The sequence below is a fragment of the Myripristis murdjan genome, chromosome 21 (genome assembly GCF_902150065.1).
Source record: "Myripristis murdjan chromosome 21, fMyrMur1.1, whole genome shotgun sequence".
In the NCBI taxonomy this organism is placed as follows: Eukaryota; Metazoa; Chordata; class Actinopteri; order Holocentriformes; family Holocentridae; genus Myripristis; species Myripristis murdjan.
Genome location: NC_044000.1, coordinates 19,629,403 through 19,897,308, shown reverse-complemented (window position 1 = coordinate 19,897,308; position 267,906 = coordinate 19,629,403). Strand labels below are relative to the sequence as shown.

At 41.9% G+C, this 267,906-nt stretch overlaps 23 protein-coding genes, 1 long non-coding RNA gene and 1 other non-coding gene across 41 annotated transcripts; 15 read left to right on the top strand and 10 right to left on the bottom strand.

Annotated features, from left to right (window-relative positions):
• Nucleotides 1-22,173: 22,173 nt before the first annotated feature.
• Nucleotides 22,174-31,268, bottom strand: jam2b (junctional adhesion molecule 2b). Its single transcript, XM_030081122.1, has 10 exons — nucleotides 31,203-31,268; nucleotides 28,036-28,101; nucleotides 26,383-26,493; nucleotides 26,017-26,166; nucleotides 24,974-25,155; nucleotides 24,648-24,756; nucleotides 23,803-23,910; nucleotides 23,606-23,624; nucleotides 23,457-23,505; nucleotides 22,174-23,297 (listed from the first exon to the last, which is right to left on the bottom strand). The coding sequence occupies exons 1-10, from the start codon at nucleotides 31,252-31,254 to the stop codon at nucleotides 23,259-23,261; spliced, it is 885 nt and encodes a 294-aa protein (XP_029936982.1). The 5' UTR covers nucleotides 31,255-31,268; the 3' UTR covers nucleotides 22,174-23,258.
• Nucleotides 31,269-37,385: 6,117 nt separating this feature from the next.
• LOC115380073 (macrophage mannose receptor 1) lies at nucleotides 37,386-39,099 on the top strand. The gene is made up of 5 exons (XM_030081123.1): nucleotides 37,386-37,842; nucleotides 37,967-38,055; nucleotides 38,163-38,303; nucleotides 38,482-38,593; nucleotides 38,732-39,099. The coding sequence occupies exons 1-5, from the start codon at nucleotides 37,425-37,427 to the stop codon at nucleotides 38,797-38,799; spliced, it is 828 nt and encodes a 275-aa protein (XP_029936983.1). The 5' UTR covers nucleotides 37,386-37,424; the 3' UTR covers nucleotides 38,800-39,099.
• Nucleotides 39,100-43,536: 4,437 nt separating this feature from the next.
• On the top strand, nucleotides 43,537-46,977 carry mettl21cb (methyltransferase 21C, AARS1 lysine b). The gene is made up of 4 exons (XM_030081124.1): nucleotides 43,537-43,793; nucleotides 44,014-44,177; nucleotides 44,256-44,373; nucleotides 46,083-46,977. Exons 1-4 carry the CDS (start codon nucleotides 43,661-43,663, stop codon nucleotides 46,478-46,480), a joined length of 813 nt encoding a protein of 270 aa, XP_029936984.1. The 5' UTR covers nucleotides 43,537-43,660; the 3' UTR covers nucleotides 46,481-46,977.
• On the bottom strand, nucleotides 46,835-52,952 carry LOC115380069 (rhodopsin kinase-like). Its single transcript, XM_030081120.1, has 7 exons — nucleotides 52,005-52,952; nucleotides 50,889-51,016; nucleotides 49,850-50,007; nucleotides 49,673-49,756; nucleotides 49,440-49,564; nucleotides 49,121-49,322; nucleotides 46,835-48,902 (listed from the first exon to the last, which is right to left on the bottom strand). The coding sequence occupies exons 1-7, from the start codon at nucleotides 52,695-52,697 to the stop codon at nucleotides 48,610-48,612; spliced, it is 1,683 nt and encodes a 560-aa protein (XP_029936980.1). The 5' UTR covers nucleotides 52,698-52,952; the 3' UTR covers nucleotides 46,835-48,609.
• A 2,346-nt stretch (nucleotides 52,953-55,298) lies between these two features.
• Nucleotides 55,299-67,581, bottom strand: tfdp1a (transcription factor Dp-1, a). The gene is made up of 12 exons (XM_030081121.1): nucleotides 67,464-67,581; nucleotides 65,143-65,228; nucleotides 64,785-64,851; nucleotides 62,210-62,331; nucleotides 61,448-61,569; nucleotides 61,075-61,240; nucleotides 59,985-60,131; nucleotides 59,770-59,838; nucleotides 59,448-59,599; nucleotides 58,074-58,240; nucleotides 56,689-56,767; nucleotides 55,299-56,520 (listed from the first exon to the last, which is right to left on the bottom strand). Exons 2-12 carry the CDS (start codon nucleotides 65,152-65,154, stop codon nucleotides 56,382-56,384), a joined length of 1,242 nt encoding a protein of 413 aa, XP_029936981.1. The 5' UTR covers nucleotides 65,155-65,228; nucleotides 67,464-67,581; the 3' UTR covers nucleotides 55,299-56,381.
• A 1,960-nt stretch (nucleotides 67,582-69,541) lies between these two features.
• Nucleotides 69,542-74,240, top strand: dcun1d2a (DCN1, defective in cullin neddylation 1, domain containing 2a). 3 transcript variants are annotated; one of them, XM_030081433.1, is made up of 7 exons: nucleotides 69,542-69,663; nucleotides 71,104-71,320; nucleotides 71,993-72,161; nucleotides 72,516-72,646; nucleotides 72,765-72,847; nucleotides 73,171-73,267; nucleotides 73,456-74,240. In XM_030081433.1, the coding sequence occupies exons 1-7, from the start codon at nucleotides 69,661-69,663 to the stop codon at nucleotides 73,533-73,535; spliced, it is 780 nt and encodes a 259-aa protein (XP_029937293.1). In that variant the 5' UTR covers nucleotides 69,542-69,660; the 3' UTR covers nucleotides 73,536-74,240. The 3 variants fall into 3 exon arrangements, with proteins under 3 accessions (XP_029937293.1, XP_029937294.1, XP_029937292.1); XM_030081434.1 differs by lacking the exon at nucleotides 69,542-69,663 and adding an exon at nucleotides 69,693-69,710; XM_030081432.1 differs by lacking the exon at nucleotides 69,542-69,663 and having other exon boundaries at nucleotides 70,755-71,320.
• Nucleotides 74,241-75,801: 1,561 nt separating this feature from the next.
• On the top strand, nucleotides 75,802-82,177 carry LOC115379725 (growth hormone-regulated TBC protein 1-A-like). Of its 2 annotated transcripts, XR_003930268.1 has the most exons (9): nucleotides 75,802-75,988; nucleotides 76,758-76,903; nucleotides 76,988-77,146; nucleotides 77,290-77,414; nucleotides 80,194-80,290; nucleotides 80,397-80,569; nucleotides 81,296-81,481; nucleotides 81,595-81,791; nucleotides 81,971-82,177. XR_003930268.1 is itself a non-coding variant. In XM_030080566.1 (8 exons), the coding sequence occupies exons 1-8, from the start codon at nucleotides 75,927-75,929 to the stop codon at nucleotides 81,694-81,696; spliced, it is 1,050 nt and encodes a 349-aa protein (XP_029936426.1). In that variant the 5' UTR covers nucleotides 75,802-75,926; the 3' UTR covers nucleotides 81,697-82,176. The 2 variants fall into 2 exon arrangements, 1 of the variants encoding a protein (XP_029936426.1); XM_030080566.1 differs by having other exon boundaries at nucleotides 81,595-82,176.
• Nucleotides 82,178-83,063: 886 nt separating this feature from the next.
• Nucleotides 83,064-89,865, bottom strand: lamp1b (lysosomal associated membrane protein 1b). The gene is made up of 6 exons (XM_030080567.1): nucleotides 89,510-89,865; nucleotides 86,869-87,047; nucleotides 85,730-85,858; nucleotides 85,405-85,471; nucleotides 84,905-85,072; nucleotides 83,064-84,779 (listed from the first exon to the last, which is right to left on the bottom strand). Exons 1-6 carry the CDS (start codon nucleotides 89,568-89,570, stop codon nucleotides 84,640-84,642), a joined length of 744 nt encoding a protein of 247 aa, XP_029936427.1. The 5' UTR covers nucleotides 89,571-89,865; the 3' UTR covers nucleotides 83,064-84,639.
• Nucleotides 85,400-96,256, top strand: cd247l (CD247 antigen like). Of its 3 annotated transcripts, none has more exons than XM_030080569.1 (8): nucleotides 85,400-85,745; nucleotides 92,368-92,462; nucleotides 94,886-94,980; nucleotides 95,137-95,163; nucleotides 95,329-95,361; nucleotides 95,521-95,577; nucleotides 95,675-95,713; nucleotides 95,938-96,256. In XM_030080569.1, exons 1-8 carry the CDS (start codon nucleotides 85,621-85,623, stop codon nucleotides 96,016-96,018), a joined length of 552 nt encoding a protein of 183 aa, XP_029936429.1. In that variant the 5' UTR covers nucleotides 85,400-85,620; the 3' UTR covers nucleotides 96,019-96,256. The 3 variants fall into 3 exon arrangements, with proteins under 3 accessions (XP_029936429.1, XP_029936430.1, XP_029936428.1); XM_030080570.1 differs by having other exon boundaries at nucleotides 92,368-92,417; nucleotides 95,326-95,361; nucleotides 95,938-96,250; XM_030080568.1 differs by having other exon boundaries at nucleotides 95,326-95,361; nucleotides 95,938-96,250.
• Nucleotides 96,257-101,691: 5,435 nt separating this feature from the next.
• pou2f1b (POU class 2 homeobox 1b) lies at nucleotides 101,692-122,984 on the bottom strand. Of its 9 annotated transcripts, none has more exons than XM_030080556.1 (14): nucleotides 122,939-122,984; nucleotides 116,518-116,583; nucleotides 114,940-115,031; nucleotides 112,556-112,735; nucleotides 110,316-110,460; nucleotides 109,630-109,721; nucleotides 109,112-109,285; nucleotides 107,319-107,460; nucleotides 106,985-107,139; nucleotides 106,124-106,312; nucleotides 105,699-105,813; nucleotides 104,442-104,778; nucleotides 104,254-104,342; nucleotides 101,692-103,444 (listed from the first exon to the last, which is right to left on the bottom strand). In XM_030080556.1, exons 1-14 carry the CDS (start codon nucleotides 122,982-122,984, stop codon nucleotides 103,164-103,166), a joined length of 2,103 nt encoding a protein of 700 aa, XP_029936416.1. In that variant the 3' UTR covers nucleotides 101,692-103,163. The 9 variants fall into 9 exon arrangements, with proteins under 9 accessions (XP_029936416.1, XP_029936417.1, XP_029936418.1 ...); XM_030080557.1 differs by having other exon boundaries at nucleotides 106,124-106,309; XM_030080558.1 differs by having other exon boundaries at nucleotides 106,985-107,130.
• Nucleotides 122,985-126,010: 3,026 nt separating this feature from the next.
• On the top strand, nucleotides 126,011-132,168 carry LOC115380227 (cell surface A33 antigen-like). The gene is made up of 7 exons (XM_030081318.1): nucleotides 126,011-126,061; nucleotides 127,661-127,891; nucleotides 129,613-129,826; nucleotides 129,955-130,119; nucleotides 130,259-130,375; nucleotides 131,033-131,156; nucleotides 131,427-132,168. Exons 1-7 carry the CDS (start codon nucleotides 126,011-126,013, stop codon nucleotides 132,166-132,168), a joined length of 1,644 nt encoding a protein of 547 aa, XP_029937178.1.
• Nucleotides 132,169-134,546: 2,378 nt separating this feature from the next.
• On the top strand, nucleotides 134,547-146,769 carry LOC115379620 (immunoglobulin-like domain-containing receptor 2). 2 transcript variants are annotated; one of them, XM_030080385.1, is made up of 10 exons: nucleotides 134,547-134,676; nucleotides 137,516-137,845; nucleotides 138,842-138,961; nucleotides 141,429-141,485; nucleotides 142,470-142,616; nucleotides 142,750-142,914; nucleotides 143,294-143,407; nucleotides 143,873-144,074; nucleotides 144,741-145,407; nucleotides 145,951-146,769. In XM_030080385.1, the coding sequence occupies exons 1-10, from the start codon at nucleotides 134,637-134,639 to the stop codon at nucleotides 145,984-145,986; spliced, it is 1,878 nt and encodes a 625-aa protein (XP_029936245.1). In that variant the 5' UTR covers nucleotides 134,547-134,636; the 3' UTR covers nucleotides 145,987-146,769. The 2 variants fall into 2 exon arrangements, with proteins under 2 accessions (XP_029936245.1, XP_029936246.1); XM_030080386.1 differs by lacking the exon at nucleotides 143,294-143,407.
• A 438-nt stretch (nucleotides 146,770-147,207) lies between these two features.
• Nucleotides 147,208-155,942, top strand: LOC115379621 (immunoglobulin-like domain-containing receptor 1). Of its 2 annotated transcripts, none has more exons than XM_030080388.1 (9): nucleotides 147,208-147,352; nucleotides 147,704-148,068; nucleotides 148,613-148,783; nucleotides 150,829-150,978; nucleotides 152,161-152,280; nucleotides 152,409-152,555; nucleotides 153,557-153,682; nucleotides 153,862-154,781; nucleotides 155,113-155,942. In XM_030080388.1, the coding sequence occupies exons 2-9, from the start codon at nucleotides 148,020-148,022 to the stop codon at nucleotides 155,122-155,124; spliced, it is 1,695 nt and encodes a 564-aa protein (XP_029936248.1). In that variant the 5' UTR covers nucleotides 147,208-147,352; nucleotides 147,704-148,019; the 3' UTR covers nucleotides 155,125-155,942. The 2 variants fall into 2 exon arrangements, with proteins under 2 accessions (XP_029936248.1, XP_029936247.1); XM_030080387.1 differs by having other exon boundaries at nucleotides 155,108-155,942.
• A 967-nt stretch (nucleotides 155,943-156,909) lies between these two features.
• Nucleotides 156,910-170,361, top strand: me3 (malic enzyme 3, NADP(+)-dependent, mitochondrial). The gene is made up of 15 exons (XM_030081107.1): nucleotides 156,910-157,066; nucleotides 157,584-157,810; nucleotides 161,969-162,102; nucleotides 163,331-163,480; nucleotides 163,782-163,857; nucleotides 164,308-164,469; nucleotides 164,738-164,841; nucleotides 164,922-165,031; nucleotides 166,124-166,221; nucleotides 166,413-166,526; nucleotides 166,703-166,808; nucleotides 167,569-167,711; nucleotides 167,922-168,095; nucleotides 169,354-169,452; nucleotides 169,563-170,361. Exons 2-15 carry the CDS (start codon nucleotides 157,589-157,591, stop codon nucleotides 169,722-169,724), a joined length of 1,854 nt encoding a protein of 617 aa, XP_029936967.1. The 5' UTR covers nucleotides 156,910-157,066; nucleotides 157,584-157,588; the 3' UTR covers nucleotides 169,725-170,361.
• Nucleotides 170,362-174,108: 3,747 nt separating this feature from the next.
• On the bottom strand, nucleotides 174,109-179,131 carry nxpe3 (neurexophilin and PC-esterase domain family, member 3). Its single transcript, XM_030081531.1, has 6 exons — nucleotides 178,954-179,131; nucleotides 178,038-178,226; nucleotides 176,884-177,665; nucleotides 176,704-176,774; nucleotides 176,373-176,594; nucleotides 174,109-176,271 (listed from the first exon to the last, which is right to left on the bottom strand). The coding sequence occupies exons 2-6, from the start codon at nucleotides 178,185-178,187 to the stop codon at nucleotides 175,715-175,717; spliced, it is 1,782 nt and encodes a 593-aa protein (XP_029937391.1). The 5' UTR covers nucleotides 178,188-178,226; nucleotides 178,954-179,131; the 3' UTR covers nucleotides 174,109-175,714.
• A 1,464-nt stretch (nucleotides 179,132-180,595) lies between these two features.
• Nucleotides 180,596-185,622, bottom strand: cep97 (centrosomal protein 97). The gene is given in 13 exon segments (XM_030081317.1): nucleotides 180,596-181,567; nucleotides 181,967-182,042; nucleotides 182,242-182,911; nucleotides 183,012-183,190; nucleotides 183,419-183,583; nucleotides 183,684-183,711; nucleotides 183,714-183,849; nucleotides 183,982-184,095; nucleotides 184,216-184,317; nucleotides 184,493-184,651; nucleotides 184,759-184,900; nucleotides 184,994-185,009; nucleotides 185,586-185,622. Coding segments are annotated over 13 exon segments (2,358 nt in total). The 3' UTR covers nucleotides 180,596-181,033.
• Nucleotides 185,623-186,438: 816 nt separating this feature from the next.
• rpl24 (ribosomal protein L24) lies at nucleotides 186,439-191,286 on the top strand. The gene is made up of 6 exons (XM_030081625.1): nucleotides 186,439-186,588; nucleotides 186,715-186,788; nucleotides 187,158-187,270; nucleotides 188,738-188,874; nucleotides 190,019-190,082; nucleotides 191,121-191,286. Exons 1-6 carry the CDS (start codon nucleotides 186,584-186,586, stop codon nucleotides 191,256-191,258), a joined length of 531 nt encoding a protein of 176 aa, XP_029937485.1. The 5' UTR covers nucleotides 186,439-186,583; the 3' UTR covers nucleotides 191,259-191,286.
• LOC115380519 (small nucleolar RNA SNORA23) lies at nucleotides 188,179-188,359 on the top strand. Its single transcript, XR_003930346.1, has one exon. It is a non-coding gene; the product is annotated as a small nucleolar RNA SNORA23 (small nucleolar RNA).
• Nucleotides 191,287-192,922: 1,636 nt separating the features above from the next.
• mpc2b (mitochondrial pyruvate carrier 2b) lies at nucleotides 192,923-199,271 on the bottom strand. The gene is made up of 5 exons (XM_030080090.1): nucleotides 198,871-199,271; nucleotides 196,961-197,001; nucleotides 196,697-196,781; nucleotides 194,764-194,875; nucleotides 192,923-194,039 (listed from the first exon to the last, which is right to left on the bottom strand). The coding sequence occupies exons 1-5, from the start codon at nucleotides 198,962-198,964 to the stop codon at nucleotides 193,991-193,993; spliced, it is 381 nt and encodes a 126-aa protein (XP_029935950.1). The 5' UTR covers nucleotides 198,965-199,271; the 3' UTR covers nucleotides 192,923-193,990.
• Nucleotides 199,272-200,962: 1,691 nt separating this feature from the next.
• dcaf6 (ddb1 and cul4 associated factor 6) lies at nucleotides 200,963-224,745 on the top strand. Of its 2 annotated transcripts, XM_030080086.1 has the most exons (19): nucleotides 200,963-201,404; nucleotides 204,578-204,639; nucleotides 208,857-208,949; nucleotides 209,286-209,471; nucleotides 209,631-209,744; nucleotides 210,862-210,997; nucleotides 211,632-211,843; nucleotides 213,899-213,992; nucleotides 214,426-214,545; nucleotides 215,537-215,878; nucleotides 218,429-218,488; nucleotides 220,166-220,388; nucleotides 220,837-220,943; nucleotides 221,086-221,422; nucleotides 222,623-222,761; nucleotides 222,875-223,031; nucleotides 223,123-223,211; nucleotides 223,701-223,806; nucleotides 224,029-224,745. In XM_030080086.1, exons 1-19 carry the CDS (start codon nucleotides 201,317-201,319, stop codon nucleotides 224,085-224,087), a joined length of 2,724 nt encoding a protein of 907 aa, XP_029935946.1. In that variant the 5' UTR covers nucleotides 200,963-201,316; the 3' UTR covers nucleotides 224,088-224,745. The 2 variants fall into 2 exon arrangements, with proteins under 2 accessions (XP_029935946.1, XP_029935947.1); XM_030080087.1 differs by lacking the exon at nucleotides 218,429-218,488 and having other exon boundaries at nucleotides 201,317-201,404.
• Nucleotides 224,746-225,443: 698 nt separating this feature from the next.
• Nucleotides 225,444-232,227, bottom strand: gpr161b (G protein-coupled receptor 161b). The gene is made up of 6 exons (XM_030080088.1): nucleotides 231,703-232,227; nucleotides 230,466-230,853; nucleotides 228,344-229,065; nucleotides 228,039-228,146; nucleotides 226,889-227,014; nucleotides 225,444-226,697 (listed from the first exon to the last, which is right to left on the bottom strand). The coding sequence occupies exons 2-6, from the start codon at nucleotides 230,807-230,809 to the stop codon at nucleotides 226,420-226,422; spliced, it is 1,578 nt and encodes a 525-aa protein (XP_029935948.1). The 5' UTR covers nucleotides 230,810-230,853; nucleotides 231,703-232,227; the 3' UTR covers nucleotides 225,444-226,419.
• A 570-nt stretch (nucleotides 232,228-232,797) lies between these two features.
• Nucleotides 232,798-236,945, bottom strand: otc (ornithine transcarbamylase). Its single transcript, XM_030080089.1, has 10 exons — nucleotides 236,739-236,945; nucleotides 236,481-236,619; nucleotides 236,313-236,394; nucleotides 235,734-235,821; nucleotides 235,229-235,382; nucleotides 234,995-235,117; nucleotides 234,683-234,736; nucleotides 234,369-234,518; nucleotides 233,343-233,480; nucleotides 232,798-233,191 (listed from the first exon to the last, which is right to left on the bottom strand). Exons 1-10 carry the CDS (start codon nucleotides 236,819-236,821, stop codon nucleotides 233,132-233,134), a joined length of 1,071 nt encoding a protein of 356 aa, XP_029935949.1. The 5' UTR covers nucleotides 236,822-236,945; the 3' UTR covers nucleotides 232,798-233,131.
• A 694-nt stretch (nucleotides 236,946-237,639) lies between these two features.
• rpgra (retinitis pigmentosa GTPase regulator a) lies at nucleotides 237,640-248,536 on the top strand. The gene is made up of 13 exons (XM_030081316.1): nucleotides 237,640-237,705; nucleotides 238,036-238,161; nucleotides 238,279-238,371; nucleotides 238,469-238,531; nucleotides 238,623-238,781; nucleotides 238,879-239,028; nucleotides 239,180-239,338; nucleotides 239,488-239,643; nucleotides 240,110-240,234; nucleotides 240,342-240,576; nucleotides 241,195-241,392; nucleotides 241,563-241,651; nucleotides 243,774-248,536. The coding sequence occupies exons 1-13, from the start codon at nucleotides 237,675-237,677 to the stop codon at nucleotides 247,416-247,418; spliced, it is 5,229 nt and encodes a 1,742-aa protein (XP_029937176.1). The 5' UTR covers nucleotides 237,640-237,674; the 3' UTR covers nucleotides 247,419-248,536.
• On the top strand, nucleotides 241,182-241,652 carry LOC115379835 (uncharacterized). The gene is made up of 2 exons (XR_003930281.1): nucleotides 241,182-241,392; nucleotides 241,563-241,652. It is a non-coding gene; the product is annotated as an uncharacterized LOC115379835 (long non-coding RNA).
• Nucleotides 248,537-250,728: 2,192 nt separating the features above from the next.
• Nucleotides 250,729-266,603, top strand: srpx (sushi-repeat containing protein X-linked). The gene is made up of 10 exons (XM_030080872.1): nucleotides 250,729-250,810; nucleotides 258,158-258,214; nucleotides 260,336-260,524; nucleotides 261,534-261,710; nucleotides 262,700-262,826; nucleotides 263,006-263,127; nucleotides 263,708-263,887; nucleotides 264,434-264,567; nucleotides 265,651-265,772; nucleotides 265,861-266,603. Exons 1-10 carry the CDS (start codon nucleotides 250,750-250,752, stop codon nucleotides 266,042-266,044), a joined length of 1,353 nt encoding a protein of 450 aa, XP_029936732.1. The 5' UTR covers nucleotides 250,729-250,749; the 3' UTR covers nucleotides 266,045-266,603.
• Nucleotides 266,604-267,906: the final 1,303 nt, after the last annotated feature.

The following is a 267,906-nucleotide window of genomic DNA, read 5'->3' as shown; positions in this document are numbered from 1 at the left end:
TCCTGCTGTAAAGTCACATGATGAAGTAGAAGGTGAGGTGTGAAGTGTAAGGTGTGTGTGTGTGTGTGTGAGAGAGAGAGAGAGAGAGAGAGAGAGAGAGAGAGAGAGAGAGAGAGAGAGAGAGTGCCTTTCTCATTTGATGCAAGGTGGCCTATCACCTTCTGATTACACACTATATGTGAACAAGCAAAAAAAAAAGTGTGCATATTTTTGTGTCTGTGTTGTCATTATTAGAGAGTGAGCAAAAAGGGGGTACAGAGAGTGAGAGATACAGTGTTGGACCTATTTGTTTAAGCTTAGCAATATAAAAAATGTTAAGCCTCTTCTCCTTCTATAGCATTTCTCATTGTGCTGCACAGAATCCGTCAGAGGAATGCGGATTTTGCGTTTGTGTGCTGTTCTCTTAATTGCCTCATCAGTAAATGTCAAACGTTCAAATGGCTCTGCCTTCCAGATTTATTTATTCATTTGCGCTCCATCAGATGCAGCCGCTGTTGCTGCATGGTGCAATTACGGCTGCACAGACAAATATGCCAATGAATAATAAATCACGACACAAAGAGGGCTAACGGGCTGTCTGTGGACCATAAGAACAACTGGAAAGTAAACTCACACAGAGTTTACCGTGACAAAATCAACACTAACCTCTGCAGCGCCGAGGGGAGCTCAGAAGACTGCACAGAGAACAGTGGAGTTTGCAGTGATGGAAAACTTGCAAAGAATTTCCCATCAACGACTACACAGACACGCACATATATACACACATATGGATCAGGGGAATACCACAGACACACAGAGAGCATTCACAGCAGTGCTCTTCACACAATGACAGAGCTCTTGAAGGCAGATGACTCACACTTAACTCACTGGTGGACTCAGTGAAGTCATTCCCTCCCATATGATTGAGAGACGGAGACTGTGAGTGGGTTTCTGGCCTACAGCGATGTGTAAGGACTTCTATACTGAAACATAGCCTCCAGCCCTCCCCACGGCCCACCTGCAGGTCAGCAGCCGTTTGCTGCACACCTGACACAGCTGCTTATCGTCTTGTGCGGGTGGATGTCAGTCACCAGCCCTTCATACCGCTGCCTTTGTATGAGGCTTTGGATGCAAGTGTGACGAGAAGGAATCTCACAATGAGTGTGTGAGAGTGTGTGAGAATGTCAGGCACATGTGTGTATGCAAGAGCAAGAGAGTGTATGTGTGCCTGGTGTGTGTGTGTGTGTGTGTGTGTGTGTGTGTGTGTGTGCATTTGTCTTAGGCTCTCTAAAGAGACGAGCAGTTTGCTTCGAGGTTTTCTTTTGCTTCTCCGTGGTAGGAGCCAGTTTGATTCCACACTACTGCTTTCACCGTCAAAGATATAATTTTCCCTATTTTTCCTGCAGTGCACCCGGAGCTGAGTCTCCTCTCTGGAGCATGAACGCCTTCACTCCCATTCCTGCAGGTTGTGATATTGTAGCTAACTGACTGGTGAAAATAGAGGGTCAAACTAACATTGACATGCCCTCGGCTGTTTTCGTCAGTGCACATTTGTTTTATGTTCTTAAGGAGCAAAAAAGCATTAAATTATATGTTTTGGATCGCTTCTATTCTTCTCTGCTAGCTTCATTTCTATCCTTAATTTAAATTTTTTAAATAGAGCCCCCCCCCCCCACATCCACGTCTGGGGGTAGAAAATTGTTTTTGCACTGCGCTGTCTGAGGTGAAATTTTCCACTGGTTCACACTTCCTGCCACACCTCAATCAAGTGATGACAAGGCAGATATCAGATATCAATTTGCAATCTCAAAAATCTTGCATGTAGAAATGAGTGATTCATTTTCACAGTCAAACATCCTGATCTGCTTTCACTCCCCTTTTTTTTTTTTTTTTTTTGTATCTTTCAGCATTGTGCACTTGGCTGAAAACAGCGTGCTTATGTGCTCTGTAACATCAAGATATTATGTTTTTCTATCTACCCCATGACCTATCCATCACCAGCAACACCTGCATCACTGCTGCCTCCATAATCATCATTATCACGGAACTCATGTGCTTGTGATGAATCGGGGAGCATACAAAGTACTCCAGCACAGTTAAAACGTTATCTGGACATCTGGCTGCCTCTCTGATCTATCTCAGTTTGTTGTTTCTCACAACTAATCATGGCCATTAGAAACCCACAAGAGCGTGACGGTTCCCATGGTGACACAGCGAGCTGCTCAGGCGTATTGGGCCTTAAATTTCCTGGTCATTTCATCCCATCTGTTTCCCCTGTTTATAAAACCTCGACTGATTGGAAATTATACGAGTCAACACATCATAAAGCTCCTGTTGACATAATGGCCTCATTCAACTTAACAGAATGCTGGTTGGGGTGTCTGATGTAGGACGGGGAGATGGAGGGATGATACATGAGTAAATGCTGAAAGCGATTTATCAAGTTTACATCTGGACACAAGAATGAGGAGTAAACAACTTTTGATGTATTGCAAGCGAAAAGATTGGAAATGGCTAACTTCTGCAAGTTTTGAAGTGGTAACAAATGAATGTTTACTGTGATCAAAGACAAGTGTATCTGTGCTGTAGCACTGAGCCCACTTGGGCCTGATTACATTATTCTTGTGGTGTTATTACATAAAAAGTAGCGGCAAATCTATTGGTGATGGCTCTGAAATGTTTGAGGAAAATAATGAGCAAACTCCCACCCCATCTCCCTGAAAGACATGGCTCAAAAGTTACAATTATAAGCTTGCACTTGGTTTCAAATTGGCTATGATGGGTGTCCAGAAGTGTGTAAAGCATTTACAAGGCTTTAGAACAGGACCCCCCACTCCAACACCCTCCAAAAAGGGGCAATTTGCCGCCTTTGTCAGAGGCAGTCGAAAATTAGCCCCTTCAGCTCCGACGTCGCCTTGAATTGACTCCTTCATTTTTTTCCCTGACAATGATGGCACATCCATATTCTGTATCTGCTGGCTGCAGTGCCTCCCTGAAGCTGCATCACGGTTAGATCGAGCGAAACATTCAAACTCAATATAAATCAAATCACGTTCAGTCACCTCACTGTATACACAGGTGTAAAGGTGTGTGAAACTCTTGGTGCTTGCTCATCAACAGTTTGTTCATATAGACATAACCCAATACAACTCTAATCTAAAAAAAAACAAAAAAAAAAAACCAAATGAACAGTAATAACAATAGAAATTTAATGAATTAAACCAAATCGAATACAATCCCAATGTAAAACAAACACAGACATTCTGCTCGAGTAGACTTACCACCGTGGACTCAGACTGATATTCAGTGCAGCAGAAAAGATGCAGACAGCTATGAGATGCAGACAAGTAGACATCACATACTGTGCAGTGTAGAGAAATGAGTCCAGTGGGCTGAGATGTCAGAAAGTATTATACAAATGTCCAACTGGCAAAAATGTATCCAGATACCAGCAGGTTCAAACAGTCGCCTGCAAACCATACTCATATGCTCTGGTCCTGTCCAAATTTAACAGATTTCTGCCATCAAATATTCAACACACCATATGAACCCTAACCCTGAACCTCTGACGGCCTCATTTGGATTCCCACCACCCGTGATTGATATTGATATTGATATTGATATTGATATTGATAAAACGGCGTGTTCTGGCCTTTATGACTCTATTAGCTGGATGCCTTGTTTTATGTAAGTGGATGCACGCCCCTCCCCATCACACAATATTTGGCTCAAGCAGATCCTAAATCACTGGACAGTTTCGCACTTGTCCCACAGCCCGTGGAAGGGATTTGGGAATTTGGGCTGTAGGGGTTAATAGGTATGTGAGGGTTGAGTAGGATGCCACCGGAAGTGAGGGTTGGTTAGTGTTTTTGTAATTGTTTATTTGTCTTTCCTGTCAATTCAGAGTAACTTTGGGATTTCATCTTGATGTCAAATAATGTTTTGCCAGTCAGATTTACTCTACTACACCCATATATACCCAGGTAATACGGATACAGTAGGGTTATAACCAGGGGTGGAATGTAACTAACTGCATTTACTCAAGTACTGTACTTGAGGTGCTTGTACTTTACTTGAGTATTTCCATTTTATGCTACTTTGTACTTGGAAATATTGCACTTTTTTAACTCCATTGCGTTTAGTTAAAATCTTAGCTACTAGTTGTTTTGCAGACTTAGATTATTCCTATGTATTATAAATCAATCAATAAAATTAGCTCCACCTTCACCAGCTGCAACACTGAAGTGATGAACACATTAATGTGTCAATATTTATAGTACAATAATGTGATATACATTATGCTGAAATGAGCCATTCTGCATAATGATTCTAATACTTTTGTACTTTTATTTTAGTGAGATTTTTAAAGCAGGACTTTCACTTGTAACAAAGTATTTTTACACTGTGGTATTGCCAGCTACTTTTCTAAGTAAAATATCTGAATACTTCCTCCATCACTGGTTATAACACTGTATACCCTCATATATACCCATATATGAGGGTATATAGAGGCCCATATATGGGTACAGTTGTGTGGATATGTATGAGTGTAATGGGGCTATTATATTCATATAGTAGGGTGGGTATATACCCATGTATATTGCATGGGTATATGTATATATTGTTATAGTAGGGTTATATGGGTATATATGGAAATAGTAATCTAATACTGTGTAGCCTGGGCTGCAGCTCAGTTTCAAAGAAGTGACTGCCACTTCCCACCTGAATGGATGCCATAAATGACAGATAGCTTTTCATTGTTTTCTAGTAACATGATCACGTCTATGCAAAAATGGCTGAACTCACCAGGGCCTTGATCTTCCCCAGTTGCACCACATTTCACTGAAATACGGCATCAAACTATGTCTGATGTAAAATATAATGACAGACTTCCGTCTCACTTTGAAAGCCCTCCTGTCTTCTTTCCGTCTCCACCCACTTGCTCTTCATTTCCTTTTCTTGCCCCGCTTTCTCACTCTGCATCCTTGTCACTATGTCGGTGTTTTTACAGCATTGCTGTGGACCCCTGGTGGTTTCTCCAACGTTTTTTCACACTCCACCTGTCACTTTCTGGGAGATAGCAGCCCTACTCCCACAATCCCACCATACTGCAATGACAGCCTTTATCACTTCTCCTTTTGTTATTTTTACTTATCACTTCTTACTTATTTACTTACCTCTGTGATCTCTATCTCTGTCTCTCTTTCTCTTCATTCCCCTGCTCTATCCTGACACCTTTTCTGTGACTTATTTTCTCTCTTTTCTCTTTATTTAAGTACACAGTTTCTCCTGCACAAACTTCACACACTTCCAAACAGCAATTAGTCTTGTTTTTTTATGTCTCACAGTGTGTGGTACCAATCGTCCTGCTACAGATAAGATTTCAATTCCATTACACATTTTTGCAATGCCTCAGAAACTCTATGTACTGTCATCGCATGACAGATATACCAAGTCTCTCTGAATCCCTTTGATATACTGTCTTTAACACCAACCTTGTTTGATCTTTCTCTCTCTCTACCGCGTTCTCTCTCTTTCTCCCGCTCTCTATCTCATTCTTATTTTCTCTGGCTCGTCTAGTAATCTGCTTGTTATCTGACTGATGTAAGCTGTATGTAAAACCTTTAATGATTACATATTGTTGATAAGATAAGCCTTGTTGAGCTCACTAAAACTCTTGTGTAAATCTCTCTAAACGGTTACAATGTCGTCTCCAGGGAATCGGTTGAAGAGGTTGTGTACATAGCTTAGGCCTAAGCTTTAATTTCTACAAAAAACAGCCGCTCACGAGTTGCTTTACACTTGTCACTGAAGCACACATCAGCCTCTGTGCTAGCTGTGTGTCTTTGGTGTTGCTCCGTGACCAGACATATGTCATATTCCCTCTTCCTCCCTCTCATTTTGTCCAATTGTAAAAGACAAGGATGAGGGCGGTCGCTTTAAAAGCAACACATCCCCTGGCAGGCAGGGCTCTGGCTGGTCCTGCGTTAGCAGCATCACTGTACCCGCCTGCCGCGAGCAGGGAACTAGGTTGTTTCCATGGTGACCGAATATTTGATGGACAGGTCTGTGTATGATCACTGGCCCTCTGTGAGAACTGCCTCCCTTGCCTGTTATAAGAGTGGGATGCCATGCTGTGCCAAGCAATTAGCATCTCCGCTTCACACACATACATATATACACAAATATATACATATATGCATACATATACATACACTGTGTACATACATGCATACACACTCACATGTGTGCAGGTACATTGTGATGCTCTACCTTGTGCATCCGCTGACACTTTTGGACACCATGTGTTGCTATAGGACATGATATTTATGCTGGGTGCGGACAGCGTGTGCCGTTCATGTGCATCCTCTTGATCTGTAGACATGAAACAGCTGTGCACACATCAGCGAAGCCTTCACACTCCACAGATAACACTTCTACTCTTAAGGCGCTTACAGACAAGTTTATTACACTCACATTTGTAAACGCACATACAAAGACAAAGAAATGTGTTGCTGTCACATACGAAATTTGTTTTGCATTTCAAGTTTCATCATCTGTGACAGGACAGAATCAAAAGCAAACAGCAGGCTTTCAGTTTCATATAAGACAAACTGCTATGGGTCTGTGGCCCGGCATGATGCAAATGCATAAAGTTGTTGTTTGTGTACAGTGCGATGTTTTCTCTGAGCAAGACCTTCTGTGTCTGTGACAGTCAATAGATCACAAGGCAAACTATGCCTCTTTAACAGGTGGTGACACATCAGCAACACAAACGAAATCTAAGAATGCTCATTTTTGCAATCTAAACACTTGATTGTGAAAATGGAATATTTATAGGGGAAAAAGGGGGAAGTGAAAGTTTTGCAAATGTTTTCTGCCTCACCGAGGGAGTGCCGGGAGGGCAACTGTTTCGACAACATTTCCATTGTCTTTTTTTAGCTGTGATACATTAACGAGCACTGTGATGGGTTTCTGTCATCGCACGCGGTTCAACACATTTTTGCTTTTTGCTTAAATGGAATAATGTCACTTGAATTGAGTGCATTGTAGGGACACTTTAAGTGAGGAGTCATTTGAGTGCAGCTCATTTCAGGCTTCTTTTTTTTTTTTATTAAATTTAACATTTTTAGCATTAAATTTAACATTACTTTTTACCATTGGTTTCCTTTAACAATATATTTTAGACTTTTCCCTGTATCTACATTTGTCCACTGTGATTTGCATAAGTAAGGCATAAAATACAAACACTCACCAGTCAGTCAACCTCAAGGCTGCATTTCACTGGACTGAGTGCATCTTTCACACCATCATAACACTTATAATTATTTGTAGCGCTTTATGGCTTTTCTTAATTGCTTTACGATTTCTTTTTCATATCAAATTTAATCCAGTTAAAACAAATCATGGTCAAACCAAGGAGAGATGCATGGCAATGAAATTAAACTTTAAAGCGCCGTTTGAAACAGACTTAACAATTTTCATCTTTTTCTCTTTTTCTTTCTCTGTTCAATGACGAGTCCTTCGTTTGTATTCATGGTGTGCCTATACTTCCACTCAAGGGGCGCCAACAATGTATGAAAAAGTGAATCTCTGAGAAGGCTTAATCCTAGCTATACACTATTTTCAATATAATATCCATGCATCTTGTCATTCGACACATTTCCCTAAGTAAACACTTACTGTCAACAACACAAACACTAAAGCAGAAATTACATCTTCCAGTTCTGACCGGCACAATAATCATAGTGTCCTGTGAGAGGCTGCGTCTCTGTCGTTACGCTGACCCTCTTAGTCTAAACACCAGACCCCTGACATTCTCCTGACCAACCCTTCCTTTGTTACAGCCTCCCCTTTGCATCCAAACTAGTCCAACCAACCGTGAGATGGTTGTATAAATGTTATCTCAAGGACTGGTAGCCTTTTAGAAGCACCATGCCAAGCAAACACTCTGGCAGAAAGCCCTGAATGGTTCAGGGATAACCCGTGTGTGTCTCCCCCCTCGTCCCCCACCCCCCCCCTCCACCACCTCGTCACACTCGGATGAGTGCGCAGAAAGACCTTCTCATTCCAAGGTCCTAATGGCCGCCTCCAGGCAGCCCTCAGCAGGAAGACACCGAGATACTTGATAGATAAAAGCAGGCAGGAGCAGTGGCTGTGATTTTGGGGATGTATCTCCATATGTCAGCGCTCTGCATCATGTGTCACCTGCAGACCCAAAGTCAATCCACAGAAAGAAAATGAGAAATACGGGGGTCAGCACAGACTCCGGCGAGGTTCGAAAACTTGTTGGGATTGCTGACATGATCTTGGTCAGGAGCGCCTGGAGGCTTTACAGTCCTTCAGAAAAAGTGAGTTAAGTCACTGGACTGTTCTTGGAGCATTTGGAGCATAAGTGATTCTTATTTCCATTCCTCAGCTTGCTTCCACAGTCACAAGGCGGAGATAAGAAAAAAAAAATCAATGTTTGCCAATAAATCCTATTTAGTGTAGGTATAAAACTGTTTTTTTTTTTTAATGGAACACTTCATTCAAGGGGAAAGTAAACACGGTTTGGTAAAATACTTAAAGATCTTAAAGCGCAATAGTTGGCCTGGGAAGCCAGTGTGGTCAAATCACAATGAAATTTCATTATGGACATTTTATTACCTTGTATGGAATATAAACTACAGTCAGGGTTGGGTAAGTTGTTTAAAAAATGTATTGCAGATCCAGGTTACCTCAAACTGTGAAAGAAATGTATTTTTTACATGCAAATAATAAAAATAAAATCCTGTGTTCCAGATTTTAAAGAGTCATGAAACACATCTATTATACACTCTCTGCATACAGTGGAAAACATGAATCAGTTACCCCTCATATCCTCCAAGAGAGACAATTATCGGGTGAAAACTATAAATTCGCGTGGCTTTAAAAGCATCTCGTGAGGCTCTGATCTATAGGCACAAGTTCAAGATGTTCTTGTGCTTGAGATGACAGGCCAAGGAAGAATTACAGACGCTGTTGCTCTGTTAAGTAACATTTCGGTGGTTTAATAACGTTAGTAATTTGTCATTGCTCGAAAGATACTGGTTTCTGTGTTCTTTTACGGGTCTGTCGCTTAGTGAGCAATCCTGACTCTGTGGTTGGAAAAAAATTCGAAAGTGGATGAAACATGCTGTGCAGAGTAATCATTTCCCCCAAGACCTACAAAGTTCTAATTTTCTGTGATGACGAACGCGGTCCAAGCCAGGGAAGTATTGCACTCGGGTATAAATAGAAGATATGGATGTTTAGTTTAAATATGAATTCACTCGTCTCCTTCTCTTGGGCGCCATTGTTAAATATGTTACCTCCATCTAAATGTGTCCTTGTCTGTTTCTGTCCCCACTCTCTAATTCTCCATGCTAAATCAGTCCTCCTGTCTCTTAGTACTGGGGAGCCTTACTCATTACCATTTCAAACCTCTTGTTTGGCTGCCATGTTCCCTCATTATATCTGACGGGGAGCCTGGGCAGTCGGGAGGAAGGAAACAGCCATCTAGAACCCAAAGAGCTCAAGTGAAATTACACAGTGTTGTCTGAAACCACGCACTTATACAGCAGCAACGTCGGGTTTTGGCGGCCAGGAATGGTGACACATATTGTGTACTGACGTTTATGTGAGTGTGTTACTGCGTTTTTGGCATATGGTTTATACACGGCATAGTGTATGCAGATTGTAATGGCACATATTTATTTTCCCGGCGTGCAATGAGATGGGCATGTTGTATACGGTGTTAATCTCGATTGACTTTGTGAGTGAACAAGCCGTCACACAGTGAAAGAATTACAACTATGCCCTACTTGCAATAGTCAGCTAGCAACAGTCATATAACCGGGAATGAATTATGTATTAGTTACAATGCTGCATTCTCCTTGACTACCAATCATTTTGCACACGTCTGCACGCTGTACCTGTATCCTCTTGGGGTTTTCATACTTCAGCATAACAAGATGATCTCATGGTGTGAAATTATTCAGAGGGCCGAGGCAATTTCACTCAGCTCTCAACTTCATCCTAATAGCATTTCACAATATTTGTTTTGTCATGCAAATCCGCATAGCCCGAGTCTCCCCGTTGGATTAGACAGGTTCTTTGTCACCTTGGCTAACAGCACGCTGCTACATTATTCTGAGTAGGCTACCTGTATCATAATTAGGCTTAGCCTGTATGAGATGCTGTTCATCCCACTGCATAAGTGTATTGTGGAGGAAAGCATTTTATCTCGTGTGCCAAACACAAGCACACACTGACCTCGGGGCTGTGATAAAGCCGTGCTGGGGAAATTACTGGGTGCGTATCGTTTTTCAAAGTTGAATTTTTATCTAACTATAACTATATGAGAGTCAAAGATTGTGATCATGTGGCATAAAAAGTAAGTTCTCGTCTTGTGTGGATGTGGGAGTCCTGATCTCTTTATGCATTGCTAACCGAGGCATATGGTGTCTGTGACCTGCAGGTGTTGAGAAGCAGGCATGCTGAGAGGCACAGAGCCCAACAGGGCTGGGGTCCCAGCGCCAAGCAAATCACACACTGGCTCTAGATAATTGTGATGCAGGTAGCTGTGGCCTTTTTGGTTGATGCTGTTGTTTATTCAATACGTGGAATAGCTATTAACCATTAATAAGGTAAGTGTGAGGTGAGGTGATAACAGATGGTCTTCATGCAGACCGTACAGTTCGAGGGGAAGAAATGGAGAAATGAAGTGAAAAATCTCGTCTAACTCGCTCAGTAATCCTTTAAAGAGGGCTTTGCTGCTCCTCAGTGCCAAAAACTTTGATAGATCCTTTTGAAAATGACCTGAAAAAAGGATGAAACACAATGATTGTGAGGGAGAGAGGGAGTTTTCTGCTTATTTCACATTCCTTTTCAACATGAGAAATTTAAAACAGTCTCACGGATATCAAAACCATAAAAATTACAAAATAATTCCTCAGAATATTTTATAAGACGGGGCTATATCCTGAGGAGCAAGCAGAACTGTAATCACTATTTAATCATCAGCTCACTAAGCGAAGAAACTTGATGAAAACGTATGGAAAAGCTTGGATGAGAAATGAAAAGAAATCGGTCACAGCAGCAGGTATCGATGGCAGTCTTCTGAATCTCTGTTTTCCATGTTGGCAATCGATCTGGCATTTAAATATTCACCTGTCTAAAACGTGCTGTAACTATCCCTGCTCCTGATACGGCCAGTGGAGGATAGAGTACTACAGACTGCTACTCAAGTAGAGGCACTGTTACTTTGCTGATATTTTATTAAGTAGTAGAAGTACTGCTGTAAAAATCTACTGAAGTAAAGGTAAAAAGTAGGATGGTAAAAGTAATAGCATAGAAAATACTCAAAAAAAAAGTACAGGTACACATAAAAGCCACTCAATTACAGTAACGTGAATGAATATAAATAGTTATTTCCACCTCTGATTATAGGCATAGAAACTTTCTTTTCAGATGCAAGGACAAAAACACAGAGACGACCACAGTGCGCCTGCTCTCTGACTGACTGTTTGCAATGCGGTGAAAATGTGTTTACTCTGTGTTGCAGCATGCTGTCGGCGTAGTTCACCGTGATGTAGGGGTTCATGGAAATGTTCAATCATCTGACACACACTGACATCAATCAGAATATAGATGCCACCCTCCATAAATACTCCATGAGGTTTCCTTGAGCTGATAGATCTGGACACGCAGCTACATTATATGCTTATTTTCCCCGACCTTGATAACAACAGCAGCTATCCGTAAGGGATTAAGCGACTGTACTGAGAGGAGTCAGTCACTTGAAAGAGCAGCTGGATGGAATGAATGTCCCCTCGAGGCCCGGCTGCTGCTTCTGATACTCCTCAAGAGGTACCACAGGGAGTAAGCTGAATAAGCATCCCAGCATAGTGAAAAACATGACCTCACGGGGCAACTCATCTGCAGCAGTGACCCCACCCAGTGCACCACTGCCCGAGGGAGTGTGTATGTGTATGTGTGCGTGGCAGATTAACCCCTAAATATTGTGTCATTCTCCCTCTCCTGCGACCCGTTTTTCTCTTATCGTGCGTTCGCGTTCACTTTATCCCTTTCACTTTGTGAGATTTCATTCATTTCAATCCATTTAATATTTATTGGAAAGGGACAGGTACGGTGTACAGTGGAGAACTGCACAACGATTATCCAATCCAATGCATCACGGCGTTTATGGCTGCTCCTAATTCCCAGCGCCCAGCCCGAGGAGGTGCCTTTGTAATCACAGGACTGAGAGGTCCACTCTGAATGTTTAATCATCAAAGTGAACTTCCCTATCACACTCGCTTAGTCAGAAAAAGGAAGACTGTTTTTCATTACCAAGATATGAAGCTTCCTGTTGAGACCGTTAGGATGGTGGTCAGCAAAATCTATGCATGTCTTCAGGGAAATTCACAGTGTGCAAGTGTGTGGATGTGTGTGTGTGTGTACTGCAGAACAATCTTCAAGCCCACAAATGTACCCAATAGGCATTATGACTGAAAAAATATTATAATGTCTAGTATTGACTGTGAATAACCGTTGGAAGTTCTTTTGCATATAAGTTTGACCGCATTTAAAATGAACCTTGAACAGTTGAGAATGTTGTGTCTCATAATTTGTCAATACTTTCGATCTCACTGGGATGTGTCCTGAATGTTTTCTGCCTCACTCGCTGCAAGAGCTTGCATGCGTACGTTTCTGTGTGGCATTTCTGCCAATCCAAACATTGCTTTCCTCTGCTGGCTGCTTCCTGTTTGAGGCATCTGCAAATGCACTTCCTGTGTGACTTCCTGGCTGTCTGGATATCCAATGACAAGGGTTATAAATCTGCCTTGACTTTAAGTGCTGAAGCGGGTTGGGATGGGGGCGTGAGGGGGGCACTGACAGTTATCCGCTAGGGCTTAGAGAGCAGATGGGGAGAGAGAAAGTGGGAAAGGGCACGGGGTGATAAAGTTGGGATGTAAGGGTAAGTGTAACAATCAAGTTTCACACAAAGATCTGAGCAGTGTGACGGAGTGATGGGTCAGAGAAGTGGGGGTGGAGCAGAGACAAAAGGAGAGGTGGAAGAGGGGAGAAAGAGGGGGTTAGGGTCCCCAAACAAAGAGATAACAAAAGGGTGAAAGTTAGGTGGGGGGTGCACTCAGGGTCGAAACACAGACTTATCCTGTGATGAAGCACAAGCAGCGGGCCTGTTTTTCAAATTGTGTGCTGCAAGGGAGAGGAGAGTCAGCACAGGGAAGAGATTATTATTATCCTCATATATTGCATTGCAATGCAATGCATGGAAACCATGTGTGCGTATAGTCTAAGTTTATGTCTATCCTTCAATCTATTAAAACATCTCCAAACAGCAAGAAATCAGCACATACAGCAAGAGTTTAAATGCATTCACAGGTGCCAAAAATACATGGGGAAAGAAAAAAAATTGTATTTGAAGATGCAACCATTGTTAACAAACACAGAGGAAGACGGCACAGTACAAACAGGAATGAGAGAGGTGAGCAGTGACAGTGATTGAAGGATGCAGGCAGAAGGATATGATGGATGGAGAGAGGGAAAAAAGGAGAAAGTTTGATAACGTATGTCTATCCCCAATGAAAGGATGATGAATGATCTCCATTTACAGTGGGAGACTGACTTCCTTTTGAACAGCTTCCCTGTGGGCCTGTGACTCCGTCGCCATCTCTCTTGTCTTCCCAGGCTCTTTCTTTTTCTGTACCAATCGCTCTCTTTTCTCTGTCAGTCCCTGTTCCTTGTCTTTGTTTTATTCATTTACTTTTCCAGCAGGAAATAAAACAGCAACCAGGCACAGAAATATGTTAAAGGGACGCACTCCACACAAATTGACTGAGGTCAGAAAGCACGCTGAGACTGACGTTTCCCCCCATCTTCATCGACTTGTGCGGTGATCTCGCTTTGATCTAACCTGCAGAAACAAGCTCTGTGAACCGAGAGACACATCACCACACATCATAATCTGCACAATCTGTCTTTTCTTCTTCTCACAAACACACTGTGTTGCAGTATTTCCATCACCAATACACTCACAAAGATTTTCTTTTTTTTAATTTTGATTCTTTTTGAATGACATATGCAAGGGTCTGCAGTTTATCAGCGGTTTGCAGATTGCCAATTACCAGAGTCAGGCACTGTAATGGAGCAGCTGATTTCATCACACACACACAAGATGTAGTGCAGATATTCATTTAGCACCGTCTTCATTACTTTTCCTCTCTAGATGAATAGCAGGTACAATGAGAGCAGGAAAAATAACCCCTCTGGGCAAACATTAATTTTTTACACCTCCATTCTCTCTTGTAACATGGCTTGTAGACATAACACACAGTTCTTATACTGTCCTTGATGCGATGGATTTCTGCCTGCGCGGCGGTGCGATGATAAGTCTGGGAGAGCAATCAGCAGGAGAGACGGCTGAGGGAGGACGAGACACGGCGGAGGACTGGGGCGGGTCTGCACGCTGTATGTTCACATTCAGAGGCCCTACTTCGAAAAGATGCATTTCCAAGTTACATTTAATCACTTCCATATGTTGAGGCTTATACTGCAGAGCCTCTTGACTGGATTGATGCTGTATGGTAATAAAGGCAGTTAACAGTGGGCTTATGAGACTAATTAGTGGATAAAACAGTCAGCTACTCAATCTCAGCGCCAGATGTCTTCCCCGTGTCATCGTCTCGTACTCTGCGTCGATTTCTAGGATCCACATGCCTTTATATCAAATACAGGCGGGCAGGTCTTTGGTCCAAAGTCTGCAACAAACCACAACCCTGAATCCAAACTGGTGGTCCCATCGGTGGGTTTGTCATGCTGTGCGGCAGAACTTTGTTCAAACCCACAAAACTTCATTTTCAATTCTAGTGGAGATCCCAGAGTTTCCAAAGATACTAAATGTCCTGCTGATTTTCAAGGGAAATGTGTAAAAAAAAAAAAAAAAAAAAAAAGATATTTGCGTATTTTCTATGTGATGTGATGTTGCAGCCATAAAACAGTGGCATCTTGGGTTTGAGTATTTCACTCAGTACATCAGTGATGTAGCCCCAATGAAATGTTGCAACCAGCAGAGTGTAGCACTGCTGTACAGTATGAGGAAAAAAACATTTTATCCAACTTTGAAGTTACTTATGGAGAAATTTTGCGGGATGTAGGGTTTAAGGAGTAAAAAAAAATAAATAAATAAACATGTACATTTTAAGATATCTATTTGCATATCAGGCTGATCATATAAATCCACATGCCCTCTCTCTGCAGTCACTTTTTTAATAACTTTGATTACTAATATTGACTAATATTTACAGGAAAAACCACCATCTTGATACATTGGCAAGACAGAAAATTCAAAATTCCAGTGTGAATTAAATACATTTCTTTCCAACAGTAGATACTTTTTGTTGAAGGACAGTATTTTTTTTTTATTTGTAACAAGATATACTTTGATTTATTTTGTCGCCAAGGTCGCTCTGACTGATGGGGAGAGAGAGCAGGAGGAAGATGAGCCTGCACCAAAAGACAAGAGGTCGTAATCAGAGAGAGAGAAGCTATAATCAAACATCGACCGCCGGCAGAAAATAGACAAAGTGTGACAAAAGAACGAAAAAACATTGCAATCATGGCAAGGCAATGAAGAATTGGCTAAAAATAGATCTGAAGAAGAGGCTTTAAGCACAGAGAGAGGGAGAAAAGGAGAGGGGGAAGCTGCAAGGACAAGGAGTTAAGAAAAGGAGACAGCGGGTGAGGCAGGTGGAAAGAGGAGAGAGAGAAGAGAAGAAAGAAAGGCAGAAAGGTTACCGATAGGGAAAAATTGGAGAAAGCCAGAGTTCATGAGGAGGAACCTTTTAGTAGAGCTGCAGAAATGAGAACAAAATTGAGGAAATTCTCTCCCTTACCTAAATCCCTTCAGGATGGAAAGTTCTTCCTGTGGACTCAAGGTTTAATAAGCGGGGAGGCAGTTAACCCCCAGCCTGTCTTCAGCCAGCACGACGCTCTGAGGAGGGCAGAGGAAAGCGACGGGGGAGACGAGTTGGGAATGAACCTGAGCCGCAGCTGGAAGCCATAGACTTTTGATACATCAGTCGTAAAATAAAGAAAGCCAAAGCATTATTCACCCAAACAAGTAATTTCGTCTTATATTCAGCATTAAAATCTTGTTGCTGTTTTTTTTTTCTTAAAACAAGAGATAAAATTCACCAGTTGGGATTAGATAATCCTACTTGTTTCAGTATTTTTTTCCCTGGCGACAAGTATGAATATATTGAAACAAGGCAGAATAAAGAAGATAAGCCCACTAGTATGCAGAAATTTTCACTTGACTTAATACAGTTCTGGAAATAAGCTGAATATCATTGTGAGCAAGTGGGATTATGTCAGCACACTAACAGAGTTTTTCTTGTTCTAAGAAAAACAAGATTTTAAAGTGATTGATCAGGTCCTTTATCCATATAGTGGAATCTGAAATAGATCGTCCAAGTCTGACCCGTTCCTGTCGTCTCCACGTCAGTCGTCCCAGGAAATGTTTCACAGTCAAGTTGTCCTTCATTAAATTTTCCCAGTAATCCACACTGTCGAGTAATTAGCTATTATGGCACTTACAATCCAAATAAAGTGGGACTTTTCTACTTTAGTGCATGGTTTTATTTTGGAAATATGCTGTGCTGGGTTGCACACTGCTCTGCTCTCTCTTCACCTCCTAATCCCTGAGGCCAGGATTGTTGGGGCGCTCCTATCAAACCATTCTAAATAATCCCAGGGGATTAACGGTGACAATTATTCTAATCCACTAGATACCCAACTCGACTTGATGCTCACTTCATCCACTTCATAAATCAAATGCAACATGTGACAAAATGAGTCATATCGGGCAAAATATGCAAAGTACCTTCATGAGAATGAAGTGATCTTATCTCTGGAAATCCCTGGAAGGGCATGTGTTTGAATCACAACATTGTTTTTTTTTTTGGAAATATAGCTAAGAGAGTTCTGCCTATTTGTGTGACTAATGAATTGTTACCGCTGCCTTTTATGCCTTTGATAAATATTCTTCTTGCTGGCGCCGGCATGGCGCTGCAGTGCAGTGTGTTGCAGCGCCGACATATTGATGAGCTGTGGGTCTGAGGTTGCTCAAATCACACAGCAATCAGGCCTCATCATGGCTTCTGTAGCAAGATGATCAATCCGGGCTAACGCTCAGGTAAAGCTCCTCTACCCTCTTTGTGGGATTTAACAGGTCATGGACTTGTGTACCGAACTAATGGATGCTCAGAATGGCTGCCAGTCAGTGTTTCACAGATTGATGGGATGAATTTTCGATGTTTTCTAAGCTCCGCTCCGGGGACTGTGAAGCTACTTTATAGGACTATTCCACCATTCCACTACAGAGACATTGGCCACTTTCACTGACACACTTCCTGCCAATGAAATCAGGTGGGAGTGGGGGTTTGCAAGCATTTAAATGTGTCTAAGGGACAGGATAGTGGAGGTTATTATCCTAAGGATCATGACAGGAATTCAATAACCAGCTTTTGTCCTGTGAAATTTCACTCTTCCCACAAGGATCCCACTCTCTCTCTCTCTCTCTCTCTCTCTCTCTCTCTCTCTCTCTCTCTTTCTCTCTCTCTCTCTCTCTCTCTCTCTCTCTCTCTCTTTCTCTCTCTCTCTCTCTCTCTCTCTCTCTCTCTCTCTGCCTGTCTTTGCACTCCCTCCTCTCTCTCTCTCTCTCTCTCTCTCTCTCTCTCTCCCTCCTCTCCTCTGGGGGGATGAGTTAAAAGCATATTACTGGGAGTACTTGAGCGCTGAGGGTTCCTCTTGAATGCTAAACAGTCTTATCAAATAGCTCTGCAGCACAGGATCTGATGGGCAGTGAGAGGCCATGCAGGCATCTGCCAAATCTACATGCTCAAAGTTAAAGGTATAGATGCTCCATCACAGCAGCAACACACACAGGATTTCCTTCCATTTCTGTGTTTGGGTATCAACAGTTTTATTATGAAAGGGATGACATCTGCTAATTATATTCAAAGGCACATCACAGACAACTGAGAAGCTACTTTTGCTCATAATTTTTTTTTTTTTTTTATCTTTGATTTCAACTTAATACAAACAGTGGGTGATTGCTATGGTGTTTTTTTTTTCATAATGGATTTTTTTTTCTGTGTTTCCCTGTGCTGTTTCATAAATTTGCAAAGGATTATTAAACAAAAAATATTCATTATGGAAATAAAGGATTGAAAACACAAGTGAGATCTATTTAATTGCATATTTTCATCAACACAATGTAGAGCCTACCTATATTCATTCTGCTGGAATAAATTGGCAAATTAGTTTATTGGCTCCGGTTCAAGGCTTTTCCCAGTCCAGGTCAGTTTGGGTGCATGTCAGTTTTGCTCTAATGATTACAAACAATCTTAACGAAACAATTTACAGCTTTAAATCTAACACTCTTGCTTATGTGTCACATGTTGTTAGTCAATGTCAGCAGCTTAGTCAGTCGGTTTGATGGGGGGGAACCAAAAAATAAAATAAAATAACATCTCATCTGATTACTGCATTCTGGCATTTTCAGAATTACTATGACTGGCCAGAGGGGACCACATTATTTACATGTCTACAGTAAAACTCTGAGTAACCAATCTTATTAATCACCCAATTTGCACCCACCATTATGAATTTTCCATCATGTCAAAGCTTCTTGAATAACCGTTTCCAATAACAGTTTTCCAGTTTTAGGCTGTTTTGTTTGTGAGCTCAAAGGGCGACTGCATCATCTGTACAATCAACCAATGTAGGGCATCACAAACACCAAAGATAAAAGGCTATAGCAGACAATGCAAATAATCCTACAACATGAATTTGCATGGTTACATAACAGACTTGAAAGTTTTACCTTCCTCCCATTTGTATAACTTGATTCTCACTGGCCCTCAGGGTGACTGCATCATTTGTGGAGTACTGCAAGTGTATTTTTGCCTTGTCTATGTTGGCATTAATTACCGTTAGTCCAGTAACTGCAATTATTTCTCCTCTGTTTATTATGCAGCACAGAATGTGTCAACCGAAACAGTAGCCAGCCGTGCTCCGCTGCAGATGAAAGGACCGTAGGAAGCGCAAAATTACCGATGAAACTGGCAACAAACCTTCAGATCTACACAGTAACCTCCCACTCCATTGATGAACTGATGGATTCCTGCGTTGCTCCCTGTCATGGCAGCTTCCCTGGGAAATCAGTGATGTTCCACTGCAGGTCATTTTTGGTGCGAAATCAGTAATTTTTCATTCAAACTTCTAAAACTTAGAAGAGTGGGACTCTCTTGAGTGCATGCGTTAACCAATTCATTAATTTTGCCATGTATTTTGAATGCGTCTTCTGTCAGCAAGCCTGCTTAGTATTCAGTGCTCAGACATTGCGGGTAGTCTCAAAATTACAGTCCGCCACTCTCTTGGTGCAGACATACACATAGATATGACATGCTGCACACCACTCTACTTACACACCCTGATCCTGTGTGCACTCAAATATGTTGCATAGTGCTGTTGTGGTAATTTAGCGTCTTGTTTACTGCCTGTGCTGGAGGACAGGATGCTGAGTTTAGCTGCAGAACCATCCTCATGAATCCTCCTCCAATTATGGTGCAACTGTAAACAAAGTTCTTGCCTGTGAATGTATGCATACAACCGAGACTGAGGACAGATAAGAATACAGAAAGTACATGAAGTGAGCTGCTACTTTCCTCCCTCTTCAACTAACACACGCACATGCACGCACACACACACACATACACACACACAAATGCAGTACATGCCCACACAGCAGGACTCTTAGCATTGTGAGAGAACCTGAGTATAAAGATTTAATAGGACTGTAGGCGATGTCGTCTGGCAGGGTTTAAATGTTTAAATGTTACTATTTCTCACAGGCAGACAGGGAAGAGAGAGTTTCCTGCGCAAATCCCTGTGTCAGTGGTCTTCTTCCTGTGCCCTTTGCCTTAATGGTTTCCTTGAGGCATAAATACATCAGTGTGACTTAGGTTTTGAGCAGCTCAGAAGCTATTCAAGTGGAGGACTAGAGGGACCGAAGGGCAACTGTAAATGTGCTAGAAACTTGGAGGCGGAGAGAAACATGGCAACAACTGAAACAGAGACAAAAATGATAAATAAGCGCTGGCCGAATAATTATTTTGGGCAGGGAAGAGCTGTGAAAAATGAGAATGGCAACTTATCTCTGAGGTTCTGCCATGCGCCGGGCCACCTGTTCACTGATAACACTGAAGACGATACCAAAGACTTCTGAGGATTCAGCGTGCATTGTGGGTAAGACATTGCTGAGAGCAGGCTGTTTAGTGTGAGCAGAGGAAGGACGTGTCTTAGAGGAGACCTGGTTTGAGGCTTAATTTAACATCGAAGAAACAGTGGTACTGACATAGATCCTGCCTGACAGCCGCCGCCGCCGCCCACACACACTCACGCAACCACTCTCTCTCTCACTTATTTTCACACTCAAACTCACTCTCCTCTCTGCCTCTCTCTGACAGGCACACACACACACACACACTCAGACACATTTACAGGATGTGATATAACAGTCCCTTGAGCAATAATCCAGAGCGAGCATCCATACAGAAGCTCAATTCAGATGTTCAGAGAATGAGGCACTAACAGACAAATGGTGAGTACCGAGGAAATTGGGCAACACCTTCATCAAGCAGCAGATTTACAAGCCATCGAAACGTCTCACAGTGGAGAGTGTGAGTGTCACCGGGTCAGCCGTGTACCCAAATGAACATCTGCACATGTACATTTGTGTACATGATGTACATCTGCGATGGGAGGTGCCCACACAATAACACTGCAAAGTGGGCACCTCCCATCACAGACGTTTTCAGAAAGCTGCACACACCACACTGCATAAAAATCTCCATTATGGCAAGTTATTAAGTTTCATATTTAGTTTTCAAAAATGTTATTTTTCTTGAAATAAGTGGGGGAAAAAAACAGCAGTGGGATAAAATAATCCCCCTTGTTTCCAGTGGAGTTTCATTTGTTTCAGGACTTTGGGAACAAATGTAAATATGTTGACAAAAGGCAGAATAAGGCAGATCAGCCCACCAGGACCAAGAAAATCTTGGAGACAGGCTGATAAGCAGTGGAAACACGTGGGATTATTTCATCCCACTGGCATGTTTTTTTTGTTTGTTTTTTTTTTTTTTGTTTTGTTTTGTTTTGTTTTTTTTTTGTTTTTTGCTTGTATTAACAACAAGATAATTTTAAAGATGAACATCAGAGTAAGAGATTTTTTGCAGTGTGGTTATTTATGTCGTCCAGGAAACTGCAAACACAGATCATCAAACACAGATTAAGTTTGTTCCACTGTGCTGTGCGGACACTTCGTCTTGTCCTTGGTCCACAGAGTTACACAATCACTCACAGATTGGTCTTAAAAACAGCAGGTTCAGTGACGGCGGTCGAACGGGTCAGCTGACTCTGCTGGCTTGAAACCGCCTGCTCAGCAGATCAGAATCTGAGCAGTAAGACAAACAGTAAAGTTAACACAATTACACCAAAGAACAGTATGTGAACACTCACTCCACCCCAACACAAATTGGAATTTGGGTGGAGTGAATAGTCATGTTTTGGAGTGAATTTCATGCTTTCACTTCAGTTGTTGTGAAAGTTTATGAAACCATAGGATGAACTCAAAAATACTCCATTGTTCCGCCAGAAAACAAGGTCATTTTTTCTTAGTTACTGAAAAGTTGCCAGATTGAGGATAGAGTTTTCCTCGCAGCAACGTAATGATATAACTATACTGCCTTAGTCATAAAGCAGATTTTCACATTTTGTACCCGAGCTAATATCCTTCACGACGTTATGAGGAACGGGCTGGGAAGAAGCTGCTAACAAGACCAATAGCACACCATCTCTCTGGTCGAGCCTTCACAATATCTGTATTGTAGTATTTCCAAGCCCCACAGCCAAGGAGACCGTGCCAGGTGCAAAGACATGCAAATTGTGCATTAACATTAATATGAACATGAGGCAAATCCTAAATCCTAAATCCTGTACATGTAAATACACACATACACACACACACAGAGACACACAGACACAAACGCACACACAGTAGCTGCTCCTTCCAGAACCGCATGGTAAAGACGCTCAGACAAACAGTGCATGTCAAGACCTTTGATTTATGGGCACCAGAATGAGAGGAACAGCCAGAACAAAAGGAAAAGAACAATAGTGCCACTGTTCATAGACAAATAATGGATAGAGGCTGGCATCATTTAGCTGTGGTGTTGTGCCCAGACGGTATCGTGAGATAGAGCCAGTGATACGGTGCCATCTAGTGGCCTGTTTATGTAAGAAAACAAAAAACACAAAGTAGATCACAGCCAATTTCACTGACTGGTCAAGCGATAGATAGAGTGATCGATAAACATAATAATCAGCCATTCACAAAGCCTCTGAAGTAACATTCAGTGTGTAGAGACACCTGTTCACTCATCACTCAGTTCACATCATTTGCACACACACGTTTCTACAAGCAAAGATTAAACAGATAACAATGACTACATGATAGCAATACTGAAACAGAATAATGAATAGATGAAAACAACAATAAAAAATATAAGATAACATAATAATTCACGCATCTCCTTCTAAGTATGAATAAAAGGACACAAGGAACATAAAGGCGTTTGACCTAATCTATGCAGGGTTAGGCTCTAATCGATGTAGACCTGTGATGGGGATTGGACAGAAGGTGGTGCAACAGACGTCCACCCTGATTTTTGCTCCTGTAGGCTGGGATGAGCTGAAAAATTCAACATACAAGACTGGAAGAATGACTGAATACACTCGACTAAGCTAAAAAAAAAAAAAAAAAAAAAAAGGGAATAATGTTTATTTTATAGCACCTGGAGGATGAGTGGTCCATAAAACATTCCGAGCAATAAATCAGAAGTCGAGCTCTGAATGTAAATGTGAAGTACAGGTGGAGAGAGGAGGCCTCTTTGTGAAGCAAAACGCGTTTTGTTTCAGTGTTTCGGAAACTGGCCTGTAGAGTCTCGTGTTGGGAAGTTTTTGCAATTTTTTCTTTCTCTAGAATCTGAATTTCAGTCCTTCTTCGTGTTCGTCCAAGACATGAAGGGAATTCGTCCAAACACAAAGTTGACTAAGCGGCGTTCCAGTGCTTTTAAAGTGGACATTTCGCTGCGTGGATGCTTCTTGGGCTTGTGGGGAGTGGTCTGCACTCATATCATGAAGGACTGAGTTTGTTTGTAGTTCTTTAGCTGTGGAGAGTAGAAAGACACACAATGAATCGTTTCCTTTAATTAGCCTGAGACCGTGCTTATCAGCTGCTTATCAAACAACACAATTAGCAGCAACCCGAATTCACAGCAGCAGCCAAAACAAGCATCGACACGATGGCGATCACTTTGAACACTCACATTACGAGTGGGAGGAGGAGGAGGTGGAGAAGGGCTGTAGGCCTTGGTGCTGAAAGACAAAAACTTCCGGTTTAGTTTAACCTCACGACCATCCGGTAACACGCAGAAGCAAGAGTGAGCGTTATAATACTGGAAAGTGAAACTCTCACCTTTTTGCTTTCTTTTCATCTGTTCAGAGAAACAACAAAATGCAAAGTGGTTATTGAAAACAAAAGAGGCGATATTTTTCTATGATTGCTATCCTACCTGCCAGTGATGCTGTAAATCTGCACACACACTCACACACACACCCACATACACACACACACACACAAACACACGCAGATGGCGGCAGCAGCAGACTTACTCTTGCAGCAGCCTCGACGTCGGCAGAGACACAGTCCAAGGCAGCACATGAAGATGAGCAGGAACAGACCGACACCACCTGCTATCAGAGTCTTCAGACTCAGCTGATCTGTGAGGGAGACGGGCAGCTTGTTTACTGAGTACACTCTCTTACACCAATGCTTTGCCTTTGTTAAAGGTCCAAAATGTAAGTTTTGGACTTCATAAAACATCCACAGGAACTGTAATTTTGCCCCATTTGCCCCCTGTCGGATCATATGCCAACCAGCAATTACATTTCTTCATCAGGCTGTTTGCCAGCATAGATATCCGGTGCTGCAAGCTAAGTTCATTTTAAGCAATACCCGAAATGTCTAGTGTGCACCCATCTCAAAAACTGTGTTCAAGTTCAAGTTTACTTAGAGCCCTTAATAACTGTGACGGTGTCAAAGGGCTTTACAGGCCCACAGTTTATAGAAAACAAAACAATACCCCCTGATGTGAACCTTCATATCGGGCAAGAAAAAACTCCCCCAAAACCCCCCCGAGGCCAATTTGGAGAAAGAAGGAAGGATAACATCAAAGCGAGGTGATTTTTAATTGACTTATATACATTCTCTAAAGCCTTTCCTTAATGTTAGCCATGACCAACTTATGCTTAACCCTAACCTTAACACCTAATCTTAACCAATAAGACAAAATGACCTAAGAAAATTTATATTAAAAAAAAAAAAAAAAAAACCTTGCTTTTGCTCAAGTAAAAAAAAACTGCAGCCAAGAGGACAATAGATGCCAGGTGGGCAATCATTAGCACTAAATAAAAGCTGTGGATAATCTAAAACAGTGGATGATACTCAAAATACTTACATTCAATGACTTTCAATTGTTGGGCCACACAGCTCTTGGGCGCCCCCACACTGTTAGAGGACTCACAGCGGTACATCCCTGAGTCTGCCTTGGACACACTCTTTAACTTCTGCTCCAAAGAGACAGAGACACACATTAGAGGGGAGGCGAAGAGAACAACAATAGTGTGTATATGTGTGTGGGTGTGTGTAGGTGTGTCTGTATGTGCCTGTATGCATGCAAGCGTTCATGTCTTTGTGTGTGTCCTCATGCTTGTGGTGCTTGGAGTGCTTGTCTTGTGTTTGTCCTGTGTGTGTGTGTGTGCACACCCATGCACCTGCACTCACCAGCGTGCCCTTGTGTGTGTCCATGCTGTAGGAAGTGTCTGTCGAGGAAATCAGGGCCTTGTTGTCTTTGTACCAGCGGTAGGTGGCAGGAGGCACGCTGAGCTTGTCCTTACAGAGAAGCTCCAAGTCCGAGCCTGCGAACGCAGAGCTGGGCACCTCACAGGACGGGACATGAGGAGGCACTGGGACGGGAGAGAGGACAACGATTCAAGTGATGCAAACAGCACAAAAAATCTACAGCTTTCAACAATGTGCTTTAAATTGTTGGACCTATTTTGTCATTTAGTGGTGTATTTTCTTATTCCCCTCTTTTGCACTAAGTAGCAAAACATTAACATTTACAGTTATCTAAAATATCAACCATGAAAGGCAGAAAGGAAATAAAAGGGTAAAAGCTTCTCTGTAAAGACACCATTTTGCACAGATGGTCAACAATCATACAGAGAGAGACCCATCACAGAAGAAGAGAAGATGCCAGTTCCTCCACCAGCAGCAGCTTCAACAGACCAGAATGCAAAGTAGCCACAAGACATGTCTATAGATTTAAATATCCACAGCTGAACAAATTCACCCTTTTCATTCTTTGGGAGTTTCTAGAAAGAATTCTGGGAAATGGAGGAATTTAATAACCAAAGCAGGAGTAGACGCGGATGCTGGTTGAGGGAAAGTGGGTAAAATTAATTGAATTACAGCTCAAAATAAATCTTGAAATGCCTCGAGCATATTGATGATGTGCAGCAGCGTAACAGCGATAGAAAGTGGAATGATCCTTTAATTGACCAGGGAAAGTAGACTGAGCAGTTTTTGCTCTTTTCCAGCAACACTCTGATTCATATTCACACATTTCCACACATCAGTGATTTGCTCAAGGGCAAGGGCCTCGAAAGTGGCTGCTGAGAAGGGAGAGAATGGATTCAAACAAGCGATTTTCTCCAACCTTGAAGTTTCCTATTTATTTGTCTCGCACAAAAACACACACATAAATGTATATTTGCACACACACACAAAAACCTGCATACACACTCACACCTTTACTGTCTTACCAAGTACATTGAGCGATACACTTGTCTCTCCCAGGTTGACGTGATCCTCGCTGGCCGTGACCTCGCAGCGATACTCCCCAGAGTCTTTCTGGGTGACCGAGTGTATCGTCAGCGTCGCCCCCTCTATCTTGGCCCGTCCTGCATACGATCCTAGAGTGGAGGGAACAAGGTTCATAGGGAGGTGATGAAGAGGGTAGGGGGCTTAATTAAGTGGTAGAAGGCTGGAAATGAGAGGAAAAAAGAAAACAATCAAAGAGGGTGTGGAGGAAAAAGTGATGGAAAGACAGGAGGCAAAATATCAGCAAAGAGGAGTTGAAGTAAGAAGAGAAAGCAGAGGGATGCACGCAGGAAGGCTCAGTCGCTCACCGCTAAATTTGCGATCAAAGTAAACAAATGTCACCCCCTTTCCTTTCTTCTTCCACTCGATACGCGGGTTCTGATCCTTCTCTGTCTTGAACTCACAGGCCAGAACAGCATCTGTGAAAAAAGGAAGGTGGTGGTGAGAGAAAAGCTAACGCAATGTGCAGCAGATGGAGGCCTTTTGTTTGGATGGTCCAATACTCCATTACTGGAAATATTCTTATAATGCAATAGTGAAATATATTGAAGGTATTGTGATATGTGGAAAGCCAGTACTCAATATTTTTCAATATATAACAATGTATGCATGCATGGGTAAAATGTAATTATATTACCATAAAGGCAAACACTACAGTAAACTTTATCATTTTACTGAAACTTATCTGAAGCTCATTTGTTTCCCTCCTTTTTCATGAACTCATTAAATTCATCTCACTTTTATTCATGTGAATCAACATGAGTAACTTTATTTTTCAGTATGACAAGCGGCAATAATTTATGTATTTTTCAATATATTATAATATCTTGCCACAATATATTGCCCTATACATATTCTCAGCTTTATTTATTCATTTATTCATTGATTGAATGCAAAAGACACCAGTACTTTTTTCTGTAAATTATTAAGTGACGTTAGTGCAGCCTTGAGAAATACTAACTTGATAGTTCATACTGGAAATCATATTTTCTTGTGTAAGGTATGTAAACTTAAATCTGACCATTACCTGATGTGAATTTTAACATTAACCCCAACTCTGTAGATGAGAGGTTTTCAAAGTTGGGTGCAGAGACCCCCAGTCAGCAAAATGAGGAAAAGTTTAATTTTACAGGTTTAATATGACCACGATTTTTCTGCATTCAAATTTGACATCTGAACAATTTAACCCTTTGACACCAGTACAAATGACCTGTGCCATCAAAGTTAAGGAAAAAAGCTGATTGCCAAATTAGCTATAAAATAAAATAAAATAAAATAAAATAAAATACTAGGAAAAAATATAAGAAAAAATTACAAGATAATCACCAGAAAATTAGAGACTGAATAAATAAATAAATAAATAAACTAAAAATAAATCAATGTTAATTATTAAAATGATACTTTTGAACATGAGATCAGTGACGCTGGACTGAAGTTAGATTTCTTTCCTCAGATTTCATCCCACACTGCCTTTCACACGCATTTAATACTCAAACCACATTATCTCTTGATGTAGGGGTCCCTATAGGGTAAAAAATAATTCTACTAGGGGTCCGTGGCTTATTGAACAGTAATTTGGGTGTCAAGATCATGTAAAATTTTGAAAACCCCTGCTGTAGATTAACTCTAGCCCAGACATATCTGATATGTCTACATCAGAGAAAATCTATCAGCTGCCTTTCATAGAGTTGTGAGCTTCACTGGAAACTCGGTCGACTTTCTAAAGACACTTTACTGTCACTTGTTAGACGATACACTGAGACCCGTCAGATCCAGAACCTGCTTCCCCTGCAAAAACTGTTGCAATCAGTTTGGTATTTTGTCACGACTAATGTGTACGCACAGAAACTCAATCAGCACTCAGCTTGGTGCTGCAGCAATCTGCTCGTTTGGCTTTAGAGGAATGATATTGACCCATAAATAAAGTGTCATCCAGCCCTGACGCTGATCCCCGCTCTCACCTGTGTGCTCGTGGACCTCCACTTTGGGCTTACTGCTGCTCACAGTCACCGACAGGCAGGCAGGACCTGCAGCGAGAGGATCAGCTGTTATCATGTGTTGGATCAAACTGTCAGCTCACCACATATCACAGCCGGAGATTTTTTTTTTTTTTTCATTTGGTCTTCACTACAATCGTAACAACCTTTCTCGTCACATTCATGAAGACAAACAGAATAACCTTTGACCATCTGATTAATCGAGTATTGATCAGTATCTTTAATGATCTAAGCTTTAATTAGTTGTTCCTGACAACTAATTGTAGCCCTTATGTTGTCCTTTCTTGTAATTTTGGTGTATTCTTGTGTTATGCTGCAGTCTTAGCCAGGTTTCTCTCTCTCTACAAAAAACGTTTCATTTATAACATGTTCAATGTATTTTACACAAGAAATTATATTCTATGAATTTATAGAATTGGGGTACACCATGTCTTGTGGATTCCCTTACAGTGAGCAAGACCAGACGTGCAGATAAGGACATAAAGGAGGATAAAAAGACAAGGAGACTCCCACATCGAAATCCTCACATTTTCACCCACATCACCCACATAAATAAAGTCACAAATACTTTAAATTCCTCCTGCAGAATTTGTGCACATGCATCAGCTTTCGTATTTTGTGTGGATACAGACAGAAAGAGGTGCTGGGGAACCCACAGAGTGTGTGTGCAGCCTGGTGGTGCCAGGAGCGCTGCAGTGCAGGAATGCAGGTGATGGATGGCTCTGTGAGAGCTGCTCTGTCCTGACCTGATAACCCCCTCTGTCCCTTCAGCAGACACACTCTCACACTAATACTCTGCACTAACATGTACAGATATACACACAAATGAAATATACTGTGCAAAAATGCATGAGACACCAAATGTTAATGAGCTTTCATAGAAAATGAAGAACACTCGTGTAAAATCTGGTTCTTGTTTAGTATGAAAAGAGTGCTTAGAGAGAGGAAACTTCAAGGGAAAGCGTGTGTGTGTGTGTGTGTGTGTGTGTGTGTGTGTGTGTGTGTGTGTGTTGGGGGGTGAGGGGGGACATATGCACATGCATGGAAAGCATGGTTTTGCGCAGACAAAGCCCCTCTATATCACAGTAACCTTACCCTGTTCAGCTGGCCCAACAGAGGGTATCAACACAATCACACTTGTACATATCTCTGTTCAATTCCCCACCCCAGGAGACACACACACACACACACACACACACACACACACACACACGCACACACACAGTTTGCTTTGCTATACTTGTGAGGACTGACTACATCCATTCCCTCACCTCTAACTTTAAAGAACCATACTTGTGTTTTTGCACAAGTATAAAGCACTTTTTTTTACTTTTTTTGAATGGATTTTCAGTCATTTAACCATTGGTGATAATTTAACATTGAACTGACTATATCACCTCTAATGCTGAATTCACACACTGGTGGGAAGCTCGAACATCCGTGACCATACATGTACTAACTGGCTGGGAAATCAAACCCAGAAGAGAAATATTAAATGAACATGGGCATTGTGAAAACAATGATGTGGATTTGTCTTGCTTGATATTTACTGTATCTAATCCACCATGTAGAGAAGATTTTCTTTCTAATTTATTGTTAGCAAAAGAGCATCCTTTTTTCTTGTATTAATACCACAAACACAGTCTTGTTGCAGGTCAAGACTGAGATTCTGAGGTCCAAGTTCAAGTGAACGTGGCCGAGCAAACAGCAGAACAGTCTGGATGTAAACTCCAGTTTTGTGGGCTTTTATCGTAAATGTTAATTTAAACTTTTTAGGAAGCACAATTTGCAAAGATTTTTTGGATGGACAATTTCAGGATGCATTTGACTGCTCTGTGAATTTTCCTTCCTCAAAAAGGACACTCATCATTTCCTTTTCATTTTCTTCGCTGAAGCGAGCAGTGATGTTCTGTGATGTACAATCATAAATGATAGGCAAACAAAAGTACTGAAAATACCCCTTTAACTTTAACTCTTACTCTAATTTAAATGCAAAACTAATTCTGATCTAAAACTTTAACCCACTGAAAGCAGCCTCACACTGAAGGATTCAAAGGATAATTGGTCCTGATGCACACGCACACACACACACACATACTTGTATGCAATTATCGGCTGCATAAAACATGTTGTTTGGAACATAGCCTCTGCCTGTTAAGATTCCCTCAGAAACTTCAATGCAGCTTCCAGATAGTGAGTGTTTGGTTTCATCTGTGCCCAGTTAACATCGGGGTCAGGCGGGGGCTATCTGCACACCGAGGCGGGATCTCCTCCAGAGGCCGTGTGACCTGCCTCATCACACTCTGGATCTGGGCTTGAAGCAGCATCAGAGAGCGGCCAGTGTAAACACGAAGCCCAGACACTCCCAGTCGCTCACATCACACATCAAAGTACTCCCACACACCTCCCCTACACACAACACACACTCACACAAACACACGATGAGTCAAAAAAATATTAATCCAGTCAGACTGCCTCAAATCCAATACATAACGAATCATCAAGTCTATCTTTTTTTTTTTTTTTTTTTTTTTTTTTTACAGAATATCATTTAAATCTATCCTCAAGCTTTTCTGACTTTCACAGCCAAGTCAATGATGTTTTTTTTAAGTAGTTTATAGTTAGTTATTTGGATAGTTTCCACTATTGGCATCTTTTTATTATCTACTACATCAAAACTCATTGTCTTTGCTCTGTAATTTTAATTGTTTTTAATCCCTTGCATCCCCAGTTGTAACTATTAAATTAAAGTCTCATCCATCCTTTTTTTATGGAAGCTCCTTATCAAATTTCTTTCCATTTTCTGAAACTTTTGAGACTAAATTGGCCCAATGACCTCAGGTTTTTTGAAATGGAATGAAATATAGGCAACACTGAACAATCAGTAAAGGAGGCTGTAAAAATGAACTCATGTGTAGGAAAATCACAGCAATATTACAACAATAATGCAAAAGGAGACCACAAGTGCCAGAAGAAAACTCCTTGCTGAGCAGGCTAACACAAACCACATTTAGACACCATACTTTACAGAATATAATATTTCTACAACATCAACCTTTAGGGGATATTATATCCTGGTCTATAATGATTGTCCAGATAATAATCGAGTTTGTAAAATGGGAATATCTCACTCTGCATCACGGCGACGAGGAGAGGAAGAGCCAAAATCTTGACGGTGTTCATGTTGTGTGGACCCTCAGAGCGGCGCGGTGTGTGTGGACAGCTCCCCGGGTGTATATGTGTGTGTGCGTGTGTGTGATGACTCTGACCGCCGGGCTGCAACTGGTTTCAACACACACACACACACACACACACACACACACACACACACACACACACACACACACACACACACACACTGCTCAACTCCCGGCAAGTTTCATCAACTGCAGGCGCGCTCTCGCACCATGTAGCCTGGGGGGTTGGGGCGCGCGGGAGGGGGTAGAGGGGGTGCGCGCACCCGTGGGAGTGGTGATAATGTTCACAGAGGAGTTCAAGAGGCTGTCTGATGTTTGTTTAGCACTTTCTTATCAGACAGAGCAAAACACCAGGGAGAACATAGGCTACAGTATGTGGTCGTTTTATTTTGACGTGAAACAGTGCCTTTATTTGATCTAAATTGCACTTTAAATAAATCCAATAGTCTGTTATACAGTGCCATTGTGCGAGCTGGAATACCTCTAATGATGACACAAAAAATAAATAATCAACAGTTTCATTCCTCCCTGCAAATAATCAAAAATTGCAAATTAAACTTTCACACTTTAAAATACAGAACGTTTCAAAATAAAAGCATTCTACTCAAAAAACACGTGCAGCTGACAGCAAACTGCAGGCCTCCTTGTTAATGTTTAATGCGGGAGGTTTTGAAACTTTTTTTTAATGTTTCAGACAAAATTCAACTTCAACAAGTTGAAGTTGAATTTTGGATTTCTGTCCCAGACAGAAAAAGGCACTTTGCTTTGCGTTAATATTAGGTAAGTATTAAATCGATTAGATTCACTTGAACTCTCACAAAAAGATAAAATGTGATCAGAGTAAAACATAATGTTGAAATAATCACTCATACATTTTTTGTATCATAACTAGTGAATTAAATGACAGTGACATTAAAGTAGGCTATTCCTGGTGCCTTTGGAGGCCCAGTTTGAAAACTCCACAGCTTGAGCACTGTGAATTTTATCCAGGGGAGGCTGAAAAGGTTTCATACCCCTAAGGGCAGGTAGAATTGAATCAAGTGGGATCTATCAACCAAAGTTAAAACGTGAAAATCACTGAAACTGCATGCAGTCGTGAGGTTTCCGTGTGACAGCGTGCAGGGAGACGGTGTTTGATGTAAGAGGAGGCGGTTTTGGAGGAAGACTCAGGAGGGGACAGCTGGCTGAGCTACTGTGTCCTTGTTCTTTACTGTTATGGCTATTATGTTTCTCACCACCATCACACACACATACACACACACACATACACACACACAGCAGCAGCAGCAGCAGCACACTGTCACTCACTTGTGTGCACACATGCTTACATTTGTGGCCATATGCGCATGCACACACTGGCCCCCATACAGACACACACATGCTTATGCACACGTGGAGATGTGAGTGGGGGGTACAGAGAGAGAAAGAGAGAGAGGGAGAGGGAGAGAGAGAGAGAAACACAGACGCACAAAATCTCTGCTGCAGCACCTGTTCACAAGTAACAATCCCAGCTGCTGTACCATGAACATGACCCATACCACACACACACACACACACACACACAGTACTCAATACCCAATTTATTAGGTACACATCTCCTTTTACACAAACAGCCTCCTCCTCCAGACAATGAGGCTCGTATAAATATAGTGTATGTAAGTGTGTGTGTGTGTGTGTGTGTGTGTGTGTGTGTGTGTGTGTGTGTAAGTATAATGCAGATTCAGCTCCTGTTGAACTGAACATTAGAACAAACTGAACACTGGAACAACATTAGAAATCAATTTAACAGCATTAGAAGTCACGTGATGTTTCATGCCAGACACTCGTGTTGCAGCATCTCAGAAACGGCCATCTTCCAAGGATTTCTGCTCTGTTTGTTGCTCTGGTGCAAAGTTATTATAGTTATGACATTTTATTGATTTATTTTTTTTTGTATTGTGGAGTCTTTGTCAGTGTCAGTCTTCAAACATGTCTTGCTGTGCTGGCTGAAGGATATTAGCCACCTGCTGGAGTAAAACTGGCACAGCAATGGAGGATAGATCCACCCAAAACACCGCGCTCATGAAAGAAATGGACCAACACAAAAACTAAAGACATTTTCTCTGTAATTTTAGTGTATTTTACTTTTGTAAACACACAATACAGTTTCAGTTATCTGTCAGTTAGTTGAGTTTTATTTGAGTTATTGTAATAACATTGTTTTTTACTTTGCTATTTCATTATAGTTTTCATTAGCAATAATAGCCTAAGTTGAAACAATACAGTAATGGGCATTATGTAATCAAGATACAAAAAAATTTAATTTTCCTGTATTTTGAATAATATTCCGATACACTTACAAAAAAAAACCCTGAAGAAAAAAAAAGACATTCAGATTAATGATATGACTTGTCAAAACAGATATTATTTTACAGGATTATATTTTTAAAAATAATATAAAATAAATGTATTTTTATATTATCATTTATTATACTACTACTATGACAAATGCACAGTGCAGCATGGCAGTAACACCCACCAGGGGCCAGCACCATGTCTCCAAGTGAAAAATGTGCCCTCCCTGCGTGGAAATATTTTCACAACTTTGTGTTTAAATCAGAAAATGAGGATCGCATCAGAGTCCAGTCAAGTGGAAGCTCTCCTTTCTGAGTTTGTGTTGTTTTGATGTTTCATACAAAATGCATTTGAGTAAAAATATTATCGATATCTTTTCTTTTTGTCTTTTTTGTATTTGGCATTGAAGTAATCCTAAAGCAACTCAAAGTAATCCGATTCCATTACTGTAATATTGTGATGCGTAGAGTAAGTTACCGAATATATTTTTCAACAGGTAATCTGTAATTGTATTGGAAAACATTTCTAAAGTAACCCTCCCAACCCTGACTGAGAGTAGTAGTACTAGTGATACTAACAGAAGGAGCTGAAGTACCTGAAGTAGTACTAAATGCAGTAGAAGGGGTTGGGTTATGCTTGTAGAAAGAAAGAAAGAAAGAAAGAAAGAAAGAAAGAAAGAAAGAAAGAAAGAAATGCAAAATAATAAAGGAAGTCTTCTCATGATCTCACCAGACACATGAGGCAGGTTAACTTTTAGCTAATATAAATTTATTACCATAGGTGCTGAATAGGGACAGTTATCTTCAGCCCTAATGGGGTCAGATAAAGGTGTTTGTACACTGGTCACATGGCAGGTTGTTTCAAGAAATATCCATTTCCTTGATGCTGTATGCTGATTTTCTAGATTTACTTCCTTACTGCTGATTCGCTCTACTGACGTCAAGCCACCTTCGCCAAACATCACATGGTGAGAGTTTGCCACGTGGTGTGATCTTTAAACTAATTGTGACCCTTAATTGATTTGATAAAACTTCTGTTAATATGTATGCTCAGTGGCCACTCGGTTAGATCCACCTGTGCAGTCTAATACAATCCAATACAACTGTTGTGCCATAAAGTTTATTTTTATGATGCCTATAACACTTTTTGTCACAGTAATAGAGTAGTAATGCTCATTCAATTCTGTGTTTGGCATCGAGCTCATAGTTAGTGTTGCTGTTGTACTGAACTGCATTTTATTGAGAACCGTTTCCACTATTTTGTCCCCCCCTCATGTATATAAATAGGGAGGACAAAAAAATTAGAAACACCTCTCAGTATAATGTAGTCTGGTACAAGACTTCTGCAAACTACAGCCTCAATAATAAACACAGAATTAAATTTACACATTCTTCACATTGTCAACAAAAAGTGAACAGTATAAACTTTATTTAACGGTAGAACTGATGGCGGAGCTGTTGCATTGAACTGCATTAGACTGTACAGGTGGAGCTGATAAAGTGCATATGTTTATCCCTATTTCCATACTGAGAATCTACATGAATTAATTTTATGTATAGTATCTGTGTTGAAAGTCACCCAGCAGTCCTCAATCACACATAATTATAGAATATTTTTTAATGCAGTTGCTTCCTCCTTCAGAGGAACCTTGGACTTGTGGACTTAGTGACTGGGCACATTCCAGCAGGAAACAAAAGAGAAAAAATGAGGCTTTTGATAATGTCCGGCTAACGGGAAGGGCCACAGACGTACTTTATTACTCACTGACAACGGGTGAAATTAAAAAGGGAACGGCTCTTGCTGTTCATAAAAAGCAGGAGAGCCATAAGGAAACACAGAGAATCAAAAACAGTCACAAAGACAAGAGGGATCACAGAAGCACAGGTAGGAAGAAAATACTCAAAAACCCAGCTTACATGCATGCACTGTATGTATACTCCTCATGAATTTCAACACAGAATCTTAATATTTATTAGTCATTATTAATTTACGTAATGAATTATTCATCAAGTGCCAATCGTGGCGTTTTTAATTCAGTTCTAATAATTCTCTCAACTTTCTGCCTAGATCAAAAATGAAGGTATTATCTCTGCTCTCACTGAGCCTGGCCGGTAAGTTTTTCCAGTTGTGGTCTCTATTTCTGTTTTTACTTTGACTCGCTAATTAGATCAGCTAAGTTTCATGTGTACCCAGCTGTCTTTTCCTTTAGGCACTACACCATCATTTTACTCTTTGCAAGGCAAACGTAATGACAAATAAAAACAAAAGTCAAGTCAGATCCAGTGTGATCCTTTAGAGCAAAGTGGTTTGTTGTAGCGTGTTTGTTTCCTTCTGGAATGTGCCCAGTCATTAAGTCCACAAGCCCAAGGATCCTCTGAAGGAGGAAGCAACTGCATTAAAAAATATCCTATAATTATGTGATTGAGGACTTCTGGGCGACTTTCAACACAGATACTATACATAAAATTAATACATGTAGATTCTCAGGGATAAACATACACACTTCATCAGCTCCACCTGTACAGTCTAATGCAGCTATGGTCAACAGCTCTGCCATCAGTTCTACCTTTTAATAAAGTTTATAATGGTCAGTTTTTGTTGACAATTTGGAGAATGTGTAAATTTAATTCTGTGTTTATTATAGAGGCTGTAGTTTGCAGAGGTCTTGTATTGGACTACATTATATTGCGAGGTGTTTCTCATTTTTTGTCCTCACTATGTATATACATGAGGGGGGACAAAATAGTGGAAACGGTTTTCAATAAAATGCAGTCCAGTACAACAGCAGCACTAACTATGAGCTCGATGCCAAACACAGAATTGAATGAGCACCTCTGTTACTGTGCAAAAAAGAAAACGTGAGCATTTTAAGCATCATAAAAGTAAACTTTATGGCACAACAGTTGTATTGGATTGTAGTGTATATGTGTGTTGTTTCAATTCAGTGTTCAATTTGTTTGAAGATTCAAGGGAGAAATTCTGTATAGTTGCAACTATTGTTACGTGAATTAGCCAAAGTCAATTTTCTTTTTTACTTCCTTTTTTTAAACATCTTGGAACATAAAGGTACACACATAAGGGATTCATCTGTCAAGAATAATGTTAATTAACTAACTTAGTTTGTATATTTGCCAACAAAAACCCTTTATGTGGAAATATTCTCTACTCCATCCCTACTTAAATTGTTTATATTCAGGTTTTTCTGCAAGTCATGCTTCTCTACCTGCATGTCAATAGCCAGTTAGTCATTAATCAATTGATATCCATTCATCCAGTGGTGTTTTTTCATTTTTTACCTCTCTGTATCATGCAGTGGCTCTAGGGATGCCACCATTGGAGCGTGATGTTGCACAAAATGACCAGAGCCCTGTGCAGGGAGATGTGATTCCAGTGCAGGGCCATGTGGTGGTGGAAGAGCCTGCGCCACAGGCTAAACTAGACTCTACGGGGCAGGAGAAAACGTCTGACGTCCCAGGGGGTGCAGAGAAAAGTGATGTGGTGGAGGTCAAAGTAGAGCCAGAGGTCAAAGCAGAGCCAGAGGTTAAGGCAGAGCCGGAGGTTAAGGCAGAGCCAGAGGTTAAGGCAAAGCCGGAGGTTAAGGCAGAGCCAGAGGTTAAGGCAGAGCCGGAGGTTAAGGCAGAGCCAGGGGTTAAGGCAGAGCCGGAGGTTAAGGCAGAGCCGAAGGTTAAGGCAGAGCCGGAGGTTAAGGCAGAGCCGGAGGTTAAGGCAGAGCCAGAGGTTAAGGCAGAGCCAGAAGTTCAAGTACAGCCTGAAGTTAAAAAAGAATCAGAGGTTAAAGTGGAGCAAGAAGTTCACAGTCAGATGGACCACGAGGTGCAGACGGAGCCCGGCCTGGAGGTTGAGGAAAAGCATCTTGCCATGGAAAAACCAGATGAGCCAGAAGAGCCAGTCATGGACCTGGAGCCACTGTCTCAGGACGTCCCAAGTGAAGAGGACACAAGTGATGATGAGATGTCTAAACTGGAGCAAGGTTTGAGGGCAGAGTTTCTGGGTCAGGATGCTGTTAATGATCTGGAGCCACTGTCACAAGAAGATGGGGAAGACTACCTCACTGCCCAAGAAGAGCCAGTCATGGAACTAGAGCCTGAGATGATGGATGATCCATTTGTTAGTGAACCAGTCGTTCCAGAGGAGCCGGTGGAAGTAATGATGAGGGACGAGAACCAAGAGGACCAAGAGGTCAACTTCCTGGTTCCCCCATCAGGACCACATGGCCAAGGTAAAGCCCGAATGAAACGTTACATGTGTATATTCACACTCTCTATGTGTGTGCTGGGCTCATGGGTGTCAATAATTTTGTCCACTGATTAGAAACATTTAAATATTGTAATGTCATCTTCCAGCCACAAAGCGGCAGTCTTGCCTTGGCATAGAGTATAAGGGGAAGTGTTACCGGTTTTTCCGTGGACCAAGCAGGGCCGCAGAAGCCGAGGTAAGTTCAACATAATCTGCACTCCTGAATTGTCACCTGTATCACTGTAAAACTTCAGAGATTTAAATAAGGAAATGCTTATTAATGTTTATTCTGTTGCCTCACAGTTTTTCTGCCAGGACAACTTCCCTAATGGCCACTTGGCCGCCATCACAAGTGAGAACATCCACAGGCAGGTGATGCAGATGATGTCTCGGGAAATTGGAGGATATACACGAACATGGGTTGGGGGACTTCGCTACCTGGACGTGAGTTGTCATAGATTATAAAATACACTTCATTATACAAAGCACAACACTGAGTTACGGTTCTTATTTGTCAGTTTTTATTTTTTATATCAGTACAATATTTGCACCAAGAGAATGACCCACAGACAGTAAAAACTGAGCAGAATGAATGACTCCCGCATCTCCTCTCATCTGTCAGACCGGCCGCTTTATCTGGTTGGATGGATCTCGCTGGACCTATGCTGATTGGCTGTCAGGGGAGCCCAATGACACTGCAGGTGTGGAGGACTGCGTGGAGCTCCTGGCATACGGTATGAGACACACAGCACACGTTTTGCTTTTGAAGTCTCTTCTGAATACACACGCAGACACTGATTGATGAGGGCTTTCTTATATGATATTCAATACTGTGTCTCTGGATGATCTTCAATTGTTTCTTTGCCTTTCAGGAAATGGGAAGTTCAACGACATGCCGTGCTGGGACCTCCGAGCATTTGTCTGTTCCTATCCTTTGTAGAGAATATATGAATCCCAAACTGCTTCTTTGTCTGATTTTATGTTATTTTTGTTGCCTTGAAGTTAGCAGTGAGATTTTGGAAGACAAAAGTAAATACATGAAGATTTCAAAACTGATCCTTCAAATGGATTGAATGCAATGCAGTCAAAATATTAAAGGAAAATCAGCAGTCCTGAGCATATTGCACTATAACCCCTTTCGTGCTTTAAAATGTGCTTTACAATAAAGCAGAGGAGCAGTGTTTCGCAAGTTTTGATAACGTACTGTATTCTGTAAATAAAGAAAACTATTGTTTGATATTTTGTTGTTTGGCTTGAGATTTCCAGCCTGGTGATACTGTTTGACCCTTAGTGAGAGCTACACTTTCCAGACCACAGGGGCCCTGATGGGCTTTAGATAAGAAATGTTTACCAGACAACAGCAATACCACCATCAGTCTGCGGTCCATATCCGGCCCCTAACCCCTCCAGGACCCATATATGGTATCCTGTCCTCATCCAGCCCATGCAGTCCTGGCATGCTGGCTTATTTTGCAGGATCAGGGAAGAGTCCCTCTGTCCCAGAGAGGGATCTGTCCCGGTGCCAACAATCTCTCATGGCAGCAAGCATTGCTCACACCCAGATTTTATGTTTCACATTCACTGTCTGGCACACGGTTTGTCTGGCTGTGTGTGTTTGAGGGTGTTTGTGTTCCTCTGTCAATGTGGCATTCAGAACCAGTGAATTCCCGTCCTCACCTACTCTTCAAAATTAGTGGAGCTTATCACCCATTAAGTGATGTATTCACACAGTCTCGATGCACATGCTGCTACTGTAAAGCCTGCGGGGACTCACATGTTGCTCTGTGTATGACTCATTTTCCACTGACCTGCATAGCCTTTCAGTGACCTCTGTAGATAGAGGTGAGGATTAGCAACTCCCAGGTGATGATTGGCAGCTCTTTATCCTTCTATTTTAATTGCTAACTGTTCCACACATGCATGCAACCCCCCACCCCTGAGGAGCCCTACCCATCACTGCAGGCACACACAGCACACACACAGACACACACAAGCATGTACACACACAGCTACTCGTTCTCTAATGTGAATGCAGTCTAATAAGACTGAGTGGACAGTGAGAATAGTTGCTACCCAGGTAATAACTAATGTGGATCCAAATGAACAAATAAACCATTAAATACAGTTGTATGTAAGTCATAACACTATATTCTTCACATAGTGCAGACACACACTCACGCTATAGCAGTGACGGTCTTTAACTGCGGCAAAAGTGAGCCGGAGAGTCATTGTTCCCGTACCTGGAAATATGACTGGTGCTGGATTTAAGAGATCACAGTTGAAAGTGCTTCCCCAATCTATTGCTGGACTGAATCCTGAACAGCTTCACTGTGCACCCTGTGGCTACACTACAAAATAAATATTTTTAGACTGAGCACATAATCAGATCTGATTAGTCATAGTCACTAAGAGGATATCAGTGGGCAACATTAAATCTGACAGTGTGCTAAACAATTCGCACAAGACCGTTATAAAATGAGACTGATATTGTCAAAATGAGTCAATGCATCCTCGATCACAGAGGGACTGAGGATTGAAACAGAAGGAGTTGGATTCCTAGAAGCCGTGACGCTCTGTAGTGAGGGAAATCCCCAAATACCTTTACTGAGGTGGCACAGTTATTAGAAGGGCTTTTCTGATGAGAATGACTCAGTGCTGCTGCTTGCTGCCTGTCAGTTCAGGGTATTTTCTAGCTTCATGAGGCACAGCCAGTTGTTTACTTGCTTCTGTCTGTGTGCATGTGTGTGTGTTCACTCACTGAGGCTCTGGATCCACACACACCTGTTCCCGACTGCGCCCTACAGCCAGGCTTACAAACAAATAGTGGAGTGAATGCCACTCTATCTGTACACTCCAGTAAACTTTTTGTTACAGGCTTGACTCTGCCTGTAAACGATAGTTACACGACACCCCTGCATAGCGTGGAAACACATCGGTGTTAATCTGTGATTTTCAGCATGTTGGTGTACATTACACTGTCCAAGAGTAGGCAAATAACAGCAAATCACAACAACACACAAACATCAGGTAACTGATAGGGGATATGGCCAGCTTTTGCCCCCAGAGCAGTTTCAGTCAACCTCAAAATTCTCTCATCAGAGTGATGAACTGTGTGTAGTGAAATATTGGATTATTTTCCCTTAAAGCTTGTATGATGTTTAGATCAGGTGACTGAGGAGGCTGTAGAAGGTGTTTGACTTTATTCTAGTATTGATAAAACAGCTATCCAATTTATTTATTGGTGTTTATGGGAGTAATATTACCTTGGAATATGAGAACATCCTGTGTTTGCAGCAAAAGGGCAGAAGGGTCATTTTCCAATGTTTTTTTTTTTTTTTTTTTTTTTTTTTTTACTGCAAATGGCAAATAAACTGACTCTGACTCTGACTCTGACCTGGCCCTGCCAAATGCACTCATATTCCTTTGTGCGGCCAAGCAAAAAGATCAATACAGTCTGTGCTAAAAAATATACAAAGTTCTTGATTCAGTTTTGTGTCATTTTTAAGGTTACAGTTTTGTAACAGGCTGTTAAATGTCTGAGTATCTCTGTCAGTAATCTTCACCTTGTGATTGCTCTTTGACGATGTCTGGTATATGTGTAATGAGTTTAGAAACTATTTCGCTTGCCACTTTAAAATGGTTTTGCAGTTTTGTGTCTCTTGCTCCTGCATTTCAGGCACTGGCCAAATAGAGAAATGCGAGTTTATGAGCAACTCAACGCAAGGTACGCAGGATGAGACATAGCACACATCAGGGGACAGAAAGGAGCAGGACAAATGTTGCCGAGTGAAACATGAGAGCAAACTTGAGGCACCGTAGAAAAGGTGGAAGTGTCAAGTCCAAGACAAGCCTGTGATGACTGCTGATTGTGTGGTTTCCATTTCAGAAATGGGCAGTAATCACTTGGGTGACGAGGGTCTGCTTTGATCCCTCCTGGCTTGTTTTGGTAGATGAGAGTGACAAACTTCATCGTTCTGCAAAGATATGCTAAGATATTGGCGTAACATATAGTATAGATACATTTTGTTCTCAAATTTGTTTACCCGCTCTGACTGAAGAGCAGATGTCGGGTTAGACGAGGTTGAGAGGAGGGGAATTTGGATGCTGATCTCAGAGGCTGTAAAATAGACTTTAGGGAAACAAAATGCTGCTGGATATGGATTTTATGGCCACAATAATCCAGCGGACCTACTGCCTAGAATAATAGGCTCCAAAAAAAAATGTGTTCATAAAAGATGCACCGCTTGAACAACATTTTATTGCTTGTTTAAGGGAGGAGCCATGTCTGAAGCAATTGTTTGGGAGGTGTTAACGTGTCTGTATGTATGTATCACTCTTTCTTTGCCATTATGAATCCGATTCTCTGCCCTGGTTTGTCATTTGTGGCTGCCAGTGACCCCAGCTCTCCCTGCCTCACAGGGGTGTGTCAGAAATGATGCTGCTTCTATAAACACAAGACGCCAACAGAGAGGAGCAGACACGAGAGAGAGAGAGAGAGAGAGAGAGAGAGAGAGAGAGAGAGAGAGAGAGAGAGAGAGAGAGAGAGAGAAAGGATAGGAGACCACTTCATACAGGTATGTATCACAGAGGAGCGACATGTGGTGACGCCTTATGGGTGCATTGATGTGAAAAGGAGGAGAGGTAAAGGAGAAGAGGAAGCAGATGGGAAATAACAACATTTTTCAGATCACAGCTATTTTTTTTGCAAATTCCCAGTCATTTTTGAGAGACATCAAACTGTGACCTGCATGCATGCACAGAGACAGAATGTGACATGGATGGGAGGTTTGTGTAACTTTGTGTTTTCCCTGTATGGAGGTTGTTGGCCGGTGGTTTTCAGCAGCTGTGTCTCTGGGCTCCGACCCAGGGTCCAGCGGGTCGGAGTCCAGAGACTGACGGACTAAATCTGGCCCATACCGAATTAAAGCCATCACAAACACACACAAATCATTTGAACCCTTTAACAAGCTCACCAACAAACAAACACCTAGTGCATATGAAATATTAGCCAATGAATGGGCTAAACAAATACAAATATTGGCTTTGTAATGATGCAAATATTGGAACATTCCAAAGATATGTATTTCATCCACATGGTTGAAATGCCAGATTAAAGGAACAGCGGAAATTCACAGTGATTTTGTTTTCATATGAACAATAGTAAGTCCTTAACAACTGGCTATTTGGGTTTGCTATTGTTTGCAATGGTTAAAATGTAATGAGGACACAGACCTGAAGATTTTTACAGGAAGTATTTGTATAGCAGTAGTTTTAAAACTGCAGAAAGATTTGGACACACTAAACCATGAGAATATACAGGTGATGTTAAACTGAAAATAAAGGTTAATAAGTGTTTATACATGTCTGGGCTTTTGCTAAAAAAAAAAAAAAAAAAAAAAAAAAGTAGTTACTGGTCCACCCTGGTAATAGAGCTTTAAAGTTGATAATGTGAATATTTAGTATAATTTACAATGTCTTAAAGAGAATTTAAAACAGTAATTTTTGCTGTTGTTGTTGGTTGGGTTACTTATCATATATTTTGCCAAACTATGGTATGTATTACCTTTTATTTGGAATGGCCACATGGTATGATCTTTGTCAGTCTGTGTGAATGAAATGAAACCACTCCAATACTGAAAACATAATTAGTTTAGAAAACAGCAAGCAATGGAAAAAAAATATCACACAAAATGCCATATTTATCTCCATCATGTAGCTGTGCTACAGATGCACTGCAACAGGCTAACAGAGCTGATGAAAATTTAAATGAAATGTGTTGATTTCCTCAGAAACTGGTGCCCATGGAGAGATCGTCAACAGTCCCACAGCCCATCCAGATGGTGCAACCCGGAGAGGAGAAGATGGCAGGTGAGGCTGGGAGAGGGAAGACTCTGGATGGGAAACTACACGTGGAAAAGGCAACCACAAATGAGGGTAACTTGAATTTCTATGTAGTAACCTATTTATTTATTTATTACTCATGACATTGTACTTTTTTTCTGCTTTGGGTATTTATATGGGTTAAACTGTAGGTATGTAGGTCATTGTGGTACCTCAGTTTTGTTTAGTTTTTTTAGTTTTTTATGATGATGTGTGCTGCAGGGCTGTACAACCGTAATACAGCATGTGGTTCTTGGTGTAACCCTCTCAACAGTGGTGACTAACCAGAAGCTGATGGCAGGAGAGGCACTGGGCAGGAGGAACTTGTGGGAACCCAGTGTGTATTATGCACTGGGACAGGAGTCCTTCTTCTTCGCTGGTCATGACATCAGCATCCGGGAGTCTCTGGACAACTATGGCGCTCTCGTCTGGCCTGGGGTGAGCCCTCCTATAGTTTATAGATATAATAAATGAACGTGGGTGTGATCGCTGTGATAACAGCAGTTTGTTTTGTAGGCAGTGGCTTTGTGCCAGTTCTTGGAAAATAACCAGCAGCAGATGAACCTGATGGACAAAGCAGTACTCGAGATTGGAGCTGGGACCGGCCTGCTGTCTATTGTGGCCACTCTGCTTGGTGAGGATATTAAAGGACAATGCCAGCTTTTTGGGAGTTTGACCCTTGGTCACCTCACTCAATAGGATTGGCACCAAGGCAGCTCCTGTCCACTGCGCATGCTAACACTTCAGCATACAGCTGGTTGTGTAATCATTATAAGGGATTAGCATTATCTAAAGTATGAAGGTAGACCTTTTAGTAATCCAAATGTAGCCCTGATTTTCTCTGCATGACCTGCAGAGTCAGAGCTTTCATTATTATACATACACTCTGTATCAACAAAACATGTTACACAAAAAGTTTTGGAAGGAGAAATCTTCTGCCATACAAAGTGGTTATTAAGATTGCATTTGACCAAAACCAGCACTTTTACTCAACTTTACATGCATGTTGTCAAAATGAGCCAGCCATGAAGCCTTAGAACTGACCCAAATTCCATTTTTTTACTTTGAGGCCAACAATAGCCACCTATGACCACTTAACATACTGTGGCCTATGATAAGGATAATAACTATACACCACACTCACACAGAAGACAATATTTTAATGCCAATTCTCTCATCACATACTGGACAAGGTGACCAGTGGGTAGACCTCCCAAGAAACAGTCCCAAAAAGGGTTTGGGACCCCCTCCTCCCTGGGGGCGCCCAGGGTTGGTTGGCACATTTTCTGAAGCTTTGAAGGTCACAGAAACAAAAATATAACATCAAAATATTTGATGTTAAATGTATTTTAAAACTGTGTTAGATAGAGATATTGGAGCTGTGTCACTTCTAGTTAATAGACACAGGAATCTGCTACATTTTCATAAAAGATGTGCAAGTGTGTGATGAGTGATGACAGCTGGCAAACATAACTTCATGACAAAGTTGGGTCACATGTGAACGGGGTTGGTAGGAAATACCAATAGTTGTGGTTACTGTTCCTTTAAGAAAACTGTCTTTACTGCCCACATTCACACTCTGAAAAATTTGGTATTTTTATTCTGCTGTTCTGAAAAAAATGAAATGAAAGTTTAATCACATTTCATAATCTTAAATTATATTAGATAATAAATCCTAATCAAATGTCATATTTGCTAGTTTGATCACAATCGCTACCAGCATTCATAAAACTGCACACTGCACACACACACACACACACACACACACAAAAAAAACTGTGTGTGTGCCTGTGTTTTAACAATAGCTTTGTAGTTCATGAACTTGTAAGTGTTAAGGTATATTTAGTTGAGGTGTTTTGAGACATTTAAAACTATTTTGAAAGAAAAACAATGTTAATATTGTTGGTTATATGTTTATCATGTTGAATGGTCAACAGGAAAAGTGATAAGACCTCACTGCAGATGAACTGCTTAATAATGTTTGGGCAGATATTCTATTAGATGGTCGTGTTCATTGTTTGTTTGTTTGTTTGTATTAAATGTTCAAATAGTTTTTTTATGGTTTGCTTCATTTTTTGCAATCACAGAGTTTGAACATTGTGCCAACCATTCCTGTGCTGCGGCTCGTTGGCACACACACACACATCACCTCATTTTAGAAAACATTTGTGTACACTGAATATGTATTTATTTAAAGCTGAGACCTTAAACTTTCATTTTTGCAGCTATTTAGATCATTATAACACAAATTATGTCAGAGCAATATGGCAGAGAGTGACAGGTGTGCCAGCCAGCCCTGGTCTCCCTTACTTCAGTGGCTTTCTGTCCTGTATGATTTTCCAGGTGCTTGGGTGACGGCCACCGACCTGCCCGACATTCTGTCTAATCTGACCTTTAACCTTTTGCGGAACACCAAGGGCCGCTGCCGCTACAAACCTCAGGTGGTGAGCCTCACGTGGGGCCAGCACCTGGAACGAGACTTCCCCTGCACCTCCTGTCACTACGACTACGTGCTGGCGGCAGACGTGGTCTATCACCACGACTACCTGGAGGACCTGCTGGCCACTATGCGTCACTTCTGCCGGCCAGGAAGCAGGACGACGCTGCTGTGGGCCAACAAGGTGCGGTTCCAGTCTGACCTGAGGTTCACCGAGACCTTCAAGAGCAGCTTTAAGAGCACGCTCGTGTGTGAGCTGCCGCAGGAGGAGGTGAGGATATACAAGGCCACAGCAAGAGAGTGACCAAGAGAAAAAAGCAGAGGTGTGAGCAGTGATGGAAAAACAAAAGACTGAAAGGGTGAATCGATGTTTGTTTGGCAGATGCTAGAGAGAAGTGTCCTGAAAAGTAAAAGCGCAAAAAAAAAAAAAAAAAAAAAAAAAATTACAATATAAATAAGTTTCAAGAAAGAAGAATCAACAGTCCAGGTTTGATTTGTGCTTAATTGACATTCCTGAGCAGCGCTATAACCTTTGTGTAGTAGAAAAAAGAAAAGAAGTTCTAGACTCAAATTACCATTTCAAAAAGCTATTTTATTTGCCATTTTGTTTTTCATACATTTAATTTTTGTGACCTTATTCAGCTTTTTTATTTTTTTGAAATAAATTGCTTTGCTTTAAAACTGTGGAAAACATTTCTCCTACTCTCACGTTTGTCTTGTATCAGCTAACCTACATTTAGCTTTATCAAAGCTACTCTCAAAGAGTAGATTACAAACCGTAAAATAAACACTTAAGAAAATATTTTCTTGAATGAAAAATGAAGAATGAAACTGTGCAGTTTTGGATCTCTTAGCTTTTGGTAACTGTATCCAGGAGTTATTGGTTTATGGTACATATATTGACAACAGTGTATGATTTAGCTACATATATACATGACTAATGATTAAACTCACTTTAAAGAAAAGTAGTTTCCATTAAATTGCATACACTACAAAACAGCAGACATGAGGTGTGGGGAATAAATACATTAAATTACATGTTGGTCACTCAGCACCAAATTACCACATAACTAAAAACCTGATTAAAATACACATGTTGAATTTTGAGTCTAAAAGCATAACCATAAGTAGACATTCCTACACACAAACACACACACACACACACACACACACACACACACACACACACACAAAGAGAGAGATCAAGCAAGATGGACAGTGAAAAAGTGAGAGAAATTGAGAGAGAGAAAGCCAGAAGGATATTCTTTGCATTCTGCTGTAGTAAACCTTGGGGACCATGTATAAAAGCTGTTTTTATAAATTGAGATCTGACATGCAGAATTGTGTACATCAATTCATTAAGTAAAAGGAGCTACTACTAATTATTTATGCAGGGTTGAATTATGCCAATATCCACTAATATTAGATATTTAAAATGAGACATCACATTCTGTATCACCCAAAGACCAAGTTACACCATCACAAAGCCCTTCAATGCCAAGAGCAGTGAGGTTTCCCTCTGCCAGCTGCACTGCCTCAGGGCAGCCCTCAGTTAGTCTGGCCTGACCAAACAAAAAAGAAAATGATCAGTTGCACTGGAGAGAAGACTGATCCTAAACTGAGAAAGTCATTAACAAAACAGAGTCTCACTGCGCACAGCCTGGCCGACGCAGGCCGACCTGGCTGTGCTCACTCTGCAGAGGTGGAGAGAGAGCTGCACTTATTTCTCCACTGCATGTTACAAAATTATTAGAGAAGTTAACTTCCGCACAATTTCATAACATACGTAACCTTGAAAATCTTTCCACTAACATGCAACTCCAATTATTATTTGGAGAGGAAACTGAGTGCTAGATATGTAATATCCTGTCACCAGCAGAGACGACAACAACTAATGATCCTCTAAGAACAGAGGACACAGCAATGATTCCATACATTTACATTACCACTAATGTCCGGTCCTATTGATGGCCTAATAATTGTTAAACTACATATATTACAAATAGTTGTTATTATTACACCTTATTGATTCTCTTATTTTACTTTGGCAGCAAATATTGTTGTGTTTCATGCCAATAAAGATCATGTGTGAAGACAAGAGAGAGAGCGCGCAATGATCAATGAATTCACATGTAAAGAATTTTCATTTTTCATCACTTGAACCTAATCTCTTAAGTCCTTTCCATGTTGGAGATCTACCTCCATGGCATTTGTCGTCTTGTTCTTGTCATTTCCTGTGGCCACTGCTGAAAGAAAGCATGTCTTCGGTTCCAAGTTGCTGAAATTCTATTATTAAAAAGTTCAAAGGAGATTTCTGTCTGTCCTGAGGGTTGTAATCGTCCATCCTGTGTCCTCTAAAGACCTGAGAGTCTGTCCGTAAACTGTAGAGGGCTATGCTTTGTATATTTCAGAGGGCTCTCAGTGACAATGACTCTATGACACGCAGCAGGTTGACGACTTGGCTGGCTGCTCTAGTATGGATTCCCTCCGAAGGTCATTAGGGAGGCTGCCATCAGGACCCCACACGTTGAGCTCCGCGTAGACGCCCGTCTCGATCATCTCTTCCTGCCAGGGGATGGTGATGTTGCCAGAGGAGAACTCATCAAAGAAGGTCTTGTCGGGATCCTCCAAGTTCACCCCCTTCACCGAGGAGAACGCCCCGACGTCATCCAGACTTTTAGCATACACCCTTTTCGGGTCAGGAACAAAGGGAGGAGGTAAAATACCTGGAGAGGAGAGACATACGTTAGAAACCAAACAATCAGCCAAACCAACCATCAAACTCAAGAGGATTAATATCATCACCATGGCCTGATGCCGTAATTCGACGTATTTACTGAGGTGACGCATAAAATGTGATAAAGGGATCAGGGCTAGGTTATTTACTCAGGGATACGAAACTGAAGTGGTAAGCGTGTAAATTTGAGTTTTAGAGATGTCATACCTGCGTTCAGTTTCCTCCAGTTGATGCCACTGAAGAAAGGGTGCGCTCTGATCTCATCGCAGGTCCCATTCTTGAAGCCCATCCTCTGAGCGGCATCTTTGGCTAGAAGGCCGCCGCAGAGGGTCTTTGCATGTTCGCTGAAGTTCTCTGGATAATCCACTTCCCGATTCATGATCCGTTCCTTCATCTCCTCACGTTCAACCTGGAGAGAAGAGAAATAACCTCTGAGCTCAAGTCTCAAGACTCTGTGGCTCAATTCTGCTTAGTTATCCATCCTGTGCACAGGATGAAACTCATGGTTGAAAGAAAGGCAGGTAACCTTCTCCCCCCGCTCCCTGAAGGGGTTCTTAGCAGCCATGAACTCATACAGTGTCACCCCCAAGGTAAAGTAGTCCACGCAGGTGTCATACTTCTCCCCTTTCAGCATCTCTGGTGGCATGTATCCTGCAAGGCGCAAAGTGATACACTCATGTACTCCAACAAGTGCCAAATTGCACCTATAAATATGGTATTACTTAACAAGTGAATTTGGTAGATGCAGGTGAGACACACCTGGTGTTCCAGCATAGCCTTTGGTCTGTGTTTTGCCTTCCTTTAACTCTACGGCAAGACCCAGGTCCGAGATACGCACATTCCCTGATTAAAGACACAAAAACGCATCTTCATCAACCATTATTTAAAGATGCAAAGATACATATGTCACTGTATTTATCTAAAAAAAATTGGTACCGTCATTATCTAAGAGCACGTTTTCCGGTTTGAGATCTCTGTAGATGATTCTTTTCTGGTGGAGGTGCTCCAAGCCCTGGATGATCTGAGCGCTGTAGAAACAGGCTCTCGCTTCATCGAACCCGGGGTTGTTCTCATCCACCAGGTAGATGTGGTATCTGAGGTGCGGGAGAGAGAGATCAGCTGTTATGTCTCTAATGGATATAAATGTGCAACACCATATATATGTATATACTTCTCATCAATGTGAGCACAAGACTGGTTTACGCAGTTTCAAGCATAAGATCATTTTTTCAGGCTGGAGCAAAAACACAATAAGTCGTGTGCGTGCCCAGTGTTGAGTTCCAGCAAACTACATTGTATGTTTACATCCATGCAAACAACTAAAATCAGGCTTTTGAGGACCTCAAAGTCATTTTTGATTGCTTAAATCATGTTTTTTTTTTTTTTTTCTAAAAGCATTCAATTTATTGTGCGCCTCATCAAAATTAATTTCTGTCCACATAGAGTACACATATCCTCAACAAATGTGATTCTGCACGAACAAATATTTCTCAGGGATGCTGAATATGACTGTTGACATGTGTAGTCATGCCCATGTGACTGCTTACAGAGACATACAGCATGGTTTAGCTCTTGAGAACACCCAGATTAGCATTTAATGTATATCCCATTCGATTTTAATCACACTATATTCAGGAAATTTCCTGATGGGCTCAATTTCAGCACATTTGGGTGATTGTCACATTTAGCTCCAGCTTGTGTCACCACTCACTATGGGGGAAATGTAACATGCTAAAAAAAATATAAGACTTTGAGATGACTGCACACATTCTGCTGTCAATGTGAGGAGATCATTTGTACCAGCGGACAAACTATAGGTACTGTGTGCCAAACACTGAAAGGCTGAGGACAGAACTGCCGGAAAGTACTAGAAGGAAGGTGAAGGAATAGGCATAATGTCTGTGGGAGCCTCAGGGAGCTTATCTGTGTCTATTTGTGCTTGGAGATGTGAGTATGTTTCGGGGTGTTCGGTTACTTGAGATCTCCTCCATTCATGATGGTCATCACCAGACACAGTTCCTCCTTGGTCTGGAAGGCGTACGCCAACGATACAATGAAGCGACTGTGAACCCTGGCGAGAATCCTCTTCTCCACCATTGCACCCTACAGGCACAAATATTAGGACCCGGTTTTGAACACAATGCATTTGAAAACACACATGGCCATCTTTTAAACATCATTTTAGCGTTAGTTGAAAGAGTCATACACACTTGCTCCTCAGGGTTAATGGAAAAACGTGTTTAGTAAGGTGGTTATTTTTCCTCTCCTTTTTGAAAAATGATTATAAGGTGAGAATACATTTCAAATAATGACCCTAGGCAAGTCAAGGGCAAGATATAACCATCCCAAGCAGTTCCATTCAGAACAGCTTTTCACTAAAGCTCCCAGTAATCACTCTATCCCTGTCTCAGTGTTTAATACCATGGGCTAAGGCCAGAAAAGACAAAGGCAGGGACAAAGATGATTAGCACCATCACAGCCTGCCTCAGTGTAAGACACACACTTTGCAACATGAAGCCCAGTGAAGCCCAAGAAAATTATCAAGAAATTGTATGCACGTCACATGAAAAAAACATTTTCAGCCACGGAAATGCAACAGTGCCCAATAAAATGGTCAAGCTGAAGCGAGTTATAACTTTCTTTAGTTGAATTTCAAATTTCAACCAGCCAAACAATTTCAGAGATTTAAGAATAAATTGACAGTGTGGTCTATTCTGATCCAAATGAATCCTATTTGAGTAATTTTGAGTAAATTGTTAAATCAAAATGTTAAAATGTTAAATCAAATTAACAAAAATGAAAATATAAGACGCTAAAAGCCAATAGCAACTTATTATATTTCTGAATAATCAGTGCCCAGTGCCAGTGGTACACCATTCATGATTTATTTTGTGTCAGAACATTTAGGTGGAAATTATATAAATAAGAGAAGCCCTAATGTCAGTGATTGCTCCTGCCTTAATGTCTTTGTTGAAATTAAAACTACAAGTAGACATTGCAGGTGTGTATAGAATTATCCACCTCAAGGACCAAGACCGTATAAACTCGAGGGCATGTATGACTCACCAACAGAGGCAAAAGTTACTCTCACCTCATAGCCTTTCCTCTTCTTCAGCCTCTTCTTGTTGAGTTTCTTACAGGCATATAGCTTTCCTGTGGCTTTCATTTGACAGGCAGACACCTCACCGAACCCACCTTTCCCCAACACACGGAAATCTAAGAACCAGTCTGCGTCCATGGGCTGCTGCTCAAGCCACTTCCACTGCAGGAACCTCTTCAGGAACATGCTCTCCATGAAGAAAGTGTAGGGGGCCACCCGGAGGTATTCCAAAACTGAGGCCAGTGCATCGGCAAACAGTCCATCGTCAGCAGCTTCCTGGCCTTCCTTCACCTTATTCATGATATCCTCAGACAGGAAGGGGCAGTAGTGCTTGGCAGCAGGGTCCATGTAGCGCTGGACAATCTTTGAGGCTTTCTTTGCCCTCTCAGAGTCCTCCGCCAGGTCATAGCTCTCAATGTCCTTCCACAGCTTGCAAGCACCATGATACTCCTGGTTGGCATCCAAGAATTCCCTGAAGAGGCGCTTACCAATAGGCTCTTCCACAAGTGTGTCAAAGGCCAAATCTAGGGTATCCCTCAAGTTCTCACACACAGTGATATGGGGCAGCTTGAGGCGAGAGAAAAACTTCTTGTCCCGCGTTGCTGCAGAGGAGCCATCGATGCTCCCACGAGCGTTAATGTAAGCAGAATTGGCTACTACTGTGGTCAGGCCTCCAATATCCATGTTGAGGGCAAGTCACTGTTGGGTAACTCAGAGAGAAAACATTGCAGAGAGAAAGCAGAGGAAGAGGGTAAAAAGTAGTGACTAATGTGCTGGGGCAAGGAGGTAAAAGGAGAAAAGCAAGGATGAAAGAACAAAAGATGTAGCAGAGATTACACAGGAGTGACAGAGCACACAGAGGGAGCATGAGAGAGAAATGGGAGGCTTGAAGCTCGTGTGTGGACTAGATCCCAGCACACTGATGAGCACTTTACCCCCCCCCTCATTCAAACAGGCATATACAGTACACACACGCATGCACACACGCTCACAAACACACACAAACCTGAGTCAACACCTTTCAGTAATCCATTAACACCCCAATGCCCCAGACAAAGTGCAGCAGCTCAAGACGAGGCAGAACACAGGCAGCATATGCAGCTGGAGTGTAACTGGTCAATTGAGTGGCAACTCAAATGTAAAATCACAATTAGCAGTTCAGCACTAATCAGTATGAAGTGACAAGTCAGCTGCAGTCTTATGAGGATAGCTCAGATTTTATACCAAGCATAACTGACTGATAATGAACTTTCATGATCTTGGCCTTTCAGACCACACTACATGGAGAAAAATATTGGGCCACACCTCTTAATCACCGAGTTCAGGTGTTTCACTCAGTCCCATTGCCACAGGTGTATAAAATCAAGCACCAAGCCATGCAATCTGCCTTTACAAACATTTGTGAAAGAATGGCTCTTTCTTAAGAGCTCACTGAATTCCAGCATGGTACTGTAATAGTAATGTAATAGGATGCCACCATTGCAACAAGTCAGTTCATGAAATTTCTTCCCTCCTTGATTTTCCACCATCAACTGTAAGTGATATAGGAACCACAGCAACTCAGCCACCAAGTGGCAGACCACATAAAGTTACAGAGCAGGGTCATCAAACCTCCTCTGGCATTAACATCAGAACAAAAACTGTGCGCCAGGAGCTTCATGGCATGGGTTTCCATGACCGAGCAGCTGCATGCAAGCCTTACATCACCAAGCGCAACGCCAAGTGTCAGATGGAGCGGTGTAAAGCACACTGCCACTGGACTCTGGAGTGGTGGAAACATGTTCTGTGGAGTGATTGATCACATTTCTCTATCTGGCAGTCTGATGGACGAGTCCGGATTTGGTGAATGCCAGGAGACCGTTACCTGCCTGACTGCACTGTGCCAACTGTAAAGTTTGGTGGAGGGGGGATAATGCTATGGGCTTGATTTTCTGGGGTCAGCCTCAGGCCCTTAGTTCCAGTCAAGGGAAATCTTAATGCTTCAGCTTTCCAAGACATTTTGGACAATTCTCTGCTTTCAACTTTGAGGGAACAGTTTGAGGAAGACCCTTTTCTGTTCCAGCATGACTGTGCCACAGTGCACAAAGCAAGCTCCATAAAGGTATGGCTGAGTGAGTTTGGTGTGGAGTAACTTGACTGGCCCGCACAGAGCCCTGACCTCAACCCCATCCAACACCTTTGGGATGAACTAGAATGGAAATTGCGAGCCAGGCCCTCTTGTCCAACATCATTGTCTGACCTCACAAATGCTCTTCTGGATGAATGAGCAAAAATCCCCACAGACACACTCCAAAATCTTGTAGAGAGCCTTCCCAGAGCAGTGGAAGCTGTTATAGCTTCAAAGGGGGGACCAACTCCATATTATCCCATTCTAAATCCACGCCAATGGATTTAGAATGGGATTTTGTAAAAGCTCCTATAGGTCTAATGTGTATGTGGCCCAATCCTGTTGTCCATATAGTGTATCTAAAATAAACTTGACATTTATTTTTGAGATGAAGAAGGTACAAGTCATTTGGGTTGAAAATCATTATTTTTGAAAAATAATATTCAGTAGTTTCTTGGTATGTACTGCTGAGAGTCTACATGAGGATTTTCAGCTTCAGTGACTACCTGAGCAACAAGAGCTACACAATCCCTTATCAGAGCTGATCATGCACCTGAGCTGTCACTTGACATTGCTGACTTTTCCCACTCAACCTTATTTTCAGATTTTCAGATCTTTTGAATGCTTTCCGATTTCTATCGTATCTATAAAACTGACAATTCTTGTCTTTTTCTTAAATAACCTTTTTGGTTATGTTTAAACAGACAGAAGCAGTGGTTCCCATCTCCAGTCCTCATAATACAGCTTTTTTTTTTTTTTTTTTTTTTTTACACAATTGGCGATATTGCTGCTCCATGGATTATCATGTCTGAATCACTCCTTAAAGTGGAATGACAAGAGCTGGGGGCCACTGGGCTAAAAGGAGTTCTGTCTTTAAAAAAAAACCCAACTGTTGTCTCAAAGGGTTCAGTTCTCTCAGGGCTTTCAGTGTATTTAAAACATAACATCTCTTTTAATAACCTTGTTTACAAGGCTGACTGCTTCACATGGTGGGAAAAAAAAATCAAAATTTAACCTCTGGGTATGAGACATATGATTGGTGCCTGGCAGCTTGTTAAACTAGAATTATTTCCAAAAATCAAGTTGGTCAGGAATCAAGATGAATCAAAATGAAAACAGCTGACCCTCATATTATAGGATTTTGCAACAAACCCACAAAATGTATGAATACAAACTTATTAAAACAATCTATATTTAATTTGCAAACTTATATTAGATTACAGAAAAAGGTATTTGGAAGAGTCAGTACATGTGTTGCTCAGTTTTAGAAAGGAGATCTTTCAAGGGAGTACATAAAGACCTATACAACCACATATTTCATACATCAATAATTTTCAGGTCTACCTTTACCACTGGCTTCTAAAGGATACTATAAGCTACAATCATCATAGGATCCATATACGTAATTAACAAACAAAGCTTATTTTCCTATAGGGAGCCTGGGTTATGGAGGTCTTTACCTTGCTGGTGCCATTCATATGTAAACACTACCAAGGTGTGACAGGGCGGTGATGGAGAATTCCTCAACAACTCCAGAATACAAAACAAAACAAAAAAAAGCAAATATGATCAGGAAAGCAGCTGCCTACAGAACAGAATGAAGCCAGCCCAACACAGTGGGGGATAAGAAATTGTTCCAAATTACTGTCCAAACTAAACCGGAAAAAAAAAAAAAAAAAAAAAAAAAAAAAAAAAAGCATAAGCATCAACGTGTGATGGAGCCCCATCCTGGGATGCCATGGCAACTGTGATAGGCCATTCTGGATCGGTGGAGTTGACTGACAGAGCATGTCACAGCAGACACTTTGGCCATCTTGGAACACTGTATCATAAGGTCTGCCAAATGCAATCGTAACATAATAGGGATAACTATTTCACACACAGTACACTATACATTCTCCAACAGCAGTGGGTTGTACAGAGGGTTTCTGCTTTATTGTTCAGTGGGATGGCTTATTGAGAAGTGGATTAGACATACAAAGACTTCACAGCATGGTGCCCAGGCCATAAACTACAGTTCCCCCAGAGCTGTGGTGCAGGTGCACATCTGATTCAGGAGCAGAAAAGCGAGGGTGCAACAGGCACCTTTGTTACTCTCAATATTCATCTACACCCCTGAGAAAGCCAGACTGAGAGAAATACAAGTAGGGGAAAGAGGACAAAGGTTTCAAGGAGCACACAGGAAAGGGGACTAAAACCCCATTGGTGACGGTGGTTTGAAGGACTGTGCTTGTTGGAGAGGCGAGGCGCTGAGAGGCAGGTTAGTCTTCGTCGTCATTTTCATCGTAGTCGTCCTCCTCATCGTCATCCCCCATGTAAGACACTGGAGTCTCCACACGAGACCCGCTGTAGTGAGAGTCGTTAGAACTGGAAGCCATGGTACCATCAGCACCACTATCACTACAAGAGGGGAAAAAAAACAAAAACAGGTGAATGCCTCCATTTAGTTAGAATGATAAACGGGGGTGGAGAATGTGACATTTTAGGCAAAGGGTGAACATAATACAAGATTAAGTCTAATGTCCTGTTTCCTGTCACACAGGTTGCGTTACACTTGAGGTCTCTCACCTGCTCGCAGGGTAACGGGCTCCATTAGCAGAGGACCCTCCAGTGATGTAGACATTACTGATGGGACCCTTTGCCATCTCTGTGAATAAAGAGAGAAACAAGCATTCACATAAAAAAAAAAAAAATACAAGAGTGTGATGCCTTAAAGCTGTTTTGTTGGTGTCCAAAATGGAAGAAGTATTTTCTGCTGTGCACTTGGGACAACCAAGCTGTGCTGTGATACAGTGGCAGTGCTATGTCTGAAAATAGTTCTGGCATTTTGGAAATAAGGGCATTTGAAAACTGCAATGAAAGTAAACTTCACAAGATGTGTTGTTGTGCATTCCTCAAAACAATTTTTCAGCGTCGTGTTGCAGCTCAAACTCATGTTGTTTTCAGATCTGTATTTATTTCTTCCATTTTGGATCATTACACTCCCTGTGAAGCTCCTGTTCTTGTGACAAGGAAGGAGTTAATGGACCAAAATCAGTAGATGTATTACACTCGCAAGGAGCAGCACAAACCACTAGATGGGTAAGGATCCAAACTGTTACTTTCAACTGTACCTGACCAGATTCAATAAATAATTTCCAACAACAAACATTTGACAAAGGAGGAACAGCTAAATGAGTGGACTGAGCAAAACAATGAACAAAAATTTAAAAAGTGAAGCCCCCTGAGCATCTGAAATGAATAAAATCAGTTGTCAACACAACTCTTTTAATCTAATTCAGCCAAGATAAAATAAATTTCATTTCCGAATTCCTTATACTATGAGTGGCACAATCAAGCCAGTTCAGAGGACAACAACTAATACCCCTTTTCCACCAAAGCGGTTCCAGGGCTGGTTTGGAGCCAGTGCCTGACTTAGCACCGGTTCTTTGGTTTTCCACCGCCCAAGCACCGGCCAAACTGGTTCCAAATCGGTTCCAGGCAAGCACCAACTTCAAGCAGGGGCTAAACAGGGGCCAGAGAAAGAACCGATGACGCGACCCCCCCCCACGTCACTGGTGGGCGGGGTTACAGACCCAAATGGGAACAGTGAACGCTATAAACATAGAGCTAAACGTAGTCACCATTCGTTCCGACCACGAATACAACGGTTGGCCAGCAATAATTGCATTTTTCGCCTCTGGACCGCAATGTAGGCTTGTAAAGACACGAGCAGTATTTGCACCGCTACGATGGGTTTGTTGTGATTCCGAGCGAGCGTCTCGCACACCCACGTGATCACGTTTTACCCTGACGTAATGACGCAGCTCTGACTTGGCTCTGTTTGGCTCTTGGCCGGTGGAAAAGCAAACCGGTTCTTTGTTGGAACCAGTTAAGCACCGGCTCTAGCACCAGCTCCAAACTAGCACCAGGTGCTTTTCGGTGGAAAAGGGGCATAATACAGTATATCCAACCTGTGACGTAGGGCTCCAGGGCTTTGGGCACCAGGCTGCGTGCCACCTTCAGATCCTCTGGAGAACATTTTCCCACCTCCAAACCACACGCCATGCCCATACGTTTCAGCACCTCGATGTCATCGTGGATCTCAAACATGCTGTCGAAGTTGAACAAATACTCAAACCTGCAGATGGTAGGGAGGAAGGATGAGAGTCAAAGAAAAAGTGTCAATAAATGGGATTATTAACAATTTAACAGAAGATAGTAGGTTTGTCCCAATCCAAGTTTTTGCCCTCAAAAAAATTCTGCTCATACAGAACAACAATTTCACATTTTGTATAATTATTTCTTTCTTAGTACTTTGTAAAGTGCCAACTGTCTAAATCAGGGTTCCCCAACCCAGTTCTCAAGGACCCCCTGTCCTGCAGGTTTTTGGTTCAGCTCTGCTCTTTTACACCTGATCCATTTAAGGCAGGGGTGTCAAACTCGTGCCATGGAGGGCCACAAGGCTACAGGTTTTCATTCCAACCGAAAACTCCACCAGGTGATTTCACTGATCACCCCACCTCCAAGCAGAGAGAAGGGACTAATCAGTGAAATCACCTGGTGGAGTTTTCGGTTGGAATGAAAACCTGCAGCCTCTCGGCCCTCCATGGCACCAGTTTGCCACCCCTGATTTAAGGGCTTCATGCTGATTGGTTGAAGCAGATCTACCTGAACAGGGTGTGCAGGAAGGCGTGTAGGCCTTAATTGGGTCAGGTGTGCAAGAGCAGAGCTGAAACCAAAACCTGCACGACAGGGGGTCCTTGAGGACTGGGTTGGGGAACGCTGGTCTGAAGGATCATTTCAAAAGGACAAACTGTGCTGCGATTCCAAATGCTCAATAAAACCAGTGTAGTGCAATTACCTGTTTTAGCTTTTCACTGTTAGGAAGTAATTTATCTAAAATTTTCTAAAACATGTATTCATGGTTGCTGCACAGGCAAAAGCACAGTTACTAGTAGTAAAAACTCACTCTTTCAAATGGTGATTTTTTTCAAGTGTCTGATTAAATTAGGATCGAAATTAGCTCAGCTGCTGCTAGCCCTCAAAACACTTGCCCCGCAAACATTACAGTTAGCTGTGTGACTACTGTAAGACTCTATTTTTAAGAGTTTACAGGTGTGGGTGACATAAAATTTGGGAATCGGATCTGGTTCTAATGCTGAATTTGAGATTGGTGGGTTCAAAGCAACCCAAAAAGTTTAGACCGATTCATCATGGCGTAAGTCCATACGAAACCAACACATACATTCATAAATCCATGACACAAACAAATAAACTAGCCTTACGGACAGTTTCAGACTGAGTACAAGTTTTGATGCAATTGTGCTGGAAACACAAGCACGTACTTGTCATTGGAGATGCTACAGTCAATGACCGTCTTCTTGCTGGTGTTGACAATGATGAAGGGGAGGTGGATGACAGAGTTGGGTGGAGGGGGTCTGTTTGTCTGCTGCTCTGTCTGTCTGTTCCGCTGCACCAAGTTCTTAAAGGCTATTTGCTGCAAGACAGTGATGAAGGTACAGAACCATTATAATTAATACATACTGAGCAAAACTGGTTACATTTTAAGAAGCTTTTTTTTAGCAGACTGCAAACTACAGCAGACTGTAATGAAATCATGTGGTTTATACAAAAAAATGTCAGAAGTCAAAATTCACTTATTCCCACCTGCAATATCAGCTCTTGAAGTTGTGACTGTTTCTGCTTAATTCTTTCCAGCCGCCTTTGTCTCTCCACCTTTGACGATAAAGAGTAAACGAAAAGAGGAATAATGTGTGATCAAGAGGGATGAAACACAAAAAATGCAGGTGGTAGACAAACAAAGAGGGCAAGCTAATGTGAAAAAGGTTTTCACTGATAAACTGTGTGGGTGTTATGTGTACCTCTAGGTTTTGGCACTCCTGTGCAGAGTTGGTAGGCAGGCCAATCCATTTGATTTCTTTCTTCTCTTTAGAGATAATGTTCATGGCCATGAGCACGTTGAGTGCATCGTATACACGCCGCCGAATGTTCTTCTGGTCATACACATGCTAAAACGGGAAGACATACCATTAAGCAGGTGTGATTTGAACATTTAGACAACACAAACTTCTACATTGTGAGAAGTTGATGGTGCCACATAATGTACAAAGCAATGAAACCCACTGACTAAAATAAAATGACTAAATCAAGTTTTAATTATTTATAACAAAAAAGGAGGAGGTGGGCTTATGTGCCACCCAATATTCTACACTCCTGACAAGAGGCACTTGCACTAATATCTAGCCATAATCACTCTGATATATTAAAAACAAGCACATGTGCTAATGAGGTCATCAATAATGCAATTACTGGCAAATATGTGTCAACATAGCCATCTTCACTAAAGGAGTATCAATATAAACTTGATAACTAAAATATTTTTTGCCCATTAATATGGAAATCTATGTGGACTGCTGCTCCTGATCTAACCAGATCATCCACTCTGTAGGGTGTACCTGTGGTCTAAGCAAGAAATTTATGCCATGTATTTGGGTCTTGAGTTACTGTTCAATGTAATGTGTCTACACCACCATAATAACATAATATCCAACACATGGATATTATGTTATTAATATTTTGTCTGCCTCGCTTACCTTTATTTCAGTTAGTACATAAAATGAGGACTACATGTCATGCTTCTCTTCATTCTGCCAATGACCCTTTATACGTAAAATTTGTTCTAGTAGATTGTGGCCTAAACTACTTAATCATAACAGTTCAATTGGCTTATGTTACCTACCATTAGCTAGCAGACACAACTACCAAATCTACCAAAAATATAATCCATGGTGTTTGAAATAAAGATCAGCCTGGTTACATCTGCTTCAGTTTTCTGTATACAGTTTCCATGTCATGAGTATAAAGTCAGTTATTTATACTTGTGGTATTTAAGCTTGCATCATATTGAGAGGTAGTCATGTCAAGGATCTACTGCTGAGCTGCAGTACTCACTGAGTCATTGGGTGACATGTGGTTGTCTGTGGAGCTGAATTCTGCAACCAGTTCATCTGCCACTTCATTGTAGGTGGTGACTCCTTTCTTCTGCACTTTCTCGCACACCTTCATTGAGAAATGCCTCAAGCCCTTCCCATTCTTTTCCCCTTTTTTACCACGCTTCCTGAAAACAGAAGAGATCCATCACACCAAATGGCTTTCACATCAACAACAATGACTCTTAGGGCACCAAAGTCAGTCCATCTATGTTGTTGATTTGAAACGATATGGAACTTGACACCCTCTCCGACGTAGGAATGTTACTAAAATCCTTATTTAATGTTCACACTGACTTTCATAAAGACTTACACTGACTTTCATAAAGACTCACCCTGATGACCATGGAGAGGCATCTGGTGGTTGGCTCTGAGTAAGGAACTGCGAGCTGGGTGTATGTGGGCTGTTTACCAGTATGGTATTGGAAACAGTGGGTCTCTGAGGTGTTCCAATAACCTAGACAGGACAGAACAGGACAAGGGGGCAAACACAACCATTTTAGATATTATTCACCACTGACTATTACTAGGGGTCTCTTAGCACAATAAAACTGACATTGCACTTGTATTTCTGTGCAGGATAAGCGTATTGAGGTCCTGGTATGCAATATAAACACTTAGCGGTGTTTTTCCAGGAAGAGCACACTGAGAAGATTAGCGCTACAATCTTTGTTAAGCTATGAGGTGAAATTTAAATGTTAATGTAAGTGACCGAGAAGGCAGGTGCTCTATTCCTTCACCGAGGTGATATCTAAGCTGATTTCCGTTATGTATATATTCCTTGTATATAATGGGATGATGGAAGTAATCCTGCTGACTGTAGAGTTGATAAGCTTAGGATCAACTGCCCCCACCCACCCGGTCACCTCACAATGATAATTGAGGGGCTTACACAACCGTAAGGCACACAGAGGAGAAACTCAGCAAGCAAATGTAGACTTCTTTCCAATCATGTGGCTGAGAATGACTGAATTCAGACAGCAAAACCTCTTAAATCTGGTGACAAGTTTTCACAGATGAGACAAAATGAGTTTTTGACAGCACAGAAGTTCTGAAATTTGAAGAGTGGTTTGGTACTTATGTGGAATATCACTCACCATGTGTGGCACGTGTTGCATGTGTGGAGCAATGTTCACGTTGGACGGCCCAAGGGTTTTGGGCAGTAGCTGTTTAGCCAAAGGAAGCGCGGTGGGCTGAACAGTAACCAAAGACAGGACACCTAATAAAAGGCATAAGAGAAGACCATTTAATAAGCTGCTCACTGGAGCTCCATTGCCCCCTGTTGTCCAGTTGCAATCATACAGGGCTACACCTGAAGAATAGACATAAGAAAATAATTTGCTCCTGACTGGCACTAAATTAAACCTAAATCCAGCATTTCCCTGAATCCCCTCTTTGTTTCTCTTTCGGGCCATGAGAGTTATTTAAAATGACATAACCTAAAAAGAAGGCATTCTGGTAATGAGTTAATAAAATCACCAAATCAGGTAATTCAGTGACTTTACATTTTGCAATGAAATTGGGCAATCACTTACGATGGTGTGAATATTGTGATTTCATAGTTACAGTATCCTACAGTGTGTACTGCTAGCATATCAGTGAGGGTGGCTTAATATTTTCAATGTAATCTCTTTAGGTAGCTTAGTATGCCGACTAGGTAGTGGCACCTTTCTAGCCAGCACACATATGTTTTACCCTGTCAAAAAAATTCAGTGATGTGTGGAGCACGTCTACCCATGGCTGCATTACGAAATGGTATTACGTATCCTGACACAAAGATCCAGATGAATAAAATAACTAAACTGAGTGAGTCTGTAAACAGGTACAGAATATTGCCAAGTGCAGAACAGATACTGCCTAACATTTAATCAGTTTTATTATATACCGGGTAGGGCTGTGCAATATGGTGATATATATCATACGAATGTAGAAAAATGTCTATCGCGCCATGTTTTGCCCAATTGTTTATTTTTTTGTGTCACAAATCAACTTGTTGCAGTAATTTCCTACAGCGGTTTATTTTCTGTAATGTGGACAATGCACACGAGCATAGACTACATAAACTAACTAAATTGCATAATACATACATAATAACACAGCTTAAGTTGAATGCTGTGGAGGTGTTGCCACAGCTTTGCCATAATGGTCTATAGCAGTGTGAGCGTTTGTACTGAGTGTCACACTGCACCGATCACTAAAACACTGACAGCAGTGTCAGGATTTTATTAACTCTAGGTTAATGAAGCTCAGATAAAAAAGCAGGAGTCATGGCTGCATCCACTGAGAAAAAAAACGTTCACACCAAAGGAATATTTTGATTTATTTCTCATTGTGAATTTAGTGATACCTTGCAGCCTCTAGATTTTGGGCATGAGCTGGCAGCATCAGTGCAGATATGCAACCCTCCTCATTTCCCGCCAGTTGACAAACCATGAAAACTGACATCATGTTGTCTTCATTCAGTGGCAATCGAACAGCACAAGACACTGAGGTACCACAATGGAGTCTAGTGGACCTCAGCGGTCTTGCATTGTTATACATGCAGTTTCAGAGCAGAGCAGGAAGCAGCCTCTGCAGCAGCTACACACACCTGCAGCCTAACTATAGCTGTGTTTTGCCACAGAGGTAAGTGGCTTTGGTAACTGAAGAAATGTCACTCCATATGGCGAATTCACAGAACTATTTTTGCCTGGGAAAAAAAAATTGTGCCAGCATCGGGAAGCAAGTAAAGAACACCTTCATTGTTTATTTTTAGTTTAACAAAAGGAGAAAAATAATCAGATATGATTAAGTACCCTCTATTTGTCATGTATATAATTGAAAATGTAATAATAGCAATAATTAATTGTAATAATTTCCATGTGGTGCTTTTATATTTATTCATGTAACTTAAATAAAATGTGCTATATCATGATACATATCATTATTGGTATATAAAATGACCTATATCGAGATATGAGATTTATGTCATATCGCACAGCCCTAATGCTAACGCACCGCTGATATAGGAATGAAAAAAAGCTTGCATTATATAATAAACAACCTGTAAATTATAGCCTAAACAAAACTGATGAAGGTGTATTAAAAGGTTTGCAGTATTATTCAACAGTGTGGATGTTCAACATCATAATTTCATTTTATTCTGCAAAAGGCAGTACTCTAAAACCAGCACAGGGTTGCGCCTTTTTTACATTTGAAAAACTTTTACTGTAAAAACATGTGAGGGATCCAGCTTTAAAGTGCTAGGTCAGATTTTTTACACATTTAGTGGTACTTGTTGGTCTGTGTGAGTATAATACAGCCACAACCTTGGTCGATTAAGTCCCTACCCTCCCTCCCTCCCTCCCTCCCTCATTTCCTCAGCACCAGCTAAACTGGGAGTGTACTCCTTCAAAATGAATGAAGTAGAAACACACCAAAAACAAGATTTTGAGCAGCAATAAAAAGTTGAAAATTGGTTTGATGGATGCACAATAACCCACTTTTGTTTTGATTTCACCTTCAGCACTTTTTTCAGCCACCTGGATTCAAATGGCACTCACATAGACCAACAAATTACCTCTATATGAGTAAAATCCTAAACTATCACTTTAAAGGATATGAAGTACTAAAGGGAAATGTAGAAGCTTTATGCACAATAACTAGACAGATAAATGTTTAGCAGTAACCTACCTTTACTGGGGCTCAAATTCTGATCAATGAAAACCTTCAGCTCACCATTTGTTTCAATCAGACCAGCCTGTAAAGATCAAAAACAAAATTTCTGCTCTTCCATAGTCTCACCATTTAGTTCCTGAACTTAAAATCCACTAATTAACTTCAACCTAAAACTATGAGGTACAGAAGAAGACAAGCTGGTGTTATAGGCATGTCTCCTATTATCTTAAATTAAAGTTATAGGAACTAAATGCAGATATGAGGTGCCTCTGGGATGGCACAGAAACAAAACAATGTTTGTTTTTTTTGTTTGTTTGATTGATTTCTGGTTAAATGGTCACCACATGCTGTCCAAATGTCTGCAGATACTTACATCTTTAGCCATGATCCCAGAGGACCGGGGAAGTAAAGCTTCAGGCTGAAAAGAAAAGCTCCGTCTATTTATCACTAATCAGACCCCTGAAACAAACAAAAAAAAAAATGAGGGCACATCATTAAAACAGTGACAGCATTCTTCACAGTTGTACCCCAGCTTCACATGCAAAATATCTCTCTAATTTAAAACGAATTGTTTAGAGGAACTGTTCATAATCTAAGACAAGGGGTATTCTTCTATTAAAAGCAAATGCGTTTTAAATTATTTTAAATAAGAAACCGGGTTAAACAATGAACAACTTATTTGTGGAGCAAGGCCCATCTGGTCTGCACCCAGCCAACACATTGCACAAAGCTACAGCACCACCGTTAGCTTGACTAGCGGATTATTACACTGACAAGACACCAAATTGACGAAAGATGATGTGCTTTGAAAACCGATCTCAGTTGTATTACACTTTAAACTAACTTCCAAAGGCTCCGTGCGGGTCCAAAACCAAGTTAAACCCTGCTAAGATGTTCCCAACTTTTCCTATGCTAACTGTGCACAAGGCCTACTTCAGGTATTGACCACGTCCGGAGGAGCATCGTCGAACTTCTGCTACAGGTCAACGCAAACATGCTAACTTTAGCACACCAGCACGAAATATATGCACATGTTTGTATTTAAAATGATAGTCGAAAAAATGCTACATCTAAAGACGTGAAGGCTGCGGGAGGTAGCAACAGCATCCGTATCGTAAGCCGATGGCAATGAGCAAGCTTTTGTTGAATCCAGCTAGCTAGTGCTAACAGTTAGGGTTAAGGTTGCTGACGTTAGCTAGCTAGGTAGCTTATACACGTTTTGAAATGACTCGCATCAAAAAATTTAAGCAACTATCGACCCCCTTATCACGGATTCAGGTCCAACTTTAAGTTTTGGCCCGGCATTTAGAGAATACGGATGCACTTGCACGAAAAAGTAAAGTTATAATATTGTGATTGTGTGCACTTACGAGTGCACTCTTGCTTCTTCGACGGCTGTTTTTGTTGGCATTTGAGAATGGAGGAAGAGGAGGTCTAAATCCCTACCGCCAAACAGGAAACAAAACTAGGCTATGTCGAACTACTTTCTCATCAATTCACTAATTCTACAGAAATGCTAGACTGCTGTGCAAATGTTAGGTGATAAACTATTAGGCCACTTTCTGAGACAATGTTAAGTTTATGCCTGTTTGGTTTTATCCACCAAGTCAGGACTGATTCTGCCTGTTTGCTGTGTCAAATGTAAATATAAAAGCGGGTCGTTTTCAAAACTGTAAACACACACCACTGAAATAAGGAATGCATTATATAAAATTACCGACCAATTAGTACTTATCGTGCTTTTATTTTGATTGTTTAAAAATTGGCACTTCAAATTATTCACAACAATTGAACTAAAGGCACTGGCTTTTGTCATATGCATATACATTTTTTAAAACTTTTATTCTGTCTCACTGCAAAACCATGGACCTCTGGTTTATTTAATTAATTGTGGTTAATTAGTGTCAAACAGTGGCACTAATTACAACCAGTAATTAGTGCCACTGTGAGGCTGTCAGCTGGCTTCATTGAAAGAAAACATTAAAACAGTACATAACGTCATACTTTTTTAATTGCTCTGCTACGTTACCAGGGCGATTGCTATGATATATCTGCCAAGCAAAATTACAAAAAAGAAAAAAATGTTGAATTAGCTAATGTTGGCAAAGTTTAAATAATAGGTTAGTTGGTTAACAACTCTGTTAGTAAAGTTAAGTGACGGGAACATTTTGCAAAAGTACTGAAAATAAACCAAATATTAAGTTATGGCCGGCTGCGTTAACGTTATCGTAGTTTAATTAACATTAACAGACATTACCCTAAAAGCCTACTACCGACGCAGTTAGCATCAGATGGTTAAAAACAAAAGCTACCAATAGCTACGCTAATGAATAGTATACAGACAACGAGTAGCTCATCGATTAGCTATAATTTGATATTTACAAATGAGCTAACGTGCTATTATGGCTAAAACGCACTAGCCATCCGATGTAACGACATGGAGTTAGCCGAGAGGGGCTAGCTAGCTAACGTTAGCTGGCTGGCTAATCCACAGCTGTCATTGACAACACTGCCGGTGCTTAGCGGTTAACACTGGCGTCGTTAGCTTTGTCGGCTAACCGTACATTTTCATTTAATTTTTTTTTCAATTAATGTTGCGTAAAATGTCCGCTTAAAATATGAGGTGTCTAACTTGAAGAGTGTCTTTATTACGGTGCACATAGGCCGCTACAGGTCGGTGTGTGTGCAGCTTACCGGAGCGCCTCACCAGTTAGCAGTTTTTTTTGTTAGCCTTGCTCTCTCTCCGCTCTCCGCTAGCCTCGCCGTACTGCTGCAACTCACAATCTGATCTTGGCGGTGTCCGGCGTTAGCCACACCTGATTGGACAGCGTCGACGTGACGTACCCAACTCGCTGAGAGGAGGCCACGCCCACAACGCTGTCTGGTTGGCTGGAGCATTTCGTGCTTCTGGGCCAAGGCCTGCCATTGGCTAGTGATGTTTAGGAGCCTTCCTGAACAAATTATAAATATAATGTGTGTGCAAAACAAAACAGTGATAATCATGTACATGCATACATACATTAAGAGTTTAGGTTACATTACTAATTTGTAGTTATCTGATTGCATAGATATAGCGATCAACCTCGGACTTGTTTTGAACCTATGAGCCACTGTGAGCACATCTGGTGCCTATAGCCATACTCTGTTTTAATAAAAAATAAAACTAAGATGTCTTGGATCTAAGTGTTAAAACAATGGTCAAGTGAAATATAATAAATATGAAAACTAGATTTTTTGAAAATATAAAGTGAACTAAAACTACCTTGCCTTCTTGAAAAGGGAAGTAAAATAAAAATACAAATACACATGGAATGCTTTTATTTTTTATTTTTGGATGGAGAGTTTTTTTTTTTGGTTATTTTGGCTGAATGATATCTACACCAACAAATGGTCATGGACCTACTTGTCAGGCTCATGAACACCTCTTGCTCTTATAGGGGAAGTGCTGTTGCTGATGACCCTGCCATCAGTTTCCACAGTTTATGGTGTTATACACAGGCGTGAACACCAGACACTTGTTTCAGATTATACTTTGAATTAAATGGTCAGAATTGCAGTTTGCTTTGGAGTTTGCAATTGCATTTTATTTGTGCCCCTTAGTACCTTTGACTAGGGTGTCAAAGGTACTAAAACTGAAACTGAATATAAATAAGAACTTAACGTTTGGAATAAATAACTAAAACCAGAGAAACATATAAAATTAAGGCTAATGAAAAATCCCCAGCTAGTCTGAGCTCAATTGGGTACCAGTAGCTACGAGAAAAATTTACCATGAGTGTGCATCTGAATGAATGTTTTGTTTGTTTGTTTGTTTGTTTGTTTGTTTGTTTTGTTTTTTGTATTTAGGCTATAAATGTCACAGACATCAATAGTAATATAGGACAAGCCTTTTAGTGATGTGGCATAATGTTTCATATATTCATATTGCTTTGAACGATGGGAGTCCTTCCTCCACAAACATTCAAAGATCAGTTTCAGGCTGCGCCGTGTCAGTGATCGACTCAGCCTGATATTCAGGTCTTACACTAAACACACACACACACACACACCCCTCCAAAAAAAGGAAGGCTGACAGCCACAGATACTGTATCAGCAGCAGTGCTGTTTTGCAGGGGTGGCTTCATTTTGGCATGAGATAAAACTCAGCTGAGTCTCCTCGTCATCCCTCTGCTCCCTTCTCTCCCATCACACATTATTTTTTTTCTGTAAAGTGTAAAGTAAGAAACACCGATGAAGAGTTGCAATGTCTTCATCGTGATGAGTCGATTTCACAGACTGGGGAAAACAGAAATATGATGAAAGACTGATGTCTGATTTCAGAGGAAGACAGCGAGGAAGAACACGTCCCTCCATTCATCAGGTACTCTGTGCACATCTCTCTACTCACACACACACACACACACACACACACACACACACACACACACCATCACTCTCTGTCTCTCTCTATCACACAAAAAAATCTCTTGTTCTTACTCATACACATACACTTGCTGTCTGTCTCTCTCTCTCTCTCTCCCTCTCTCTCTCTCTCTCTCTGTCTGTCTCACACTCTCTCTCTCTCTCACACACACACACACACACACACACACACACTGAAGTTAGTTGCATCAATACGTGCATTTTGGGACATCCATATTTTCTTTTACATGCACGCATGTTCTCCGAAAAAGAAACACTAAAGCTACACCACAAATGCATGGTATTTCCAACAAGTTAACCACAGAAGAAAAAAAAAAAAGGTCCCATAATAAAGCTCCAGCACACTGTGATGACACGGCCCGCGCGGCTGCCAGGAGCGAGCGAGCCAGCTACCTGACAACTTCCGCGCAGGCGCACAGCGGCCGAGCGACAGTCAGGCTATCAAACTGGTCAAACAGCGGTTGTGAAAATGGTAGGTAACCAAAATAAACACAAACCTAAGCATTGGTTGCGGCGCTGGTAAGGCTTAACTACACGACCGTAGCAGTAGTTACAAAGGTAGAAACTACGACGCGGTTTCGCACGCCTGTATTGATATTTTCCAACAAAATATTCAGCTACCATTAAAGGGAAGGTCAGTTGCTGATATTTTGAGACCAGCTAGCTAGCTACATGTCCCTTTTTGGTAGCTTGGTAACTTTGACTGTGAGCAGGTCAGCCGCTGGACAAGAGAGACAGCCTCACGTAATGCTGTTAGAGGGAAATTTAGGGGAATACACAACAGCACTGACAGTCTTTTCCCATGTTGTTGTACCTAACGCTGCTGTCATTCAACACATTTTAGCTAACAGAGCTAACGTTAGCCCAGTCACTACCTGGCGTTGTGTAGATAACGTTGATGCTAAGTTATCCATCTGGGCGCATGACGACCCGTGCTGTAATAAAGCCATCTTACGTCATCCAGTTAGAAAGCGACTGGTGCATGGCGAAGAGAAATCACTAAAGGTGGAGTTGTGTAAGTTAGCACTGGTGCATGTGGATGGCCGGTTAGGGGGGCACTGTGTTTTCCTTCTGCATTCACATTCACAGTGGTGCACCAACCACAGCAAGAAAATGACCACCACTGCAAGAGAAAATGTAAAATTAAAGCCAAAACATTGTAATTTGGCTGCACTAGTATCCAAAATTTAAGAGAGTGTAGTGCAGATGGTTGAGAAGTCGTGCTCACATTGTGATTAAAAACATCTTGAACAGGAGAAACTTGAATCATAACTTGGACCCAAACAGTAACAGATATGAGACAAAACTAGAATTATTGCTCAAAGCACCACAGCTGCATAAAAAAATATTCACAGGGAAACCCTGTGAGCTCATCACTGCTCTTGTGTTTCAGGAATTTTTGTAGCTTAGTGTGAGGAGACTGGGTGGTGAGCATTGATTTTTTTTTTTTTTTTTTTTCCTTTACACTGGCAGGGTGCATGTGTCAGACTGCAGACTTGTTGCACCTCAAGGTCTGGTTAATGGCATCACCCTGCTCATGTTACATCCATGACTTGACTTATTTGAGCCCCCCACCCCACCCCTGAGGTGCAGCACGTGCTCTGAGATCTGCAGCGTTCACCCTCAGCACAGGCAGCTTTGCTTTTGGACGGGACATAGTTACCAGTTTATTACTTAAATTCGATGATGTTTGCTTGTCAGCGTGACGGACTAACCTGTTGAAACATGTGTTTGAGTGTCCCACCGTCTCCCAGTCTTTCCTGTGCTCATTACCGTTGCCTGGATGCCTGTGGATGTGTGTGTCTCGCTATGTGTTGTTGTCTGCATCTCAATCTGTGTGTGTGTGCTGCTGTCCGTGCTCCCCGGCTTGTGTGCGCCGGTGCCTGATAGCCCCTGTCCTGTATTTGTGCAGCACAAGCTGAAGTCTTCGCAGAGGGACAAGGTTCGGCAGTTTATGTCCTTTACACAGGCGGGGGAGAAGACAGCTGTGTACTGCCTCACACAGAATGACTGGAAACTAGAAGTGGCCACTGACAACTACTTCCAGAACCCAGATCTCTACTGCAAGGAATCCATGAAAACTTCGGTAGACCGGAAAAAGTTGGAGCAGCTGTACAATCGATACAAAGGCAAGTGTGACAGTTAAACTTTTAGCTCTCCTATTACCTTCAAGTGTACTAACATTTTTTTATAAATTGGTAAATCTGTAATTTAAACCTCCAGGAAATGATTATAATAATGTTACCCAAGTTTATGTGTCTGGTACTTTATGTGTCTTGAGTACCTAAATAGCCGCTTAAAGAAAACATAATCCCACCTCTCCTTACACATCAGAGTTCTTGTGAGAATCATGTTTTTTCCTCCTAAATGTCATATGAACTATCAGTGTTTCTCACACTCCTACAGGTGTTTTTATGTTCCTAGAGGTGTGGTTATGTTAGCTGAGGGCTCTAAAGCAGAGGGAAGTTTTTTTTTTTTTTTTTTTTCAAGATTATAAATGTCATGTTATAGTTCCTTAGTGTCATCCAAAACAGCTAAAACACATTTGTTTAAAATGTTGATGTTTTTTATGTTTCATACAGTTAAAAAAAAAAGCCAGGAGTCAAATTGGCCACAAAGAAACACAGATGTGTACAAAATGCATCCAGTTCATTTTATGTTCACCCACTTGTCCCGATTAAATTAGAAATCATTACATATGAAGCGCAAAAAAAAAACAGTGTTAATCATCTCCATCTGTTTTATGCTATGTTATGATGGCAGCTGCATGTGATATGAATGCAGTGTTTTTGTATATATAGATCCCCAGGATGAGAATAAGATCGGCATCGATGGAATCCAGCAGTTTTGTGATGACCTTTCGCTGGACCCGGCCAGTATCACTGTCTTGGTTGTTGCCTGGAAGTTTCGCGCCGCCACTCAGTGCGAGTTCAGCAAGAAGGAGTTTCTGGATGGAATGACAGAGCTGGGGTGAGTGATACCATCAGTACCTTGTGAAATGTTTGGCAGTGGGACATAAACACTCCACTTGAAGTATCTAAGCATAGTGTTTGTTTCTTAGTGTGGCCACATGGAGGGGAGGGTTTCTATATATAGGCTCACTCAGCCACAGCTTGAGTATTTTATGTCTTTGTGGAATGTCTTGGTGGAAGAGCTATGCAGTGTTTGACTTTTGAGTTTCATGTGTCAGATTTAAATGCAGACAGTTTGTGTGTCGCGAGCACTTTTCAGTATTTGGGAACCATATTTACAGCTGATCGGGGTGTTTATTTGTAGTCACGTGGAAGTTTGTTTTTCATGATGCCGTTGATTGTTTCTCTCCAGATGTGACAGCCCAGAGAAACTGAAGGCTCTTTTGCCAAGATTAGAACAGGAGCTCAAAGATAGCAGCAAGTTCAAGGACTTCTACCAGTTCACCTTTAACTTTGCTAAAAATCCTGGACAGAAGGGTCTAGGTAAGCAGTGTGACTCTCAAGTGCACCAATCATTTTTTCATTCAAAACAGCTGGCGGAGTGCTACTGGCCGAGTGCATTGCAAACAGCTTATCGTACGTTTTTTGTCTGCGTGTCCAGATTTAGAGATGGCGGTGGCCTACTGGAACCTGGTTCTGACGGGTCGATTTAAGTTCCTGGATCTCTGGAATAGATTCCTATTGGTAAATCAAAGAAGTGAACTCTGTTTAGACCAGTGGTGGGCGGCCCCAACCCATAGACGGCCAACAGCAGTAGTTTTTGTGCTTAGTTAGTCAACAGCATAACTTCAACCAGAACTAACTGTTGTCATTAGCAGGTGTGGTGTTGGATTATAATGAACATCTGCATGCTCCTGGGCCTCCAGGGCACCCGGCAACCCATCACTGATTTAAACTGCAGTGTAAACGAGAAAACAATGGCAATATCTGGGAAATACAAGTCAAAATTTTGAAATCAAGATGCTTAAAATCATATGTACCTGTATACCTGTACTTGTCCATTACAGGAACACCATAAACGATCAATTCCTAAAGACACATGGAACCTTTTGTTGGATTTTGGTAATATGATTGCAGACGATATGTCAAACTACGATGAGGAAGGTGAGTTTGATATTACAGAATGATTTAGAATACCTTTGCGTTTAATATTGCTCCATCTGATCTTAAGAGAATGAACTCATGATCTCTCTCTATCTCTATCTCTCTCTTGCTCTCTGTCTCTCTCTCTCTCTCTCTCTTTCTTTCTTGTTCTGTCTCTCATGTGCATGTTTTGTTTTGTTTTTTCACAGGTGCATGGCCAGTGCTCATAGATGATTTTGTGGAATTTGCTCGACCAATTGTGACAGGATCAAAACGTAAAACTCTCTAAATCAAAGCCTAACTCTGGAGAGCCAGAACTTTGTTTCCTTTACAGTGACTTCATAGTTTTTTTTTTAAAGACTTGTACAGAAAAGTGAAAATTGCAGACTTCAGAGGAAACAACAACAACAACAGAAGCACTTGAAACTATCAGGAAACCACCTATCAGGGAGCTGAGTAAAAGACTGAGGCGTCACATGGACTTTGCCAGATTTGCCTCCATCAGTCCTGTTGGAAACTCAGTATCCTGGACACCCTTCTCATGTGCTGCAGGAGGAGCACTACCTGTCAGTCACAGCCACAGCCTTTCAAGTGGGGATGGACAGAGCACAGAGAGGAGGGTGCTGGCTTTCTGTGCTCGAAAGGGAAAGGAGAGGAGAAATCTGTGTGTTTCACAGTCGATTCTTCTAGTCAGCCTTGTTTTGGTATATGGAGCTCCAGAGGACTGTGGAAAGATCCCGTGTCTTACTCTGACTATGGGACAGAGTGCTTACTACACCAGCACCAACAGAACTGTTGCAGTTGTTACTGTACATACTGTATCTACTGAGACAGTTTACAAAGAGAACTATATGAAGAATAATATAAATATGTTATGTTTATAAATGCAAAAGATGATTCTTTTCTGTACAGTAAGTGTTAAAATCTCCTACAGGATGCCTCAGTATCATTTGAATGATATGCTGTAAGTGTAGATGTCAGGTGGATATATGAAGTCATGGAAATGTTGAGCTAATCATGAAAAGCATGTTAACATTTTGTTCACTTCTGTCCGGTATAATGAATAAATTTGTCAGTTAATGAAAGGCTGTGCTTTAATTTAGGCAACTGTTCTTGGTTTGTGGGGCTCTATCCTCATCATTTGCTGACCTGTCAGGGTAATCTCAGTGTTTGACTCATGTTTATGTAGAGCAAAACCATCATTTTAACATTTTGGTGGCAAGATGTTGATGCTTGATATTTTCACACCAGAATTTGGAGGCATGGCCTTGAATCCTTAATGTAATGTCCTCAGTCATATTAACAGTACCTTGACATGGTTCAGAAAGATCCAAATGCACTGCTGTTCGGGAAATTTTTCATTTTTAATCTGTTATACACCTGAGTAAGCTGGTAGATCCCTCTGTACAATCATTGTTGCCATACAAACCAGGCAGAACTTTAAAATAGAGAAACAACAGACGTTTAGGATTTGTGTGGCACATGTCTTTATGTTACTGCAGTGTGAAACTCCCGGTACAGAAGCCAGGACACTTGAGGACAACAGGATGACAAAATATGCCTTAGGATAAAATACCCATCTGCTAAATATTTGTTTATCTTAAATCTCTTCAGCCCATCTGTTCACTATTATTGTAGGTTGTGTAAATGAGAATATTGTTGATACATCATGTAAGTAGCCAAAGTATATTCATTTTAAAGAGACTTGAATAAAGCATGACCTCTTCCATAACCATAATTGTACTTGATTGGTTTTTTTTTTTTTTTGTTTGTCTGTTTGTTTGTTTGTTTTGATAAAAATAAATAAATAAATAAATGTGCACCTGTGAAGTTACACCTCACATGCATACAGCTGGATAGACTGAATCATGAGTAAAAGCTAATTGTTTTGAATGATATGTATTTAGTGTCAATGTCATTTTCTCAACTGTCCAGTCTAACTCATAGTAAATCAGAATTAATGTCTACTGCCTGTTGCACCTTCCCTTTGTGAAATGTTTTCTTTCTATATCAAAGATTCTCTCTTTTTCAGAAATATTTTTGTAAATAAAATAAAAAATACAGTAGAACATGATAGAAAATGACAGCAAAATCCAGGAGAGTGTGCTATAGGCTCATTTGAGTTGATTTATGATATGAAGCTATTCTGACTAGACTGACCAGCTTTGAGAAATTCAAAGCTGATTATCATTTTCAAATATACTGTGCTATGGATAAATTGATATGATGACTGCCACTACTATTTACTTATTTACACTACTAGTACTTATTGCTACCACTACAACTACTAGGCTACTAAAACCAGTGTTAATACAAATTATTGCCACCACTACTACTACTACCATTTGTACTGTTACTACTATTAGGTCACTATGAGCCTATTTCAACAATTACTAGGCTATTAGTACTGCTACTATTACAGTTCAATGCATTTAATAACACATTGAGGAAAACAGGCAGGTGCGGACAAACACTCCTCCAAATGTTTTGCATGCAAACTTGGTGCTCACCTGTGTGGACGTACCTGCAAGGGCGTGTACTGAGAACAGCCCCGCCCCCCGGATGAGGAGCCGTCCGCTACGTGTTCTGTTTTATTTATCATGACAGTGAGGAGTACAGATGAAATAAGGTGGAAGGTGCTCGCTGCTTCTTAGCCTCGGTCTTGTTGCGTTTAACCTGCATGTCGCACGCAATGGAGGGGGAAATGAACGGAAATGTCTGTGAAGCTGTTGCCAGTGACAGGTAAGCCTCATGCTGGGACAATATGTTGTGTGTGAACGCCATCTGTGTCTTGTAGCCATATCAATATGTCAACAAAACTTACCTTCACAGAGCCAAATATGTTAATTCTTTCATTCATATTTTTTTCTTTCTTTCTTTCTGTATGTTTGATTTTTTTTTTTATAGAGAGAAAATTACTTAAGACCACTATATTCTAAGATGGTTGTTAGAAGGTTCTTATTGCTATTTGGCTGCCCATTATTCACTGATATAATGTGTGTGTTTTTTTGGTGGGGGCCTATGTGCTTGTTAGTTTGTTTGCAGGAGTAAGGACATGTGAATTTACACACCTAGTTACACACTGAGCTGATGGAATTACATTGGAGACCCACCTCATCAACCACAACAACACCCCTAGTTTTATTTTATTTTATTTTATTTGTGCATTTCACATTTTTTATTTTGCAGTGTAAACATTTCAAGCAGTTATAACAAGCAGTCAGGTGTGACAATGGAAAGCAATTTTCTTAGGATATGTTTCTTGCTCCTAGTCCTATTTAAAAGTAATGTAATACTTAGTGATTGAGCTTTGAAAACTGATCTCCCAGCTACAGAAACCCTACCCGGTGGAGGTCATTGTAGTGGCTGTCATCAGGGAATAGGAGAGACACATGGGTGGGTGGGGGAAGAGTTACCTTGATGTGTCTGTCCTGTGTTCACACTAGTCATTAGCTCTGTTTACCATAATTCAGTTCAAATGGTGCTGGGCTGACTTGACTTGCTGCTGCAGGACTGACCCCTATGGATTTGAGAGGCCCCAGGACTTTGACTCCTACAAGGAGATGATGAATGAGTATGTAGTTGTCCTCAACAGAAGGTCCATGAGATGGTCCAAACTCCTGCAAGGGAAGGCTAATGTGGAGAGGAACGTCACAGGTAGAAGAAACACATGCTCAAACACACTGCTTTTCGGTTTTCTGTGATTATGCAGTGTATTAAATATAAAATCTGTTTTGGAAGTGAAGCGGTATGTGCGTAAAGGCGTGCCGCATGAGCATCGTGCCAGAATCTGGATGGAAATCAGTGGTGCCCAGGAACAACTGGAGAGACACCCAGGGTACTATCAGTCTCTGCTAGCTGTGGAGCGTGACACCAGGCTGGAGGAGACCATTAACGCAGGTCGGTCCTTTGTGCATTCGCTGCTCTAACAATACTGCCTCCCCACACTCCCCTAATCAACAAGAGAATAACTTTGCTTGGGCAATGCACATACAAATCATAAGCGTGATTAGACAGAGCATTTCTTTTGTGTTCACTGGCAGACATGCACAGGACCTTTCCTGACAACATATTTTTCAAGAACAATGCAGAGTCATGCCTGCAGGGGTCCCTGTACAACGTGCTGCTGGCCTATGGGCACCATAATAAAGAAGTGGGATACTGTCAGGTGAGGAACACACTGTCTCAGAAAGGGTGTACTCCCCTTGCATTTTGCATACCTCCTGTTTACCTAGAGAACAGGATGGGCTGGTTGTTTATTCTAATAAGGGTTTTCTTTAAATAAAGCATTCGTAGTATCTTTCTGCAGTACATTTTACAAAGTCTGTACAAGCTGCGTTCTTGTGGAGTATTTAGTTTATGTCCAGTTGATACTTTAAATGTGTTGTCATGCAGTTTAACATCAACTAAAAGGCAAAATGCTCCCTGTAAAAGCAAAAGTAAAACATTAGGGCTTCTTATTGTAAGAGTATGTCATAGCTGATTTTCCCTGATTACTTGAGTATGCCATTACAGTTACTTTCACAACACATGAATGGAAAAAAAAGATTGTATACATACAGTACAGGCCAAAAGCTTGGACACACCTTCTCATTTAATGCTTTTTCTTTATTTTCATGACTATTTACATTGTAGATTCTAACTGAAGGAATCAAAACTATGAATGAACACGTGGAGTTATGTACTTAACAAAAAAAGTATATTCTAGTTTCTTCAAAATAGCCACCCTTTGCTCTGATTACTGCTTTGCACACTCTTGGCATTCTCTCGATGAGCTTCAAGAGGTAGTCACCTGAAATGGTTTTCACTTCACAGGTGTGCCTTATCAGGGTTAATTAGTGGAATTTCTTGCTTTATCAATGGGGTTGGGACCATCAGTTGTGTTGTGCAGAAGTCAGGTTACTACACAGCTGACAGCCCTATTGGACAACTGTTAAAATTCATATTATGGCAAGAACCAATCAGCTAACTAAAAAAAAACGAGTGGCCATCATTACTTTAAGAAATGAAGGTCAGTCAGTCCGGAAAATTGCAAAAACTTTAAATGTGTCCCCAAGTGGAGTCGCAAAAACCATCAAGTGCTACAACGAAACTGGCACACATGAGGACCGACCCAGGAAAGGAAGACCAAGAGTCACCTCTGCTTCTGAGGACAATTTCATCTGAGTCACCAGCCTCAGAAATCGCAAGTTAACAGCAGCTCAGATCAGAGACCAGATAAATGCCACACAGAGTTCTAGCAGCAGACCCATCTCTAGAACAACTGTTAAGAGGAGACTGCGCGAATCAGGCCTTCATGGTCAAATAGCTGCTAGGAAACCACTGCTAAGGAGAGGCAACAAGCAGAAGAGATTTGTTTGGGCCAACAAACACAAGGAATGGACATTAGAACAGTGGAAATCTGTGCTTTGGTCTGATGAGTCCAAATTTGAGATCTTTGGTTCCAACCGCCGTGTCTTTGTGAGATGCAGAAAAGGTGAACGGATGGATTCCACATGCCTGGTTCCCACTGTGAAGCATGGAGGAGGAGCTGTGATGGTGTGGGGGTGTTTTGCTGGTGACACTGTTGGGGATTTATTCAAAATTGATGGCACACTGAACCAGCATGACTACCACAGCATCCTGCAGCAACATGCCATCCCATCCGGTTTGCGTTTAGTTGGACGATCATTTATTTTTCAACAGGACAATGACCCCAAACACACCTCCAGGCTGTGTAAGGGCTATTTGACCAAGAAGGAGAGTGATGGAGTGCTGCGGCAGATGACCTGGCCTCCACAGTCACCGGACCTGAACCCAATCGAGATGGTTTGGGGTGAGCTGGACCGCAGAGTGAAGGCAAAGGGGCCAACAAGTGCTAAACACCTCTGGGAACTCCTTCAAGACTGTTGGAAAACCATTTCAGGTGGCTACCTCTTGAAGCTCATCGAGAGAATGCCAAGAGTGTGCAAAGCAGTAATCAGAGCAAAGGGTGGCTATATTGAAGAAACTAGAATATAAAACATGTTTTCAGTTATTTCACCTTTTTTTGTTAAGTACATAATTCCACATGTGTTCATTCATAGTTTTGATTCCTTCAGTTAGCATCTACAATGTAAATAGTCATGAAAATAAAGAAAACACATTGAATGAGAAGGTGTGTCCAAACTTTTGGCCTGTACTGTATATATATATATATATATATATATATATATATATATATATATATATATATATATATATATATATATAGCCATAATATGAATTTTAACAGTTGTCCAATAGGGCTGTCGGCTGTGTAGTAACCTGACTTCTGCACAACACAACTGATGGTCCCAACCCCATTGATAAAGCAAGAAATTCCACTAATTAACCCTGATAAGGCACACCTGTGAAGTGAAAACCATTTCAGGTGACTACCTCTTGAAGCTCATCGAGAGAATGCCAAGAGTGTGCAAAGCAGTAATCAGAGCAAAGGGTGGCTATTTTGAAGAAACTAGAATATAAAACATGTTTTCAGTTATTTCACCTTTTTTTGTTAAGTACATAACTCCACATGTGTTCATTCATAGTTTTGATTCCTTCAGTGAGAATCTACAATGTAAATAGTCATGAAAATAAAGAAAACGCATTGAATGAGGTGTGTCCAAACTTTTGGCCTGTACTGTGTGTGTGTGTATATATATATATATATATATATATATATATATATATATATATATATATATATATATATATATATATATATATATACACATATATACATACATATATAGCATCTTTCATTTAGCTCCTTTTTCTTGAAATAATGTCTCTGGTGTTGGTATGTCCGGGATTAATTTCATCGTGTGCTTGCAATTGTATTTGTCTTTTTGTCTGGAAAAGCAACAGCCATTGCCAGACAGTTGGCTCAGAAACTGCACAAACAGCATGTACAGTCAGATCACCTCTGTCTCTATTTATTGCAGGGCATGAATTTCATTGCAGGTTACCTTATAATAATTACCAAAGATGAAGAGAAATCCTTCTGGCTCATGGATGCATTATTAGGCAAAATACTCCCAGGTGAATTTTATATGTCGTGATTATTCATTTGTTATGTTTCACAATTTCACTGTTGTACACGCATAGATACACAGAGGTGAATTTCTCTGATTGTGGGATGTTGTAGACTACTACAGCCCGGCCATGCTGGGGCTGAAGGTGGACCAGGAGGTTCTTGGGGAGCTGGTGAAGGCCAAAGCCCCTGCGGTTGGCCAGCTCATGGCTCAGTACCCCGGCATATGGACCCTGGTGGTCTCCCGCTGGTTCATCTGCCTCTACATTGACATCCTCCCCATAGAGGTGAGGCAAAGTGAGGGCTTGATAAATTCACAGTGTTTGACTGACACATCTAAACAATTCCTTTGCAAAAGTTAATTAAAGCAACAGGTCGCCCAAATATAGGGAAATATATTTTTCCACTTACCCCTATTGCAGTCTATCTATCCAAATAGCCTCTATGTGATTTGGTGAGGTTTCCAATCTGCATAATCCCAAAGTAATCAAAGATTTTTATGGGTAACTATAGAATTTCCTGTTAAAGAATGCCAGAAAACTGTATCCATCCACTTCTAATTCATACCTGCTGGGGGGGTAGACACAGTTTGTTGATGTTTTTCGACAGGAAATAGTTCCCAATAAAGCTCAGCATATAGTACATGGGCTGTGGATTTTGTTATGTTAGATAGATAGATAGATAGATAGATAGATAGATAGATAGATAGATAGATAGATAGATAGATAGATTTACTTCATCGATCCCAAACTGGGAAATTCCTTTTTTTTTTTTTTTTAGTGTTATGTTATGTTAGTATCAGCCTCATTGTTTTTGGAAGGGGCTTGTTGCTGTTGGGGTTTTCAGATGGCTTGAGCTCCAAAAAAAGAGATTGGGAACCTCACCAAATCACACAGAAACTACCTGGGTGGATAGAGTGCATCAGAATTAAGTGAGAAAATAGCTTTTTATTCTTTTGGGTGAACGGTCCCTTTAATTTTTTAAAAAAGCTGTCTTGTCCGCTGTATTTCCAGACAGTCCTGCGGATCTGGGACTGTCTCTTGTACGAGGGTTCGAAGGTGCTCTTCCGTGTTGCTCTGACTCTGATCCGGCACCACCAGCCTGAGATCCTCAGAGCCCGCTCACTGCCTGACGTCTGCGAGTGCTTCAAACAGATCACCCGTGGAGCTTTCACCATGGACTGCCACACCTTCATGCAGGTGCGATACAACAGGACCAGAAACAAATCAGGAAACACTTGAGCTCATACTTGTGTAACGGAATTATGCTTAACCTCAATCCATTCGGTGACTCTCTCTTTTACCTTTTATAGAAAATTTTTGCAGAACCTGGAAGTCTGTCCATGGCAACTATCAGTAAGCTGAGAGAGACATGCCGGCAAAGAGTCATGGAGGAGGAATCTAGACGACCATGAGGTTTTGGGTTCGATATTTTTTCCACTCCCGTGCTGTGATGGACTTATCACTAACAGCTTCCCGTCATTATGAGAAAGTGACACTGCATAATCAGGTACAGGGAGCTTTCATACAACCAAATGACCATTCTGGTACCTTTGTGGACACTTTCATGATTGATAAGCTATTAATACTGTGAACCTGCACAGTAAACTGCGCATATCTGAATATGGGAAAGTGCTGAAGCTTGTTAATTTACTCAAAAGTTACCTTTCGGTGTCCTCTATCTTTTAGGGTCCGCAATGTCTATGGTGCTATGGATTAGTGCTCCTGTTTCAAGTTTCATAAGACCTTAAGCCTCACTGTCTCTCATGTTTGTAGTATTTGCAAATTTGGTGTAGTTGTTTTCGGGATAAGAGGATTTATTTTGTTAAAACAGAGAATGATGGATGGATACTGAAAATAAATGTTGTTCTCCAAGATGTCTATCATAGATCTGATAGATGTCTCCTTGTCTAGAAACAACAATACTCTCAGTGAATTGTTTGCCTTCATGAACTTAAGTGAAATTTTCTGGAATTGGCTTTCTACTATATTAACATGCAATCAAGTAAGAGTAGTCTGAACTCAGAACTAGTCTGACAAGGCCAACATACTTAAATTTCAATGTTTATCTTGCGCATTCAGTTTATACAAGGGCTCCAAACCACAGCAGATGACCCTGCTGAAATTTCCTGTGTTCCCAGGGTTTAAAAAACAAGTTTGTTCACATCATTAATAATGTTTCATTCCTAGGAGGCAGTTCATTTCTCCGCTGGTCAGTGACAACTACACACAGGCTAGTATGGCTGTGTGATGATGAGCGAGAATCAGGTGCTGCTGGCAATTTACTTTAGGCTGAAAATACTTCTGTTTTGTATTAAGTATTGTTGCAATCTCACATATAAAGATGAATGCATCAAAAATAATCCAACACTAGGACTAAACGATAGTGTAAAAAAAAATCATATTGCAATTCGAGTTACAGATATTGCAGTATGATTCACCATTTTAGCAGGAACTATACTTGCTGCATTTTCTTACATTTAAGAAATACAACTTGTAGGCTAGGGCGTCTCTGTAGTACCACAACATTTTATTTACATTTGTGACATATTTGACCTTCATCAAAAAACTGCAGCTCCTCATTTGGACACTGCACTTGGCCACACCGCAGATTAGATAATATTATGATCAATTTTTCAGCTCCATGTAACCCCATACCTTATACCTTATTATATGTTATGCTCAAATAACTCTAGGGAATTCACATAAGCAAGGCTAAATTGTGGAACAGGTCTGACTGCTGCCGACTTGTTTTAAGACAAAACAAAGTGAAGCACGGCTTTTGGTTCTTTCATTTTTATTGACCTCTCCTTTAGAAAACAGTTCAAACATTCCAGTAAAACCATATTAAATCGCTACATTGATATTAACACTTTAGATGAGTGAGAAAAACAATGTATTTTTACTTTCCCCTTTCATTTCAAACAACGCATATTCATGGCAATAATGACAGGACAAATACACTAAGTGACTTGCAGGGAAAATATCCCACACATGGCAGCACGCACTGTGTCAGTGGTGGAGTGAGTGAGTACCTCTGTAGTATTGGCATTACCTTTATCCCATCCATGTCACAGCTGGGAAGGCACTGATGAATTTTGGCCAGGGAATTTTGGCCGTTTTAAGAGTTTAAATGGGACTGTCTCCTAGGACTTCAGTGCAACTGCTTTTCCCTTCAGTAATAAAAATACTAACTGAATGCCTTACTTGGTAAAAATCAACAAAGCAAACCAGTGGACTGGAACAAATCAACAATGTTCATTGTGTTTCTACTGATTGCAGTGATGACCTGAGTGTTTTCATCCACCTCAGCCAACAGTAATGTCATCTTGAAGTTTGTAACAGCAACTCATATTTGTAAGTGTTTTGTAACAGCAGGATCCGAAAGAGTGGCCACCCTTATTCTTAAGTGAAGTGCATAACAGCCAGAGAAAAGTTCAGCTCAAAGGGTCGGCAAGGATGCCTCATCTCTATCACATTTACCTTGTAAACATGACAGATGCATCCAGTCTATCCATACAAAACATGTTTTCTAAGGGGAAAGCACAGCATGTCATCACTAATTCCACTGGGAAAGAGAAAAAAAAGTCTAAATGTATCTTAACTATTATGGGGACTGCTCACATTTCCTTGTTAGTAGCAGAAAGTTACTGCTTGTGACTGTGCTATGCTTCTTCATCTCCCTACTGTCTGTGTACTGAGGTTATATGTAGAGTTGCAATATGAAATGTAACACGGTTTGACATCTTTGCTGTCTTAAGTGGATTAAGTAGAGCAGCCAGTTAAGCGTATTCCCTTTACAATAATGTAACAGCCCCTTTATGACAAGACCACTAAAATGGCCACCGAAAAATAACAGATAAGCAAACAATAAAAACAGCTACAGTAGCAATTCTTGTACAGGCAATCCCTCAAAATTCCTTTCTCAGAAATCAATAAATAATACATATGATTTGAGGCCCTAAAGCTACAACGCTGCAAAGCAAATCAAAGCTGTGGAATATCTGACCTTATGATTTCATCAAATCTCTTATCCTGCTTCACATGGTACCGGTCAAAATCGTTTCCTTATTCTCGTACGACCTCTCAACAAAGTCCCATTTTATACAAAAGAGTGGCTCAGTCTGGAAAGAACATGTCAACTTCCAACTAAACCCACGCGGTGGCAATGACTTTTGGTAGTGTTAATGATGCGAGCAAAGGAAGGGGCAGCAGAAAGGATTGTAGGACATACAGAAAGGGAGTGAGTTGATGGATGAGGGATTGGGAGGAATGGGGGGTTGTCAGTCTTGTAAAATAGTGGTTAATTGCGAGGGTGGGGTTGAGCTCTGGCCTCTGGGGGCAAGTGATGAACCACCTCAGATGGTCTGGTAGCCAGCATGGCTCCTCTTCCTGCCAATCAGGTAGGCCACGAGGACGATGAGGACAAGGCCAGCCAAAGCTGCTCCGACTATGATGGGGATCAACATGTCATCTTCATCCAGCTGGCATTCCTCAGCTGGGAGAGGAGGGAAGACATAAACAAGGAAAAACACATTGAAGTGGGATGGTAGAAGACAAATAAGTCCATAATTTCATCACATTGTACCATAAAAGAAATAAAAACAGACAAAAGTGGTTTACCTGCTCCAAACTGATCTCCCGTGATGCCAAAGGGCTGCACCTGCAGCTGGAAGGTGTTGATGGAGAGCTCCTTGGCCACATCCAGAGTTTGCTCCTCACGGCACATGTACGAGCGCCCCAAGGTGCCCCGCAGGTAGTCCAGACTGCTGTTCTGGGCATTGAAGGGCACTAGGCCAGAGGAAGAAACACAGAGTGAAAAGATGAGAGAGCTATTAAGTATTGGATAACGTGGAACAAAGCGGTGTGTTTAAGAGACGCAGGATGCAGAATGAGAAAGTGAAGACAAAGAAAAGGGATAATTGGATTTACAGGATTTAAAGAAAGTTAAGCAGACAGGGCAACAAAGATGATCACATAAGAGGCTTCACACTGCAAAATCTGAACACTTGACTCATAACGATCATAGGATAGGTTGGATACAGCACCATGCATCATGCATATGATTCATCTGATTAAAAAGGTGGCTGGCATGACAGGTTGAGGATTGGACGTGCACTCACCGCTCATATCTGGCCAGAGTGCAGACAGGGTCACTCCACTCAAGTGGTACTTACTGGACGTAACATTCTGGACAGAAACAATCAGTAACATCATCACAATTCAGTCAAACTGCACTGAAGCAAGCAAGGTCTGTTTTCTTCAAGTTCTTCAGCTGCCATCTAGTGGCTGATTCAGGAAGTACAAGATGGAAAAAAACAAGGGTACAAAAATGGCAAATGGAGTGGGTGGAGGATAAGTACTGCTGCACAGAAGCCATAATTTCTCAACATTTTAATGGCAAGGGTGAGGAACTGAAACACAGAGAAGAGACAAGAAATTACTTACCAGGGAGAAGGAAAAGGTAAGGTTGGTTTTCTCTCCATCTGTTGTTAGCACCAGAGAGGCGGTGTCTGTGTCACATGACCCAGAGCTCTTTGTCAGGTTGGGCTGAAGGTTCACAACATCCAGCACAGTCTGTAAATACACAACAGAATATTAAACATGTATTTGTTAATGTCTATACTGTTAGCTCCACAAGTGTAGACAATGGACTGAGATGCACTGTTGTTTCTCATAATGTATAACTGAAATAAAACAAAAGCATTTTTTTTTTTTGTAAAGGCCTTCCATTTTGGTAAAGGTAGGCCAAATTATGTTGCACTGAAGCTGCACAAGGCACATGGTTGGCTATGTGAATATGAGAAAATAGGGGCTGTTGTTAGGTCATCAAGCTGTTGTGGTGCAGACACAGTGCTTTAACAGACATGGACAAGATTAGCAGTTGTTTTTCCTGAGCCTCAGATGACCCAACATGTCTGATGTGCTAAACAATTGCCCTGCTCCAGTTGTGTGTGTAGCACCTGCTGAGCAATAACTCATTTTACCAATATGCATGCAAGACGGCTTGGGGCTCAATTTTCTCTCAAGTGCTAGGCTGTCATATTTTTTCCAGGTTTGTTTAAGAAAAAAAAAAAGCAAAAGACTAAGCAATGTCGAATAAAATACATGCCAAAATGCTATGCGATATGAATCACAGAAAAACAAACATTAAAAAGGCATCCAAGTGGCACAAAACACTCACCATCCTTTAGTGCTTCACTATGATTTCAAGTGCAACATGCTGAAACTCATGAGGCATCTTCAAATTCTTCTCATGCTGCAGCCTAAGGTACATTTAGTATACTGTTGTGTTATGTATGCGATGAAAAGAATTTGGACGTAGCAGATGCTTAAGCCGGCCTCATCAGCCATCTGTGTATTCATCCAGGCTAATGAGACATGTCATGATTATGATCAGCCTCTAATGGATGATAAGTTACAATCATGTGTGGGTAGGTTGTAAAGGTTTGTTAAGTTTCCGATGAAGGAACATCTACAATGTTCCATCAGGGTCTATACAACTGAAAAGTAGATCTGAAAACGTAACGAGCCCACGTGATGACGGATCCCCATCCCACGCCATGTGCATGTGTGTATGTAAGCACCTTGCCCTGGGAGGAAGAGTTGAAGGAGACGTTGAGCTGCAGGCCCATGCGAGCCATCAAACAGACTGTTCCATTGCTGTTGGTGACAGTGTAGTTTCCTCTCTCCGGTCTGCCCAGGTCTTTGTGCGGTGCAGCAGTGGTTTGGAGGGAAGTGGCCAAACTCTGATGCAGGGCAGCAGCTGCTTTGACATTCGAAGAGGTACTGAGTTAATAAGATCTGCGTTCCCATCTTTGTACTAAATTCAGTTCTCACCTAACTTAATCTTGTAAGAAGCCCAAAGAGTAACACTAACACATTAAAAAGATTATTCTTCAGTTCCTAACACTTCCTTTAGTCGAAACCTTTAAATTGCAGAAGTCTGACTTTCGCTCAGTCAAATTCTTGCCATGTCTGAGGATTTAGAACATAAAGCACCGGTTTGACTTGTGAAACAGTCACATGAAAATTCCTCCTCTGACAGATAACTAAAAGGAATTCAAAACCATCAGAGTGATGAGGGAGATATAATGTGACCACAACAGTCACAAATCTATGTAGGAGTGAAACCTTATATTATTTTTCTGTGGTGTCACAAATAAACACTCCTAAACAAGTGTTGAGAGCTTTTGGTGTTGAGGACAGTGCATTACACACAAGTAAACATCAATATATCTGAAAGTGACAAGTTTTTTTTAACTGACTACTGGTTTATGGGATATAATATGTTAAGTGAAAACTCTCAAATATATATGTAAACAGAAAACATTGTTAATATTTGTTTTCATGGATAAGGTTTGTTGTCACAGTTACTTGTTGATAGTGATGATGTTCTTTGTTATTATTTTCTCTTTTAATGATAAAATAAGTAGGAATAAAACATTTTCCCTCTAAAATGGAGACTATCTTTTCTACTTTTCTGACAGCTAATGTCCCTTGTGAACATTTAGTTTATGCTTTCTCGCTAAATTTTGCAAACTCAAATTGTCATCTGTGCTCCACAAGCAAGAAAAATAAGACTCTGGGTATTTTGTACCCTCCAGAAAAAAAGCATATGAATGCACAACACTCAAATATGAAATACACAAAACTTCAATTTGCATAAAAAATTGAAAAAATTATGCAAGAAATTACAACTACACACACTGTGTAATGTTTTTCAATGACAATAATCATTTTCTTTAAAGTTACAATATACATTTTAACACCCCATAATATGGCATCATGCTTTTTTGATTTAGAAGTATTAACCAATGGGATATCAGTTAGGGCGTGAAACTTTTATACTTTTATTTAATGAGGTTGACGGCAGGGGTGTCAATGTTCAACAATGTGTGATGGTTTCATTGTTTGTAATTTTCATTTATGCCTGTGGGTAAACCATGAGGTCATCATGAAGGGCCACTGTTTTTCAGGAAGTTGGAAGTTCATTTCATGATGACTATAGATATGTGACTTCTGGGCTACATAGGAAATACAGATCAAATATTTCACTGCTCACATTTCATTGCTTTTTAACAAGATATGTCAAAACACTAGAAACCTGTGCTTTAACAGCGCATGAACAAGCAGGTATAAGTGGTTTACAAAAGGTTACTGGCAGGCACTAAACGCCACACTCAGCAGCATCCAGGGAGGCATGGAGAAGAGGCACCTCCTGAAGGTGCACCCATGTGGGCCCCACCTGGGCTGGAGGAGGTGGAGAGCATGAACTACATCACAAACACACAAAGTGACAAATCCACTTGAGGCAGGGTCACTCTACTGCATCAGACTGCCAGTCTAGGATGACTGGCAGTCTGATGCACACAGTGAGGCACAGCACCGGCCAAGCTATTAGGCTGCCCCAAACCCATGCTTAGCCTTTGCCCTTAGTTCTTTGTGACCTCAAGAGGAAACCAAATCAGATGGGAGAAAAAAAAAAAAAAGATGAAGGTCCCATGTGCTTCCATGATGTCCCTAAGGTCAAAAAACAGACCTTTACACCCTGGGCATTGTAACGCAGGATGGACATGTCCCGTTAAGGAATACCATAGTTAAATAAAGGTTTTTAGCTATGGCCAAAACGTCACAAGTTGTCCTCCATTGTTGTTTGAGTTCATTCTTACGTAATATTCTCCTCTACGTCCACGGTAACGTTAGTTTTGGTTTCGCAGATTGCCGAGAATGACGCCAGGCTAAAAACAGCAAGAGGGGAAAAAAAAAATGCGAAGTAAGCGTTAGGCTGTTGGCTAAGCTAGCGAGGGCACGACTTTGGGCAAGTTTAATGTGTTATTACATGATTTAGCAGGCCGTCTTGTAAGCAAGGCGACCTTAAATGAAAAAAATAGAGATGAAAAGTGCAGACAAAACAACAACCATAAGCCTGGCAGAATGTGGTTATTAGCTAGCGTTTTACGTGACGGGGCTAACGTTAGCTAGCATCAACGGAAATCAGTCCACCGGGAAAACACCTCACGAAAACCTTTGCAACTGAAATAGGGACGTGCTATATTCAACACTTCGAAGGCTTTAGACTCAATTACCCAAAGCTTTGAGTTTATATCGTACAATTTAGGACATTTTCAGGAGCTATTTGCTAACGTCAGCTTGTCTATGACCTCCGATTTGGCTTCGACGGATAGCTGGTTTGCTAACGATGCACTGTTTTAAACTGACACTTACCTAAAAGAAGCAATAATCCGAGTGAGAGAGAGAGTGGGTGGCTGTGGCCGGGCTGGGTCATGTTTCTCTCTGTCCTCTGTCCTCTTGTCTTGTCACGGCGAAATCACGGCAACACACACACACGATGCAGCTGGGGAGCGCTTTGCTAGGCTAATGTGACAACAAGACAACAACAAGAAAGGAAAAGAGTCGAGCGCCTACAGAGAGCGGCTCTTCGGCACAAACACCGCCAAGCTTTCAGGTGACAAGCGCAAACTCTCCGGATGCGGGTTAATTTATCGCTAAAAGCTGTAAGACATGCTACGAGGTGAGATCTGCCCGTCGTCACCCCGACACTGCAAAGACTGAGTCCACGGTCATGTGATTTAGGGTTTAAGAAACACCCAGAAAAGTCACATGATTCAGTACAGTAACTAGTTCCTTTCTTACCTTACCAGCTTGGCAGCTCTTTGTCTCCTCTGTATTTCATCATGGATGTAAAATGGGCCCTAAAACCCCTGACTGACATGATGGTTTGATCCCCTGGTGGTGTTAAACCCGCCTTTATAATTTCTCACACTTCCTCTTTTATTATTATTTGTAGCCCTCCTATCATCTTAAGTGTTAATCCTCTATAAATACATGATAAACATCTTTTTTTATCTTTTTTTTTTTTTTTTTTTTTGCTTCATCTTTTTAATTTAATGGTATATTTTCAATATCCTGTACACATTTTGTATGCATCAGTGTTTCTTCAGGCTTTTTTTTTTTTTTTTTTTTTTTAGCTGTATAAAACATGTAAGAAATGTTGACTTTTATACCATATTGCTTCCCTCTGCTTTTGGGCCCTAGTCAAACCTAACCACACCGGTAGTAGTGAGAGAAACTATTAGTTAATCTGACATTTGGGAGAGGAAAATATGATTCCCACAGAAACTATGATGTATACTTTGATGTATATATGATTTATTTAAAGGGCTATTTAGATGGTCAACAAGAAACACAAAGTGCCTGACTCATAGACATGGGTAACAATCTTATTAGTAATCTTATTAGTTTATTTGAAGGAAATAGGAGGGTTAATGTGCAATTTCATTTCCATTCTCCCAGTTTTTAGTGTACTTCTACTGCATATCCTTTTCATGATGCCTGTATTTTATGGCTCTGCAGAACTGATAATACAATCAATTTAATTCAAAATTATCCCTTCTTTGATAGTTGAAGCAGAAGGGGCATAAGTGTGGATTGTGCCTTCTAATTAAGGGTCCCTAAGGTCAGATGGCTTCAGTCAGATGACACTGAGCATTTCACGAGCCGGCGTAAAAATGCTTTCTCCTCCCTGTGTAACTTACACCCGACTTCAGCTCACCTCACTTATTGACCCCTCTGCTCGCTGCTTTGATAGCCCTCTCAGACTCACATATCTGTGTGATTAGATTACTCTGGACAAATGAAGCCTGGGCCGCGGCAGGCAGTGGTGCAAAGCGATAGCGATTGGCTCCAGTGCACAAGCTGCTGATGCGCACACGTGAAAATCATGTACAAATTCGCAGGTATATCCATAACAAAGCAGATAGCTGCAAAATGTCAATACTGAGGAGTTGTGGTCCCAGACACGAGTGCTCTGATCTTTATATCACAGCCTACAGCCTCAGCATTGAATAAAGGATATATGTAGAGCCTATAGATCTGTATGGTTAGTGTAAGTGATTAATAGTGTTCTGCATAGTTTTACTGGCTGCTCTAATCATTTGGAGGCCCATCTGTTGCACATGGAGGCCCACCCTGGTTTCCTTTGGGTGGCTGATGGGCCATTTGGAGCTCTGGGCCCCACTGCGACTGCACAGGCTGCACGGTACTGACATCACTGACAAGAGATAACCTGAGGAACCTTTACACCAAAGCCATGAGGTGATGTCTGTCTGTACACACACACACACTTTAGTTCGACTGTCACTGAAAACAAATGTCAAATCAGTCTTACTGTTCTCCTGATAAACTATTCACATAAGCACAGCACCTTTGACCTTTTGCCCTCATCATGTAACCTGTGGCATTGATATTTTAACGTCTATACCTGCTCATGTTTAGAAAAGTTGTTCAGGCTGCATTGTGAAAGCTTGGTGGCTCCTGTTTACTTCATTTCCCATAAGTCTGGATGATGACATGTGACAGATTTCTCCAGTCGGCTGTACCTTTGAGGATCCAGGATTGTAATAGGACAAAAATTCACCCACATTCAGATTAGTTATATTTTTTTTGTGAAATAGATTCAGCCCACCTTTTAAGATAATATGTCTGTAAATTCATATTATCCCATATAGTAAATACAATCAGCCTCAGGTAAGCTGCATGACATATTCTAAAAATAGTACTACTCTGAAAATTAAGTTTTCTAAAAACAGTGCATATTCAGTCAGACCCGACTGCCAACTTTGGTGGCTCGTCATCGTACCATCACTTTGCTATGCAGGTCCAATTATAGACAAAAGCAAAAATGTGGCTTGATTGTAAGGTTATGCCGCTCTGTCTGCGAGCTTGTATGATCAGCAGTGACACATGAGGCAAAGGACCTTAACGGTGATGCTGAAATGAGGCAAGAAGGTCAAATGGAAACAGGTTTCAGAGAAAGAGAAGAAAATGACACTGTCAGCCTTACAGAGACGCGCTGCAGGTTTTGACAGTTGTAAGATGCTTTGAAGGACAGGAAAACAGGAACTGAGGCAGTCAGTCCACTGACAGGTAGTATATCGGTGTCGGTTCAGATTCAGCCACTTCCTGTGAGCGGAGTGAAGGGAAACAGCAAAGTTCAAGTGAAGCAACATCAAGAGGAGGCCAGAAACAACCCGGGAGCGTGAGACAAACCTTTCTTTCCTCAGAAGGAGACGGACACGAAGAGGGGACACTATGAGCCCAGTGAAGACAGCAGGTGTGGTTGTGCTCCTGGTGTCCTTTTGTCTCGTCTCTTCTACAGGTTAAGTATCACTCATCCCAAACAGCTATTTTGCAATTGGTATTGTTGAGTTTGGCAAAGGGAATGATGTTTTTATTTATGAAAAAAAGCAAAAATAATAATATGTAGAAATCACCTGATCAGTTGATTGGTATTTATATGGACAGCTAATGTTAATAACATAATTGTACCTTAGTTAAAAGCCTGTACTGAATATATTTATTGAACACGCCATGCAACGCCCCAGTTATTGCGTTCATTTTTATGTTCCATGCCAGGGGTTCCTCTACAGAAGCTTACTCCTGGTTATATAAGATGAGCAATTCAGGGATTTGCTGTTCTGTTGTGAATCCCCACTTTGCCTTTTAGTTGATTTTTTTTTTTTTATCTGCACAGTGCTTTGATAAATCTAAAAGTAGTATAGAAAATATGGTCGCCTTGCTTATTTCCGTATTACCAAAGACAAAGAGAGAGTCAAAGGCGAGATGAGAGGAGGTAGTTTTGCTGCCCGGCATTTTCCTCCGGAAAAAGTGGCCGAGTTTATCAGAGGCTTTATCAGAGTTTATCAGAGAGAAAAATCTAAGACAAACTTGAGGAGTGAGATTTTTGATTTAAAAAAAAAAAAAAAAAATCAAAGAAAAAAGGAGGCTATTTTGGATCATAGAATTTAAATGACAGAACATTTCAGGCAGGCTGTATTTCATCTGAACCACACGGTATTATATAATGTTTAAAGCACTAAAATTTTATGAAGGATTTATACTTGAGTGAATTGTATTTCTCTTTACCTTTTAGTGTATTTATGTGAGCTGCAGTGTCGTCTGCTGTATTCACTTGTTGGTTGGTGTTGTAACGTTAAATCTATATAAATCTATATGCAAGCTGAATTTCAAAAGACAGCATCCTGCTGAAACAGAATTCCATGTATTTTTTATTTCCAGCCTCACATTCATGTAAATTTACATAAATACATTTGCTGAAAAAAAAAAAAAAAAAAATCACCCCGCTGCTTGATTATTTTTTCTGTCATTTGATATGTTGCAGTCTCAAAAAAAAAAAAAGCTTTTAAGTGGTTGTTTCATATTGGGTCAATACAAACTATTCTATGAAAAATGAAAATGAAATTCTTGAATTTCCAGTGTTCATGTAAAATCATCAACTCAAGAATATCTATTCATCTTCAGGGTCAAGGTTTGTTTCATTTGGGACAAAATAATTGAAAGAAACTGTGGCACATCTGATGTTACCTGGATTTGATATTTCATATTATAGGCAGAGGCTTAGAAAAATGAATACTCTGAAGTAATTTTAAAACAATTTATGACGTAGAACAATAATGAAAAACATTAATGATTTATGTAAAAACACTGCTGGTGCGTTTCCACTGTTTTGTTTTCCACAGTAGTTTGCATTGTAAAATTAGTCAATCAAAAGTTAAATTACATTGATGGGTTGGGAAAAATGAGGAGGATTTTTTATTTAAATTATCAATTAAATGAAACAGAAATTGTTATTTTAAGACCATCCGTAATCTGTAACTCTGTGTAATGGACATTAACCCTGCCAGGTCAGATATACTCCAGTACAGAGTTATCTGTTGTAAGACTACAAGCCTGTTTAAGTTATTTTATTTTTCTTTATACCAGGTATGGAGTCCAACTGCATTAGTAAGAATGAGGTGGAACCAGAAAACAAACAAAGGATAAACATTAACAGCCAAGAGGTCATTCTTCCCTGGGATTCTGGCCATCACAAAATTAATAATTACATAATTATGATAGTTAAAATTTTACTTAAAGGCTTAAAGGCTTTTATATAAGGTTGCAAACACGTGGGCTTAATGAAAAGTATTTTACATGAAAAAGAATAAAAAACTAGAGAATCTAAATCTAAAAACAACTAGATATCAGCACAGGTAGAACACGTCTTTGGCCAATCACATCGTCCGGTTGAAGCTACCTTGTTCCATCATGCCATTTACGTGTGTGTTGCTTATTTTAATATGCATGTGACACCACAATAAACACTTTTGTAACTGTGGCACACATATACAACCTGTGTTCATACACCGGTTACAGCCTCATGAAGCAATTTGAAATCTATATGTGATCAGGAAGTTAAATAGCATATGTGAATCAGCACCACTGGCCAAGCTCTGACAACATGGCCTCCTTTCCAACCACAGCAAGATAAACGGAGCCTCATCTAAACCACAGAGCACCCTAAGTCACTGACAGGAAGACACTTGTGCAGATAGTAGGTTTTTTAAATTTCCTACACCTCAGGGGTCTTGCATAATCCTCCGATATCTCTGTGTAACATCACACTTTTTCATTTCATGTGTAGTAGTATGATTTAAATATAGGTGTGTAGGCCCTGCATGCAGAGGAATCGTGTCTCATGGCTCCCTGTCGTTAAACACTTCTTTTCTGTGTGTCCTGCAGAGGCTTTTTTGACTGAGCCGGTCATCTGCTACATCCTGGACGGGTTCCTTGTCATCTACTGTCTCGTTATCACTGGATTCCTTTTCAAAGAGAAGGTGAGTCACCGTGCAATTACAGGCTGCTCGAGTGTTTACAAGACTGCGGTGATAAGCAAAGGTGTATTGCATAGCGGTGTACAGGAAGTTCCATGTGAGGTGTGATAAAGTAAATGCAGCTCCTTTCTTGTCTGTTTTTCATCTCTTCCGGTGAAGTTCTCCAATCTGGGAGATTCAGTGCACGTAAGTCTCCTTGTCATAGCCCAGGCTGTGTTTGAAATTTACTGACACTTGCATGAGCTTTTCAAATGATCGCTGATCATATGAAGAAATTCAAACCAATATAAATTCAGAGGCCATGACTTATTTCAATTTTTTTTGTATTTTCTTTTTTTTTTTCCACAGCAGGATGAACAGGAAACTAACGGTGGCATATATCAGGTAAAGAGGGCTTATAAGACACAGTTGCATCAGCTGGTAGCTATCTACCACAGTCAAACCTCACTTTACACAAACTGTGTCACGTCAAAAGTCCCTGAACATGAAGCTGAACTTACTACTGAGCTGTATTTCTTTTGCTCTTAATATTTACCTCTCCAGGAGCTTCAGAGACCTCCAGGCACTGACGTTTACCAAGTGCTCGAAACAAAAGGAAAGGTAAGTAACTTTCAGTTAAAAAATAAAACAAAACAAAACATCACCAGCCTGATTTTGCAACTATATTACCAAGTGTCATGTTGTATTGTGTCTCCAGAAAAAGACTGGCAGGAAAAAGAAAGCCCAGGTCAATGAGGTAAGAAGTTATTCTCACTTTTCTCCATTAATGTTTTTTTGAAAAGGTAAGGTCAGGTACTCATTATCTAATATGGTTTCTGCCCATTCATTTCTTCTTTTTTAGATAATAAGGGTTAGACTGGGTAGATTGAACTCCCACAAAGAAATAAATAGATGACAACGATCTTAGCACTTTCTAGATATCGCTTTGCCATTTTTGGACTGTTTTTCCTCCACCTGCAGTCTGAGAGAAACGGCAGGGAGATGGACGCCTATGAAAGTTTGACGCCCGATGCCTCAGCCCCGTGTCCGTCTCCCCAGTGATGCCCTCCATGGTCAGCCCCTGTTGTGTGTTTTCACATCCATCTCTGATTTTGCTGCCGTCCTGTAACAAACTAGCTGTAAATATAGCACTTTCTGCCACTTATACACTATTAACATGCAGCTGTTGCCAAATTACTCTTTGTCGTGTGCTCTGGATTCCAATAAAAGGCAGACTACATGTCAAAACACTTGGAAAATGGTTTAATGATGTTTACAACAAAAGAGAACTGTACAGTTTACAGTAAAAGATTATCTTTATATGTGTATAAAAACAAAACAAACAAAAATACAGCAGACAAATGCATCAAAATCTACTATGTATCCTGATTCACATACTTAAAATTTCTACACAATCTTTCAGTTCTATGCCGCCATGACTGGAGGCGTTTTTTTTTTTTCTTTTTTTTTTTTTTTTTTTCCTTTTTTCTTTTTTTTGTAGTCAGATCAGAGGAGTGTCCCTCAATGTCAGGTGAGCAGTGTTCTAGTCCATAGTGGAACCCTGGACTCTTACGTCACAATGACCGCGAGAGTTCTAGAGTTCTAGAGAGTTCAGAATAAACTGCAGAATCAGAAAACAGGGAAACGAGGACACATTCCTTTAGTTTAGCCCAAGCCTCCAAGTGAGAGGAATAAATGTTTTACAGAATGCATTTTCTTGAGATACACAAACAGAAGTAATATGTACATGGTTAGCGTTTGTTGTATTTTTTTGTTGAGTTTTTTTTTTTTTTGTCCCCTATTCTTATTATTTTCTTGTTTTAAACCATGGTCACTTGGGCTGTGAACTGATATCACACACATAACACACCCAAAACATACAAAAATACTATATCTTTAACCTACCAAGAGTAAGACAGTTCTGCAATTAGTTCCATGCTGTGACAGAAAAAAGAGATACAACAAACAAACGAGAAGTTAAAACAGAATTTTTTTTTTCACTTAGTTTTCTCAGAAATATACCAAAATATACATCTAAGCTTTGGAATTACTGAGGCTAGGACTAAAGCCAGTGCTGGGTTTGTCTCTTAATACACATGCTGCGGGGTGAAAGAGAGAGAGAGAGAGAAAGACAGAGACACAGGACAGAGTTATCTTTGGTATCTGCATTTGTCAAAAGTTAAATATTTGGATTTTTGCTTTGGGATAGCGCTTGTGAGATTCTACAACCTCACTTGGAATAAAGCATTAAACAAAGTGTCACTGAAGCCCGTCGGCCAGAAGCTCTGAGCCGGAGGGACACAGTCCATGCAGAGTGAAGGACCATGATGCATAGTGTCACAGCTGATCAGAGTCTGTAGAAAGAGACAATGTCAAAAGAGAGAGAGCGGGGGGACGGGGTGGAGGAGGAGGAGGAGGAGGAAGGGGGGTGGGGAAGAGGGAGTAAACACAGCAGTGAGACAGTGAATTGTAGAAACCACAGAATGTGTATTCCTGGAGACAACGCGGTATGTCCTGGGACTACAGTGTACAGATGAGGAGAGACGGACGCACTGTGAGAGGCAGGGACAGAGCATTTTCACGACAGTCCTTGAGAAAGAGGGGGAGGAGGAGGAGGAGGAGGAGAAAAAAAAAGTATATCCTAGCAACAGCGCTGAAGACAGACAGACACACATTAAGTCCTGAGCATTTACAATGTGCACAGGATTAACCCTCAGTGTGTATTAACAAACAATCACCCAGCTACCACCAGATTGGTTCATTTTCGTGTCCGTCGGAGAAGCCCACTCAGCCCTGCCAAACTCTACCGATCCCCACCCACAGGCACTGATACCGTTGCATTGACAGTTCAAGTGTTTCCACAGAGTATACAGACACATGCAAGCAAACACCTCTGCCGTACAGGTGTGTATCAAGGATTCACGGTGCTCAGGTGAAAGAGTGTGTGTGTGGCCGTTTCTCATTTGTAAATCGGACGCTGAGCAGTGAGGCAGGGATGGGTGAGAGATGGTGTAGTCCATATACAATCACTAGAAGTCTTTGGTTAATGTTGTTACCACAGGAAAAGAGAGAGAGCGAGTGAGAGCTGTGACAGCACACCACCGTGTGAAAAGACACTTACATACCTGTACCGAGTCAAATGAGACAGGATTGTCAAATCAAAAAAAAAAAAAAAAAAAAAAAAAAAAAACAGAGGACCCATCTGTCTATGCTGAAATACACAAGAATCAATCAGTTTCTTCACATAAACGCAACCATGAGCTTTTCAGAAGGGGCAGCCTTTAAACGCAAATGAATAGCAAATACAAAAAAAGTAATAATAATAAATTAGATATCTTATAACAGTTACAACAAAACATTGCTAAAGACAGTGTATGCTAATAAAGCACTGAACGGTGGTAACACATTAACAACGGGAGGGAAAAAGGCAGACATTCATGAGTACTGGTATGTATCCTGTCTCCCCCTTGTGGTGGCGTTTCCCACAACCCCTCACTAAAACACAGGTAAGTAGGCTTCTCCAATCAGATTTTTTTTGTGTTTTGCTGTTTTTTGTGATATTTTTCCATATATATTTTTTTTTATTTCTAAAGTAGATTAAAGCAAGTTTCACTCAGTCTTGAGTTAGAAATGAGGTATACAACAGCTCCTTTGCCTTACTGGTGCTCCACGCTCCCTTTACCAACGTTTTACCAGCAAACCAATGTGGTGGGTCGATGTACTAAACAGATGCATGACTGATCCACAAGGGCATTTTAGAAACTAGGGACCCCCCCTCCACCCCGACTGAACCGAGAGCATTAAAGCAAAGCCAGTGCCAAGAGCTCCTCAATCAACGGCTTGTAAAGATCAAATGTTTTGGTGGATTCTCTGAGGAAAAACAGAGATGAATAAAAAACGAAGCAATTACAATAGGGCTTCGCGCTGTTCCAGCGCTCGGGCCCTAACAACTTTAAACTACCACAAACAGTGGGTATCCGTTGCATAAAAAAGCTTCCCTGGCAATGGATTGCTTAGAGATTTCGGTTAATCGGTAGGAGAACACGCCACCTGGCCATAAAAGCAAAAAACAAACCAACAAAAACATCATCAGTATTCTCATTTCTCACTTCTTTTAAGACACTCTGCTCAAACAGCCTCTGGAAGATGGGAAAACGTGCACCATAATGGTTTGCAGACTGCCCTCCCTCTTCTCTCGTTTTTGTTTTTAGACAATCCAACACACACAGCCACGCGCGCACACACACCTGCTGGAGTTATTAGTAAAGCTTTTCTCACAGGTATCCTCCACCTGTCTGAGTCACACCTAAAAACATAGGTAGCAACAAAATCATGTCGGGACAGCACACACCAAAATGCCCAAAGTACACTGTACTGGTTCAGTGAAAACAATCACCAGGTGAGCTCAACACTAAGCCAAAGAGGAGCCCCCCCTCCCCACGCTTTCTCTCACACACGCGCACATCAACAACAATGCTACAATGCTCATGTCTCCTATGTAACAATAAGGCATAAATGATAATGTTAATCTTCTTTGTCAAACTAAGAAAGCCAGTGATCTTGCCCTCTCACACTATACAAAACAATTAAAGGCATAAAGTAATATAAAAAAAAAATCAAATGATTGTTAAAGACAGCACAGCAAATCAAGTACACAATGACTCAAACAAATAAAAACTATTAAAGATTAAGATCAGATGCCTCAGAGTCTCCATTTTCCTATCAACCACAGGACCTGTCCGTCAGGAGTGGCTGAACAAGCCCCTCCCACTGAAAAGACCACACCTATACACAACAGACACAGGTGTCAGGGCCTCACACACCACCGAGGCCTGGCCTAGGATTTTTTTTTGTTTGTTTTTTTGTTGTTTTTTTGTTTTTTGTTTTTTTGGTCTTGACAGTTCTCAAAAATTGCTATTTTGCAATAATAAAAGGAAGTATTTGGGGAGTTGGGTCTTGAGTATAAGCATGATAAACACTACATTCAGTCTTGATAACATACTGGTTCAAATATAAAATATGAATATCTTACATGTGTTGTATATATATATATTTATATGTATAGAATTAAGAAAAGATCGTTTCTCTAATTCATTAGTCTTTCCTCAGATAAATATTTCAGTAACATCCCATGGTGCCAATGGCTACTGGTTCACCTTGCTAGCGCACTTTCAACTCTTAAGTAACTACAAACAGCACTAAAACAGGACAGCGTCCTGAGGCCTTTCACGGCCTAACAGACAGGGAAACCAGCAAAATGAGCAGCGAGACACCCGCCTAGCTGCAAAGAGAAAGGCTATTACTTTGGCAAGAAGGATCTCAAAATAATATTTAAACCTGGAAATACCCCATAAATAGTAGTACTAGAAAATAGCAGTAGTAGGTTGTCCTTTTATCATGTATGGTTCATCATTATAAATTTTGAAATGGCAAGCCAGACAGTACTTGTACATTCTACACTGTTCTATACACAGAAATTTCTAATAGTGAACCTTGTGTTTAAGTGCTGCTGAGGTATATTTAGTCAACGGTAGTTAAAAAACAGAAACAAGCACATAAAAGGATAACATGGACAAATTTCACTGCTTACAGTCTCAGTGATTTAATAACCACTGTGGTTATTAATTTAGTTACTTTGGAAGTAGTAGAACAATAATAATTCTATTCTAGTAGAACAATGCTACTTTTGTGTGGGGCTGTTTAGCACGGGGCAGTTGAATGGGTGCCACATGGTCTACATCACTTAGCCTGACACGTTAGGTAAGGTAATTTGGCAGGTCCAAAACTAGATCACAGCCAGGATTGGGTAACAGCATTATCCTTTTGCAATATGCTGGTTCTAATGGGTGGCACTCAACTTAAATGACAGAAGGAGGAGGAGGAGGGTGGTACGTTATCTGGTGACCAGATCTACGCATTTAAAAAGTCGAACCCTCCAGAGGAGAGGGTCTAACCACAAAACCTGAAATTCACAGGATGTAGTCATAAAGCTATAGGAAAGCATGCAGGCCTCTCAACAGCTCAACTCTACCAGGAGCTTACAGCAGCAGGTTGTTAAAGCTAAGTTTCTGTGATCCTTATCCAGCAGCACCAAATCAGGAATGAATAAGGTATTGACAGAGGTGGGAGTAGAAGAAAATAATTTGTCAGCAGTGCGGAGAGTGGTGATTATGTGAACTGCAACTTGTGTGCTTGCACAGGCACAGCAATTAGTGAGAAAAACCACTTTGGTTCAAGCTTTTGTTTTATGGCTGAATATTAGTAGAAAACCAAAACAAAAAACGACATCTCTCCCATATGCTTTATATTAGTTAAAACTGCTACCAAAATGGCCAAAACAATTTGAAAGGATCAAAACAAACCATCAAATGGCTTGGAAAAAGAAACCTTGCAAGACAAATACACTAAAGCCTTGAGGGCAAGGCCTCGGCGATAGAACCAATTTAAACACAGCTAAACTGTATTAACTATAGGAAAGGAAACTACCATCTCATGCCCCGACCTGCCAATCCTTTTCTTTTTGGTCACTTGTGCTGCCAATTAAAAGCTGAGCTAGGAGACACTTTATCAAATAAAAAAAAAAAATCTTCTTTGGAAAATGATCATCAAAATATTGCATTTCTATATTTTTGTCGACTATGAAGAGAGATTTTGTACTCATAAATATATTGACTAGGCTAAGCTACACTGACTATACACAGCAATTGTTTTAACAAATATTTTTGGTATATCTTGAAGTAAGCCAGTCAAATGACTGCAGACAGATAGAAAAAAAATAATATAATAAAATAAAAACAAGACAGAATTTCATTCCTCCCAAAACAGGCAGACTGCAGCTCATCAATCCAGTTTTTTGTTTTTGTTTTTTTTTTGGTACAGATACTGTGCACAAGTAGATACGACGGTACTTAAAAAAAAAAAAAAAAAGACAATAACCCCCATCTAGCCAATGTTATCATACAGCTGGTATGACAACTGTGAGCCCCCCAAAAGAGAGACCAGTGAGCCGCAGAGCCACGCAGATCGTACGGTTACTGAACTCTCAGCATCTGCCTGAGCTGTAGAGAAAACCTATTCAGACACATGCAGACTCCGGACCCCTGAATCCGAACATGCTGTACATCTCTCCAATTAATATCATCATCCAAAAAAAAAAAAAAACAAAAGAAAAAAATCCTACCTTCAATTGAACATTGGAGTGCACGTCTGCAGCTCCTTTTAAAGCTCTCAACGTAATGATTTCAGTCATTTCCTATCAGTGTCTATGGTCCACGCCTAGACTTCCATTTTACAAAAGCTCGGTGGCCACTTTGCCACTGCTGCAAAATGTATAACTCAGTGTTTCCAGACAGAGACCCAGAGAGACACATCTGGTCCCTCTGGCCCTTAAAGCAATGATAACCTTTATATCGGCCACTTATTACTTGTTTTTAAAGCCTTATAACCACGATTAAAAATCGATATAGGAGTTAAATCTTAACTTAATATTAGACTTACAAAGTTCTGAAAATGTCAAAAAAAAATAATATACAGACAGTAAAGAAAAGAAAAAAGAAAAAAAAAAAGTCTCTAAAATATAACTTTGATATGATTTATGTCAAGGCCTGTCCAACAGAACCCAAAAGAGATAATTATAGATAGGGGTGACACAAAAATCCCCATTAGTGATGATGAATATTGTGAAATTAGTAGTAAATCAGTTTGGTTTAAATGTTATAAAAGTAAAATCCTAAACTTTTTTTTGGTTAGAAGTTTTTCAGAGGAAATTCTGACCTGGAAATTGGAGGATATATACACAAAATGTGAGGCGGGAAAAAAAAAAAAAACAGTTTGATGGTACCATGGTTATTTCTTCCTGGACACTTGTCAAGGTTCATGAGGAGTAGCAGGCCAACAACAGAGTCCGTCAGGCTACTGTTTGTGACACTGGAGCGAACATCCAAGAACCCCCAAAAAAAAAAAAAATAAGTAGAGAGGAAAATGTAGGAAAGAAAGTCAACCCCACTCTCATTAGAGCAGGATTTCTTTTTGGTGGCAGCAAAAACGATTAAATAATGATAGAAAAAAGGGGAAAAAGGTAGGGTGCAGGGGTGGTGAGTGAAGCACAGAGCCTATTATCAAACAACCCTCCTATTCCCTATATGGTGTGTAACAGTAGTGCACGACATAAGAAACAGGGCGTCGTTTGGAAAGCAGCCTGATCCGCTTCACTGAGCCTTGGAGGCAGTGGTAATGGTCGAGGCTGGCACAGGCACGGCAGCCGTGGTGGCTTGATGGTGGGCGTCAGCGGTGACCTGCAGCGCCCCCGCCCCCGCCGCGCTGGCCGACACCAGACTGACGGGGTTGCTGGTGAGCAGCGACAAGTTCTGGGGGTTCAGGAAGAGGGGTGCGGTCACCAGGTTTGGCGTGTTACCAGCCGAGGTGTTCGCAAACAGCAGGTTACCACCGTCCAAGGAAGTGATGGGGAGTGTGCCGCTCGACGCCAAAGCTGGTGAGAGAAGAAAAAGATATCACTCTCATTAACTTGTTAGGAAAGTCAGTCATGGCCTCTTCTAAATGTATTAGATAGAGGATATTACTATTATTACTTTCATGTCAATTTTCCTATTTTCCTATCTCCTCTGTTATGTGTTTATTGGGTAAAAAACCCTCAATAATCTGTTCTTGAACTGTTATGTGCATTTTTAATTGGGCTGCCTTTCTGTTTAAAAACTGGTACCTAACAAGTGAAAGGGGGGAAACTATTGTGTTTTTTCAACAATCAGGCAGATGCAGGGCTACCCTGATTTGTTAAACACGAGGAGAGCAGGTTGTTAACTTTAAGACTTTGACAGCGGTCAAACTATCATATGACACACCATATATATCTTAATAACTTGATTTTAATTTCTGATTAATTTATATCAATCAATCAATCAAACTTTATTTATATAGCGTCAAATCACAACAGACGTTATCTCATGACGCTTTACAGGTAAAGACCACGCTCTACAAATTATAGTAGAAAACGCCCTCCCTTAATAGGTCATGTATTGTATTGTACTGTCATGTTTTTGTTTTGATTAGTGAAAAATAAGACAATCTAAAAAGAAAAGAAAAAGGAAGAAGATAAAATGTAAAACTGCTGAAATATTTCTAGAAAGTGAGGGGCAACTAAATGGCTGACAGTGAGACTCAGCTCAGCTGCAGTGAAACTTATTTCCTATGGATCTGGACTTGTGTATTATTTAGAACCGGAAATGTGTGTCAAATGTTAAATCTAAGTAATGAAGTAGATGTAGCAGCCGTTCTCTGCACCTTGTATAGTGGCCAGGGTGCTGTTGCTCATGAGGGCAGGACTCAGCGCGCTGCCTAGGCCACCAGGAGTCAAACTCAGTAGGGCCCCCCTGGACACACAGAGACAGTCAGACATCAGATCATCACAGATTGCACCTGCACACTTGAGTAAAATCCACCAAAAACACTAGTTAATAGCCGGTACTAACCCTGGAGTGAACTGTGAAGAGGCCATCAGTCCTGGGTTGAGCCCAGCAGCAGCAGCCATCGCAGCAAAGCTGGCGCTGGTGGGTAGCTGGGCAGCACCTTGCAGCGCCGCAGACAGCCCCGGCGCCGCTACCATCACCTGACCCGTCCCTAGAGTGGTGGCTAGAGATGTTGCGGCCTGGGTGACAATGGTTTGCGCCTGGGTGCCGGCTTTGCTTGACTCAGCAGCCGTGGACTGTATGGTTGTCGGCGGCGGGCTTAAAGACGGAGAGCTTGCTGCAGTAGCCATCGGTGCGGTGGAGATGACGGATGCCGTGTTTGTTGCTCCAACAGTTGTGCCTTTGGATTGGTGGGGGAACATTTTTTTTAAAATAAAGCTGTAACATGATGGAAATGTACTCAGGCTACATCTACACTAACACGTATTTGTTTTAAAACAGCATTTGAGAACTAAAACATTTTTTTTCCCACACAGACATAGCATGTGTGTACAAACACATGGTTAACACTGTATCAGACATAATCTCTGTCCATACTAACACCCCTGACAACACCTGTCACATGACCATTCCCATACACTGGGCATGTACATGCTGATGTAAACAGGAAGCAGATTGTCAGGAACAGGGGATGCAGTGCGAGTGCTAAGCTAAAGGGTCGGCTAATGAAGAAATGCAGGAGATATGAGCCATCTATTCCCTCAGTGGTGATGTGGAATGTGAGCTTGCTGGTCAACAAGACCAACGAGTGATTTCTGACCAACAGCTCTTGTCAGAAATCAGAGCACCAACTGGGACTGCAGTCTACTATGTCTCACGGAGACGTGGCTAACCGGTGACACCTTCATGAGAGCCAACCGGGATGCTAAACTATGCAGCAAAAGCAAAGGTAGGGGGCTTACACTGTTTCTAAACATCACATGGTGTAACCCAGGGCTTGTGACAGTGAAGGAGATGAGAGCATTATCCATCGCTGGAGGAAGCCATGGCAATGGGAAAGGAGCACCCACACAAGAAGGATGAAATCACAAAATGTGTAGGCTTAGCTATAATGTTTTGGCTCGTCATGCTTTTTCAAAGCTTGTCAAAGCTTTGTCTGCGTCATCGTATTAAAACGCCTCCATGTTGCAACCCTGGAGTTTTCAAAGCAATACGGGGTCAGCACTGTGTCCAAAAGTCTTCGTTTTAGGGGTTAGATTAGTGTGTACTGAGCCTCAGTCAGGCAAACAAATATTTACATTGACAGGCACATACACACACCTGTGAAGGACAAGTTGGAGACACTGGTGCTGGTGAGCGGCATCACTGGGTTTACAGTCAGAGTGGTGGGTGTGTTGATGGTTGGACTGCTCACAAGGCTTGCCGTGCTGGCCACCTGGACAGCGAAATAAGAGGGAGGGTTCAATGGTATGTAGGCAAGAATACAAGTGTGTTTACATCTTTATAGGCATTTGGCTTCAGTGACCTCACACAGCTGGAGAACTGCCTCTGCAGCTTCAAAAATACAAATATAATAAACATTCATTATCTGGTCTTATTTCTTAGCCCACAGCACAAAGAATGAACAATGTAATTTCCAACTATACATCAAATTGTCCATATATCAGGCTACAAATATCTGAATCAGAGCTATTTTTTAAACTGCAATTTTATGTGTGTGTGTGTGTGTGTGTGTCCATTCTTACCAGAGGGCTACTGGGAGTGAAGATGGTTTTGATGGGGGTGCTGCCTCCTCCAGTGTTGCCACTGCTAGGCGGGTTAATCCTCTTTTCTTTCTGCCGTCGATTGCAGAACCAGACCCGAATCACCTCCTTCTCCATGTTGAGCTGGTCGGCGATCATGGTAATCTCTTCAGAGGTAGGTTTTTGGTTCTGCTTGAAGAGGGCAAAGAAGCCAGAGATTCCCTTTCAGCATCGGTTAGGCAACTTCACTGCCTGACTCCACATCCTGCGCAACCAATGCGCATCACTGTGGAGTGCAGTGGAGGATTTCAAAGCCAGACATGCTCCATTTTTAAAAAAAATAAAATCAGATTAGCCATCACAATCAAATTCAGATTTTTTTTTTTTCAAATACACAGAATGTCGTTTTTTTTTTTCTCCAAAAGACATCTTTTCTGGGTAAGCTGACTGGCTCATGCTCACTGAATCAATGAATAAGTCAATTCAGGGTATGTAGAAGACTTTTCTAATAGGGTTAGGACTGGCAGATGACAGATTATGCAAGCAGCCCAAATTTACTCATTCACAAAATCAAATCGGCCTATCACAGGAAGCTTACGCTCAATCTCATTGGAGCAAAAATCTACATCAGAGCAATCACTTAAATTGAAAAACAATCCGATGTCATTATGCTCTAAATCTGAATATTGTGCTGAGATGTGACACATTGTGGCTTTTACAAAAAGATATGGCAAGTAAGACCACTCAATGAACCAAGATTCAAACCCCCTCTCCTCCTCAATAATCCTAAATCGTTGTTCCACATGGAAACAGGACAATCTTACTCGGTTCAATCCTGTTTCTTGTAGAATGAGAGTTGCTCACCTCCAGAAAGCTCTTTTCTAAGGCCACTCGGATGTTGGTCTCAATACTGGTTCTCTTCTTACGTCGGCGGTTGAGCCCCTCTATGCCCATGCCGGGTGAGCCTAGGGCACTGGGGCTGGACAGGGCCTGGTCAGACGTCAGGTTCTCTGCACAAACAGCACCGACATAAGGGAAGGGGAGAGAGGTAAAGACAAAGCCCAAGAACCCAAGAAAAGCAATGATATGACAAAAACAAACATGCAAACACAAGAATACATGTCCGGAGAGATGAAGGAGTTCTCCGCTCGTGCTGGTCCCTCTGACCACACTGAGCTGGGCGGGCTCAGGGACAAACCTGCATCGTTGAGCCACTTCTCCAGCAATGGCTTGAGTTTGCACATGTTCTTAAAGCTCAGATTCAAGGCCTCAAAGCGAGAGATCGTAGTCTGGCTGAAGTCGTTCCCATACAGCTTCCCCATGGCCAGGCCAACGTCCCCCTGGTGAGAGGGCAGGAAGAGACAGAGAGCATGACGGAGAGGTAGAAAAGAACCAAACCTGCTGCCATGACATTTTTATCTAGCTCTGGGTAATTTTTTAATTTAGCGCATTTCACAATACACACACACACACACACACACACACACACACACACACACACACACACACACACACACACACACACACACACACACACACACACAGACAACCATGACTGATAGCATGAATGACAATCATCTACACTTCTGGGCACAGTGGTTAACAATGCATATTTCTACATACACTATGTTGCCAAAAGTATTCGCTCGGCTGCCTTCACACACATATGAACATGAGTGACATCCCATTCTTAAACCATAGGATTTAATATGATGTGGGCCCATCCTTTGCAGCTATAACAGCTTCAACTCTTCTAGGAAGGCTTTCCACAAGGTTTAGGAGAGTGTTTATGGGAATTTTTGACCATTCTTCCAGAAGTGCATTTGTGAGGTCAAACACTGATGTTGGACAAGAAGGCCTGGCTCTCAGTCTCCGCTCTAATTCATCCCAAAGGTGTTCTCTCGGGTTGAGGTCAGGACTCTGTGCAGGCCAGTCAAGTTCTTCCACACCAAACTCGCTCATCCATGTCTTCATGGACCTTGCTTTGTGCACTGGTGCACAGTCGTGTTGGAACAGGAAGGGCCATCTCCAAACTGTTCCCACAAAGTTGGGAGCATGAAATTGTCCAAAATGTCTTCGTATGCTGAAGCATTAAGAGTTCCGTTCACTGGAACTAATGGGCCGAGCCCAACGTCCGAAAAACAAGCCCACACCATAATCCCCCCTCCACCAAACTTTACACTTGGCACAATGCAGTCAGACAAGTACCGTTCTCTTGGCAACCACCAAACCCAGACTCGTCCATCAGATTGCCAGACGGAGAAGCGTGACTCGTCACTGCAGAGAACACGTGTCCACTGCTCTAGAGTCCAGTGGCGGCGTGCTTTACACCGCTGCATTCGATGCTTTGCATTGCACTTGGTGATGTAAGCCTTGGATGCAGCTGCTCGGCCATGGAAACCCATTCCATGAAGCTCTCTACGCACTGCTCTTGAGCTAATCTGAAGATCACATGAAGTTTGGAGGTCTGTAGCTATTGACTCTGCAGAAAGTTGGCGTCCTCTGCGCACTATGCGTCTCAGCATCCGCTGACCCCGCTCTGTGATTTTATGTGGCCTACCACTCCGTGGCTGAGTTGCTGTTGTTCCCAATCGCTTCTACTTTGTTATAGTAGCACTAACAGTTGATTGTGGAATATTTAGTAGCGAGGAAGTTTCACAACTGGACTTACTGCACAGGTGGCATCCTATTACATTACTATTACAGCACCATGCTGGAATTCACTGAGCTCCTGAGAGCGACCCATTCTTTCACAAATGTTTGTAGAAGTAGTCTGCATGCCTAGGTGCTTGATTTTATACACCTGTGGTCATGGAAGTGATTGGAACACCTGAATTCAATGATTTGGATAGATGAGCGAATACTTTTGGCAATATAGTGTAGCTTCATTGATAATCTGATGATGTGAAAATCTGTCAGTTCACCTTTTGCCAAAAGAAAATTACAATTTAGAAATCTGAGGAAAACTGAGGTTTATGCTATCTTTCACACCTGTGTAAAGCCCAGTTTGATACGTCTCTGTTTGAAGGTCTTGGCAAACTGCTCCAGCTCCTCCAGGTCACTGGGCTCCTCCAAAGTAGGCGTATCCAACCGTTTGGGTGGGGTCTGACTGTGGGACAGGGATTGGATGGGTGTGGCTGCTATTGTGCGGGTTGGAGTTGCAGGCTGCAGAGAACGGCAAGATTTAAAAGAACATTATTACTCTTTGCAACAGTGGGAGCAAAGTGCTTTAAGACGGTGTAAAAAGAAAGTGAAAAGGGAGGTATGTTTTCAAAAGGAGTGATTAAAAAAATAAGATTTAAAAAGTAGTCATAAAATGCACACAGCAAGCCTGCAAAAGTGCGTTTTGCAAAATGATTTAAAAGATATTGATGTGAAAAGCATAAAAGATTTATGGAAGCTTATGCAAACACCCTACCTTACATAAGAACTACTGTAAGCGCTGCCTGCATGAATGAAACCCTTTTTTTTTACTGTTTCAAAGAAGTGATGCGCGTATCATTACCAACCTGAGTTGCAAGGGTGATGTTTGGTTGAGACGGCAGGAGGTTGGCTTGGCTTTGAGGTAGTTGAGTTAGAAGACTCGGGGCTTGCAAAAGGCCTACAGAGAGAAAAACAGCCAGGGGACGGAAGATGAGGTAAAGACAAAACTTGCCTGACAGTTCAATACTACAGCCCGACCAACATATCACAGGTATCAGTATCAGTGTATATGCCCAATGTGTGCTGATATGAAAACTTTTTTTTTCTTTTTTTTTTACAGAACATAATACAGAAAAAGGTGCTTTGGGTAATTTAGAAATGAATAATTTATCCCTTTACTTAATTCAAGTTTAATACATGTATATAGTTCTATTTGGGTGTTTTTTTTAAAGTTATATTTATTTATAACTATTTAAATGCCAGTGACATTTATCTGCTATCAGTGCACTGCTGTCATTTTGGACAATAAAGTTTATTGTTTAACTGTAAAATTTTGACTCCATTACATATCTTTGTCATGTGTTTGATGACCACAAGTGAGGGATCATTGCAAAAAATGTGTGTTTATGTATACGTTGGGCAATATATCAATATTGGTATTTTTTTTACTCCTCAATATCGGTCTCAACAATTCAGTATTGATCAGGCTTTGGAAAACACATGGAAAACACAATTTATTTTTGATGTGCATGCAAAACAAACAACTGCAAACCCTGTAAGAGCATACTCTGTTGGCCCTGCGGCGTCTGTGAGATGATGAACTGAGCGGGCTGCAGTGGCGTGGCGATGGGGTGGCCGGGCTGCACCAGAACAAACTGGGGCAGACTCAGATTCTGCTGCTGTAGCTGCTGCAACTGCTGCAAGAGGAAAATAACAACGGACAAATTATCACAAGCAACACACAAATTTGTCTATATTCTAGCGACCGCATGGCACCACTACAACACTTTGACAACGTAACCAGGCGATCAAACTTTGTTTATGGAGGCATTACAAACAAATATTGTGTTACTCAATTATACACATGTAATAAAAAGTATACAATGAATTCTAATATTGTCAGTCTGATGTCATTACTGTAATGAACAGATATCAATCATATCATCTGTAAATTTTAATAAATGAGCATCAACTGGAACAAGTGGTGAATTTGTATTTTTCATGAGCAGCAGCGATAAAATTTGCAGTAACACCGATACACAAGTCGGGACAGACTCAATGCTGCTGTCCTACTTACTGTACTTATCCATGTGGTGGAGTTGTTTAATTAATAGACACAGCGCCAGTGAAGGTAGTCTGCTGTTAGACTTCAGAAGCCTTCACTGGTATACTTTTACCTAATGTTAGACCAGCATAGATCTATTGTTGCTGAATTACGTAGTGATGTTTAAGCTTTATATTTGTTACTCTAAACACTACAAATGTAACAACATCGACTACTCTAAAACCAAACAATAGTCATTTATCACATTTTATTTTCAATTTGTGAATAGCTGCATCCACCAGCCAGATAGATAATAACTGGGGTACATAGGATATTTTAGAAAATAAAACAAACTGTATCTTGATTTACTACAGATGCCTCATCATACATATGTTTGATTTTTACTTTTTTACTGTTCAATGATTCATTATCATCAATAAGTTTTGTTTTTAATTGGTAGTTTAAAAATCTTTTTATCTACATTTTCATCTATATTAGGTACATTAATAAGCCGAAGAGGGACATATTAGGAAATTATTACAATAATTTAAAAGTGCAGTTGTGGCTCCTCACGAGGTTTGCTCATATTTTATAGTCAACTGGGACATGTAGACGATGTCACCAAAAGGCAATTTGATGACCAACTGTTGATGTTAATTTAAAGCACGAATGTGATTATTTACATCACTAAATCACAGTCAAATTCATTTTGACGGCACATTATGACAGCTATGGAAACATCAGACCTTGACGTTGTAAACTAGTTAACTCCATGTGTTGCTTTCGGTGGGTTCATTACCAACAGGAGGCTGATGAGAATGGTTTTCCACAGTCGCCAGCTCATATTTACTGAACATCTGACAAAAGCTGCATCAAGGTCTGCTTACCAACAAGCTCATGCAAGTTAAAGTAATACATCTAATACTGCAATATGTGCAGCCTTCAGGCAATGGATAAATGGACATTGGATATAGGAATGTGAACGTTAGGCTGAAATGAAATGTTTTAATTGCTTTTCGCGTTCAACTGTTGGGGATTAGCCATTAACCTCTGTGTGTGTGTGTGTGTGTGTGTGTGTGTGTGTGTGTGTGTGTGTGTGTGTGTGTGTGCGCATTGGACGGCAGCACACTCAGTGATGTGGAGGTATGAAAGGTGTATAATAAAGAAACAATGTGATGAACTTTTCAACAGATTCAATTGTCATGATAGCAAAAACTAGGAAAGCAAAAGTCCAGATTAAAAATAAATGGAATTATTGTTTAACGATTTTTCCTAAAGTCTGAAAGTGGAGATAATAAAATTATCACCACAGGATGGAGCCCAAATGTCTGCATATTAGTCATGAAACTCCCAAAAAGGTCTGATGAGTAACACTAACAATACATCATGTGTTAGCTGGGTATCTGTGCATTTATTTTGTGTCTGAAACATTTAAAAATATTTTCAATCCCAGGTCAAATGAAATATGAGGCCAGTGTCACCATTACAGTGAACTTGAAAACAACTGTGCACCAGTGATAAATCAGTCCGCATGACTGGGATGATTTGTCGCCGGGACAACAGGCCACCAAGAGGCTATAAAATTATTAAGCCCTTTTCAAGTGAAATGAAACCTCAAAATTTAATATTCATCTGAATTTCAAAGCCTTTGGACCTCAGGCTGTGAATTTAGATAATATCTAGTTTACAAATTTGTTTCTATTTTTCTTCCAAGACCTGCAGGCACTGTATGTGTGAGTGTGTCTTACAGGGGTGATCTGGATGGGCTGTGACAGGGGCAGCTGGGTAATGGGGGTGGCTGCAGAGGCTGAGATGTTGGCCCCAGTGGTGCTGTTCTGCTGGCTGGCCGAGTGCTGTACGGCCGCAGCCAGGAGCTGAGCCTGGGCCTGCTGGATCAACAGCTGCTGCTGCGCTGGGGTCAGGGTCAACTGGAGACGAGAGAGAAGGAGAAAAAGAGAGAGACAGGGAAGACAGTAGGCATCAGAGGTGGCAGGGAAGAGAGGAGTGAGAAAAAGGGTTGAAATTGTACCTAGGATTCAGTATTGTTTTTAAGCATCGTCACACAGATTGCATGAGTTAGTGTTGCCACGATACCAGAATTTTGTCTTTGATATCAACACAAGTCAAGTCTAAAATTTCGATACTGCTTTTGTAAACAGAAAACCAAAAAAAAAAAAAGACATCACAGGACATGTTTGCCACATTTGACTTGGACAGCTTTGGTGCAACTTCTCCAGAGAGGTTCTGATATGTTGGTTGGGCGTCCATCTTTGTCGTCTCTGTAAGCTTAATAGTTTCATTGTTCCCTCCTGGCACCCGTTTTGTCAACAAGTTTAGGTGGACTTGGATTCAGTTCAAGATGTGGTGGCCTGTTTGATGCTGCTGCCATCAGCTCCAACTGCTGCAGTCCACTGTCAAGAGCCAGACTGCAGCTCTGTCCGTTCCAATTTCTCTTCTTCTCTTCCTCTAAATTATTTCAATCCACACATGTAGACCCTTGGAGACTACGCTTATTTGGAATGGAATTTCAGCTTGCATAACCCATTTGGTCAAAGTATTGGATGTTTATGAAATTTCATATTGAATTACATCTTTTGCAAAAGTGTCGCAGCAGAATTGAAATTTCAGTTATCGTGGCAACACTAAAAAGAGTCTAGACAGGCGAATGGAGGGAAGACTCAAGCGACTGAGCCAGGCACAAGAGCAAATGAGCATGTTGATGCCATGTACAAACAGAAGTCCACATGCATGATAAACATTCACTGCCATGTAGCACAAGAGCAACTCAGGCATTCAACCTCGTCGTCTCGACGTCGATATGAGCGCAGCCGGTGATGAGAAGAACACAGATATGAAATCTGGGAGATGTGTCATGTGGTTGGCCTGATTGCGAGCGTGCAGCGACACACCACAGCTATGTCCAAACATACCCCTCCATTTCTGATATGGAGGAATGTGGACATAGCCTGAGAACCACTGGGATACACAGGCAGAGGAGGAAAGAGCCTTAGCCACAGAATCAGGGCATCACCCAGATTTTCAACTATTGTTGATAGTGTCAAGATGTCATCCCAGATGCGTGGCTAGGGCCCAGTCTGAACTCAAAGCAAGGAGGCAACATGCCACTTACTCCAGCAATCTGTCCCCCAGCCAACATTAGCTGGGTTTGAGGCAATACACTCTGTTGGACGGAAGTCGGAAGAGCACTCGAGTCCTCTGACTTAGACTAGTGGGAGTGAAGCAAAGAGTAGGGGGACTTAGAGAAAACCTTCCAGAGGAATATAAACTGTTCAGGTAGTGTGAACTAGGCCCAATCAAGTTAGACACTAAAATTAATATCGTAGTCTTAAAAATGAGAGCAAGACAGACATCCCAACATAAGGTTTTTATTAAAAACAAAGTGATGGAGCATTTGATTCAGACAAATAAAAAAACACCAGTCTAAATACAAACAGGCATGTGCCTGGAAATGCAAAGAAACACTAAATCTCTGTGACTCCTGATCACGATTCTCAGAATGAGGTTTCGTCGTTGAGCAGGGAGAGGATTTGAATTAAAAAGCAACTGAGAAAGTGGGTGTTTAAAATGTACTGCAGCCTTCAGAGACAAGGAAAGTGGAGGGAAGGGAGGGGAGAGTTGAGATGCTAATTAAAATAACTGTTATTCAGTGCATGTAAATTCTGCATAGATTTGCATATTCTCTGCCATCTGTTTCCGAGCAACCGCAGAGCAGCTAATTAGCATACAGGGTTGATTAATCTGCCTTGTTGCCAGGCGACACCAAGAGAGCCTGGCTCATTTAAATGAGCTCTCCCTGCTTATAGTTGCGCATGTGCGCATCAGCATGCCTTTATTCAAACTTAATACCTGATCCTTATTGTAACAAAATGAAACTACAGCAAAGAATTAAACTGTGCAGACATAAGGCACAGTGACAACACCCAAAATATTATCGCAGAAAGGCTGAGCGCTGTTGGGCCACAATTGTGGCTGCTGTTAGCCCACTGTTCCTCCCACAAAGACAGAAAAACAGAAACACAGGTTTCACTTAGGTTTTCACTAGGTTTTGTGTGAGTGTGTGTGTGTGTGTGTGTGTGTGTGTGTGTGTGTGTGTGTGTCTAGTAAGTGTTACCTGTTGGAGGAGGGCTTGTGCATGTGCGTTAGTGATTGCACTTGTGGTTGGCACCGTCTGCCTCTGAAAGTCCAATCCATTGGTTTGGACTCCTAAGGACAGAAAAACAGTTAGTTCAGGAAGGAAAGATGCCACCAGAGAAGATGAAAGACACATCCTACATTTAGGGCGGGTGTGTGTATGTGTGGTGGGCTGTCCCTGGTTACTAGTGTGGCTTGGGTTGTAACATCATTACTGTGGTTTGTTTGACACAGAAATGAGGAAGTCAACACTAGGGGCCCTCACTGACCCTACAGAATAAATATGTTGAAGAAAAGACAAATGCTGCAATAGTTCATATCATACTCACTGCCAAAAGAGACACTGAGCAAACCTCATCTGCTATTTTACTAGTGTGATGATAAGATTTGCCTATATTTGTGAAGTGTTCAATATTCATATGAAAAATTTGATTCAATAGTTTCCTCTGAGCTCAGAAGCGTGTATGCCGCCCTCGCACAGGAAACATAGTGTCTCCTCTCCTAACCAAGCCAGGTTCCCAATGCTCTGGACATCCTGGTGGTGACCCTTGGACGTCCTGCTCTTGGCTGGTCACTGGCACCCCCTGTGCGCCCCAGTGTTTCATTCAGCTGGTGAACAGTGCGTCTCTACTTGTCCAGCTGTTAACTCTAGCCTCAAGGAGGCCTTAAGCTCTCTGACATTTGTCTCTTGACTGTCTTGGCATAATGAACTGACCAAGCCACATTTCATGGCCTTTTATGGGGAACACATTAGACATTGTTTTGGCTAACACAAAGGACTCATTACAATAAGGATTCAACACAGATTTGAAAATTTGCTAATCCCACATGACTGCAGCCTTGGCGAGATATACGAATTAGTCTCAGCACTGAAATCGCAGTGAACATGATGACTGATCACTCATGAAGTAAACAAAGTCTAAGATAATGACGTTATGCTAAATTCACCCCAGTTATATGGCTCTTGGATATGTGTTGCAGTTCTTTTGGCAGTGAGTGAAAACATATTTTAAAAAATTAACAGCATATGTAATGGTGATCACAATTCATAAGTCAGATGCATGAATCTGTTCAAATGTAGGCTGGTGAATCATAACGCTATTAAATATTAACAACACAGACTATATGAATATTCACAACATTCATCATTAAAATTTACATTATACTTCATTACCCAGGACAAATGATCAACACGGTAAAAGTACGCATTAAATCGACAGTATTCACTCTTAGTTCAATAACTGACATCACAGAATCACTGAAGCTCAGAGATGGAGCAAATTAGTGTGATATTGAATCGTGAGAGAAATGGCTTACAGGGTAAACTTCAATTAACAAAAAGGATTGCACACAAGGATGTTGGAATGCTGCCAACAGTTTAATTTTTATAATGAGTCAGTAGCAAAGGTGGACACCAGTAAGCATCTTTGGCTCTGCAAAAATGCTGATTTTGACTCTGAATTTGAAACCTGTTGAATCAGTCAGTAAAACTTTGCATATCCTTATTTCTACAGCGGCAAAAGAAAAACAATCAGAGGAAAAGCTGGAGGTCACTCACCGTTGTTTGTGTCACCACTCTCCATTGCACATTTAGTAGTTTCTGACTGATTACTCATTTTAGAATCTGGAGGAGGCAGAGACACACAGAGAAACCCTCACACTCACTGACAGTGACAGAGAAAACAGCTCTTTGATCAATTATTTGAAAAGCGCTTTCACTTTAATCACAACAGTATCCCCCACATTATGCCTGCATGATACTAAACATTTCAGTGACATTCACCCCTCAGCGCAAGATGCTGCATTCCGATACAAAGCAGTGCCCGACAAAATTCACCACCCATTCTCACTAATTGCTTTTACAGCCAAATTAAGGGAGGCCCAAGACGAACGCTTTGGAACAAAATGCCAAAAAGAGTTAATTTGACATACCAACTGATGCTATATGAATACAAATAACTCTTATTTGTAAGTGACAGTTTCATACAGTGTCCCACAACAGTCTGTCCTAATTAACAAGGGGAACAAAACCCAGATAAAGCTCAATCAAAACCCATAACTCACCCACTCCTGCTCCACCTGTGTTCTCCAGCATGGTTGCAAAAGCTATCAAGGAAAATTGCCTCTGCCAGGCAAACCCTCAGACAGGGTGTCCGGCACTCCGTCCCTCCTCCCACTCCTCCCTCTGTTCACTCTCCACTGGTCAGTGAGCAGAGTCCAATACAACTAGAGCTATACACAGACACAGTGGCACTGTCCACCACACGGTTCACTGAACAACACTGGGATACGCACACTGGGAAAGCCAACAGGGTTTAGGCAAACAGCTCTCCTTCCCTCACTCTCGCTCCTCTCTTTTCTTATACCTCTGTCCCTCTCTTTTACTGTGCCTACTTTGCACTCGCTCTCTCTTTTCTCCCCCCTCTTGCTCTCTCTCTCCAGTGTGCCAAGATTGTCGCTACTTCTGAAAAAGTTCTCTCTCTCCCTCTCTTGCTGGAATGAAACAAACGACAAGTGCAGCTGGCAGCCTCCTCCAACTCTGCTCCCCCCTCCAACACTATAATGAAGCATAATCAGTATTCAGCTGATTAAAGCCGTATGCAAATCTGCCCCTGCCTCGTTAGCGATGCAAGGCTTTGAAGTCCTGCGAGCGACGCATTTCACACCGGGCTCTGAAAGCTTTCTGCATAATTTAAACCCCTATAAATATTTATCAGCTCATTAGCATATTAATTGGATGGCTTTTGGAGGACGATAAAAAACAGGGGAATAAGGACGACACAGAGGGAAAAAAAGTGCTCAAACCAGCACTCGACACAGCGGAGGCAGGGGAGGCAGCAGCACAAGACCAATTATTGTATGAGTGCATGGCGAAAAAGTAATTAGCTACGAGCAGGTAAAGGGTTGAAGATATCCCAGAATGCAGTGTGAGGCCTGTCGGCGGTAGTCTGAGCGTGTTAGCGAGGAGGAATGGCGCTAATAGAATGTCTAAGACTGCTCGTCCGCAGCACCTCCAGGAGTCATAGAAACCAGGCCGAACAACTAAGGTGGGGGAGTGGGGTGTCTGGGGTATGAATGGGAGGGGGACTCGCTCAATCGGAAATAAATAACTCCACATTAATCCACCACAAGCCTGTCATTACTGCTAGACCCCCCGTGGCTAAAGCATTCCACAGTGAGCAGCTACAGAGAGTGGGCGGCGGGTTATTGCTGTCTATGTTTATGAAGTGTGCGGAGATTAGCATATTTAGATTAGCTTTAAATTCCATTAGTATTTCATTTCGGGGGCCCTTTTAATTCATTTTAAACATGCTCTGAGAGTTGATGGGCCAGGGAAACAACTCTAACTCTGCTGTGGTGAAGCGCAGGTGTCAAGCAAATGTAGATCAGAATGACGAGACTGGAATGCATGGCCATTAGAGTCTGCAGAGGTAGGGGCTTACCCACTCTCAAAAAAAAAAAAAAGGAAAGAAAGAAAAGCTGGACTTGGCTATAACTCTAATCGGCTCCTTCACCTACCCCATGCCTGACTAAAGGCATTTATAGACTAGTTGACCAAAACAAACAGGGCCAAGAGGGCACAGCGGGGTTGACACAGGGCAGGCAGAAAACCAAACAGAAAACCAAACAGAGCCTTATCAGATCACAAGACACAGGCAGTAAAGGAACAAGTCCTGTAAGTCCTACAACCTATCTTGTTTCATGATAATCAATCATGGACCTACAAAATTAACAACCAATGTATTTATTCGTTATCATTCTCCTCTGCAAACACCCTGTTCCTCTAACCAGCACTGTATGCGTCTCATCTGTGAAACTTATTGAACTGCAGCCTGGTGCCGACCAAAAAAAAAAAAAAAAAGTGCTGCTGTCAAATTAGACAGTATATGTACAGATACCACATTAAAGAGAAATCTGGGTGAGTTCATCCCCAATGATGTATGGTTGAACAATCACAAAACAACCCATCTTCCTTTAATCTCTTCAAATTGCAGCATGCAAGGTCTGTTTTTCAACCAAATGAGGAAACAAAGGAGATGACAATGCAAAAGCAGTATCAGCAGTGCACTTCAACACATGTACAGTTACTTGGATGAATAGTTTGCAAAACCCTACTGTGGAACAATGCATTATACAAATATCCTGCGTGGAGAATTTTAAATAGGTAGCTCATTAGCACCGTAATATGGAAAGGCTGGCTGAATACTGCAGAGCTGCCAATGTGAGCACTGAGCAGAGACATTCAACATGAGAGACGGAGCAAAAATTAATTAGCACATCCACATTCCGCTCAACTGCCCATATCCTCTGTCTTAAACATGGGGTACAGGTTACTCCCTCTGCTTTGGTCATCTACAGTAGACTTTTCCAAATCTGGATGAGTCTGACTCAATCTGAGCATTAAGCAGATTCTGAAATTGTCAGGATGTACGGCCACAACAGATAATCTTTCAGCGTTTAAGAGTTAACCAACCAATCTAAAGCCATTTGATCCAACTGCACATTCATCAGGGATTTCCAAATAATTTCAAACAGATATAATATTTTGACTAGTCAAGGTATCAAATCTCAACAGGCTCAGGCAGGAAAAAAACGGTCATCAGTGCAATCTATGACAGAGACAGGAAATAATGAGAACTGAGTACACAAAGACAACCAAAATAAAGCGTTTAGGGTAGTTTGATGAATGAATAATAAGGGGAGTAACGACAGAGTAAGCTACCGCAGCATTCAGGATTTCTTGAGTGGTCAATGCTCAGTGGGAAATTTAAACTAATTTCATACAGGGGGAATGTGAGCAGCTAAGTTGTTGTTTTGCTTCATCCACCCATGTATATTTGTCAAACGAGGGGAAATATCCAAACCCTTCTCAAATCACCCCTTGCAGAGTCCTGCTCCATGACTCACTGCTTCAGTCTGCTGGTGCAGATAGCCAAAATTCACAAATAACAAGCTCACCACCAAGCAAGCTGGCACTGGCATCAATTGTTGGCTAACTGTGTTTTTTTGTATTGTTTTGTTTTTATTTCATGTGATTCCTCCACCTTTGCCTCGTTATAAAGTTAAGAAGGTACATTTTTGCAATGTCAAAAGTTTCTGATAAGACCTGTCACTTAGTACAAAAAGGCATCTGTTCCCCTCTGTTGTTCCACTATGTATACAGGTTTAAAACCCTGTATGAAAATGTTTAAAATATCCACTGATGCTGCTTACAAAAGATGGTTTATGTAGTAGACTGAAGCCTCAGAGACAAAGTGGCAATTACAGACTAATTTTGTACCTTCACCTCGACCAACAGATTATTCACAAAATGGTTTTAACAAAGTATACATCTGCCATTTGTTGTGGGATTCAGACTGTGATATATTTAGCCTGACTGGATAATCTAGGAGAAACTCTTGTTTGATGCGTCTGTGTTTACGACAGATATCTGAGTTGGATGTCTGCTTTACTTCAGTGCACTCATAATAAAGCTTTCTTGCTCGGCACTGTCTTTGTCCTGAATAGCTCTGACTTCACCACAGTCCAACAGAGGCAAGCAGTTATCCTTTTTTGTGCATCACACAGCCCTATTAGTTATGATTCTCTTCCTCCACTCCGAAACAGCTTGCCTGACTGGAGCCTTCATGTAGGCCTACTCAATACTTTGAGATGCCATGTCCTGAATCTATTACTGGAAAATGATGCATTATTCATGACAACTGTGTTTACATCAATGAATATTCATGGTGGAACTCCAAGGATGGAATGAGGGTGGAACTGTAAAACTGATTAAATGAGAAAAGTAGCCTAAGTGTGAAGATGACAGAATTATTTCTCATCTGTTATTTAAGTAGCCTATGTCAGCAGATCAATCATGTTTTGAGTGGGAGGCCACTTTCACACAGTGGACATGATTTCACACAATGTCAATACTGGATAACCAAAAACTGTGTTGGGCTACTCATTCTCCTCCATGTTAATAAGATCAGCAACGACACAAACAATTCTCACTTTAATACAGACTTTAGACAAAGTTCCTTGAGTACTAAACATGAAAACAAGACTAAACAAATGCATGAAATCTGATTTCATGAAAAAATGCAGTGTTGATGAACCTGTAACCACATAAGAGATGTATAAAATGAGTACATTTATTGTTTCATAGAGTTAAGTTTTAAAAACTGAATGTATTTAGCAAGACAACTGTAGTAGAGAAGAAACTGCTGCAAAGACAGGTATGTCTTCAAATGCGTTTAATTATCAAACCTCATAATTCACTGTATAATGCCATGATTGAAATTAACACACCAAGAGACAATAGATAGTTTTAGAACTAACAGGGTCTGCAGCACCAATAGATTCCCACTTGCTGTAAGGATATGTTCTCCACATTTTCCCCCACAGATCACACTTGCTTTTTATTTTTCACAGTCTCAATGCTGTTACACCAAGAGCGGCAGCAAACAGAAACTCTAGCTTACAATGCAGTTACAGTTAAGTCCTTTCAACAACTGCAAAGCCGCCGCATGGACTGGAAAAAAAAAGCGTCTTCAAGTTGTGTCTTGCCCGATCATGAAACCAACAGAGTGAATTTGAATGCCCTGCCTGTTATTGTGGCCTTCCGGAAGTGGGCCTCACTACCCCTCCCTTGGCCAGGGGGGAGAATGCACAGGTACAACCGTGTGATTGTCCCACTGTATTCAACACAGCTTTGTTCAAAAAGCCTCCAACAACGACCACTATTCAAGTTACTGACACAGCGGTCACAGTCAAGCATTTTAGTGGGAATGACCTAAAATTAAGTATTCAAATGAGACGAGCTGAGTAAACAAAAGCCTCTAAAAAGCAGCACGAAACCAAAAGCCAGATTCAAACTTCACCAAAGATGGACCAAGTCACGGATGAGTCTGCCTTTCAAAAACATCAAAGTGTAATTCACACGCAACAAAAAACTGAGGATTCGATAACAAACGCGAAAAGAAATACAGAATGTGACGTAACAATGGTTTAAATATCTGGCCGCTAACTTAACAAATTAATAAAAACTCGGGCTTTTAGATCATGCTAACATGAAAAGCTAGCCATTTAACGCTAGCCAGAGCTGGAGTAAGTTAGTTTCTCCAGTGGGAAAAAAAAACGTTTCAATATCGGGGGAAAAAATGGAGCCGAAATGAATCGAAGGTTGTGAAGTCTTCAACGAAGTTTTCCGTTCACATGTATCGATTGTGCAGCGTGAGCCGGATGCCCATCTAACATCCAGTTGATAAAATATGCTGAACTCCGCATTCTGGTTGAGGGAGGCCCGCATGAATAACACAACAGGCTGCACGGCTGCATCGAGCACAAAAGGCTGGAGGAAAAATGCACAGCTATAAAAATCACGTCGGGCTAAAGCGCACTGGCGATTGTGTGCAGCTGGCTAGTGTCAATATAAAGCCTGTTTTCGGTTTATTCAACGGGGAATGCGATGTGCAAAGAAACAAGCGCAGTCACAGCCGCCCCGCTCACCCAAAAAAAAAAAATGAATATGCAAAGCTCTTTCAAAAGGTTCATGCCACTGGGTGCATCAACACACAAAGCCGACCTGCCCAGCGTTAGCAGCCGAGCTAATGTTAGCCTGCTAGCAACTGCATTTCAATCAAACTGCGTTAGTTAAAATGTCTAAATATGTCACACATGAAACAGAGTCACGTCGGCGATTACTAATAAAATATGCTAAACTGTATTTGTCGACAGAGGTATGAATATGTAGCGGCGTAACAGCCGTCTAATCACACAAAGGGAGGCATGTTTTCCCTGTAATTTGCCGTCGCACTGCAATAGCCCGTTTCCTCCTCTCTGTCAAATTACACCTGGCTATAAATAAACTAACCCAGCGCTGACTGGCACACCATTTTGTCAGTTAATCCTCGTTTCATCTTTATTCCGTGTATTTTGGATAGTGAGTAAGACAGTTTGAATATGAGTATGAATATGTAAAATTCTGTAATGATTACCTGGTCCTGAACTCTCATCTTGACTCGCTGCTCCTCCGTCCGCCATTTTGAATATTTAACCCGAAATCCCAGCCCAGAGCTTGCTACTCGCGCGCGCGTGCACACGCACGCACACACACACACACACACACACACACACACACACACACACACACACACACACACACACACACACACACACACACACACACACACACACACACACACACACAGCGCCTCGGTTTGATCTAACTAGTGAGTTTGAAATGGGGGTATTTAATGAATGTTATGTGTTCTTGCTTATTTACATACTTAAATAATCATCTAGCCTTTCTTCTACTTTGAATCTGGACCACAAATGAGATGCGGGCTTGTCTGTGGGTCCCACAGGTCCATATATTTCTCTTATCACCGGGATATCCCATTATAATAATATAAATTACTTCCCGAGAACAATACAGTATATTCTTTAATTTGATGAAGCTGCTGGACTACACCTCTCAGGCAGGGTTGCCAAAATCTATAGGTTTTTAACAATAACAGAATAAATTCATTAACAGATTATATTCTAATTGTTGAGCTGTAATGGATCATTATTATTATTATCATCATCATCATCATCATCCATGATGTCTTCCCAAACTTTGCTTTGCCTTTTCAACCAGAGAACAAAGGATGAAATGGTTGGGGGACTTCAGCGTAAAGTGTGCATGACCCAGTAAGTACTCCACAGCTCTGCATTATTGGCTTGTTTTTGTTTTGTTTTGTTTTGCTGATGTTTAGCCCAAACAAATTGTAGTACTTTCTGCATGGGTGGTTCAGTGTCCCACCCATTAGTTTGGGCTTTAGGCTAAAAAACTGCAATCAGTTGCTTAGAAATATACACTGCAGTAAGCATGTTGTTATCTCCACATTGCTAGACTAATTAAATAAAGTACACCAAATATCAAATTATTCACACTCTGGAATCCTTGAAATATTTTGGGAGGACAAATTTAACGCATGGACCCCATTTTGGCAAGTATTTTTCACAAGATTCATGGCCAAAGTGTCTTCAAAATATTAGAGCTGAGAAGCAAACAGCACAATGCCATAATATTGCATTTGTGTGAAAGTTAGAGGAAATATACACACTAACACTTCAACCTGCTCAAAAACATCCAGAAACCATATTGCAACTTTAAATTGCTGGTTCCAAAAAAACAAAAAAAGAACTAAAAGTGTTTAGTTCCTGCAAGGGATGCAAAATATTAAGAAATCAACATTTTTTATTGCAAGTAACCTAACCACTGAGAAAACTGGGTGAATTGCTAGATAGTAATTTTTTTTTTATTGTTCACCAACTTATGAAAAAAGTAAACAGCGTTATTATTTTGTGTCTCTAAATATCACCTGACTGGCCATGGCCTATGGATCAGCTGTAATAGGAGCTACAAATAGAAGTAATAAGTAGCTTTGTGAGGCCACAATGACTGGAAAAAAGCTGTTACTTGTTTTCAAGGTAATTGCCAGAGACACTGGCGACCTTGCATTGCCCAGAGGAAGAAAATTTCACTTCTCTAATATGTGGGGACATAAATGGGAAGACATTTCCCCATATCCCAGCCACTTCCTGCATCCTCCATGTTGATCTATAGTGAGCGTGTACCAAGATAAGCCATTAAAATAAATTACCTCCCCAGCCCCAGTTCATTCACCCTGAGGTCAGTTTAATTAATAGGACTAGAATATACACATTTAAAGTGTACGTGTGTGTGTGTGTGTGTGTGTGTGTGATCTGTTCTGTGTGTATGCATATATGTCAGCATCTCTATTATCAGTGTAATTTATTTATCTTTTTGTATATGACAATATTTGGCCCTAAAGTGTAGCCTACCATTTATTTGACAGATTTCCCATATACATTATATACACACCTAAAAGGAATTCCTGACAACAAGTTGAATCTTTTTTTCTATGCAATAATATGGATAACTTATAGGTTAATTATTGCGAGTGTTTGCTCTTTGGTTGATTATAATAATGTTGATTTCAGGGTCTGTAAATGGTTAGTAACAATAATTATCAAAAAAGTGAATTAATGTGTCCATTGGGGCTTGCTGTAGGTGGTTAGAGAAAGGAAGTTCAAATTTACCTCCACACAACATTTATCTCAAGTTTTTACCTGGTTTGAGATGCAGTTGCTGATAATGAATATATGGAGAGTATAAAATATTGTCAATATAAGGGTGTTGAGATGAGAAAAACACTTTTTAACTGATCTCTTTTGACCATGTAAGCCTTCTCCTGCAACAAAAGATTACATAAGTTGGTGGGCACTAACATTAGGAACTGAAACTTAACCCTATTGTTATGTTCAAATTTACCAACATATTTTATTTTGGGGTCAATTTGACCCCAGCAGTTTAAACCTCCGCAAAATTATTATAATTAAAATTGTTGCCAAAGTTTATGTTTCTTTGTTGATTACCTAAGAAGCCATTTAAATAAAACATAGCCCCCACACCCCACCCCTACTTATACATCCAGTATTCCTATTACTTGACTTTGGAAAAATATGCAAATCACCATAAAATCTCACTGACTGACCTAAAATTGGAAAGAAATATACATTTTTTGTGTTTTAATGGCTTTACATTATTTCTAAATACAGATTTTTGTTACTTATAACCAATGCGTACAAAGTGTGTACAGGACATTGAAAACATATCATCATGTGAATTTTATGTTTACCTGGTAGTACCCATTACATTAGGAGAAGTCATTAAATATGAAGCAAAAAAAAAAAAAAAAAATGTTAATCATTTATTTAGAGACGTTAGAAACGTTAAACATAATAGGAGGGTTAGTATATGGATTACAAAGAGTTACTGCCAACATCAAACATGGATAACCAGTAGTTTAAGCCTATAACAGAGAGAAAACTCAGAGACAGCTGCCCTGTAGGCCTGTGTGGTAATCTACCGTTGCTGAGAGTTGAATGTGTAGCCTCGCGTTACTCAAGTCACTGAATGAGCACAGTGTGTTTTTTATCAGGACTGCATGGTGTGTTTTTATACACTGTGAGTCCCCTTATAAGGTTCCACCAGCGAGATGGCAATCAAGAACATTATTAGTCTTTTAGCACCAAACCATCTGCTGGAGGTCAGGTTTCAATTCATGGCCTCCTGCCTCCCAGTCCGTCACAACAGCTCCAGAGGAGGGTTCGCAGCAGGTTCAGGTCACTGGATGGTCCAGGCTCATTATCTGAATCAGTCACATTTATGATCTTTTTACATGGGACAAGTCTGCGATGACAAACTAACAGAACTGATCTCCTACTGTAGTGACTATGTACAGCTTCATTGTTAGTCCAACACTGCAGCCTGCAGGTGGCACTGAGCATAGCAACAGCCTGGGATCAACCAAACTGCATCATACAGTTTAGTGGATATGTCAAAATCAGTCAAACAAAACAGTCGATCTAACTTTGTCACTAATTATGATGGGAAATAAGCAGTGCAAAGGCCTTTAACGTTGGGCTAATTTTGCTTCAAAACTTAATATTGTTTCAAGACTAAAGTGCAGTCACAGCAATGAATATGAATCTGAAAGTCTGAGGAAAATGAAGACACATCAGCATTGGTAATATCAAGGAGTCTATGAATGTATGTATGTATGTATCTATCTATCTATCTGCCCCTTTCTATGTATATGTTATTTCAATTGAATCGTATTTTGTGGCGTCTTTTGGCCCCACCTGATTGTGAAGGAAAATTACACAAAGCTAATATATAACATCATTTATTGTTTTCTGCTCATATAATTCATAACGTGCTCCTCATCTTTTCTGTTGAATATGTGTGTCTCCTTGTAAATTTCCACTGTGACTTTGTACATACATTTGCACCCAAATACCTAACCACAGACCTGGTGTCAGACACTGTGTGTCTGACACCAGGTCTGTGGTTACTCATGGCCTTTCAGACACCCCTTTCTCTTTCTTGAAACTAGCCATGAAAACCATTCACTTTCCAATATAAATATTTCTTGTTTTATGCTGCCCCTTTGTCAGTCAGTTTGAATACTGATCCAAATTCGAATGTGACTCTGTATTGCTTTCAAAGTCCTTTTATTAAATACATTTACAAAGACAGATTTTGTCTAACTCTGCTTTCTTCTCACTAAAGTTAATTTCCTCCACAGTGATCACACTCAGCCTTAACAGGAAGGCCAATTCAAAGGGATACAGGGTCAGCGATTGGCTCTCTGCTGACATGTGACCCACTGCTGTTAACCTTTACCTGGAAGAGCCAACTTCACCATAACCTGTGAGTCCGCCTTGAAGGTTAGGCACACGGTTGATCTTGGACTGGAGGCATCAGTTTTATATTTTATATAGTCTTTGTTTACTGGTTGGACCTTTCAATCTTCTGTCAGGAATGATGGACGAAAGGCGGCTTGGTTTGGGACACCTACTTTTGATACTCATAGGTAGGCTTATACTTTCATTCGTTTTCATTTCTTTGAACTGCGACCACACCTGTAAGTCATGATCACTTCTGTTAATCATTAATCCTGAAGTGCCTGCCGCTCACACGGAAGCAGCAATGCCTTCGGCCTAAAGTGGGCCTGTTAGAGAAACCATTTACCAGGCTGGTTGCATCACTTTGGATATCATATGTGGTAGTGCATTTACAGCAAAGTTTGAGTTGGTCAGATATAACTGTCATTTTTGTTCAAGTGAAGGTCATACATTTTCAGAAACAACACATAATATGCCAGACAATCATTATTTTTCTGTGCACTTTTCTTTTCATTACAGCGCTGCCCTGCTGCAGCAGCTTGCAAGTTTCTGTCCAAAGGAGAGAATATGAAGTTGCAAGCGGAGATGATGTTACCTTGACATGTTCGTTCGTCCCTGCCAATCCAGACATCACTATGATGGTCCTGACATGGGAAGCTGTGCAAGAGAACAACAATGAGGATCCATTGGTTAGAGGTTTAGTTCTCAATCTGACCACAACATATTTGTTTTGTGTTATACGACTATATTTAGTATGTTAGGGAAAAGCCTCACAGACTGTTCTGTTAGTGGTGGAAACACAAACTTCAATGTGGAAACTGTTAAGACACATGACAAAATCAAAAGTTTTGATTGCACATATTTATCATGCCCTAATTGGCTGACAAAGTTGATTTTGTTAAAAAAAAAAAAAAAAAAAAAAAAAAAAAAAAAAAAGTTTAACATTCAATTGACATGTTAAATATCAGATTTACAGATTGTTTTGAATCCAATGGCACCAACCATTTGATTTAATTCATTGTAATTTTTCAGGAACAGCCATTTCTGTGTCAGACTATATTTAGCTGTTAGTCACACAGGGTCACTTAATTTATAATTTTTCCCAAAAATACAAATGGAAATACAGGGTCCTATGATCACATGTTCAAAAAAATGCATACAATTAATGACCAGGAAGACTCGAGTAAGAAAACTATAAAAAAAAAAAAAGACTTTCCAGTGCACCTTAAGGGAAAAATGATGGGAAATGATTCAACCATTTTTAGAATTCTTACCTGAGTCTACCTGGTTGTTAAGTGCATACATTGTTTTGGACATATGATCAATGAATCTGTGTTGTGTGAAAAATGATAAAATGAGTAAACCCATGTGGGGCTGTGACCAATTAGAAAAAATGCAGATGGGTTGTGCCTAATCCAGCCAGTACTTTCAGTGCTGTAAAGGAAATTGTGAAATTCAACTGTCAACATAAATCGGTTGGTAAGGTATGAAAGCCCAGTGCATTCACTTACAAGATGTTAATTATATTGTTTCATCTTATTGTGCTAAGGAATGGTATTGCATTGACTAACTGAAAAAAAAAATCTGCTTTATTTTTCTGCTTCAATAAGATAATTATCTCAGAATTCTGTTGTTATTGTTGTTTTTTTTCTTTTTTTCAGGTCAATGCCATACTCTTCTGTAGCACAATGAGATGAAACATAATAATTAACATCCTATAAGCAGACGCAAGTTTAATAAAACACAAACTTTTTGTGTGCCTACCAGTCTATTACCCATATAAACACTGAGCAGGAATGTTATTAAAAATTCATAGCAATGTGGTGACATAGTCACACCCTGAAATGTCAGGGTGCAGACACTATATAATGGAATAGACCAAGAGACAGAGGACAACCTGTGCTTTACCCAAAATATATATAATGCATAACTTTGTTGTTACTTTCTAAATTAGATGTATTAATCCCATGATGGGATTAATACAGCAATGAATGATTTTGTTCCTTTGGATAAAGCATAACGGAAAACTGCCAATCCACTGCAGTAAATATCATGTGGTACCAAGAAGACAGAGATTAGATGCTTTGCTTTTATTCAGTAAAAAACAGCCATATAGCATATGATAAACATTGACATTGACATTGACATTGACATTGACATTGACATAAATATGATAAATGACTCATGTCATTCATGCAAGAGAGAACTTTGAATTATGAGGCAAACTGAAAAAAGAGTGTGTGGAATAATCAGCACTGCATGTATTTACTCCACAGCACATTTAATGCTACAGCTACACACATAACATAATAGTGAAAAGTAGCATGGCATTGATGACATTGATTTGTATTTTTATGATGTTGTTAAATATTGAAGAGGCTGGTAAAATGTGTTATGTATATTCCTGTAGAAAACTGTGGCCTCCTATTTCTTAAACCAAACACCTGACATAGCCCCTGACTATGAGGGCAGAGCAACCCTGACTGTTGATGTGGCCAGACGAGAGAGCAGCCTCACCTTGACCAAGGTGACGGAGCTGGACAGCCGAAATTATCAGTGCAGCGTTCTGATCCACAATGATGATGAGGGAACAACAAGTGCCACCACTTACCTTTTGGTCCTGGGTGAGAATTAACGCCTGCCATAATTTCTGTGCATTTAACTTCTCCAACAGATTGGCTCTAGGAGTCATTTTATGTAATTTTATGATTGCAAATGCCTATGCAGCTCATGTGCATTTGTTTTATTCCAGAGCGTCCCTCCCCGCCCATATGCAGGATTCAAGGCAATGCAGAATACTGGAACAACATAAGTTTAACCTGTGTGTCCGAGAAGGGCTCCCCAAAACCTAGCTATGCCTGGCAAAGCTACAGTGTCCAAAACGTGCCCCGGCAATTTCCACCCAGGACAACTGAGAGTATGTTTTCTAATATTCATCCGTTCATAAAAGTTTGTTCTATCTCTGCTGTGACAAGTTCAGGCCATCACTTGAGTCAGCGTGTAAATGAACTTTGTGATAAAATGGTCATATTAACAATATTTTAATTGTGTTGTAGAGGATGGCGTCCTGTCCCTCTTCAACATCTCAATGGAAACATCCGGATTCTACATCTGCGAGTCGACAAATCGAGTCGGCTCTGCCAGCTGCAACTTGACGCTCACTGTGATGCCTTGTGAGTGTTTAACTCGATGTACTGTGTTTTTTTAAAAGGGCAGCAGAATAGTTGGATACATTTGTATGAGATGGTGAATAGCACGTAATGCACATAACCCAAAGTAGCATTATCTACACTACAGCCAAATCAATCTAAAAAAAAAAAAATACAAAACAAACAAACAAAAAATATTTTGCATTGAATATCTACATGCCTAAATAATTGTGTACTGTATTGTATTATATTCTTGCTGTAACAGTAATTTGTTAAAGATGCATCCCATTGCATTTTTTTACAACTTTGCATTAATTTCAGACAGGATGTACTCTGTCATATGTTTTAATGTTGTATGCTTTATATTTACATTGTTTTTCTCTGTCATAAGCTTCTTTTATTTTGCACGTACCCCTAATATTGTACTTTTTTCATACATTTTGATGTCACATTTCCACTTTCAATCTACTGATCTTAATTTATCACATCTCATCTTATCTTACTTTACCTTACCTTATCTCATTTCATTTCTTTGCATCTCACCTCATCTTCTCGTCTCTTATCTAATCTTATCTGCTCTTGTTACCTTACCTTACTTACCTAACTTTGCCCTGCTTGGTGCATGTTTGAATATCAACATACAAGCCATGATCATCAGTGCTGTCTTTCTTTTCTCTGTAGACTCCATGAACATCGGTGCAACCGCAGGAATCATTGCAGGAGTCTTAGCAGGCATTGTGTGTCTGGGGATTGTCATCTACTGCTGCTGCAGGAAGAAGGATCAAAAAGACAAGTATGCTGAAGGGTATGTATGTGCGTTATGTTTCTTCCACTGCCTCCTCTCCTCTTGCGCATTTGAGCAGTGTGTACATTTATCCACCCTCCTCTTTTTCTTTGTTTTTGTGTTCCTTTCTCATGTTTGGTGCTTCTGTATTTCTTTATTTAGCAAGTTTACAATGTAGGAAGATGTTCTGTATATTGAAAATACATGTTAAAAAAAAACATAATCTCTTGCAAACTAGTCATGTGTGGGTTGTTTTTTTTGTTTTTTTTTTTATCTTTGTCTATTGTTTAGTGCCCCAGCAGAAATGGAGTTCCATGACCAAACCAGTCCTGAAACTGGAAAGCAGTACTTTGATGACAAGTCAAGCAGCCAGACGAGGCCACGCGTTGAGCAAAACCAGTTTGAGGAGACAAGTATTCGCCATCAAGACAGTTACACTGAAACCAGCGCTGTACCTAAATTTGACGATGACCAGCACAGTTATGTTAGCGGGAAAGAGAGCTCTAAGGCTGACAACCGCCATTACCAGGATGACCACCATGATCGTCACAGTGGCAGTCGGGATCGCCTTGACGACCAAAGTGATCACCATGGCAGCAGTCGTGGTCGATACGATGGGAGTCGTGATCACCCTGACGACCGCAGAGATCGTTATGGTGGCAGTCGTGATCGCCTTGACGACCAAAGAGATCGTTATGGTGGCAGTCGCGATCGCCTTGACGACCAAAAGGATCGCCATGGTGGAAGTCGCGATCGCCTTGACGACCAAAGGGATCGTTACGGTGGCAGTCGCGATCGCCTTGATGACCAAAGGGATCGCTACAGCGGCAGTCGTGATCGATACGGTGGCAGTCGTGATCGCCTTGACGACCAAAGGGATCGCTACGGTGGCAGTCGTGATCGCCTTGACGACCAAAGGGATCGCTACGGTGGCAGTCGTGATCGCCTTGACGACCGAAGGGATCGTTACGGTGGCAGTCGCGATCGCCTTGACCACAGCGATGCTCGCTTTGATGAGAGCCAATACGACTAACCTTTTTGGGTGTTTGAATCGGATAATAATAGCCAGGATATCATTATTGTTTCGATGCATGCAAGTTTAAATGATCCCAAGTCACTAGTTGCATCACCAACTTGCCAACATTTCACCAGGATTTTATTGTTTCCTGGGAACACAATTAGGCCACATCCAAATCAAATCAACTTGGTACATTTCTAGTCCCTGATTTCAACTCACTAGTCACACACTGTGCTAAAATTTGGATCATTAGGCCTGACCTGAGTGAAACAACACAACTGTCATGTTAGCCGTAGCACTGTAACAAAGCACTAATGCACTATCATTCACAAACAAGTCCAGTATTTTCTCACAAACCTTACTATGTCATAATATTACCCCTTACATTAACGATAGTAATGATATACCAACAAGACCTAATTTTTGGTCCTTGATCACCATTCAGAGCTCAACTTTACAGCAGATTTGCTGCAAAGTTGAAATAAATTTGGATACCTAAGTCTACCTTTCTGAATATGACAGAGGGTTTTTAGCATTGACCAGCAGCTCTGTAGGTAGGTCTGTTGGCTGGCTGCCTGTTCAGTCCACAAAAATTTTTGGTTTGACAGTTTTGGCAGCGACAGTTTTCGTCCTTAGAGGCTGAAATTTAGTATGGTACTGGGGGTGGCCTATCGCAAAAAGGCAAATAACCTCCAGTTGGATTCAGCAGACTTGTGCATGGTTTTGTGAACAGGTTGGCCATGAGCTAAAGGACGGCTGATTAGCTGTTTATGACAATTGGCAAAAAGGGGGTGTGGCCGTGGGAGTGGCCTATTTCAAAAAGGTGCATCACTTCTAAATGGATTCACATGATCAAACTTTGTAGACAGACTTGCCCTGCGTTCCAAATCGCATACTTATACTTTTTACTTTTAGTATGTACTGCAGCTGCCCTTACAAAGTATGTAGTTTAGTATGAAATATGCATGCTAATTCTTTTTTCCCCTACTAAATAGTATGGTAGTATGAGTATTGGAACGCAGGGACACACTCACACTCAGACAGACAGACTTACACATGCACACACAGACACTGTCATTGGTGAAGGTTTGACCCGCCCCTACACTTTAGCCCCACCCCTTTTCATGACTCATGAACCATTTGATGTAGACTCATGAAACTCAGCAGAGAGTTCCTGTTTCAGTAGTGTGATGTAGCCCCGCCCCCTATACTTTAGCCACATCCTCTGAGATTACTCATTAACTGTTTGCTTTTACTTGTGGGAGTCATCAAAGGACTAAGCAGGGTGTATTTTTTGTAAGTGTCAGTTAGCCACGCCATCTTGTTCTGTTGGTCCATGGGTTTAATGCCCTTTCACAGATGCCAGCTGCCTCATTTAAATGTATATCCCATGTCACCTGCAGCACCATGTACCAATACACAAAACCTGGCCATGAGAGACACACATCACACAGGGCATCTCCACAGTTGACTCCGAGCATTAAACTAGTGCTAGCATTAAACAAGTTTCTTATGGTAACCTAAATTTTCATAATGTTTCATCATTCAATCTGCAGCCAATACTTAAAGTATGCTTGCTATAATTGCTGCTGGCTTGTTTAATTTTGAATTTATGTATTTTCCAGTGATTAAGCGTTACCTGAGCAATCAAAGAATAGCCATATTTTACATATGTGAGTTTGTATGAGAAAGAGGGTGAGAGAAAACATCAACATGGAGATGATTTTCTCTGAATTTACATTTTCATCGAGTAGTACACCCGACACAAATGAACACTCTCATGATGTTGGTATTCAGGACGTCCTGGAGAGTTGAAATTGTACAGTAAACCCTCTCATATATAGCACACTCCTTTATTGCACTGTTGTTTTTTTATGTTTCTATGTGTGTGAATGTGTGTGTGTGTGGGTGGGTTGGGTGGGGTGAAGTGTATTGAATTATTTTTTGTGTGAAGAAGTAATGTTCCTAATGAACTGACCTTTAACCTGAAGTGATTTTTTTTTAAGTTTTTGTACGCCTGCTGAAATGATCTTTGTTAAATCAAATAAAAAGCTCAATAAGACACCTGAAAAAAGTCTCACCAGTATCTTTTCTGAGTCTTAAAATTCCTTAAAATTCGTGAATGCCCTGATTTTCTTAATAAACTCACCCCTCACCCCCCCTCCCTATACCGACTCTTCCACCTTTCCAGTAGGTAGATCCGTGGCAGAAAATTTTAGCTGACAAAACGCACCAAGTGTTATATTATCCATACTTTTACTAATATTGTGCTCAGGCACCTGCTTAACCCGGAGCGCCAGAATAAAGGAAATGTATTGAAATATTCCCAAATAGTTTTTTATTGACCCTCACCCATGGGCGAAGTGGTACAGTCCCGTTAGTCACAGGCTGATTTCTCCTGTCCCGTTGTAGCAGCAGTCGGCGGACAACGAGAATGACCATCATGTGAATTAATTACGCATAACGGTGAAACGGACTGGAAAATGAACTTTTACCGGCTGGCTATAATACTCGGGGCATCGGGTAAGTTTTACTTTCCCATATTGTAAATAGCCATTTTTTCCTTTTGCAGCCGGCGTGCAACAGGTTGATCCTAAATGCGCCTCTCTGTTTACTGCGTCTCCAGTCCCTCTGTAGAAGACTGAGCTGGTTCTGTTTTTATGGCAGTACACCTGCAGTACATTTTGACAGACTTTCCTCATCTTATATTCTAACTTAGGCCTCTGAACACCTGCGTTTGGGGGTTATTATAGCCTAAACAAGACAGATAGCAGCCCTTTATACCAATGGTGTGCCCTATTTTTACTGAATGTGAATAATTTGCCTATTAGAGAGGAATGGGGCAACCCTGACGCAAAATCACTCTAATAATCCTACTGGGATTTATAGTGTGGTATTAAATAGCCTAGCAGATTCATCTATAGTGATATGACTGTAACCTACTTTAAGATGTTCTTACTTTGCTTTTATTATGATCACCATAATATTCCTTATTCCTTTAGGGGCCCATTGTGATAACTGCCTAGTCTTGTATTCAAAAAAAAATATATATATATAAGAGGATTGCAGTTACTGTATGCAGACTTTTGTTGAATCACAGTGATATGGCTTATCAGTGTTGTTAGGCAAATGATTCAATGTGAAGGAATGCATGACAAGCGGGGAGTTGAGGGCAGGAAATGTGACAGCTTTGGGGAGGAAAGGTCTGACCGTGCTCAGGAAACATGGAGCGTCCTGTGGCAGAGCTTTGACTTCAAATACATGCAGTGCAGCGCCCGCACTGGTTAAACTGTAATGTAATCTTGAAATAAGGCCTTTGCTCTGTATGCAGGCAAAGTGGTGTCTCTCTAACCCCCTCAGTGGCCCGCAATGAGTCACACCTGATAACAGGCTTGAAGTAAACAGCATTAAATGGACGAGTAGCAGATGACAAGTGAGACAAGCTTGGTGACGGTCCCCATGTTGTTCCACCTTATCTCACCTCGAACTGATGAGATTCATCATGTAACGGTTTGGTTTAAATCTCTTGCAGTCAATTGGTCTGTTCACACCCAGCTGGACTAAACCAGATATTCCCATTGGCTGGGAGTCTCTGACCTCCTCCCCCTCTCAGTTCCCCTAATAGGACAGGGGGGGATTTTAAGCAGAGCCATAACAATGGGCTGAGGCTTGAAAAAAAAAAGAAACAAAGGGAAGACCAGAGCTGCTCCGTGGGAGGAATTTGGGAGCCCAGAACGCCTCCCCCTGCCATGACATACATTTGTGCTCTTGCCCAGTAAAATTCTTTGGCTTATCCATCACTATCTCCACCCTTCATCACCCAGTTTTCCTTTTCCTCGTGCAACCTTTCAGAAAAAAGAACTACTATCTAAAAAAATCTGAACACAATTCTGTGAGAAGAAGTTACTCCCATCAGGAAAAGTTGAGCTAAGTGAGACCTGCACCTGATTCAGCTCAGAATGACATGTCATTATAATGATTAGGAAAGGCCTGACTAGGTAAAGTCTGAGCTCATGAATCACTCTGTCTCTTAACCTCTTCAACTCGGCTGGTCCCATCTGTGGTTTCTTCATTACCAAACGGTGCTGCTTTGTTCAAACCCACAAGACTTTATTTGAAATTCTAGTAGAGGTCTCTTGGTGAAAGATACTACACAATGATGCACAAGACACCTAGTTATTTTCTGTCTCAAGTAATGGTGGGTGTGATTCAAAAGCGCTGCAACCAGTATGTGACATTGTCAAGCACTATGTAAAAAAAAAAAAGTCTTTTCAAACTTTGAAGCAACTTAATGGAAAATTTAAGGCAAAATCAGAGTTCACTGCACTAAATTGACCAGCATATTCCTTTGAAAATCTCTGTGATGCTGAGTGGTAGCTTGGGAAAAAAGCAGATTAGCTTTAATATTGAAGGGGGGCCTAAAGGAACTAGGAAAATAGGCCATTTTAGATAAACATGATTTACTTGAAGCGTAATGCTTGTCAGATCGGCCCTAAGGAGAGGGCTGGTGGGCTTGCCTTTGTTTTGATTTCCTGTCTTCTGGGGAATGTTTAGACTGAGTTCCTGCCCCACCCAGACCCAACTTGGCCAGCTACGCAGCAGAATGCACCCATAAGCCTCTGACTGCTCCCCTTCGTGATGACAATCCCTCCTACCTCCGCACAGCCTCCCCAGCCCCCTACACACACTGGAATTTAACCTTCCTGACCTCGGTGCTGCGCAAGAGAGGACCCCCCCCCACACACACCCCCCCACACACCCCGACCCCCTATCTATGTTCCTGTCTTTACTCCTGTTTTGATATTACACTAGGTGTAATCTCCTGCTTATGAATTAGCCGTGAGCCCCCATGCAGGGAACAAGCTGTAAACTGTTTTTTAAAAAATATCTATTGTCTGTCCAATGAAGACATGCTTGTGCCTGGCAAGTATCTGAGTATTATTAGTCATGAAAGACTGGGAAGCTGGCTAGAATTTTTTTGAGATGTTATGTTTTGTCAATGATGTAAGTGAAACTATTTCTCAATGTTGGTACTGTGACCTCTTTTAACTGTACACTTTATTATCTCTGAATAACATTTGCTTATCCCTCTGAATATTCAAAACCATGTGTCCAAAAGTTGCAAGTACCTGTATAAATGTATTGTGCTTTTTCCCACCTCATTTGCAAGAGCAGCATGCAGAGTTTTCTCTTCACTGAGTTTGATAAGTTTCTTTATGCACTTGCACCAGGTCCAGTGCATGTGTGAATACTTACTGTGAAATTATGGAACATGCTTTTGCCTATAAACAGTCAACCTCAGCCGTTTTACATACCCTCTCAATAATATTCCCACATTCTTTGTGTATTTTGTGTCTGTCAGCATATGTGTGTGATGGCGTGGAAGTCACGGTGCGGGAGAAGCAGCGTTATGCAATGCTCTTCCAGTCGGTGGTCCTCCACTGCCAGTACCACACCTCGTCCATCCAGACCCCAGTGGTGCAGTGGTGGTACAAGTCCTACTGCCGCGACCGCACCCGGGAGTCCTTCACCTTCTCAGAGAGTCTGGGAATCTCGTCGCCCAGCCCGGGCACGGGGTCCCACGTGGACTGCCCCGACAGCAGCCGCACAGTCCGCATTGTGGCCTCTGCACAGGGACAATCCCTGACACTGTCTGAACACTACAAGGGCAGAGACATCGCCATCATAAACAGTAAAGTGGTGATTCATGTTTTTTCATTAGAGGAGTTTGGATTGCATTTTGTGAAATAATGTGACCAAAGACAAAACTGGTTACTGCTGCACTTTGTGATTCATGCCCCAAGCAGGAATCAGAGCTGATTGTGCAGTGGCTTTCCTGTTTCTCCAAATAGTCCTCTTTTGTCACTGTCTCACAATGGAGTGGGCACTACACACACATTATCACAGCCTCCTGCTCTCTTACTCACTCCTATTCATGTGTTGACTCCTTTTACGTCACATTGCTTATCAAGACAAAACATCCATCTTCTGTCTGAGCTTCTCAGTAGACACACCACCTTAAATAAATTAACATAAATAAATTTATTTATAGTCTATCACCGAGTTCAATGGGTATTCAGTGTAATAATACAGTTTACATAGTTTGTTGTTATTTTTCTTATTACATACATGGCAACATTATGTACGTAGTCACCTCTTGACTATGCTAAAGCTATGCACTAGACAATGTGTGCACTAGAGTGAAATGTTTTCCCACTGATCATTGTTGTTATCTCTAAAACACCTGGCACTTTGCACAAAGTGATGAATTTCTGCCATTGTACTGTAGCACCAAGCTGGTATAATAATAGAAAATCATTAATTCAGGAGACTGTCAGAAATCATGTTTTTGTATTCTGTGTGTTTGTTTGAAAAGCATTTAAATGTTATAATATTATCAAAATAAACATCAAATCTTGTTATCAAGCCTTGTTTCCACTGCACATGATGAAAATAACATTTCAAGTCAGCATTACAGCAGAAATAGATTTTTAAATAACCGGGCATTTGGTAGAATATTTTTGTAGTATATATTCTCTGTCTGTCCATTTGTTGTGCTGTAATTAAACCAATCTGCTATTGATCAAGTTTGAAGTCCACTAGTTATCCACTGACATGCTTTATGAATATGGTCAAATGACCTCTTTCCTCTTACAGTACTTAAACTGTGTTTCCTGTCTTTGTGCAGAAGCAGACTTGCGGATTCGGGAGCTGCAGTGGGGCGACAGTGGAGTTTACTACTGTAAAGTTGTCATCGCTGATGACCTGGAGGGGAGAAATGAGGCCCAGGTGGAACTACTTGTGCTCGGTATGCCCCACTCTTCCTCTCAAAGCAATAAAACAAAGGCTTCAAGCCAAGCGTTGACTATCCTGGAATATCTGTTTTGCTGCTATTTTGCTATGTAATGAGATAAAGAGTGCAGTTTGCTTGTTTGTTTGCATATGGTCGATGAAGTTTCTTTTCATACGTTGTTTGTAACGGTGTTAGGAATGCCCCTTTTGTAGTGTGCGTTCCAAAGTGTCCGTACAAGAGCTTCCATGGAGACGGCCAAATGGTGTTTGCCTCTTTACATGGTCCTGATCCTCTGTGAGAGACTCTATTGTTTAACTGAGCTACTCTCCTATAGCATTGGCATGGCCTTGGTTTGACTCTACCCTTGGTACAACTTAAGTCAGCCTGATACAATGACAGACTCTTGGAACATATGTTCAGTCACAGAAGAGCGTGTGTTTGTGTTTTATTTGCTCATATTGTTTGTTGTTAATGATTACACCAGGTTGCCCAAACTGCGGTCGAACAGATACTGTTTTCACATGAACATTCAGTGTTTCACCATTTACTGTCAATGGAGCTTCAGGTGGCATATCCATTCACTGAGAGACATTCTGTGGCCTTTTGTTGTCAGAAGTGCAAACCACTCCTTAAGCTGTTACTATGGTAACCTGCTTTTTCTGGGGAGACTAGAGCTCGGTAAGAGTTGCCGGTGTAGACATGTAAAGACAGACACAGAAATTGGCTGACCGAGATTTGACTTTGACCCTACACATGCCATGATAGGCAGGTTACCCCCAATATTTTTCTTCCTGTGCAAGTTTGGCTTAGCTCCTGTGTAATGTTGCAGTAAAGACTGCTCGGGTATAAAGCCCAACTCTGCTGTGTGCACTAATCTGATTATAATCAGCTCACAGGGGAGAAGGGGGTGGGGGGTTAAAACTTATAACAAGACTGGCTGAATTTTTAGCACTAGATTTCTTAGCATGGCAGCACTTCAGCTTCCAAGTTGGAATTAGAAAGTTTCTAAAACAACATGAATTACCAGATTGGCTTTTCTTAAAGTTGCAAGATGTCTCATTCTTTGAAGTTCTGAGTTTAAGCAGCAAACTGTGACTCACTTTCTCTCATGCTCTGGTTTTATCTTTTCTTTGCTGTATCTGTTTGTTCTCCCTGCTCTCTTGCAAGATCTCCTCCTGTACTGTACAATTCACTCTCCTTGCCCTTTAATGTTCTCCCTCCATCTTTCACCTCCTCCCTCCCTCTCAGGGGTGCATAGCTCCTCGTCTCTCTCAGGTTACTTAGTGTTACTGAGCTTCATGGTATGTAGATGAGTGTGCCAGGCCAGCCTAGCAAGATGAGGTTTTTTTTTTATCAGAAGGGAATGGTATGCTGTTTTTCTCCACAGTAAGGAGCTGCCTACTCAGCACACACTGGAGCCAGACTGCCAGTGTGTGTTTTGTCTGCTGCTGCAGCCAGACAGACCAGACAGTGAGCGGGCTTCACTTTAATAATGGTTCCTGGACACCTTACACAAGCATATAGTCAATGCAGGAGGATGGACACCTGTAGTTGCCTGGATTAAGATTCTTTGCAACACTGTCAAAACACCTGTTGCAGTGCAAGTGAATGCTGTTCCCCTTTGTCCTTTTATTTTTCTGATTACTAACATCCTTAATTTTTTTCCTCTCTCTGTCTCTCTCTTTCTTTCTCTCTCTCTCTCTCTCTCTCTCTCTCTCTCTCTCTCCCTGTCTCTGTCTCTCTCCCTTTCTGCCTGTTCATTTCTCATAATAAACACAAAAGAGGCATTGTTTCCATGACGATAGGACTTGCACGACCTTTTTTGATGAGCTCCAATGGCAAATTGGTGTCCCAGAATCCTGCAGTGCTCTATGTGCCCCAGTTTCCCAAGCTCACTATTTGTGCTCCCACATTCCCAGATACACCCTCACGCCTCTTCTCATAGCACATTTTGATATGCATGAGTGTGTGTGTGTGTGTGTGTGTATGTGTGTGAGCATGCATTGTGTGCATATCTGCATGTGCATGCATTAATAGTTGCACATGTTTTAATGCCATTAGAGAGGTGCATGCTCCCTGTGCATCACATCACAGAAATATAGCGCCGCTGCCCCCCGGCTAAAATTAGATTCAAAGTGAAATGAGTTTGACCTTTGAACTGTGAACCCTGACTTTTAAGATTTATGTTGACGTTCATAGGTTGGTATTTTTGAGGACCCGTCTAGGAAACTCTTAACGGCATCATAATTTAGTCGCATGAACTCTGGACACCTAAATGTATGCAGCATGTGTCACAGCTAAATTTGTCCCCTGACTTGATTATCACATGTTGATGGTGTGAGTTAGTCGCCTTGGTCCTCCAGTCCAATGCATGACTATTAATCAGTCACTCTGACCACAAATTTGCTAATTTGCTTTACTTCTTAATCTTGCTTTCTGCTTCCTCTGCCAGCCCTCACCTCTGCTCTCCCTCTCTCTGCAGGCAGGACAGGTGAGCAGGACGATATCCTACCTGAGTTTGATGTGGAGATTATGCCAGGTACGCCCCCTCACCTGCACCTCTGTTTCCCCCGCTGGCATCTTCTGGCTTATCTAATACTGGCCAATTTACTCTTTCTGACCAATCAAATGCTCTTTAACTAACAAATGCACAAAAAAAAAAAAACATTCAGGCTCTTTGTGTTCTCAATGCACAATTGATTTATGAAGTTCAGGCATAAATATATATGTGTGTGTGTGTGTGTGTGTGTATGTTCAAGTGACCAACATTATCCTGTCCAGATTTATTTTAGGAATTAAGTTGCTTATATTTGAATTCATGTGACACTCTTGGGATTGATTTTTCTCTAATGTGTGTCCCTCTGTTTTAATGGACAATTTTAAAACATGAGGCATATTGTCAATTAAGTCTTGACTTATCTCCACTGTGGTCCTTGATATTAAAATGTATACATTTTCACACAGCCTATGGTTATTAATGGTACATTAGGCAAAAAATAATCCATGCTACTTGCTCACATGTCACAAACTTTACCTCCAGCGATCCTTTTAAACTTGTTTTCTGTGTGATGAGACCCTCAGGGGTTGTGCGTTGGCTGGGGGAGTGGAGTGGATTGTCATTTTGGTCACACCCTGAGGAAGTGTGTCGTTAGGGGTCCACATGCTTTAGAGACATGATGCTGGATAGAGTGAGAGAATTCCCCAGAGTTGTCCTCAAGTGAATTATTTTTAGTGCTCTGTGGCCTTAAAACACTTCATGGGAGGGAGAAAGAAACATTAGCATGGTTCAAAATATTGTATGATAGGTCCTTCATGTCTGTGGAGGTCTTCATGCAGAAAGTGTTTCTGTTTACACTGATTTGTAATGTCTATAAAATATCAAATGTCGATACTGCATCTTGTAATTTGCTTGTATTGGCTGGTTCTACAGCAAAAGTCAATCTTATCTCGCTCATCTGTTGCTGGGAGTAGGGTAGTTATTCATCTGTTTATGCGTGTGTGTCTGTGTGTGTTTATATTCCAGAGTGGGTGTTTGTGGGATCTGTAGTCCTGGGCAGTATCTTGTTCCTGTTATTTGTTGGGATCTGCTGGTGCCAGTGCTGCCCGCACTCCTGCTGCTGCTACGTCCGGTGCTGCTGCTGCCCCGACACCTGCTGCTGCCCACGGCACCGTGAGTAACACTTGCAGCGGTGTAATTTCTTTTTTTCAAAATGGGTCAAGTGTCTGGACATTAAACACTGAAAACACATGCTTCCTGTGTTTGTGTTAAAGGAAGTTTACAGTGTTACTGTTCCTCTGTACAGTGTATGAAGCAGGGAAGATGGCGAAGAGTGCCCAGCCCACCCAGGTTCCCATGTACCCCTACTATATCCCCGGGGTCCCGACTACCATGGTCCCTCTTGCCCCTTCATCCCACGTAGACCCAAAGATCACCTCTCTCCCCTCGGTGGAGACAAACCTGGCAGGAGGTGAGTCGTCCAAACAGTTCATAAGGTCCGGACATACCACAGGCTACTGCGGGAAAACAGACATTTGTATTTCCTTTCAGAAACATTGAATTGACTAACCCTCATTTCATTCTCTGTCTCATTCCTTACTCCCTATTTTTTGCCTCACCTGAATGGAAGGCACAGGGGAAATGTCTGCCAGCAACATGCATGTTTATGTTGGGAAATTTAGTCTGGTGTCTTTGTGTTGGAGTCAGATTTTGTTTTTTGTTTTGGATGAATGTGCATGCCTGAAAGCGGCTGTTATTAAATGTCTCGGTTTGTGGCCGTGCATGTTTTTGTCTCTGCATGTCTCTGTGTATATGTGTGTGTGTGTGTGTGTGTGTGTCCACATCCACAGTGCGCAGTGGTTATCGACTCCAGGCCAATCAAGGCCAGGACTCAATGAAAGTTCTGTACTACGTAGAGAAGGAGCTGGCTCAGTTACCCTCTGCCAAGATGGCTGCACTCCAACGTAAGCCTGTAACGAGTAGGAGCGCGTCTGTAATCTGTGTGGCTGTGTGTGTGTGTTTGTATGTGTTTGTAAATTGTGTCTAGACTAAGTGTCTTCCTTTTGTCTCAGGTTTGTGTCATTCTCCATCTCATCCACACATTCTCCGTCATCTTAAAATACTAACTTTAATTACAGATGAAAGAAATTAGTTTCTCTCTGTGAAGTTTGTATGCTCTTTACCTCAATATTATTTGGCAGGAATAGTATATCAAATATTAAAACAATTCATCTGATTGTCTAGTATGCCCTTTTCAAGAATTAGTATCTTATTTTCAAAACAATTTTATACACACAGTGCTGCACAGTGTTGGAAGATTCCAGTATGAGGTTCATAATCCATTACAGAACAAGGTGAAATGCATTATTACAATGAGCACTCCTAGGAAAACAGTGGCAGCCTCGATAGTGATTTATCTGTCCCAACAGCCGGGAGCCTGTCAGAGCTGAGCTCTCTTCACGATGGAGGAAATGCAGACTTTAGGCACACCTATCAGACAGTCCAGATGAAGGCCCTCCCGCCCATTGAAGACCTTGATGACCAGTCAGTGCTGCGGGTGGCTCCGCCCACCCAGAGTCGCAGGCACAGACGGGACAGAAGCAGCCACTCAGATGATGAGCTCGACCGCAGGTACAGTTTGGATTGATGGTTGCATTTGTTTTTGTCATCGGCGGTCACGTCCTCCACTGGAACTGTGAGCCTCACTGGCACACCTCTTTTGTTTTCTCTCCTGTGTCTCCCCCTATCGACTATTCTTCCACTCTGCACGTGAACATGGCCAAAAGCATGCATGACTTCTGAACACCACATCCCTAAACCCACAGAAAAGGGCCGTTCTTTGTGATGTGGGCTAGCCACTTCAGTTCTCTGAGGGGAAAACTCAATACTACAATGGCATTCTAGAGAACTGTGTGTTTCCAACTTGGAAGCAAGAGCTTGGGAAGGGCCCTTTTCTCTTTGAACATGACAGTGCACAAACCCTGTACACAAAATGATGTCCATAAAGAAATAGTTCAATGAGTCTGGAGTGGAAGAACTCGACTGGCCTGCACAGAACCCAGACCTGACCTTCACCCCACTGAACACTTTTGGGATGAATTGAAATGCGGACTGTGAGCCAGGCTCCATCACTCAACACATCAGTCAACTCCACATTAATACCGATTAAATGATTAAATTAAATGTTGAACAAACATGTACAGGGGTGGTGTTCAGGTGTCCCCATACTTTTTGGCCATGTAGTGTATTTTAAATGCTGTTTACATGTGCTGAGTAGTGTGCTCTTCCCTGCCACAGGTGGAACCCCCGCTCTGAGCACCTGCAGAGAAAAACATTAAGCAGCAGGGGGCGCACTGGCTCCCTGGACGAGCTGGAGGAATTTGCCCGGTCCTACGGCTCCCGCCCTCGCAGGGCTGAGCCTCGTGACCGGGCCTATGACCAAAATCATGTGAACTACAGCCCTCCGAGGCGTTTCTATGGAGATGGGGACGAAGGCTGGCGTCGCCGCAGCCCCTCTCCTTTGCCACCTAAGAGAAGGGACACATGGGACAGCGACCGCCCTGCTCGCCCGTCCCGCTGCCAACCTCAGGGAGGGAGAGAATATGATCACACCTTCCTCAATAATATACTGGAGAGCAAGGCAAGGGGGCGGGGAGGGGACAGAGGTGCCGCGAGGGTGGATGATGACAGTGACACTCCCTCCAAGGGCAGCTCTAGAGGCAAGGGCAGCGACTGTTACTATAGCCGGTCGCCGAGCAACCGTCCTGAGGAGGATGATCCCTTGCCTCCATACACAGAAGTGGAGCGATACCGCACAGAACGTTTCCGCACGGAACCCCCTGATACAGAACGATACAGGACCGCTGACCCTCCCATGAGGCCTTTCTGTTACGCCCGCCCACCCCTGGGGTCGTCTCACACCTTGCACGGGGGCAGAGACGAGCGGGACAGGAACCGAAACGTGGTGAGTTACTTGTAGCAGGAAAAAAAGACTCCCTTCCTATTCTTCTTCTCTCTTATAAACCTATATTACAAAGTCCTGTAAATAATCAATTACATTTGGAATTATAATCTTACACTTGTACATAATCTGAATGTCTCTTTTTTGTCAGTGAACGTACATATAAAGTTGACGCTCTTACACAGAATCAGTAATTTAGCTTTTACATATGATTTTAACTAGATGGCTGTAACATGTTTATACTTAACAAGCTTGCAGTGAGTGATAGAAACTGCAAATTACATTATGTTGACTCTTATTGCCAACCATGCAATCATCACAGTGTAACAAATGCTTACTTTCTGTCTAACTGTATATCAAAAAAAAAATCATTTGTGATTTGCACTTTGGAATTAGTATCACAGCCACTAACAGAGCTTGAGTTGCATGATTTCTGTGAATTGTAACCAAACTTTGACGCCTCAGGGACCAGGCTCAACTAACCCAGCATGAGCAGCATGGTTGCCAGGTCTCTAATGTGTGGCTCTCGGTGTATTTCCTTAACAGAGCACTGCGCTGAGCAGGGACTCTCTCATTGTGTGACACAGCACAGAGTTTCCGAAGCTCGGCCGCACCTCACTGCCAGTGTTGAGAATCTCACCCCTCTTTATTTAAACCGTCCTGTTGCTATGCAGGAAGGACTAACTCCTCTACCAGCAGCCATGTGACGTGTGGCTCGTCTCACTGAAAGTAACAACATCGCAAAAGAAAAAAAAAATACTAGGGGATGGAAAATCATGAAAAATGAGAATGGATAAGGCAATATTGTGCAGTGATTTCTTTTAATATACGACAGTTTATGGTTGTGTGTGCTCGTGTACATGCATTATGCACATGTGGCCTACAGAGTGTATGTATATGGTGTTTGTGTATGTGTGGTTGAAGCTTTCGCCTTATACATGTAAAGTGACTGGACTTGTACCTGTGCCAATATAGTTTTCTTTTTAATTTTTCAAGTCATTTTTGCCAATTTCAGAATGAGTGCAGTCTGAGTCTGTACTCCATGTTGTGTATCACTGAGCAGGAAGCCACAATCCACTTGTATTTGTCCCTGCACACTTCAGACTTCTTTCTCAATGCGCTGCAACTCAGGTTTGTGTTTGTTTGTGAAAGATATTGTACTGTATATGTTGATGTATGTACTGTACCTTGAATTTGTACTGCAGATTTTAATTGCACTGTTTATGTACATCAAGTCCACACATTACATAAAGTGGCCTCAAGGCTACATAGTGGGCTTTGACACTGTGCCATTGCTTACATTTGAATTTCAATTTGTTTTGACATGAATGATTTTGATATAAAATACCTATTGTCTGTCATAGAGTCTGGTCTATGTGTGGTTATTTTGTCTGATAATGTGTGCGATAATGTGTGTGTACCCTGGACAAAGAGTGTGTTTCTTATCATCGCTTATCAAAAATACACAGCTAAATACACAAGGCAGTATTGCTCACAACCCTCATCTACAATACAGTACACACTCTGCACATTTGCAGCTTTAAAATGTATTCATTTAGGGTGGAAATAGGCCAAACAATTTATTTTATCTTTGACTCTTTACCTCTTGCAGGACAACTGTAATTTCCTATTGTTTAGTTAAATAAAAATGGGACAAAATGCATAGAGAAATAAAACAAATACATTTCCATGACAGAAAAAGACGGGAGACAGAGGGTGAATGTCCTTCCCTTTAAGGGACAGCACAATGCCAGGAAGGAAATGAGAAACTGGAACATCTACAGGTTGAGGATGATGCCAGAGACAGATGGGATGGGAGGGCATTTCACTCATGCAGCTTTTCCCCTCCACAAGCGCTCTTCAAACAGCTGAGAGCGGCACTTGAGTTCAGCTCCGGCGGGCATGTTTTGTGTAAACTGTGAAGCTCACTGGGGCCTATATGTGCTCGGTAAGAGGCGTAAACAAACACACACAAAGAAGTCCCAGCACTCTCTGACTCATCCTGAATGTGGACTTTCAACTGAGCCTGTTTTTCACATAGAATAAACGAAGGTGCAAGCTAAGTTGCCATTGTGGCCATTAGTTTTTCATCACATTAAATGTATTTATCTCATCTGCCAGAATGTGATAGTACTACTCAGAGGTGAAACTAGAAACAGGCAGCCTATTAATTAATCCTTTTTACAGCATTTTACCTGTACCACACTTGTGGAAAAAAATTTTTGGGGATCCAAGATGATTTTCTGACCCATCTTTTCATTGTTTTTGCTTTTCTTTGCTCCGGTGCATTCACATACAGTCACCACACTAGGTGCTCTTCCTGCTCTTCCTCCATTGCGCTGCACCTGTGCCGAGGCGGGGTCAGTGATGTCACCTGAGGCTGGGGGAAGGGATCCTCTGCGTGTGGGAGAGCTGCTTGGCACAGGTGGAAGTCCTCGTCCTCCCTTCACTACAAGGAATTTCCAGAGAATCAAAATGCTCCCTTAAACGACGCTTGAGATTATGAGTGGCGTTTACGACACGTTTTTACCTAAATATTCAGTTCTTCCCCTGGAGTTTGACTCGCCTTAAAGGATAAAGAGCCCAGTTTCCGCCATAGGATAAAGAACAACGAGATGGGAAATATGATATTGGTGGCGCTTCTGCTCGTTTTCCTGCCAACAGGTAAGCTTGGGAAATCTTCACAGCAGCCACAGACAGTATTTCTGAATTGATTTTCCCGTGTAATATCGTAGAATATAGGCCTGAAAATACTTTGGAAACTGTCGAAAGTGAAGTATGTGTGCAAGTTAATCATCGACAGATGTAAACAGGACAAGGCCGACCTCTGGTCACGTGACTAAACATTTATTATTTACTGAAAATGACTCGCATTTACGTTTTTTTGGCAAGAGAAGGGTCTTGGCATTAAAGCCTCAAACTTAACCATTTGCTCAATTAAGTGCATTTGCTGTCACCAGCTTGTCCTACTAAAGACACATTCCTCATTCCTCATCATGACTGACAGCTATAATTACATGTTACTGATGTAACGTTAGTGTGTGAGCAGCTGAAGACTTCTGGAGTAAACATCTAACACTGTATATTCTTATAAAATATAGAAGAGTAAAGCCTCGCCACTAACTTATTTTTTTCCTCTCCAATGTTGAGAAAAGCTTATGTTTGGTTGCTTTTTACATATTTTTTTTCTCCTCCCATCCTGTTGTAGAGGTGTCATCCATCCAGGTGATTGTTCCTGAGACAGAGAGGAGCACGGCTCTCTTTGCCTCTGTGATCCTCCGCTGTGACTACTCCACCTCAGCCAACCCCCAAGAGGTCCTGGTCACCTGGAGATACAAATCCTTCTGTAAAGACCCCGTGTTGGAGTACTACTCCACAGGTGAGGACACGAGTGGAAGGATGAAAAGGTGTAGGCTGTTGTGCTGGGGACATTCAAATAGGCCATAGAGTTTTTTTGTTTTTTTGTTTTTTAAATTTAGAATAGGACAGAGGTTGGAAGCTGGAGTGCTGTTAAAAAAATAACCTGACTTTCAATGACATTGCTTTAATTTGTCAGTCTTGCTTTGATCACTTGCATCTCAGATTATGATCATTTGTCAATGGAGGGATGTTGAGAGGTTGTCATTGTATATCACATTTAAATAACCAAAAAATGAGATTTGGAAAAATGTGTGCACCAGCTGATCCCAGGCCTAGGACTGTGTGTGCAGTGTGTGTGTAAAGTGTCTGGTGCATTCACTTCACACTGTCCGACGAGGGCTTTCCAACTAGATTTTCCTGTAGTACATTACAGTATGGATGCAAAACATTATACCACAGCTTTCCCTAGTAACACTGCAGGTAAAGTGACGAGTGACTAGCTTGTAATATTGGAAAATTACAGCTGCACCGGCCAATCAAATCACCCTATTTAGGTCTTTGTCAGATGTAGGAATTTTGTGGAATCTGACTGAGGTTCATTACAGTTTAATTGGTTGTACACTAGTTTTTGCCACTGAGATGGCATAGTGTAACATGGAGAGAGTATCATTAGGTTTTTAATCTATATTAAGAGTAGGCGGTTTATGGTGGGATGATTGGTGGTGATATGGCAGGATATTTTTTAACAGAAGCCCATGGTGAAATGTACATTTTTATTTGTTAGACCAAGGAAAACTGTTAATTTACAGGAATTCTTTTATTTGATTTATTTTAAAGTGTCATAATGTGTCTAAAAAGTAGCGTTCCTTTTATACAGACAAAATATCAAATGTTCTTTGTTATCCAGGCCAAGGCAGTTTGCAGCATCCAAGATTCTTCTTAAGCTTTAATGCTTCTTGACATTATTCTGCTCAACTTGTGATGCTGGTCTCTGTGATACGGAGTTGTGGTCCCACATGATAGAATAATCAAATAAACACCCCGACTCCAACATGCCATCAGGTTTCATCAGGGAAGAGGAAGTTACAATATTAAAATTTTTGATTTCATTATCAAATATTAAAAATTCTCCAAATGTTCCTTGACCTTTTTCGGAGCAGCTGTTTTGACGTGAATAGCAGGCAGACGTGTGTGTTATTAATGACATTAATTAAGGTTGAATTCCGTGTTTAGGTCTCACAGAGCCAGGAAACTGGTTTTGGGAATGCGGGTTCACTGGAAAGGCTCTGGTTCACTTAATGTCATTAGTAACACCTGTGTTTACCTGCTATCAAAGCCTTATAAAAGAAACGGGGCTGTCTTATTACCTTTGCTCCCTTGTTTCCATTGTTCTGCATAAACTTCTAATTGTCATATCCTTTTGTTTCAGAAAATCATTGTGTTTACCCTGACTTATAATCTCTACATGAAAGGAAATAGTTTGTGAAATGAAGCCCCGCCCTGCAGTAAGGATTATTATTCTGTCATTGTCAGACTTGATTTCCTACTCTTCCATTAAGGCAGGTAACCACTGTAAGGCGGGTGACGTTTCCATGTATAAATAGTAGTTCAAGTTGATTTCCTTTTTTTTTTTCGCTCTTTTTTACTTAACTTCCAATGTACAAGCTGTGCTTCTACAACAAGTTGTGTATCACACCTCCAGAATGAATTGTGATATTAGACAAGCATCATTTACTTTGTAATGTCACAGTCTGTGAGGACAAGAGTTTGATGTTATCATAAAGCATTCAGACAAACCTTTGCATATTAAAGATCATTGTAACTCCTTTTTTAGTGTCCAGTGTGAGTGAACACTGTTTTAATATCTTATTCTCTAATGGTGCTCCAGTGCCTATACAGTAGATTTTAGTTTGATTATCCAACTGGTAGGTCAGAAAATTTAGAAACTGTGCTGAAGTCATTTGCCTGAAGGATTTTGTGGTGCAGCTGCTGACGTTATGGGACTTTGAGCATTATGAGGACATACAAAATGCAACATCCTTTATTATCCTTCTGTTTCTCCAGCCTATCAGGCTGCTCTGCAGCTGGGACAGGACCCGGCCAATGACTGCCCAGACCGCCAGCGCACGGTTCGCACAGTGATCCAGAAGAGGGGCACTAATGAGGCCATGCTGGGTGCAGAGTATCGAGAGCGCAAAATTACCATTCAAAACAGTGAGTTGTATCCTCTCATAATAACCCATGTCACTATCTCATTCAAAACTGGCTGTGATTAACATTCAAATTTAGATACTGAGAACTTATTTTATGTTGCAGAAACATTTTTATTATTAATTTTCAGTTTTAGAAACACATAAAAACAGCCCATCCTGTTCCCAGTGCCTTTGCATAGACCCAGGAAAAGAAAAAAAAAAAAAAAGAGCACAGCCTCTGAGAGAAAACTTTATTTTTTCTAATTTAAGGAAAAACATCATGTCTTGTAACCAAGATGCTGCTGATGGGGTCATGATGGCTTCCAGGAAAGCAGGATCCTCCTTCGTGCAAGAAGGGAGGAGAATCCAATTATATCTAATTGCTCAGTGTGATCATTTGGAAAAGCTCCAGGAACTCCAAAAAAAAAATGGCAGTCAGGAGGGGTGGTTGCAGCTCGGTTTCTAACATGTCAGATAGGAGTTTAAAACAGAATAAACAAAACAGTGATCCAGAAGAGTGGAACTAATGAGGCCATGCTGCTGCAGAGTATCGAAAGTGCAAAATTACCTTTCAAAACATGTCACTGTATCATTCAAAACTGGCTTTGATTAAAATTTTGGTCACCTGTACCCTGTGTTTATGGGAGATTGACATTCAAGTTGAGTTGAGTTGATTCAGTTTTAGACATTGAGGAATGATTTCATGTTTAATGTTGTTCAGTTTAAGGCTTCAGTATACATTACATCACAGCTTGTAAGTCTTGTGTGTCCCACCACAGTGATGCATGACATGATAGACATTGTTGTCATGGTGATGCGTGTCCATGTGTCTGTGTGGACACGTTCTTGTGATCACTTGAAATACATGTCATACGTAAACCTCATATACAGTATATGCATACACTGCTGAGTAAAGACCGCATTAGCAGAACTGGTTGTGTTTAATATATTGTGGTGATTATGGCAAGACATTATGCAGTCAATGCAGTCCCTTCACAAATGTCTTAATAAAAGACAGCAGCACATATACAGTACAGTACAGCTGTTGTCAGGTGAAAACCTTCAAACCTCCAATCTCAGGAATAAAATGAATAAAAAAAACAGCCCTGCTTGTAGTTTGACCACTGTACATTTATAGTCTATTTGGTTTTGGAAAGTTTTATACTGTTTTAATTGATACTAATGTGTTTGTATGTTCTGACAGAGGCTGACCTGGTTATCACTGAGGTAATGTGGTGGGATAATGGTGTGTATTTCTGCTCCATTGATGCTCCTGGTGACACAACAGGAGACTCGGATCGTGAAGTCAAACTCATTGTTTACCGTAAGTGACGACACTAGGTGGAGCCATTGTAGCCCGAGAACATTTTTTGAGGAAACTGTGTCTGTCAGTAAAATATGCAATCTGTGAAACCCCTCAGTGGTGACCTCTGACCTTTAATGCCGTTCCAGATTGGCTGACAGTTTTGTTCATCATCATCGGTGCCCTGCTGCTGATCATGCTGTTCTGCATATGCTGCTGCCAGTGCTGCCCACAGAAGTGCTGCTGCTACGTCCGCTGCCCCTGCTGTCCACAGACATGCTGCTGCCCTGAGAAAGGTACGCTCACATCAGCCGGCTGGCAGACACTTAACCTTCTTTATACCAAAGCAAACCCAATCTGTTCTGTACTGAGCAGCAGCTGATCAATAAAAGAAAGTTAAAGTTATGTTCTTGAAAAAACGTAACCTTTGGCAAACTCAGTCCTCTTGAGATTTAAGACAGAGCAACTCTCTCCACTCAGTCTTTGACTCTCATGTGGACATCTGAAGAAAAATGTTGTTCTTTTGATGGGCACTATTGGAAATCTATGCTTCCCTGACAAAAACATTTTGCCCACAATTAAACTGTGACCAAAAATCATAGATTGTGTTTGAAACTTGTACAATTAAAATGAATTTTGAAATCATTTTTATCTAACTGACTACTGCCTGCAAAACCAAGGAAAACATGTACCTGCTGGTCACTTTTCTCTATTTTTTCTCATAAAATAAAACATTTTGGTTATTTTAAGTCCTTATTTGAACTGTGGTAACTTGTTTGGGAATTCCCTTTATTTTGATAGACAAACATTTGATAGACAAAATGATCAATTGATTAATCAAAGTGAAATCAAAATGAAATTAATTTTTCTTTGGTAGTCCTACACTGGGCAGAATTTTTTTTTTTTTTTTTTTTACTTTTACTTAATGAGGAAAGGCTCATTGAGATTAAAAATCTCTTTCCTAAGAACATACTGGCCAACAGAAGCAGCAGCACAGATAACAGGTTTGCAGACATACATTAATATGTAATAAGTTACATTAATAAAATAGGAAATAAAGTTCAGAATCATAAAACATCAAAAATATTCATCAACCATCATCACAAGTCATCAACATCATGGATCATAGAGAGACATTATGAATCAACATGTGCCTGCCTCCAAATCATTAAAGATTACTTTAAATGTATCTAGAGACACCAGCTCCAGAAGATTCAGGTCAACAGTTTGTGATTGTATGCAGTTTTGACTGTGATGATGCCAGCAGCCACTCACCCCCTCTGTGCTCTGCTCGCAGCCGTGATGCAGCACAGGATGTTGAAAGAGGCTCAGAAGGCCATGGCTCCGTGGATGCACGGCCAGCCCATTTACGCCCCCATCAGCTCCAACGCCTCATTGCAGGGCCAGCCTTTGTTGTACTCAGGTGAGTCACAACAGCACACTAAAACATGTTTTGAATGCTTTGCACCTGTTTTTTTTTGTTTGTTTGTTTGTTTGTTTGTTTGTTTGTTTGTTTTTTGCCTACAGTGACCTAAAATTAGGTAAGATTGTTTTATTCCTACAGGTAAGGTAACAACACATTTCCTTCCAATGTCTTTCCAGGCTCATTTTCAGACCACCCTGTCAAGCAGAACTTTGCCATGGCTCCTATGGGACCATCACCCATGCTCCTCCAGCATCAACCCCCTCCTCCTCCACCCCAAGGTTTCCATGGAAACGGCAGCGTGCATGGCAGCATCCAAAGTACCAACCAGGTGCTGGACTACCTGGAGAACCAGGTGAGGGGGATGGACGTCGGGGCTCCGCTAATGGCTCCCCATCCTGTCCAACATCTGCCCCCATTACAGCCTCAGTCTCAGCCGGTTCCCTTCACCCCGGGACCCCCCAGCATGTTGTCAGCCCTTGATGAGATGGGGGTGAGAGGGGTGGAGAGAAGGGTGATAACCCTGCCTCCCATCATCCAGCGTGTACCCAGCTTATCTTCACGCAGGGAGCCAGGAGGTGGAGAAGGAGCCAGGGGCGGCCCCAGATTATCCAGCCAGTCCAGTGGCAGTTCAAATCGCACTGGTGCTGGAGGAAGAGGAGGAGGAGGAGGAGGAGGAGGAGGAGGAGGAGGTCGGCACCGGGACAGCCGTGGATACAGAGACCCGTCTCCTCCCCGCCGTGGGATCCTGCGCGGTTACAGTGATGACTCGGACTGGGAGAGTAGGCGGGGAAGTGGGGCACGTGGGAGGGCGAGGGATGACAGAGGAGGCTCAGCTGGCAGGAGAGGAGGTGGGTCAAGGCCGCGGTCCCGTAGTCGTGACGACCTGATGGAGGAACTGCGGCGCTCTGCCCCAAGGAGGGACAGGAGCTACTCGCCTCCCCCACGTCGACAAGGCTCGTGGAGCTCGGATGACGAGGACAGCAGGAAAGGGAAGGCGAGTAAAGGGAGGGACTGGCCCGAGAAGCCGCCCAGCTACTCCTCCATTGACATCCAGCCTGGACACAGTAACAGCAGGAGAAACTACGACCGCTTTTCTGTAAGAGACACACACAACTACTGAGCTGATACACACACACTTTCACATGCTCACACACACTTGACATACACACAACTCTGTAGCTTTGGGCTGCTGAAAATACCTGTCTTGCTTGCTCTTTCTTTCATTTCTTTCTTTCTTTCTTTCTTCATCTTCATTTTACTTGTATCTATCAGTGTTTTCCTTTTGTTCTTTGTCTTCTTGGACTGTTGGTCTTTACTCCATTTTAACATTTATTTGTCGTTCTTTCCTTCTTCCTGCATTTTGCCTTTTTTCTGTCTCTGCTTTTTACTTAACCTCACTTCTCTGTCACTTTTCTCTCTTAGGATAGAAGCTCCCGTAGCGGCACCAGCGTAGTGATCTGAAGCATTTCTCTCTTTTTATCCCCTCGGTGAATGTTTCCTGAAAGGTGAAAATGAAGACAGACAGTAGGTACCTTGATTTGCTCAGTCAGGGTCTTGACGATAACAGAAATCTGTGAGTGCTGAAAATTGAAGGTATGTACATAGCTTTGTATAGCATGCTTGCTTGCTGTTTTTATAGAAAATTTTAAAAAGGCCATAAAATGATGCTGATAATTGCAGACAACATGCATTTTACTAAGCCTGTTTTGTTTTTTGTTTTTTTTTTGTATTAGAATAGTTAATGAATGTGCTTTTGATGGTTTCCTTTGTTGTTTCAAATAGTGTAATTTTTGTGTGATTTGGGACTGGTGGATACATGTGTCTTGTATTTTTAACAAGCAGATTGTTTGCATATTTTCAAATACTGTATGTAGTTTTTAAGTGGCGTCAGCAGGAAAAAACATCACTGACTGGGTTTTTTGTGTTTATTGGTGCAGATATGTATTTCTGTAGTGATTTATATACTTTGTGACATTTGCCTGTTTTTTAGCTACCTATTTAAATTGTTTTTATCTTGATTTTCAGTAATATTATTGAGCAGTAATAACAACCAAAAGCAATACTTCTTGGACACTGTGATAAGGAGCTGGACAAAGTAAGAGGACGTCAGTGATGAAAGCTCATACCTCTAAGACAAACCACAGCTAGTTAACTCCAAACTTTTCATTTCCGTTGAAGTTTTCGTATTGTACCCAGAACAGAAGCAGAGATGTGTTGCGATGAAATGTGCATATTTCCAATAAACCTTTTTAGATACAGCTCATTTGAATGTGGTTGTTGTTATCTGTTTACACAATATGCACAAAGTGTCTGGAGCTGTGAAGTCAGGAGCTCCTCACAAAGCAGGGTTAATGTTATGTGATGTCTTCTGAAGTTTTGTCTGATTAGCAATCAAGACTGAACCACACTCCAGCACGACTGAGTAATATTTGCAAACCAAATTGTGTGTGTTCTACAGACTCAAACCAGCATCATCAGGATATGTTTATGTATATTCTCGGCTCCAGTTCTGCAGCCGTACACATCACTCTCATAGATTACCGTGTAAATCTGATAGAGCTCCACCACAGGGGTCTAGTTCAACCACACCATCTTCAAGGAGCTGAGAGCAGACTCCACAATATATGCACGTCTTTCTGGGGACAGAATCATATTTGGCCAGAAGAGGGAGCCACACGTCACTGAATATTAAATGACTCCCTAAACGTCTTTTGCATGAGTCGGTTGTTTTTACATGATCACAGCTTGTTGATTCATCTCATTTATAACGGTTTTCTTACTCAATTTGAGCACTGTTTCATTAATCAGACTTAAACTCAACTTGGATACATGTAAGAGTAATTTATAATGTCTTTCTGGCGCCCATAACTAGCTCATTGCTAATTACAGCTCAACTTGCATGAAAAGGCTTGTCGATAATGCAAACGCATCCGATGAGAATCATGATTTCACATTTTCAGTGTAGAAATTCACAAACGGGAAAAGCCGGCGCTGCAGCATCTGCTAAAGTGAGAGATGGAGTAGCATTTCTTACCTACCTCTGATTGGCTAACTCCAACGGAGGTAACGAGCGCTAGCCAATCAGAGGCAGAGGAAGGCGGGTCTTGACGGAATGAGGGTGGGGGTTTTAAAAAAAAATAATAATAAGGCGCGCGGGAGGCTGGATACTCCTGTTTCCCTCCATGTGATTGGACGGTCCGGAGAAAGAGGCAGTCTTTAAGAGCGGCACACTGACTGGGAAGTGAAACTGTCAATGTCAAAGGATCCTGGATCAGCTGGATGAGCCTGATCCGTCTAACATCCACCGATAACAACACAGCTGAGGAGAGGGCCGAGCACACCGGAGCTAGCGACACAACGGCAGCCTCGCTTTGTTTTCAGGTAAGGCCAGCTGCTGAAATCTGGCCTCCAGCTAGCTAGCAGCTGCGCACATTCATCGCTCCGTGCAGAAAAAGACTACTTATCAAAGAGCTACAGCTAGCTAACAGCGGTTAGCTCTGCTGCAGCACACACAGACACACACACACACAGACACACACACACACACACACACACACACACACCGAGATTTACAAATGCACCTGCACACCAGCCTGGAATTTACACTCTCTTCAACCATTTTCTAGCGTGTGCATGCATTTATTCATATCTCAAATATATTATTATGATCCCAGCACTCCCTGTTCATCATAAATGACTCAGCTTTGGCGTGGCTAACCTTAATTTGAGCAAGTTGTTTACTTCAGTCCAGACTTGCTGAAGCTGTGGTATGTGAGGCGTTTGTAGGTCGCCCGTGTGTGTGAGTGAGTGTGTGTTTTTTTTTTTAAACCTGGAAGGTGACTAGCAGCACCACCAGCATATGACCGACTCGTGTGTTGTGCCCCCTTGTTCCCTGCAGGCAGCATGAACTCCCTTCCTGGAAAAACGGTGCTGTCTCTATGCAGACGCACGTCGGCCGGGGCCCTGAGGGTCTTTGCGGGCTCCCCGGCTGTCCCCGTCGGGCTCCAGCCGGCAGACAGGGCCTCTTTTCAGGCCGTCCGGGTCTGCTCCGGAACCAGCCGCAAAGGCAGCGTCAGCACGAAGAAACGAGGCTACGACATCACCAGAAACCCCCACCTGAACAAGGTTGGCTCACTCAGATCGCAGATGGAGGGTTTCACCCCCAAACAGAAATGATTTTGTCCTCAAATGAATTATCATTTCAGCAGATGTCTTAAGATGACTCTCTACTAACTTTAGCACTAACCCAGATGTCCTCATCTGTCATGTAAGCAGTCTTTATGGAGGATTGGTGGTTTTTTTTTTTTTTTTGTTTTGTTTTGTTTTGTTTTTTTTTAAATTGGTATCATATTGGAGAGAACTTCTGCATATTGCTTTTTTATACAATTCATTTTCAGCGTTTGGTTTGTTTTCCTGTGCTTCTTGAGATGTTTATGATCCTGTGGTACTTGGCTGTCACAGTGATGGTGGTTCATATAGTCTGCCATCATTAACCCTATCCACACACACACCATATGTGCAATGTGGTGCCTCAGGTCTATTTGCAATACACCGCAAGTACACACAGTCAAATATCTGGTATTCTCCATATTAGCATCCTGTTACCACATAAAAAGCACTTGAGTGGCTTAATGTTCTGTCATAATCACCGTGATATATTGAACCAGTTGCAATTATGGGTGATAATTAAGGGTATGATTCATTTGTTAGGGAGTAGTCTGAACATAAAACATAATTGGTGTTAATATGAAATTCTGTAGTGGTGAAAGAAAAAAGTTTTTCTTCATTAATTTACAAAGTTATACAGCAAGGTTCAGATTATCCACACTATGGAGGGAGCTATGAAGTTTGTGTTATGTGTTCTTGTGTTACAACAACATGTATACACATACACAGACGTATGCCAGTATGACAACTTAATGTCCCACATACATGGTGGCTGGACATTTAGTACACAGAGGAAACCATATACATATGTTGTGAGCCCACAAGTAGCACGGGAATGCCAAAACTGCTGTTGTAGTGAGATAGTGGAGTGCTGAAGGCCTTTTCCTCTGTCTTATTTGTCAGATCTACGTGTTTGCCTGCTTTCCATCTGCCTGAACAAATAACACATATTCAGAAGGTGAATGGACTGCCCACTCCTTCTTAAAATAGTCTTGTGGTTAATTGCCCCTTTAGCACACACAAACTACAAACCACTACAAAACCACTGCCCAATACAGTAACGTACCACAGCTTCTGCAGTGCAAGGATGTGATACAAGAAGTCTTTTCCGAAGTCTTAAATTGAGAGAATAAATGGTGAGAATACACAGCTGCATAGCTGCACTGTTGGCTCGAGTAGTGGTCTAAAACAAACATTCAGCAAGTGACTCACCAGAGGCTTTTCTGCAGTCAGAGCTGTACAAATCAAGTAAATAGGTTTCCCTGACTTTCCTTCATTATATAAGAAAAGTTTATGGAAACTCTGTTTTTCTGCAGTCTCAGCTCCATATGGGGACAATAGAACAGATACTGATCAAGTTGTAAGTGACAGTTTCATTCAGGCCAATATGAGGTTGTTTGCAGTTCCTTCCCTCAGCGATGCTTGGTCAGCAGCTGGGAACCCAGAGCCAGGGTTTTCACAGGGCAGTCAAAGTGAAGCCAATGGTCAGGAAATGAGTTGCTTAGATGAAAAAAAGGGCTGTTTTAGCAGCACTGGGAGGAACTTAAAAACCCCTTAAAGTGAGTTTCATTACAGTTTTGATTGTTGCAGCCCAGAGTGTGCATGCTGAAATAGTGTTTCACAGCCACAGCACACGTTAGAGCAGTGCTTGCTTTGGTGTTTTTTATGAAATAGGCAGAAAGACCAGTGTCCCAACAGTTTTAAAACTTATTATACATTTTTAAAGTTATTATCCAGGCAATGTGGAGTGACCACACTTGCTCTTTCCCAGCAGACCCTGCTTCACATTTACACATACTGGCTCTGTTTACACTTTGTATTAACGTCCTCTACCCGGTCCACTTGGGAACGGATTGCCAGAGACGGATGTTAAAACCAAGTATTAACAAGGTCACTTTGACATGTTCACACCTGGAGCTGCACGGCCACAGCCAGCAGGAGTGTTTATTATTCACTTTGACCCGCAATTTCCCAGCCGGTCCAGGGATTCAAACAGACGACCTTCCGTGCACAGGCCTACAACTAACAACTGTAGCTTATTACCACATTTCCGCTCATCAGAGTTAATCCAGTATACTCAGTGGCTGATTGGCCCTTTATATTTTACTGTCTCATTATGTGTAGCCTTATTACATTCCGTATGAAATTTTGTAATACATGATTAAGTTTGGCTTGGATTGTTGTGCAGTGTTTCCCCCAGGTTGACTGCTTTAGCTAACCCAATGAATTTCAATATTACAGAACATTTGGACCTGAACGATTAAACAGTTAAAGGAATCATATTTTACAAGTTGGACAGAAATTTTGGCCTGAATTTCAGACATTTGGAGTCGACGGCCATCTTTGGTTTTAGACGGATTCCATTAATAAGTTACTCTTGTTGCAAAGGTTTTATTGGGCTTAAAGAAACATAACAAGTTGTCATCAGCTGGAGTAACGTTATCTGTTCTTCACCTGTCTTTCCTCGGCTCCGTGTGAGTGGCTAAGCCCTGCCCTCGGTGAAACACATAGAGCAAGGGGGTGGGAGAAAGTGGCGCGGCCATAAATGATGAAAAACCACAGTAGAGACTCTCACACTGAGCTGAAATGAAATGAGTGCACATAAATTAGGTGAATAACATAAACAAAGCCTTTTGTTTCTTGAGGGGGTGCGCAGGGGGTCTCAGTGGGATAGGAAACATTGTTGTGTCTCATTGTGTGTCATCAAAAAGGTTGATTTAATCTGATGTGTTCTCACCACTCTCTCGCCCACGTTTTGCTTCATCTTGTCCGTCTGTATCCTGCTAAGAGACAGCGTGCAGGCTCAGTTAATTACAGGTGCTGGCCAGGCGTCCCTCTTTAATGTGTTTACTTTAGTGCCTGTTTAACTGCTCGCTCTGACAGGTTTAGTTTAACTCTGTTAATCTGTGACTCTCTCTCTTTCTCCACTCTCTCCTCTCTCTCTCTCTCTTATCTTATAGGAAAGGCAAGGCAATTTTATCTATGCAGCACATTATCATAGAAATGAAGTTCAAAGTGCTACATAACCAGAATAAAGCACAGGGATTAGAATACATTCAGATAAAAGCAGAATAAGACATTTAAAATGCATTAAAATCAACTGAAAGTCCTCACTGCAGCGACCGAAAAAAAGAAAACAGTGCTATACCAATTTTTGAATATTGTTTTAATCTGATTGGGCGTTTCAGCTGCCGTTGTATCAGCCTCTCTCCTTTTAATGACCTCCAGCAAAACTTGGCCGTTGAGGTTATACGGTATAACTGCATGCTGCTATATGTGGCTGTGTGGTGCCTGTCTGCCAGGTATTTAGGCATCAGACTAAATGAGCAAGAGGCTTGTGGAACAACAGCTATGTACAAAACTGACACTGTGATTTAAGAGCTCGGTTACTTTTGGTCACTACAAGTCAAAGGCGCTATCGTATTTCACAAACAAAACCGGACTCCATTGATGCAGCCACACACGTAATTTGCAGTGACTGTGGTTCATTGAGGCACTACATTAGACCCCCAGTAGACCCCCACTGACCCTGTCGGACTAAGTTTATTCCCTATGTAGGTCATGTATTTGCTGGTGTGCATGAATGAAGAGAAAATAGAGAGAGAGAAGATGCAGAGTGGAGGAAAGGAAAGGAAAGGGAAGGGAAGGGAAGTGGAGTGGACAGGGGAGGGAATCCAGGCCCCCGTACTATTGGACAGAATAAATAGATTAAAGCTCACACTCTCCTTCAGTCACCCTTTGGGAAGGCTTCCAGCACCCAGATTGGAGTGCAGCAGCCCTAACCATAACTAGAAGGCCGAGTTGTACCAAGCAAATTAACTGCCATGGCTTCACATTGTTTGCTGCAAAATATATCCACTGCCTTCAGTGTGGTCTCACGGTATTTTCTCGTTCCATTGGCTCGATACAAAAAAATAAAAGTCAAGATGAAAGACTGAGAGGCCCAGAGTGTTTGGATGGGCGCGTGAGTCAGAACTAACCTCATGACTAACAGATGAGTCACTGCGGTCGGCATTGTGGAATTCTCATTCATCAGGTTTTTGCACTGTCGCCTGCTCGAGCTAATACTTTCCAGGGAGTGTGTTGTTACATAATCGTCCGTCCTCCTCCTTGCAGGGAATGGCGTTCACTTTGGAGGAGCGCCTAGAGCTGGGCATCCACGGCCTGCTGCCCCCCTGCTTTCTGTCCCAGGACGTCCAGGTGCTGCGTGTCATGAAGAGCTATGAAACGCGCACCAACCCCTTGGACAAGTGAGCACACACTTACATTTTTCCCAATAAAGCCTTAATTACAAACCGTGGGGCGGTGCATGGACATCATGCTGTACCTGCAGACCTTATGTGAGTTCATCAGGATGAATAGACTCAACCGTGTGAAATTGATTAGAGTTGTCCCAGGACTTGTTTTGTTAAATCCTCTTTCGTGTGTCAAAACCTGATGTCAGCAGGCAGTTGGGTGTTTTGTTTCCTTTTTTTCTGCTTTTTATAAAGCATTGCTGTCATGTCCAGAGTTTATGCAGTCGTTTTTGTATGTTTAAAGGTAAAATCCAGAGTAAAGTTCTTTAACACTGTCAAAAGTGACTGAGCATTTGCCATCAGGGCCCACAATCTCAGGAACAAGCAGCAGAGCAGATTAGGATGGATCAGTCTATCTCTTCATTTAAGTCTCTTCTTGAAACACACTTTTATTGACTCACCTTCCTGCGATCCGTGTATCTTACCTTCCCGCGCCATTTGTTTTACTGTTTTAATGTTTTATTGATGGTGCTATCATCCTTATTGTCTTTATGATTAGCACTTTCATGATTGCTGTTGCTGTGCTGTCTCTGTAACTGTATTCAAACACTGAATGAGCACAGGAAAGTTCTCCAGTGGCTGTTCAAAGTTCAGATGCTGGGAAATGGGGGAAATCACCGACTGAAATAGAAGTAGACAAGGCAGGTTCTGGATAAAAGGGGTACACCAAAAAAGTAAATGCAACACTTCATCATAAAATACATCCTTTGGGGCTTTTTCCCCCTTTTTCATTACAGACAAAAACTCCCATAAAAGGGAAACAAAGACTTGTTGTGTGTCACCAGAACTGAACTCCACTGAATGGATATCACATCCTGAGTGGTTTCACTTTTAGAAGCAAGAATATTTTACTTAGGAAAATCTATAAGTATATTGTCCTATTGTAATAAGCTTGATTTGAATGTGAAAATAACAAAATCAAACCAAAATAATATAGATATTCCTTTTGCAAATGTTTTAAAATGAAAAGTACTTTCTCCTCCTTTATCAGAATAAAACACAATAACAGAAGTACAGCAGTGGCAGAACAAACAACTGGAAAAACATATATATTTTTTTTGAGTTTGCTCGGATAATCAGAGACGTTGTAAATAGTGCTAATAGTAGCTGTGAAGATAGACTGCAGCTATTAAAAAACAATAATATCCCTCAAAATGTTTTTTTTATTATTTTTATGATACAGGTACATCCTGCTGATGACTCTGCAGGACAGGAACGAGAAGTTGTTCTACCGTCTGCTGACGTCTGACGTGGAGGAGTTCATGCCCATCGTGTACACTCCCACTGTCGGCCTGGCCTGCCAGCAGTACGGCCTGGCCTTCAGGAGACCGCGGTGAGACAAACACATCCCTCATATACACGTACAATTTAATTTACACCCCGCTTTTTGTTTAATTACTACGCTGTTCTCCCAGTGACTCTGTTTGTAGCATTCACATCACTCACAGGTTCACAATTTACTTTGTGAAATATGACATTGGATTAAAAAAAATATTTACATAAGTGCCCAGCAATATCCAGGCTGCAGTCTGGTATAATAACATAAAGTCGTTTAGAGATCACTTTAATGAAAACCCCTTTATAGCACCGGGAATATCCATGATGCTGTAACTTAGCAATGCAATTGTTCACAGAGGACTGTTTATCACCATCCATGATAAGGGCCACATCGCCACCATGCTGAACTCCTGGCCTGAAGAAAACATAAAGGTACCCCCTTCAACACACACACACACACACACACACACACACACACACACACACAGACAGTACAATATCCAAATAGCAGCAGCTGTAACATTGTGATAAAGGTTAAATGTGAAAGTATATCCTTAAAAATGAATAATGTGTAGGTACAGAGACGCCCTGGTCTTCAAATCAAATTCCCCAGATGTTAAAAAAAAAACAACAAAAAAACACAAAAAAGCAAAAACATCATTCGCTTTTTCTCATTTTTTTTCATGTTATGAAATGAAAAATATGATGCAAAAATGATCACTCCTCTAAAATCGCAAATAACACAATTACCAATGCCAAACTAATCACCATATGATTTTTATTTTTTTTTTACCATATCATGCAGCCCTGCACAGAACCATTTCTGTCTGAGAACCTGATTATTTCCATTATCACTCATTATTTGTGTTTGTCTCGCTCCAGGCCATCGTGGTGACCGACGGGGAGCGTATCCTGGGTCTGGGCGACCTGGGCAGCTACGGTATGGGCATCCCTGTGGGGAAGCTGGCCCTGTACACGGCCTGTGGCGGGGTGCCGCCCCAGCAGTGCCTCCCTGTGCTGCTGGACGTGGGCACTGACAACCAGGTAGGTCAGAGACATGGAAAGCTCGTAATTGGGCTTACAGTGCTGCCAAGCTGCTCCTTATCTGTTGTCACTCTGCAGATTCAGTATCAGAGTAGTGTCGTATTGCAGAAGGGTAACAGATATGTGACAGCCGTGATGTATGGATTGACAAAACTGACAGGGATCATCAAATTAAAAACACCATGACAAAGAATAGCAGAACAGCAAAGAGTCATCCGAGGAGCAGCACCAAGGTTGTTTTTTTTTTTGTTTTTTTTTTTGTGGCCAGGCACTGCGGGACGACCCCCTGTACATCGGACTGAAGCACAAGAGAGTCAGAGGAAAGGAGTACGACGACCTCATCGATGAGTTCATGCAGGCGGTGACTGACAAGTGAGTGGAAACATGACCCGAGCGATCAAGACGATGTGTGTGATTTGTGCTTGCTGAACGGTCGCTCTGGCTCTTCACAGGTACGGGATGAACTGCCTGATTCAGTTTGAGGACTTTGCCAACAGCAACGCTTTCCGCATTCTCAACAAGTACAGGAACCGTTACTGCACCTTCAACGACGACATCCAAGGTAACACCGGCGGCCTCCTCTGTCCTGAAGTCTGCAGCTACGGGAGTCCGGGCTCGCAGGCCTCGCCTCTTTTGTTGTAACTGTAACTTATCCTGCTATCAGATGGGGTTTCACATTGCTCAGTAGTTTTTGGTTTTTTTTTTGGCTAGAACAAAGTCAGGTTTGAATGCTGCTGGCACACACACACGCACACAGGCACACAAAAGCCCAATTGATTGTGCACCTAACAGATGTACAACTTCACCTACAAGGATGAAAGGCCAAGATATTAATAAAAATAACGTGTTTTGGCACATGGCCAAGACAGGTACGCTGAAGGCAGTTTATATGCAAGATTAAGAATAAAACAGCCAGTCACGTTAAAAATCTACCAAAGTAAGCATCATTTTCCATTCCCTATTATTGTTTCTCCCTTTATGTACAAGTGTGGCTGCACTCCTTATCTGCCTGACAGATGTAGTGAAATAATATAATGACATTTAAACACGAATAAAGCTGCACATCCTGTGGGATTGATCTGCTTTTAAGGCGTAATACATTCAGTTTTTGTTGTTAGGATGTTAAGTGGTGCAGGGTTCCTGCGGGTCGTGGAAATTCTGGAAAGTCATGGAATATCACCTTGTGTTCACTTTCAATTATTCAATATTGTGCAAAATAAAACAGAACAATAAACTGAAATAGAAGACTTATGAATCTGAAATGTGTTAAAAAATTTAAGTCAGAAAAAAAAATCATGTTACATTTACATAGATTATGACAATTTAATATTTGAAAACTCAGGGAATTTCACCTTTGACATAGAAAATGAACCCTTACAGTATTATGGTGTTGATATTGAAATTTTAAGATTAATATTTTTTGTAATTCTATAACCTGCCTTACCTTACTGCAATTATAGAGAAATGTTAAGACATAGAAAAACACAGTTACCATGTTTAAAAGTCTAAATTCATCATGTTAACAGTATGTATTTTCATAATGCGCCTCACTGAGATTTGCCCCTTGTCTGCCCTGTGTAATTCCTCTTTGATTTCCATTTTCCTCAGTGGATGAATCAGCACATTTACTACTGCTGCTTTTTTCTCGTCTCAGGCACTGCATCAGTCGCTGTCGCCGGCATCTTAGCTGCTTTGAAGATCACCAAGAACAAACTGCTGGACCACACGTTTGTGTTCCAGGGGGCAGGAGAGGTGAGAGCACAAATTTTTGCTCACTTGGAGTTTTGTTCTGTCACGCAATGAAAATAACTTTGCTCACTGCCACTAATGCCAGTCAGATAAGCCTGTGTGTCCAAGCGGGATGTCAGACTGAAAGCTCATGAAATGAGACTCAAGTAGGAGATTATAATGCAGGAATTTTAATTGTCCTTTTGCTCTGCCAGGCCGCTCTGGGTATCGCCCACCTGCTGATGATGGCCATGGCCAAAGAGGGCATAACGAGAGAAGAAGCTGCTAAGAGGATCTGGATGGTCGACTCTAAAGGTCTCATTGTGAAGGTAATGTCTCTCTGTGGCTTTTCATCTCTTTCTCTGTCAGCCTCTTTATCCTTTATTCTCTCTGTCGCTCTGACTGTCACTCGCTCTTCTCACATGTCCCCCTGAGCTCAGTTTATGTAGGCCACCCAACTGTGTCAGATAAAGATTTGGAAAAAACGGCATTTTACCCGACACAGGGACGAGGCCATCTGAACCACGAGAAGGAGGAGTTTGCTCATGACCACCCGCACCTGAAGACCCTGGAGGAGGTGGTGCACACCCTCAAACCCTCCGCCATCATAGGTGAGTTTAACTCCCAGCTCTGTCTGTTCTCATCCTGCAAAGTCACTGCAGGCGCATAAAACACATAAGCATCAAGGCGCTTTCCTCAACCACTTGTGACACTGAAAATCTTGAAACATCTCTTGAAGAACGGTGTTGTTTACGGGGGTGTTTATCAGGCCTCTTGATAACGTTCATTGTTCTTTCTTTCATCCATTTATGGTAACCTGCAAGCAGTTGTGGAACAGCAGAGAAACTTGAAGAAGGTGAAATTTCACCCCTCAACTTTTCCGTAATGATGAGTGTACTAATTAATATAAACACCCAGAATCAACTAATTCACTTTGTTTGCGTCATCTGTTGCATTTCTAATTGATTAAGATCCTAGTTGGAAACATCTATAGTGTCTAAAAATATATGCAATCATGAAGTGCATGTACGGTGATCATGCAGATGTTATCTGCTTTTTGATCAAAACTGTCTCACTGTGAGTAAACATTACTCTTGGGGCAGAAAGTAACACTGATCCAGGGGTAGCCAGGTTACAAAACAACTGTGGTATTGTAATTTTAACCAGTGTGGCTGGTCACAGTGCAGTGATTCAGCTTGGTTTATAATTGACCCATATTCATCTGAATGATTCATGACTTTGCAGTTCCTCCGGAGTACATTTGGAAACACTTGTCAAATGACCAGAGGATGTACTGCTCACTTTGTTTTCAAGTCTGTGTTAATGGAAAGCTCAGTCTGCTCTGATGGACTCTCTGTGTCCTATTTGAAGGAGTGGCTGCTGTAGCAGGAGCTTTCACTGAGAAGATTATCAAAGACATGGCGTCCTTCAATGACAGGCCAATCATCTTTGCCCTCAGTAACCCCACCAGCAAGGCAGAGTGCACGGCCGAGCAGTGCTACACGCTCACAGAGGTAACGCCCAGCCTCGCTGCACCGTGGCACAGGGCAGATAACACAGCTCTAATTATGTTACACACCTATTATAATGTCATGCCATGCTGCCATCCAGCACAGGTTGTTCCTCAACGTTTAAGACCTCAGTTTAACTCTTTGTGTCTCTGACTTTATTTTTGTTTCTTTGTTTGTTTGCTTATCTTGTATCTCTCCCCTCTCTCTCATCAGGGCCGGGGCATCTTTGCCAGTGGAAGCCCCTTCAACAAGGTGACCCTGGCTGATGGGCGCACCTTCTACCCAGGGCAGGGCAACAACGCCTACGTGTTTCCTGGGGTGGCTTTGGGTGTCATCGCGTGTGGGGTTCGCCACATATCTGACGACATCTTCCTTACCACTGCAGAGGTGATTCTTCATTTAGCATATTTTAGTTTTAATGGAAAACTCAGAAAACAATCATGACATTTACAGTATGAATATAGGGTGTCTGCAGGTCCTTTTAAAACGTCTTAAATTCAATTTACTAAATATTAGGCCTCATTAAAATGTTGTCTAATTTCATTTATACATCTTTTAATTCCTTTTTGTCAAAAATGGTTGATCTCTTCTGCATGAAATTCAACATTCCTAATGTCACAAAAACCTGCCACTGACCTTAAGGCTTTCTTTATATTGACGTGCCACACTTAGCCTATTGGGAAAATGACTATTTGAGATTACCCCAGTTTATGCTTACCTACTTGCCTACAATTCTCATCTGAATAAGAAAAAGATGATTTTTCCAAAAATGACTTAAATTTTGATAAAAATTTATCTTAAAAGCAATATCTTATCCATCTTAAAAAGCATTAATATCTTCAAAAGCATTAAATTTGACTCTGTGATACTTGTAGACGCTGAAATGTAGTGATGCAGTGCAGGCATGCATATGCAGAGGGTAATTTCAAAATAACTCACTTTAAGGAAAAAAATGACACCTAATGCTACAAAATAATTGACAAATCATGTCAGCTTATTTGCACAGCTCCAGCTACACTTTCAAACAGCCTCACAACACCTGTCTTACAAAACAATTAATGGAAACGTCACCCCGACTTCAGGCTCTCAGCTGAAGACAAAGAAAAACTCCCATGAAAACCTGATTAAAACAATAAAATGGAAATAAAATGGAAGTGTTGATTGTGGTCCCACAGAGAGAGAGCTCCCATACCAGGACGATTAGGCAGACAATAGAATGGGCAAACACAGATTAAATAATGACAAATAAAATGGGACGTTAAGAAAATATGCAGAATAAACGCAGTAAGAATGCTTGGGTGAAATGTCTGGATCTTGTGTGAGGCATCGACAGCAGCTCGGTCAGTTATTTAGGTTTTTATAGGGCGGCATCTTAAAAAGGATTTGGAAACCTTAAAGCTCTTAATTTTAGGTGCTTCAGTTTTGAGCGTATTGATTGGGGAATTTCAAGGATGCATTTTTTTCCCCTCTGTGTGTAGTGTTATGGGAAATACATGTTGAAACACACTTGCACGCTGCACTATTTAAAGTCGGGCTTCAGCTTAGTCTAATCTCAGTGCTCTCTCTCTCTCTCTCTCTCTCTCTCTCTCTCTCTCTCTCTCTCTCTCTCTCTCTCTCTCTCTCTCTCTCTCTCTCTCTCTCTCAGGCAATAGCTGACATGGTAACAGAGGAGCACTTGGCTGAGGGGAGACTGTATCCTCCTCTCAATACCATAAGAGAGGTGTCCTTTAAGATTGCAGTGAAGGTGGGTGATTTTGCTGCGTAGTGTGCGCCCTCTCCTCGCCTGTGAAATGGTTCTCACTTCTTCCCATTGCCTCCTTTACATCTTGACCACTTTATTTCCTTCCCTGCCAGATCGTCAACTATGCGTACAAGCACAACATAGCTTCAGTGTACCCCGAGCCCAAGGACAAGGAGGCGTTTGTGCTGTCCCACGTCTACAGTCCTGACTACGACTCCTTCACCTTGGACACGTACAAATGGCCCCAGGAAGCCATGCACGTCCAGGACGTCTGATCGCCCCAGCACTGCCATCGCCGTCTCTCTGTCTCTCCTGCGGCACCAAATACAACCTCTGCATTGCCCCCATTCACCAATTACTCATGCCTTTATGTAGATATTTTTTTTTAAATAAATGCCAACATGTCACTGCTGCCCTCACATCCACCGAGACCCCGTGCACCCGATGGTCGTTGTAGTAACTAAAATGCACAACGATCAGCCAACCAAATAGCATATGTTAAGGATACTGAGTGCCTCTAGTGGCATTTCGCATTACTCAGTGTTGTCATGTTAATGTTGTTTCATGTGTTTTCTCTGTCAGTGCTGCACATTTTATCAGTGCACTGTCCCTGACTAAAAAAAAAATATATATATTTATTGCATTTGCACAACAACATATCAGATGCTTTTTAAATATGTCCTTATCCCCGTGTAACTCAACTAAAATACACTCCTCTCACTGGGTTTTCTAGCTCAGTTGTTGTGCTGTACGCTATTAGAAATGACTTTGAGTATCTCGTTTTGGGGGTTGAAAAGGATAAAAAATACATAAATAAATAGATAATAATTAAATTTAAAAAAAAAAAAAAAAAACCTCGGTAATCCACAGTAGTGACTACAGAGCTCTGGAAGGAAAGACTCATCTTAAAGCTAGAAAAATGCATATCTAATTTTGATACAACGCACAAGCTCTCATTCATAGTGCCTCTCTCCGTGTGACCTCAGGATGTCACTGTTCCATAATCTGGATTAAGGCCTTGCTAAAACCTTGTTTAATGGGTGGCCAAGTAAATGCACCTGTCAAAACCCTCATAGGTAGGCTACAACATGCACACGCACTGAAAAAACACTCCTCGTTCGTTCGGTTCGTATCGTTTGTAGAGTTTGTCTCTGGTTCCCTGTTTTGATGCTGCAAGAATCGGTAGCTCTGTCTGAGAAGAAAACGGTCGTGATCTGACCTGCCCTATCTGGGTGCTGAATGTTCATGTACAGAGGAGGCTTCGCCGGCAACTGAGTGTCACCATCATGATTGTTGTTTGACCCCATTCGTTTTTTTTATACCGTGGGTTGTTTTTCTTTTTAGATTAGTTTTGTACAAAGCTCTGCCTGTTAAAGTGTTTTTTTGCCAAAGTTATTGACATAGATAAATGGATCTTACCTTTTTTGTTTGTTTGTTTGTTTTTCTCCTGGAGAACATGATGCTGTGCAAGCGCTGATGCACTGTGGATGAGTATTGTTTGGGGTTTTTGATGAAATGCTATGTTTTAGAAGGGAACATGAAACTTTTGAAATAAATATTGTTAACAAAAAGCATGCAATTTACTCTTTTTTTCTATTTATGTGTATATGCACTCAGTGGTCACTTTATTAGGTACATCTGCATAGTCTAATACAGTCCAGTACAATTGTCCTGCCATAAAGTTTACTTTTCTGATGCCTATAACAAAAAAACAAAACAAAACAAAACAAAACAAAAAACAAAACATGAACGTTATAAACTTTATTAAACGGTAAAATTCCACTGAACTGCATTAGATTGTACAGGTTGACCTAATAAAGTTGCTATTGAATGTGTATTATATATGTGATGATTTCTTTAATATATTCATATTTTGCACCTTGATGGTGTGGATGAGTTCCTATATTAGCAGCGGTGTGTGTTGGATATTAGTGTCCTACTGTGAAACCATTTGGGAACAGGCAGCCTGCAACCAAAGGGGGAAATATCACAAAGCAGGGAAGGTTCACTGCTGCTGCTGACTCTGCTATGAAATAATGTGTGATGCATGGCCTTGACCGGAGGCTCCAGGGGGTCGGCAGGTAATTTAGGGGGTTGCAAGATGTTTTAAGACATCAGCAAAAGTAAAAAATACCAAAATACTGAGTAGTGTTAAAATGCAATGCTGGCTCTTATAATTAATCAAATGGTCATTCTGTAAGTGGAGACTTCACCCTGCACATGCAGCCTGTGGGTTGCCAGTTGGCAGTGGCTTGTTACAAGGGGACATGTTAAAAAACAAAATAATGATGATAATAATAATAATAATAATAATAATAATAATAATAATAAAATGATCCTCTCTCTCCCCATGTGCAGAGGGAGTCACTCTATCAGTAAAAATCAGTTCTTCAGATATTCCAGCAAAGACCAGACGCCTGCATCTGGCCTTTCTGACATCCCCCTCTCACTTGTTTTATTGCATTTCCTCTGGTTTCCTTTCTCTTTGCTCTCGGACTCTTTGCCCACATGCTGTTTTAAGGCTCAAAATCCCTCAAAATGAACGAGCTCTCCCTTCCTGACAGCTAAGGAACTCAATTGACAAAACCCAGAGGAGTGAAATCGAATCAAAATCTTTTTAATTCCTTCAGCACACAGCTGGCGTTTCCTGCCTCCTGCCTGGTGGAAATCCTTCAAGTGTCTTAAACTCTTATCCTTCGTTTGTCAGCTTCTCTTTAGTGTTTCAGGATCATAACGTCACTATTTTATTTCATCTAAACACATTTCGTTAACTCTGTCTCTAAATAGAGTATTTCTTTATATGATATAGTTATATATAATAATTTAATAGGTGTATTTGATAAAATCACAGTATGCAGTTGACCAAGAATTATTACTGTATAAGGGATATAACATTCTTAACTGATGATGCAATAATAACAGGTCGTAATGACATCATAATAATATGGACTAATGTAATGTAACTGTAATTATTACATCGCCTGTTAAAGATAGGTTAGCCCCTTCATGAAGTAACAATCACTGGTTAATATATTATCCAATAACTTATTCCATTAAGTTCTTTTGTGACATGTTCAGTGTATTTTGAGGAAAACTTAATTTAATGTTAGAGTTTTTCCATTATTCAGCAGTATTGTCAGTTCCAACAGGAAACTTAATATAATATAAGACAATTCCTCTAGTAGAAAGTTGTTAAAGAAGTTCCTTCAACTAAATATAAACACTGTGCAGTGTGTGACTGATCAGCTGATGTGCTGGGAATTCAAAGGATTGTTCTTCAAACCCTCAGGCTTCCTTTGACCCAGTCATGGAAAAGTTGAAGCACTTGGGCATTTACTATGATTTTAGAAAAGACTTTAATTCCGGGAGAGAACACATTACCAGTTTTAGTGTGTGAGTCCTCTCAAGAAATCAGTGAAATCCAGTCAGATACTACTAATTACTAAAGCCATCCACCAAATATGTAGCAGGCCGACACAGAAACAGAACCTAATTTGAACTGAAAATCTCGATGCAGGTCCTTTCACTGTATTTTCCTCTTGTTTTTGAGGATTCGCACTGGTGTTCAACACAATGATACAACTGTGTAAAGTGTGTAGCCATGAGAATCAGGACAAAGTAACTGCTCATACACGTCCACACCTTTTTTGTGTGTGTCCCGAACATTTCAAGACATGCCGATGATGATGACATGCATAGGACCTGTAGCCCTCCTTCAATCAGAGTAAACATGCAAACAAAAGAAATACAAACACCTTGCGGTTGCATAATACTTCCTTTACTATTTAGCAATAAATGCAGACACTGTTTGAAAAGGCAGTTTCTGAAATCCCCTGCATTTGAAGCTCAATGCTGATAAAAATGTTCATATTGATTGACATTATAAAAAAAAAATATTGTAAGACTACAACAGTGGGGTGTGTGCAGCTTTGCAGCATGCTCTTACATGTGATAAATAATGCTTTCTGAATTATTTGGGTGAGATGACATCACATCACTGGATTTGATTTTTTAATCTTTTTATTGGTTCTTGGAACTTTGATGTGGCAGTAGCTTGGGCCTGTAACTGGTGCTCAGGCATTTGCATGTGCACACACACACTTAACAATGGCACATACTGGAGAGCATACTAGCAACTGCACTTGACCTCTTATCGTAACCGGCGAGTTCCTCGTGTGTAGTACAATAAGCCTGGCTGTGATCAAAACAGACAAAAAGGAAGCACATATATATATATATATATATATATATATATATATATATAGTATTTCCAATGTCTTCAACAGTCGTCAAGACAATTTCATCAAAATCATCATCATATGGAAAACGTGCCACTGAAAAGACCATTAACAACAAACCGAATCTCCAAAAAAACAACAAAAACACAGGGGAGGATCAACCCTAACCCTAACCCTAACCCTAACCCTTTAAATAAAATAATAATAATAAAATAATAACAATAAAAAGGTCATTTTAGCAATAAATGCACAGATTATGCCTTGGAAAGCATTTGGCTTATGCACGCACACACATACACATATACATACACATACACATACACGTGGCTTCATTTGATAAGACTGTATGCTGCTCATCTTTATTTGCTTAATGTTTGCTTGATCAACATAAGCAATTGTAAACTTAAGGTGCTTTTTTTTGGGTAATACAAAAACTGTTGTCTGTAAAACCAAACATATAGCACTTGTCATTGCAAGCAGTGAAACCTATAAGGATGCAAATCTATAAGATTTAGCAAATAGGCGAACGGAGTCTACTGAAAGTTTACTGAAAGGAGTCTACTGAAAGCTTCTGGTGGTTCTGGGTGTGAGACAGAGCCATCTGCCAGGTAAACAAGGCAGCGGTAGACCGGCTTCTCTCCCAGCTAAATGATGGACGATGGTCTGGTGATGTGAAACTCAACTGGATCTTTAAATGGAGTCTGAGGACACAGGAGCGCCGAACACATTCCTTAAGAATTTAGGCAACTGCTGCTAAAATAGTTTTCACTGGTCTAAAAGATGCAGGTGCACATTTTTCAGAAACATGTTACATTTTTGGATGTTTTTGTTCGGACAGACAGACAACGAGAAATGCATACATTTGTAAGTTAGTTTGATGTTTACAGCCTTTTGTCTGCTATTAAGACTTATAGTGACGTGCATAATTTGCTTTTAAATACTGTATACACTTTTGTTAAATGCCATTTTACGTTATGCTGCTAACAAGCAAAACCCTAAATACATACGCAGGTGCAGATGAATTTTAACCACAATGTAGTTTATGCTGTTTTCAAAACATAAACAAGGCAAGGCCTAAATTTTCACTTTACGCAAGTTGACAAGTTGCATACAACATCAAGTAGAGCCTTAGCTGTGGTCAACATGTTGTAACATGGCTTAGTGCAAAACAATACTGTACCATAGACTTAATATACACTGCCAACACTGCATAGGGTAAGAAAAGCCCTTTGAAAGGGCAGACAGAGCGCGTACCTCTGGCAAAATAAATAAATACAATAACCAAAAATATAAATAAAGCCCAAAGCTGCAATCCTGAGGAATACCAACTCCAAATGGGAGCAAGCTTAATCTTTCAGGAGGAAGTAAAACAAATCTCACTGCACACACACACACACACACACACACACACACACACACACACACAGTTGTGTTTCCATCACTTCAGAGGACATTACACTGACTTGCGTTCAATTCCCAGAGACTTACCCTAACCTTAACCCTAACACCTACTTGCCTAATCCTAACCCCAACGCCTAACCTTAACCTAACCCTAAAGTTAGCTGACCTTTAAACCAAGTCTTCACCCTAAAATTAATGATTTTCACTAAGACAACTTGCTTTTGCCCCCACAACATGACTGTGTAAACAGATTTATGTCCCCACAACATTAGTAATACCTGGTAGACACACACACACACACACACACACACACACTTTGGTAAGGAAAACAGATGCATGATAACCATCACTGTGCAAATAGTTTTGGCATTTACAGGGTTGGAATATAATACTGCAAGCCTTGTGAAAATCCAAATGACATGTTGCAGGCAGGTAAACAGTGTTCAAAGCTTAACTTTTTGCGAAGTCACTTTTGTATAGACAAGCGTGAAAATGTATGTGGCATGGGTGAACAACAAAAACAAAAAAACAAAAAATGTTTTTTTTTTTTTGGAATAAGAAAATGAGCAAAAACAAGGTGCTCTCTTCTACAGCCTCCCTGAACTATCGCTAACCTCAGATTTCTGTTAGCTCTTCTTCTTTTCTGGGCAAACATAGGACAAGAGGATGTCTATCATGTTCTTGACGATGGCTGGAGGCGGATGAAGGGCGTGAGGGAGGTGGTGCGCCAGCGTCATTTCCCAGGCATCCACCAGCAGGACGTCCAGCCCCTTGAACATGGCCCTGAGCACGCCGTCCAGCTGCTGCGAGTACCAGTCACTGTTGTACAGGCTCACCTCCTGGTCCAGGGCCTGGAAGTTGGCCGAGCGGATCACAACGAGGGTTCCTGGCGCTCGGTCGAGGAGCCGGACCAGCGCCCGACGAATGTGACGCAGCCGACGGATGTACACCTCCACGGGGAAGGTGCTGAAATGGGCCCAGATGCTGAGGGCCACAACGGTGTCTGGGCCCCCGGGCAGGCCGTCCAGCTCATTTGATATGTACCGTAACTCGTTGGAGGTGACCGTGGAGAAGCGGATGGGCGGACCATGGCAGCGGTACTTCAGGAGAATGTTATGGACACTGTCCACTGCCATGAAGGGCCCCACGTTTTTGGGACTATGTAGGTTGAACTCTTTTAATTCTGTAAAGGTGGAATAAACATGTGGGACCTCAACTGGGAATGCAAAGCCGTATGTGGAGAACAAAAAACCAAACAAGACAAAGACAGAAGGCAATGCTCACCTGGTACAAAAGCATTAAGGTACTCAAACCACTGTCTGATGGTGGAGTCTCCGTACATATTGATCACTTTGCCTCTCAGACACTGAGTGATAGCAGACGACTCATTGAACTGGCGCATTATAACACCTCCTAATGGCCTCCATGACCCTTCATAGTAATACCCAGAGGGCGTCAGCTTACTAGGCTCTGGCTTTGCACTGCTGCTTTCTGTCTCTGGCAGATCTGAAACAGAGCAAGGAGCATCAAAGACTGAAATGAATTTACGGAGCAAAGCATGTAGAGACTGTAATATTACACACAAAATACATGAACTGCTCTGCTTGTGATTTACCTTTCTTCCTCGGCAGCACATTTATTCTGTCTGGTCCCGAAGCGTGTATAGGAACTTTGATGTTTACGCCACTGACATTAAAAAATAATAATATTAGAAAATAAATAAAATTCCTAAATGTTGAAATGAAATGGTAACATATTTTCTGTTGCATTTTCCTCCCACTATGATGTTACAAACCTCTGGAAGAGCAGCGCTTCTTTGTTGGTGATAAGGTGCTTCTGGTAGCCTCCTTTTGCGTGGTTGATCCTCGTGTCGCAGCTCAGCATCTTGGGCTTGTAGCAGTACCAGGGCTCCCCTGTGTGCAGGTCCGTGTAGTTGCACAGCGGCTGCTGGCTGGGAGGTAGACACATGTTACACACAGTGGTCTCCGACAGGAAGCCTGAGCGGAACAGGCTCTTGAAAAAGACCCGATCGGGCCGTTCCTCCCTCAGCCTTCGCAGCACAGAAACAGCCTCACTGGAGTGCACCAGTGTGATCTCCACCCGTGCAGATCCCACCCAGAGGAGCGGGAACAGGGCAGAGTAAAATCCATTGCGGTGGTCCAGCACCTGACCCGCTACTCCCGCTCCAAACTCTGGGGAGTGCAGCCGAGCTACCAGAAAATCCCCCCCGTAGCGCTTGGGACGGCCCTGGAAGTCGTGCATTTGGATGAGGGCCTCCAATTGGTCGCCAACATGCCACTCTCTCCCTTCTTTGCCGGGCAGGATTGCAAACAGGCTGTGCACAGGGTCACTGGTCTGGCGCAGGGGTGTTGGTGCAGAGTGGGGCGGAGGCTCGGGCCAGGCAATAGAGTCCAAGAGGTAACGCTCCTCCAGTGCATCTTCAGGAGAGGGTTCCTGGCCCAGACGGCCACAGAAGGTGTGGTTGTGGTAAAGGGGTGGTGTTCCCTCCTGGGTGAAGGCTGAATTTATCCGGCTCTGGAGGTTGTAGAGGGTTGACACGGTGTGGCAGTTCAAATTCTGAAGAGGAGGAGAGGAGAGCAGCAGTGGTGGAGAAACTATTGCCAGTGTTAAAGAAAGATCTTTGCGATCCTACACTATGAGATAATAAACCATCCAATGTTTACAGGCTCAACCTCCAATTTTCCCTTAAATTTCCCCTTTAGTTAGGGCTGGGGGCTATGGACAAAATCAAATTATCATGATTAAAAGATTAAAAATAAATAAATAAATAAAATAAAAACAAATAAAAAGGATAAAACAAAAATTAAAAGGTAGGTCAACAAGCATCTTAAACTTAAGCAGTGATACTCACACCCATTCGCTTGCCAAACTAAAAAATCCTGCAAATCCACTGAAGTTTAGCTCATCATCCCTCACTTCTCTCCTCACCTCTAGAGTGTGGATGTTGCGTAGAAGGAAGATGAGGCCAGACAGGGCTAGGAGCAGGAAGATGGGGGCATATTTGGACAGATTTCGGCACATGGTGACCCCCTTCTGTCTCCCATGATCGGGAATTACTTCACACTCTGCTGTCACCATGGTGATGAGGGCATCATGTTGTTGTCAGCATCCTTGACACTGACGGTGACACAAATAAATGCCATCAACAAATAGGACGGACCAGCAGAGAACTAACATTTGCTTAGATTGAAACAAGGCTGGGCATAGGCACATGTGGGTAAAATCATAAAGCAATCATTATTAGGTAATACAGAGATTCCCAAACTGATTTTATGTTTGACATATGTTTAATAAAAATGTTTTGTCCCCGGGTCCCCCCCTCTGAGAAGACTTTTGCTGCTCTTGCCTCATAATCTGGTTATGATCTGAGGCATGGTGATGTAATGCTGGTATCATTTGATAAAAACATGAAATGACATGCCAGGGAAGAGGCTCCTCAATGCCGTGAGGACATCAAAACATGTCTGTCACTGCTACTAAGCCACCTAATCCAGTCCCCGACGGTCATCTATGTCACTATCATCTGCCTGTGCCATCCACCAACACGATCTCAAGTTAGTTAACACCATGCCTTGCCTTGATTGCACACCAGCTATTCACGTTTCACTAAAAATCGTGCAACTCGACACAAGAAAAAGACAGCGGATTCCCAATCAAATAAGAGCTGCAATGACGCAAGAGTCCAGCAACAAAGGAGCAGAGGGGGGATACACTGCCTGTATTCATGAAATGGAGCGGGGAGTTCAACATTCTCCCTATGGAAATAGCAAAACAATTTACCCTTTATCAGCGTTGCATTGATGGGGGGGACAGTATTTTAGTTTAATCATGCTGGCCTCCTTACCTGGCTTGGCAGATGATCATTGTGTTCTCGGCGCGGACAGACTGTCCGAGGCTGTCGAGAGCCGGACTGAGGCGACTCTGCAAGCTGACGGCCACAGACAACAGATGCGTCTGTGCAGCTGCAGCAACGCAATAGTAAGGAGGGCAGGCTCCCGTTATCCACAGCCCCCATTGTGTTAAAAAAAAAAAAAAACGCTTGGTAAAAAATGTGCAGCGCCCTCTGGTGGCCAGTAACCACCCTTCGATGGCGTTATCTCCACTGGCAGAAGTCATGGGCCCTCGCATCTCATTTAAAGTGGCATAGGACCTCATAGAAAACAACCCGTCCTTTGACGACTACTAAATACTAATTAGGTCTGAATACTGCTTAATTTCTTCCTAATGTACACTACTCACAAAAAGTTAGGGATATTCGGCTTTCGGGTGAAATTTCAGGATGAACCTAAAATGCATTATAACCTTTACAGGTGAACTTAATGCGACCTTCCGTAAACTTTTGAATGCACATGTCCAACTGTTCAATGTTTCAGTACTTTTTGCACAAGTTGCTGTTCTCTAACAAGAAGTTTAACAGCAAAATTCACATCAGGTGTTTGATCCATGAATCAACCAATAAATTTCCTGGTTCAATTAGAATTGGCATTTAAACAGTCCTCCTCATCCTGCTGTTCACATCTTGACATCATGAGTCCAAGACGACACGTCAGCACAGAACTGCCCTACACTTGAACTGAATGGTACAGTGACAAGCCCATGCTACCTGAATAACATCATTAATTCAGTCATTGTGCCCCTGCATGAACAATACAGACCTAATTTCATCTTCATGGACGACAATGCTCCAGCTCATCGAGGTCGTATCATTAGGGAACGGCTGCTGGAGACTGGGGTACCTCAAATGGAGTGACCTGCACTTTCTCAGACCTGCATCCCATAGAAAACCTATGGGATCAGCTGAGTCGCCGTGTAGAGGCTCGGAGCTCTGTACCCCAGAACCTCAATGTCCTGAGGGCCGCCCTTCAAGAAGAGTGGGATGCCATGCCTCAGCAGACAATAAGTCGACTTGTGAACAGCATGAGACGTCGTTGTCAAGCTGTAATTGATGCTCAAGGGCACATGACAAGTTATTGACACTGACATTTTTTGTTGTGGTATATCCACCAGTTGTTGGCTTTTGTTTCAAGAAATTGTTTGAGATGAGGAAATCACCAGTGTATGCTTCTACTTAAATGCCCTACTTTCATGATATAATATCACTGTAGCGTGAACTTTTTACATTTTCCATAAATTTCACTCAAAAGCCAAATATCCCTAACTTTTTGTGAGTAGTGTATGTGCACCAGCCAATTCAGCTGCCCCCCTGGTCTTTGATGTAATGATTGGTCATGTTACAGCTCCTAAACCCAGTCAGCTGTCACGGACTTATCAGATGTGCTAGAAATACTTTGCAGTTTAATTTCTTCACTTGTATGTATGTTGTGGTACATCATTTCATCATTCATGACATCAGGTGAGAACTAGTTATTTATTTTGTTTTGATATTTCATGGTAACAAAAAACAGCTCAGCCATTGATAGGACACCTATGCCTGCAGTTGTTTATGTAACGTATATTGAGCTTATCACAAGTCAGTTCAACCACAATTCATGACACTATTAATGAGATTTATTGCAGTTTCAAACAAATAAATGGATATCAACAGAATAAATATGTTATTATACCTTGCCTGGTGTTCTTCATCAGTAGAGGTAGAGAGCAACCTATCTATTGTTACTAATGCCCTCTTAAGCAAGATCACAATTGTTTTCTTTACACACAAAGGGAAAATTTCCATTAAATAACAGGTCTGGGTAGTGAAGTATAAACAAACTAGAGTTACATTCACAGGAAGCTACGTTTTGCCTCAACAGCTGCCTGTAGTTTGAAAAACAAAGGCAATTATGTATATTTTGACTTTAGGTCTGGGTCAGCAGTTTTAAAACATGCTCAAAGTTTCCAGAGGTAGCGACACATCTCGATCCTACAGTCAGTGCTTAATGTGTAGACGTAGTCCTGTACAGGTGCTTATTGAACGTACACACTCAGACAAGGTTGGGAGAGGCTTCCGGTTTGCACGGAGCCTCTGATTTATTGTCTGCTGTCTTGTCGTCCTGTGGGGGCGAGTTAGGCTGTGCTGCTTTGCTCGGGGAGAGGGGTGAGGACGGCTGTGGTGTTTCTGTTCTATCGCTGGCCGCTCCCTCCTCCGCCTCCTCCTCCCTCTGCTGCACAGAGGACAGGTATTGTTCCAGCAGGCTGCAGTCTGGACTGTCCACCCCACCAGCAGCACTGCCACTGTAAACCGTAGTCACCGATGTCAGCGCTCGCACCGTCTCCAGAGAGTCCGCCGTCCCGCTGCTCATGAAGCTGTCCTGCTGCGCTGCCTGCTGTTCGCTGGTGGACTGGAAGCCCGAGTCTGGGAAGGACACATCTGTGCAACCTGGGTCTGTGGTGCTGGGGCCAACAGGTAAGGCGGGCCCACATAGTGCAGGAGCTGAGATCTGAGCTGAGGTCACAGCCTGGGAAACGCTGGCCAGCTGCTGCTCAACAGACTGCTGCCACTGCTGCATTGACTGGAGCTGTAGGGAGGACAGACTGTGTGTAAAATACTGAGGGAGCTGGCTTATATACTTGCTTTGCTTCCTGATGAGTCACATAGCAAAGCATCCCCTAAAAATAGATAAATGTTGGCATCAAAACTGTATCTTGCAATTTCTTAATTTATCAATGTCAAACAAATTAACCAAGCTGTTTGTTGACATACTATGTAGGAGTTAAAGCTATAATCACCTATCTGTAGTCATACTAACATGTAATAACATGTTTTTACTGCCTGGAAAACATACATCCATTTGTTTAGCAACAATTTTGGGAACATCCCCAAGAAGACAGATCTTTTATGAAATGAAATGACTGAGTCTTGGTGAATGTGTGTGTGTGAAGGTGTCTGGATTTGGTAAATAATTTTAATAACTAACCTGTTTCCACATAAACTTAACTGCCTCCTCCTGAACCAGCCTCTGTAACCGTTCTTCCTCATACTGCTTCTGCACCCTGTTGACAAAACATATTTTTATGATTAATTATGATTATGATTATTAACAGTCATTGTTAAAATTATCCTATGTGCATAAATATGTATGACCCTTCTTGTTACATAACTCATGCATGCAACAATAAACAGCAAACAGATATACTTCATCACTGTTTCATCAACAATGTGAGGAGAGAATAGTGATAGTCTGTCAGTTACCTCTCCAACTCTCCAGAGAGGAAAAGGATGTGCTCTTGCATCCTTCGTAGGCGAATTTCACCCCGCACCTCTCTGGCCATCGGGTGGCAATGGCGAGTGTGTTGTCCCCTCCACCACGACTGGATTTTGACTGCTGCTCTGTCTGCTTCGTCCAGGTTTGATTTATTAGGACATATCACCACTTCTTCCTGCTTGGGGCCCTCTTTCATCTCCTCTTTGCCACAGTCCGCGGATGCTTCCAGATCACTTTGCGGTGGGCTACCACTGACTGCCAGCGGACCAGCTGTCGTAGCTGAGGCACTGTTGTGCTGACCTGCTACAGACGTGACTTCCTCTTCCGCAATCACCTGCTCTCGCTCTTTCACTGAAGGTGAATGATTGTCTGTCTGGAGCTTTTTGAGTTGGGCTGGGCGCTCAGGGGCCAGAGAGTCAGGCTCAAATGTCTCTGTCTCATCCTCGCTATCGGAGCGGGTCTGCTGGGGCTCCAGGTCAGGAGTGAAGGGAAGGAAAGTGGACTCCGAGGAAAGCAGACTGCCGTTGAGTTTGTCCTCATCTGTCTGCACATCCTCTAAATGGATGGGTTCCTCTGTAACCCTCGGGCTGCGAATCATAGGCACTGACGGGTGGGATGAGTCAGAGCCAATCCAGGTATTGTACTGCACAGCTGGCTCTAAGTAAGAAAAGGGAAATTACCATCAGATGTAGGATAAAAAAGAACAGGTAAATATATAAAGGGATAATTTGGGAAACAGCAGCAGCAGATCTTTTACCTGTCTCTCTGACTAGTGGTACAGCAGCTGGCGCAGCAGCAGGGGCTTTCATCACCTCACCAGCTCCCCCTTGTGGAACTGTATGTTGAGGGCTCTGTTTGTCTACATCCAGTTGAGTTGGGCGAGGAGGGCTGTGACAGCCTCCCTGGCTCTGCTGTAACAACTGGCTTTGGTGAAACCTGAGAGCCAAATTGGTCAAGGCAATGGGGAAAGAAAAATTACACAAATATTTACATGTATGGGAGAGAACAGTGAGTATAGCAGGGTGATCACCAAGAGTGTCCTTCAAGGTAATGTCCTTAGTATCGTAAATATCATATTGCCTAGCAGCACTATATTGTGTGTTAAGTATCTTTTCAGTTCTAAAGTCTTGAGGTCTGTATGATTGTCAAGGCTTGGGCTCATACCTCTGCTTACTCAGGATCTTCTCAAGCTTGGCGTCCTCAGCAGTCTCCAGGGCTGGAGAAGATGTCAGAGGGCAAACAGTAGCAAGGTACTGAACCAGCTGCACATGTTGACCAGGGCGATACGAACGACCTTTGCCCTGACTGTAAAGCCACTCTGCTTTGAGACTGTAATCATGACAATCAAGACATAAGAGACTGGCATTTAAATATCACTGCATGTACCTTAGCAATCTTTTATCATGCCACAGAAAAGAAATGTACATACCCCTCTTTTTGTGAAACTACATAGCCTCTAGGACCTTGAGGCTCAGGCACCAACTCATGATATAAGGCCGATAGTCAAAACCAGGCAGTGAGGGAGTTGCCATAACACAGGGGTTGCTCATAATGGAGAGCTGCTCCAGCTCATGGAGCATTGCCAGATATGACACCTATGAAACAGTTTGAAATAAATTAGAGAATGTGCAGGTAAAACAAACACCTCCAGAAATTAGCCAGCTGCAATAAGCCGGTACTTAATTGATTTAGGCACTGGTGTTGTGTTAAATAGAAAATGTCATTACTTCATTGAGATCCCTTATCTCATTTTCTGCCAGGGAGAGAATGGATAAATGAGCAGGTAAGTGGGCAGGAGCAGTTCGAAGTGTTGTGATGCTGTTGCCATGGAGCAATAGTGTCTGCAAGAAATGACAGTAAATCAATCAAAGAGAGAAAATTACACTATAACCTCAAGCTTGACAAGTGCATTTATTTGTTTATTCAGGTACACTTTTTGACCGGAGAGGCTTCAATGCTCCCTTCAACGCTACCAGCTTAGTCATATCACCAATGCTAGATATGTTATTGTCAGACAAGTCCAGGTGTTGCAGGGAAATGCAGTTGTTAAGCTGCTCAATGACCTGAGTGAAAAAGTGAACAATCAGTGAAACTTGTATCATATTATCATACAGACTGAAACTAATGACCTCATCCATGCTATAACATTCCTATGCTGTATATCATAACTCTACAAATAATGGTACGACAGAGGAATGAGAGAAGCACAGTGCTTTTATGGATCCCCTCTCTCCTCACCTTTATATTGTTACCAGACAGGTTGAGCCATTCGAGGTGCGGTAGGTCTCTAAGCCCCTCGATGTAGCCAATGCTATTATTGGGAAGATTCAAGACCCTCAGCTCTGTTAGTCGAGACACACCCATCATTCGCACCAGACGGTTGCTGGCCACAGAAAGCTAAAGACATACAGGTAGGCACAATAAGACAAGGTATGTTGGGAAACTGTATGCACTAGTGGGCAACAACACATTTTAACACATAGTGGAGGTGAAGCTTGACTCACTTGCTGGAGGCTTGGGCTCCTCTCCAGATGGTCCAGCTTCATGATGTGGTTGCGATCCAGGATGAGGGTGGTGTGGTCCTCCGAGCAGGTGGAAACTGGGATCCAACTTTGTATTCCCTGCGCTGAAAGGTCCACAACGGTCCTTAAAGGTCAAAGAAGAAGGGGGAGGATAAAGAAGCAAAATGAGTGGACAGGAAATCCCAATCAGTGTTGTCCATCACTATGACTACAGCACGAGGCAGTCACAGTAGCTGAGCACACAGAGGCACACCTAAGAAAAGAAGTAAGCACTAATGTAGCTAAAGACACACCTTATCCATCACGTCTAAAGATCTGTTAAACAGAAGACAGAAAACACAGGCAATGGAACATTAACTAATCTGATTATGAATTATGGCTGCACAGATCACAGATATTGGTCATCTATTAAGTTATGTCTAGTAGATGTGAACTGAGGCATCAGGAGTCAAAATACACTGAGATTTGGATGTGTAATAGGTAAGGCACGAGTTAAAAGACAGAGTTGGCTAAATTACTAGCCACAATATTTTGTTGGGTTCACAGAGAGTACGATTTATATTACTGACAGCTAGCTAGCGCTTTAGCAAGACACATGAGAGACAGCCTGTGCTTGGCTCCTCTGAGGACAGACACGGGATGTTTTGATGTCGCTGTGAATGGCACCACAAAGCTAATCCGCGGTTAGCTACTAACGTTAACATTAGCTAACGACAAACGCTTCGGGGGTGATAAAGGTTTATAAACGTCGCTAATCGAAGCGGTGGATGTCGCCACCGATTGATCAAAGCGATCGGTTTGACACTCACCAGCGTTTGTATCAAATTTCACATCTGATACTCCCATCTTGGACAAGCCCTGGTGGTTCGCTGCCTCACAACTGTGGAAGCTGCAGGGTGGAAGACGAGCGCTTATCTCCTGTCGAAGACCGAGAAGTTCAAACGGCTCCGCCAGGGCGCTGCTGGGAAGTGTAGTCCAGCTGCACCGCTTCTCCGTTGGTGACTGACGTGTTCGGGCTTAAAAAGACTACAAAGTTTGTACACTGACGCAGACGCCTCGCTACAGCGCGCTAACGTTACTAGGTAACGTTGGCGGACTGACGCTAACCAGCATCTAACAACATAAAATAATCTAAACTTTATTGATCTTTACTGCGATTATTAAATATTTGGCGAAAATATATTCAAATACACAATATTCGACACATGTATTCAACATGATGTTGTACAAAGAAACAGGAGTATGACATAAAAATAAAAGTAGAAATTCTAATTACAAATATCTCCGTTAATGTACAGTCTCAGAATAGAGAATAAGAATACAACACATCAGACTAAGTTTTTTTTCTTACTTTTTTTTTTAGTGTTCATAAGCTTGACAGTCTTTATATATTCTTTAAATCACTTAATATGCTTAATACGCTAATGCTTTACAGATTCAGGTTCATCATTGCAGAAATTACATTTTTTCCAGTGTCTGAAAATGTGGAGAGATGTAGATTTGGTTGATATATTTTGTGTAAAATTTTGATGTGTAGTTCTATTAGAACAGACTTCCCGCTTGTAGTAATGGCAACCGCAACATTATGACGTCAGCGAATTAACGAGTCGTCAAAATTATATATTTAATTTAGCGATTTCTTATTGTATGTGTATTTTATCCTTAATCAGTTAAATCAAATAAAAAAATAAATAAATAAATAAAAAACGAACAGTCGCTGTGATTGTACAAAAACGATACGAGTCACACAACTCGGTTTCCGGATCCGGTATCTTCCTTTCCGGTTTGGTGCCCTCTCGTAGCCATCATGAAGTGAGTTTACGGAATACAATCTATTGCCATCACATCATTGAAATAAAGTCCATGTCCATGTTATCACTGTTATGTGTGCAGTGAAATCCTATTCTTTCACTGATGACTTGCATTTACTGTTTCCAGGGTCGAGTTGTGCAGTTTCAGCGGGTATAAAATATACCCCGGCCATGGCCGCCGATACGCCAGGATAGACGGAAGGTAAAACCTGTGGCCCCAGTCTGATACCAAGCTGTCTGTTAGCTCAGTGTAGCGTTTCGTATAAGGCTCTCTAAAGGGTTTCTTGCCCTTGGAGCCTCTTTGGGATGTGTATAAAGTAAACAAACCATAGTCCGTGTAGTTAGGCCCTAGCCGGCTCCCATTGAACCCTATGTAACTGCTAAGCTAGCTACATTTGCTAACGTTAGCTGGGCGAAGCTGCCGCTGACAGTTTATTATGACAGAGGCAGAGTTTTGGCAGGAGTCGCCCTTTAGTTGGTGACAGGCCGGTCAGACACACCGCAGTATTGTTGCCATGTGTGTCATTTACTGGACAGCAGTGAGTTGAGTGTCTTCATCATGTCTTCATCAGGTGTTCCAGTTCCTGAACGCCAAGTGTGAGTCTGCCTTCCTGGCCAAGAGAAACCCCAGACAGATCAACTGGACTGTCCTGTACAGGCGCAAGCACAAGAAGGGCCAGTCTGTAAGTAGGCTGTGTATTTTAGGGCTGGGACGATATGCTTATCTCCCTATTTGATACTTTGGTGCTGATTCAATATGCATTATGGTTCTTAAGTATTTGCGATTCTGCAGTTATTGTGATTCCATATTACATCTTATTACGATTTCTGTTTTGTAATTACCTTCTAGTTTGTGGGTATTAAGTTTCATGGCATTAAATTCCAAAAATTGGTCTCATTTCAATGAATTGGTTTCTTGGGGGCAAACATCATTACATTTGAGTAAAACTGAACTCATTGATTCCACAAGAGTCTCAGCTTTCCAGTCAAACCCAATTTATGCAACCGCAAGACTGTCTAGGCTCCAGTATACACAAATATGTCATTTTAGAATAGGCCAAAATAACGCATTTGTACTGCATGCAAAAACCTCCATGGTTTTGAACCAAACTGCATGGGATTAGCATGAGGTGGGCATGTCTGCACAGTGGAGTTCCATTGGTGCACATAGAACCCATTTTCATTCAGAAATCTGGAGGTCAGAGGTCATGGATCCCTTTAAAAAAAAAAAAAGTCATGTTTTTCCCTTGTCAAAATTTAGTCTAACCTTGGAGCAATATTTTGCCCTCTTGCCAGCAGCTTAGCATGGCATGATATGGCGTGACATGGGACCAACAGATTCTTCAGGCCATATAGTTTCATATACCAATATTTTTACTTAAAATCAGTTCAATAATGAAAAAATAGATTTAAAAACTGTAAAAGAATTGTGATACTTAGGTGAATAATTTCCCCCCACATCTAATGTATTTGCAAGGGGTCATACATGACCCCTTGCATCCACTTTCAGCTGAATGCTGTGGACATGACTTCCTCATGTTACACATTCATTTCATTTTTGTCTCGGCACCGCCAGAATAGGTTTGGCTGCGGTGGATGGTGTGCACAGTGTTGGTCCTGTGTTATGTGTGTTGCAAGGCTGTGTTTTACAGTCTCTGCAGCAGTGCTCACTCCACACCCGCAGCCACAGAACAACAGGAGATCACTAGTACTGGCCAATGACGTCTTTCTGGCTTTTCACAATTTGCCAGCCTCCAAACTCTCCTACAAGCTAGCTGCGACTCATTCAAGAGTAATTGTGTCCTCTAGTTTTCTGCTGTTCGGAGTTCAGTGCCACTGATGCATTAGTAATATTGAGACATTTGTATGTGTGTGTTTTTTTTTTTTTTTTTTATGATATTGAAGATTATTTCATTTACACAGAGGGGCACTCTGACATTCCATATCTTGGTACATGTTTCTTTAGTTGAAGTTACTTGTCTGTAGCGGATCTACAGTTGCAGAAACTAAAGATCCACCAGTAATGTAGGACAGAAAATATCTCCATTGCTTTCTTCACCGCCATGTGCTTCTTCATCCATCAACGGTGAATAATTAATTTGTCATTGTGTCAGATAATAATTTGGTTCCCTTCATAATTGTTTTGATAGGAAGAGGTGACCAAGAAGCGTACACGCCGCGCAGTGAAGTTCCAGAGGGCCATCACTGGCGCCTCCCTGGCTGAGATCATGGCCAAGAGGAACCAGAAGCCTGAGGTCCGCAAGGCCCAGAGGGAGCAGGCCATCAGGTAAGAGTCTGGCAGCCAGATCCTGCCTGATGTTGATCTCTTGATATTTTTTCCCCTTGCCTGGAAGGAAAAACATCCACCATTGCTCTTCATTTTTGGGCTTAAGGATGTCATGCTGATGAACTGTCAGCAATGGGTCTCTTTTTAAGATGTGGCTTTACATCTCGGTTTTATTGGGCTCTAGCTGAAGTGATTTTAATGGGGGATTTGATTTTTGCTTGTAGAAGCAGCCTCTCTCACTTAAAAGGCATTGGAAGAAAGCCTAATTCATGCTGCAGTGTAATTCTCCAACAGCTTCCATGAGTCCAGTGTGAAAATAATTTTTTCTCTTATTTTACCAGTGCAAGCAGGGCTGTAATTTGAAGTGATAGTTTGTATTCTTAACCATATAGTCCTAATTTGCTGCTTCATGCAAGTGTAATATGTCCACAACGATCATCAGATCTCTCCCTGACGTGAAAATGAGTTTCACTGGGAGTTTGCTGCTCCAAAATGAATGATGTACATATAGACCAGAAAACAGCACGATTTGAAGTTTCTCTTTCATCACTCTTAACATTCCCCTTCCAAAATGTGCAAGCGCCACTGCCGCCCCACAAGGGGTATTACAGTTGATAAGAGTCTAAACTATCACTTAAAATTTTCTGTCTACATGCCAATATACGTCAGCGTAGTGTGTTCCAGCACAAGAGCAAATGAAGATGTAATTGCCTGCTTAAATTAGATTTTGCACAAGCTATTTTTTCCACACAATTACTGACCAACAAATTAAAAGCTCCCTTTCATTTTTTCCTCTACATTTGCCATCAGTGTTTACTGTAAGGATTTTGCTTTGTCTCCGCATGTTACATGCATTTCACTGTTAAATGTAAATGTTGTATGGGTGGTGAACACTTGACCCTTGATTGTCTCTTTAAACGAGAGAATCAGTTACATGGGCCTCTGGTAATGATCATAAATCTAGTTTGCTTGACATGTGATTACTTTGTTTACTTGTAGACCAGTTTAGTGGTATGTGCATTGATTAGGCGTGTAGGGCTTTTTTAGATCCATTATGTGAAGTATCGCCTGCAAACCTTGACTGTAACCATCAGTCTGCTGCTCTGACATTTAAATTTGGCTCATGCTTTACTTTGTTTCCCAGGGCTGCCAAAGAGGCCAAGAAGGCAAAACAGGCAACCAAGAAGCCCTCTGCTCCCAGTGCAAAGGTAAGATCTCTTTTTTTATGCTGTGTCTCAGTTAGAGCCTCTTTAAATACCTGCAAAAATCCCCAAAGTCAAAGAACAAGTTTCGCCCAAGAGGTCAGTACTTGGATCTTTAGACTGCTTTGGAAAAAGGTGTGGGAGAAGTGAGAGGAACAACATCCCTCCCACTTTCACCATTGTATTCCATTTAGGCAAGGCACAGGTATATGTTGTATTGTATTGTATATGTGGGTGGGAGTTTAAAGACCCTCTCCACTCAAAAACGTTTTTTTTTTTTATTTTAATACTCGTGGAAGCTTGACTTTCGGTGAACAGATTGGTATTGGTGCCAAATCTGCCACTGCCAGCACCGGTTTTAATAGTCCTCCACTGGAGAGCAGAAGCTTGTCCTAACTTCCCTGAAATCTGTTCTTGTGCTTTTGCTCATACATGCTCAGTTTGTGACGTCACAAATAGGTCTTTAAGACGTCTTCTTAGTTCTGGTCAGGCCAAACGTCGTCGTCTTGTTGTCTGTTCAGTGGCTGCTAGTCTAACAGTGGCCAAATCTGGATACACACTTTTGGATGTTTTTTGTTTTTTGCACAAATTTGGTAGTTGACAGCTGAACCTACTATGAAATAGAAACAATTAGTATAAACTCTTCAGTTGCATTGCAGGCTTGATTGCACAGTGTGCAGTTATCACAGCTGTTGGTCACATTGTACAGTCAGGACGGAAAGAAAACGAGCTGTGCTTTTTAATTTTCTGACCTGTCCATGTTGGGTCAGTGATGTTAGATGTTTTTTTTTTGTTTTTATTGTTTGTTTTGTTTTGGTTTTTTTTACCTGCATGTTAATCCAGGCTATTTAGTAATCTGCTTTGTGGCAACTTGTTGGCTGCATACTTAAATTTCATTGTTAGGTAGCCTCTCAGCCTGCCCTATTTCCTTTGATATCAGTATTCACTGGATTATTAACAAATAATCTTCTAATTTTGCTGTAGGAATCTGTGTGATATCGGTGATGGTTTTCTGTTCTTACATTGTCTTCCTGTTTTTTGCAGGCCCCTGCCAAGACTGCACCAAAACCCAAGATCGCAAAGCCCATGAAAGTCAGCGCACCCCGTGTTGGCGTGAAAACGCTAAAGCCGTTCTGGTTTTTGGTTGTCAATAAAATTTTCTGGTTATCATGCTTTGTGTGATGGTGATTTACAATACAGAATCAAGTATTTTGACAGGGATGCAACATTAGTCAGTAACCATCACTCAAATCATCCAAATAACAAAGGTTACTGTCTATCGGTGTAGGTGCGTTTCTCTCCTTGCACGAGTTTACATCTCCTCTTACTGGGTTACTTATGCTGACCTGTATTTCCCATTCACTTTGTTAAATAACTTAAAGTGGATTTCACAATTATAAATCAGTCCAATTGAAGATGCATTTCATAGTGAAACTTGGGCTCATTGCTTGGCATTACAATATGACTGATGGTCCTAAATGGACCTCATAGTGACAGGGTGATTGTACAACTCTAAAAGCCTAGAGGTTAGGATGACAGGTGCAACAACATCTAAGTTTAATTTTGTAATATTTTTTTTTAAAGGAAACTCACTACATTTGCGCAAGTAACAGTTTTCTCCTACACGTCATCAGACATCATCTAACTGGAGTCTTACCTTTTAGGGTTGCCCAAAGCCAGATGACCTATTTGTGCCACTGCTGGTTTTAGTTACAGAAAATAACCGATTGCCCGTTTATAATAAGCACTTAATGCGCTTTTATAAAGGTAAAAATCCTGGAGGACAACAGCCTAGTCGGGGCTTCAATGCAAGAATGTCAAAAATGAAAAGTGTTAATGATGTAATAAGAAGTCACGGTGATGTGTGCTGTGTGACTGGCCGGCACTAGCGGACTGCTGCACTTGGCTTTGAGCAGCTTAAGAGGTAAGGAGTCAGTTATCACCTAATGATTACTTATTGATAAACCTAGGTCTGATGGCTTGTGTAAAACAGAGATGTTACTTGCTCATTTACAGCCTGAGGAAAGTCATTTGAAGCATACTCTAAAATAAGAAACGAGATTGTTGCACCCATCAATCTATCTTCTGAATTGACCAATGAACAATTGGATGTTGACAGAAGTATTTTGAAATTATTGATATATCTAACATACATGAGTTTTAGACTAAATTATCAGGTAATTTGCAGAGGTTTGTATGGCAGTCAAACTTCTCATTAGTTGTCCTTAAGACAATCATTTGAATGTCAGTGAAGTTAATGAGGCTGATACGCAATTTACTGCAGTTAAGCTCATGTGTGTGCTAGAAATCCATTGTTATCCAAACTGGAGAATGAAAGCTGAAGGTATGACCTTGTCATCTGAACCTTGACCTGTAAATCAGATGACTCCATGCAAAGCTCAGCTGATGTTGTGGAACTGGCTTTTGTTGTATCTGGCAATGTGCCCCATGTCAGGGGATAATGCAATACAAGATTACAACAGATGAGAGAGATCAAGGCTCCTCTTGCCCCAGAGTGTCAGGGCTGGGTGACTAGAGGCCACATTTAATGTGATATTAAAAATACCAAGTGGCTTCTGTATGATACAGCCACAGGTACAATTACTGTAGTTATTCTGAACCATTTGATATGTTTTCGGTGTATTTTTTTGTCCCAGGCCAGAATGACCAAATCTGAGGGCCCTCACCAGCCCAGTGCTGTCCCACCCCGGCATTTTATCTCTGCGACAGCCAGGCGCCTTTATGGCCTACCTTCATTACCAACTTTGGTATCATAAAAGCATATTCAATCCACTCCAAAGTGTCACTTCCTAATGACTGACACTGAAAATTACCTGAGTCCAAGCTTTAAATCAACCATAGGTGTTAAACAGTTTATTAGCATTACATAGCCATTACATAGCCACAGAGCCATAGAGAGAAACCTTATAAGTGCCGTTCATACAGGGGTTCAGAATATAATACACAATGGGATTAACACCGATTATTGCTTGTATAGTAAGGGGATGTATCTAGTGGGAACATGTATGAATATTATACACACACACACACACACACAATTATAAAACAGCTTTCTAGTAACGAGGAATCCATCAGCAGTGTTGTGATATCAGTGTCAGCCTTCAACCACCATGGTTTCCTGGTGGGCCCTTCCAGTACCTTGACAGAGTTGATCCTAAACATAAATGCACATTTAAATATGAGACACTGGTGTAAATATTCCCGATGATAAGAATCAGCAAGAAAACAAACAGCAGCTTTCTATAACTCTTGACTATCAGAGAAAATTTTATTTCCTCACTCTAATTTACAGTTAAAGCCATTAAAATGGATGGTAATCGAGAATGATTTAATAATTATCAAGGTACAGCTTCCATGATTGCTACCAAACCATAAATAAGTAATGAAAACACAAATGTAATAATGTGACCACCTTTCTTAAATCATTGTGAAACATTCTTTAAACCCATTCAACACTATCCAAGATGTAACTCTGGGAAATTACTGCAGTGAGGTTACTGATTACTACAACCTGAAACGGATGGAGAAACGCAAAACTTCCCAAGACGAGTATGATATTGTATAAAGTATGGACTTCATTAATTTAAGAATGTACAATCATACAATTTGTAGAACAAGTAGTACTTAAAAGAACAATTTGTGCGTTGATGACCACCATTCTTGACATGGTGTTGACTACGGTTAAAAATGTTCTCTTTACACCCTGAGGAAACTGAAACCTTGCCAATTCCACCAGGGAAAAACACAGGCTTTCTGTGGTAAATAATGGTTATGCATGGATGTCTTGGCGACTGTGTGAGATGCAGAGCTGATGTGAGAAGGGGCAGGTTTGTGGCCACTGTGCCGCCTCCCTTTCAATTCACTCAAGTGGAAGATTGGCGACATGAACACACTCAGGACTCGGCAGCCTCCTTGGCCTTCGCCTTTTGCTCCTGCTGGTATCTGCGAGGAAGAGAAGAGGGAGGAAAATTTGACATTGTGTTAAACAGTACCAGATGTTCGTCATTGCATTTATTTGAATAAAGCTCTTTTAATGATGAATGACAAAGATTTACATACATTGAAACCTCAAGGAATTTTTACATCAAATTCTCTTCTATGCGATGCACTTTTATTTATAAAAAGACTAGATCATTTTATTTTTTACCTATAAATTTTGTATGAACACTGTATTACATGTCTTTTTTTTTTTTTTTTTTTACTATCAAATATCAAGTCAAATTTGATGTTTTATCTGTTCTCTTCACTGGAATACTGCAATATTTTCCTCTAGACAAGCTCATACTTCCCATCTCTATTTCTGAGTCTGTCTTTGACCTTTCCTCTTTCTCACACTTAGACAGATTTACTTCCCTGACCAAGTTTAGTTGATTACTAACCAAAAAAGAAAGGAAAATAGGCGCACAAGAACTTAATGTTATACATTTACCACTCCTTGAGGTTAGAAGCTGCCGCGCACCTAGTTAAAGAATAACTTGTCACCATGATTTCTTATCAGAATAAGGAATACATATTTAACAAAACTGCTGCGCTTATCCTCGACGAGATGACTAAAATAATTTCTACAGAGATGATACAGGCAGGCACTCCACTGCCAGAATCTGTTGTTGACAGGTTGATTATCGCTCTGGGTTCAGCAGACAGACACACACACACACACACACACCTCCAAATCCTGTAGAGCTGGGACGCTCCAGCACTCCCAACAAAGAAGTTGACAGCAAAGAGGTTCCAGTTCTTTGGGATGATTACCAAAGAATATCTGGACCAAATCAGCCCTGGTGGGGAACAAAAACAGGAAAAGTGAAGGTTAAGCACAGCAAAGTCAAATAAACTGGTGTTCATAAGAGCGCAGTAAATGTTCTGGCAGAAGAGCAGCAGATAAGATTTGTTTGCACAAACATATGAACATACGCACCAGTCAACCTTTGTCACAGATCATCAGACTCTCACACAAACCTTCAACGTCAACAATACCGGAAATGTATGTCATGAATTCAAGACAGAGCTCAACAGAGTCATTTGCCCCGACACACTTTGAAAAGCTGGAAGTATATCGCTCATGCTCCGATGTCCATTTAACTTCATCCAAGAGCCAATGAGCAATCAATCGTGTGTTTTGAGCTATACTCATTGCTAAAGTGAGTTTTAGATGCTAAACAACATTAACCCTGCGCTTAATTTGAACATTTTTCAAATTAATTTCTGCATCCAGAAAAATGCAGAAAAATGTTGTCGCACCACTCTCTACAGTAGAGATGTGAATGTTCACCGCCCTCACGACTACATTCGATTATGATTCACCTGTCAACGATTTGACTGCACGATGCATCTCACGATGCTTCCTCAATTTTCTACATTACTGCACATAGCTACTTTTTCCAAAATAAGTGCTTTCAAAAATCAGATTACAAATGTCTGTAATATAAAAGCTGCATCTTTTCAGTAGTGGTATGTGTGTGACCCACTGTTGTGCTCTGTCACTGCATTTGAAGAGCTGACAAATTTCCAAAGCTTTACGCTACGGGGACAAAAAATTTTTAACTACGTTGCACTTCTGGGTGCACGTAAATCTGTGATGTCAAGGCAGGTGTTTCACCTTTGGTAGCCTCAAATGCTCTGGAAATTTTACCATCACCATTCTACCAAGTAGAAAAGAGTGTCTCATTATCACAAGCACCCTGATATGCACTTACATCTTTCAACACTGAGTGCTTACACATTCTTTAAAAAGGTCTTTCAAATGATCAAAGATCCTGACAGTAAATTACAATGTTGTGGACTTGGAATAACTGAGTGCCATCTATATGTGTCTCTCTCTTCCATGTAACACTAGTCACCTTCCTCCAGCTGCTACAGTATGTGTTCCTAGCAAGATCACAGTTTAAAGACAATCACCAACAATTTCACATTTTCAATTCATCAAAGTGCTTAGGGAGTCACCGTGAATGCCTGAGTCCACTTTTGAGTTGTTATCATGCATTCCTTATGGGAAAGTGAATTTCCCACCTTCCCTTGTTTGAATTTCTTTCAACAAACAACACCTCTTGGGGGCCTGCGACAAAGGGTCACTAAACTTTGATGTTTCTTCCTTTGAACATCTCTGGTTTGAGAAAGATTTTATAATGGAGATTGTGTTCTTGGCTTGAAGTTTATCATGATAAACTGGCAGATAAAATGAAACGTCAACGCTTCATTATTTTCAACAAATCCGACAGTGCAAGGAACACAATTTTTGAGAATGTTAGAAAAAATATTTTCCTTAGATTTCCTCTTTCATTTTCTTTTCAGATGAAGGAGTGAAAAATGTTCAAATTAGCTACAACGCGGTGTGTGCAACGAGAATACATATTCCTTTCACAAACACACTCCTTTCTTCTTGTTCAAATCAAATTGTCACGGGTTATTAGGCACAACAGGAAAGCCAGTGGGCACGCTAAGGTCAACTGATCTCTAGTTTAAATTTAATAAATCCACATTTCAACTGAGACGTGACACCCTCAGAGGCTCAAATGGTGACGACTCCATTTGCAATGTAGATTTAATGAGGATTAAAATGCTCCCTACTGATCCACAAGACAAAACGAGCTCCACCTTACCTGTGGCCGTCAGTACGCCTGACTGGGAGGTGCTGAGTTTCTCTGCTGGTCGAGTCATATCAGCCAGGCCGGCGATGACCAGACCCTGCGTGGTGACGACACCAGATTACCATCATCACATTCTGTTGATAAACTTACATGCTTACGTCAACAAATTAATTTGACTTGATAAGACTAACCACACATCAGTGGCAGGGTCAGTCTTGTGTGTTTAGGATATGTAAATATTACTAGTGCAAGATAGGCAGTGTGGAATGCTCTTACCCATTTAAACATCGGGGCCCAGAAGAAAACCGTTTTTGGACCTAAAATAAAAACAGGAAAAAAGGGTAAACTATATTACATTAGGTCATTACATTACATTCTAAAAATACATGTTATATAATATAGTTTCATTCCCCCAGGTTTTCTCCTGCAGCAGTCTGATCCTCCTGACAGGCCTTCCTAGTGGGTGAAGAGATCAGACAGCGTACGAGACAGACAAGCGGAATACTTGAATATCTGATGTAATTTGTGACGTGCTCGGACACATCGGTGTGTCTAAAGACATCAGAATCAAACAAAGTTTAAAAAAGAAAAAAGAAAAAAGAAAAAAAGTTGGCTGTCATATTTATAGATTTTACTGGGTTTGCATTCCTTTGTTTTCACTAGTGTTTCCCTGAGGTTTCTGCTTTTGCTTCAGCTCTGCGACCTAAATTCACTCCACAGCTCATTACAGGATCACTTCCTGCAGATGCTGCAGTTCAACAAGAGCGCTTATTTGGATATTTAGAATCACCACTTACGCACAGTTGTGGTTTAATTGTAGTAATGTTTTTGAATGGGCTAAGCAATGCCGCCTGGTGTTGGATATTCACAGCTATGGAAATTTCCATCTGTGGGACGAACCTGCATTTTAATGAAATCTGGTTTAGAAAAAATGTTGGATGTCGCTCAGACACACTACTCACAGGCACACGCTATTAAAAACACAGAGGAAGGAAAAATATGGGTGACACTGAAAAGATACCAGTCTGTCTTTAGTTGCCTCTGTTGTTAGATAACACTGCTGAAGGCTAAAAAGAAGGGAAGACGGGAAAAAGAAGGCGAAGTATGTCTCAGCCAATCATACTATAGGGAGTTGGCTTTGGTCCCCACCCCTGAGTAGCATGTGGGTAGGAAGTTGTCCTTGACAACCTGAGCTCTACATGCCGGTATCCCTACACAGACACACAAAGCAGGCTTTTGCCAGCAGCGCTCTGGTGCAATGTACCATAACCCTTAATCTCAGGTCACCAGTTTAAGTTAATATTTGTGTCCATGTTGAATATGAATATGTATGTGAGCTACACTACTGCACATCAGAGCAAACTTCAGAGATCAACATTTTGCCCCTCTTGACTTGTGGAGGACACAGGAATGCTGTTCATCAGATGTGACTGCAGGAGGCGAAACGCTGTGTTGTTAGAACAGGTTTGTCTGAACAACTGGTTGAACATCAGCCCACAATTGTTATGATCAGCAGCCAACATTGCAAAATAATCTTTAATCATCCATCCACAGTCGTATATGGCACGGCCTGGTGTTTGAAAAGACTTTATTGGGACAGCAGACAGAGTTTATATCCCTGCAACAGCAACGGTCCATTCTAGACTTTGATCTCCTCTTTTGAAAGGAGACAAACTAATAAAATCTAAATGACAATCCTACCGGAAAGGCACGGTTGATTTGAGTGAGATTTTGTATCATCTGCAAGATATTATGGCCGCCCACAAATCAAAACCAGCACACCACAGTAAAAATTGAGGGCAAGTTTGGCGTTAAGGGCAGGCAGACATAGCTGCAAACCTCCTGCCTTCAGTTCAGCCTTTCTCCTTCGCAGACAGGGCTGCTGCGGAGCTTAACCCAGAGTTATCCCAGCAGATTAGGGTCTCCCAGACACATTTGCGATAAGCACCAATGTCAAGATGTTACTATTTTATCAGCTGAGCACAGAATCACAATCAATGCATCCGTATCCCGAGTACAATAACACACTGTCACTTCGATAGGCTCATCTTGACACAGGCCCATCATTCAAACCATCACCAGGCATCCACAATCATCACCAGATTTGGTTGTCACCTTAGCCGAACATCACCGGCACAGCTTGCTAACTAAGATGCTGGATGCACGTTTGTTTGTTTTTAAATTACCTGCAGGGTGGTTGTACAAAGGTCTCAACTTCGCCGGCAGAATGTGCTCGATTCTGTCCAAAATCCTGTGGTACGAGGCTCTGAGCGCAGCCATGACTGAGGATCTTCAGATAGCAATTTCGGCTAAACTTAACAGCAGATAGAAACCGAAGTTGGCGCTAGCTTACCAACCAGCTAGCCAGATGGGTTACCCACTAAAAATCACCAGGTAAACGTTGGCTTCTGCCTGTTACCTGCGTCTCCACTGAGGACTTAGTCCAATAAAACAAATGAAAGACAGGTGAATTAGATGCTAAGGGAAGATGCTGTCCTACTGTCGACCTTCCCCGGCAGCTCTGTTGACATGCTACTGCTAACAGCTCCGTCCCTAACTGACACGCACTAGGTCATTTTTGTTACGGGCCAACCTACCGCGTGAGAGGGCGGGATCACAGAGTTTCTCTCTTTTGATTGGTCGAGTGCACTGGCAGCCCATAGATGATTGGTTCAGATGCGGTCGTTAACATTTGTAGCCCCGTGTGTCCCCGCTGGGCGGAGAGAGGAAGAAAGGGGCGATGATGGTGATGTAGAGGCAAATAAAAGACAAAGTGGGTAAACTCTGACCTATATTTGCTGATCACCACAGTATAAATATAAATAAAAACAAATGTATAATAATAATAATACATTACATTACAAATAAAAATTACAAACAAATGAGAATTTCGAAATTAACTCAAACAGTAATCGTTATTATATATCCATTAATCAATCAGTTCATTAAAATACATTTAAAAATCTACAGGAAACACTTTTGCATCTGAAGTCAAGACAGCCCAGATCTATAGCAGTGGCCCCCAAACCAGGTCCTCAAGGCCCCCCTGTCCTGCAGGTTTTTGTTTCCCTTTCACACCTGATCCATTTAAGAGCCTCATGCTGATTAGCTGAAACAGATCTACCTGAACAGGGCATGCATGAAAGTGCATGGGCCTCAGTTGGATCAGTTGTGTAAAAGTATAGTTAGAGCAAAAGCCACAGGTAATGGGGTGTAGTGATGGGTGTGTAGTATGTGGGTTCCCTCTACCCAGCCAAAGTTGGACATAAAGCGCTGGTGAAATGCAAAGTTTAAATGTAATCTGCTCCCTGCAGTCAGAGCAGCTCTCTTTGCTCAAGCATAGCTCCAGCAGGTTGAATGCGACAGAACTCAGGGCTTGAATCTAGGCCAGGTCCTGTGACCACCAGGACACACTGGCCATGATAATAGTGGTAACCTCAAATACTAATGCCCTCATTGGAGAGAGAGAGAGAGAGAGAGAGAGGAGAGAGAGAGAGAGAGAGAGAGGAGAGAGAGAGAGAGAGAGAGAGAGAGAGAGAGAGAGAGAGAGAGAGAGAGAGAGAGAGAGAGAATCAGGAGATCATGCCACTGTTTTACTGATACATACACTGCAGTGTGTGCTGTGGGTGTAGGACCTGAATACACAGCAACCCAGATCCACTACAGTATACATAATGACATGTGCCCACATTTACACACACACACACACACACACACACACACACACACACACACACACACACAGCCAAAGGTTTTCTCATGATGTAAAATAATTGTAAAAATAATTAGAAATATCAAGGTTCACTGCATATGCTGAATATAAAATTACTACAAGGCCTACTATATAAGGCTAGTACTCCTACTACTACTACTACTATAATAATAACAACAACTAATAATAATTATTATTATTATTAGTTGTTGTGGTAGTAGTTGTTGTAGTAGTATTACAAAAATAATAATAATAATAATAATAATAATAATAATAATAATAATTATTATTATTATTATTATTATTATTATTATTATTATTATTGTTGTTGTTGTTGTTGTTGTTGTTGTTGTTGTTGTTGCTACTGCTGCTGCTGCTGCTGCTGCTGCTGCTGATGTTATTGTTATTAATGTTATTATTATCAGTAGTAGTGCAGTAGTACTGCTAATAACAGTAATAGTAGTAGTAGTGATAAATAATAAGAGCCTTTCACGGCACCCAGGACTTTCCTGTAGCGCAGCTCCGCCCCGCTAGCTTCTCAGCTTTCTAAAATGAGCGCTCCCAAGCTCGCTGCCAAGATGCGTATCGCGTTGTTTGTGGCTATTGGGGTTTGGGAGCTCATTATTATTTATTGATTACAGCCGGACTGCTGTGTGCTGGAGAAGTAAACCAAGCTAGGCTAGCTCGTCGGATAGCAAACAGCGGCAGGCAGATATAGACGGTAAAGTGGACAGAGCAGCGAGTGAGGTTTCCACTGCCAGCGGGGCTAATGTTGAATTATGTTAGCCAGCTAGCGCTGTCCCACCAGGGCTGGGACTGATCTCCATGGCAGAAGGAAAACGACGATAAAAGACGACATCCAGAAGAAAGGGTTAGCTCACAGTTTCAATGTTATTGTTAAAAAGCTGCACTCGGTCACAATGTCCTGCTCTGGCAACCTGGTTTGGGATGTAAATAAACGCTCAATCGGATACAACGAGCCTAATACCATCAGGACCAACTATTTAGGTAAGAACAAAACCAGCCTCTTGTAAGCTAGGTAGTTAATACCAGACATGGTGAAACGTTAGATCACCAATATACTAATTTGCCACAACACTGGTTACCATGAAGCTAACCCAGCTTTGTATTTGGAGGTGGAGAAGATGGACTGACAGAAAAAAGCAGAGATGACTTTGGTCCATGCTAGCTTCTCACTAGTCAACTGACAGCTGCTGTTCTTTCTGTAAATTCAAAGCTTTTCAGTGTACGAACAACAATAAATCTCGTGTGATAGGTGATTTTAGGGGTTTAAAATGTGTATATTTTTAAATACTTATTATTCTGACAAAAGAGGGAAGCTTACACGGCTTCAATTCCACTCTCTCGTCCTGAGCTGTTAGATATATGAGACAGGATTAATATGTGATCATAATCCTCGACACAGCTGGATTTTTACAGAATTGCAGTGCGGGGGAAAAAAAAAATACATTTCCACATTCAAAGCTTCTTTGGGTTGGCCAGAAATTGCATCACAGATGAGACTTTAGTTAATGTAGGTGAGCACTTGAAAAAGATGCACACAAGTGGATTTTAAGCTCTCTTTTTCCTCATTCAAGCTTCCTTCATTTCTGGTGAAAATACCCAGGGCAAGCTCATCGAACTCACAAGTGTGTGTCGTCCTGCAGAGATTGGGCTCATCAGTGGGATATCTGGCTTAATGTCAGCACTAGTTAAGAAGGCAAATGAGCCTGTCATGTCTCTTCGCCTTGTGATACAGCGCTGTGATGCTCGTCTGCCTCTCTGTGCTGCTTGTGGACACACAGCCTCATCGACTGCAGTGTAAACACAGGACGGGGCCGGGGGCATGAAGCTGGACACAGGGCTTTTTAAGACTTGTGGGCACCTGGCAATGGCTGAGTGAAGATTTAAAAGCCTATAGAGGTGGGGCAGGTGCCGCAGGGATTTAGCTGGTGCTGTATTTAGATTGACTGGGATGTGGTCAGAGCTGTCATTGTCTGTGGGCAGGGGATCCACATAGTGATCTGTGGGTCAGACCTGCTGTAGTTTTATATTTAGCTCAAATGAGGGTGGTGGGCATCGAGCAGCCGTGCGCACTAAATCCCAGCAAAGAGTCCAAACACACTTCAGTGCGGTTGAATCAAAGTCTTTTTATTGTCCCTTTAGAGATCATTTTACATGTAAGGAAGATACAAGATAGCAGCGATAGTATGTCTTCTGTCATGTAGTCGGGAGTTCCCTGACTTTTGGAGAGGCTCAAATGTTAAAGTTGCCACTGGAGTCGGTTTTTGCACGGAGACAGGGGAGGACTCCAAGAACACACATAAATCCTGATGAGCAAAACTAAGACAGCCAGAACATACATGGAAATTATCAACATGGCACCATTGTATAGCGCAATGCAATAGTAATAGAGCAAGAAATCAAATTCAGAGAAAATATACCACATAATTTGACACAATGGGTTGTAGATTTAGGTTTCCCTTAGGCGGCTGGGAGATGAGGGAAAACACAGTCCAGATGCTTTATGAAACACTTATGATATGAAGGAATACTGTGCTTTGTTGTGCTGTGATTGTCTTTTGGCTTTGTTCTGTAGATTACACAAAGTTATATATCTGCTGTACAACTTTGTTAAGCACCAGTGAATCCACAGGCCATAGACTGAAAACTAGTCCCTCCCAGCTAACAATTATGAAAACATCTATCTTTATGCTTAATGTGACAATGTATGTTCCATTACAAATACTGTTAAATGTATTGAATGCCAGATCATTAGTGTGCTCACAGGACAGAGGTATCTGTTACTGGATAAGGTGACCAGTAGACTAAACTTCCAGACAGTCTCATTCTGTCTGTAGAAGGAAGAATTCACCCCCAAAATACTTCAGTGCTCTTGAAAAAAGAGCTCTCTACCTTGCATTTTTGGAACTGCTGTGTCGTTTGGTGTATTTTTTGCCCCACAGATGCTCGGCCAAACATCGACAACCTGACACAGCGAAATATTTCCTGTTCAGCTACAATGGAGTTTGATAGTAGCACATTTTTCAGCTGTCTAAATTTCTCAGTGGTAAATGCCAGGTTTTAGTGCCAGTCCCTCAGAAACAAAGCACAAGAAGCTCCTTTCTAAACGCATCATTTTGAACTGATTGTTTTAACAATCAAACAGAGAGAAACCCATCGTAGGAGAGGCACTGAGAGCAGTTTCCTCAATGACAGCAGCAGCCCCAAAAGATCAGGATTGCAAGGCATCCACAAGACGTGTTGTGTTTATCAGGGACATAGCTGCAATTGTAGAAACTCCCAAAGCTCAAATGTACATGAACTAGATTAATTCAAGGTTGAGAAAGAGAAAGTATGTCAGGGTATATATAAGATGTATCAACAAGGTAAACTCCTGGAATGCCTTGCACATGACAAATTGATGATATTGTACAATGTAAGAGTATCTAAGGGTGACTTTTCCCGATAGCAACCATCCTCTCAGTCCATCTCAGTCTGTGTTTTAGGCTAATCCTGTGTGTTTCAGCAGGTCACACAGAAATTTCAGGTATAAATGACTCTCTACCATAACTCTTTGTATTGTCTTATGTAATGTTCGGTTTCTTTAGGCCTTATACTGTGGGCTAGAGTGGGTGTCTGTCAATTTAAAGTTTGGAACAGGAGGTTTTCTTCCAGCTCTACATAAATGGTTTGTCAAGGCTAGACCCGGCCAGCTGTGGCTCACAAACTATCAGTTCCTTAGTTGGTCAGACCCTGGAGTTTTATATTCTTAAGGCACAACAAGCATGTACATTGTTCTTGTTTCTCCTCTATTTTCCTGTCGAGTTTAATCCATATTAATAGACTAGAGTAACTCCAGGGCTAGAACGCCAAGACGAACCATTAAGTTTAACATGTGATACCAGCAGCATAATTTCTGCATGGCTTTTTATTCCTCTCAGCTCCTTTTCCTCTAATGGTGCCAGCAGATGCAAGGGAGGCTTCTCTTGGATGAATAATACATTGCATGCTACGGAAATACTGAATGCAAATGTTTAATGTGACATTTAATCCCGTTCTGCACTTCCTTTGCACTTAGCTGGGAAAAAAAGCCCCAGAAACATATGGGCTAGCCTGCAACAGACAGGAAGCACAAGCTAAAAATTGACATGTTTTGTTTTTTTTCTCCTTTTTAACAGGTAGAAAAGAATTTGTCCAGAGGCTGAAACTCGAAGCAACACTGAATGTACATGATGGCTGTGTAAGTGCCCTCCATTATGATATGTCTGTCCTTGAGAAATTGTGCGAGTCCTTTTCTCTCCATTTAAATATCATGTCTCCTTTCCTCTTTCTGTGTGTGTGTCAGTCAGTGGGAGAAACCTCAGGTCTGACAGCAAGCAGAGTTTTGGCTTCGGGCCAAGATGCTAATGCCTGAGAGAAACCTGAAGCTGACTCTAGAGTCACACGCCCTGTCACTCTATCACCCAGGCAATCACTCCAATTCACCAGAACTAAAACAGCCACAGCACCAAGTCCTAGTAGACACTCAGCTGTCAGTGTTTACTTTGTCTTACTCCATGCTGTTGCAGTAAAAAGGTTTCAGGAATAATTTTGTCAGCATGTTACAGATACAGCTAGTTAATCGGTGTACAGGCGAGCTTTAATGTTGTGCGGTAACACCAGGCAGGAAATGGGTTTGGTGTTTTTTTCGCTACAGCATCATCTCCATCAAGGCCATCTTAAACTACTTTCCCAAAACTTCCTGTGCTGCGGTTCAAGCTGTCATTCCTCATCTCACATTAACAGGAAGTGATGGAGGAAGAAGTGCCCGGCAGTGCTGATCTGACTTAACCCGTTATAATGGAAGAATGATTTGATAGGGCTGGTGGCAATCACATACCCATCTCATTTTGTGGTGGTTAGGGGCGGTTGGGTGGTGGTTGCAATAGTTGTTGGGTACTCCCATCTGGACGATATATTTTTAGATAGATGGTGACCCATATTGCAGCATCTGTTTTGTTGTTGTTGTTGTTGTTGTTTTTGTCAGCCTGTCATGATAATGTTAATGTTAAACAGTCACGTATCTGTCAACAAACTGTAGCATTGCTCTGGGATGACTTGTCTCCTGCTAGTACCTGGTTGTTCTGTGCTTGCGTGTGTGTGTGTGTGTGTGTGTGTGTGTGTGTGTGTGTGTGTGTGTATCCTCCCACCCGTCTCTGTGGCTAAACAGCAGAGATGGAGGGGAAAAAAATCAATTCAGGTACAAATTGCATTGTTTTTGTTTTTTAGTTTGATGATTTTTGAGCCAGGACTCCATGGAGGAAGATATCTCGTGTCTAAATGGGACCTTTCAGGCTAAATAACAGATTAATATGAAATATATATATATATTGTTTTTCTGACCCAGAATCGATACTTTGTCCTTATTTTAGACTCTTATTGTTATTCAAGGTGGACAACGTGTCGCTGTTTAGACTGCAACAGATGGTGGTGTGACCTATTCATATAAATATTTAATTTTGAGTCTCTGGCGTAGCATAGTGGGAATCGAGCATATCATCACAGGAATTAAAGGCTGAAAGTAAAACCAGCAATTCATGCTGCACGTCCACACATTAAATCACTTTAAATCAAAAGTCTAGAAGGACTTTGGCATTAATTATTTAGAAGGTACAGATTAGCTCGACATTAGCTTTGATGTGTACAAACTATGCCACAAAAAACTACAGTGTTGTCCTAATATGACCAACAGTCCATTTTGTCCATATCAGGTTAAGATGGCTCAAGAAAAAACACCATGTTATTTGTTTTGCTGGCTATTTGCTATTTTTAGGCCTGCAATAAATGTAAAAAGCTGAAGGTGAAGTTGACTGACAAGCTCATGAGAATTGTCTTTGAAGTGTGATTCAGCTGCTTTCCATAGTCCATGGTTTAAAAAAAGTAACCCAAAATTCCACTCTATTGTAAAATCGAATCACAATAAAGCAGAATTGCAGTGCATATTGTGTCAGGGGACGCTGCCAGTTCCCATCCCTACTTAGCAGGCCTCAGCATGTCCAGCTCTTGGACGGGAGACCCGGTGGTGCTGTAAGGGTGTTGAAGGACAAGCAAGAGGCATAATTAATTCCTTTGATGTGTCCATGAGCCCCATTCCCCAGGGCAGGTATGACACATCCAAAAAACGCATTTGGATGCAACATCAAACCGAGGTCGTGACCCTTTGGTCACTGAAAATCTGTGGACTCTTAGAGGTGGTGGAGGAACATTTGTCCTGGCTATGCATCCAAATGGCCTCAAAATTACTTATTGATTCCCACTGAATTATTTTCCTCGTTCAGCCTTTACCGGAGAGGGAGGATGCAGGAGGTTTGAGTTTTTTGGCACATATATTCTGCCATGCATAACCCAGGTGAATGCCACACGACTGTTTGGTAAGAGAGTAAGAATTATCTTTTTGAACCAAGTAGACAAATTGATTAATTTTAGGGGGTTATTGTTGACGAAATATGTCAACACTCCTCTGACAGAGGCAGCCTAACACCATGTAAGGACTGTGAGCATTGTTCTGTTTTCTATTAGGTTGTTTCTTTTTTTTCTACCTTCAACTCACACCCTACTATGACTAGATGTCCCTCCACTGGTGGTTATGGGTGTAGCTTATGGTGCGTTCAGGTGACACATGGACACAACCACTTGCGTACAATAAGCAACACCTTGGCCTTGGTTGTGCATTCAAACTCATTTGAAGCTGTCAAAGCCCATGATAGAATTTTTCCATAGGCCTGAGGTCCTCATGATGATTTAAGGTGGTGTAAAACAAAGGGTTTGTCTATCTGTTTTCCACACCCTGGACATCTCACTAGTCCATCACAGGGTTAATACAGACAAATCCACTCACTCACATTCAGACCTACGAGCAATTTAGAGTAATCAATTCACTTGACCTGCATGTTTTTAGACAGTGGGAGGAAACCAGAGCATGATGAGGCCATAAAGAGGTCAGTTCCCGTTGTCACTCTCCAGAGAAATATTAAACAGAGGTGCACAATGTGTCACAATAAAATATGCAACAGGTTAGAAATTTCAGTTATTTGGACAATGTTGCAACAGTTAGCTGGATAATATTGACCTCATGTCATGCCTCATCACATCATTACAGCTAAACTCCTCATTGCACTACAAGGTAGAGAATCAAATTGTCTCAAATTCAATCAAATGATGAAAATTGGATGAAAAATGAACAAATCAGATTCATAACAAATCAGTTTAAGAGTGAGAGCATCTGAAATGTGGAATGGGTGAAATTTTAAGAGATATTAAGATGTGACTGGTGGACTAAAGTCTGCCTTTAGAAGTTGAAAACTACATTTTTGGCAATTGGGCATCAAGCCACTGGTCACTGAGCGGTCTGGTTGGCACCAAGACTCAATTTGCCCACTGCGTCTGTCTCTGCAGTGTAGCACAAGATATTTGATTGTTCCCAGACCCGTGTGTGTGGAAGGTGTGGGCTGGTTGTTTTCAGTTTCTGGTGCATTGCATGGCATTTAGTTTATCCCACCCCTGTCAAGTCTGAATCCGCCTGTCTGTTTTTGGCCGTCTTCAAGTCGTTGGTTACATTAAAGAGGGAGAGACAGATTTTCCTACACATAAGTACTTAATCTAATACATTTTTAACCTACTTAAGGTGATGTGCAGGTTCTCAGATTACAGCAGGCCTGCTAACATGCAATATATGATTTTGTGTCCTGAGTTCTCAAAAGGTGGTTTGTGCGATGAGGCAAGAGGAGAAGCAAATACAGGAATGAAACATTTCATTTGGGATGTAACTCCATTGGTTGCACCACAGGTAGTCTTTGGCAATGAAAAGCAATAGTGGGATGATGAAATACTGACTGAGACCGCCACACAAATGATTTGAACCAAGTCTGAGAACATTTGGCAGCCGTTAATGAAATATTGATCCACAGGGTGACGGTAAGCAGTGAAGCTAAATGTTCTGTGCTGCAGCTCTTGTGCTTTAGTTCTGCTGATGGATTGTTAACCTGTGTGACTATAGATTGATGACCATTTAAGAGCAATGAACGCAATGTTGTTGTTACGCAAAGGCTGTATTATGTTATTAAGGCTAGAGCCAAACATCACCTCTTGGAATTTCCTTGTTGATTGCAGGTGTAGGCCTTTATGTTAACTAAAAGCAATTACCCTCCTAAAGAAACAACAACCAGAGCATTTCATGCACACTTTGTTTTGGATCTTTTAAAATAACTACTATCAGATGTTTTTGTAAGAGTTCAGGTCTGGGGTTGTTTTTTTTCCTATAAAGTGGGCCTGTGAAATCCTTTTCAGACCTAAACAGTGGTTAAGTGCCATAATAAACTTGAACTTGTACTTAAAGAACTCAGATAAATTATGTTCTATGCTACCTAACCTGTATACACCAGCCTTACAAATGTAAACAAAATCCTCTTCTTCCCACAGGTCAACACCATATCCTGGAATGACACCGGAGAATACATTCTGTCAGGGTCAGACGATACCTTTCTGGTCATCACCAACCCCTACAACAGAAAGGTAGGCAGTAATTGATGTGCACTATATTTAAACTCGCCGCCTTTTCATATTTTCTACTTAATTTATGAATGGCCATACAAAAGTAAATGTTTTCTATGAACAAGTAACATATGAGGATTGCTTTATGAAGTGAAGTTGCTGCTTGGCCAGTTGTGACAAAAACAAACAAAAAAAAGGATGGTTTTTGTTCAGTAAGTGAAATTGTTTTCTCATATTTTTCAACTTGGAGGGAAGCCAAATCAAGGAAAACTGCAGCAATCCACTGTCATGGCAAGATACCAAGCTCTCTACTAAATCAGCCCTCTTTTGTTTTGTTTTTTCCCCACTCTTCTTCAGGTCAAGAAGTCGATACGTTCAGGTCATCGGGCAAATATCTTCAGTGCGAAGTTCATGCCCCACACCAATGACCAGGAGATTGTCTCCTGCTCTGGGGACGGCATCATCTACTACACACACACTGAGAAGAGCCCCGAGTACAACAGACAGTGTCAGTTCACCTGCCATTATGGAACAGCTTACGAGGTACTGAACAATAGAAAACATTCATAAAACTTGAGAAGAACCTATCCAATGACCCACTTGTACTAGTTGAAATTTGGCTTTTTTTTTTTTTTTTTTTTTAAATGTATTTCTCTCCCTTTTTCCCTTTGTTTACCTCATCCACGCTTGCTGTTTTGGCAGATTATGACGGTACCAAATGACCCCTACACGTTTCTGTCGTGTGGGGAGGACGGCACGGTGCGATGGTTTGACCTGCGCACCAAGACGAGCTGCACGAAAGAAGACTGCAAAGATGTACGGTGACAGCTGTGACATTTCTACTTTAAGTTGCTGATTAGTGAATGACACTAATTTGCCATTTATCAGAGTGACTTAAATTTAGAAGAACTGGGACATTATAGGACATGGTTTTGTTTTTGTTTTTAATAGTGCAACAGTAACAGTGCTGTAAAGGTTAGGACCCTTTGGACTGAACATGGAATAAGCACATAAGTCGATGGTTGAGTCAAATGTTTTGTTGTTTTTTGTCATTCATAATTTTTCCTAATTTTCTGCCAACAATATCTCTCTTCATTTTCTGTTTCTGCAAATTTTTTGCAAATGTTTTGGTAGTGCGCGCTTTTTATGGGTCGTTGGATTCATCATTGATTTCATCTAATTCAAGCAGCACCCCTCCTCACATGAATTCCCCCTCAGTACTTTTCCCCAAGGTGCCTTCTGTCATTGGAGAAGTTTCTGATGACAGAAAGACCGAGACCGTTTCCTTGGCCTGATGCCCAGCTGTGTCACCAAGAGCTGACTAGCTGACTGACGTGTGTGTGTGTGTGTGTGTGTTACCATTCTTGCACCCCCAGGATGTGTTACATCCTCTTATTTCATGCTTGCGATCGGTACCTGTGACGTTAATGCTGCCAGAGGCGTTTACCAGGCAGATTTGCCTCCTTCTCTTCCACAACCTGCGAGCGGTGCCTCACCCCATTTAGCAGCGGTAGAGTCGTCATCTGTTTTTACTGTGTACCGTGCCCCAACTCATTGTAATTACGGCTAAACTGTCCTTATGTCACTGAATGGATGTGCCAAAAATGTTACTTTTAAAAAGCAACACCCACTGGTAGTGATCATTGAATGGATGCATGGGGCATCAGAAGCAAAATAACCCCCATCATCCTCCACATAGACACAAACACATATAAACAATAAATCTCCAGAACTGAATTTCTGTGCAAGACGATGCAGGATAGTTTCATAATAAGATACGATAAACTAGATACTTCTACAATCATCAGCTGTACTCAAATAATTAAGCAACAAAACCCTACTCTTATCATAAGTAGTAAGACAGAAACCCAACAAGGCCTAAATCTTTTTCTTGGCTCATATTTTGTTTTCATTGTGTTTGCTGTGATTTCAGGACATCCTGATTAATTGTCGAAGGGCAGCGACCTCCATATCCATTTCTCCGCTGGTGCCCTACTACCTGGCCGTGGGCTGCTCTGACAGCTCTGTGCGCATCTACGACAGACGCATGCTGGGCACCAGAGCCACGGGTAAACTGCACCACACACTGTCCTCCTATATCACAAGTTATTCTGCTGTCTTTACATTGACATTCAGTGAAATTTGCACTGCAATTTAGTCTTTTACCTGATATTTCTATTCACAGCAACTTAAACGAAGTGCAGCATCAGCAACATGTTTACATTTCAAGATGATCACCGGACAGATACTTAGGGTCAAGGTCCAGAGCCATAGTGAGAAAAAGAAACAAAATTAGAGCTAAATAGATAAGTGGAAAGCTTTTTCCCCTTGAATTTTCCTTTTTAATTTGATTTTGTCAGCACAGGCAGAGAGAGAGAGATGGGCGTTCATCATCCTTTACATACTTTACCTTTATCGCTACAGAGCAGCCATTATTAAAAGGTCTTAGTGGACAGATGGTGGTAATGAACAAGGCCTACTGGTTTCCCTGTGGGAGGATGACTACCTTTGGAGTCTTAAATCTGTTGCACTGTCTGGTCCTCCCGTGGGATTTTTCTGCTGTTGCTACCCACTGTAGAAATGTATGCCCTGCTCCTCTTCACATCCTCAACAAAGCTAGAAATGTAGCAATAAATAACTTCATTTTGGGAGTGCAGTTAACAGATTAAACACTGTTGCTCTTCTTCTCTTCCTCCACCTCAGGTAACTACATGGGCCGCGGGACGACAGGCATGTGCGTGAGGTTCGTCCCCGCCCACCTCTCCAACAAATCGTGCCGAGTGACATCCCTCTGCTACAGCGGGGACGGTCAGGAGGTGCTGGTCAGCTACTCATCTGATTACATCTACCTATTTGATCCCAAAGATGACCAGGCCCGAGAGCTGAAGGGCCCGTCTGAGGAGCGGAGGGAGGAGGTGAGTCACTGGGATGATTTAAGTATTGTTTGGATAAAAGTTGCTGTGAATGCATGAATAGGATTTATTTTTTCCCAGGGCTTATATTTTCTGGACACAACTGCTCTGCTGGCCTGTTTTGGATAAAACTTGGGAAGGATGAATTTTAGGACCAGGGTCCAGCATCTTGAATAAAAACCTTATTGGCTCGACGTACTCACTATCTCGAACCCTGCTGAGTCAAATTTGATGATTTTGGGGATGATGTATTTTTACGCTGATGTCTAGAATCTATACAGTGAAACTTATTAGGCCACCATAGTGGCACCAGCAGGCCAAAAAAGATGCCTGTTTACTTGTTTTCTTGCTTATTTGTGCTCCTGATTACACCCATGAAGTGGTTTTCCAAATGTTTAACACAGTAGAGTGTTGTTTCAGATCTTCCTTTGAACACATTGCTTTACCGTGTAGACAGTGGTTACACTTTTGAGTTTTGTTCCCACACCCAGCTAACATCAGTGATGTATGTAGGTAGGGCTGCAGTGAGAAGCAGACACTGAGCATGTCAATGCTGCAAAAAACAGCCTCAGGGGTTTCCTGGATGAGGACTGTTCAACACATAGATCCTGTGTGTGAAGCAGGATGAGATACTCAGCTCGGTTTGGCTATAAATACGTCTGTTGTAACTTGTTCCATACATGCACATTAAACTAAAACCTGTCGAGCCTGCTGCACAAATTCAGTGAAGCACACGGCGCCATACATACATGTTCTCTCTCAGAAGGTAAACGCACATGGCCAGAGGCTTTATTACAGTTCACGTCACACTCTGTCCATTGGGGATGTTTATTGTAAACAGTGTAGACTTTGCTTTGGCCTTTGCTCTTAATGCACTGCAGTCATGACGGCTAAATCTGTGTTGGCTGATGCAGAGCAGTCAAGGGGGTGATTGACCCTGAGAAGTCAAGACAAGATAGATCAAGAGGGAAGAATAGAGCGATAATGAAAGGGAGCGGGTGGGAGGAGGTGTCCAATTTTATCCAATTGAAGCTGTTTCCATTGGTAATGGAGCTACTCACAATCTGTAAAATGTTCGCAACTTAAGTAGATGTAAGCATCATGCTATAATCAATGATACCAATCTAAAATGTGAATACTTTTAAATGCTGTGGTATTCTAATCTGTAGTTCATGTCTTTTCAAGCAACAAAAATGTAATCATAAAATGAGCGCTTGCAATTTGGCATATTATTTTTGCATTACCATGTATTTGTGTCATCTTATTCATTTGAGTAGTGAAGTTTGGAAGTCTTAGTTTGGGTAATAAAGTTCTGCTGGGATTTGCATATCCATGGCTGTAAAAGAGACACACTCACACTCAGAGTGTTTTGCATCTGGCGGATGAATTGATGTCTTGACTGTGAGTGGGGGGCTTTGGAGGGACGAAATGTGCTGGATCATGGTGCCAGTGTTTCAAAGCCTTGTGGTGTGTTCAGCTGTGTCGAGATGCAACCACCACACACATTCCTTTCCAAATACAGCGACCGACGCAGGCAGTGCTCCACCGCTCCCAAAAATAGTCCAGGCTTGATGCGTAGGGCTGCCAAGGAGAGTCTCATTACCCCTCTCTGCCTTGTACACCACTTGACCCTTCCTTGATCCGCCCTCTCTCCCTTCCCTTCACCTGTAACCCCACTTAGTCTGGGCCTTTCCGTTTCAGTGCTGTTCCCCCTCTTCCTGTCTCCCCTCTCTGTGATTCATCCCATTATCTCTTCAGCCTCCACTCCTTTTCACCACCTCTCACCCTAGTCCAGACCTGACAACATGTTCTGAATAAAGCTGAAGATTTCCCATTTCTGGCGCTCTGCCTGTTGTTTTGCAGAGAGAGGCATGGAATGGAAGCCTCAGTCGTTCAGATAGAGGGGAGGGGGCACTTTGAAACAGGACAGCGACACAGACGAGCAACGTTTTGCTTTGGCTGTGGGGCTATTTTTGACCACACTTTGACTGACACATTGCTAATCTGTGTGTGTGTGTGTGTGTGTGTGTGTGTGTATGCGTGTGTGTGTGGCCACAGCTGAGGCAGCCCCCAGTGAAGCGCCTCCGTCTGCGTGGTGATTGGTCTGACACTGGACCTCGAGCTCGTCCTGAGAGTGAGAGAGAGAGGGATGGTAAGAAGAGAGTGAATCACGACCACAACTGACACACACACACGCACGCACACACACACACACACACACCTCTTCACAACACAGCACTGCTCGTTTTATCTAACACAATGGCTTCCCCTTGTGTAGAGTTTTCCTTCTCCAATTCTGTTAGACATTTGTCCTTAGTAAATGCAAATCTAATTGAAAAACATAAGTCTCCCTCACTGAGACATTAGTTTGTGAAATTTCCAGTGTCTGAGGGTCTACTTTAGAGACAATAACAGCTTGTGTAGGCTGTAATGTTAGAGTCATGCCTTATATTGCCACCTAATGTCTAACTATCCATCCTTTTTCACATTGCTGTTCACGCTGCATTGAGAGTGCTCCATTTACACTGACTGATTAAGTCAGTGTGAAAACATTTCTTAAAGCATTTCTTTCTGCACTCTTGTAGGAGAACAGAGCCCCAATGTGTCTCTGATGCAGAGGATGTCGGACATGTTGTCCCGCTGGTTTGAGGAGGCCAGCGAGGCTCAGAGCAGCAGAGGAACGCGGCCTCAGGCGCGATCCAGAGGTGAGACTGGGCTTCTGTACTCTTAAAATCTTAAAAACTGTTTCAACACTACAGATCAAATGGGCTATGCATTTTTATTGATCAGTTAATCCATTCATTTATTTTTTTTTAAACTGAGAGTAGTGTTGGTTCATATGCAACAAAGAGGATGTCAAACCATGTACGTCTTCTGGCCCTTTAAAAAGTATCTCAATGTATCAACTACACTCTAGACTATGAAGGGTCTCAAGTTAAATGTTTTTATTTTTATCCGTGAATTTATTCTGCAGAGCTGCTGTTTTTTTTCTCAGTGCACTACGTTTTTCGTGAAAAAAATCTCTGGCTGCACACGGACATACTCTGGAACTGCTGGTGTTTGTTTTGTTTTTATTTAATCATACCGGCAGGGTCTTCAAGGGCCAAAGTCAGATTAGTCACCGACTGACGTCACTCCTCTGTACCTGGGGTGGTGCGTTTTGTTACAGTGAGAGAAATATTCTGTACAGCTGATGTCTATTCTTTATTGGGCATCTAATAAATAACCTTGTATTGTGTAAATTGAACTAAAACTCATATCAGCGTTGCTGCAGTTTCTATCACACAAATTTCACAATCATCTTGTTTGAAAATGACGTGAGATGTTTATATGTGGGGGGGTTCATCTGTTTTTTACACTGGCAGCTTCCAGGGTGATACTCAGATAGATGTTTTTATGGTTGTAGGACAGCACATACTCTAGTATCTTCCCGTTGTATGGGCATAAGCAGTAATTCTATGCAAGTTAGACTAAAGTTACTGTATTTTCCATAGGAGAGATAAGATGGCTCTCAAATGAAGTGCTTATTAATTAGCTCTATGTGTATCACCAAAGAGGCCCCAGAATCTTTTTTTTTTTTTTTTTTCTATTGTCCAGGCTCATTCCGGAGTTCAGATTCAGATTGGTCTTATAAATGTTTTTAACATTTATGATAAAAGGGAAACAATAAACAACTGTTTGTTTTCTTGTCTCCAGGAACGGCTCTCCGTCCAGAGGGGGCGTCTTCTGCCCCGGCAGCCCCCGCAGATGCCCCCACGCAGGAGCCCAGAGCCCCCGAGAGGCCCATGGAGACAGACACAGAGGCCCCTGCCACTTTGGCCACCCCCGCCCCCATGCCCAAATCTACTTCCTCCTCTTCCTCAGGGTCTTCGTCAACAGTCACAGCACCTCCTCCTTCCAGCTCCTCATCAATGGAGAGCTCGGCCCCGTCCTCCTCCCCCCTTACCTCCTCCCCTGACTCGGAGCAGAGGAGTCAGGCGGACACTGCCGGGACCCCCACACCGACGCCCACGCCCACCTCAGATCCTGCGCTGTCAGGTAAACACACAAACACACACTCACCAGAGACAAGCTGTGTTCACCTGTCCACTTTTTACACAAACCGTCCCAGAAAGTCCCAACTCTGACTCTTCAGTGCAGGAGGTAAGTATCCCACCTCTTTGTTCTGTTTCATTTATGAAGAGTTACCTCGGTTCCCCTGGTGTGTGTGGGCGGCCGTGTTGGAGGAGCCACTCCACTCAAGCAGCAGTCTCATCTCACTCTGTTTTCCCTCAGCATCCTGTGTTTATTTTCATTCTGTGCCTCAGTTTCTGCCTTCTCTGTCCTCTTCCCCCACCCCCCACCCTTCAGTCTTCTAATCCTGCATTCACTGTCCCTCTCTTCCTCTTCCTCTGCCTGTTTGTTAGAGTACGGTCCTCACCGGCTGCCTGTAAGTTTAGTGTGTAGGCGTTTGCAGAGGTTACTCCTGCTGGCAGACCCCCCAGGACAGGGTGAGCGAGCAGCCCGTTCTTCCACTGCAGCCCCTGAGAGACAGTCACAAAGAGCTGCTGGTGCTGCTGAGACGCAACCTCGTACAGGTTACCTGCCCCGCCCCCCCGTCCCACAGCACTGCTTTCACACAGGCTGTTCACCTGGCCTCTCCACCCTGACATCCCACCCCTTCCCCTCCACCTCGCCAGCTTTGTACAGAGAGTAGGGTTGGGTATTGATATGACTGTATAAATGTTGATGCCTTAACAATTCCCTCTCATTCAATTCAATTCAGTTGAATTTTATATCGTGTCAAATCATAGCAGAAGATATCTCAAGGTATTTGGCAATTCCATGAACCAAAATCTTCCCCCAAGAGCGTGTGTGCACAGGGCGAAGGTATCAATTTGATTCTTTAGAGGTTCTCTAAAATGGAGCAGCCTTTTCAGAGTGATTCATTTCAGAGCGGCTGCTGTTGCCTATTCTCAATATTTTTTTAAAATCCTTTCTAAAGTTTTCTGACTGACTAAATTTAATATAGGAGCATTTTATAGCGCTCAAAATGCTGAGTCTGTAATTATAAACTGAAATAAATTAAATTCTGTTACCAATCTCAAACTAACTGTAAAACTTTGCTCTATACTTTTAAGAACTGATTATTTTTCACTGCACCAACGAACTTTAATGAAGCCCACCTCCCTCCCTCATAGATAATGCCTGCTTGACTTTTTTGCTCTTCGCATGTACTTCCCATCTCTTAAAAATATCAGTGGTTTATTCTGTTGCGCTTTACCGTGTCTGTTTGCTCTACACATGCAGACCTTCTGCCTGCAGTTGCAAACTCGATTTACATGATGGCTGTATTTCTCACATCGTATCACATACAGACACAAATAAGAACGAGAATAACGACAAAAATTGGGAATCGATTACAGGAGCCGTTGAAAGTGAAATGTGTTTGGAGCCAGCTGGTTCTTGCAATGTTGGATTTCTTTCTTCCACTTCTGGTTCCATTGATGCCCAACCCTAACAGAGAAGATCAGATTTTAGGAAGATCTGATTTTGCAAGAACTGACCATTAATCCTGACAATTCCTCCTCCCCTCCCCATTCTCCAAGAATGCACTTGGTGTTTTTTAACCTCTGTAACTATCACCTCTCTGCTCTTTGCCGAGTCCCCGACTCACACTTACTCTCACTCCATCCCTCCACATGTTGCTTGAGTTTTCAGCTGCAGCTCCCCTGTTTGGAGTGGCACCCGCCAACATGAAGCTCTGCCTTGGCGCCCCATGGCATGTGTGGTTATTCACCCATGTGTGATGATGCAGCAGATGCACGCTGATCAGTTATTTTAACCAGAGTGTGACTGATAAAAGTACGTGACCCTGCTCCTGTGTTAACCAGACAGCAGCACTGAGTAGCCATAATGCAGGATCTGCAGAATAATCTGATTCCTAATGATTTGATCTTGTGCAAGAGAAACATGTTGAAATCTTTTTAAACAGGATTGTTTAACTCAACCAGTGATGCATCTGATACTAATAATTAATTAATAGCTTGATAGGCCATTGCTTTCAAGTGAAAACCAGGCCTCACTACTAGTTGCAAAGCAGAGAATTGCTGTTTTGAAAAATAATATAATAGTAGACACTGTGTTATGCTTGGCATCTCTTATTAGGTTTCAAAAGAAGTTTATGAGCAAGCAAAATTTTATTATGGTTTGTATTTGCTTTAGTGTTGCAGACTAGCTTACCACTACCATACAAATTGATTTCCCTGATGGTGTTATATTGTAGGAATCTATTTCATCAGCTCTTGTTAGACCTGTTCATAAGCAAGTCTACAAAGATACGCATGTGTGAATCTACTTTCTACCAGTTGTTCAAACTTAAACTTGCAAATTTCTCACGCTCATCTTGCATAGAAGAACTGAGGCTGCACTTCAGTGAACTTGTCTCCCCTGGTTTGCACAGCATTTTCATATTAATGGAAGTTCTTCCTTTGGCTGGTCTGACAGCCAAAGCTCTGACTTTGAACTTTAACCCCTGTGTGCCCCGAGTGTGTGAGCCCTCCGGTTCAGCCTCTGTCCGATGTTTAGTCAGTCTCATTTGTGTTCCAGATTCCCCCTCGTCTGTGGTAAACAAACAGCTGGGATCCATGACTCTTGATGAACAGCAGGGTGCGTCTTCTCCCCCCACCTCTTGTTTTATCCTCTCTGTCAACACACACACACACACACTTTCTCTCATACCTCTCCTGTCTCTTTGTTCTCCTCCTTCGTTCTCCCTTTCTAGTTTTTCTTTCCATTCCCCCTCCCCTCCCTACTCTGCCTCCATGTGTGTGATGCAGCTTCTGTATTTGCATGGGACATCTCAGGGTTGTTATTTGCTTTTAATAACATGCCTATGGATAGATAGAGCATGTCTATGTGATCCAAGTTAACAGGCCCTGTATATTTTTGGGGAACACTACTACCTACAGCCATTACCGTCCATTTGTTATTTTTAAGAATCTCCATCTCTATTTGCCCCACTTCCCGTAGAGTCCCCTCGATCAGTATTGAGATCAAAACGGGCCCTTTTCTTATTCAAACGATTGTGTGTATTTTCTCTACCTTAATCTAGCTCAAGTGGCCCTCCACAACTGCAAAATTGCAAATAAAAATGGGGCCTCATGATCGCTCAGGCACCCGCTATCCCTCTCAGCCCAACCCCTGTCTCTTCCAAGAAAATCCCTTCTCCTAATAGACTATCTAATAAAGGCAATACCCCCAAAACACACACACAAGAAAATAGAGGGCACCCAGAGAGCGCAGACCTTCACCTTGTTGACAGCTCTACAACCTGCCGTTATACACAAAGATGTCAATCCTATCACTACATTGTCTATGTTTCTGCAGTTGAGAACATAGTTTCATAGTTGAGGCTGGGGAAACGATCATTGTCTAATGGCAGAATTGGTGGATCACCACTGAAATCTAACCAGTTACTCTTTGGCCCAGCAAGTTCCATAAAGATCTGTGCAGATGTTTTGAGAGATCCTGCAGACAGACAAGCGACCAGACAACAGGAGCAAAAACATGATCTCATTGGTGGAGGTAACAATAATTCTAATTGCAGAGCTCGCAGCTGGTGGCAGTTATGGAGTTCAGGCCATAAACAGCAATGTGAAAGATGCCTTAGTGGTCAACAGTGGTGTGGGTTTGGTCAAAGGGCAGACAGGCATCCACAACAAGTGTTTTACTGTGGCATGGACACTGTGACTACAGATGGCAATTGATAAGATTTAACTGATACCAGTGCCATTATTGATTCTGCTTTTCAGTCTGATTCTTTATCAATTCCCTTATTTGTTCCTTATCAAACGTAGGCCTACACAGGTTTTCATGGCAACTGAAAAGACGCATATTAAGTATTCTCCCTTACTTATTATCAGGAAACTGATAATGGCTAATGTTAATGATCCTGGTTGAACCTCCTTTGTAATGCTACCTGTGGAGGTGTGTAATGAAACTTTAAGGAGCTTGGACTTCTAAGCCTTTCTTTCTCAGTTCTGTTGTCGCTGTGGCCGGTGATAGTTGGTGTTATTGTCTCCCTTTCAGTGTGTGTCCCTTTGTCTTTCCTGTCAGTGTCAGCTGCATGTTGCCTTTTGTCACTCAGTGGGAAGTGATGCAACAGACGGTTGCATGTTTCCAGGTTGTTTTGCAAGAACCTAGTGTGCAGTGTGATTTTTATAACAAAAATCACTGAGGTCTGCTAAACTACCACCAAAACTACGTAATCAGAACAGCCAGTATTTTAACACAGATGATTCAGCCTCACTTCCTTTGCCTCTCTCTGTTCCTTTGCCCTCTCAGGAGGACCAGAGGCTGTGAGTTCGGCTCCTGCTGAACCCGCCTCTGCACCCGCCAGTGGGGCAGCAGCGCCCAGCAGCAGCAGCAGCAGCAGCAGCAGCAGCAGCAGCACTCCCTCCACCACCGGCACGAGTCGACCCAGTGCAGCAGAGCCGGTCCTGAGCCTCCACTACAGCTCAGAGGGAACCACCACCAGCACCATAAAGCTGGACTTCACAGACGAATGGTGAGTGCCCAGTTTACCATTGCGAAAGAAATTCCTTGTAAAGATGAGTGTCAATTTCACACATCACTGACGTCATGGTGAAAATCTTTGAGAGAATAAAGTTCGCCTTTACAATGCCTGCTGTATTTGAGAATATTTTGTTATACCTTGATCAAAATGTGGCAGTTGTTTTGCTCATGGAAGTTCATTCAGTTAAAGTGAGGGAATCAGTTATTATTGTATTTTTGCACTGCAGATGAAAGGGTTGCATGTTTTGGATGTATTTCACTCGGTTCATCATTTATACATAATTCGCTAACTCACTGAACATATTGTGATGAAAACGTCACATCAGCGATTCAGAGTTGCAATGAAAGTTAATATTTCACATAGTTTCATTTGAGCCAAAGGAGAATGTGATCACAGCATTTCAGGCTTCATACAGTGTTCTTCCTTCCTTCCTGTACAGGAGCAGTACAACGTCCAGCTCTAGAGGCAATGGACCCAAAACATCCGAGGCTGTGGCGGCTCAGGGCAGAGAGAGTGTGTCAGCGGAGAGCTCGGTGTCAGAGCATGGTGAGTAACCTCCAGCCAAATCCAGAAGAATTACAAGAATGTTGCCTTAAAATACAGTTGGCAAATATTGCAGAGCACTTCTTCATCCTATATACTGGACACATCACCACTGACATGTTTGTTGGTATTTCTGGTTCCTCAGCCCCATCTGAGTCGACAGGCCAGAGCAAACCCACCACCTGCACAGACCCTACCTGTGAGCTCTCCCCCTGCAGCCATGGCAGGTCGTCAGCTCAGGCGCCAGCCGAGGCCTCCTCAGAGGCAGGCGGCATGACCTCTTCACCCCTGGAGCGGAGCCAGCCGGAGGGCATGGAGGACCCGGCAGGCAGCTGCAGGAGAGCGGAGCCCGCTGGAGAGGAGGGCCAGGAGGGAGAGGGGGGACAGGGTCAGCTGGCACGGGGCAACCAGGACTCAGACGACAGCGATGACGACCCAATCCTCATCCCGTCATCGCGGTTCAGAGGAGGACAGGGACAGAGGTGTGGACTGCAGTGTTAAACACACACTATACAATCAAATACACTCGTTTCGATGTTTCAATGCAGGTTGTTTAATTAATAGATAAAGATTAGATCTTGTATGGCATTTAAAGGGTAGGTATTCTGTTTTTGTTTATTATGATGCCTTGTCACTGACTACTTTACTGCGCATAGATTTAATTCCAGAGGATCTGCAGTAGGAGATAGAATGATCAGGTAAACTCTTTGCACGGGCAACAAGAGCATCTAACCTGGCAGGCATGTGATATGCCGTCAAATATTTAAACCCAAGAAGAAACAATGATCTAGGGCTGAACTGTTAATCAAAGTATAATCAAAATCACAGTACGGCTAAGTGCAATATCCTAATCACAGTAGCTGCAAATTTTTGGTAGTGGTAAAATGTGTGACAAAACATTGTTGTAAAAATTGTATATGCTAGATGTGATGAAATATTTTTGTTTGGTACAGACCCCAGCAAAATCACACCATCACCATTTTAATAGCTTTTTCAGTGAAAATGAAAATTATAATGCAAAAATTACCCACTGAAATTGTCAATCATAGCACAATTGTAATATCTGTCAAAAATAATGTCAATATGATGTTTTTACCATATCGTTCAGCCCTACTGTGATCTGAGTAACAAGATGAAGCTATGTGATGGTTTGGCCAGTTCACTCAAATAACTAATTGTAGTGTCGGTGTGTGCCGTGCATGTGTGTACTGACAGCACCAGCGGTGTGTGAGCTGCATCGTTACAACAGAGTTAAACACAAGAGAGTGAAGAATGAACTTGCTTGCATGATTTCCTGATGGAAAGGAGCCCAAAAACAATAAAAAATGGAATTCCTCAATGGGATATGGTGTTTAAAAATATGTAAATTTTTACCATGGAAGACTTAACTAATATACTACATGGACCAATGTGTGCAATATTATCGGTTTCAGCTGGGACTGAACAAGCAGACATTTAAATCTTTTTAGTGGCTGCTTTCTAGTTTGGAGTTGCATTAAATGAAAGCATTTTGAATGAACAGATCAGAGATAGCATAGTTAGTGGCTGTCTCACCATTTCTTTCAAGGCCTGGATCCATAATAAAAAGCATGAGGTTCATGAAAGCAAAACCTCAAGTATGGTTTTGCTCATTTTTTGGTATGATTTGTAAATAAATGTGTTGGCTGGTGTGTGCCTCATAGACGCTCAGCAGCTGCCCGTATCCAGGAGCTGTTTCGCAGGAGGAAGGAAAGAAGAGAAATGGAAGAAAGTGAGACCCAGAACATCCGGAGACCCTCGGTCAAAATGGTCTACAAGGGTCACCGCAACTCCAGGACAATGGTACACCTCAGTCCATTTACATCAAATAACATGAGGATTTCGAAGCCTCTGGAGAAAGTCTTCCTATTTACCAAACTTGGAGGTGTTTTTTTTTCTTTTCTTTTCCTGTTTAGATAAAGGAGTCCTGTTTCTGGGGCAACAACTTTGTGATGAGCGGCTCCGACTGCGGCCACATCTTCATCTGGGACAGACACACCGGAGAGCACCTCATGCTGCTCGAGGCCGACAACCACGTGGTCAACTGCCTGCAGCCGCACCCCTACGACCCCAGTGAGTCTCACTCCAGCCAGCCTCTGCATGGTGACCACGTGTTGAATGCTAACCGTGTGTGTGTGTGGGTTTGCATCTGCATCTGTTTCAGTTCTGGCCTCATCAGGGATAGACTACGATATCAAGATCTGGTCACCTCTAGAGGAGTCGCCATCCTTCAACAGAGTCCTTGCTGAAGAGGTATGATGAGAGAACAGTGAAATAAATATGAAGCTGAAACGCTGTCCTGTGTGTCTGACAGAATAGTAGGTAATATTTCATCAGAGAACTGAACGCTGGAATCTCTGGCCTGGGTCAGTAATTCTCCTTGGCAATAGCCTCATAACAATAGTTAATACGTGTATTTATAGAGAGAGGACTGCAGCTAATCGCCCTGTGGGTGGTGCCAGACAGACTGTGAGAGCAGCTGTTTTAATGCTCAGCGAATTTCACTTAATAACACTGTTAAATATATTTATGCTTGTCATCTATAGACATTTTTGACAAATCAGACCAACACAAAACTGTTTAACTGATTAAAAAACATATTCCAAGTATGCTTCAGCTCTCTTAAAATGACAGCTAGTTCCTTCACCCCCCCACCCCCCAGCAGTGACCCAGCTTTCACTCCCCATGTTTTGCGTTCTTTCTCCCTCTCACACCTTTTTTCCTGCACTCTCCTCTTTCAAGGTAATAACTCGTAACGAGCTGATGCTAGAGGAAACAAGGAACACCATCACAGTCCCAGCCTCATTTATGCTTCGAATGCTGGCCTCCCTCAATCACATCAGATCAGGTACACAAACACACAGGCTGTTAACTTATGCAAATTCTGTTTGAGATTTGTGGCAGTTTGGAGTATTTGTGCATGAGATCCATGTCCAGCACAGTAAGCCTCTTACTGTTGCCACAGAGACCAGTCATAGTTAATTCTTTTAGGTGCTAACAGGTCTGCGTGCTCTGCTGTGTCCACATCTTTATTTGCCCTCTCCTTAACTTCTCCCTTTCCCTCTTTTAGATCGACTGGAAGGCGATCGCTCTGAAGGCTCTGGCCAGGAAAACGAGGATGAGCAGTAGTAGCCTGCCGGCATTTTAAAGAAAACATTATTTCTTCTTGCTGTAAAGCACTTGAAAACATGAGATTTTTACAAGTATACTGTAGAATACTTCCTTATGAAAATTGGTTGAATTTCTAGCCCCTGTTTTTTTAAGATCACTTTCTTACTGATGTTTCTGTATGAGGATACACTAACGTGTGAATGCAAGGGCAAGGAAGTCTATATATGTTAAGTGTGTGGAAAAAAAAAATATGGTGGCTGCTGTGCAAGGATGTAAAGTGCAATATTATTTTGTTAGGAGAAAGTGAGCTTTGATCAGTGTTAAGCTGTGACATTTATTTGTAGCAGATGGCAATGAACTCAAATGTTGCTATACTGCACTGGCAGTTACGCATGTAAACAAAAACTTTTTGATTTGAGTAAACCATACTTTTGAGTATGCTTTAATTTTGTTGTTAAAACAAAAAGATACAAAGCTGTGCTTCTTGTTCCCAAAGGGTCAACGAAATAACCTTTTGCCAAATTTGGAAAAATTTCTAAGCTAAATGGCATCTCAGAGATATATCTGTTCTTGGGTCTAGCAGATAGATACATGTGACTGTGCAACTGCCCTCACAAATGAATGAAGTGGTGAATTCATTCAACAAATAAAGAACAATCTGATCTTTGCGTATTGATTCCTGCTGTGATTCAAAGACTGGTCGAGTTCAAACGGTTTCTAACAGTGGATTAGCTTGACTGTGTGTCACCTGTAAGTTGCATGACTAATGGGGGATTCGTCACCCAGAGCCGTCACAGGACAGGTGGCCATTGTTTTGGTAGCTGCTAAAACAATATGGCCTGTAATTACACCCCCCTCCCTCTGTCTCACACCACAAGGGAAAAAAGTCAAGTGATTTTAGGGAAGTGTAATTCAAGATCCCCATTAATACTGACAAATTGAAACCTGTAGAGCTCGTTTCACTCCTAGGCAATTTATAATCAATCCACTCAGAAGACATGTAAAAAAACAAACAAAAAACTTTAATAAAGGAATCTTCAATACAAACTAACAAATCTGTATTACAAGTTATAGTAGAAATCAAAAGGTTACAGTACCTTTCTGGTGGTATATTGCTTCTTATAAAGTAGTACCATACACAAAAATAATGACAATACAATAATGAGGTAAGACTGAAATACCAGAATTGGCTGCCAACATCTAGTCATTCAGTTTAATTTTAATATTTTTGTGTTCCTTAAAAATCTGATTGTGATGGGAGAACTTTGAGTGTATAAATGCAGGTTAAGTAAATGTGCCACTGACATCTATTAACAGTGTTGTTCAAGACAACCACTTTGTGGGCAGTCAATTTGTTTCCAAGGCTAGACTTAATTTTTTTAAATGACCAATTAGGCAAATGATTTTATTTCTGACATGGCTGCTGCTTTCAGTATGAACAAATGCTGGCTTATGCCATTGCATTTTCATCAATACAGCAATTTTGAAATGGCTGCACATCCTTTTATTCTCTGCCGAAAAAGTTACTTGGACCTGAGTCCATTTTGTGTCACTCTTTTTATTCTGTTGTCTTTTCTATGACCTGCATCTTTTGCGCGTGTGCTCTTATTTTTCAAGTTTAAAGATTTTCTGTCTTATCACCTTTAATTGTTCTTGACTACAACACTGCTAGTATACTCCTCCATCTAGGACCGTAAAGGGTAACACTGACAAAATATCAATAATCACTCTCTTTAACATAACAGATTCCATCAGAGGAAGCACATACTGCATGTTCAAGTGCAATTATATGTACATTACATATACAGTGGCAGATTAATTATGAAATGTCAGAACTCTCTGTCCCTTGTTCTAATGTGCTGAACATTATTGTAGTTGGCTACAGAATAAGGAACAAAGTACCTTACTAACTCTACAGATGCTGGCCTACAGATTCTTTTAACACCATCAGGCTTAGCTTTATGCAAATTCTGAAGAAATACAATCATGATAAATGTGGTAGTAAACAAATCAATAAGACACTGGACCATTTAAGTGACAGTAGTTAAGGCTTCCTATGTGATTACATGAACACATACAATTTGCTTGTAAGGCACTCTTGATGGTGTACACTTGGTCCAACACAGTGGAATGGACTGTGCCCCTTCCTAATAATGACACCTTCCAGTTTGGGCTTCTTGTGTAGAGAAACCGGACTTCATAAATCACGCTGCAAAATGGCCAGCACTCACATTGGCCATGTATCATATAGCTTTGTAATGGCACGTAAGGGAGTGTGAGAGCCCCTGCAGTTTACAAAGATAAAGAGTATGTCTATAAAATGCCCAATATTTTAAGAGGCTACTTGTGTTCAGGCTGATAATTCCTCCACATCCTGCTCTTCTTCATCTCTGTCGTCTTTGACAATCCCTTCATCTATACTCTCCAGCCTCAGTCTCTGGCCGTCCAGGTATCGGGGCCTCGGTGCCGCCCTGGTTGTAAACAGTCCCGCTGGCAGGGCCGAACCCTCCCCGAAGAGGGTGAGCTTGGCGTCGCTCTCTATCGCCTTCGCCAGGCAGGAAGCAAAGGTGTCGAGAGATTTGTGTATCTCTGCATGGACTTGGACGGTGGATGGGATGGTGCTTTCGGCTGCAGAGGAAAAAAAAAAAAAGATTATTTGTGCTGTCTGTTGCGTAAATGGCACAGTGAGCATTGCTTAACTTTTTCATTCATCACTTCCCCCTTTATAACCACAACTTCATTTTTCACAACTTCAGCGAGTAAGAATTGAGTTCCCTGCCCTCCAGTCTCCTCTTTTCTGAGCAGGAAGTGACAGGTACCTTTGGAATGCTCCACCTGGTCTTCAAAGGTGACAGAGCTCCTCCTCTTCCCGGCTGGATTGCCTTGGTACTGCAGATGGGAGGAGCCGTCTGTGGAAAAGTTATCCAGCAGCATCACGTCTGTACCTGCATCAGACATGACAAGAGACATTTGGGCTGGTTAATAATATCTGAAGGCAATAAATTTTTAATATAAAAAGTACAAATCATCACCATATCTGAGAGACTGGCCAACAAAAACACCAATGGTGTGGACTATGAGACACTTCTGTGTATTACACATGAAATTACATGCCCTGTCTATGCAATTGTCTACCAAGAACATGAGCTGTATGACAGGAATGTGAGGCTGACTGTGGGACTATGTTGCAACACAGTAAATAAAACCATGTGGCAGCAGTAACACATGTATGTTTAAAAGAACAATTAATCATTTTTCATTTTTGTTTTAAAATTAAAATCAAAAGTCTGGCTTTTACAATGCAGGATGGACAGAATTCTACTATAGAAATACCGACATCAAGCACAGTTTAAGGTGTATTTTTCCTTTTCACTCTGCTTCCTGTGTGAAACACCATGGTTGGGGATTGATGAGTACACGTAACTACACGTAACGAACTTAAAATATAAAATATGAGTGACTGTTTCAGTTTAAAATAAGATTATTTTTATATATAAAATATAGATTATAATTACTTTTCAGAAATATTATGATTACTGTGGAGATTACTTCAAATTTTAATGCTATTTATTTTAGATTTTCATTCATCTATAATAAATTGGAACATCCACCTCTGTGGGATTTGCCCTATCACAACGCTGCAGTAAACAAGGAGGAGATGCAGCAGAACGCTTTCACAGCCTGGAAATACTGTGAACACACACATCAAAAGGCACCACCTCAAACCTCAAAACATGTCTTAAGGTGAGTTTTCTTTTTATTGGGATAATGCTTATTCAGCCACTTTGTGAAATGTGCTAGCCTGACATTTATGAAAAACCTAGTATTCTAAAAGTAAAGTATTTAGAGATACTGACTTTGAGTAAAGTAACAGATTAAGCTACAGATTACATTTTGGACCGTGTATTCAGTAATCTGTAAAGGAATACTTATTTAAAAGTAACCTTCCCAACTCAGTGCAACACTTACACGAGTCCTGAGTGAAACTGAAGCCGGTGTCTCCTGTGCTGCTCCCAGGGGCCACCAGCTGCCCTCCACCAGCCAGTATGGCTGTCAGGTGTGGGGACATGCCCAAATCTGATGAGACACAACAGACTGATGAGTGATCAGCACGCATTGTAACATCAATCCATAGTTTATCCTTTGATATCTCAACATAAGCAATGAGTCAGATACAATACATTTTTAACAATTCAAAGAGCAGCATGTCACCCAAAATGAAAATGATTCATGTTTAATGTGTTTATCACAAATAAACCCGTTGCTGCTCCCACCTGTGATTCTGTTAGAGATGCTGAAGAGGCGGGACGTCCGCTGCCGTGTGGCAAATGACTCTCTGTAGTAGCGATCCCCGAAGCACATCCCCAGCAGCTCCTTCCTCACCGTCTTATTCCACAGACCGTAGATGAGCGGGTGGCACACCGCGCTGCAGAAGGACAGCCAAGCTGCCAGAGTCTCCAGCTCCTGCGTCACGCTGCCCTGCCCCCACAGGGCCTCGGTGCACACCACCACAACGTACGGCCCCCAGGTCATGAGGAAGGTGCCTATCACCACTAAGATTGTGACGAAGGCCTTGCACTGGCTCCCTGCGTACACCAGGCTCCGCCGGCTTCCATTAGAGGAAGTTGAGGTGCTTGAGTTCTTACGTCCGTTCCTCTGAGCCGCCGTGGAGTCGTCCTGGGCCACGACCACGGTGCCACAGTGCACCTTCCGAGCTTTCATGCGGGCAACGCGGAAAATTACACCATAACAGGCCAGCATTGCGAGGAAGGCGGGAACACTGCACCATGTGACCCAGAAGATGGTATAGCCGGGGTCTCTGTGCCAGGACGCGACACAGGTCCACTTGAAACAGTCAAACTCAAAGGAGGACCAACCAAACAGGGGGGGCAGACAGCCCATCAGGGAGTGCAGCCACACGTAGGCGATGACCACAACAGCCCGGTTCCCTGTTATCTTCATCGGGTAAATCATTGGGTAGAGCACTGCGTAGTACCTGTGGGGGTGAGAAGAAAATAGTGTAGAAAAGCTGTAGAAAGGCTGCTCAGAGACTGTGACAGTGACCACTACAATTTGACAAAGTGAGTCCTTGGCTAGAGGCTGCACTTTTTTTCAGCGATACCAAGTGTTTCCAAAAAGTGGCATTGAAAGCAGAAAGGAGGGGCTTGGCGGGGGAACAAAAACATGCACTGTAATCTAAAATCCCCAAAGGTGCGGAGGTAATTATAACAGCAGTCACCAAACAGTGAGGACTGTATGCTACAGAGCAACATTAGGTCTCTAAAAGCTACATTTCACAGTCCCTTGTGATCCGTCACAACGGGACTAACAATAAAACTTAAACAAAAGTGCCATTCAGTGTTAATTCCAACCTCAAGTGCATTTCCTCTACACACTAACTTCAATAAATTATGTTTCTTGAAGGCACAGTATTTCCTTAGAGGCTACATAGTTGGCCCTTAACCTCATAAGCCCAAAATGCAGTTAAATAAGATGGATTACTTATTTCTGTGCAGACAATCTGATATTTACCTCCTAAAAATAGAAAAGGAAAATAGCCTAAGAACTGAAAAAAACAAAAGTGCATTTCCTCCAGTGCCTTTGTGTTAGCTAGGCTAATGCTTCTCATTTAAGCTGGGAAAATCTCTCTGAGAAATGACCACCACTCGAGTGTGTGGTTAACCAGTCTTATTTACAAGTGTAAATATTGACCAAAAAGGGAAATGCACCTCAAAAACAGAATTCACAGAGACAGTCCTGTTTTCTCTTTTGCTAGAAAAGGAGAGAGAACAATATTTTGTCCTTTATTTTAACCAGTTTGACAATGTTTATTTTTGGTTGAAAGAGCACAAGGGCATAAGGCTTACACCCATACACTCACTGGAGCAGCTGAGAGTTAAGTACTTGACTCAAAAGCACTTCAGTGATAGTTAATGAGGAGGTTAAACAGTATCTAATGCACTTCCCCAGCCCCTGTTTTCCCAGCTGGTCCAGGAGCTCAAACATGCTACATCTTGGTTACAGCCTTGATTCTCTGATCATCCATTAAAGTAATCGAGACAAATATTTGATCTGCTCCAGTGAAGCAGTGAAAGAACCCTCTGTTTGTGGTTCATAATTACTGATTGAAACAAAGCATGCATATCTCAGCTGAATTTAGAAGCTCCACCATCTGAGTACAAAATGTCAAATTAAGAGTAGAGTAGCTCCAGGTTCTCTAGCTGGTCAAGTAACAAGCCTATCTATGAAGAACATGTCAGTTCGGTTTTATGGGGGATTTTAACATCTAGGACATAATCACACTCAATGGACTTTGCTATTTCTTAGTCATAGCAAGCCTCTATCTATACCAATGCTTGGCCAAATGCTTACAGCTATAGCTGAGTAGACACTAACCTGTCAATAGCAATCGCTCCCAGAGTGAGCATGCTGGCAGAGCTGATGAGCAGATAGAGCAGGGCAGTGAAGTTGCACCACACCACTCCAAACACCCACTCCCTCTTGGCTGAGCTCACAGCCACAAAGGGCAGCACCAGCAGCGACAGCAGCAGGTTGGACAGCGTCAGGCTGAACACAAACTTGTTGCTGGGTGTGAGCAGGTAGGGCCTGCGGTAGAGGGTCGCCACGATCAGGAGGTTCCCCAGGCAGGCCAGGAGCGTGATGGTCACGATGGAGACGGACTCCAGGACGGCCGGACCCTCGCCATGCCCCACAGTGGAGCAGTTTCTGCTGGTGTTCATGGTGAGAGACTGGGCCACCGCAGAGGTGAAGGCATGGCAGGAGACTGGAGAGGAGGAAGGAGAGGGTTAGAAAAAAGGGCATACATCCTAGGGAGTTCAACTGAGATCCTGTTGTTCAGTGTGTGGGTGATCTTCAGCTATTATAATAACAGCTAGAAGTTAGCTATAACCTCATTGCCTGTTTCCAGTCATCATATTTACAGTGCACATTTAGCAAATTTCTAAAGCACATTTTTATATTTCCCCTTTCATTTTTCTATTTCTTAGACTTTCACTTACACTTATATACAGCAGTATTCTTCTCCTGAGATTTTGAGCAACTGCAGCTGACCCAATTTCCACTCGGGGATCAGCAAAGTATTTCTGATTTCTGATTCTGATGTAACCCAAGGGGAGCTATGAAGCATATGAGAGATCAATATCCAGTCATGGCCCACTCATTAGACATTACACTACATCACACGGGTTACAAAAAAAAAAAAAAAAAAAAAAAAAAAAAAAAAAAAGCTGATGTCAATGCTGAAAATTTTAAATACTAAAATTCACTGAAGTTATAGCGAAATTATAGCCTCAATTGTCTCGTCCATGAACAAAAAAAAAAAGAAAAGAAAAGAAAGAAAAAACGGTACAGGGTCAGTATACACGGTAACGTTAACTTTGAGAATGGAAAACAATGTATAGCAAGCAACATATAGGATACGTTAAAGTAAACGAAAAAAAACAACACTTCTCCTGTTTTTCGCGTCAATTTTGGCATTATAAGAGGACCCGACGTAAACTATGTTAACTAAAAAGTGCATTCCCCAACTCGCTCGCTAGCTAAAACTCCTTATGTTAGCATAGGTTAGCTAAAAGTTACTCCATTGTCCCTCAAAACAGTTATCCCTCGTTACCTGGTTTGGTATGGCGTCGTGGGTCCGCATTATCTCCTCACAGGGCTAAACTCCCTCTCTGTTAGTTTGTCTCCACGCCGAAGCACCGCGGCTGTCCGCTGAATAGACGCCGAAATCCGCTCGCCATCGCTGGTTATCCCTCCTCAGAAGAAACACAGACAGCCAGCTGCGGCTGCAATGGCGACGGCGTCCTCCCACCCTCGGCTGCAGCTCTCTCCCTCCGCTCCAAGTGTGTGTGGGTGGTCGGGAATCAGCTCCCACTTATTTTCATATCACCGTTTTCGCCTCTATTTTCCTGTGTTTTGCACTTGAAGTTGTTGTGTTTTTTTTGCATTGTGTGCAAGGCAATCACAGTTAATCACAACCTGCGGGAGTACAAAAAAAGCGCAAAGTGCATGATTGTTTCTGATACTAAATGTGGCGCATTACATGGGGAATTTGCACCAGTTCGCGTTTTAATTACTCGCTCGGTTTCTTAATTGTAGGCTGGCAGTGATTTATGAATGAAGTACTAAGTAGTAGCATCACTTTTAACCCGCAGGACCACCCAAGGAGATCAAAGCTTCCCGCACATCGACGTCATCCTCAGCCAGCCAATCTGAGAGCGGGGATGTTGCCGACTCCGTCCACTGGGTGGCGCCCTCTGCATGAGTCTCAAAGGCAGCATGACTAAATAAAAAGTACTTTCATAGTAATTAAGGATCTCTGTGGTAATCATTTTTAAACATACTCATAACATGCTCTTTCATGTATAAATAAACAAATATTTTTATCACCCAGAATTACTCCCTAAACTGTGTCAGAATCCATTTTGCAGGATGCAGTCTCTTTATTTTTATTTTATCATAACACCTCTTTCAATTCTATCAAACATTTGCTCATGCACTCACACTCATATACACATTTGATGCTCTAATTTATCTCTGCTTTTATTCTCTTTATTTGGGCTCTATTTTTGTTGCAGTTTGTGTTCTGGGGAGGATGTGCACCAGCCTCCAGTTTTTTTTTTTTTTTTTTTGTTTATTTGTTTTTTGTTTTTTAATCTCATGCACATTGTTTTTTCTTTCATGTAATGTAGATTTTCTTTTGTACACAAAAATAAAATTACACGAGGACCCATTTAAGTTGTACAGGATTTCTCCACACCATGATTTTATTCTGTGGCTCATTTTTTGTGATGTGTCATCCTGTTTCTGAAATAAAGACAAAGGAAAATAAAGGAAAGAACAAAAGGCAGGGCAATAGCACCTCCTCAAAATGAACTGTAACACCTCCTCAAAATGAACTGTAAACAAATGTAGAGAACGTAGTGTTGAAAGTAAAAAAAAAGTCAGGCTTGTCCATGTGGTAGGAATATTCCTCTTATAAAACATTGTTCCCTCGCTTAAGGCTGTTGTGTAGTCAAGGTATTTGGTAGTAAGACCCAAAGTTAAAACTTTGGCATTGGACTCTGTGGAGCGTAGTCTGTCAAAAGAGACACCATCAGACCCTGAAAGAGAAGAGAGCAGTGCTGTGATGTAGTGTCTGCACACATGGACTGAAGATGGAGCCAAAGACAGATTCAAATTGTACCCAAACTGATACTATCAAGTCAAACACAACCATACCTTGGACAACTGTGCTTTGTCTGTGTTACTCACCATGATGGTCCACTTCCTGTTCTCGGCCTCGGGGAAGACCAGCGAGCGGGATGAGTAGAACACCTGGTCATCCACCTCCTCCTGTTTGCGGGGCAGGCAGTGCAGGAAGGTCCAGTCTGGGTTCGCCACACTTCCCGTCTACATTGGACAGAATCAGGCCACACAGAGCATTACAACCTCCATCAAATCAACTCTGTGTGTTGAAAAAGTGTAGGTTCTCTGTAGGGCTATATGGCGATATGGACAAAATCAAATGTCACGATATCAGAATATCAGAATCCTCTACGATATCTAGTCATATTTCACAATATTGATATAATATCGATATACTGCCCAGCCCTAGTTCCCTATGCATCCAATATCTTATTGTCAGAAAGGTGAGCATTGACCTGAACACAATGGTAAATAAATATTATATCTGCTGATTTTTTTTTTCCAAATTGAGATTGACAAAATTCCGTGATATTCGATGTATTTTCTCGCCTTATATATTGAATTCCCTGACTTTCCCAATCTGGAATAGATTTTTGAAAATTCCATGCGTGCAGAATTTCCATGATCCATGGGAAGCTTGCATGAGATAATGTAGAGGAAATTATTATCTATGTATAATCACTGCATATGCTGTCTCCTTCTGGTCTCCTTCTCCTTGTGTCCCAAATTAACTTTCTGGCTCATCTGCCAGTGGTAAACTACATTAAAAAAAAAAAAAAAAAAAGAAAAGAAAAGAAAAAGAAAAAAAATCAGCAGCCAAGAAAATTGTTTACTGGCCAAAACAATTACCATACATTTTTCAGAGACAAATGTCACCAGTTTTCAATGCTACTTTGTATATAAGGAACAAGATAATGTGTGAATTTTGTCAATAAAGAAGCAAGAGAGGATTTTGAGTTTAATTTAAAATTTGCCCACCTGTGCACGCAAAGACAGTCTGTATCTCATCATCATCTTTATCAGCTAAAGACAAATTTACGTGTTAATGCTGGAGTCTGCCTCTGTCACTGTCCAAATAATGAGTGTCTTTACCTGCATGGTAATCTGGTAACCATGGAAGTCTTTGAGCCTCTTTTTCTTCTCCTCCTCCTGGCCCATGCTGACCCAGGTGTCAGTAACCAGGACATTGCTGCTGTGGGCTGCCTCCATCGGGTCAGAGGTCAGAACCAATTGGGTCCCATGCTGACACAAAACACAGAGCAATGCCTGCATTAGCAATGAGACTTTATTGTTGAAAAAATCATCTCAGCAGCAACCAGCCATTTACACACAGCCTGTTAGGGTGAAAACACAACCCATTCACTAAATGATTTTTGTATAATACTGATATCTGAGGAGAACCTCACCTGCTTGGAGAGCCTTTGTGCCTCTTGTAGTACACTGTTTTCTGGTCCATAACCCTGAATGAATGAGGATACAATATAAGCTTTCTCTGGTATACATCATAATAGAGAATCATGTTTTTTCTCTTGCCCCAGTAGCTCCTGTCACAAAAGAAATATCTGGGCAGAAGAGATGCTAAGGACTGACTCCATGCACACCAGGAAAGTAGAATATGCAAACCGGAGGATGAGAGCACAAAAAGGGAAGTGGCCAGACAAATAATATAACTGGCATTGATGATGATGATGATGATGATGATGGAAAGAGAAGCAAACCTTTGGTGTGGCAATCTTCAGATGAACTCCCAGTTTGGCTGCAGTCATCATGAAGGAGTGGAGGACGTTGTTGCCGTCTCCAATCCAGCTCACTGTCAGTCCACTGAGCGATCCATAGTGCTCCTACAAGTGGACAACAGTAATGTAGGAAGCATCATTTACAGGAAAATTGTAAGAACATTATAACGTGGATTTATACAACAGGGAAAAAAACTAGACATAATTTGTCAGAACCTGTAAGGTGAGGAAGTCAGCCATGATCTGGATTGGGTGGTAGAGGTCAGACAGGCCGTTAATGATGGGGATGGAAGCCTCCTTGTCCAGGTCCTCCAGCATGGAGTGGCTGTAAACTCTCGCCAAGACAATATCGCAGAGTCCAGAGAGAACCCTGTGGTTATACTTAGGGATTAGAGAGGCTGGTACGCACTCAAAGGTCTGCAGTTCATATAATGAGGCATCTGGGGGAAAAAAATCTGGGCGGGAAACACTCCCTTCACCAATAATTGTTATTCAGATGTGGAGATAGTGGAGCTGCTCATTGGTCAAAGACGGTTGTTGCACTGGACAGCTCTGAGGTGTGAATGTATAAAACAGCATGCACGCTCATTCAAATTTCCTCAGTGAAAATGCATGCACATACAGCCAACAGGGGACTGGCAGTTAATTTCCCTTTGTAATACAACCTGATTAATAATTCAACCAGTTGCAGCATAACTGAGTGGACTGTCAATAGACTCACTTTGCTGTATCTCTGCAGCTCTCATTCACACCCAGGTGGATGTCCTGGGAAGTAAGGAAACACGGGTGCCCACCCAGCAAAGCAAAGCCTGGAAGAAATTATACACAACACAGGCTTTTGAAACAGTGTAAATCATGGCTTAGCGTGTGGAGAGAAATCCACACACACACACAAGTCCATCCTATTACTAATACAGCAATCTACTACAACTAAAGAAATAACAAGATGTGTTGAGGGGTGGAGGGCATGCTGAAAATGAGGAGTGGAAATAGATGTTCAGTGTTTTGTCTCCGGGAGGCTCTGAAAATGACTTCTCAGCAGTTCTATTGTGTCCTGCATTAGCGCTGACTTCTGGGCCACTGAACACACTGGCAAATGGCATCAGCCCAGCTCATAATATGGGAACATACATTTCCACTGGACCAAAGCCTACTCACACAGTGTAGGCTTCAATTACCATGCAGTTGATCATGATTAATACTGGCAAGTGCCTTGGTCATACAAACTCAGTGCTAGTTTTGACAGTGTGTGAGTAATCCACATACACATAGGGCAAGCCCTGACACACAGAAGCAACACCTGTTTCTGTGGACATTCTGGTTCTGGTGCTCCTCTTCTCAAATATCATGGCAATCGACTTCCCTTGAAGAAGAGGCAGATACTGAAATAGAAATCACATTTACTTCAGCTGAGTTGCTCTAAAGCTGCACGCGGTTACCATGCAATGCACACACTGCAGTTCACTACCTGCTTGCCATGTTTGATCCGCTGTTTCAGGTCCCCTGACACCCACAGCAGCCTCTTGATTTCATCTGCATTGAAATCTTTCAGAGTCAGAAAACTGCGGCCCTGTAAGTTCACTGAACCAAGGGATGCGGCTCCAGCGCTGCAAAAGCGACACCAAGTCAGAGAGCATTTATTAAGGCCACACACAGTGTTGTTGTATATAGACGGATAGCAAAACTTGTTTGTTGGTGCGTGTTTGTTGTCAAAGTTATCTCTTACCTAAAGCCCCGCGCCCGAGTGTTTTGGAAAGTTTTCAGACATTTTAAAATGGGACTGTTTACACTAAAGAGTTTACTTGACATTTCAGTTCAAAGGGAATAAATCGAGTGGATTCGTGCCTGGTAACGCTGCCTCACTATTTCATCAGAAAGAAAACACCGACTCCCTGCAGACCGCAGCCAACGTGTAGCTCTGCAGCGACGGCGTGGCCGGGTTCCGACGTCACAGAGGGGCGGGGCCTCCTCCGCCAAAAAAAAAAATAAATAAAAACTAAATTAATTAATTAAATTTAAAAAAAAAATGTGTGTGATTTCTATTGCCAGGCGCGAAAACAAACAAATTAGCAAAGTCATTAAAATAATAATATTAATAGTAATTATAATAAATAGAAAATAAATCAACCAATGGTCATTGCATCATTTACCTATGTTTCAGCAGATTATAATTAAATGTTAGTTTCTAATTAGTTGCTATTCTTCCCAGCAAAGCAATGTATTTCTTGAACAGCACATCCAATCCTGTGGTGACTCCGTGTGGTGTATGGATGACTATAGGCCAGCGGATTACATTAAATATTATTAGGTGACAGATGAGTGTGCAAAAAGTGTATTGGCACGGTTTCAAAGTACGGCTGGATGAATTCAGCATTTATTTATTTATTTGTTTATTTATTTTTACATTTATTTATTTATTTTAGTATGCGTGTCAAGGCTGTGTTATGAAATTTATAGCAAAATAATAACTTGATAACCTCATCACCATGGCACTACAATGTTATTAAATGCTGCTATTTATTTATTACAGTATTATTATTATGGTCGCTGTGCGAGGATGTGCTGCTTCCGGTCCAGCCCCTCGCTGACGTCTCACGCGTTCACCTGTCAGACCTTCAGCGGGTGGAGATGAGAGGTGTGAGCGGGACAGCACGGCGTGGAGATGACAGGACAGACCGATGATGACATACCCGGTGGGAATATTTTCAACATGACTTGTATTGCCTAGTTTATAGCTCTCTGCTTCAGGCTGCCTACACTTTCTGAATACATTCAGGTATCTATTAGAGCGGCTTGTGGTAAACCTGTTGCTATTTCTGGCTTCCTGCTGCTGCCGCTTAAATGGCTAGACATCTGACAGCAGGTTGGACTGGGATTTACCCGGCAGTCACTTAACAGAGCATATAGTCAGACTTTGCTGGCATGTGGCCATTTGAGCACATAGTTAGAGAGCATTCATCTTAGAGTTGGGATCATAAGTTAGACTGTGTGATTTTATCTGAATGAAACATATATCCCATCAGAGACTGGAGCCATCTTCACATTTGGAAAGAGCAGTTTTGCTGACAATGTGCCGAGTAAATTCTGGCTGAAGAATGATCATCCGGTGCACATCTCGTGTGGCGGAGAACATTCTGCTGTCATCACAGGTGGACTTGCTATCCCCATGCATTTGTTAAAAGCAAATATGTCAGCAGTGAATATTTGCACCTGTTTCTGCTGTAAATCAGCCTCAGATGTTGTATATAAAATGTTCTTCCTTGCAGGCAATGGGAAGCTGCTCATGTTTGGTAGTAATAGTTGGGGTCAGCTGGGACTCGGATTAAAACCCACTGCCACAAAGCCTACATCTGTGAAAGGTCAGTGACTACACACCTGAGCTGGACTAACATTCATCTGAGTAGTCTGAATTTTTTTTTTTTTAGTACTAATAGTAGTTTTGTTCTTCTCTTTCAGCCTTGAAGTCTGAGAAGGTGAAGTTTGCAGCTTGTGGGAGAGATCACACAATCATCTGTACATGTAAGATGCAGCACAGCTCAAAATCCATGTAGACAAGCAGCAAGGATCTTCTGTTTCGTGTTTTTGAGTCAGGTTTTGTGTCTTTGATCAGGGCGCGGTAGTGTGTATGCTGCTGGCAGTAACCACGAGGGGCAGCTTGGTCTGGGTCACTGCAACGACACTACATCTTTTCACCCGCTGCATCCCTTCTGTGACCATGCACCGATCAAAATGCTCTCTGCAGGATGCAACACCTCAGCTGCCTTAACAGGTTGGACGAGTAACAAAACTGATCTTGTGTATTGTGTTGTGCACTCTCATGACTGCATGTGACGGTTTCCCCGCTTTCTGCTTGTGTGTGTTGGTAGAGGACGGGAGGCTGTTCATGTGGGGAGATAACTCAGTGGGTCAGATTGGTTTGGGGGAAGAGGGTTTTGCCCCAGAACCGAGAGAGGTGAATGTGGGGCAGCTGGTGTCATGGGTGTCCTGTGGGTACCACCACTCAGCATTTGTCACAGGTACAACACCATGCAATGCAACACAACACACGTTAATCATTTCATCCTGGGACAAACCATTCATGAGGCACATAAGGCATAATTGTGATTTCTCTACAGTGAAGTTTTTTTTTTTTTTTTTGTATGTTGTGTTGTCTTGCCCTCATCCCAGTGGATGGAGACCTCTACACATTTGGTGAGAGTGGAAATGGAAGGCTTGGTCTCTACCCAGAGCAACTGGCCAATCACAGAGTCCCACAGCGGGTGCAGGGCATTGTGGGTCGTGTCACTCAGGTGTCTTGTGGAGGGGAGCACACAGTGGCACTGACAGGTATCATGTAGGGAGCTTTATTTTAAAATGAGACATCCACCATTTGAAAACAGTGACTCTCATAAATGAACCAATCATAAATGAACTCCCCATATGAACTCTTCTATATTCGCCTGTCCGTTGTCTTCCTGTTTGTTGTTTTCTGTCAGAGGAGGACGTGTACACATTTGGCAGGGGTCAGTACGGTCAGCTGGGACTGGGGACGTTCCTGTTTGAGGCTGATCTGCCAAAACCAGTGGAGCATTTCCGTAATGGCAACATCAGCCACATCATTTGTGGAGAGAGCCACACTGCTGTGATCACAAGTAAGCTTTAGATGAAGAGGAAAATGAACCATTTTGACTTAATAATACATGCAATGTGTGTAGTTATAAGTATGTATAGTGTGTATCTGGGTTTTCCCTGCCTTGAGCATCCAAATATTTAATGGCACATTGTTAATTTCTGACTATCAAAGTGAAATATTAAACACTAAATGTGATAGAAACGTTGTCCATTGTTTGCATAAGAATTTGTTGCAATCATGCTTGTAATATGAATGAGGGTTGTGAATGGATTTCAACACGTTCATGTTTTACATGCACTTTTAGTAGATCTTGAAACACCCATCCCTATTGGAAACCTGCCTAGTTTGTAACCACCTCAGCCAGTCAGGGAAAACCACAATGCATCGCGCTGTGCTTTATTCACTGGTGCATAGAGCAACAGTGAGTAGATGTTCCAATTAATCTTTTTTTTTTTTTTTTATGTGCTTGTTCTCCTCCCCCGCAGACAGTGGGCTGCTCTACACCTTTGGTGATGATCGCCATGGGAAACTGGGTTTGGGCGAGGAGAATTTCATCAACCAGTTCAACCCAACGCTCTGCACACGTTTCCTCAAATACAGCGTTCAGCTGGTGAGTGACTGCAGCATGTGTGATGATGAAAGAGCAAGTGAGGAAGTGACTCAGAGCAGGGTCACATTAAACTGGTACAGTGAATCCATTTGTGCCCTTGTGTTCAGGTGACCTGCGGTGGTAGTCACATGCTGGTGCTGGCCACACCCAGACCACCAGAGAACGGAGACGTAGAGATGGAGAAGGACGGTGACATTGTAGAGGACCATTTGGAGTTGAGATACAAAGAAATACTTTTGCGAGACCCTCTGATCACTCACGGCCCGCAAATTCCACCCCGATTCTGCCACCTCTCTGCCCGAGCCCGCCGCAGAGAGAAGGTGGAGATTATATTTATCAGAAGTATTATACAAACTAAACTGTATTTAGCTATACCTGTGGTCAACTGTAATCATAATTAACCTTCCAATCTACTCTCAGTTGTGGATAATGTAGGCATTCCTTACTTCCACTAGGGGGCAGTGTTCGACCACAATGCAGCTCTGTTGTAGTGCCACTGGTTAGCAGGTTGGGGGAGCTCTGTAGCTACAATGCTGCCGAGATCAGTCATTTATGTGGTGGTTTTTTTTTTCTCTGTGTTTCAGGAAAGTTCTCTGCAGCAGTTTGGAGAGATGCTTCAGAACCTCCCACCTCTAAATTCTGACTTCCTAAGCACCTCTTTGCCAGTGTCTAGAAATATCCTCAGCCCTAAAACGTCAAACGATGTTCCCACTCCTTCATCATCCCCAAAATCACAGTCAAAAGCAACGCCGAGCCCACCACTTTCCCCAAAATCTCTACCCATATCCACACCGAGTCCATTGTTATCCCCTAAGAGCATAAGCCCAATCCCTTCCTCCCCCACTAGCTCATTTACGAGTAAATCCTCTAATACAACCTCTTCTAAGCTAAAATCGAAAGAGCTGTTTTCTCCCTCACTGTCGCCTAATACCACACCTAAACGCCGCCCTCCTGTCACAGCATCCCCAAGGACAAATGCCAAAAAAACATTGTACCCAAAGGCAACCGCCAGAAAAGCCTTAAGCAACAAACGGTCACCTCAACTACCACCTAAGGAGTCCCCAAGCCTCGCTGGATCCCCCAGTCTTGTCTCTGATAAACAGCCGGGGGATGAGGAGCAGAATTACACTGTGGAGCATCCTGCCTCGCCGCAAACAGGTATTTGGACCCTACAATTTAACCGCTTACTGGAATATCTACTGTAACCGCTCGCTGAGGTTTACCCTGAAACCGTGTCACTGAAAATATACAGATATTACCACAGTGGATCCTGTTTTAGCAGTTCCTTGTCTATCATGTTTTTTTTTTTCCTTTTTTCTTTTCCAAAGCAGAATCCCATCAAACAGAAATTGTCATTGAAGATGTGGAGGACAACACCTCTGAGACAGGAGTCGACCATGAGATTTTGCTAAAGATGGTGAGGATGGTGGCTTTTAATTGTTGTTTGTCAATGAGAAACAATATATTGCCCAATATATTGCACTGAGGTTCTACCAGCTTTGGTCTAAATTATAAGCGCTCCCAGGCAGGAGGCAGCAATGTTGAAAGGATCACTGACTTTTCCAGGAAAATGTGCATAGCTCAGCATGCAAGTGTGTGTGTGTGTATGTTTGTGGACACATTTTCCACTTGCTGCAACACCGAGGTGAAATGTTGAACCCTCAATTTTATTGAATGTGGGTCTTCTGGTCTCTCCAGTTTGTATCTGTCCCACATTCATGCAGTTTTCTAAGAAGTATGTAATAAATCCCCACAAATCAGATTCAGAGATTAGGATTGTTCCTGCCAATAAACAAATGTGCTTGGGCTCAACCCTCTCTCTCTCTCTCTCTCTCTCTCTCTCTCTCACACACACACATACACACACACACATACACACTATGCCTTGGAAAAGTTGGCAGAAATATCGCCACATTTCATCAGTGTTTCCATAGCCAGTGATGAAGCAAACTGTGAAGGAGTCTCCCGTGTTGTTCTTGTCACAGTGCAACAGTGTCTCCTCTTTGGCTCAAGCAGCAGTGTTAAATACAGGCTTGTGTGTGTGTGTGTGTGTGTGTGTAAGCGTGCACTCGTGTTTCTGCATTCATGTCTGTGTGCTCATGCAGGTGCAGGCTTGAATGTGTCAGAGAGAACAATTCAGTGAATTCTTTTGAGGTACACGGCACAATGGATGATGAACTAAATCTCTTTGGCACGTTCTAATGAATGTGCATGTGTTAATGAATTCGCTTTGAAATGCCTTGTGGTGGTAGGCCCATAAAGCTCGTTGTAATGGTGATTAAATCAGGCTGCTTATACATCACACTTCACTGACCCCTAATTAACCATGTTATGTTTTCCTCTAGTGCTGCTGTAAAAATAAAGCATCTGTTTTCTTTCTATCACAATGTTTATGGCCTCCTGCCAATATCAGTTTTTAAGACAGTGATGATTAGTGTTAAATGCCCACCATGCAGTTGTTTGCTGTGCCAAGAAAGCAGTGCTATTCATTATATCAAAATAATTTTGATATGTTTATTTTAAATATTTTGAGATATGTTTCAAAATGTGCAAGTATTGCGCAATGGTATTTTGGACATGTACATGGTATTTATAGTCAATACATATTTGACTCTGGAAGTACATGTGTGTTCTTATGCACATATATCTACATTATATCAAAAACATTTTGATCACTCAGTATTTCAAATGAATGTAAGTTACATGTACAACAAAGATTGTAAGACTGGTTGTCGGGAAAAAATGTTGGAACTTATGTTTTGGTAAAGCATAGATACAATGTAGGCCTATGTTTCTACCTTTCTTTTTTGGTTTCTGAATCAAAAATACGTTTCATATGAACATTGCAGTTTATAGCTAATGTGGTGGAGGCCACGTGACCACAACTATGAAGTTTGTACCATGACGTACGCTAAGACCGACCAAGTCCACATTAGAATGCCGGTGGGCCGGTGGATGGGCCAATCAAAGACACGACACGCGTTAGATTAACGTGCTGAGCACGAGCAGCGTTCGTTTTCAGCTAGTCAACGTTAACTAGCAAACCTAACGTTTCCTAACCTTAACCTTGACGTTTTTCCTAATCTTAGCCATGACAATGAATATGTTCTTAACCTTAACGTGACCCTTTCCTAACCTTAACCATAACGAGAGTGGCTAAAGTAGCTAACAATTAACAAAAGTGGCTGAAGCTAACATTAACACGCTGGACCTTGTAACTGGTTCAGAAACAACATCTCCGTGGTGTGGGGCTGATTTTTATCATTTCTCATTTTACTGGGCAAGAACCATGTCCTGAAAATCTGACCGTAAGGTACATGAAAAACCTTCTAAATGAACGTATGCAAATTGTGTGATGCGGTTCAGAGCTGAGGTGTGCTGGTACGCTTGTTTGACGTGTCTCTGTGGTGTCAGGGACAGTGAAGTCACCACCTGCTCCTCAGTTTTGTCCAGCCTGTGACCTTTGTGCTGACTCCCCCACTGTTATTTTTCACATGTCCATTTCTCTGAATCCGTATTCTCTGTCTGCCTCTTTCCAGGAAAAGAAAAAGGGCAGAGCTCTTAGGAGAACTGCAGAGGAGCCAGAAATGGCTGCTGAACAAATCCAGCCCAAAGGGAGAGCAGAGTTAACGTCTGACAAGGCCTTGCCCGCAGAGCTGCTGAGAGGCTCCAGCTCCCTCTCCTTAAAGAGTGACGTCTCTTCACTGAAGAGCACCAAGAGTCTAAGTAACTCCCAAGTTACGTCCAAAGACCAGGAGAACATTGCCAAGCAGGTAAAGTCCGGTAGAATCAAAACTCAAGTTGACAAACAAGGTCAAAGGGATATTTCTCAGTCTTCACCTGGAGGTGCAAAACAAGATAAAAGCAAATCTACGGTATCTAACCAAAGAAGTCCAAAACCTAGCCGGAGGACACTGACTGGGGCGCAGCAGAAAGCGACTGAAATCAAGGAAAACACAAGGAAAAACGACCAGTTTAAGAAAAGCAGTGTCAAGGTCACCAAAGGAAATGAGGTGAAAACTAAAAGTTCGAAAGCTGTAGAAAAAGCTAGAGAGGAAGGCAACACCGATGCAGCAGTCCAAAGTAAAACCACTCAAGTCAAATCTACCCCAGTTAAAGTTCAGAAACAGACGGAGCAGGTCCAATCGACTCCTAAAAAAGAGCTAAATAAGCCTCAGGGTGCCAAATCGACACCAGTCAAAGTTCAAAGTAAACAACTGGAGGCAAAATCGCCGCAAGCGAAAAGTAAATCAAAAGAAATCATCACCACCCCTGCTAAGGTTAAACGTGAGAAACCCACCGAGGTCAAATCGAACCCTGTTGAGGTGAAAAGGAAACCACAGTCCACTGCAGTCAAAGTTGAACGTAAACCTGCAGAGCAAACTCCGGCCAAAGGTAAAAGCAAAGGAAAGGATGTGAAAAATGGGCTCGCCTCTGCCAAGACTACTGCCTCTCAGAAAATGAAAGGTAAACCTGTGGATGAGCAGAAGCTCTCTGGAGTTGGCAGCAGTGAGCCAAAGGGGAAAAAGAAGGCAAAAGAACCTGAAAATGAAATGCAGGCAAAAACAAAGCCAGGGGCGGCAGAAAGGGATGAAAGCACAAATAAAGGTGAAGCACAGCTGGATGAAACACCAAGCTCGCCTGCAAAAATGAGCGATCTAGACGTTGTCGGTGATTTGAGGGCGACTCCAAAGAAGGTGAGGAGCAAGCCGATCCAGGTGTCCAGCCAGCCCTCGCCGTATCTCAATAAACCCAGTGAGGAGATGAGTGAACCGCTCAACTCTCAGAGCCCCAAGAGAACCGAGGTAATTTCTGTCAGTGGAGCCAAATCCCCTCAAAGCTCTGCACCTGCTGACAGGGATCTGCTGATTCCTGAAAGAGAGAGACTGAAGCTCTCAGGGGAGGATACTCAGAGCCTGACTGAAGATAATAAACCAAAGTGGGGGGAAATTCTCAGCGATGCGGCCGCTCTTCTTCCTGCCGCGGGGATGACAGGAGTAGCCGTGGGGGTCCTGAGCGAGGCCGTGACAACGGTGAGGGATTTCCGTTCCGAAAGCGAAGCCCCTTCCTCTGCGCAGCCCAGGAGATCCAGTCGCTCCGAGCGCTTTAAGAAGCAGGTGGCGGTCAGTCAGTCGTCCTTCTCCTCAACCATTTCAGGGTCACTTTCAACCACAGAACCGAATCCGGCAGAACAAGGCAAGAGGGAAGACATTCAGGTCAGCGTCCTTCTAGAGCCGGGAGACGCCCACCAGGAAGATGAAGGCGACGACACCACCGAGGATCAGACGTGGAGCAGGACGTCAGAACAGGAGGCAGAGAAGAGCGAAGTGTCCCAGCAGACCGCGATGAGAGGTGAGACAGAGACGGATGAAGATGAGAAAAGTGCAACACAGAGTTCGCAGATGAAGAGCAGTGGCACAGACGTCGAAAGTTCCCAACAGGAGCCTGAGGAAGACGACGAGGATGAAGATGACAAAAGCAGCAAGGTTTCACAAGAGGGTGAGGGAGAGGATGAGAGCGAGTTAGGAGGGGCAGAGAGTGATTCTGACGAGGAGGAGGAGAAGGAAGAGGGAGAGAGTGGAAGTGGCGTAGAAGAAGAGGAGGAAAGAAGCGAAGTGAGTGTGGAAACAGAGGCCGAAGAAAGCAGTGATTCTGGGAGTGGTGGGGAGGGTGAGGAAGAGGAAGACGAGGCAAGCGAAGGGGGAGAGGGTGAGGAGCAAGCAGATTCTAGCGATGAGGAAGAAGACGAGAGCGGTGAGAAGAGTGACTACAGCGATACTGACGCAAGTGTTGAGGGGGAGGAAGAAGAGGGAGATGAAAGCAGTGAGGCAACAGGAAAAGGAGAGAGTAGCTCTGAGGCAAGTGAAGAGGAAGAGGAGAGTAAAGACGAGTCCAGTGAAGCGGAAAATAAAGACAATGAGGAAGAGGAAGAAAGTGGAGTAAGCTCTGATGAAGACAGCGAAAGCGGTGAGGAATCGGCGAGTTTGTCAGGCAGCAAGAGTGAAGAATCAGACACGGAGGAGGAGAGCGAAGGAAATGACGCTGCGGAGACTGAAAAGAGTGAAGAGAGTGAGGAAGAAGAGGAAAACGAGGAGGAGGGGGAGAGTGGAGCAGAGGAGGAAGGAGAGGATGAAGAGTCAACCAAAAGTGAGGATAAGCAGAGAGACTCAGAGGAGGATGAAGACAAAGGTGAGAGTGAGGGAGAGGATGATGATGATGATGATGATCAGACAAAGGACGAAGAGAGCCGAGAAGATGAGGCATCTGTCGAGGAAGATGAAAATGAGGAGGAAGGGGACAGCGTGGCTGAGGAGGAGGAGGAAGAGCAAGACAAGGAAAGTGACGGAGAAGCAGAGGAGGAGGAAGGAGGCGATGAAGAGGCTTCATTAGTGGAGGATGAGGCTGAAGAGGAAGAGGGCGACGAGGAGGCTGCAGAAGAGGAAGAGGAGGACGATGAAGAGGTTGCAGAGCAGGATGACGGCGAGGAAGAGGGTGCAGAGGAGGAAGAGGATGAAGGTGAGAAGGAAGAAGAAACGGAAATAAAGGGGAAAAGAAAGAAGGACAGTAGTAAAGAGGTGATGGTGGAGACTGATGAGGAAGAGGAGGAGGAGGATGGGGAGGAGGAAGATGAAGAGGAGGAAGCAGAGAACGAAACAAAGGCAAAGAAAAAAGAGCAGAGAGAAGACCCAAAGGAGGAGGGGAATGATGATGAAGAAAATGAGGAAGAGGCTGAAGAAGAGGCTGAGGAGAGAGCCACGGTGGAGGAAGAAGAGAACGAAGATGAGGAAGAGGAAGCAGAGGAGGAAGAGGAAGAGGAGGAAGAGAATGAGGCAACAGAAAACGTCGCGAGGGTTAAACAAACAGAGAAGACGACTGAGGAAGAACAGGAGGAGGAGGAAGAGGAGGAAGAGGAGGAGGAAGGAGACAAAGAAGACAATGAGGAGAAAAGTCAGAAAGAAGAGGAGGAAGAAGAAGCGGAGGAGGAGGAGGAAGAAGAAGAAGAAGAGGAAGAGGTAAAATCAACAAAAGTAAAGCAGAAACCCGCAGACAGCAAAGTGAAGCAGCAGAGAGAAACACCCAGACCGGCTCCCAGGACAAAGCCGAGGGCGGCGGGGGAGAAGCAAGGCGCCGACTCCCAGCAGTTCTGGAGCAACGTGCTGCCTCAGTACCTGGACCTGCAATGAAACGACGTCCAATAACAAGAAGGACACTGACCCAAACCATCAATGACTATGTTTTCATGCACAAAATATTCTGGGTTTTGCCCTTTATTCTGTAAAAGACAATATTCCTCCCACGCTGTTTACATGGCTAATAGGTAAACAGGCAGCCGTGCATACTCCTATTATATTTGCACATATCTGAGTCTTTCACAATTTTTAAAAGTAGGTGTGTTTCTCCTTCTCACCTGAAACGTGGGCTTTTGTTATGTGAATGCATCTCTAACCCAGCCAGGCAAACAACACGCAGAAAACACACAAAAACCCAACTGAGACACTTGAGAAACTGAGAATCGCGCTGTGTGTGTGACCAAAGAGTTCTCCTAACACCTGAACGATACTGGCATATCCCACGTCTCCATCGGAAAATGTTACATTCGGAAAAAGGCCAAATTCGGAAAATATCCAAAAGAAATATGCTGTTTGTCTGACCTGTATCAAATTAGGAATATTGTCATATTCAGAATAACAGTGGAAAATTAGTGTGCATGTGAATCTGCTGAGTCCTGTCCTGTCAAAGTGTCGTCGTTTAAGACACTGCATCCTTATCTGCTCATTCAAGCTCACTCTTCATTAAAGGTATAATTCACAAAATTGCAGAAGACTGAGGGCTAGAAAAATACAATTACAGTAGCATGTAATTTCTTGGATGAGTCCATCAAAGTGGTTCTGATTGTCACACCAACTCACTCATATGCTGTTAGCACTTCCAGGTTTGAAGCTAAAAGTTAGTAGGACTTATGTGTTTCAGGTCTAAGAAACAGAAACATTGTTGTCATTACCTTGTTAAGCTGATGACAGCAAGGCTTCGGCCAACAAGCATGGGTTTTTCACTCATTTACTAGAACAACCACAGTGGAGAGAAAATCACTTTGGGACTATATCAAACATTTTAAATTTTACCTTTGTCTCACTGAGGCATCATCAGATCAAATTTATTATCATTCACTGAAAACACCATGCTGTGGACAGCCATGTTGAAAGACCACACCTGGGCCAGTTCAGTACTTTATCAGGGTGTTTATGTGCACTTCCTGCTGGGAAGCTGGAATACACAACAAACCCAACAGCACATGAATGAAGCAACAGATTGAGTCTTTGCTTCAAAAGACCTTTAAATCATGTATTATGTAATAGGGGTCATTTAATTGTTTTTTAGAATGATCAATTATTGAATCTATAAAGCTCATTTGATCAAGTTTGATTAAAAAAAAAAATACTTATTCCATGTTTTTGTCAGTTGAGTCTAAAGGGTTGTTGCTTCATTTGACCCACAACAGTTTTGCATAGGGCACCTTTAAGTGTAATTCAGATGAACTGTGAGCCTATAAGAAATGACTGTAAGAAATGCTGGCCACAGTAGCGCTGCAGACCTTCAGTGATGTTTTTGCTCCATGTGTAATTTGAGATAGTTCCACTCTCAGTCTGTATGGTTTATAGTAAAAATTACATCTTTCGATCTTCATGTTCTCACAAATCCATTTTTAACTTGAGTCTTTGCCTTGTTTTCCACTGGCAGTGTTGAATGTTGCTTTCTATGGATGAGATGGTTCTTAGGCTTAGAAGAAGAAGCAGATTTTAGCAGCTATCCAGAGTCAGACATTTCCAAACTGTACCTCACTGTACGTTAAAATGAAGACAACTGATCTGTCTGTGTACTATGCAATAAAGTCCTATTCACTACCTTTTATGGAGGAGTGCCTGGAGTAATTACAAATGAGTGCTCTGTATGTCTGGATAGGGTGGAGGGGGGTTTCCTTGAGCTAGCTGGGAAAGAAATGCTTTAAAATACTTGAACCTTAAGGCAGTTCTTCATTTTAAAGCACCAGCTAAGTGTGATTCCATGTAAGCAACAGTTAAACAAGGCCAAACAAAATTCAGAGACAGACTGGATGCATAAACCCAAAACCACCGGCTGCAACTACCACATCAAAGCGGCAGACCCAGCCTGCAGACCCAGGTGAGCAAAGGTACAGTCATGGCTCTTTTTTCCCTGACTGTGACCCAAGAAGGACATTTTCTGCTGCAAGCCTGCATCATGCTTGGATGCACCCTTATAATTACAGATCAGAAGAGACTCCAGCAGTGGCTCACTGCACCACACGCCCCCTTTCGTGTTTCCTGTTAAGACAAGGAGCACTTTAACACCTTCGTGTGCAGACTCGCCCCCTGACAGGCTGCAGAGGGCTCGTTTGCAAGCCGACCGTATGCATGAGGAGGGCAAATTTAAACAATAATTAGACCTTAACCAACCCTGCACTCTCACTGTGTGCACCCACTCTCTGAGTGTGTGTGTATTCTTATGAAAGACCTCTATTGTAAACCAGAGGTAATTTTTTAGAATAATGGTAGCCTAATGTCAGGCCAAATTAGCCCACTCTTGAAGCTACTAAGTTAACATCATATAATATAATAATATCATGATATAATGATCACACAGGAATAGCAAAAGAGAAGAAAATCCCATCAATTGCACCCCATTACAGGCTCCACTTTAAAGTCCCTACAGGGGACTAGAGGGATATTACAGTGTGTGAGTGAGTGTGTATGTGTTTCAAAGAGATAGATAGATAGATAGATAGATAGATAGATAGATAGATAGATAGATAGATAGAGATCCCAAATTGGGAAATTCTTCTGTTACAGCAGCAGGTTATCAAGACAAAGGAAAAAAATAGGCTACATGAATTATTCATCTTTTGAAAAATAAACACAACAAAAAACTATTGACTTGAGTAGCTCAATACAGTATCAAAGAAAAATTTTGCATCCCCTATGAGAAGTTAAAAATAAAAAATATTATTAAAAAAAGAGCATTTTTTTTTTTTTTTTTTTTTTACCATCTCTTAGACTGAGTTAAATCTTAATGCAAGAAAATGAATAGCATAGGCTATGAATAGCATGGCTGTAATTATGTGAGGATAAGAGCTTTTATAGAGGGGAAATTGAAAATAATGTATTTATAAATGTGGGCAATAATTGATTTTTTTATATACAGCGGTGGTTCTTTGCCTTATAATAACCGACTGAAAGCCTCGGTTTAACCCTCTTTTCTTCTATTGCCACCAGAAAACTGAGCATATGAAAATTATATGACAAATATCCCGATGTAAGTGAAACGGTGTGACCGTCCGTCTTTGCTATCTGCCGTGCCCCCGTGCCGGCCGGGCCTCACTCTATTAGGAAAATCCTCCCTTGTTTCTGGAGCAAGAGGCGGGCCTTTGGAAAGCAGGAATGCGCTGGAAGTTTTCCTGCAGGCTCCCTTCATCTGTTGAAGAGCGTCCCGCGTCTCAATATGGACATGTGGCCACTGGTGCTCCTGCTTGTCCAGCTCTGCCTCTGCTCAGGGTATGAAGGTAGGACTGGCACAGGCCCATATTCACCTCTTTGATTTTTTTTTAAACCCTGCATGGGCCAGGATGATGAAATAACCGAATAACCTATTTTTTATCTGTTTGGACAAAATTCACATATCACTGCTTTTTTTAGAGACTGGGGTTAGTTGAGCCGCTTTGGTCGTGCCATAGGTCGAGATCTTTTTCTTTTGCATGCATTTAAGGGTTTTCTTATCTCCAGCGCTTTGGTTTTGGTGCACCGCATTTGTGTTTACGTGGAGGGGGTGGGAAGCGGGGGGAGTGCAGTGTGCATCTGGGGTGCGTTTTCCTGCACAGAGCTCTCGGTCGGTCAGTGGCATTAATGAAAAGCCTCAGAGCTGCGATCCGGTGCCGCCAGGAAGCTTCAAAGCCCGAGCTGACTTATTTTAGAACAAATGAGAGCACATTTTCACCTCCTCATGTTGGTTTTGGCTGTCCCCCCACAGTTTTTTAATGCTTTGCTCAGTTTGCTGAGAGTGGAGTTCTCATCAGCTGTGAGAGCTGAAAAATAGCACAGGAACGGGAGTGAGTGGGCTTCACATCTGCATGAATGTTGCTCAGGTTGAAACTATTTACAGTACTTGGCTGATGAGTTTCTGTGTCTCGGTGTTAAGTAAATACTGAAGGAAATTTCTCTTTTCCTCTTTCTTTCTGTCTCTCTCACTCTCTCTCCCTCCCTTACACACACACACACACACACACACACACACACACACACACACTGTTGAAAACCATCAGCACTACCATTCAGCACAAGAAAACATTCACCGAGGCTTTGGCTTGGCTCAAACAGAGCAGTGACTGTAGCCTGCGGTGAAACACACTCACTGGACAGTAATGAGGAACTGAAATGACTTCAAAGCTCAAGCAGGGCAGGGATAAAGTTGGGATGGAAGAGAGTATATGTGTAGAGTAAGTCTGTGCATGTGTGTGTGTGTGTGTGTGTGTGTATGTCGCAGTGCAAGTTCAATCATATATGCACTCTGTAGCCAGGGGTGAGTGTGTCTCACCGGTGATGTATGATCATACAGGCTGAAACATGAACTTGAGCTGCTGGGCAGATTTACATTGACAGAGTACACACTCGTCAAATTGACACTCAGGACACTGGTGTTGGTGTGTGTGGGCTTGTTTAGCTGTACTTGTGAGGAGCAGCTGTTGAGAAACCAGTGTTCTTGTGAGGACATTTTGGATGTCTCCCGCAGGCTAATTCTGTCTTATTAGTTAAGGTTAAGGTTAAGGTTAAGGTTAGATTTAGGTTTAGATTAAGATCAGGGTTCGAGTGGCGATGGCTAAGATTAGGGAAAGGCTGCACAGAGTGAATGTAAGTCAGTACAATGTCCTCACAAATATAGTAAAACCAACGTGTGTGTGTGTGTGTGTGTGTGCATCTGTGAGGAGTTTATTTTACACAAGTGTGTTTGTGTTTGTTGTGAGGGTCAGTTCGCCCATTACCAGTTGTGTGTACATGCCTTCAGATGGGAGTGTTTGTGCAATAGGTTGAAATCCTTGGGATCTGTGTGTGTGTGTGTGTGTGTGTGTGTGTGTGTGTGAATGCCTGAGATTAACTCTGTGAGGTTTGTAAAAAGGAGCTGTTGTTGAGCTTTTAGGTGCTTCACAGTTGCCTCGCTTCTTAAAAAGACTGAAGTTGAGCTAGTGGTAGAGATGATGTATTGATGCTATATTGATATCGTGATTCTGGATATTGTAAAATCATGTTACGGTATGAGAGCTGACATCTTTTGGTTTTTAAAGGCTGCATTACAACATAGCGATGCAATTTCCCCAACTTATTGCACCCCTACTTGCTTCGTCATCATATCCACTTTACTAATGATTGTTTAGCACACATGTCTTGTGTGTAAATGTCTGATTATAGCACCAGTCGTCATCCTTACAATATTGCCAGAACATCAAGGTTTAAATAAAAGATATTGCTCACATTGCCCAGTCCTTTACTCCTGACATTTTTATGCTTGCCCTGTTTTCTTCTCTCAATGAAACCCATGCTACATCAATTTTACAAAAAGTCTGCTCATATTTTCCATGATGCCTCATGCTGATGTGGGTCTGGAGCAGACAGGTCCTCCTATAACACTGTGATGTAACCCAGGGAAATGCCAGTAAGCAGCATCACCGGAGAGAACCGTTGCTCTAATTGCTCAGTTGTATTGTTTCTCTGCCAGAGAAAGGCAGAGAAGAGCTCGTGAGCAGCACTGTGCGCCTGGGGGTCCGAGGCTGTTGATTAATCACAGAGCAGGGAGGCATGTCTGTATAAAATAGGATAGAAATCATTTGGAAATTGCTCCAAAAAGAATGACGTAACATGCCATGCAATTATAGGACGTTGAACCCAGAAAGAGAGACAGAGAGAGAGAGATAGCTGACGGGCACTTTTTTTGAGCTCAGTGCTGCCTGAGCTGTGATAGAGCCTCCTGTACTGTAGTCCAACATTTATACGTAATAAGCTTCAGTACGGTGGCACTTCATATTACAAGCCTGCAGAGAAAGGCTAATTGGAATATCAGGCTCAGTAACCTGAGGCTTATTAGCTCGCAGAGGTTTGTGGGCTCTTTTCTCTCCATCTTGATATCTCTCTCTCGGAGGAACTCTTTGACATTGGACAGAAGACAGAGAGCGTGACGTTGACTGGAGATCTCAGCTCAGCATGTTGACAGATTTACTGGAGGCGCACGTGGATGAATTACTGCTGATGTGCTTTTTTTCGTGTCCATTTGGAATCGGAACAGGATCTGGCACAGGCATCGCCAATGTAAAAATCGAAAGCATTAAAGGGGAGATAAAAGGGAGTCTTTATACTGTTGGCTTTATTTTTCCACACTCCATGAAAAATGTTATGGTTTCTGCCCAATCATAGCATGTTACAGCCGTCTGGTGTGGCTTGTAAACTGGAAGCTAAAGTGCATCAGTGCAGGAACACACTGTGCATGTTGATTTACTATGCCCACATCAGTAACCACTGACTTGGGATATCCCACTACAGAAATTCCTGTTTGAAAAAGTGCATCTAACTATGCACTAATGATAATATTAATACTAGAGGAGAGAAGGTGTGTTGTAAGTGCAATTTCCCCATTTTCACATGTATCATCTTTATTTTCCTAGAAACCCCAGGTGACGCAGCTATTGAACACTGTGCTCCAGATTTCTGAAGCTCAGTTCACCACAAGATCTTATTAAGATATACCAAAGGGTCCTGCTATAAGAATCCCTGCAAAGAAAGTTAAAATTAGAGCAGGTTTGGGGGTGTGATATATTCAAAATATCTAACTTTAATTCCAAGATGGAGTATAAATAATATATTTTAATAAAAGCTGAATAAAGTTTTGCCAGTGAGACAGTTAAACCCCAAGTGGGCCAAAGAATTACGTTAGCACTTTCAAAGTAAATTTTTCTGTCGCAGGAACTTTATCCTTCCACATAACTTTCTTGAATTTATATCCCACTCTCATAAAGAAGAAAGTTTGAGGAGTCCCTCAGTGGTTCATCATGTAGAGGGTGTCCTGTGTACCACTGAGGCTCCCTGCCCGCGTTCGAGTCCCGCATGCCATCCCCTTTTTCTGCCCCATCTTTCCCATCTCTCTCCACTGCGCCTGTCTGATAAAAAGCAGAAATCGCCAAAAAAAAATCTTAAAGAGAAAAGAAAAGAAGAGGAGTTGACACAAGTTCTTGACTCATAATCCCAAATGGATCTATTGTGAACTTATCTGAACCCTGCAGCACAAATAAACGTGCAAAAGTCAAGTCAGGATAACTTAAGTCTCCTGGCTTGAACTTGACTTAAGGATCTGACAGTGAGGACTCGTTAACCCTTAAGTACCTGATTCTCCCTCAGATTTCCCCTTAGGGCAACTTCAGAGTGAGGCAAAAGCACTTTATTCCCACGTTGTATGCCAAAATGTCACATATGCACAGTATTCTGCATCTGCTGGTTGCAACAGTTCGCTGAGGCTCCGTCACACCTGTACTGAATGAAATATTCAAACCCAAAAACGCCGATGTTTTGCGGCTGCACCATCATATCAAAAAGACAATGTCTCAGTGTCTTGTTCAGCATTTCATACACATTCCTCTGTAATTCAGCAAGACATGTTTGGTATCTTTAGAAACTTTTGGAAGCAGGTTATTTGGTAGCTTGCGGTGACTGCCAGTGTGTGTGTGTGAGAGAGAGAGAGAGAGTGAGAGAGAGATATTGGTGGCTGATGTTTGAGAGATCGACTAATTAGGTGTCAGACAGTGTAGACCTTTGCTGCTGCCTGTGGCTTCCCATAACGCGTTGAGAGACACAGCCTGCCTGCGTTGGTCTCTGGGGAAATATGGTGCTCTATCAGGGCTTGGGAGTGCCCCCTGGCCATGCGGGCGCACCCGGGAAACTGCCAGCAAATGTGCAGTTAAGATGAAATTGAAGGGAAACACTGGAATGTGGAGAAGTGATGGAGTCTGTGAATCTCTGCTGCTCCTGACACAGGGCTGAACAAGCAACAGAAATATTGAAATCACAATATGGCCAAGTTTAGAAACCAAATGGCAGGAGCTGTGATTTTTTTAATTGAAGTAAAATGTGCAACAAAATAGAAGTATAAATGAGTTAAACTCAAGTAATGTGGTGCTACAGATACCCTGGCCTCCAAATTGTATTGTATGTAAGAAAATCATCGTCATCTTCATTTAGTTTTTTGCTGTTAAAATGAAAATTACGACGCAAAAAACAATCAGTCACTCTGAAACGGAGTCCTATTGCAATCACAGTATCTGTCAAAATAATTGCAATATGATTATTTTCTCACCATATCATTGTTTGTTCTACATCTCTGCTGTTCGTGATCACGCTGAGGGTCTGAAATCGGTGCTCTGCTGTCTCAGTAAAGGTGAAACTTCGCAGTTAACGCAGCAGATACAGGGAGTGTTATATTATTACAGCCTGTCTGTGGGGAGAGACTGTGAGGTGGTTACACAGCTGATGAATATGCAGGAGCAACATTCACACACACACACACACACACACATACACTCACACACTCACTCACCTGTAATTACTTTTCCATACCTCTCTCTGCTCCCTCCATTAAGACTGTTTTGAGCACCAGACACTAAAGCTTTTCCCCCTTAGACATCTAAATCTGACTCACTCAGCACGTGGGCTCGCTCAGGAGAAACTCTGCTGTGTGTGAGCCGACTGCTAAAACCTCAGTGTGCATCTACAGTGTGTGTGTGTGTGTGTGTGTGTGTGTGTGTGCAGGTCCACAGGGGTGTTTGTCCCAAGCCAGCAGGAAATAGACTGCAGATTTGATTTCCCGTGTTTTCTGTCGACTTGCGGCTTCTGCTCCAGACAGTTTTAATTTTATCTGACAGAAAAGCCGAGATGAGGAATCAGAAGAGAGGCGACGCGCGCTCCTCTCCAAGCGGCATCAGCGGCGTCACATTTGCTGATAACAAACGCGTGGCTGATGTATGAAGCTGTTTGAAGGGTGAAACACTTCTCCCTTGTTGTCTGTCGTGGATCCTGAACAGAGGACACATTCACACCGGGGTTCACGACATCCTGGGGCCAAGGCTGAACAACATCCCTCCCCTCCCGCCTTCCCCTTTAACCCCTTCCTCACCCATTTCCTCATTCTACTCTGTTTTATCACTTCCTGACCTGCAGTACTGTACCCCCCACCCCACAACACACACACATCTCTCCCTCCTCCCTAAAATAGTCCTCCTGGCTCATCACAATTCGCCTCATGTTTTATCTTTCATTAGAATCGCTCCGCTGCAGAGATTTTGGCCACCGCGAAGAAACGTTTCAACTCAATCCTCCTTCAAATCTCTCGGAGAAGCTGCCTTTTTGAAGTTTAAATATCACTGATGTTGGGATTGATGTGATATTTTGCAGTTAAACTTGTTGCTTGTAGGGATGGCGGAAATGGAAAAATTTCTTGGTCGACCACCGGGCCTCATTATTCATAAGCCAGTTTTATAACTTTATTAACAGTGTATTATATGTATTTCCTTTTCTTTCTGTTTATTATGTGTATTTCCTGTCATTATAATGAATGAGGTATATCCTATTTGTTGTTGATGTATTTTAAAGTGTATCTCGGCGGCATTGTAAAAGAGGGAAACCTCAACTGTCTTCCGAGAATAAATAAGGGTTTCAATCAAATTAATCGGTTTATTTCGGTTAACCGAGAATATTATTTGACCATCTGTTAAGTTTACAGACAGTCAAAAATGCGACTGTGTCCGTTCTGTACCACGGATGTCCCCTCAGCAGGCCCAAAACCAGTTCAGACATAAGATAATATGGAACACCATTCATCCCGAAGTCAAATATTGTACATAGCCTACATGATATCCTACAAATATTATGTAATTTACGCATGTTGCTTACTGTGGTGTAGAAGAAATCTCTCTCTCCTTGTGAAAAATATTGTCTCCAGATTCCTCGATGAGTCTGCTTGGTGGTTTTATGACTCTCGCAGACTTGCATGACAAACTTTGTTCAAAACTATACGCGATCACCATAAGCTTGGCTCATTTCTCCGGTCTGTCTCTATCGAGCTGAGCTCTGTGCATGATGATGTAATCCAAACCCGGCAGAGCGTCCCGTCATGTTTACCGTATTAACCTGTATGTGGGTTCATGAGCAACTTCTTAGCTTGCAGGAACAGTTGGAATTTTTTCGATAGAGCAAACTTTACGGAAGTTACGGTATTTACGATATGACACGCGCATTTGTGTCGGCAACACATTCGGTTTTAAAATTAACCGACAAGATTATTCAGTTAAAGTTCAGACGGTCAACAACCGGTCCAGCGGCCACCGGTTAGCATCCCTGCGTTTTTTTTTTTTTTTTTTTTTTTTTTTGCCTTTTTCTCCAAAGGTCAAACAAATTGATATGGATTGTGTGCTACAGTAAGTATGGCCCTTTCACTCTGCACCAGCCCCAAATGAACATAAAGTTTACAGTTTTACTCCTGTATGCAAATGATGGGTACTACAGGACCACTGGGTTGAAAAAAGTGAATCTTTGTGTTAAATAGATTCTTTTTTTTTTTTTTTTTTTCAAACCAGATGGAAAGAAAGAATCTCTTTCATTCACCCAAGAGATCTTTTAGAGATCATCCCATGTGGTTTATTTTGGATGAAAATGTTTAGCAATATGTTCAAGCCTGTTCTTGTTTTCTGCTGTTTTGCCACAAAAGCCTGCAGGACAGACCAAGACAATGCTTTTCAAACATTGCTAAACATCCTGAGTGCAGCTCTTTTTCTTGCTTTTAGCTTCTTAGTTGCCTTTTTCTCCTTTTCTCTGTTTCCCAGGCTCAGGACAGTACGCCTATGGAGACGATGAAGACTGGTATTCACGTAGATACAAAGGTGACTGCATGTGAAGCTCTCAGTTAAGCCTTTGAAACCTCAGTGGGTTCATTTGATTTCTTTCAAAAAATGTGGGAAAAAGCAACGAGCACCGTTACAAGAAATCATCCGAAAATTAACAAGAAATTAGTTAGTTAAGTTAGTTAAAAAATGACAAGATGAATTTTATCCTAGGAGCTTAATTTTAAATATTCAAGTACAATAATTATAAATATAGCTTTCTGGGCATATTTTTCAGGTAGTTTTTATAAAGGTAATTTCCAGGTCATTTTCTTGTAAAAGCTAATTTTCTGGTCATTTCCTGGTAAGTTGCTCATTGCCTTTTTTCCTCCATGTTTTAGAAAGAAATCCAATTTGCTCAGGTTTCAAGGGGTTAATGCCCCCCTAAACACACACACACACACACACACACACACACACACACACACATATAAACACACAAGTATAACACACACAAATACACATACACACATTTATCAGGTCGTTAATGCACTGGGACTGGACTTTGGCAAGCCAAGAGATTTTCATTACAGGGACAGCCTGTATTTTATTATTATTGGCCTATTATTATTATCATTATTTATACTTTTTTATCAGATCAGGTTGACCTGACTCGGCTCTTCCAGGGTTTACTAAGTTCCTTTCGTCACAAGGTGGCGTAATGCGGTGCCGCTGCCAGTTTTTTTTTTTTTTTTTTTTTTTTTTTTATTATCTGACTCAGTTGCATCAAAGCAGCTTCCAGATTCAATTCAGGGTCAGTTAGACACGGAACATTATTCTGCGGGCCAAACCAAACTCTCTCCTTGTGTAAAAGCTCAAAACTAGTATTATTTTCTCTTACTCAGCGGTTGAGGAGACTTTGCCAACACACACAAACACACACACACGCACACACACACAGAAGAAAAGAGAGAGAGCGAGAGACAGGGAGAAAGTGAGGGAGGGAGCCCCGCTCTGTTATGAATACTCATCACCATTCCAACTTGGAGGTAAGCCTAAGCTGGCGTGTGCTCTGCTCTGCATGTGTGTGTCCATGTGTGTGTGTGTGTGTGTGTGTGTGCAGGTCCACAGGGGTGTTTGTCCCATGCCAGCAGGAAATAGGCTGCAGATTTGATTTCCCCACAGTGGAATACGAACCTTGTGGCCCCTCAAACTTGGCATCAAACGAGGAATTTTACGCAAGCGTTGTAGAGATGGGCAGAGGTATCCAACATGGGAGAGCTGCAGGCAAACTCGGTGTTTTGATGGATGTGTATCCCTCATGGTTGGGACTATATTGTCTTATAAAAACACTGATATGTCTTAATCTGATTCGGGGCTCTCTGTGCCGCTGAATCTGGAGAGATGAACAGACAAAAGCGACCAGACATGGAAATAGATCCAGGGATAGCAGCATGAAAAGGAAGCTGATGTATTAAATCAGTAGAGTGATAAGTGGCAGTATAGAGCCGCACTCTCTCCACACACACACGCGCGCACACTTACTCGCTCTCTATCACGCTCTCCATCACGCACAGACACGTACACACACTCACAAACTTGAGTGCTCTCTGCACATTATTATCTGTCCTCTCCTCAAGCAAGACTAATCTTTTTTTAGCCCGAGAGACACTGTGGAACACGGCAAGTAGCAGATAAAGCTAATGACAAATCCATCCTGTCTGTCTGTACACAGATGATGGGTGGGTTTTCATATTTTCAGTCTCTCACAGAATATCCTCCCAGACATTTGTGATCTTCAGGTAAGTATTTTTTGACTCAAAGACCGTCTGACATGCTGCTAGAGCCAGAGCCTTTTGTTGAATACTGATGCTAACAGCATTTCTTCTCTCCCTCTTTTGTGTTTGTGTACTGGAGCCCCAAGAGACGTATCACGAAAAAGATAATGGCATTACCCTTAACCCTTTGAAACCTGGGCAGATTCATTTGATTTGCTTCAAAAACAGGCAACAGGAAACAACTTAACAAGAAATGACCCAAATCACATTTCTCTCTCTTGCCTTTCAAAACCATTTAAGCAAAGAAAATGTGATGTTGGTGCAGGTTTCAAGTCCAAACGTGGGACTTGTCAGGTGTTAGCAGCTTGGAAGATGCAGTTGTGGTTCCTCTCTCTGTGTTTAGGGACCCCGTGGTGCGCGCCCATCAAGCTGAAGCACGGCGACGTGAGCTGCCGCACCCCCAGAGGCGAGCACTACAAGAACGTGATGGGGGCGCGGTGTAAGATCCGCTGCAAGAGGGGCTACGAGGCCGAGAGCTCGGAGGTGGTGTGCATGGCCAGCAAACACTGGTCTGCTAACTACGCCTGCCGAGGTGAGAGCCAACACACACCTGAACGAGCACGCACACACACAAAACCCAGTATTATACTAGCACTATTATTCTCCTAGTTACACTACTGCTAGTACTATTACTACTTGCATATTTAATACACAATGTGCTTGACATAAAAGAGCATAAAGTTCATTCAACAGGGAATAAAACAAACTTTTACTACAGACTAAACTACTAATATCACTTTTTCTACTACTATTTCAACCAGTATTAGTGCTTCTGCTACAGCTACTACTTCAGCTAATAAAAATGACAATAATAAAAAAGGTTTCTCAGTTCAGTTCAATTCAGTTTTTTATTTCAACTCGGGGGACACGTCGAGGACAGAGTGTTCTCTTTGTGCCGAGAAATGCAAACACACTTTTTACAGATAAAACCATCAGCAACAACAATATAATATGCTGCTAAAAAAAAGATCAAATAAAGATAAAAGGTAGAATAATAAATACAAATAACAATAATAAATACAGAATGGATGATGTGAGCACTCCTCTATAAACACATTCTCTCTCAACAGACACAAGTTGTTGTTTTTTTCTAAACTTTTTGTGTAATTTGTCCCGTTTATCTGGGACAAAGACACTGAGCGCTGACCTCCTGGGATTTATGTATTTGGACACCAGTCACAACAGAGCTTTCTATAGCTCAGTGGTTTTCAGACTGGGATCCTTGAGTGGCTCCTAGGGGACCTTCAGCAAAATGAGGAATAATTTGATTTCACTGATTTCACTCTAGTTTAATTTACCAGAAATTGTTATGATACAAAAATGTGTTCAAGTATGACATCGAGGCAAAATATCCTACAGTATGTGTGTCTGGAACATAAAAAAAAGTTTGAAAATCCCTGTTACAGGCAACTAGTTCATGTAAATCAAATAGACATTAAACATGTGTATATCAGATGAACATATACATCAGTCTAACCTTGCTAAAAACACACATCTGACGTTTTTTAAGTGTAAGTGAGTGTGTTCTGTGTGTGTGACAGAGATCCGCTGTCCGAAGCTGAACATGCCTCCTAACGGGGGCTACAAGTGCTCCGACGGCTCCTACTTCAACTCTCGCTGCGAGTTCTTCTGCTCTCCTGGATACACCCTGAAGGGCCCGAAGACCGCCGTCTGCCAGCACAACAGGGCCTGGAGCGCTGGAGACGGCACCTGCGTTGGTAAGGCTGTGTGTGTGTGTGTGTGTGTGTGTGTGTTTCTGGATGTGTGTGTTTCATGTTGCTCGACATGCGCAGGATAGGAAACGTTTCAAATCCTGCTCGGAGCCTGCAGCCTACTCTTCCAACCGCAGGAATATTAGCAATCATAACTCAGAATGCTTTTCCTCTGAATCCTTTTGACTGCATGAGATAATGTCCAGGCTGCACAACCTGCTGTGTAATAAATTGATTTAATTAAGAATTTTAAATAAGGTCTTTAAATAGGTTTAGTGTCCTCATGACTGCAGCGCTGGTTAAAGCTTGAGGCACCAAGCCAGCTTCAGAGACACTGGATGAGAGCCTGCCATGAAGATAATCCCCCTTACAAGACTATATAATTAACTTGGGAAATGTACAAGATCTATAGCACACACACACACACACACGCACACACACACATGCATGCACGCACACGCACACGCAGGCAAACATACACTGCATTTTGTTTCTCGTCACTAAGAACTCATAAGTGCTCTCGGCCTATTTTCAGCTGTAGTTTTCTATTTATTGAAAATTGGATTCTGAGCATGAAACTGACACTGTTTTGCAGGGAAAGCGGAGATATAATAACTGCACTTATGTAATCATGTATGTGGCTGAATAGTCTTTGCGGCCTTGATGAAGGTGGATAATGATAGGGTTTGTGTGTGCTTGTGCAGACTCATTCGGATCTCGCTCCGCCGCAGCCGCCGTGTCCCTACTACAGTGCAGTGTTTTGTCTGTGAAATGATACTGACTCCTCTAACTTTCTGGGACGAGAGGTCTCAACGTTATTTAGGCCATTTCGGGTCACAGATTTTGTTTTTTTTGCCTTAAAAGTTTGTTCTGACTCTGCTATATTTGATTTGTTTTTGACCGAGCTCGGCCAGGCCACCGCACGACCTTATTTTCAACTTTTCACATCGTTATCCCCGCTCCCTCTCTCTCTTTCTGTCTCTCTGTCTCTGTAGATGTGGACGCTCCAGTGATCAAGTGTCCTAATCTGAAGGATAAGTGGGCAGAGCCGGGGAAGCTGACCGCCAGGGTGACTTGGGACACCCCAGAGGGCGTCGACACCGCAGACGGCATCCTTACAGAGTCAGTCTGACCTTTCACCTCTCACCCCTCGGCTTGCGACCCCCCCTCTCTCTACCAGACCTGTCCCCTCATTTTGCTTCAGCACACTGTGTCTGCTTTTATCCTGTGATCTGCACAAGCTGTCATTGTGCTCTGAGCATGGAGATCAGAGTGTGACACTGATCTCCTGTCTTTTGCAGTGTCATCCTAAAGGGCAAGCCATCAAAATCGGACTTCCCAGAGGGGCTCCATAAGATGTCGTACACTGTGTTTGACCGCGCGGGGAACAAAGGATCTTGCCGTTTCTCTGTCAGAGTGCGAGGTGAGGCTCCAAAAGTGGGAGAGGGACTCCTTTTGATGTACCTGACAACCCGTGTGCAGCTTTTGTTCTTGGCTTTTCATAATAACACAGTGTGATTCTGCATTGATCAGTTTTTTGTTTTTGCACGGATGAGGAAGCTGCTGAACTGCACCACCAGAGCTGCGAGGGTTTCAGTGTTTTGCTTAAAGACAAATGGCTTTCTGAGAGCTTCTTGCTTTCCTAATTTGTGGCATGTCCTGTTGAAATTGGATTTTTTTTGGCAGAGCTTAACAGGGAGAGACATCTCTCAAAAGTGTAAACCGAAGGGAGTTAGGGGGAGAGAGGACATTTTATTTGATGAGATGGGTGTCTCCATATCCACCAAGTTTGTCATTGTAATTACATTTTTTCCAGTGGGAGGAAGTAAAGGGATAGTCATACAAAAAAATAATATTTTCAACAGGGCAGATGCTCACTAGTATTAGAGTGTGAACCTGATTCCTCATATTAAAGGACATTCTTCTCACTCACGTCCCCACCATGCTGCCCCTCATGACCCCTGACTTGTGTGTCCTGTGTGTTTTGCCCTTGCTGTGTGCAGTGCGCCGCTGCGGCCCCCTGTTCCCTCCAGACAACGGCTACATGAAGTGCGACAGCGACGCCGACAACTACGGCGCCACCTGCGAGTTCAAATGCACCGGCGGCTTCGAGCTCCAGGGCAGCGCAGCCAGGGTGTGCCAGTACGGACTCACCTGGTCTGGCACTGACACAAGCTGTGCTCGTACGTAGGCCTACATCTCCACAGACACACACACACACACAGATACACATTCACCCTCAGGAAACCTTTGGTTACCTGTGTTAAACTGGTTCCATGTGAGCGATTTGGCAAAGGTGAAAATGGGCATGTCTGCTGTCATAGTGCGCTATCCATTGATTAGCAACATCCAGCTGATCAATACCGGACGGCCCTCCATCGACCCTCTCCATCTGCGAGACGTGAATGAGTGGATTGCTGTCTGGTGGGAGAGACTTGTGTTTTGCAGCTCTTATCTTATACAACACAACCTGGAGCTCTTACCGGAGTAACAGCTCAATATGGCAGGTTTATGTTTGCATTGCATGTGTTTTGTTTGATTTTATCTGCTGAGAATGAAACCGTGCACTGCCATACTGTATATTTTGTTGTATTAACACCTTCCTTTTTCCTTTAAGTAGCTTCAAAGTTAGAAAGAAACATATGTGCGGAATAGTGTAAGAGGTTAAATGTGGGCCATATCTTGTATGCCATATTTTGATTTTTTTATTTTACGCCACATCCTCACAGCCATGAACATTAACGTGGGCGTGCGTACGGCCGCGGCGCTGCTGGACCAGTTCTATGAGAAGCGTCGGCTCCTCATCATCTCCGCCCCGACGGCAGCCAATCACTACTACCGCTTCCAGATGACCAACTTACAGGTGAGACCAGACTTTAAAAGATGGTAGAAGTTGTAGGTGGAGGAGCCGAGAGGGAGGGGGAGGAGAGGAGCGAAGAAACTGATGGAAGTCAATATGCTGCACGACTAAAAGATGAATTTGTCCTTCACTTCATTGCAGTCATTTAGTGTGTCCTCTCCATACTGCTGTGTGTGTGTTTGTGTTGTGGGTTTATCCTGCCCATCTACTTGACTGGAACCAAGACAGAGAGATGGAAAGACAGAAAGAGAGAGGGAGGGGCGCAGCATTTCAGCTCCTGATTAACAGAAAATGTCAGAGCAATGACTAAACGAAGCTGACACCCACTCTGATAAGGCTATTCTGAGCCTGGATGTGTCCCGGCTCATCAGAAGCCATTAAGTCAGAGCTGTCTTTAAAAGGTTTGACCTTTGAAAGTGACTGGGTGATACGCTGAGAGACAAGCCAAACTTAAATTGCACTCAGCAGGTTAATCACCTGAAAGTGGCTGGTCTGGGAATCTGTTTGCTTGTCTGGCTGTCAATTGGTGCTCTCGCTGTCCATTTTAGTGGCTGCTGATGCTGGTTGGCAGCTTTTTTATCCAAAAGGGTTTACACTGTCAAACATCTCCATTTTTGTCTTTAGTTTTTTTTTAGTCATTTAGTCTTATATTCTGTGTTAAAATCTTGTTTCTCTTAAAACAAGTGGAAAACAAATGGGATGAGATAAAGCCAATTTTTTAAAAAAAAATTTCTTGGGAACGAATATCAGTATGATGAAATAAGGCAGACATGAAATAAAGCAAATCAGCCCCCTCTTAGCAAGAAAATGGCATTAGATTTCAAGAAAAGTTTGGAAACAAGTGACATTGTCTCATTATCCCACTTCAATTTTTTAACTTGTTATAAGAAAAATTAGATTTTTAGCCTTGAATATCAGACCAAATTACTTCCTAAGATGAAGATTTTTGCAGTGTATATTCTCTCTAATTTACACTGTTTCATCTACTTTTGCTTGGATAAGAATCAATAACAATTTTATAAAATGACAAACAAGATCAATCTCTCTCTCTCTCCCTCACTCTCTCTCTCTCTCTCTCTCTCCCAGCATGCCCAGTGTGGTTTGGACCTGAGGCATGTGACAGTGATAGAGCTGGTTGGGACCTACCCAGCACAAATCGGTCGTATTCGACACAGGCTTCTGCCCCCAGGGCTGGCAATGCAACTCAGGTACTCCCTCACACACACACACACACACACACACACACTGTGACAAACACATCCATAACATCCAGCTTGCCTGATGTGTATTACCCAGGTTACTCCTCCGGATCCCGCAGAGGTCCTTCAACATGGTGCTGGTAGACAAGCAGGGCATAGACAAGCAGCGCTACACGTTCCCCATCACGTCGGCCGAAATCTTCACCACCATCGACACCTTCCCCATCCGGAAGGACGAGATGGTGCTGCAGCAGGAGGCGGGGCAGACCTGTCAATCATAAAACACCCCCCCGTCTGCGGTGTGCATCCATGTACTGTCACCAGCAATGTGCCAGACCACCGTGATCCTTTCCTGCTCAGTCACAGGAGACAGTACATCAAAACATCCACCTGCCTCAACTCATGTCTCATTCAGTCTTGAATCTATTAGCTGCATCTGCATGTGTGTGTGTTGTGTGTGTGTTGTGTGTGTGTGTTGTGTGTGTGTGTGTGTGTGTGTGTGTGTGTGTGTGAGGACTGAGCTTAAACATGCTGTTTATTTTAAGTTTTGCAGGCAAAAATGAGGCAAAAAAGGTTTATTGAATCCAAAGAGGTCACCACATTACAATCATATTGATTCCTGTGTCTTGTCTATCTGTATGTTATTTTTATTATTATTATTATTATTCTCAAAGCAGAAATGTGTTTCATTATTTTGTACAAAAAAACATTCTTACATTTTTTTATGTATGAAACTGGAAAAGCCTTCACCTCTTTAATATTTATGTCTCACTCTTCCAGTAGTGATGTATTCAGACACTCTTTGTGCGTATGTACGGTGTGTGTCAGTTTGCTGTACGTCTACATCTGAATTTACACTGATTAAAAACATCTCTCAAGACTATCACAGAGGATGTGATCTTTGATGTGTGAACGTCAGCGCAGGAGATGTTTTGCCTTTTAGGCCAAGAGAGAAAAAGAAAAAAATGGAAGGCTGGGAGTCAGGATGATAAACATCGTAAAGTCTCCATCTTAACGATTTATCCAGTCTCATATTTGATGTTAAAATGGTGTTAAAATTATTTCCAGTGCTAATCAATTTGTTTCCATTATTTGGAATGAATATTGGGGATGTTTTGCAGTGTAACATTGAAAAAAAAAAAATGCTGGCATTGTAGGTGTAACCTCAGAGAAAAGATTGCAGTCAATCAGATAATGTCACTTTTCATTGGAAATAATGTCACAAGAAAAAGGCAGTCTATTTAAAGATATGTGTTTATTTCAAAATATTCCTGTAACACGTTCAAGACAAAATAGGCTTGATAACAGTGAACTTGATGGCATGACACTTGTATTTTTGCGGACACACAACAGAGATAGTACATGCTGCAAGTCTAGAGTTTCTTCTGTAGTCAGGTATTGCACACGCCTCGCATCTACAGTTTGCTGTACAGAAAACACCATGTATCACTACTATTATTGTGTATCAATAAATTGTTTTCTCTGGGAGCTCGGAGCAGAGGTTTGACCAAGGACAAGTGGGCATAATAATTGGCATTCCACATGAAGAGTGGCAAAACAGAGTCTGTTTTCTCCAGAGTCTGTTTTCTCAGCGCAGTGATTCATCACAGGATGCTGCGGCAGTGGGTCGCAGAGCCCTGGGCGGAGGGGACCGGGTGACAGTCAGTGACTCATTATTAGGCTCCCCCCCAAGATCAAGGCCTCGCCTCAGTGCTGACTCACTCTGTAACACATAGCCCCCGTCTCAGCCCGGGATCCTGGGACTGCAGTCGCTCACACTTCCTGTTTCAAGTGTAAAGTTATCAGGATTCAGAGATGTCATACGTTTGTGTCATTGTTCTGTCATTATCAGTGCCTAACTTGGTTTTGTTCTGCCATCTCTGTTTCCTTGAATATCATGCAGTTCATTTTTTTTAAATTATCACACTGATACAGTGTTATGTAAATTTAAAGGAACACTTCACCCAAAATACAAAAAAGGTTATTTCCCCACTTGGCCCTTGTGTAATCTATCCATCCAGACAGTGTGAAAAAAAATATAATAAGTGCACCAGTAAACTATATCCTTAACCAATTCGTACCCACTGTGGGCGGATGGATACCGTTTGTTCTTTGGCAGAAAATAGTTCCCAGGGGCGCCCCG

Bases quoted from the DNA above. Each gene is read 5' to 3' on its own strand.
- jam2b (XM_030081122.1), bottom strand. From the start codon at position 31,254: ATGAACACCGTCAAGATTTTGGCTCTTCCTCTCCTCGTCGCCGTGATG. The intron at 28,102-31,202 runs GTGAGATATTCC...CTCTCGCTGCAG, and splicing joins CCTCGTCGCCGTGATGCAGA to GTCCTGCCTGCCTGTCGGTG. The intron at 26,167-26,382 runs GTGAGCGACTGA...CCTCCACTCTAG, and splicing joins CTTTGATCGCAAATTTAGCG to GATCGTATGCAGGACGGGCC.
- pou2f1b (XM_030080556.1), bottom strand. From the start codon at position 122,984: ATGGCGGACGGAGGAGCAGCGAGTCAAGATGAGAGTTCAGGACCAG. The intron at 107,461-109,111 runs GTGTGAAAGATA...CCCTCTCACCAG, and splicing joins TCAAACTGGGCTTTACACAG to GGGGACGTTGGCCTGGCCAT. The intron at 107,140-107,318 runs GTTTGTCCCTGA...ATGTCGGTGCTG, and splicing joins GAAGTGGCTCAACGATGCAG to TTTGTGCAGAGAACCTGACG.
- mpc2b (XM_030080090.1), bottom strand. From the start codon at position 198,964: ATGGCTGCGCTCAGAGCCTCGTACCACAGGATTTTGGACAGAATCGAG. The intron at 196,782-196,960 runs GTAAGAGCATTC...GTCACCACGCAG, and splicing joins GGGCCCCGATGTTTAAATGG to GGTCTGGTCATCGCCGGCCT. The intron at 194,876-196,696 runs GTAAGGTGGAGC...GTTCCCCACCAG, and splicing joins AGGCGTACTGACGGCCACAG to GGCTGATTTGGTCCAGATAT.
- mettl21cb (XM_030081124.1), top strand. From the start codon at position 43,661: ATGGAGAGATCGTCAACAGTCCCACAGCCCATCCAGATGGTGCAACCC. The intron at 43,794-44,013 runs GTAACTTGAATT...CCCTCTCAACAG, and splicing joins AAAGGCAACCACAAATGAGG to TGGTGACTAACCAGAAGCTG. The intron at 44,374-46,082 runs GTGAGGATATTA...ATGATTTTCCAG, and splicing joins TATTGTGGCCACTCTGCTTG to GTGCTTGGGTGACGGCCACC.
- otc (XM_030080089.1), bottom strand. From the start codon at position 236,821: ATGTCAAGTAAACTCTTTAGTGTAAACAGTCCCATTTTAAAATGTCTG. The intron at 234,519-234,682 runs GTGAGGTTCTCC...GTTTTGTGTCAG, and splicing joins CACAAAGGCTCTCCAAGCAG to CATGGGACCCAATTGGTTCT. The intron at 233,192-233,342 runs GTGAGTAACACA...CTTCTCTTTCAG, and splicing joins ACAGGAAGTGGACCATCATG to GGTCTGATGGTGTCTCTTTT.
- nxpe3 (XM_030081531.1), bottom strand. From the start codon at position 178,187: ATGGTGACAGCAGAGTGTGAAGTAATTCCCGATCATGGGAGACAGAAG. The intron at 177,666-178,037 runs GTGAGGAGAGAA...CCTCCTCTTCAG, and splicing joins GCAACATCCACACTCTAGAG to AATTTGAACTGCCACACCGT. The intron at 176,272-176,372 runs GTGAGCATTGCC...CCACCTTTACAG, and splicing joins CCTTAATGCTTTTGTACCAG to AATTAAAAGAGTTCAACCTA.
- srpx (XM_030080872.1), top strand. From the start codon at position 250,750: ATGGACATGTGGCCACTGGTGCTCCTGCTTGTCCAGCTCTGCCTCTGC. The intron at 261,711-262,699 runs GTAAGGCTGTGT...CTGTCTCTGTAG, and splicing joins TGGAGACGGCACCTGCGTTG to ATGTGGACGCTCCAGTGATC. The intron at 263,888-264,433 runs GTACGTAGGCCT...ACATCCTCACAG, and splicing joins CACTGACACAAGCTGTGCTC to CCATGAACATTAACGTGGGC.
- LOC115379620 (XM_030080385.1), top strand. From the start codon at position 134,637: ATGAACTTTTACCGGCTGGCTATAATACTCGGGGCATCGG. The intron at 134,677-137,515 runs GTAAGTTTTACT...TGTGTCTGTCAG, and splicing joins TATAATACTCGGGGCATCGG to CATATGTGTGTGATGGCGTG. The intron at 138,962-141,428 runs GTATGCCCCACT...CTCTCTCTGCAG, and splicing joins GGTGGAACTACTTGTGCTCG to GCAGGACAGGTGAGCAGGAC.
- LOC115380069 (XM_030081120.1), bottom strand. From the start codon at position 52,697: ATGGATATTGGAGGCCTGACCACAGTAGTAGCCAATTCTGCTTACATT. The intron at 51,017-52,004 runs GTGAGAGTAACT...TTGTGCCTGTAG, and splicing joins AGAAGAGGAAAGGCTATGAG to GGTGCAATGGTGGAGAAGAG. The intron at 50,008-50,888 runs GTAACCGAACAC...CCCGCACCTCAG, and splicing joins ATGAATGGAGGAGATCTCAA to ATACCACATCTACCTGGTGG.
- me3 (XM_030081107.1), top strand. From the start codon at position 157,589: ATGAACTCCCTTCCTGGAAAAACGGTGCTGTCTCTATGCAGACGCACG. The intron at 164,842-164,921 runs GTGAGTGGAAAC...GGCTCTTCACAG, and splicing joins ATGCAGGCGGTGACTGACAA to GTACGGGATGAACTGCCTGA. The intron at 166,222-166,412 runs GTGAGAGCACAA...TTGCTCTGCCAG, and splicing joins TGTTCCAGGGGGCAGGAGAG to GCCGCTCTGGGTATCGCCCA.
- rpgra (XM_030081316.1), top strand. From the start codon at position 237,675: ATGACAGGACAGACCGATGATGACATACCCG. The intron at 238,532-238,622 runs GTAAGATGCAGC...GTCTTTGATCAG, and splicing joins TCACACAATCATCTGTACAT to GGCGCGGTAGTGTGTATGCT. The intron at 239,029-239,179 runs GTACAACACCAT...CCCTCATCCCAG, and splicing joins CCACTCAGCATTTGTCACAG to TGGATGGAGACCTCTACACA.
- cd247l (XM_030080568.1), top strand. From the start codon at position 85,621: ATGGAGTGGGTGGAGGATAAGTACTGCTGCACAGAAGCCATAATTTCT. The intron at 85,746-92,367 runs GTAAGGTTGGTT...TTCTTTCCTCAG, and splicing joins TTACCAGGGAGAAGGAAAAG to AAGGAGACGGACACGAAGAG. The intron at 94,981-95,136 runs GTGAGTCACCGT...CTTCCGGTGAAG, and splicing joins GATTCCTTTTCAAAGAGAAG to TTCTCCAATCTGGGAGATTC.
- rpl24 (XM_030081625.1), top strand. The intron at 188,875-190,018 runs GTAAGAGTCTGG...TTTGTTTCCCAG, and splicing joins CAGAGGGAGCAGGCCATCAG to GGCTGCCAAAGAGGCCAAGA. The intron at 190,083-191,120 runs GTAAGATCTCTT...TGTTTTTTGCAG, and splicing joins CCTCTGCTCCCAGTGCAAAG to GCCCCTGCCAAGACTGCACC.
- LOC115379621 (XM_030080387.1), top strand. From the start codon at position 148,020: ATGGGAAATATGATATTGGTGGCGCTTCTGCTCGTTTTCCTGCCAACA. The intron at 148,784-150,828 runs GTGAGGACACGA...CTGTTTCTCCAG, and splicing joins GTTGGAGTACTACTCCACAG to CCTATCAGGCTGCTCTGCAG. The intron at 154,782-155,107 runs GTAAGAGACACA...TTTCTCTCTTAG, and splicing joins GAAACTACGACCGCTTTTCT to GATAGAAGCTCCCGTAGCGG.
- dcaf6 (XM_030080086.1), top strand. From the start codon at position 201,317: ATGTCCTGCTCTGGCAACCTGGTTTGGGATGTAAATAAACGCTCAATC. The intron at 208,950-209,285 runs GTAGGCAGTAAT...ACTCTTCTTCAG, and splicing joins CCAACCCCTACAACAGAAAG to GTCAAGAAGTCGATACGTTC. The intron at 221,423-222,622 runs GTGTGGACTGCA...TGTGCCTCATAG, and splicing joins AGAGGAGGACAGGGACAGAG to ACGCTCAGCAGCTGCCCGTA.
- LOC115380227 (XM_030081318.1), top strand. From the start codon at position 126,011: ATGGCAATCAAGAACATTATTAGTCTTTTAGCACCAAACCATCTGCTG. The intron at 126,062-127,660 runs GTCAGGTTTCAA...ATACATTTTCAG, and splicing joins CACCAAACCATCTGCTGGAG to AAACAACACATAATATGCCA. The intron at 129,827-129,954 runs GTGAGAATTAAC...GTTTTATTCCAG, and splicing joins CACTTACCTTTTGGTCCTGG to AGCGTCCCTCCCCGCCCATA.
- LOC115380073 (XM_030081123.1), top strand. From the start codon at position 37,425: ATGGACCACGAGGTGCAGACGGAGCCCGGCCTGGAGGTTGAGGAAAAG. The intron at 38,056-38,162 runs GTAAGTTCAACA...GTTGCCTCACAG, and splicing joins GCAGGGCCGCAGAAGCCGAG to TTTTTCTGCCAGGACAACTT. The intron at 38,304-38,481 runs GTGAGTTGTCAT...CTCATCTGTCAG, and splicing joins GGGGACTTCGCTACCTGGAC to ACCGGCCGCTTTATCTGGTT.
- gpr161b (XM_030080088.1), bottom strand. From the start codon at position 230,809: ATGAACACCAGCAGAAACTGCTCCACTGTGGGGCATGGCGAGGGTCCG. The intron at 227,015-228,038 runs GTAAGTGTTGCA...TGTCTGATGCAG, and splicing joins CAGTTTCACTCAGGACTCGT to GTACAGACGTGATGCTGCTG. The intron at 226,698-226,888 runs GTACCTGTCACT...TTTCCTCTGCAG, and splicing joins CCAGGTGGAGCATTCCAAAG to CCGAAAGCACCATCCCATCC.
- tfdp1a (XM_030081121.1), bottom strand. The intron at 61,241-61,447 runs GTGAGTCTTTAT...TTCTGTTTTCAG, and splicing joins GCCTCTCCATGGTCATCAGG to GAAGCGTGGTAAAAAAGGGG. The intron at 60,132-61,074 runs GTGAGTACTGCA...TTCCCGTTTTAG, and splicing joins ACATGTCACCCAATGACTCA to CATGTGTATGACCAGAAGAA.
- lamp1b (XM_030080567.1), bottom strand. From the start codon at position 89,570: ATGACCCAGCCCGGCCACAGCCACCCACTCTCTCTCTCACTCGGATTA. The intron at 85,073-85,404 runs GTGAGTGCACGT...CCTCTGGCCTAG, and splicing joins ACTCTGGCCAGATATGAGCG to TGCCCTTCAATGCCCAGAAC. The intron at 84,780-84,904 runs GTAAACCACTTT...CTCCTCTCCCAG, and splicing joins GGGAGATCAGTTTGGAGCAG to CTGAGGAATGCCAGCTGGAT.
- dcun1d2a (XM_030081432.1), top strand. From the start codon at position 70,975: ATGCCTGTGGATGTGTGTGTCTCGCTATGTGTTGTTGTCTGCATCTCA. The intron at 71,321-71,992 runs GCAAGTGTGACA...TTGTATATATAG, and splicing joins GCTGTACAATCGATACAAAG to ATCCCCAGGATGAGAATAAG. The intron at 73,268-73,455 runs GTGAGTTTGATA...GTTTTTTCACAG, and splicing joins GTCAAACTACGATGAGGAAG to GTGCATGGCCAGTGCTCATA.
- LOC115379725 (XM_030080566.1), top strand. From the start codon at position 75,927: ATGTCGCACGCAATGGAGGGGGAAATGAACGGAAATGTCTGTGAAGCT. The intron at 77,147-77,289 runs GTCGGTCCTTTG...GTTCACTGGCAG, and splicing joins GGAGGAGACCATTAACGCAG to ACATGCACAGGACCTTTCCT. The intron at 80,291-80,396 runs GTGAATTTTATA...GGGATGTTGTAG, and splicing joins ATTAGGCAAAATACTCCCAG to ACTACTACAGCCCGGCCATG.